The sequence below is a fragment of the Myotis nattereri genome, assembly GCF_964212035.1.
Source record: "Myotis nattereri genome assembly, chromosome: 6".
Classification (NCBI taxonomy): domain Eukaryota; kingdom Metazoa; phylum Chordata; class Mammalia; order Chiroptera; family Vespertilionidae; genus Myotis; species Myotis nattereri.
In genome coordinates this window covers 62,579,499-62,813,879 of record NC_138081.1, presented here as the reverse complement: position 1 = coordinate 62,813,879, position 234,381 = coordinate 62,579,499, and the positions used below count along the sequence as shown (strand labels likewise).

The 234,381-nt window shown below is 43.8% G+C and overlaps 7 protein-coding genes across 8 annotated transcripts; 4 read left to right on the top strand and 3 right to left on the bottom strand.

Moving 5' to 3' along the window:
* Window positions 1–200: 200 nt before the first annotated feature.
* Window positions 201–11,854, top strand: MICAL1 (microtubule associated monooxygenase, calponin and LIM domain containing 1). Its single transcript, XM_081093862.1, has 25 exons — window positions 201–704; window positions 2,192–2,502; window positions 2,596–2,803; window positions 3,064–3,168; window positions 3,510–3,614; window positions 3,725–3,880; window positions 4,490–4,590; window positions 5,309–5,566; window positions 5,791–5,906; window positions 6,101–6,227; window positions 6,376–6,457; window positions 7,041–7,188; window positions 7,639–7,829; window positions 8,045–8,133; window positions 8,235–8,276; window positions 8,512–8,592; window positions 8,700–8,856; window positions 9,164–9,240; window positions 9,516–9,774; window positions 9,904–10,004; window positions 10,271–10,384; window positions 10,501–10,594; window positions 10,779–10,878; window positions 10,978–11,051; window positions 11,372–11,854. Exons 2-25 carry the CDS (start codon window positions 2,245–2,247, stop codon window positions 11,518–11,520), a joined length of 3,192 nt encoding a protein of 1,063 aa, XP_080949988.1. The 5' UTR covers window positions 201–704; window positions 2,192–2,244; the 3' UTR covers window positions 11,521–11,854.
* Window positions 11,855–12,021: 167 nt separating this feature from the next.
* SMPD2 (sphingomyelin phosphodiesterase 2) lies at window positions 12,022–15,290 on the bottom strand. 2 transcript variants are annotated; one of them, XM_081093865.1, is made up of 11 exons: window positions 15,110–15,290; window positions 14,757–14,817; window positions 14,477–14,573; window positions 14,310–14,386; window positions 13,858–13,951; window positions 13,637–13,726; window positions 13,310–13,392; window positions 13,049–13,181; window positions 12,853–12,957; window positions 12,523–12,676; window positions 12,022–12,425 (listed from the first exon to the last, which is right to left on the bottom strand). In XM_081093865.1, exons 2-11 carry the CDS (start codon window positions 14,804–14,806, stop codon window positions 12,037–12,039), a joined length of 1,272 nt encoding a protein of 423 aa, XP_080949991.1. In that variant the 5' UTR covers window positions 14,807–14,817; window positions 15,110–15,290; the 3' UTR covers window positions 12,022–12,036. The 2 variants fall into 2 exon arrangements, with proteins under 2 accessions (XP_080949991.1, XP_080949990.1); XM_081093864.1 differs by lacking the exon at window positions 15,110–15,290 and having other exon boundaries at window positions 14,757–14,956.
* Window positions 15,291–15,410: 120 nt separating this feature from the next.
* On the top strand, window positions 15,411–49,989 carry PPIL6 (peptidylprolyl isomerase like 6; the record flags this gene model as incomplete). Its single annotated transcript, XM_081093866.1, has 8 exons — window positions 15,411–15,518; window positions 18,601–18,696; window positions 22,274–22,462; window positions 25,843–25,905; window positions 26,012–26,159; window positions 35,937–35,993; window positions 44,144–44,279; window positions 49,217–49,989. 8 exons carry the CDS (start codon window positions 15,411–15,413, stop codon window positions 49,326–49,328), a joined length of 909 nt encoding a protein of 302 aa, XP_080949992.1. The 3' UTR covers window positions 49,329–49,989.
* A 2,814-nt stretch (window positions 49,990–52,803) lies between these two features.
* LOC308521053 (protein C1orf43) lies at window positions 52,804–54,581 on the top strand. The gene has a single exon (XM_081093861.1). The coding sequence runs from the start codon at window positions 52,972–52,974 to the stop codon at window positions 53,731–53,733; it is 762 nt and encodes a 253-aa protein (XP_080949987.1). The 5' UTR covers window positions 52,804–52,971; the 3' UTR covers window positions 53,734–54,581.
* Window positions 54,582–54,593: 12 nt separating this feature from the next.
* Window positions 54,594–62,045, bottom strand: LOC308521051 (multiple myeloma tumor-associated protein 2 homolog). The gene is made up of 3 exons (XM_081093859.1): window positions 61,292–62,045; window positions 61,014–61,099; window positions 54,594–56,276 (listed from the first exon to the last, which is right to left on the bottom strand). Exon 3 carries the CDS (start codon window positions 55,992–55,994, stop codon window positions 55,290–55,292), a length of 705 nt encoding a protein of 234 aa, XP_080949985.1. The 5' UTR covers window positions 55,995–56,276; window positions 61,014–61,099; window positions 61,292–62,045; the 3' UTR covers window positions 54,594–55,289.
* On the top strand, window positions 61,806–75,926 carry CD164 (CD164 molecule). The gene is made up of 6 exons (XM_081093860.1): window positions 61,806–62,061; window positions 65,232–65,324; window positions 66,700–66,774; window positions 68,129–68,164; window positions 71,764–71,802; window positions 73,342–75,926. The coding sequence occupies exons 1-6, from the start codon at window positions 61,896–61,898 to the stop codon at window positions 73,506–73,508; spliced, it is 576 nt and encodes a 191-aa protein (XP_080949986.1). The 5' UTR covers window positions 61,806–61,895; the 3' UTR covers window positions 73,509–75,926.
* A 5,062-nt stretch (window positions 75,927–80,988) lies between these two features.
* On the bottom strand, window positions 80,989–216,126 carry LOC308520851 (uncharacterized protein; the record flags this gene model as incomplete). The annotated part of the gene is given in 50 exon segments (XM_081093562.1): window positions 80,989–81,111; window positions 83,217–83,343; window positions 83,426–83,492; window positions 86,559–86,820; window positions 88,257–88,430; window positions 89,622–89,831; window positions 91,350–91,619; window positions 92,326–92,498; window positions 92,684–92,840; window positions 94,878–95,045; window positions 95,672–95,725; window positions 96,781–96,930; window positions 104,735–104,844; window positions 114,762–114,882; window positions 116,052–116,190; window positions 117,284–117,513; window positions 122,161–122,316; window positions 123,293–123,388; window positions 125,433–125,583; window positions 128,709–128,847; window positions 133,799–133,960; window positions 137,008–137,129; window positions 147,152–147,328; window positions 147,700–147,749; window positions 149,214–149,322; window positions 150,394–150,548; window positions 156,306–156,443; window positions 158,975–159,068; window positions 161,658–161,813; window positions 164,039–164,241; window positions 167,908–168,136; window positions 170,220–170,341; window positions 171,539–171,739; window positions 178,621–178,748; window positions 180,532–180,687; window positions 180,690–180,723; window positions 191,153–191,343; window positions 191,574–191,746; window positions 192,334–192,446; window positions 201,794–201,895; window positions 203,740–203,892; window positions 205,629–205,786; window positions 206,814–207,051; window positions 207,995–208,189; window positions 209,053–209,091; window positions 209,095–209,166; window positions 210,706–210,712; window positions 210,714–210,814; window positions 211,139–211,211; window positions 215,990–216,126. Coding segments are annotated over 50 exon segments (7,065 nt in total).
* Window positions 216,127–234,381: the final 18,255 nt, after the last annotated feature.

The following is a 234,381-nucleotide window of genomic DNA, read 5'->3' as shown; positions in this document are numbered from 1 at the left end:
CCGCCGCCCCTCCCCCGCTCCCAACACCCTCTTTGTCCTCTCACTTCTCCGGCCGCCGGGCAAGCCGCCGATTTCGGAGTTCCCGGGCGTAACTCGTGCCCATTGCCCACAGGCTGGCTCTAGGGGCGGGCTTGTCGCGGGGGGGGGGGGGGGGGGGAGGGGACCACGAGCTTGAATCCAGCGTGGGGCGCCCGGGCCGCGGGTCTCCGGGTAGGAGAGTGAAGACAGCGTAGACTGTCCCGCCAGCTTCGGCAAACTTCTTGCCCAGCCCCGGCGCTTTCCGCCCAGCGCTCGGAGAGACCGCGGAGCAGGATGGCGGCCTCGCCGCCGGGAAGGGCACGCTCTGCGGACCCAGGCACCGGCAGAGAGCCGGGATCTCGGGCTCCGCGTCCCCCGCCAGGCCGGGTCTCCGGCCCACTAGCGGAACCCGGCACCTAAGGTGCCACGCCTTCGGGCACCACCCAGAGGACTGGGCGGGCCCGGGCTGCCCCGAGCCGGCGATCGCAGGGTAATGAGATGCTAATGAAGCGCGAACAAAGCTCCCGTGGAAGCCCACGCGCAGAACTCCCGGGCCGGAGGACCCGCGCCGCCCGCCTCCCCGCTCTCCGAGCTGTCCCTCCGCGCCTCCTCCCCCTCCCCCGCCCCCGCCCCCGCCCTCCCACCGGGCCGGCAGGAAGCGGCCCCACCCGGCTCCGGAGCCGCGGGTAAGTCGTCCAGCTTCGCCAGCTGTGCACCCCGGCCCGCGGTGGGGTGGGGATGTGAGGTGGGGTGGCTTCTGGGGAAAAGGGGTCCTGGGCGCGCGGACACCCCGCCTGGCCGGTCCCACCCGACTTCCCTCGCCCCCGCCCCGCTCAGCCCTCTCCAGACTTTCCCGTCCAGAGAGTGCCCCCTCCCCCTCCCCCTCCCCCGCCCCCCCCCCCCCCCCCCCCCCGCCGCGGTCCGGCTCCTCTCCATCCTCCCGGACCTCTTGGCCCTCGCACATCCCCAGTCCTGGCGCTTCCAGGCTCGGTCGCCCCTCTGTCTCCCGGGCGCCTTACACGCCCCCTCCCCCGAGAGACCTTTGCTCTCCTGACCTCCTGCCGGCCCCGGCCCAGGACATTTGCATCGGACAACTTGGGTCTCCCTCCCCCGCTCGGCCGGGCCCGGCCCGCTGGTCTCCGGCTGGGACGGGTGGAGCGGCCGGCAGGGGCGAGAGGGGTGTCGATCCATCCCGGGGAACTGCGCCCATCGAGGCCACGCACCTCTCCTCACTCCCCCAGCGGCAACCCCATTCTCCGCGCCCTCCCCTTCCTCCAGGCCCCAGCGTGAGAAAGCCCCTGGTCACTCCTCAGTGTGCGTGGGGGCCGAGCTAGGGAAGGGGGACAAAGGGAGGCCTTGTTTGGGGAAATTCCTAGGAGAGCACGCCTGAGCCCACAGGGGTTGGGGGTGGGAGGAAGCTGGGAGGGGGAACCAGGCTGCTGTGGCCCCCAGTCCGCCCTGGAGGCCCGCTGGAGAAGACAGGTCTCACAGGGGAAGTGCCTTTGACCACAGTGAGTCAGAAGTACACCCCGCGCTCCCTCACCCAGTCAGTTGTAACACCAACATCCTCCCGCTGTTGGTGAGCCATTTTGGGTGGTGGGAAGTGGAACCTTCACCCTTACAGACGCCTCTGCCCCCCCTCAGGAGGGCCTCACCTTGCTAAGGAGGAAAACGTTGCCCCTGGTGTGAGGCACACCCCACACCCACGTGGCACTGAGGCCATCAGGGTCACCTGGCACCCGGAGGCGTGGGTTAAGGTGGGGGAGTCTGTGTGCCCAGCAGCTGGGGTTGCAGGTGTGTGGTCTGCCCCACAAGGAAAGCGCTCCTGGCTAACACGCCCTGTCCATGTCTGAGAAATTTCCCGACTCTCCGCTTTCTGCCCTGTGGACCCCAGGGATGGAGCAGGGCTTGGAGATCCCTGGTCAGGGGCCACTGAGCTGGTGGCTCCTTCGCCTCTTGTGTGCCGTCTGTGCACAGGACTGCTGATTTTTCATTCCCAAATTTGGCCGCTTTCACTTGGAAGGGAGAGCAGCTGTCTACAGAGGAGACTGGGAGTGGGCTGGGAGAGAGAAGCAGAGCCAATCAGGGGAGGACCTGGCCTGCTTTCCTCTCCTCCCCTGCCCTTTCCCTTCCTCCTTTTTCTAGCCTCCTCCTTCTCTTCTCTCCTCTCCAGCATCCTCTGCTTCTGTCCAGCTCCTCCCTTCCCTGAGGGATCCAGGGGCCTCCATGGCCTCACCCACGTCCACCAACCCAGCACATGCCCACTTTGAGAGTTTCCTGCAGGCCCAGCTGTGTCAGAATGTGCTGAGCAGCTTCCAGGGGCTATGCCAGGCCCTGGAGCTGGAGCCTGGTGGGGGGCTGCCCCAGTACCACAAGATGAAGACTCAGCTCAACTACTGGAGCGCCAAGTCGTTGTGGGCCAAGCTGGACAAGCGAGCAAGCCATCCCGTCTACCAGCAGGGCCGGGCCTGCGCCAACACGAAGGTGAATACGTGGCGCCTGGGATGGGGCTTGGAGAGCAGGGACAGTCAGAGGGGAGATGGGATGCTACGCCCACACTGTCTTGTGTGTTCACAGTGCCTGGTGGTGGGCGCTGGTCCTTGTGGTCTGCGGGCTGCTGTGGAGCTGGCGCTGCTGGGGGCCCGTGTGGTACTGGTGGAAAAGCGCACCAAGTTCTCTCGCCACAATGTGCTCCACCTCTGGCCGTTCACCATCCACGACCTTCGGGCACTCGGTGCCAAGAAGTTCTATGGGCGCTTCTGCACGGGCACCCTGGACCACATCAGTGAGTGACGCCTGGTGGCCTGCATGGGCTGTGAGCCTGCGTTAGAGACAGCCCTGTAGGGGTCTGCTGGGCCAGCCAAGAGGCAGAGTGGACAAGATTCAGTTCATCTGGGTGACCTTCAGGACTCAGGTCCTTTATCTGTAAAATGGGCAGTTGGATGGCGTGATCTCTAAGACTTCCAGCTCTGACCAGGCGCAGACTGGTGCCTGGGGAGGCTCTGTGGTCCTGGGTCCCTGTTCCTAATGTCTTCTCCCTTCTAGGCATCCGGCAGCTTCAGCTCCTTTTGTTGAAAGTGGCATTACTGCTGGGAGTGGAAATTCACTGGGGTGTCGCTTTCACTGGCCTCCAGCCCCCTCCCAAAAAGGGTATGTACTTCTCTGCTCCTGAGAACCACCTTCTGCCAAGGACATCTTGGCATGTGGAAGAAATAGTGGGGTGGGCGTCAGCTGAGTCTCCCTTTCTGATAGCGTGGCCTTGTGCCAACTGCTCAGAGCCTCAGTCTGAGCATTTGTAAAATGGGAGTAGTATTCCCTTCCCTCCCTACTTTCCATAGGAAGTTGTAAAGGTATTTTGACAATGTGTCATTGCTTTCTAAACCATAAAGCCCTTTAACACATTTATTTAATTATGTCACTGGCTTGTCCTGGGAATATAGAGGCCCCTTCAGATTCCCACACCTTTGTGCCTCTCACGCCCTTTGCCTCAGGGAGTGGCTGGCGTGCCCAGCTCCAGCCCAATCCCCCTGCTCAACTGGCCAGCTATGAGTTTGATGTCCTCATCTCTGCTGCTGGAGGTAAATTCGTTCCTGAAGGTGAGTGATCCCTTTCCTAGAAGTCGTCAGCATCTTGAGCTTCTCCTGGGCCTTCCTAGGCTGTTACACCCCTCATCGTCCTGCCACTGCGTTCCTGCCCCCACCTCTAGGCTTTACAGTACGAGAAATGCGTGGCAAACTGGCTATTGGCATCACAGTCAACTTTGTGAACAGGCGCACCGTGGAAGAGACACAGGTGCCTGAGATCAGCGGTGTGGCCAGAATCTACAACCAGAGCTTCTTCCAGAGCCTGCTCAAAGCCACAGGTCAGGGCCCTTCTCTGTCATGGGCAGGGGGGTCCTCTCCCTGCCTGACTGTGGGCTGCCTCCCGCTTCTCCTGCCCGCCCAGACCTGTCCTCCGTCCAAGGAATCTTGGCAGCAAAGAACCGGTGCCCCTGGGAGATGCAGCAGGCACAGCCCCGCTTTGCTATCCAGCACGACAGGCCTTGGAAATCTCTCACAGAATGGGTGGGATTTTGCTTGGTGCTGTCTTATATATGATTTAATATATAAGCGATATAAATTCGAAATGAAATTGGTACTTCAAGAAGATGCCCCATGTTTATTTTGGTTTGGCACTGCCACACCCCGTGGGGGCGTGCGCACCCTAGTTCAAGAAGCCAGGCTGTCATCCAGAGGCATGTGCCCACGTGTTGCAGGTCTCCCAGCTGCTGCCCCACCCACGTTCCTCTCTTTGCTCCATGCCCTCCGGCCTCCCGGGCCTGGGACAGATGGTCTGTTGTGCCATCAGAACTCATGGGCTCCTGTGTGGGGGGCACCCACTGGAGTCAGAGAGGTCAGGCATGGCTCCAGTGTTTGGAGAGGCGACATATAAAAGGAGGAGACACATATCCTGCCCCCTGCCTTCCCCCCAGGCATTGATCTGGAAAACATTGTATACTACAAGGACGACACACACTACTTTGTGATGACAGCCAAGAAGCAGTGCCTGCTGCGTCTGGGGGTGCTACGTCAGGTGAGGCCAGGCCCAGGTAGGAAGGGGCTAGGTGTGGGCCCTGGGAGATGGAGGCCAGGCCGGGACATAGTCTGCCCTACCCTCCACCCCTGGCGTGGAGAGAGCTGTCCTGTCTCTGGCCTGACCTTTCCTCCACCTTAACGAGTTCCTCTCCCCTGGGATTGCTGGTAATCTGAATCCTACTCTGGGCTAAACCCCTGACACCAGCCACAGGACTACAGCCGTCAGCTCCCTGAGGGCAGGGGCTCTGTCTCTGCCTCTTTTGTTTGCTGGTTATTCCCAGTACCTAGAATGGTGCCTGGGTTGTGTACGTGCCCAATAACTATTTGCTGAAAGAACTAATCGAGCACCTATTATATGCTAGGTGCTGTGGTGAGAGCTTTATATGCATTGCATTTTCTCACCTAATTCCCACGAGGATTTGAGAAGTTAGGTGTATTATTTCTAAATGATGGAAAACTGAGCTCTCAGAAATTCAGTGACTTGTCTAAAGCAAGTGTATGATTTCAGCAACGGTTCTGGGCTCAGGAGCAGGGTGAGTGCTGAGGAAGGGGCTTGAGCCTGGGAGGCAGGACACTCACATGCTGGGCCTGGCTCAGCCTTCAGCTGCTGTGCAGTCCGGGGAAGCCCCTTCTTGGGGCCTGAGTGTGTATACCTTCTACACTCAAGGGGACAGGGCTGCCCAGCTGACGTCGGCTCTGATCTGCTGGCCTTGCAGGACTGGCCAGAGACCGAGCGGCTGCTGAGCAATGCCAATGTGGTGCCTGAGGCTCTGCAGCGCTTTGCCCGGGCAGCTGCTGAGTTCGCCACCCATGGCAAGCTCGGGAAGCTGGAGTTTGCCCGAGACGCCCGAGGGAGGCCTGATGTCTCTGCTTTTGACTTCACAAGCATGATGCGGGCAGATAGCTCTGCTCGCGTGCAGGAGAAGCATGGTGCCCGCCTGCTACTGGGGCTGGTGGGGGACTGCCTGGTGGAGGTGAGGAGTCAGGGTTCCCTGAGTGGGGGAGGAGGAGGGGCTTAATGGTGCTTAGAGAGACAGGCACTCCTTTAAAGGAGGCACAGGGGTTCCACGGTTGAGTGGGGGGTGGGGGGAGTTTGCCTGTTGTGGGAAGGAACCCCCTCTGCTATGACCTGGGGAGCATCTGGGCTTGGACACTCCTGTGAGGCTCTGAGCTGCTTCCTATCCTTCTGACCCTGCAGCCCTTCTGGCCCCTGGGCACTGGAGTGGCCCGGGGCTTCCTGGCAGCCTTTGATGCCGCCTGGATGGTGAAGCGGTGGGCAGAGGGCGCTGAGCCCCTAGAAGTGTTGGCAGAGCGGTGAGGCCTGAGTTAGGGGGTGGGGCAGGAAAGGGCTAGCCATAGGACGGACTGCGGGGGGCCGGGGGGCGCTGGTGGAGGGAGGGGAGGTGTTGGATGAATAGATGGGGGGCTGGACAAAAGAGAGGGGTGCTTGCTGATGGGTGCACTCTGACTCATGTCCCTGCCCCCCACCTTTACCCCTTCCACCCCAGTGAGAGCCTGTACCAGCTCCTGTCACAGACATCCCCGGAAAACATGCACCGCAACTTGGCCCAGTATGGGCTGGACCCAGCCACGCGCTACCCCAACCTGAACCTCCAGGCTGTATCCTGCAATCAGGTCAGCATCCCTGGCACCCTCACCAGACTTCCCGGGGGGCCCTCTCCTCCAGGGCAGGCCTTTCCTCCAGACCTGCGCAGTCCTACCCCAGAGTTGGCCCTACCCCGGAAGGGTCCGCCTGCCTTGAGACCTGAAATGGCTGCCGTAGGTGCGAGACCTGTATGACGTGATGGCCAAGGAGCCCGTGCCGAGGAAGAAGGACAGCACCGACGCGGGGAAGCCTGACAGTGGTGAGCAGGCCTTCCTCCCGGGCATGTCCAAAATCTTTACCAGCCAGCGAGGCTAAGCACCAATTACAGAACAGCTGCCACGTCAGCCCGGAGCAGGCACTGGAGCACTGATGGTGGGCAGGTTTGGGGCGTCTAGAGAGTGGAGGGAGGGGCAGTGGAGCCCTCAGCAGCAGCTGTTGGCCAGTGTGTGGAAGTTTTCAGAACCTCAACCACTACTTCCACAGCAGCTGAATGGCTGCCATGCTGCCCTGTGCTCGGCTGCTCTGCCTGACCCCTCCCAGCCTTGCAGACTCCAAGCTCACCTCTTTTTGAGCCTCTGGGCCTCCCTTGCCCCTCAGTTCATAGCCTGCTGCTGTCCATGTGGCTAGCAGTGATTGCCCCTTATCCATGCCCTCACTTTATTCCAGAAAAGGGTTTGTTTGTTTTTATGGGAAAATTGGGATGAAGGAGGTACTGCTGATGGTGTCAGGTTGGTGCCCTAGTAGGGGCGGGACCCTGCCTCCCTCTTCCTACCAACTACACCCTAGCAGCGGGCTCTCTGCGAGCCCAGGGGCCTTGGGCACAGCACACCCTCCTCTCCCAGGGTCAGCGGGCACACAGGAGGAACTGCTACGCTGGTGCCAGGAGCAGACGGCTGGCTACCCTGGTGTCCATGTCACCAACCTGTCTTCCTCCTGGGCCGATGGGCTGGCTCTGTGTGCCCTGGTGAACCGGCTGCGGCCTGGCCTGCTGTGAGTTGCAAATGAGGCTCAGGGGTCCCTGGCAGACCACACCTCTCCTTCACACCTCTGCCCCTCCTCTACTTCAGGCAGTGTGGAGTGGTGGGCAGATCACTGTGTGGGAGTTAGCACACCCAGCTGAGTCCCAGTGCCACCACTTGCCCAAGTCACTTCCCCTCCCCAGGGGTAGTATTCCTGCCTGAATCTGCCTGCCCTCCTGCCTGAGTCTTATAAAAATCAGATGCATTCAACAGGGGCAGCTCTGTGAGTGGTAGAGATTCCCAAGCCAGAGGTTGTCCTGGGATCGTGGTGGTGGTGGCGGCTGTATAGCACAGAAAAGAACCCTTCTGCCTTCTGCCTTTGCACTCCCCCAGCCCTTCCCACTGTCCCTATACCCACCATCTCCCCCTCTGATGGGGCCAGGTTCTGGTCTCCCATTGGCTTCTCTCCGGACACCCACAGGGAACCCTCAGAACTGCAGGGAGTTGGGGCTCTGGAAGCGACTGGCTGGGCGCTGAAGATGGCAGAACATGAACTGGGCATCACACCCGTGTTGTCCGCACAGGCAGTGGTGGCAGGAAGTGACCCACTGGGGCTCATCGCCTACCTCAGCCACTTTCACAGTGCCTTCAAAAGCACAGGCCACAGCCCAGGTGAACTGGAGGGTGGGATGAGGAGGTGTGTGTGTGTGTGTGTGAGAGAGAGAGAGAAGGGAAGGGGAGGGGAGGGGAGGGGAGGGGGGAGGGGAGGAGAGGATGCCTTCTGAGGGACAGCCTGGGAGAGGTGTCCCTTTGGGCTGGAGTGTGGTTGGTCTATTCTGGGGGCACGGTATGGCCCATCTACCCTTATACCCCGACTCTCCCTGCAGGCCCCGCCAGCCAAGGCGCCCTGGGTACCTCCAGTGCTGTACTGTTCCTTGGCAAACTGCAGAGGACCCTGCAACGGACCCGGGCCCAGGTGGTCTGGGCAGTGGTTCCCAGTGGGGGTCATTGGGGTGATGGGGGGAAGCGGAGGACTGGTGGTGCAGAGCCCCATGCTGAGTGTAGGATTTGTTACAGGAAAACGGGGAGGATGCAGGTGGCAAGAAGCCACGCCTGGAGGTAAATACATGCAAGGGCTGGACAGTCCCCTGTCCCATGTTCCGGTCCCTTTCCCGGGACACTTCCCCATGTTCTGTGCCCCCATGTATTGCTCCCCCCGCCCACCCCTCTGTAGTCTCCCTTCCTAGTCTTACTTCCCTTCCCTTCCAGCCCTTCCTATTCATCTGCACACATCCACTCCCCAGCTGATCCTGCCTCTACCTCTACCTCCCGGCTTGAACACTTACCTCCTTAGGTAGAGGCCGAGTCCCCCAGTACTGAGGAGCCACCTGTCCCAGAGGCTGGTGTACCCCTGACACCCCCCTCACACCAGGAGGTGAGAATGGGGGCTCTGCCTACAGGCAGAGGTTTGGGGTCAGGGAGGGGGTTTCAGGGATAGGGGAGAGCTTTCCAGCTGACCCTGTGGCACGGGGATGGGTGCAGGCTGGTGGCGAGGACCTGTGTGCACTTTGTGGGGAACGCCTCTATATCCTGGAACGCCTGTGTGCCGACGGCCGTTTCTACCACCGGAGCTGCTTCTGCTGCCATGTCTGTGAGGCCACACTGTGGCCAGGTAGCTACGGACAGCACCCAGAAGATGGTGAGTGGGCCCAGGAGGCCCCGAGAGGGACTTTGGGCATGGCCTGCCTGGAGGCAAGGAGTTGGAAGGTGGAGGGGAATTGGAGTGCTGGGCATGAGGTGGAAACAGGCTCAAGATGGCACTTGGTTCCCCTGAGCTCATATCTCTGTCTCCTCCAAAGCCCCAAATGTGGGGTTCTAAGGAACCAGGAGGCTAACAGAAGTTCACCTGTAAACCCAGAGTCCTATCACCCCGCCTCCCTGATAAATGGAGCCTCTGGGCATGTGCTGCCTCCATCTGATGCCTCTGCCCCTCTTGCCCTCCCCAGGACATTTCTACTGCCTCCAGCACCTGCCCCAGCCACGTCACACAGAGGAGGGCAATGACAGAGGCCCCGGGAGTCAGGTAAAAGCTGAGAGTGTGTGCTGGGGGCGGGAACATGAACAGAGGACTTTAAGCATTAAGCCCAGAGGACTTTGCCGGGGGTAACTGAATGTTCCCCACTAGAATGTAGGTAGGGATTTCCGTTGTTTCACGTACTGCTGCAGCCCAAGTATTCAGAGCACTGTCAGACACTGTCCAGTAAATGAATGAGTTCCGGGGCCCACATTTGTCTAAAGGGGTAGCCTCAACCCTGCCCTGGGCAGGTCACTGACCAGACCACACGGTGGCTTTTCTAGGACCTCCCCATGCCATCCGGCCCCTCGACTCCCGTGGCCCCCCAGGAGGGGGCCAGTTCTGTCCCAAGCCCCAACCGGCCCACCCGTCGGCCGATCCGCCTCTCCAGCCCAGAACGTGAGAGGCTGTCCTCCCTTAATTTGACCCCTGACCCGGAAATGAAGCCTCCACCCAAGCCCCCCCGCAGCTGCTCTGCCTTGGCCCGCCAGGCCCTGGAGGGCAGCTTCCTGGGATGGGGAGTGCCAATCCAGAGCCCCCAAGGTAACTGCTCTGCCCGGAGGTGCTGACCCAGGGTGGGGATGGCAGGTGGTGCTGGGATTCCTGGAGGGGCATGCTGGGGAAGGAAAAGGGAGATTGGGGACCCCGGGTCATGTCTACTTCTCTGCTCAGTTCTTATGGCCATCGAGAAGGAGGAAGAAGGGAGCCCCTCCTCCAGTGAAGAGGAAGAAGAGGAAAAGGAAGACGTGGCTTTGGACTCAGACATGGAACAGGTGCGTGGAAGAAACCTGGCCCCCCGTTCTGCTCACGCCGTCCCACCCCTCGCCACAGGAGAAACCCTGTTCACGCCTCCGAACCCTGTTCTCGGAAGGTCTTCTCACCCAGTCTGACTCTTTCATGGCTCTAAGCTTCCATCTTTTCTACCAGAACTCACCCCCTTCCAGCCCAGGTTCCTTTTGGTCCCTTCCAGACCAATCTTCCCCAACCCCTATCCACCAAGAGGCCAGGCCCTGCCCCTGACTGGTTTGACCCACCATAGGCTCTGCTGACCTTCGCCAAGAACTCAGGCACCATGGACAAGTACCCCACCTGGCGGCGGACCCTGATGCGCCGTGCTAAGGAGGAGGAGATGAAGAGGTTCTGCAAGGCCCAGGTGGGACTAGGGCTTCCCAGTTCTGATGGGCTCAGTGTGAGGCTGGGGACCAGAGCTTTGCCAGTGCTCTGTTCTTGAACAATCCACACTTCTGGGTCTTGTCTTGTCCTCCTCAGAGCATCCAGCGGCGACTAAATGAGATCGAGGCTGCTCTGAGGGAGCTGGAGGCCGAGGGGATGAAGGTGGAGCTGGCCTTGAGGAACCAGAGCAGTGAGTGAAGCTGGGGCAGGATAAGCTGGGGTACCCCTTTGCCTCTGGCACTGTGCACAGCTCCCAGCGATCCCCCAAACCCCTGGGCTCCGGCCCACAGCAGGTCCCATTCCTCTGCTCAGGACTCCTATGGCCCTGGTGGGAGGCCTCCGGACCACCCGTTCCTCTTCTTCTTTCTCATCAGGTTCCCCAGAACAGCAAAAGGCCCTGTGGCTAAAACAGCTGCTACACCTCGTTGAGAAGAAAAACAGCCTGGTGGCCGAGGAGGCCGAGCTCATGATCAAGTAAGGGACATGGGGAGGTGACAGTGTCTTATGAGCCAGGCCCAGCTAGGTCCTTGGGCACCATGGACGCTGTGCCCCTTCTCTCCCTGCCCTCCACAGGGTGCAGGAGCTGAGCCTGGAGGAGAAACAACTGCAGCTGGACCAGGAGCTTCGCGGCTACATGAACCGGGAAGGTATGCAGGATGTGGGGAGAGGCAGGCATCATGGGGCTGGAGTTTGTAGGAGCCTTGTGACCTCAGTCCTCTAGTCAGAGTCCCTCCACCTCGAGGACGCCAGAGGAAGGGACAGCAGCCCCCACTCTGCCTGCAGTTCCATCAGAGCTGTGCATCTGGGCTGCCGCTGGGAAACAAAGCTAGAAAACCACTGGTGCTGACCAACCTAATTTACAGATTAGGAAACAAAGGTCAGGTTGTAGAAACCACACAGGCCAGGATTAGGCTGTGCCTCTCTCGCCTCCCGGCCCAGTTCTCTAAGCTTCGTCTTCTCCCTTCAGAAAGCCTAAAGACAGCTGCCGACCGGCAGGCTGAGGAGAAGATCCTGAAGAAGCTGGTGAGTGTGGTGAACCAGCGAGACGCCCTCATCCGCTTCCAGGAGGAGTGCCGGCTCAGCGAGCTGGCATCAGGGCCAGAGGCCCAGGGCTAGAGGAGAGTGAGCTACCTGCCTTCCTCCTAAAAGACCATCCCACCCAAGGACAGTGCCACCCTGCTCATCTGGGCTGCCTGGGAGAGGGCCTCACTGTTGACAATAAAAACGTGTTTGCCACCCACAGGACTGAGGCTGCCCGCAGATGGGAGGTGGGATGTGTAGGGAGAGCAGATATGTAGGAAGGAGCCTGAAGGTCTACACCAGTGATGGCAAACCTTTTGAGCTCAGCGTGTCAGCATTTTGAAAAATCCTAACTTAACTCTGGTGCCGTGTCACATATAGAAATTTTTTGATATTTGCAACCACAGTAAAACAAAGATTTATATTTTTGATATTTATTTTATATATTTAAATGCCATTTAACAAAGAAAAATCAACCAAAAAAATGAGTTTGCGTGTCACACGGGTGTCATAGGTTCGCCATCACTGGTCTACAGTGTGACCGTGACTGACCATTGGCCCCAATCACTGCCTCTACAAGAAAAAAAGGCAGAGCCATCCAAGTGCCAAGCTTTATTGGTCCTCAGCCCTGTTCCCCTCCTGATGACCCAGGGCCAAGGCTGGCTGAGACTCCAGACCCAGGTCCTGGGCCTCCCGTGCCCTTCCCAGCACATGCTGGAGCTCAGCCCGGGCCTTACATAAGCCCTTGGCCTCCTGCATGTGGAAGGTGTAGACTGCACCTGCCCCCAGCAGCAGTCCTACACTGGGGGTCCACAGCAGTAGGGCAACTTCCCTGACCCCGCCTCCAGCTGCCAGGCTACACAGCACTGCCAAGAGAAGCAGCCCCAGACCAACCACGTAGCCAGCACAGGTGGCCCACCGACGAGCTTGAGCCACAGCCTGATCCAGCTCTGTCAAAGCCTCCCTGAGCACGGTGACCAATGGTGAATTCTCTGCTGGTCCTAGAACAGGGCAGGGCAGTGGGGCAGAAGAGAGGGTCAGCGTGGAAGGGCTGCCCTGTGGTGGGGAGGGACCAAAGGGAAGGGTGGGGTGGCTCACCATGGGTAGAGCTCGGGTCGTGCTGGGGTGGGCTGTGTCTCACACACAGAGTAGCCATCAGGGCCTCATGATCAGAGAGTGGGGAGCCACTGTGAGGGTCAAGGCCTGTGGTAGTTTTGAGAGTCTTACAGGAGATGTAGAACCCAGAAACTGCCTGGGAAAAGTAAAGGCCAGAGAGGGAACATTGCTTTCCCAGAGAACCAGCTCCTGGCTATCCCATTCTCCAGTCATCAGTGAACTAAGACTAGACTAGACTGGACACAGGAACCACACAGGTTGGTGAGAGAAGAGACATGGTGGGTGAAGACACAGTGTGGGGCGAGGCCTGACCTTGTAAAGCACATAGTCGATGCGGATGCCACAGGGAAATGGCTGCAGTTCCTTCTGGTTGACGTAGCAGTTGTCGGGTACCATGGTACAACCTTCTTCAGAGCCCTAGGTGAATAGTTGGCTTGTGCCAGGATGCAGGGGAAGAGGGAAAGAAGCTGGGCCTCCAGGTGGGGAAATAATCAGGCAAGTCCCTCACCTTGAAGTCCCGGGTCTCAAGGTAGGCATCACGCAGCCCTGTCCACTCCTTCAGGAGGCGGCAGCCCAGGTCCTTTGGGTGCAAGTTGAGGTCCCCACACAATAGAACCACGTCAGCCTTCTTGGATGTATGGCTGGGGAAACCGGGTGAGTAAGGCCAAGAATTCTTCCCTCGCCAGCCTCTGTCCTATGAGTGAGGCCTTGGCCACCCCTCAGCCCCTGACCCCATCCCACTTCCCTTGTCAAGCCCAGGCTCACACACTGGATGAAATGGGCCAGTTCCCAAGCTTGGACCACACGATGTGCTAGGTAGATGTCCTTCTGTCGATTGTACTCTGCGTGGAGCTGAGCAAGATAGACGAGATTACAGCAGATGCGACTGAGGGTCCCAAGGGAAGGTCTGCATTAAGCCTGTGTCTATCACTTGGCACGGTGCTCGGTAAAAGCGGGTGAACCTTGCCTACTGACTTTAGGAGAGCCTGCCCTCACGCCGCACCCCCATGCGGTCCAGCTAGAGGAACCCTGTCTCTCCCTTCCAGGACCAGGCTGCCTGTCCCAGCCCCCAGCACTGCCCGCCCGCTTCACTCACATGGGTCACGTAGGCATTGAGGACCAGTCCACTTAGATGGAGCACCAGCAGCCCGACAGCCTTCCCGCAGAACCAGTCACCATGATGGATCTGCAGGCAGGAGGGGGCAGGAACTCAGGGCTGCTACCCTCTTCCTGCCCATCCCTGCAGGCCTAGGAAGCTGCCTCCTTTAGGGTGTTAGTGAGGGGTCGGGAAGGGGGGGTGGAAGAGGTCAGGCATACCATGTAAGGGTAGCCATTGAGAGTGTAGACATGCTGGGTGAATTCCTGGATTGGGTGTTTGGAGAAGACACAGAGGCCACTGCCAATGATGCCACTGAAAGACAAGTCCTGATTAATAACAGCCAGAAAAGCAGGAAGAGAAAGAACCAGTCCTCTTCCCTTCCCTTGTCTCAGCACTTATCAGCTACTTCTTTCTGTCTCCTGCTGGGGCCAGCCCAGAACACAGCTCAAAGCCACAGCCTTTGTGGGATGAATGATAAGGTGACAGGATGATAAGGTGACCCGATGATAAGGCCGAAGGTGAGCTGAAGAGCTAGGATCTTCCTGGTTCCACCCTCTCCCGCTCCCACACCGACAAAAGTTGCTGGGGAAGAGGGGGGCGGGGGCAGGCCGGACAGGGTCGGGATGGCAGGGCCCAGAGCCTCCGGTGTCCAGGCCAGTAGGCTGCTCACCTCCTGAAGTAGTGTGCAGATGGGTAGGTGGGCAACAGCTTCTGCCTCAGGTACTGGAAGTCCTGCTCACTCCACACCTGGGGGGCGGGGGCAGAGACAGTCCGCCTGGCTCTTCCCTCGGGGAAAGTGCAGCCACCGCTCCTCCCACCGGGCTCCCCCCAGCCCACCTCCTGCAGCAGCGCCAGGTCGAAGCTCTCCAAGTTCAGAAAGTCCCCCAGGCGCTTCATTCGGTCCGCTCGGTGCTTGCTCAGGTAGGGGATGGCCCTAAGGACGGAAGGGCCGGGGGGGGGGGGGTGGCTGCTGGGGTGCTCGGCCCTCCGACCCACTAGCGGGGCCAGGTGTGGGTTTTGGAGGTGCGGGTTCCCCCAGCCCCGGGATGGGAGGACGGGATGTGAGGATGGCCTCCTCCTTCTGCGGCCCCAGATCGCACCCCGCGGAAGCACTCACCAGCAGTTGAGGTTAAAAACCCTCAGTCTCATGGAGAAGTTGGGCTTCATGGCGGGACGCGCTAAGGACAAGTGACAGATCGGCTTCCTCCGCGGCGGGCGCGGTCGGACCCGAGCGGGCGGGCGGCGCCTCCTCCCGGGGCGGCGCGCACAGGTGGTCAGCCCCGCCCCCGCGCTCCCAGGAAGGCCGGGGCCCGAAGCCGCGCTTGGCTCCTAAGCCCCCCGCCGCTCCGGCCCGGGGCCCCCTCGCGATCCGAGACAGACGCCCGCGTTACCAGGGCAACCGGGCTGCTGGCCCCAGCTGGCTGCCCCCCGAGCTGGAAAGGCGATCTGTGGCGAAGCCCGGGAGCGTACCGGAGCGAGGCCCGCGCGCGGGGGGACGCGGACGGGCGGCGAGCCGGGCTGAGGCACGAGGGGCGCGGGGCTCCCGGTTCCTCTTCCCCGAAGCTGTCCTGGGCCTCGGCGGCCCGCGCGCCCTCGCCCGCCCCCCACCCGGCACCCCAGCAACAGGCAAACCAGCCGGGCCGCCGCCGCCGCCGCCGCCCGCCCTTGGCCCCGCCCCCTCCCTCCCCCCCCTGCGGACGTGGGGGCGGGGCCGCGCGGTTGCCCGGGCGACACGCAGTGTTTGTGCTCGGAGCCGGGCGCGAGCGCGGGGATGGCGGGCCAGTGCCGTTCGCCGTCGCCGCCCGAGCGGCCGCTGCAGGTGAAGGTGGTGGGGGTCTTCAAGAGCTCCAGCTTCCAGATTGCGAAGAGCACCGCAGAGGTAACGGCGAAGCAGCCACGAGTGCGGCGGCCCTCCCGCGTCCTCGCCTCGCCTCGGCCTCGTGGAGGCCGACGGGGGCGGGGGTCGATGTTCCGGAAGGCGGCGTCCCGGCTGAGCGGCGCCGGTCTGATTGGACCTGAGCGTGCAGGGGAAATGTGCGGGTTCTGGGGGGCGGGCATTCCACTTCGAGAAGGGCTACCTTTAAAGGGCCTTCCGAGCGAAGGAAGCCTTCAGAACCTTGCGGGGCACAAAGGTAATTCCTCCCCTCTGCGTAGCCACACATTGTGTTCCACATTAACTTTTAACTGAAATTACAGATTTTAAAAATTCACGAAAAAATGTTTAGGAAAAAGCTACCAAATAATTAGCTGTTTTTTATTTTTTACAAACTCCCACTCCAAGTGATTTTTGAAAACCATTTGGGAAGTTTATTTTATTATTATTTAAAATTTCTATAGCAGTCACTACATTCCAATCGAAGTAGGTGCTTAAGGGGATTTCTTCATAAATGACCAACCATCAGGTGCTTTGGAGAATACAGATAATTATTTGTAAACACACAGAATGATCTAGATGGAAAAACACTTTAATTGGAATGATGTGGCCAGGTCAGTGATGTTGCAACGCACCTATAACCCTAATGCCCGGGAACTGTAGAATGCAGCATGTCTTTGGGGTTTGCTCCAGAACTGATGCTTTAAAATTACGCCACGCTTCTCTCCTTCCCACTCGACTCTAGGACAATACCTTATTCATGTTTCTATCTTCCAAAGTACTCAGCTGGATACTTGACACAAAATGTTCCCAAACAGAAAAAAATCTCAGATTGCTATCTTGCCTAGTCCAAGTCCACAGAGTTAAAGAAAAGTTTGTAATTACATCAAGTCAGGAATTAGTAACTAATTTGTGAAGTAGGTAAAGTTTACATCAAAATGACGAGAATAAGTGATCAGAAGGCTGTGGAAACAATATATGGATCATCAAAACAAGTAGGAATTGTTTGTGTTAGTTGGGCTGATGGGATCAACCTAGTTTTATGGCCTAAATTGTAATTCATGTGTTTGAGGAATTTTATCCCTTTGTTTTTCTCAGCAACTTTTATGAAAGCACGTGTTTTCTGTGCCTGCTCCACACTGTAGATAAGGTGTGGGCAGTGTTTTTGTGTAAAGTCCAAATATTAGATTATTAGGCCTTCGGGCCCATAGATTCTCGATGGCTACTCCCCAGCTCTGTCCTTGTGGTGCAAAAGCACCCACAGACAATATGTAAATGAGTAGTGGTTTTCCAATAAAACTATTGTGCACACCACAATTTGAATTGCATATAATTTCACATGACATGAGATATGATTCCTCTTTTGATTTTTTGATTTGGTCTGCTGTAGAGCACACACTAAGTCAAGAAAACAGTGCCGTTATTATGTTAGTAATGATCATTTCCCTTTCGTAAGCTTTGCCTACTGTAGCTCTATTTGAATATGAAGACATCAATGTAAATTCAGTTAGTTCTATCTCAGTAAAGGATCTGTGAAAATAAGTCCAATGTGATAATTTGTGAGCAATCCCAGATGCCTGAGTAACTGACAAAGATTCAGATTTCTAAAGAGTAAGTATTACATAATATACTAATTTGGACGAAGTCCATTTTAGAACAAACACTGAATTATGAAGAAAGTGTGATTAAGTATGCTTAATTTGAAATCTGTTGGGCTTATTAGTTATTCCAGGTGGTCCCTCAGTTCAAGACAGTCATCCTGCACAATTGCCTCAGACTCCGCAGAGCCCGGAATTGAGAAAAAAGCACACATCATCTGTTGGTTGGGGACAGTAGTCTAGGAAGGAAATGGAAACCAAGATGGCGGCATAGGGGAAATGGCCAGATTGCTCTTGCCCTCTTCTGCTATCCCTAGTCCCAAGGCAAGACGCACTCACATCCTGTCTGTCTACCCTTGAAACGTGCCAGATCAGTGTCCTGTTAGACTATGATGGGAGAGGCCGGCTGTCACTGCTCCCTGTTGGCCCATCTGTTCCTCAGACCCACTCAGAAAGGTGAGGCCTAATTGTTGTTGCCTCAACTACCTTCTCTTGCTTTAGGAGGAGGCAAAGTATGACAGATTAGGAGTTAAAACTTTTTATTTTATTTTATTTTTTATTTATTTTATTTATTTATTTTTTAAATATATTTTATTGATTTTTTACAGAGAGGAAGGGAGAGGGATAGAGAGTTAGAAACATCGATCAGCTGCCTCCTGCACACTCCCTACCGGGGATATGCCCGCAACCAAGGCACATGCCCCTGACCGGAACCGAACCCGGGACCCCTCAGTCCGCAGGCCGACGCTCTATCCACTGAGCCAAACCAGTTAGGGCTAAAAACTTTTTATTTTTGACAGGGATTGTTAACTAGTAAGAAAATTTTCTCTGAATCGTAAAGACAAAATAATATAGGTTAAACTAAAACATGCTCAATATCTAAACCTAAACATATTTAGTATTTACTTTTCTTTTTCGTAAGAGGTATAACCCCAACAATATCCTTTTGGTCATTCTCCATATATCAGTGAATTAAAGCAATAATTAAATAACAATTAAATAAATAAGCATCTATTTATTTTAGTTAAAAGTATCCATAGATCCACTGAGGGTTCGTAAGAGTTTAATTTAGGAAAACTGGTACTAAACGAACGTGGCAGATCACAAAACTGTTGGCACAAACTTGTTCATTTGTTCATTTGTTTATTCAGTTGCTATAGGTGAATGATCCACTCTATGCCAGATGTTGAGGCCAGTGGAAATATAGGAAAATTAAGACATAGTCTTTGTCCTCAAAGAAACAAATAAGACCAGTATGGACTGGGGAGTGACTTAATGGAAGTAAACACAGGGTTCTGGGTGGCTGGCAAGGGGCATCTAACTAGACTACAGCTTGGATATGCGTGGTATAAAATATCTTGGAGACCTCATAAAAATTGGGGGAAATTATTACTACTTTAAAAAAAGCTTACTATCGCTTCTTGGCCCTTTGGCTAAGATCAAGTGTAAAAAAGCTTACTCTAAACTAATTGTTCTATTTTGAAACCTAGTGTCTGAAGAGCAATTTTCCATCCAAATTTGATGATCCTATAATGGTTCCTCTTCAAGAATTTGCATGGCATCAATATCTACAGAAGAAGAAAAGGGTAAAGGATATTCGGGGTGGGGGAAATGAGCAGAGTTTTCCCTGAGGTATTTTTATGCATTGTTTTGGAAAAACTGAGGTAGTAATTTTAGTGCAACTAACTTTCATTTCTCTAAATCATGCACTTTTCCTAAATCATTTCATTCATTTACTAGGCTGATTTTAAGAAAAAGTAAAATATTTACAGGATTTTCTTTAGGAAGGCATGTGATAAAGGTAAGTTTTAAACTCTCAATGCTGCTATTTACCCCTCTTTCCCTGTGTATCTCTCACTCACACTTCCTCTGACACCCTGATGCTCAGGTGTTACGGCCTGGCACGCGTCTCTCTGGAAGGTTTTGGTTTTGGGTCACAGATATAATGAGGGGCTTGTGTTGCCTGGGGGAACTCTGATGACAGGCACCAGGTTCCCACAGGGTCGCCTTGTGCTAACTGAAGTTTCCTTCTCCGCCTCTCCTCCCCAACAGTACGCTTGGTGAATCCCAGGGCTAGCAGAGAGGGCAGATAGGTTTTCTCTTGGGTGCCAACCCCGATAAGTTGTAGTGCTGCCTGGAGGATGTGATGTGGATTCTAAGGTGGCATCCTAGCTCAGCAATGTCTCATTTTGCGCAGTGGTGGGGGCTGGAATGGTGTATACGCCTTGCTTGACACCCCTGGCCCAGTCCCGTAGAGACTCCCAGTCCTGGTTTCCCTGCCCCACCCGATCTGGCCAGTGGCTGATGAAATCCCATGCCCCCTGACCGGATCAGTTTCGATTGTTCTGTGCTTGATTGCACAAGAAAGTCCTGTGACCCTGTGATTATCATGCAGATAGTGTTGCTTTACCGGACACCACTTCACTCTCCAGTCACAGGAATGGTACAGAACTGAGTCAAGAATACCACTCGTGAAGTCCCATGCCATTTTCATAGCCATAATACCTTTCATTGGCATTCAAATAGAATCATAGCAAACACTTACAAATGGTGCTTATTATATGCCAGACACTATTCTAATAGCTTCTACATATATGAACTCTAATCCTGACACCAACCAGGGTGGCCGATGGCCCTGGTTTACCTGGGATGAAGGAGTTTCCTGGGATACAGAAATTTTAATGCCAAAGCTGGGTCAGTCCTGGGCAAACCAGGACTGTTGGGCACCCTAACATAAAACAATGTTTTTCTTTTTTAAAAATATTTTTTTATTAATTTCAGAGAGGAAGGAAGAGAGAGATAGAAACATCAATGATGAGAGAGAATCATTGATTGGCTGCCTCCTGCACACTCCCCACTGGGGATTGAGCCCGCAGCCTGGGCATGTGCCCTTGACCGGAATTGAACCTGGGACCCTTTAGTCCGCAGGTCGATACTCTATCCATTGAGCCAAACCGGCTAGGGCAAACAGTGTTTTTCTTAATTTTTATCGTCAGACTTACTATACTGTGTACCAACCAGCATCACGCTCTGCACCTCCAGGAACCATGATGTTGGGTTTTACTTGCACCTGCTCCTCTGATGTTTTCCCACTATACTCTTTAAAGAATATCTTCTTGCCCTTTTCAGCCTGGGTTGTTGACCTTGAAATGTTTTGTGTTCTCCTCCTCCTGCGTTTCTCATGCGGTCTGAATGAGGCTTTTAGATAATCATTGCTGCTGCTTTCCTGTTCTTTATTCCTTATTCTTCCTTTCTTCCTTCGCTAACCCTCCTCTCCTGGATAATTATCACTTTACCCTTCTCTTCCCTTTCAGGCCAGTATTTTGTCCTTCATGTAAGTGTTGTGTCACGTGTCAGCTGTAGTGCTTCTTAGCACATTGGCGGTTAGGTCCAGGCTGGCCTGGGTCTTCAGCAGAATGTGTTGCACGCCCGAGGGATGGCTTCAGGGCTCTTAAATGCCTTTCTCTCTGCAGAAAGGCAGTGTCATACACCTAGTGCTGAAAGCCCCAGAAACCAGCAGGTTCCGTCGCTGTCCTGAGGCAGGCGAGGACTCCTCATGTACAGAAGACAGAGTTGAGGCGTTATGTCTTCAGCCTCTGAGTAAAGTGTATCTCCTACTGTATGTCTCCCGTGAAGCGAACTAAAATATCCACAGTTAAACTTTTTCTCCCCTTTTCCAAGTTTTGTGTCCTGTGAAATGTGATAACATTGGTCGAGTTAAGCAGTCTGGGAAATATTGACCTGTAAGCTCTATCAGTGATTTACAGTTCAGCATGAACAAGTGTATTGTCTTTTTTTTCAAAAATATATTTTTATCGATTTCAGAGAGGAAGGGAGAGGGGGAGAAACATCAATGATGAGAGAGAATCATTGATTGGCTGCCTCCTGCACACCCCACATTGGGGATCAAGCCCAAAACCTGGGCATGTCCCTGGCCAGGAATTGAACAGTGACCTTCTGGTTCATAGGTTGATGCTCAACCACTGAGCCAAGCTGGCTGGACTCTATTCTCTTTCTTGAACAGGTTTTGATAAGGGCATGGGAAGTGACAGCTGAGTAAGAAATCTCTAGAGGAGCTGAAATGGAACGAGTTAGCAAACTGAAGGCAGGCTGTTCCCTAAACCAGCATTTCTCCAAGTGCGGTCTCCAGACCAGCTGCATTGGCATCTCCTGGGATGTTCTTAGGAATGAAAATTCTCAGGCCCCACCCCAGAATCAGAAACTCAGGTGGGGCTTTGGGAATTTGTAATTTTGATTGCCCGCTAAAATTAGAGAACAGCTGTCCCAAATTAGACATGGTTCTGACATGTGACATAACACTGGGAATAATAAACCAGAATCCTCGGAGGGGACACAACTGGGATTAGGAGGTTGATTGGCAGTGTCGTGTGGATGAAAACGCACTTAGCACTTAAAAGTGCTGATGCAGGTGAGTCCCCTTCCTCCCTTCCCCTCAGGTGCCCAGAAGGTCCTGTTGGCCCTCACCCTGACCCCACCTCCATGAATAAAGCATTCTTTCCATGCTTTGCACTGAAAACCGTGTCTTAGAACCCCTGACCTTCCCATGTATGCACACTCCATGTATGCACACAGTCAGATGTGCTTCAGAAATGACACTACAGCCCTGGCCGGCGTGGTTCAATGGTTGGAGCATCGGCTGAAGGGTCTCGGATTTCATTCCAAGTTAAGGGCTCCTGACAGGGTTACAGGCTCACACCTGGGTTGTGGGTTTGCTCCCCACTCCCATCGTGGCATATGTGGTCAGTGTTGCCCCCTCCTCCCTTCCATTCTCTGAAAAGCACTGGAAAAAATATCCTCAGGTGAGAATTAACCAAAAATTAAAAAAATGACACCACAGATTGCCTTTCGTTTCAAGTTACTGTAACAAGTTTGCTACACACAGATTTTTATTACCAGGTCACCATCTATTTTCTATGATTATATCATTTAAGATTATTTTTAGGTCATTCTTTGCTTTAAGTGATGTCAGAGTCTTGAGCAATGTTCTTAAATTCTTGCTGAGAGCAAAATTCTGAGAGGTGGCAAAAAATATATATTTTAGAGATTTAGACCTAGAGCTGAATTCAAGATCTGGCTTGTGGATTTAGCATGTGCTTATTGCTGTTGTTTTCTTTCTTTGTTACATTTTTTTTTCCTTTACAGGAACTTAAGAATGAAGTCTGGGAATATTCTTCCAATGTCATGTGTTTTATTAATGATCTGCTGCTGGGTGATGCACTTGAACTTCAGAAATGGGCCCACAAGGTGTGGAATATGATTGACTTTAAGCCTCCTGCACTTTATGAGGCACTTACTATGGATTTTTCTACTAAATTCTTAAGCGACACCAAGGCAAGTTACACTGACTTTTAAAGAAAAATAGTGGAATCTTTGATGATTTATGTTGACTCAGCATTAATTACTGATATCCTAATGAAGGGAATATAAAAGAGTAGGAAACCAGGTTTGCAAAGGATTATAATGTGGTAGGGTTTGGCAGCCAGGAGTATCTCCATTCAGACATTCCCACTCCCCTTAGAGCAGCGGTTCGCAACCTGTGGGTTGCGACCACCGGAAAACACATATAGCATATCAGATATTTACATTACGATTCATAACAGTAGCAGAATTACAGTTATGAAGTAGCAACGAAAATAATTTTATGGTTGGGGGTCACCACAACATGAGGGACTGTGTTAAAGGGTCGCGGCATTAGGAAGGTTGAGAACCACTGCTAGAGGTTTATAGACATTATCATTTGTGTTAAAATATAAAGACTCTCCCTCAAAGAAGGTCAAACCTATCACTCACTCACCTTCAGTGTGGGATATTTTAATTAGTACTAACACCTAAGTGACAGTTACTGCACCAGGAGAATGGGAAGTTTGGGAAGGAAGGTGACATTTTAAAGCATGACACACAGTTGGTGAGAGCAGGATGCCATGTCACTGGGGTTTCTACGGCAGAGGACAGTCATGAAGTCTGAGGTCCAGAGAGTGAGGGACAGACGTCAGGATTGGATGACAATAGAGATAAAAGTACTCTGTAATTTTGCTCACAAAGTTTGTAGCAACAACTATACCACATGTTGAAGATTACTACATGCTCCTGGTGGCCTGGGCCTACAGAAAGATCCAGTGCCTTTCTGAGCTGTGCAAGGGCAAAGACCAGTATCTTGCATCCCTGTTTAACCACTGCATGGAACGGAATTTGAAACATAGTAGGTGGTCCATGAATGTTTGGTTGAATAAACAATGCACTTGGAAAATGTAGAAACTACGGGGTGCAAGGCGGCACTTAATGTGCAAAGCAGTACATGGGGTGCTCTGGGAATAACTGGGATGGCAAGGAGACCAGAAGTACTGGGGAAACGCGGCTGGAAGAAAGAGAGTATCTGTCACGATTCTCGATGTCATCTGTACTAAGCTACTCTGATTAATTTAGATTAAGGAGAAAGGGTATGTATTTAAGGGATATTGGTAACCTCACAAGTGACAGGTAAGCTGAGAACCTGCTTTGGAAAGCAGGTAGGGACCAAAGGAAGCCTGACCACAGGAGAAAATGGCCAGAGTCACCCTCCCAGGAATATGCAGCCAAGGACTGCCATGGGTGCCCGCTGGCCTGGGTTCAAATTGTCACCTTCCCTAAGAATAACTTCTCGCTGCCCTTGTGTCTTTGCGCAGGCAGGAGCACCTACCTAACTAGTGGAGCCCAGGTCATATCCCTGCACCCAGGCTCTCACAGGATGGGAAGAGGGAGAATCTGGCCCCTTCAGGGTTTGTGGAGGGTGGCTGGGCCCTGTGGGGAATTCCCCAAATAGGAAAGGTCTTTAGCTGTTAAATAGGAAGAAAAAAACAAAAAACCAACGGATCCATGGAAGAAAAGTTGAACTTACCATCCATTCTGAATCAAGAAGGAACTTTTCATAAAGAGTATGACACAGTCCTTTGCTTTTCTGGAAAAACTTTTAGGGCTGTGCAGAAACAGGCCTGGTGGCAGGGCAGCCTTCTGGAAAGCTGCTATAGCAGCACGGGCTAGAGGTAAAAACAGTTTCCATTAACTAGTGGCACTGAGGGGAGGGGACCTACGTTCCAGAGAAGATCCTTAGGTTTTTGTGTTTTTTTCCCCCCCAAATGATAGATTTTTCTTGCTGAGTAAAACCCAGGGACTTGTTTACCTTTGGGTTGGATTGATGTGCTACATAATTATATTTGTGTGTTTGGCTGCTAGGTGACATTATCTTGTATTGCCTTCCTTTTACTCTCTTTTCATTAGAATTTGCACAATTACCTGCTCTTGACAACCCCAGAAAAATAAGATATTATTGCACAGGGAATCATGATTTTCAGTAGATCCTTCTTTTTCCTCTAAGCCTGTGAAGTTGACTATCTTATGCCTCTTATTCTATTTTTTTAATTTGTTTTATTTTTATGCCTCTTAATCTAAAGTGAATTAAGAAGTTGTAGTACAGAAGCTGAGAGGCACAAATCCTATGTAATAAAGAGCTAATATGCTAATTAGACCGAACAGCGGAATGACCGTCCAGACGAACTTCTGGACAACGGTACGGACAAAGCCAGGCCTGTTAGGACCGAGACAGCCGCAGCCTTGCAGTTAAATCCCATTGGGTCTCTTGTTAATTTTAATTAGTAGGGATGCCGGAATACACATTATTTTAATCTTTCAATTAAAAAGATTATTTAAAAGACCAGTGTGGCTCAGCAGTTGAGCCTTGACCTATGAACCTAGAGGTATTGGTTCTATTCCCAGTCAGGGCATGTGCCCAGTTGCAGGCTCAACCCCCAGTGGGGGACATGCGGGAGGTGGTAGATCAATGATTCTCACATCATTGATGTTTCTCTTTCCCTCCCTTTCTTAAATCAATAATAAAAAAGGTTAAAGTGACATAAAATTAATGAGAGTGACGATTTCATTTATGTTTCCCAGATTCTTAAGAAATAGGGCACGGCAAATTACGTACATTTTAAATCAGGTGGCATTTTATGTATGAGAATGGTGTCTAATATTCAAAATGTGTTCCATTAGAGGTGCTCTGCTCCCTAAATGAATGCCACCGTGATGGAGACTAGTGCTTTCATGCTGGATGCCTTTCGGTAGGGCTAGACATCTCACAAATGTTAGTTGTCTCTACTGGAAAGGATGGCAATTGAAAGTGAGCTGGGAGCCTCTGGGAACGTGAGGACATGATTGCACAGCACCCCTCTCCCAATCCCTGGAATCACATCTCCTATGGATTTAGGGGCCTTATTTTCCCTCTCAGAGAGGCTGGCCTGGCTTTGGTTAGCTAAGCTGAGCTGCCTCTGAAAATCCAGAACACATGGTAACCAAATCCATGGCACTCACACTGGCTTTTTCCCCAAAATTACTCAGGAAAGAAAAGAAATACCAGTCTCTTTCTTTTCTCAAAGGGACTGACTGTCCTTTCTACAATTAGTTTGTGATGTAGTGGCTACCTAAGCCATGTCTTGGTTTTGTTGATGGGTTAATGTTGCTGAAAGGTTTTAAAAAGTGTGTTACTTAGGTTGTAAAGACTTGATGTAATAAAATGAAACAAAACTCCTTAAATGATTCTTTTAATTTTGTTGTTACATTCTCCACTGTGAATGCTATTAACATCTTATCAATAAAAACATTGTTTTGTCTTTGGTCATTTTTAAAATTTTCTTCCAAGATATTGACCTGCATTATCCTTTTCTCCTGAATTTTAATAGCATGATTTTGTGTTCTTGGATATTTCTATTGGTCTTCATCCAATTGGAAGATTGGTTTTTGAGGTAAGAGGTTTGGTTGTTGTTTGTTAGTAAGTTGGGGGGAGTGGAAATATGTAACTGTCAAAATGTTAAATATTTAATCTTTTAAATGTTTAATTTTATTTTGTAGCTATACTGTGAGACATGTCCCAAAACATGTAAAAATTTTCAGGTCTTGTGCACAGGAAAAGCAGGGTTTTCTCAAAGTGGCATCAAGCTACATTATGTCGGTTCAATTTTTCATCGAATAGTAAAGAATGCTTGGGTACAAGGAGGAGGTGAGTTTACAAACTTAATTGCAACATCAAATCAGAATGTCCAAATTTTACTTACTTTTGTAAAATGCATATAGGATTATATACATTTAATATCAGATGTTTGTGGGAACCCTAATCAGAGTACACCAGATGTTCAAGGCCAATTTGCCATATGCATGTACAAAAGCAAGGACACAGCAGTTTTACTGTATGTGCTGTGCAGGTGTACCTTTCTATAACGCAAACATTGATGTCACTATTTAGCAAGAAGCCTCTTTTGCCTAAGTTGGTGTAAAGATCCTAGAGGCCTGGTGCACGAATTTGTGCACCGGTGGAATTCCTTGGCCTGGCCTGCAGGGATCAGGCCAAAACCAGCTCTCCGACATCCCCAAGGGGTCCTGGATTGCAAGAGGGCAAGCCAGGCTGAGAGACTCCACCAGTACATGATCAGGCCGGGGAGGGACCGCAGGAGGGCTCCAGGGTGTGCCCGGCCCGTCTTGCCCAGTCCCAATTGGCTGGCCCTCAGCAGGAAGCTAACCTACTGGTCGGAGCGTCTGCCCCCTGGTGGTTAGTGCGCATCATAGCGGATGGTCAAACGGTCAGACGCTTAGCATATTAGGCCTTTATTACATAGGATGTTACTGACCAGCCAGTACATGGCTGCTTTGCACAGCTGCTTTGAAGAACTGCTTTGTCTGATGGCTCCTTAGCAGCAATGGCTACTAGGTCTGCAATAAAGTCTCTCTTATATGCCTATGACTTCTCATATCTTCTCCATCTAATACCCAGCATCTGGGGACCTGTACACCCCACAGTTGGCATGGTTGAGCAGAATCAAGGAGTAAGTGCTCCAACAATGTTGTATATATTTAAAGGATGTTTTTCATATGGCCAAATGATGAGTTCAGATATTCATACTCTTTAAAAATTCCCTAATTATTAAAATAAATCTAAAGTATGTTATCAGGAACATTCTAAAATAACAAGTCATATAAGAAAGTAGGAAAACATTTTTAATCAAAATGTATTTTTAAATGCTCACCTAAATAAATTAGAGTACTTAGAAAATACAAAGCTTTTAAGAAACATACTAAAGGTGGAAATTTGAAAATAGAATAAATGGAAAACAACTTATTTTTCACCAAAGATGTTACATTATTACAACTGAAAAGTAAGACCTAGAGCATTTGGGTTTCCTTTTTGGTTCTTTTCGGGTCAGTCCTTTGGCTTTACAGAGTAAGTGTCTGGTTAACAGCACAAAATTAAATTTGGGAAGCTTTGGGGAAATATCCCAGAGGGAGAAATTAGTCAGCAATCTATATATATAACAGCCTAAGTGACTGGTCAACCGGTAGCTATGACATGCAATGACCACCAGGGGGAAGATGCTCAACGCACAGGCATAGAAACATGGAACAGACTGATGAATCTCAGAGAGGAGGGGGGTGGGGGGAGGGGGAAAAGAGATTAACCAAAGATCTTATATGCATGCTAGAGGACTGGTGCACCGATTTGTGCACCGGTGGGGTCCCTCGGCCTGGCCTGTGGGGATTGGGCCGAAACTGGCAGTCCAACATCCCCGAGGGGTCCCGGATTGTGAGAGGGTGCAGTAAATATATATTTAAAAATATTTAAATCAAAATTTCACAGAGCGTCCTGTTCCGCTGCTTTTCTGTAGTGTTCACAAGGTTGGTGGCTTGCTTTCTGAGATTTCCTGGCTCTGTTCCCCTCCTTACCTTTGCTCTGGACTTTTCCTAGCCTTCAGTGTGATGGTCCACATTCAGCTCACTGTTGGTTCTTCTCTTTCTACTCTGTAGGGGCCCAGGGTTCTAGGCCCCACTTCTGTGGGTTCTAGGACTTTGGGTGTCCCTTCCTCTATTAAAACTATAAAGAATTAGCCCTGGCTGGTGTGCTCAATGGTTAGAGCATTGGCTTGTGCACTGAAGGGTCAGGGGTTTGATTCCAGGTCAAGGGCATGTGCCTGGGTTGCGATTTGCTCCCCGCCCTCTGTTTGGTCATGTGCTTGCAGAAGGCAGCCAGTGGATGTGTCTCTCACAACAGACTGATGAGAGAGTGCCCTCCCCCCCCTCCTGCTTTCTCTCTCCCCTCCTCCATCCCTCCCACTCTCTCTGAAAAGCAATGGAAAAAAATATCCTCAGGTGAGGATTAACAAAAATACTAAACAAGTAAAAAATTATATTTTACAGCTGCATTGATATTAAAAAATATATCTTTTACTTAAAAAAATCATTATATTACAAATGAACTCCATTTTCAAAATACCAGATAATGAGTTATCACTATAGGGTTCCAAGGAATGAAAATATGAACAATAATTCTTTTTTTTTTTTTTTTTTTTTTTTTTTCCTTTTTTTTTTTATTATTAGTTAAGGAATTACAAATGTGTCCTCATCCCCCCCTTTAACCCCCAACCTCCCCCCCACACACAAACTCGTGCTCCCATCCCCCCGTTGTCCATGTCCATTGGTTTGGCTTATATACATGTATACAAGTCCTTCTGTTGATCTCTTCCCCTTACCCCCACCCTCCCCTACTTTCCTTCTAGGGATTGATAGCCTGATCGCTGTTTCTCAGTCTTTGGGTCTGTCCTTTTTCATCAATCTATGTTGTTCTCTATAATCCACAAATGAGTGAGATCATGTGGTATTTATCTTTCTCTGACTGGCTTATTTCACTTAGCATAATGCTCTCCAGTTCCATCCATGCTGTTGCAAAAGGCAAGAGTTCCTTTTTTTTTACCGCAGCATAGTATTCCATTGTGTATATGTACCACAGTTTTCTAATCCACTCATCTGCTGATGGGCACTTAGGCTGTTTCCAAATCTTAGCTATGGTGAATTGTGCTGCTATGAACATAGGGGTGCATATATCCTTTCTAATTGGCATTTCTGGTTTCTTGGGATATATTCCTAGGAGTGGGATCACAGGGTCAAATGGGAGTTCCATTTTTAGTCTTCTGAGGTAGCTCCATACTGTTCTCCACAGTGGCTGCACCAGTCTGCATTCCCACCAGCAGTGCAGAAGGGTTCCTTTTTCTCCACATCCTCTCCAACACTTGTTGTTTGTTGATTTGTTGATGATAGCCATTCTGACAGGTGTGAGATGATAACGCATTGTCGTTTTGATTTGCATCTCTCGTATAATTAGTGACTTTGAGCAGGTTTTCATATGTCTTTCTGCCTTCTGTATGTCCTCTTTCGAAAAGTGTCTATCTAGGTCCGTTGCCCATTTTTTTATTGGATTGTTTATCTTCCTTTTGTTAAGTTTCATGAGATCCCTGTATATGTTGGAAATTAAACCCTTATCGGTGGTATCATTGGTAAATATGTTCTCCCATGTAGTGGGTCTTCTTGTTGTTTTTTTGATGGTTTCCTTTGCTGTGCAAAAGCTTTTTATTTTGATGTAGTCCCATTTGTTTATTTTCTCTTTAGTTTCCATTGCCCTAGGAGCATTATCAGAGAAGAAATTTCTTCGGCATATGTTTGCGATTTCGCTGCCTGTGGATTCCTCTAGTATTTTTATGGTTTCCCGTCTTACGTTTAAATCTTTTATCCATTTTGAGTTTATTTTTGTGTATGGTGTGAGTTGGTGATCTAGTTTCATCCTTTTGCATGTATCTGTCCAATTTTCCCAACACCATTTATTGAAAAGACTGTCTTGACTCCATTGTATGCTCTTGCTTCCTTTGTCGAATATTAATTGGGCATAGTGGATTGGGTCAATTTCTGGGGTCTCTATTCTATTCCATTGATCTATATGTCTGTTCTTGTGCCAGTACCAAGCTGTTTTAAGAACAGTGGCTTTGTAATACAGTTTGATATCTGGTATTGAGATCCCACCTACTTTGTGTTTTCTCAGGATTGCTGCAGCTATTCGGGGTCTTTTTTTATTCCAGATGAATTTTTGGAACGTTTGTTCTAGATTTGTGAAATATGCCATTGGTAATTTAATGGGGATTGCATTGAATCTATAAATTGCTTTGGGTAGTATGGACATTTTGATGATGTTGATTCTACCAATCCATGAACACGGTATATTCTTCCATCTGTTTATGTCTTCCTCTATCTCTTTTTTCAGTGTCCTGTAGTTTTCAGCATATAAGTCTTTTACCTCCTTAGTTAAGTTTATTCCTAGGTATTTTAATTTTTTTGGTGCAATGGTAAATGGGATTGCTTCTGTAGTTTCACTTTCTGTAAGTTCACTATTGGTGTAAAGAAATGCCATGGATTTCTTAGCATTAATTTTGTATCCTGCTACATTTCCGAATTCATTTATTAAGTCTAATAATTTTTTGATGGAGTCTTTAGGGTTCTGTATGTACAGTATCATGTCATCTGCAAATAAGGACAGTTTTACTTCTTCTTTTCCAATCTGGATGCCTTTTATTTCTTCTTCGTGTCTGATCGCAATGGCTAGTACTTCCAGTACTATGTTGAACAGGAGTGGTGAGAGGGGGCATCCCTGTCTTGTTCCTGTTTTTAGGGGGAATGGTTTTAGTTTTTGCCCATTGATTATGATGTTGGCTGTGGGTTTGTCATATATGGCTTTTATTATGTTGAGGTATGATCCCTCAATTCCTATCTTGCTGAGAGTTTTTATCAAGAAAGGGTGTTGGATTTTGTCAAATGCTTTTTCCGCATCAATTGATATGACTATGTGGTTTTTTTCTCTCAATTTGTTTATGTGATGTATCACGTTTATTGATTTGCGGATATTGTACCATCCTTGCATCCCTGGGATAAATCCTACTTGGTCATGGTGTATGATCTTTTTGATGTACTGCTGGATCCGATTTGCTAGGATTTTGTTGAGGATTTTGGCATCTATGTTCATGAGGGATATTGGCCTATAATTCTCTTTCATTGTATTGTCTTTATCTGGTTTTGGGATTAGGGTGATGTTGGCTTCATAGAATGAGCTGGGAAGTGTTCCTTCCTCTTGGATCTTTCGACATAGTCTGAGGAGGATAGGTTTTAGGTCTTCCTTGAATGTTTGGTAAAACTCCCCTGTGAAGCCATCTGGCCCCGGGCTTTTGTTTGCTGGAAGCTTTTTGATTACTGCTTCGATTTCCTCCATAGTTATTGGCCTATTGAGATTTTTAGATTCTTCCTGGTTAAGTTTTGGAAGGTTGTATTTATCTAGGAATATGTCCATTTCCTCCAGGTTGTCTAGTGTGTTGGAGTAGAGTTGTTCATAGTATTTTCTAACAATCCTTTGTATTTCTATGGGATCTGTTGTTATTTCTCCTCTTTCATTTCTGATTTTGTTTATTTGGGTCCTCTCTCTTTGTTTCTTGGTGAGCCTGGCTAGAGGTGTATCAATCTTGTTTATCCTTTCAAAGAACCAGCTCTTGGTTTTGTTGATCTTTTGTATTGTTTTTTTGGTCTCTATGTCGTTTATCTCCGCTCTGATCTTTGTTATTTCCTTCCTTCTGCTTACGGTGGGCTTTTTTTGTTGCTCTCTTTCTAATTCTTCGAGTTGTAGAGTTAGGTCATTTATTCTCATTGTTTCTTGTTTCTTGCAGTAGGCTTGTAGAGCTATGAACTTCCCTCTCAAGACTGCTTTTGCTGTGTCCCATAGGTTTTGGATTGTTGTGTTTTCATTGTCATTCGTTGCCATGATGTTTTTTATTTCTTCTTTGATCTCACTGGTGACCCAGTCGTTGTTTAACAGCATGCTATTTAGTCTCCATGTGTTTGATTTTTTTGGATTATTTTTGTTGTAGTTGATTTCCAGTTTTATGCCTTTGTGGTCTGAGAAGATAGTTGATATGATTTCAATTTTCTTGAATTTGAAGAGACTTTGTCTGTGACCCAATATATGGTCTATCTTTGAAGATGACAAATGTGCACCTGAGGAGAATGTATATTCTGTGGCTTTGGGGTGAAATGTTCTGAAGATGTCAATTAATTCCATCTGATCTAGTGAGTCATTTAGGATTGATGTTTCTTTGCTGAGTTTCTGTTTAGAGGATTTGTCCAGTGGCGATAATGGGGTGTTAAGGTCCCCTACTATGATTGTATTGCTGTCAATCTCTCCCTTGATCTTCTCCAGAAGCTTTCTTACGTATTTGGGTGCTCCTATATTGGGTGCATATATATTTACCAGAGTTATTTCTTCTTGTTGGACTGCTCCCTTTAGTATTATGAAGTGGCCTTCTTGATCTCTTTTTATGTCCTTCACTTTGAGATCTAATTTGTCAGATATAAGTATTGCTACCCCGGCTTTTTTTTCACTTCCATTGGCCTGAAAAACCTTTTTCCATCCCTTCACCATCAGTCTGTGTGCGTCTTTTTTTCTGAGGTGGGTTTCCTGTAGACAGCAGATATATGGGTCATGTTTTCTTATCCACTCATTTACCCTATGCCTTTTGACTGGGGAATTTAATCCATTTACATTTAAAGTTATTATTGATAGAAACCTGTTAGTCGCCATTTTTGTTCTTTACCGCTGCGTTCCTTCTTTGTTTCCTGTTTTTTCTATTTACAGCAGACCCTTTAGCATTTCTTGCATTGCTGGTTTGGTTGTAATAAACTCCCGTAGACCATTTTTGTCTGTGAAGCTCCTGATTTGACCCTCAATTTTGATTGATAGCCTCGCTGGGTATAGTATTCTTGGATTCAGACCCTTCCTTTGCATGACTTTGTATATTTCATTCCATTCCCTTCTTGCCTGATGTGTTTCTGTTGAGAAATCGGTCGCTAGTCTGATGGGGGATCCTTTGTAGGTAACTTTCTGTCTCTCTCTGGCTGCTTTTAAGATTCTTGCTTTGTCGTTGGTGTTTGCCAATTTAATTATTATGTGCCTTGGTGTCGGTCTTTTTGGGTTCATTTTGTTTGGGACTCTGTGAGCTTCTTGGATTTGTGTGAGTTTTTTCCTCCCTATATCAGGGAAATTTTCTGTTACTATTTTTTCAAACAGGTTTTCTATTCCTTGCTCAGTTTCCTCTCCTTCTGGCACCCCTATTATTCGGATGTTGTTTCGTTTAGCATTGTCCCAGAGTTCTCTTAGGCTCTCTTCCTGCTTTTTAATTTTTTTTTTCTAGAAGCTGTTCTGTTTGGGTATTTTTTTCTACCTTGTCTTCTAGCTCGCTGATACGGTCCTCTGCTTCTTCTAGTCTACTGTTGATGCTTTCTATTGAGTTCTTTATGGCAGTGATGTCGTTTTTCATTTCTTCTTGGTTTCTCTTCATTTCCTCTTGGTTCTTCTTCATTTCCTCTTGGTTCCTACACATATTGTTGAATTGGTCTTCCATTCTTTTCATCCACCTTATGACCATTACTCTGAATTCTTTCTCTGACAGGTTGCTTGCCTCCATTGCCTCTATTTCGTTTACTTCCTTTTCTGATGATGCCTGTTTTTCTTTCATATTTGGGTTGGTTCTTTGTTTCACCATGATTTCTCTTCTCAAGGTGTTTGGTTATGTAGATCTCTCTCTGTTGCGCTGATTCAAAGGCACAAAATACAACACAACAAGGCACAACGTACAAGGCACCGAACTAAATGCATTCACAATATTAATAACCCCAAATAAAGGTGACCCCCCCGAGCGAAGAGAATTAGGGGATAAAGAAGAAAAAAGAGAAAAATATTAGAGAGAAAAATAAAAAACAAAAAGGAGTGCTGAAATGAGATTGGGAAAAGGGAGAGAAAAAAAAAAAAACCACAAAAAGACCAAAAAAAAAAAAAAAAAAAAAAACAAAAAAAACAACAACAACAAAAACAAACAAACAAAAAAATTAAGAGAATGAAATAGAGGTGGGGAAGAGGCTATTTGTATGGGGAGAGCGAGGGATTGGAAATTAGATATATAAGTAGGGTGAAATTTAGACAGTGGGTAGAAAGAAGGAATAGGTAAAATCCAAAGCAGGAATAGGGTAAGAGAAACAGGACAACAAAAGGGGAAAAGTGAGGAAGAGAGTTTTGGCTTAAGGGTAAATGTGAAATAGAGAGAAATGATGCTAAAGGAACGATGAAAATAGAGTGTAGAACACTAATCCCAAAATAAAATAAAGAAAAATAAAAAAAAATAATAAAAAATAAAATGACACTTGAAAAAATGGTAAAAGGATAGCAGTAATACTGGTTAAAAAATGTAGTAATTAAAAAGGTAAAATCAGGTGATGAAAAAAAATAAAAAATAAAAAAAAAATAAAATAGGTTCTTAATGAAATGGTGAAAAAAGAATTAAAAAAAAAAATATATAAAAATATTCGGAAGTGAAGGTGCTTCAGATCTTCCACTCTTCTTTTTGGCACGCCTCAGTCCTGCCAGGCATTCAGGGGAGTGTTGAACTTCCCTGCGATACACTGTCCCTCCGTGCAGTAAACCACAGACCTGATTTTAAGGCAGGTTGTATTTTTTTACCAGACTGCCTTTATTTGTGATCGCAAAAGAGACAGTTCGTGGCTCTGCCTCTGGGTGGCAGTGTGTCTGGATTTACCACCGAGGCTCTAAGTCCTCTCTATCAGTAGGGTTTTGTCCTCTATGGTATTTGAAACTGATTCGGGAAAGACCACTGCCCAGAGCTGGTTCCTTGCCACTGTCCGCTGTTTCCCAGGCTCCCCAAAAAGAACTTTCCCCTACAGGCTCTGCGAATGACCCCAACTGGGGAATCCCATGCGCTGGGTTTAATAATCAAATGCACGGATCTAAGGGGAACTGTAACAAGAGCCTGATAGTTGTGCGAATTCGCAAGCCTCCACCTTCCAGGTCTGCGCACAGTCTCCGCGCGCGCAGTCTCCGCTCGCCCACTCGCCCCTGGCACCAAGCAGCCAGCAGATTGGCAAAGTCCAAGGCTGCTCCTTTACATCCAGTCCAGCTATGGGCTCATTTTTCGCGTTCCCTTCTGCCAGCAGCCCTGTGGGGCCCCTTCCCCACTCGCGGGTCACGCTGGTCCCAGCGGCTGCGGACTCTGTGGGGAGCAGATTCCGCCCCGCGCGCGCGAGCTCGGTCCTCCCTCCAACCCGAACTGCAAACCGCACCTTTAGGGGATGTCCAACCTTTCCGTGAGAAGAAGCAGTGCTCGTCTGAGTTCACGCAGTCACGCTGCTTGAGATCCCTTGTTTCCAGGTTAGTAGCTGGTCTCTGGATGCCGGCAACAATCACCCAAGATGGCGCAGTCTCCGCTGCTTAGCTGGCGCACCAGGAGAGGCTTCAGCCGCAGTCTCCAACCGTCCTTTTTTTTCCCTGGGGGGTTCTCAGTCTTTCCTAGCTGCAGACAATCTCTCAGCTGAAAATCCTCTACCTATTCGGGCTGAATGTTACCCGTTTCAGCTGCTCACCCTTATCTGCTCCAGGACAAGGCACAGGACACGTCCGCTTATACCTCCGCCATTTTTTCTATGAACCTACAACAATAATTCTTTTTAAAGCACCTATTTTTATTCTTGCTTTACAAATATCTTACTGTTTCTATTTTATCCTCTCAGTTTAATCTTTCCATTTTTCTTAAAAGATGGACTGTGATAACTTGTGAAGTAAGCAAAATTTATATGAACATATTTTAAAAAATCATTATCACAATTATAATTTAATACTTCATCATTTCAAAGTTTACATTGTAATTTAACCTACCTCCAAGAATTATTAGGAAAAAATAGTGTCTTGAATGTAAAATTGTTTATAAAATGCATTATAGTAATATTTTCATGGTATGAAACTTACGATAGTCATTTGTAAAGGGGATTCATAGTTTAAAGCATTATTTACCCTGCCAATGTTGTGCTTTCCTTTTTAGTTTCATAATTATAATATTTACTTATTGTTATTTTGCAGACATAGTGGCTGGAAAAGGAGATGGTGGAGAGTCAATTTATGGACCAACATTTGAAGGTATGTATCTTTAAATTTTATCAGTCATATATTAGTTGATTATTCAAATTTAGCAGGACAGAACAATTTACAACTTAAGATAGTGTTTGGGATAACATACTAAAAGTGGGAGTTAAAAATGGCACCCCAGGCTAGTCCAGAACAGTTTTGTACACACATTTTTTTCACTTTCCTAAGTATATTATTTCTTTAGGATAAATTCCTAGAATTACGATTGTAAGGTCAAAGGGAATTGATTCTTAAAGCTTGTAATTTGCCATTCTCAGAATTGGCACCTTGATTATCCGCCTGTTTAGGCTGTCTGGGATCCTGGGAAGATGGGTAGTGGTGGTGGTGGTGTAGTTTTTTAATTTTTTAAAATCCCAAAATAAAAACAGACAAAATAATTAGATAGAAAAACTGAAAACCCATGGATAACATTTATAACAAAACTGATAAGCTAAGTTACATAAATTCCAAAGTACAAACAGGGAAGGGCAGACTGCCAACAGCCACTGTCAGCCAACAGCCAGAAATCTGTGTGGGAGAAAGCAGGGCATCTGAGGGACCTGAGGACAGCTGAACCCCAAAATAGCCAGTCGCTGGTGTGTGCAGGGGGCTCGTAGTAAGGTTCCGTCTAGCCTCTGTGACTCTGGAACCTGATCTGGAATGGCCCTCTTCTAGGACAGGCTCACATTGAGGAGGTATTGCTGGGAATGGAATCAAAATTATGTGGGATATAGGGACAACAGTGAGGAAGAGGAAGAGGGGATAGGAACACAGTTAGGAAATCTCAGAAAGCAAGATGCATATCTTGACCTGCAATTGGAAACAGCACAAAAAGGTTTGTGAAGTTAGAAAAGCTTCTTCTAAAGCCACACCTGCTCCAAATGTTTAGGAAAATTAATTTTACATAAAAATGAACAGCAAAAAGTTTCATGATTATTAGAAGGGAAAAAGGGAATAAGGAATAGAGTAACAGCACTACACATAATAAAAGCACACTAGAAAGACATGCTCAACTTTAAGCAATAAAACAATTAAAGAAAACCAAAATAAAACAAAATAAAATAAAACAAAAAACCCAATAACAAAAAAGAAAGACATGCTCAAAATAGATCAAAATTGACAATTTCAAAATGAGCTAAAAAACATAAATAAAATGATACAAGACAGAAAAGAACTCATAAATCAGAATTAGGAAAACTCAGCATGAGGTTATAAACTGAGGAAAGAATAATAAAAGAATTTCAGAAACAAACTAGACAGAACATAAGACCAAATAAACACAACAGATATGTACCTTAAAGAAGTAGAAGGGCCCTGACCGGTTTGGCTCAGTGGATAGAGCATTAGCCTGCGGACTGAAGGGTCCTGGGTTCAGTTCCAGTCAAGGGCATGTACCTTGGTTGTGGGCACATCCCCAGTAGGGGGTGTGCAGGAGGCAGCTGATCCATGTTTTTCTCTCATCGATGTTTCTGACTCTCTATCCCTCTCCCTTCCTCTCTGTAAAAAAATCAATAAAATATATATTTTTAAAAAGAAGTAGAAGGTAGAGAGAGGAAGTTGGGTTTATGGGCCTTTTTTTTAATCCTCACCCCAGGACATGTTTTTCATTTAAGAGAGAGAGAGAGAGAGAGAGAGAGAGAGAGAGAGAGAGAGAGGAGAGAGAGAGGAGAGAGAGAGAGAGAGATTGATTCATGTGTGAGAGAGAGAAATTCATGTGAGAGAGAAACATTGATTGGTTGCCCCCCCCAAACATGGTCTGATGGGGCAGATGAAATATGATAGAGGCTAATAAGTAAAATATTCCATAGTCCTGAATTTGAATTGGAAATTTCACTTTAAACTCAAGAAGTATCTCATCAATATACTAGTATATAGCTGTGTCTACTGAATTGGTCTACAAACAACCACCAATCTGGTCATGATACACATTCCTAGCATTTAGATTGTTGTTTTGAAATGTCATTTCTCACTTAAAGAAACCAGGGCTTTTGGGAGAAATGGCAGGTTCCAATGATGGAATAGGACATTACAAAATGAGTCTGGAGCCTCATGTTTAGTCATGCTATCGTCAGAGGGCAAGAACACTATTAAAGATTTACTAGAATCACGTCAAAGGCCTCAGGAGCCCATTTGAAGAGGTTCTCACTGGCCAAAGATGGAGTAATTTGAATAATAGTTGCAATGATTTGAAACCCAACACATATATTAAATCCATGAGTTCATAATAATATTATTTTATAAATAAAGCCTAATTGCTTAGAATTTGAACCTTCTGACCAATGGAAGACATGTCTCAGCTCATCTCCTCACCTGCCCCTCTGGAATGATAGGTAATAAATTCATTATTTTGAAAACTGATAAATATAGAGAGAGAATCAACCATTTATCTTGCCTTTTCTATGAGAACTAGACTAAACTATAGACAAGGGGAACCATCTTATCATATAAGTGTTCCAATTATTAGTGAAAAGGAAATAATGGAATATCACCATTTTGCTGCCCCCATTATAGGCATTTGGATGTAGGCGTTTGCTGCATCAGTCTCGGCTATCATCCCCAAAACAGAATAGAAAACAGGATATTATGAGCCTTTTGTTGGGAGAACACACCACCAAAGGGATAGAACAGGAGTCTGATTGAGCTTCTGGATCCAGCTGCCCATTTGCAAGAAATATGACCAGTTCTGCCATAATGTGTTCTTAAGGATCTCTGTGCTATGTAAAATCATGCAATAAAAACCACAGGACTTATGGCAGAAATGAGATTAAAAACAAAATGTTCTCAGTGACACATTAAAAAATAAGACAGTAACCTAATAAAAACAGAAACAGTGTTACACATATGTTTTGGTTACGAAACACCCGGAGGAAATTGCACTTGAGTGGGCAAAATTCATTATGCTCAACTCCTTCTCTAACTTATCAATCAAGGTGAAATAAGCATTTTCCACACAAGTAATATAGCCAAACTGACAGGACAGAGAACAGAGAAATAAGTATATTGAACTGTACCATGTGTGTGCAACGAGCAAGCTCCAGGCTGGGAGAAATTCTAGAGGTTAAATAGTTAGGTTCATTAACAGATAAAGTGTAAGGAAAAGAAAGGGATAGAGGCAGAACCTGTAGATTAAAAGAGATTTAAAAGGTATAACAAGTGCCAAACCGGTTTGGCTCAGTGGATAGAGCGTCTGCCTGCGGACTGAAGGGTCCCAGGTTCGATTCCGGTCAAGGGCACGTGCCTCGGTTGCGGGCACATCCCCAGTAGGAGGTGTGCAGGAGGCGGCTGGTCGATGTTTCTCTCTCATGGATGTTTCTAACTCTCTGTCCCTCTCCCTTCCTCTCTGTAAAAAATCAATAAAATATATTGGGGAAAAAAAGGTATAACAAGTTGGGGGTTAATGGGGGCGGGGGATGAGGACACATTTGTAATACCTTAACTAATAAAAAATAAAAAAAAATAAAAGGTATAACAAGTCTTAAAATGGGAATGACTAAACTATACTACCTAGGGGGATGCACACTTAGATGGTAAAACTATAAGGAAACATTAAGTACTTGATTGTGTAAAAGTCAGGGGAATAGTGGCTTTGAGGGTGTGGATAGGGACTTAATTAGGGGCTTAAGGGGAGGCTGGCAAAATTCTTCTCTTGGCCTGAGTGGTGGTTAAAAAGGTGTTTGCTTTATAATAATTAATAATTATATATTTGTTTTCTGTGGCTTTTTTGTGTCTGTATTTTAATGTAATGAAAAGGTTTTATTTTTTAATTTTTAAAAAAGACATATATTTATTGATTTTAGAGAGGAAGGGAGAGGGAGGGAGAGATACAAACATCAATGATAAGAGAGAATCATTGTCCTAACTGGTTTGGCTCAGTGGATAGAGCGTTGGCCTGCGGACTCAAGGGACCCAGGTTCGATTCCAGTCAAGGGCATGTACCTTGGCTGCGGGCACATCCCCAGTGGGGAGTGTGCAGGAGGCAGCTGATCGATGTTTCTCGCTCATCGATGTTTCTAACTCTCTATCCCTCTCCCTTCCTCTCTGTGAAAAATCAATAAAATATATATATATATATAAAAAAAGAGAGAGAATCATTGATTGGCTGCCTCCTGAACACCCCCTACTGGGGATTGAGCCCACAACCTGGGCATGTGCCCTGCCTGGGAATTGAACTGTGACTCCCTGGTTCATTGGTCAATGCTCAACCATTGAGCCACACCAGCCGGGCTGAAAAGGTTTGAAAAAATAATATTGAATCAGTGGCCAAAGTGTAAGGGAAAAGTAAAAGCTAGTTTCCTTTTAAAATCATGTAGACAGCTTTATCAAATGAAACCATGCAAGTGACAGCATTCATTTATTTACTCATAAATCAGGAAACTCCTAGTTTGGTGCCTACAGTGGTGCCAGTGCCTTTGGAAACAAAGATGATATGACCAAGTTTCCACCCTCCAGGATTGTAGTGTTTTTGTGATGACAGATGCTTAAACAGGTAAACTATCGGTGCTGTGTTGATTTTTATTCCAAAGGAAGAACTAAGTGCTGTGCGACAAGAAAGAACAACTAACTGTCTGGGAGTGGGGGCAGTGGCCCAGAGCAGCTTATGAGTTCAGTGCAGACCGGCTGTTCCTGGAAGCTTTCCTGGCATCCTTAATCCCAATGAGAATCCACCCTTCCACTCCCGCCACAGCTGTTAGCAGATCACCCAGACTCTTTCTGCTCGGAGGCACAGTCTCAGACAACTCGGGCCTTCTGTCCAGGAGGAGACCCATCTCTGAGCTCAGTGGTCGGCAAACTCATTAGTCAACAGAGCCAAATATCAACAGTACAACGATTGAAATTTCTTTTGAGAGCCAAATTGAGGTACGTTTGCTGAGGTCGACCCCTTCCAACTCTCCCATCCACACTTGTCTTTTATACTTGTTTCAGGTAGGTAAGTGTGGGTGGGAGAGTTGGAAGGGGTCGACCTCTGCGAACGTACCTCAAAACAGTGTACCTCCCCCGTATCCTGGGGCCCACCTGCGCCGTGTCTCCTATAGCCCGACCGCCCGACACCCCCCCACTTCTTCTAACGCCACTTCTTCAAAATAGACTCGCCCAGGCCGAAAACCGACTTCTGTGCATAGGCCAGGAAGTTTCAATCGCAGTGTATGTGCGTACCCGCACGTGATATTTTGTGGAAGAGCCACACTCAAGGGGCCAAAGAGCCACATGTGGCTCGGGAGCCATGGTTTGCCGACCACTGTCTTAGCTCATCTGCTCACCTGCCCCTCTGGACATCCCTGTGGCTCTGTTAATTATCTTTCGTTTCTATCCTTAGACAGTTGTGGGGATTTGGTCTCCAGATGGAGGCCTGGCCTCTGGTGCCTAGGGAGGCCCAGTGTGTTTAGGGAAGTTTCTGTTACTGTTTTGTTTGTGTGGAATGCAGAATTAGAAATCCAGTAACCAATCAAGTGAAGAGAGGGATGCTCCAGATGACTGTGGGCGAGAGACCATGACGAGTACTCAGAACAGCCACAGCATGGGTTTTCCTCCTTTCACCCCTGTGGATTGTTAATACATCGGACTGAGAGTCCATCCTCCAAATTTCTCTCATGGGACCCTATTTCTGTGAGATGCAGAATTAAAACCCAGAGCTTGTTAAAAACACTACAACCACAAAACTTACTTTTATTAAGTTGAACACAGTGAATTCAAAAGAATGAATATATCATTTAATTTGATGATTATTTTATAAATTGGCTATTTTTTTTTTTTTAACTTGAGGAAAACCTTTTTTGCTTTGAATTTTGCTTTTTTGTCTTCCCAAACCCTAGATGATGAATAGTAACCCTTTTTTTCTCCTTCTATTCTTTGTATAATAATCCTAGTCCTTCCCATCCTTGAAGGATTGGTGACTAGATTGGCTTGGGCTGACTAGAGAAATGGTCAGTTATATGAAAAGCCAAAAAAAAAAAAAAAGCATACATTTTTAAATACTAAATTATCCTTGGTACATTAAGTAGATGAGTTTCTTAATATTAGCTTGGGCCCTAATAGACACATCACTTAAAGTCTAATTATCTACCCTGGCCAGGTAGCTCAGTTGGCTGGAGCAGCATCCCAGTACGCCAAGGTTTAGGGTTCAATTTCTGGTCAGGGCACATGCAACAATCAACCAGTGAATGCATAAATAAGTGGGACAACAAATCAGTATTTCTCTCTAAAATCAATTTTTAAAAATCTATTTGTCTAATCTCAAGATCTTTAAATGAAACTGGACATTAATAAAAAGCACAGAGCCTGATGTACTATCTACTCAATAATGCAACTGAAAATTCTTCAGAAGGTTTTTTTGTTAATCCTCACCCGAGGATATTTTTTCCATTGATTTTTAGGGAGAGTGGAAGAGAGGAGAAAGACGGAGAGAAACATCAATGTGAGAGAAACACAGTGATTGGTTGCCTCTTGTATGAGCCCCGACCAGGACCCAGGCTGGGGAGGAGCCTGCAACCAAGGTATGTGCCCTTGACCAGAATTGAATCCAGGACCCTTTGGTCAGCAGACCAATGCTTTATCCACTGAGCAAAACCAGCTATGGCTACAAAAGTATTTTTTTTTTTTTTATTAGAAACAAGAACTGAAGAAGCCCTGGCTGGGTAGGTCAGTTGGTTAGAGTGTTGTCCAGATATGCCAAGGTTACAGGTTTGATCCCCTGGTCAGGGCACATACAAGAATCAACCAGCAGCCGAAACCGGTTTGGCTCAGTGGATAGAGCGTCGGCCTGCGGACTGAGAGGTCCCAGGTTCGATTCTGGTCAAGGGCATGTACCTGAGTTGCGGGCATATCCCCAGTGGGAGATGTGCGGGAGGCAGCTGATCGATGATTCTCTCTCATCGATGTTTCTAACTCTCTATCTCTCTCCCTTCCTCTCTGTAAAAAATCAATAAAATATATTTAAAAAAAAAAAGAATCAACCAGCAAATGCATAAATAAGTGGAACAACAAATTGATGACTCTCTCTCTCTCTCTCTCTCTAAAAAAAATCAATAAAGAAAAAACATTTTAAATAAGAAGAACTGATATCTGGGTAGCTATTTAAGAACTTTTTTTGGTGAGATATATCCTATGTATAGAAGGTATAAATGTATATTTAAAAATAATTATAAAGCAAACCCTCATCATCTTTTTCAAGAAAAACCTTCGTCTATCCTCAATAACTCCATCTTCTATAAATAAAAAATAATTCCATATCCCTCACTGCCTCTCTTCCTCCTTCCCTTCCACGGTCTCTAAAAATGAATAGAAAAAAAATACCCATCTTGCTAGGCATCACACTTGATTTACTTTTCTATAACAAGAAATTAGTGAATAACTTATTAAAATATTGATGGTAAAATTAGAGCAGTAGTTTTTAAAAATTGATATTGTAGGATTGAGGTCAGAAAGTCTACTTGACATAACGGTCCTCAGAAAATGATATGGAAATGACCCAAACTGCCTGATTATACTTTTACCGGAGAGTGCAATGCAGTTTCCAACACTTAAAAGTAGTTGCTTCCATTATAAGTATCAGAATGAGCTTTGTTTTTCGGAATTATGGTGTATCTATTGGAAATTGAATTGACCTTTACATTTCAGAACCCTTTCACACCATTGCTCCCTTTTTGTCCTAGTCTTTTATGGATCACACCATTCAGCTCTCACACTCTCTCCCTTCTGATCTCTGAATCAGAATGAGCTTTATTTTAAATAAATTCAGAAACTGATTTTTTCACATGAATTCTGATTTCTATTTCAAACAAGCAGTTCCATTTCACTCTTAACATCATATGTTACAAATGATGTCCGTTTTAACCACAGAGCAGTAAGGGCTACTCCTTGTCTTCCTGTAAGTGGCAGAGGTAGACAGAACTCCTGACTCAGGCAGTGTAATGAGAGGGTTCTGAGTTTCTACCATAGCCTTTACCTTTCCGTAACTTCCTTTTACTCTTTATTGAAAGTCCATGCCTGTTCATGTGACCTAACTCACCCCCGCCTTCCCCTTGAGAGTCCAGTCTGTTCCATGCTTCTGTGTCTCTGTATCTATTTTGTTCATCAGTTTATTTTGTTTATTAGATTACACATATGAGTGAGATCATGTGATAATAGAAATATTTTAATGACCTACTGTTTATTGTCTTTTCTAGATGAAAGCTTTTCAGTTCCTCATAATAAAAGGGGAGTTCTTGGAATGGTCAACAAAGGCCGTCACAGCAATGGTTCACAGTTCTACATCACGCTACAATCAGCTCCCTATCTAGATAAAAAATATGTGGCTTTTGGGTATGTGTATTGTAAGTTAGTGTATATTATAGTCATATATGTAAAAATGTGGTTCAAAAAAATTGGATTAAGTATTGTATGAAGTCTATGGGTAACTAAGAATTTAAAAGCAAAAGTAATACAAATACAAACATTTAGAAACATTTTGTGAGAAACTTGCTATCCATAAAAACCAGAAAATATTTAGGAGGCACAGCCATTATAATATTCTATTTATCTATCCATCCATTCATCCATTTTTGTTCAGCCTAAAGGATATTACCAAATCTAAATTATGTTGAATAATACCATAGTACTTAATAATGTAGATATATTTAGATGCAGAAGTGAGATGAAACCATTTAATTATCCATAAATACTGTGAAGAGATAGATGAAAACTATCTAAATTGCAAGTAACTTTTTAAAATCCTCACCTGAGGATATTTTTTCCATTGATTTCTAGAGAGTGGAAGGGAGGGAGGAGGGAGAGAGAAAGAGAGAGAGACATCTAGACAGATACTTTGGCACGAGAGAGACACATCAATTGGTTGCCTTCTGCACATGCCCCTATTGGGGCTGAGGAACCTGCAACCAAGGTATGTGCCCTTGACCCAGATGCAAAACCCACTACCCTTCGATCTTGGGCCACCGAGATCTAACTACTGAAGAAAAATGGCTTGGGCACAAGTAACCTTTTTTTACTGAACAATTTAAAATATGGAGATATCCCTGGTAATTATTAGAATACTAGAGGCCTGGTGAATTGTGCACCGGTGGGGTCCCTCGGCCTGGCCTGCCCCCTCTCGCAATCCAGGACCCCTTGGGGGATGTCAGACTGCTAGTTTCAGCCCAATCCTCGCAGGCCAGGCCGAGGGACCCTAGTATGCATATAAGATCTTTGGTTAATCATTTCCCACCTTCCCCTCCTACCCTCCCCCCGAGATTCATTAGTCTGTTCCATGTTTCCATGCCTGTGCATTGAGCGTCATAGCTACCAGTTGAATGGTCACTTAGGCTTATATATATATATAGACTAGTAGCCCGGTGCATGAAATTCTTGCACATTAAAAGGGAATTAATCGCCCTAACCAGATTGGCTCAGTGGATAGAGCATCGGCCTGCGGAGTCAAGGGTCCCAGGTTCGATTCCGGTCAAGGGCATGTACCTTGATTGCGGACACATCCCCAGTGGGTAGTGTGCAGGAGGTAGCTGATTGATGTTTCTCTCTCATCAATGTTTCTAACACTCTATCCCTCTCCCTTCCTCTCTGTAAAAAATCAATAAAATATATTTTTTAAAAAAGGAAATTAGAGATATTTTAATATTGCTATTTGCCCTTTCTCTATAATAGAAGTGTGAGAGATGAAAGGAAATTAGTAAAATGTATATGAAAATAATATATAAATTTATTAATAAATAAACAGTAACAAAAAGATATAACAAGAACAGAGGCATGATATAAAAATGACAAAAACATGATATGAAAACAAAAACATGAAAACAACAAAAACATAAAAACAACAGTGATGCAAACAATGACTGATAAAGTGATTAAACTTATTCTAATATCTCCCTGTATACCACATTAAGAGTTAAAACACTTTCAGAGTGCTTGACTAATTTCCCTTGTGATGAAGTACTTAGAACTTTAACTGTAACATCACATGCTCTTCAAACTCGAGAGAAAGCAACATATAACTGACCATGTGCAAAAATGGGTTCAGGTAGGAATATGCCTACTTTGTCTAGAGTTTGTCCTTGTGATTTATTAGTAGTCATCACACATGCTGGCATCACGGGAAACCATCGTCGAATCAATTTAAATGGGAGGCCAGTGTCAGATGGGGACAAATTAATTCTTGGAATCAGAACAGCCTCTCCCTCTGCAGATCCTGGTAATACTTCCGCTTCAATAATGTTAGGTCATAATCTTTTGATAATAAATCTGGTACCATTACAAAGACCCCATTTACTATTGAGATTTCTCAATAGCATGATGATTGCACCCACTTTCAATTTTAATTTATGAAATGGCATTTCTGAAGGAGTAATATTATTAAGAAATTTGATGGGAAAATTTTCCTTTTCAGCATCATCTGTGGAATCAATGGAATCATCACTCAAATATGTGTAAAAAATCTCCATCGAGTATATCCAAATTTTCTTCATTTAATTTTTGAACATGCTCATTTTTTGGACAAAGAATTGCACATTTAGATATATTTTTAATATTATCTATAGCAGTGGTTCTCAACCTTAGTTGCACATTAGAATCACCTGGGAATCTTTTTAAAATTCTTATTCCTGGGCCTCATCCTCCAGAAATTGTTTCTTTGTTATGGGGTGGGGCCACAACATTAGTAACAAAGAAACAGGATTAAAACTTTATTGTGGGGAGCCACTACAGAGTTTTGGATAGGTTTAAGCCTTGGAATGATGAGAGGGCATAGTCCTCTCATTGCCACATGCAAGTTCCAGCTTGGAGGGCAGGGCCCTCCCAGCACAATTATAACCAACAGCTGTAGTTGTAAGCTTGAACCTATGGTCCGAACATGTGGCCCCACATGCCTGAGTGATGTAGGCTTGATAGAGTTCAGGTGCATGTAGTTGAGTAGGATTGAAACCCAGGAGAATGTTGTAAACATCTTGGTCACGCCCTTACTTTGCCTCGTAGCATCTGCTATAAAATAAAGGCATGGCTGTGGGCGTGGTTGCTGTGTCTCAGAGAAGCAGCATCCCACCGAGACCAAGCTTTCATTCTCTTGTCTGTCTTTTCTAAGCCTTTCAGCTGCCCCGACTCAGGTTCACCCTTGGCTGTGCTGGCGCGGCACACTTTATAAAGATCTGCCTCCACGCTCCCAGGGTGGGTTCCTGCCTCAAACCCCACCCTTACAGGAAATAGCTCTGGGAAACAGCTCAGGGGAGGGCGCAGCTGTTGCCAAGACAACCCCTGCAGGACTGACTAACTTCCGCTTGGTCACGGTTCTGGTCTGGTCGTGATGAACACCACCCAGGGTTTTTATATAAGTAGATTATTAGCAAGATGCTTATAGGCCTGTAGACCTACAGTGGATGAATATACTTTTCATCACTTTAGTGTTTCATATCGCTACTTGATTATTGAAGTGAATATTCATTGAAGTTTACTTTTTCTTCCCTGAAATGATGTGAAGTGTTAGAATTTTTCTGAATAAGTATTAGATTATCCCAGTCACTCCATAGGGATAATTATTAACTCTTCATCCCATGGAGAAACTTCATGCCATTTTACATTTTAACCACAAAGTTTACATCTGGCAATTGGAGCACTTGAAATGTGGCTAATGCATCTGAGGAACTAAATTTTATTTAATTTTAATTAAATAGAAATAGCCACACATGCCCATATTTGGGCAGTGAAGGTAGATGAACTCCAAGGATTTTGGAATTAGTTGAATGGTTGGTGCCATTCACCAAGCTAGAGAAGACAAAAAGGATATGGGAGAGATCATGAATTCAGGATGGACAAGTTATGATTTGGATTAAGATACAACAGACAGGTGGTAACTCCTGAATCCCAGAAATAGGTATTCAAGCTGGCAAGGTGTAGAGGCGTGGATTTGGCAGCTATTGACATGGCAGCTGAGCTATAAGCTAGACCAGAGTACCATCATTCACAGAACAACCTCTGAGCCTTTGCTTTTTTGTTCATTCTGCCTCGCTTCAGTTTGCCAAAATTCCGTTCAAGGCTTAGGTCAGAAACCTCTCTGATTAAGAAAATGAAACTGGTTGTCCTCTATGACACACTGTGAATACCACAAAGTAGGAACTGGGTCTCATCTTGTGCCCTAATACCTGTAACAATGAGGAGGTACACACAGTAGGTGCTCCTTCAGTATTTGTGAAACCAGTTTCGAGAAGAGGCTTCACATTCTTTTTGGACAGAGGTGAATCTGTCCCTTTTCCCCTGCTCTTCATCCTCAGAATGTACCTTGTGTCCTGCTCTGTCATGGTTTCTGATTGGGATGGCAAAAATAGAGCCCAGAGGCAGACAAAGATGACTAGAGCATGATCAGTGTCAGCACTGACCATGTCCCTATGAAGGTTCATAAAATGGAAATTGACCTTCCCCTGAGCCATGCCTCAATACAAGCATTGGTAGAGAGCACATGTTTAGGACTGTCTTTTTGAGAGAACCATCAGATTAGCTCCACTCAGATTTCTAGCTTGTGGCCAGTGAACGTCTACAGATACTGAAACCAGCATGGTGACTTTGTTCATGTATCTTTTATTCATGTATTCAATGGATGTTGAATAGGTGCCTACTATGTGCTAGGTATTGTGCACTTAGCAAAGGCATGTTCTCTGCCCTCATGAATGAATCAGAAATGAATCAAAGAAGTATTCAAGTAAATATCAAATTTACCCCTGATTATTCCTATAAAGGGACCTGGGAAACTTCCACAAGGAAATGATTGAGCTAAGACCTAAAGGAAGGCCAGGAATTGACCAGACATAGGGGTTGGTGGTGGGGACAAGAGCAAAGGAGACAGCAGTGACAGGAAGGGCTCAAGGTGCTACTGAGGTACTAAAAGCCAGTCTGGCTGGAGCAGAGAGCAAGGGGCACATGCTGCAAGACAGTCCTGGAGAGGTGTGGGGAGGCCAGCCATGGTAGAGATTTTGGGTTTTATAATAAGCATAATGGGAAATTGTGGAAGTGTTTTAAGCAGGGAGGTGAAATCAGATTTGCATTTTTCAAACTTCACCCTGACGGTAGTGAGAATAACAGATTTGGAAGGGTCCCAGATAGATGTGGAACCATGGCACTCTGGACACATTTAGAACTATTAATCACCAATGTTACTTTAATTTGTAGGAAATATCCTTAGCTAAGCAGGGTAGGACTCAATTTAGGAATGTAAGCTAAATGTGGAAATGTATGACTGACTAAATTTTTCACTTTTTCTCCTATATTAGGCAATTGATTGAAGGAACAGACGTTCTTCAACAACTGGAATTGGTTCCAACAGAGAATGAAAGACCAATACAACAATGTACAATTATTGACAGTGGAAATGTTTATGCTTGATTTTCAAATCAGTATTTTCCGAGTTTATTATGTATCTGATCAGCTGTTTCTAGATTTAATTAAACCATGCTTGATAAAATGTAATTTGAAAACTGTCGCAGACACAGTAGCAGTTGGTTCACCCAAAACCCAGTATTTCCCTTTCCTTTTCTTGCCTCTGCCGTCTAGACTATAAAAGCACAAAACTCAATTTCCCAGCCTCCTTTGCTACCAGGAGTGGTCATGGGATACCATTTTGGCCAGGAGTAGAATGCCAGTGGTCCTGACCCTTGCCTTTCATCAGTCTTGAATGCAGAGAGGCTAGAGCAGGGTTGGGCAAACTTTTTGACTCGAGGGCCACAATGCGTTCTTAAACTGGACCGGAGGGCCGGAACAAAAACATGGATGGAGTGTTTGTGTGAACTAATATAAATTCAAAGAAAACATCATTACATAAAAGGGTACGGTCTTTTTTTTTTTTTTTTTTAGTTTTATTCATTTCAAACGGGCCGGATCCGGCCCGCGGGCCGTAGTTTGCCCATGGCTGGGCTAGAGCCATAAAAGAAAGGCCAAGAAAACTGCAGAGATGTCAGTCCCAACTCTTGAGCTGTGGAACCAATACCCAAAACTACCCATCTCTGGACTTCTTACTGTATGAGAAAAATAGAGCCCTGTTTATGTTGGTTGTGTATTTTGTTACTTGTAGCCAAAGCCATTCTTAATTTATAGCAGTACCTAATGAATGACCCTTGAATCCTAAAATATTTTTTTGCAATAGGTTTTTTATTTATTTGAGAGAGAGAAAGGGAGAAACATGGACAAGAACCTTCAATTGGCTGCCTCCTGCACACCCCCTACTGGGAATCAAGCCCGCAACCTGGGCATGTGCCCTGACCAGAATGGAACCATGACACTCAAACATTGAGTCACACTAGCCGAGCTGTCCTTTCTATGTGTAGTAGAGTTTCTATATCATTCTAGATGCCAAATAAGTACCAAATTAATCTGGGTATTTTAAATACCCAAGGATTTCTTCTTTATGTCATTTCTTAGCACCTAAATTAACTGCCTGGGACATTTTTGTCTTGCATGTTCCTTTGTATTAGTCTCCCTAACTAAATGGTTGGGACAGGGCTGACAAGCTCCCCTTATATCTACCACAGGGATGTTAGCAGGAGAGGGCTAATATTTAAACATTATGTTCTGTGTTCCAACCATCCCAATTAGAACTCAAAATTATTCTCCTAATTCAGAAAAATAAGAGGATTTACCAGCCTTGGAATTTGAGCAAATTAGTTAAACTCACTAAATTTGTTTTTTCAGCTATAACCTAGAGACAAGAGTGCTGAGCTCTCGTGGTTTTTTATGACAATTATATAGGAATTCAATAAATGTAAGTATCCTTTTCCATTTCAAGGGTACCTTGCTGATTGAGCTACTGATGAAAGTTCATCCTCCACCTGGAAACTTCTTAAATTAGCATAGAGCACAGGGTGTTGGGAAGCCCTGTCAGGCTTGCTGTGCTGAGTTCCTCCCAGCCCTCATGCCTCACAAGAAAACTTACTGAATGTGCCCAGTCATCCTTGTGCAGTTGTGATGTGACCATGTGGTGATACTCAGTCGTTATCGTATAGCCATGGCCAATGCATTAAGATGGCACAAAAATGTAGGAGGAAACTGCACCTGGAAGCTAGAAGTTTTAGGTAATCAGGTACCTACATGGCAGCCTTTACCATCATATGAAGTAGTTATTCGGGAGGTTTCGAGTGACGTGGTTGGGGGTATAAGAAGCTTGGTGACTTTGCTCTTGGAGCTTCCTGCAACTGACCTCACCCTGGGCAGGGAGGATACCATTGCCCCAACCACCCAGGAGGAAATGGGGGTGGGGGGATGGGGGGTGTCAAGAAGCTGTGCTCATTACATAGCCTCAGCCCAAGTCCTCTGATCATCACCCTAAAATTCAAGTTTCCATTTTCATTAAGCCTAAAATCCAGGCTGTGGGAGAGAGGAATCCTAATGGAAATAAGAAGTCCTGAAAACCAAGCCAAAATGCAAGTTGAAGGTATTTGGGGCTAACCTTGGTGAGGAAGGAATTACATAATTTAGATAAACCCTCAGTTTTAGAGTTCTTGTTTATAACAAAAGAAAACAATGAAGCTAGTTTCTTTACCACCAGTGAGGAAAATATTCAAAAATAATTTATAATAAGCATAGGATTCTCTCATTCAAAGAACTAGAGTAAATCATCTACTAGTAATTTTATATAACTGGAAGCATATTTTCCAAACTCCATTGTACAGGCCAGGAGACTAAGATACTATTTCAATAAGTTGGTTTTATTGATGTGTCGTGGTGGTGGTGGTGAACCATATTGTGCATCAAGATGCACACTACAGCCGTGGCTGGTTTGGCTCAGTGAATAGAGCATTGGCCTGCGGACTGAAAGGTCCCAGGTTCAATTCCGGTCAAGGGCATGTACCTGGGTTGCAGGCACATCCCCAGTGGGAGGTGTGCAGTAGGCGGCTGATCAATGTTTCTCTCTCATCGATGTTTCTAACTATCTCTCTCCCTTCTTCTCTGAAATGTTATTGGGGACCCAGCTTTATCAGAGATTAATCTGAGATTTTCAAACCCGTGACACCTGGGAAACTTTTTCAACAAGACTGCTGGACCCTGTCCTTGCCCTACTCAAGAGTCTCTAAGATGTGTGAGACAGGGATTCTGTGCATTTAGCTCTCTCCCCAAAGGTTCTTATTTAAATGCTGGGCACTAGTCATTTGGGAATCATTGCAAGATGTAATGGTTTCAGCCCTCTTTTTTTTAGTCAGTGACATGCTTGTTAGTGGTGACCCTGCTCAGCTGCTACCGCCATCACCATTCTGCTCCTGCCCTGCCCAGAGCCATTATGCTTTTCTTGCCCTTAGATTTGTCTTCAAACATGAAGTCCCTTTGGCCCTGGCTGGTTTGGCTCAGTGGATAGAGCATTGGCCTGCAGACTGAAGGGTCCTTCCTGGGTTCAATTCTGGTCAGGGGCACATGCCTCGGTTGCGGGCTGGATCCCGAGTGGGATGTGCAGGAAAGAGGCAGCCAATCAATGATTCTCTCTCATCATGGATGTTTTTCTCTCTCCCTCTCTGAAATCAATTAAAAAATACGTATTAAAAAGACAAAACAAAAACATGAAGTCTCTTTGAGCCAGTCTTATAGAGACAGATCTCTAATTGACTTGGAGCTTGCCAAAGGTAGGCATATACTTAAAAAAAAAAAAAGATAGCCCTGACCGGTTTGGCTCAGCGAATAGAATGTCAGCCTGCGGACCCAAGGGTCCCAGGTTCGATTCTGGTCAAGGGTATGTACCTTGGTTACGGGCACATCCCCAATAGGGAGTGTGCAGGAGGCAGCTGATCGATGTTTCTCTCTCATCGATCTAACTCTCTATCCCTCTCCCTTCCTCTCTGTAAAAAATCAATAAAATATAAAAAAAAAAAAGATAGGGCCTCCCCCGTCCGCCATGTTTTCTGGCCGGGTCATCCTTGGTCTTTCCGCGTAAGGAAATGGCCGGGGGGTTTCAGAGAACCCAGGCGCCGTTGCCTCGGAGGAGCTTGGGCTGACGAGGCAGGGCAGCGGGGTAAACCGGAGCAGTTCTGCGCGGGGTGGGGAGGCCATGGCGTCCAGCAGCAACTGGCTGTCGGGGGTGAATGTCGTGCTGGTGATGGCCTACAGGAGCCTGGTGTTTGTGCTGCTGTTCATTTTTGTGAAGAGGCAAATCATGCGCTTTGCAATGAAATCCCGAAGGGGACCTCACGTCCCTGTGGGACACAATGCCCCCAAGGACTTAAAAGAGGAGATTGATATTCGACTATCCAGGGTTCAGGATATCAAGTATGAACCTCAGCTCCTTGCGGATGATGATGCAAGACTGCTGCAGCTGGACACCCAGGGAAATCAGAGTTGCTACAACTACTTATACAGGATGAAAGCTCTGGATGCCATCCGTGCCTCTGAAATCCCATTTCATGCTGAAGGCCGGCATCCCCGTTCCTTAATGGGCAAGAATTTTCGCTCCCACCTGCTAGATCTTCGAAACACTAGTACTCCTTTCAAGGGTGTGCGCAAGGCCCTCATTGATACCCTGCTGGATGGCTATGAAACAGCCCGCTATGGGACTGGGGTCTTTGGCCAGAGAGAGTACCTGCGCTATCAGGAGGCCCTGAGTGAGCTGGCCACAGTGGTCAAAGCACGGAGTGGGAACTCCCAGCGACAGCATCAGTCAGCAGCCAAAGACCTAACCCAGTCTCCTGAAGTCTCCCCAACAACCATCCAGGTGACATACCTCCCCTCCAGCCAGAAGAGCAAACGTGCCAAGCACTTCCTTGAATTGAAGAGCTTTAAGGACAACTATAACACACTAGAGAGCACTCTGTGAGGCACTCAAGGACTTGCTGTGGATGGAGCCAGAGAGACTGCACGGTGCTTGCTGGGTGCCCCTCAGGTCATCTGGATCAGCTGAAGCTCCTGGGTCGTGTCCACAGCTCTTAGACCTCATGCCTAGAGAATCATTCTCCAAGCCTTCCTTATGGCCAGTTTCAAAACACCAGTTAAGACTTTATTTTCCCTTGGTAGCACTTTTTTTCTGGAGTTGAATTAAGATGTTTTTCTTAATGTTTCTGTCAGAGCTTCCTTAAAAATCCTCACTTGGTTTTGATCATAGTTCATCTGCCCCTTTCTAGACTATAATTTCAAGGGTGAGAGAGTTGGGGTGACGGGAAGAATGGTCAGACCAATGCACTGGTCTGACTTTATAAATAAATAAAATGAACAATTAAACAATAAAAAAAATGATAGACTCACAGGAAGTTACAAAAATAGTAGTCTTGTGTGCCAATCATGCAGTTTCCCCAATATGCATATCTTATACAACTACAGTACAGTACTAAAATAGGCAACTGACATTGGTACATGTACTGTCATTTTATCGTGTAGATTCACATGACTGACACCACAATCAAGACACAGAACTTATCCAGTGCCACAGAGAGCTCCCTGGGGCTACCCCTTTGTAGTTACACCTAATGCCCACCACCATCCCTAACTCCTGAAAACTGGCTCAGCCCAGCCGGTGTGACCAAGTGATTGAGCACTGACCAATGAACTACAAGGTCACAGTTCAATTCCTGGTCAAGGCACATGCCCATGCCTGGGTTGCAGGCTCGATCAGGTGAGGGGCATGCAGGAGGCAGCCAATCAGTGATTCTCACATCATTGGTATTTCTTTCTCCTCTCTTTCTCTAAAATCAATAAAAATATATTAAAACACACACACACACACACACAAACCAGTGCAATATAACAAAAAGTTGTATACTAAGATCTGAAATAGAGATAAAGTATGCTGTCACATTCTCAACTGACCCAGAAGGATGTGTGTTTTAGAGGCAGACAGCCTGAGTTTGAGACCTAGCTCTGCCATTCCCTAGCTGCAAATGCTCGGGCAACAACTCCACTGTGTGTCTATTTCCTCATCTCAAAACAGTAGTATCTACCACATAAAGTTGTTTGAGGATTCAAGGAATCACTCAATTGTATACAGGACCTAGATAGGAACTGTTACACTCTAAGTGCTCAATAAATATATGCTCAATAAATTAATTACCAGTGTATAACCTTCAGGAACTTGTATTTTTTATTTTCAGCTTAAAATAAGTTTGCTTAAGTACAAAGGGTGAGTCAACACAAGGAAAAACAGAAGTAACAGTACTTGGAGCTTGAGGCAGGTGGACCTCCTGGACAGGTGTGTGTCCTCTGGTGGGCCTGGGGCCATCTGAGGGTGAGGCCTCACCTGGACACCTTGTCTGCTTACAGGGGTCTGGTAGGGCCCCCACTAGCCTGCCCTACAGTTGCCTGGGCCTGGCAGGGCACATGCTCAAAGGCTTCACTGAGGACGGGGCCTGCCTGGGATGGGCAGGTCCTGGTGGCTGGACCTCAGTCACTGTCATGCCCTCTCCTCTTCTTGGGGGAGGAGTTGGAATCGTGCTTGCGATGGTGGGCCCTGGCCGAAGCCGAGGACAGTGAGGTTCTGTGCTCCTTTTCTCTCTTCTTCTCTTTCTTGTGCTTCTTCTTTTTCTTCTTCTCTTTCTTGCTCTTCTTGTGACTCTGGGGACCCTGCTCCACCTTCTCCTCTTGCCTGGGCTTCTTCCGAGCTGGGGAGGCCCCGGGTCGACTGCTGTCCACGCCGTGGTGCGTGAACACTGGCAGCCCCAGCTTGGCCGCCTCCTTGTCTTCTCGGGACAAGGCCACTCGGCCTGCAGAACCGCTGGAGCTCCCCAGGCCCAGGAGCCGGTCCACCCCCTTCTCCTCAGGGTCACCACCTTCACGCTTGCAGATCTCCACAAAGTCCTCCTTGCTCAGGCCAGTGGGCTGCTTCCGCACATTCTTGTAGCCCAGTGCCGCCATGAGCGCCTCCTGCTCCGCCTGCCTCACGGCTGCCAGCTCCTGCTCTCGGCTCACCCCCGCGCCCTCCGCCCGGCCCTTGGCGTACCAGGTGAGGTCGCGGCCCTTCTGCCAGCGGCCCACCGGGGCCATCAGCGAGTTGCCCAGGTAGTTCTCCCTCTGCTTGTCGGTCTTCACATCCTCCCAGCTGAACTGGTCCTGTCCCCCGCGCACGCCACCTCGGCTGGAGCCGAACATGGTGCTGGCGGCCCCTTGGCCTCCGGTCTGGAACTTGTATTTTTAAAGGCTCCTCAATGACTCTGATTAACAGCCAGATTTTGGAATCACTGAGGAGGAGCTATCTCCTCTTCCTCTAGTCTGAGTTTCAGCCAAGCTGAGAACTCAGGCTGTTTGAATGAAGCCTCCAGATCCTCTCTGGGCCTGTGGATGGGTTCCTGTGGTCACACTGGGGACTGCTCAAAGGGACTCCCACCAACTAGTGAGGCACTGGATGGATGAAACTGATGCTTTGAAGAGATCCTGGTTAAAACAAAAGCATCAATCATGCATTAACAAACAATAATTCTTACTGGCAATGAACCCATATATTAAGACATTAAGTATTTTATGTGAGCCGAAACCGGTTTGGCTCAGTGGATAGAGCGTCGGCCTGCGGACTGAAGGGTCCCAGGTTCGATTCCAGTCAAGGGCATGTACCTGGGTTGCGGGCACATCCCCAGTGAGGGATGTGCAGGAGGCGGCTGATCAATGTTTCTCTCTCATTGATGTTTCTGACTCTGTCTCTCTCCCTTCCTCTCTGTAGAAAATCAATAAAATATATTAAAAAATTTTTTTTCAAAAGTATTTTATGTGAAAGAATTGGATTATCTGCATGGACGTAAGAAACTGATTTCAGCTCCCTTTATAGATCAGTGTAGCTGCAATGTAAATGCTGCAAACTTTCTATAGAATGGCACATTCGGAGTCCTTTTGCTGCCTCTCCCTTTCCATTTTCAGGCTGTATAGAAGCTTTACTGATCTGTATAGGCAGTGGTCCTTATTACCCCACTTAAAGGTACACACAAAGTAATACTTCTCTATCAGAATATAACATGTATTAGAATGATCTGTATGTTTAAACACGTTTGGAGAAACTGATTGTTACAAAGGAGTCAAAGCTTATCCCTATTAACTGCAAATATAACACTTTGATTTAACCAAATTGAAAGACTTTGATTAAACAGAAAGAATTTGACTTTTCCAAGCCTACGGATAGGAGAGCAAAGCCATTTTAATGATTATTCAAAATGTTAGTTATATGACCTTACCCTAATGGCTGATATGGCAGAGCCAAGTCCATAGACTGTATCTTACACTAAGCCATATTAATAACAAGAGTGTGGTATCTGGACATTTTTCTTATTTTGGGAGATAGGAGATAAACTTTTAAAATTCTATCTAAAGAATTTGTTTGCCCCAACTACAAACAGTGCCATTATTTGTTAACTAATGAATAGTGTGGTAACCTCAGGATCCCATACTCTATATGTATTTTAAATAAGGAATGTTTGTTTAGTCCCAGCTATCTAGCAATGGCTGGTCAAATCACTTTACCTTTCACTTTCCTCATTCGTAAAAGGAACAGAGAAGTAAAAAAGGTGTTGGCTTCTTTCTAGCTCTAATCACTTTAGTGATTCTGTGTACATTTATAAAATCAATAACAATACTATTATTTGCTTTGGGGCTTCAATTTCATTAGTTAAATGGAGGTACTACTATCTCACAGTGGTCTGTGGATTGAGATAATATGTGAAGATACTTCTCATGATGCTTGACAGAGCAGATATTGAATAAAAAATAGTTTCTTTTCTGGAATATCAACCCACAAAAACCAGTCAAGCTGCCACAGACAGAGAAACATCAAGTCCCTGTTATGTTCAGTATTACTCATTCTCATTAACACCATGTTAATTTTCAATTGACTGAGTTAATCTATCCTCAAAATTAAAATTGCTCTCTATTACACCTGGTGATACTCTCTCCTGTATGGAAACTCATTTTAAACTAGTACTATATTAACTATACTATTCACTACCCTTCCCCAAATGGAATCACAACTTAAAACTGGCAAATCTATTCAGTCCATATCTCAAATAAGTTTTATATAACATATAAAATATTTGTTGCAAACTCAATAGTAACATGTACAACATAAATTACAAAGTTTGGTATTTGATAGGGGGCTTTGAAAATGTAAATCGTAAATCATTAGGTTCTTTTACTTTAGTGTGTACCAGAAATGCTTGAGCCTCTCAAAACACAAATTCCTGGGTCTCATCCCAGTTTCTGATTCAGTGGACCTGGACTGGGCAGAAAACTATGCATTTTTAACAGGTTCCAGGTGTTGCTGATGCTACTGGTCTGGAGACCATACGTTAAGCACCACTGGGATGTATTGAAGACACAGATATATGAGAGACTGGCATGCTGGTATGTGGAAGAAAGGTAAAAGTAAAACACTTAAGTGTGACAAGAGAAAAGAAAGAATGAGGAAAGATGATAAGAAACTTTGGTTTTTATTAAAGCAGCAGGGAGTTATGAAAACACTGATCAATTAGAAGGGACAGAGACTGGAGGCCCGGACAGGGTCCTGCTGCTCCTGGCTGGGTGGGAGGCGAGCCCTCCAGGGCTGGAGAGGCAGCATGCAGTCTGGGGCTTTGGGGAGGGACTGGGACACGGGCTCCACAGGGCAGTGCTCTTTCCCAGTCAATACAAACCCCGTGAATATTTTAATAACCAGAATGTCCATCTGGGTGTATTTTGGGTGAAAATCAGCTCAACAAGACAGGATTGGGAGGCGCACACTGGCTGCCTGGGCACAGGGGAAGTAGTAACTAATGCAGGTTACCAGAAAGCTGCCTGGGGTGTAGTTTAGCTTGAACCTGGGGGGTTGTTCCTAAGAAATGAGTTAGAAAGAGGGCTTTCTTCTGTTTCCTAAAGGACTAAGAGATAGCATGGGAAAAGCTCTAGCAGACCCAGAGCTTGAAGTGGAATAGAAATAAAAATAAGTGCAATCTGAGGTGCCAGCCTAGAGAACCGAGGCTGGGCTCCGCGACTCCCACTCATCCAGGAGTCCTGTGCTGCTCATACCCCGACTTTACATTTCTAAAACACACAAAAAACCAAAGGCTCAAAAACGTTACATGTCTTACTTGATGTAGTTCTGTAGAATATTCACTATTAAGAAATGTAGCAATTTAGGAGGTAGAATTATAATAGTTCTCCACAGTGATAGTGTAAGGCAGTCTTAAACTTTCACAGGTGTACACATGTACATATGGATCTCGTTAACATGCAAATTTTGACTCAGGAGGACTGAGGTGAGGCTGAGATTTTGCATTTCTAAGAAATTTGTAGGTGGTATAAATGATATTCGTGAACCACACTTTGAGAAGCTAGAGTAGAGCAATGGCTTTCAACCTAAGCTGTAGATTAGAAACACCTAGGGAGCTCTTAAAACCTCTAATGACCAGGCAATATTCCAAACTAATTAAATCAGTACCCAGACATCAGTATTTTTCAAAACTCCCCACATGGTTCCAGTTCAGCCAAGACTGACAACAACTGCTCTAAAGTGTAATGCTCTCCTCTGAAACCCTGGAACAGTTATCGAAGTATACAAAGTGAAGTGCCCCCTAATGAGAGATCTCTAATATGATACCAAGCCTAATCACGGTGTTAATACTCATAATATGAACACACAGTTTTAGCTCACTACTAATCTTTGATTTATTACTATCCTTCTCTAATTTGGTCAAAACATTTAAATATTACACAAAGTTTAATACATGTTGTTAAAACTGTATTATAGATGCCAGCCCTTGCTCTGGAATGCAGAAAATGACTTTGGATGTCTTCCTTGATCTAGCTGAACAGGTGCCACGTAAAATAAAATAAAATAAAATAAAATAAAATGATGTGTTTCTAGTCTTAAAAGAGAGTGAAATGTCCCCTTAAAAGAACTAACAAAAATCTGAGGACTAGAGTGGAACACCTAGAGGACAAATTGTAAAACAATGGCCTCCGCAGTGAGGTGTGTCCATCCTAGGGCATAAACAAAATAACCCACTGGGGTATGAGAAGAAAACAGAACTTTTATTATATTTTTAACCTTTAAAAAAAAGTTGACTAGTGCCTTCATTTGGTCTAAGTGTCAGTCAGGAGCTAAATAAATACTATGTGAGAGGTATCCTGAGAGAAGAGCAGAGCAGACTTTTCACTGAAGGCTGATGATGGGACCTCATTTATGTTACTTGGCTGCACTCTCCTACTTGGATCATAGGTTGGATCAGTCGAAAATCATCAGTTTCTTATTTATATCTGAGCAAATCTCCAACTAGTGTAGTCTTTTTGTGTATGTCCATAGTCATCAGGCTCCAGAAGGACCCCAATGATTGGAACCTAGGGAGTTATAAAAGCTTTCAAATCGAGGCCAGAAAAGATAAAGCGCCGACAAGAGAAAAATGGTAAGTCCTAAATTAAATGACAGCGGGCCTGAGGGTAGAAGAGACATGGGCAATTAACCCGTTAACAGCCACAATATACTGCTCACCTTCCTGAATTTAAGTTGAAACTTGGAATCCACTTCGTTGGCATCTTGCTTACACATGAACTTTCAAATACTTCTTCCTTACGGACTATTCACCTATCCCGGAATTTTCTCACTTCACCTTTTCCCGCCCCCCTCTTATCTGTGGCCAGTGTAAATTTAAAAACAACTTTTATCTTTCTGCTCCAAACTCATTCTACAAAAGAGCCCCCGTCAACCCGAAGACGGTGGACATATCTTCTCCATCAAGCTCTGCTGCTAACGGTCCAAACTGCACGTCCCAGGACAAATCCTTTCCCGACAACTTTTGGCCTGGAAGGTATTGTTGAACAGCGCGATGCAGTCATCTTTTTTTGGTGCTTTCATAACAAAGCTGATCTCACAGAAGTAATTACTGTTCGTGTGTTATTTTATTAGGCTAGATGTGCACAATTAAGATTACGTGACAAATACAAAAAGCCGAAAACAGACGACATTAAATACTTAGCTTTTACAATCCATTTTTTACCGTTGATGTAAGCATGGCTGCACTGAATGTTTCTGCGAGACTGGGCATCAGATGGCGCTCACCATTACGAAAAGCCCAAGCAGTGACAGGCATTTCGAAATCAAACCCGGACGCCAAACAGTGTCTTGGTCAGGTGACTTTTACGAATCTGTTTACTCACCTTTAAAACGCACCAGAGGGATTTCCTACTCAGATCGTCTTCGACTTTTGGACTGTGTCGGTGGCACGGACTGGCTGCTGCTACCGCTGGAGGGAAATAGCAAGAAATTCGGAAAGATCAGGTTGGGGAGGTGTGAAAGGCAGACGGTGGGCGGCTCGGGCTGCAAGGCAGGAGACCGCTTGGGTGTTTCGGCGGCGCACGCTACGTGGGCGCCGGAGCAGAAGCCTTAACCACTTGGCCTCCCTTTCCCCCGGGAGTCCCAACACGGGGTGACTTACGGGAAAGTCGATTTCCACGGTAAAAAGCACGGGTCCTACTAAGTACATATGCAAGACCTTGGGAACGCGGAAGCACCCCACAAACTTAATTCTAGCACAGGCTCTGAGCGCTCAGCAACGAATCAACTTCCGGCCCGGCGGGACTCGGGTCGCGAGGCGGGGCCCTGACGTCACGTGAGGCCGCGGAATTACGGCCTCGCGGGTCGCTCCGGAGGACGCCGTACGCCACGTCATGTAGGTTGTTCCATCCAAGCCGGGGGGGGAGGTTTTCTTATTGCAGTAACAGGAAAAGCCCAGTTGCGTCCTGTATGGCACTCTTAGGGCAAAGAAAATAGTTTCCGGTGTCTTTCCAGTGTTTTGGTTATAGTATAGTCTCTTTGAGGGACAGCCTCCCTCGGTTTCTTCTCGATGTCTCTGCCCCCCCCTCCGAGGATTCCACTTGGTATCGCCCGTTCCCCGCCACCGCCCCCGCCCGCCCCCTGCACGTGACCCCCGCGCGCTCCCGCCGGGGAGCGGAGTCTGGGAGCCGGCGCCGCTGGAGACAGAGGGAGTCGGCGAGCGTCTTGCGCTGCAGCTGTCGCCGCAACCCCAGCGCGGAGTCGCGATGTCGGGACTCTCCCGCCTGCTCTGGGCCGCCGCCTGCCTGGCCGCGCTGTGTGTGCTGACCGCGGCTCAGAACTCCACCCTGGCCCCGAACGTGACTTCAGTGCCCCCCAACCACACAGTCACGACGCCGCCGACCGTCGCGCCGCTCACCACTGTCGTACCAGGTGGGTGACGGTCCCCTCGGCTTCCGACTCTCGCTCGCCCTCCCGCGCGGCCGAGCTGCTTTCCTGCCGGTGGTGTGCGCGGGGCCAGGGCGATCCGCGCTCCTGCAACATGGCGGTCCGTCCGAGTCCAGCCGGGGCCGGCGCGGGGGGCCAGGGGGCCGGGGTGGCCGGGTGGGGAAGCGCCCCGGTGGGAAGGGGCGGTCGGGCCCTAACACAGTTCCTGACCCGCGTCCCAGTCCGCGGTGTTTGATGAAAGTGGCTCCAGCCTCGCGTGGGCGCAGGAGAGGGGACGGGGCTTCCCCCCTCGGCGGCGGCGGGGTTGGTTCTGGGCCGAGGAGACCGAGCTCCTTGCCCGAGGCGGGTGAGTCGTTTGTCCGCCGGGTCGTCTCCCCGCCAGCAGGCTTCTCCGGAAGTTGGCCAAAGCGGGAAAGGGAAACTGAAGACATTAACTTTCGCTGGTGTCTCAGAGTTTAGCCAGAGATTTAATTAAGATAATCTGGCGGATAGGCACGGGATTTATCTGAGGTTTGAGTATTAAATGAATTAAAACTGTACACCCCGTGCCGGGTGAAAACGTCGCAAAGTTACCCATGCGTGCACCCAGAACCTGGCATAAGTCCCCGAAGCTAAACTAGAAGGTAGATGGTGAAACCTAGAAGTAGAGAGAGAGAAACTCTGCCGGGACCGTACGTTTAGCCGATTGTGAAGTTGGGGTTGGAACCGGGTCTGTCGTGTTCCCAGAATCCAGCCGAGAGCACACCTTTTGTTAAGCTCTGCGGCCCGCCGGCGGAGGCGCACACGGAATCCCTAAGGAGGAATCGGCAGTGTGTGGCCATGCAGAAAGGGGAAGGGGACTGTGAGAGGAGGCGGGGAGGCACACTAGGTGTATAAAACTGCCGTCTGGTGCGATTGGTTATTCTAGTTAAACATTGGGTATTTTGACTGAAGAACTGCTGGTTTTTAAATGTGTCTTTTAAAATTGATTTTTAGAGAGCTAGGAAGCGAGAGGAGAGAGAGAGGAAGAGAGAGAAACATCTCTGAGAAACATCATCAATCGGCTGCCTGCCTCCTGTGTGCCCCCTGTTGGGGAGCAAGCCTGCAACCCGGGCATGACCGGGGACAGAACCCGGACCTACTGGTCCTTGGGTCGTTGCTCAACCACGGAGCCATACCAGCCGGGCTGGTTTTTATCTTATTTTTTCTTCTTCAGGTTGATCATATTGTTTTACAACGTCTTCCCTAGTTTTTGTATTTTATAAAAGCTTAGTAAAATATATAATAAACTTAATATTGTTTGTTAGAGTCAGAAAGATGTAACGTTTTAAAATGTTCAGACCTGGTGGTGTGGCTCAGTTGGTTGAGCGTCCTCCTTAGGCACGGAGAGAAAAGGTCCAAGGAAAGGTCCGTTCGATTCCCGATCAGGGCATATGCCTGGGTTGGGGGCGCCATCCCCAGTAGAGGGCACACAGATGGCAGCAGATGGGTGTTTCTCTCACCCTTCCTCTGTCTTAAATCAATGAAAACGTTAAAAAAAATTTTAAATGAAAGTAAATTGCAGTACAAGTTCTAACCGCACAATTTTTAAGGGGATAGAGCAAAACACATTTTTGTCCTGATTATTTGGCAGTTTTCTCTCAGAATTGTAGTTTTGTTGTGCTTTTTGATTTTTAAAGACAAGCTTGGAAATATGAAGTTAATTGCCTTTGTGTGATTTAAATGAGTGCAAAGGCGGTAATTTGTGTTTCCTGTAAGTAGTAGTTGGATAGGCTGCAGTTTGAAAGATAGCAAGTTTAGTTCATTATAAATATCATTCGCTCTGCTACCCAAACATTCATCATCCAGCACAAAAGATTTTAAACAAGTAACATTTTTCACCTGTAAACAAACCTGAAAAACTGACGACCCGACACTCTCCCCCCCACCCCCCCCCCCCCACACACACATCATATATGTGTCCTAGTCTCTGGTCCTACTGATGGTGAAATGTTGACATGCGATACTTCTGTGCTGTACAGGGTTGCTTTTTGAGGTACAGAGAAAGCAAAGGAGAATGTTTTTTGGAGGCATCTAGCTTCTAGGAAATGGATGGAGTCCAGTTCTATAGTCCATTTGTTTGTCCAGACATTGAATTGTAATTAGTCTTCTTTGAAGTCTGGTTTCTGGGCCATTTGGCTTAAATTATTGAAAAAGACCTTGCTAACTAGTTATATTACATGTACATGAATGCAGCTCCCTCCAAATGTGTTCTCTTATCCTCCAGTTATGGAGGACCGTGGAAAGAGTGGATCATTTGTGAATTACAAATCTCTGAGGTTTTTCAGAATGGGCATCATCAAATCTTGGGTTCAACCTGTAATACATCTTTATTACTGTTAAAAATTTTAGTGTCTCTTCTGATGTTTTGGGGCAGTAATTTCCTGTCTGTATTGTTGACCTTATAATAGTCTTTTTTCCAATATTTGTATTTTTTAAGGATGCTTCAAAATGCATCAAGAAATCCTGGGTGTCTGTGAAAGAGTTGCCATGTAAAGGAAGGTTGTTTAGATAGGTATCATGAAGTAGTACTGAGTGTTTTTCCCCCTTTCTCTTGAGTTAACTCTGGCTTCCTAAGTCATTTGAAATTATTGGAATTTCTTCGTAAACCAGTTTATAAAGGTTTTTTTTTGCGTGTGGTTAAAAAAAAAGTCACATGAGACCTACCCTCTGAACAAATTTTTAAGGGCATTGTGCAGTATTGACTATGAGCACAGTGGTGTACAGAAGATCTCTAGAACTTTTCATCTTGCATGAAACTTTATACTCATTTCCCCTCCTTCCAGCTCCTGGCAACCACCATTCTACTTTCTGCTTCTGAATTTGACTACTTTAGATACTTCCTATAAGTGGAATCATGCAGTATAAGTCCCTCTGTGACTTGCTAATTTTACTTACCATAATGTCTTCAGGACCATCCATGTTGTAGAGTATAACAGGATTTCCCCTTTTTAATGATAGAATAACATCCCAGTTTGTTACTCTTTTATCTGTTGATAGGCTATAAAGTTTTACCATTTCTCTGAGTTAGTAAGTGTGGTACTGTATATAATGCCTACTGTTTAAAAAAAGATAAGTAATACAAATTCAAAATGAGTTGCCAATTAATTGATTTCATGCATTCCTCCCCACCCCAGAAATCTGTGGAAAGCACAACAGCTGTGTCTCCTGTGTTAATGCTAGCAATGATATTGCTAATATTTCCTGCTTTTGGATGGAATGTAAAGAAGGTAAGAAACGTTTGGATTGTTTCATTTTTTGAGCACGCAGAACTTTTGTTGCAACATTTTAAAATATACAACAGAATATTCTTGAACATTCAAAAGTTACATAGAATGTTTACTATAGTATATACTATTTTTTTATAAATCAAATACTTTTCCTTTACAGTGCCAATTGCTTAACACTTCCCTCTAAAATCTCTTCTTGTCTCCCACCACCCACTTCCCCCCTTAATTCCTTAGACTTGGTAATTAAGGCTCAAAAGTTTTAAAGGAAGAGAGATTATAGAGTCTATAATATAGACCATTGTGTAGGATATACTGAAATTAGCTGTGAAAGAAAGTTGTGAAATGTTCTCCTGGAAACTTCCCCAGAAAAATGTTTGAGACATTTATCCTCAGTGTGTTCTGCTGGATGAACTATAGAGAGACCTTATAAACTTGATAGAAGAGAAGAATGACGAGGGAAGAGTTGGTTCTTTCCTGTGCTTTTGTTAAGTTAGCTTTAATTTGAGAGAGAAAGAATTAGATGGAGATACTTTGAAATGCCAGTTAGGTTTTTGTTAGAACCATGGGATTATAGCATAAATTACTGTTTTCTTAATGTAAGGTGCTTGTGTTTTTGTTTTTTTTATCAGTATAACAATTTTTTTACATATAAAGAAAAAGTCAAAGCTACCTGTTAAGCTTCTTTATTCTTCACTGAAAAATTTAACATTACATCACTAACAGTTTAAGAGACTCTTTTAAAATTAGGGTATTGGGTCAATTGGAGGTTAAGTTAACTCTTGTAGCGGAGTCACTTTTTTTTTTTTAGATGATAAAATGGAATTTAAAAGTTTATCCCTACCCCTCATGTATGGCAGAGTTGGCAAGTTTTGGCGATAGAATGCCCTTCTGTAGGATATGTTGGGGAAAGCACTGCTTACTCTTGCTATAAGTCTCCCATCCAGGAATTGGTTTTGGAAAGTGTGGAAGACTAACGCAGAGATCTGCATCAGAGAACTTCCTGCTGCCTGTAGGGCACCTCCCTGTTTACTGAGCCTTTATTAGATCCTGAGCACTTCTCCCTACTGACTCACCCTCCTGTGGATTCTAGCAGCCTGCCTTGTGCACTAGTCATACCACAATCCTAAGATCTAAGTTTATCTGTCTGTTCAGTATGTTCATATGGGTTTTAAGAGGATAATATTTGGGGAGATCCTGTATAATATTGCTAAAACAATGGGGAAAAGAGTAACAGTATTTTGTTGGTCTGTGGATAAACTTGAGTTCGATTTTTGGAAGCTATTCTAGAGCTGAGTAACAAAGTTAGAGATAATAAAAGTGAGTGATTGGTGTTGTTTAACTTTTTGTTGTTGTTGTTGTTGTTTTTCTTCCATAGCAGGTAGAAGCTACTGCTCACAAAATTCAACAGTTACTGGTTGCCAGGTGGTGAATAGTACAGATTCCTGTTCTGGTAAGTATTCACATTAGCTGCTAGGGCGAGGAAGATCATTACTCCAGAAAGCCTAATGTCAGTATTTGGTTTGAAGCATTATCGTAGTTCTAATCTTGTTAGAAATTTCAGTATGAATGGCATTTATATTGATTGCTCAAAGGACAGTGTTTTGAAGCTTGGTTTAGTGATTTGGTTATACTGTGGAATGCTGTATGTACAGATGCCTCTTCCATTATTATTATTGTTATTTTCACTCTTCCAGAAATTCATTGCAGTTTAGACCCTCTCTTTATTTGGATTTTACAGGCCTGGGCAGTCTTGTTCTGGCACTTCCTTGCTTATGGTACTGGTGAATGTCATCATGACCAGCATAGTTTATGCTGTGGTTAAATGAATCTTCTCTGTATTCATTCATTTTTTTGTGCTTTAATTTGAGGAACTTGATTACTCTTTAACCTTTACTCAGGAATTAGTTAAAATTCCTAGCTGGAACAGTGGATTTTTCTAGCAAGACTATAAATTAATAGGAAAGTCAAATTTCTAATTTGGTGCATAGGTAATAATTAAATTAAGTAAAAGGTTTTTCTGAAGAGTGTCAATAACCTTGAAAGACTACCTTTGTTTAATTTTGGTAGGAGCTTTCCCATCTCCCCCATCCCAACTTGAACTTTCTAACTAAGAATTTTATTAGTATGAGAATAGTTATACCCTATATAGAGTGTAGTAACATGGTTTCGGTGGTAAATAAACAAACATTAATAGTTATTTAAATGTGTTAGGAAAAACTAATAACTATATCAGACGTGATTTTGTGATTAATATTGCTTAGAAACAAGATTAAGTAAAACATTTTAAGAGACATTACTTATTTGATGATTTATCAATTTACAGTGGTTTGAGAAATAGGTTTACTCTGCTCTCGTGTAAAGGAAGTTGGCTCGCTAGCAGCTCTTAAAACCATTAGTGACCCAGGCTCCTTCTAGGCTTTTATTGTCATTCCTCAAAAATGGCTTTGACCTTACTCTACAAGGCGAGTTCTCATGTTTCGGCCACATAATTGGTTATTCTGCTAGCAGGAAGAGGAAGGGAAAGAGAAGCCCATATCTGCTTTACATAGGCTTCTTAGAAGTTACACATGGCTACCTAGCTGCAGGAGAGATTGAGAAATGTCTGCTGTGGGGAGGGAAGTGTTACTAAAAATTGCTGCTCCTATTTCTAAAGAAGGGGAGTGTGGTACTTCACTGTCAGTCTTCCTTCACAGGTGGTACTAAAATATAAAAATTGTAAAGTGGTACTCAAATGACTGCAGGTTAGGAAATAGTGTCGTGATATTTTAGAAAGTTTTGACTTAATATGTTTGTTTTTTAAATAGTGCCCACCGCCTCTCCGTTGCCAACCAATTCTACAGGTAATACAAGATAATTGACTGTTTTTCTCCTTTTTCCTTCTTTTAGGATTTTTAAGCTCTCTTGATAACATTTTAGTAAAAACCTAAAAGTTGTTAGTATGACTTAAAAAATTAGACATATTTAGTAGACAATGACACATAGCTTTGGTGTTTCACATTTATTGAATCTGAGTGGATTTCCCATAGTTTTGTACATCGAGTCTGCAAACTGCTTTTTGTGGAAATCCTCAGAAATACAAAAGCCTAAAGGAAATTAAAATTCACTATAATTCCCATCATCCAAAGGCAAACCAAAATGTTTTAAAAGTGGTTAAGTTTTAAAAAAAAAAAATGGTTACGTTCTTCCAGTCTTTTCTATGTGTATATCTAAATACATAAACTTATGAAACTGGATAACATGTACCTACAGGTTTGAATTATGTCCCTTTGTTGTATACACTTTACACATCGTGCTCTTGGTTAAATAGGTTGGAATACCTTAAAGGGAAATATTTGCTGTCATCTCTGACAGAAGTGATTCAAATAGCATTCCTAAGTGGTTATTTTAAGACGTATCAAAACTGATTGCTTTTCATTTTCATCAACGTGAAAGTTTTTCACCATACTCTATAGCATTAGCTAATGCCTTCCTTTTAAAAATCTTCAGCAATTTGATAGGAAGAGTAAATAATTTAAAAGCATCTACTCCAGTACCAGTACTAGACTAGATGATAGGGATACGGAGACAGAAGTAAGATAGCATTTGGTCTGTTGTAGGAACTGTGAAGAGGTGAGGTAAGTAAGCACAGTGTGTTCAGGGATTTGTAAGGGAAGTTGTGTGTATTGAGTATCATGGCATTTATGATAACAGCCTCCTGAGTATGCTGACTGACCAAGTGTTGATATTACCCTGGTAAGATATGTGGAGAATTTCCCAAGTGGAGCAGAGAGGTCAGCACATGTGAAGGAGATGTGAAAGAATATATTGAGGTCAGGGAATTGCATTTGGAGTGTCCAGGACAAGGTGAGGAAGAGTGAAACTAGATAGTCAGCAAGTCAAGAGCCAGATTGGGAAGTGCCTTTGTATGCCTTGCTGATAGATTTGAAGCAAAATAGGTCATGTGATGAGACTTGCATTTTAATAAAATGATTTTTCTTACAATATGGAGAGCAAATGAGAAGAAGGTAGGAGTGAACACGGAGATTAGATAACCTGTGGCAGTAATTCTAGAGAACCAGGAGAGGAAGAGTTGCAGATGTATGGAACTCAGGAAGTAGAAGGCCTAGGACTTGATGAGCGAGGTGATGGGAGAGCTCTTAGCTAAAATTAGTACAGATAAGTGAATCAGTGTAGGCAGTAAAGTCACTGAAGTAGTTTTTAGGGAGGAGAATAGGGTTTGAGGACCAAATTCTTGGGAATAATAAGTCTAAGTCATGGGGAGAAGGCTGGAGAGGAGACTGAGTGGAGATGGGAAGAGAAGAAAGCCCAGAGAAGTGTGTCCAAGAAACTAACTGCATGTGTGATTTAGGTGTAGTTTTTCAGAGGAAAAAATGGTCCAATACTGTAACAAGGACAAGAGCTCATTTTAAAAGACTTAGGCAGTGATGAGCTAGCTTTCACCAGGTTTTGCTAGCCAGTTGTGCACAGCTGTTTCCAACTGCACATTCCGTGAGACCATGTTGGTAGCTTGAATTACGGCTACATTGGAAATACGCCATTGAAATCTGCAAATGCGGTGAAACTTTATTTTGGAGAGCACACAGTGGTGTCCTTTTAAACCATTAGCACCCATTAGAAGTCATTGACTAGGAAGGAATTAAAGGTTGATGAAAATAGATGTTGAGAAAACTCATTTCCAGAAGGTGGGATGTGAGCAGAAGGAGAGAGGAGGAAATTATTTCCCCCAAATCATTGTGAGTCCACTTTTAATTTCTTCCCCATGAGTCTTGATGTATTCTTGCAGAAAATGTATCAAGTGGCAATTAATGGTTGAAAACAAACTTTTATTCCATTTTTTCAGTGGCTACTGCTGAAGAGAGCAAGTTAGAAAATAAGGGACTATTAATGCAAAGAAAATCTGATTTATGTAGAAAAGTGTTCAGTGGTGTTAATTATAATAGTCTTCTGCCAGTCCAAACAGTATAATTATATTTATAAATAACATCTTATAATAAAGTGACTAAATTATGCCAGAAATATAATGGAAAATGTTCATAATATATTCAGTGAAAGACAAACTATATTAAGTATAATTTATTTATTTGTTGCATACATGCCTAGAGAAATGGCTGGCAGGAAAAAAACATGCTTCTCAGAGTGATGGGATTACTTAAATTTCTTTACTGTATTTTCTATCACCAATAACAGCTTTTATAATCTATGAATTATTTTTTTGAATGAAAGGAACATACACTAGGACAGTGGAGGTATATTCACTAAGTAGTGCCTAATTTTGAAAATTTTGTTAATGTAATGCTTTGGTCAAAAGCAAAAATGTGTCAATGTTCAGACAAAATTAGTAATAGAGTTTTAAGATTAAAAAAAAATTTGATATGTTTAATTTGTAAAGTACATTTTTTGCAGTTACACAGAATGTATAAGCAACAAAAACTTTGAAGGGATTATACGTCTTAAAATAATCATACCCTCTAATCTGCTGGGAATTCTGTATAGGAATCAGTCCTATTGGAGATGAGATCAAATATTTCGCTGTAAGAAATGAAAGGTGACCTAACTGTCCAACCAAGAGCAGGGTGGGTAAAATGTGGACAGTGGTGAGAGAAAAAGAATATGCATGTGTATAAAAATAGCCATCAGCGTTAACATATTAATATCCATCAGTAGTATCAACACTAACAGAAGTCTTTTAATATTGTGCTTTAGTTCCTAAAATGTTACATTCAATCTAATTCTTCCCATGAATGTACATTTCTTTAGAGGCATCATCAGATAATTATTTGAGCTCATATAGTGTGTAGACTAGAGCTTTCCTTGGGCTCTTCTAATCTAAATTGGGGGAGCCGTGGCCTCAGGGCACCTGCTCTTATAAATAAAGTTTTATTGAACTACAACCATGCCCATTCATTTGCATGTTGTCTTTGGCTGCTTTTGCACTACACAGTGCACAAGGCCTAAAATATTTACTTTCTGCCCCTTTAAGAAAAGTTTGCCACCCCCCTGAAATGAAGAAGCAAATCTTGATACCCATGTAAGAAATGCTGAGTTGTACTTGTTTTTTACCTTGACTTTTGAAGTTAATAGTTTTTGTCTTAGAAGAAATATTATTTATAAAGAACTGATAGTTCCTTCACCTAAACACTGATTTTTGCCCTTCTGTATGTCTTTTTGCAAACTTGATCCAGTTGTATACATACATTTTACATATAGATTTTAATAACATGGATACAATTTTATGACATCTCTTAATGTTATAAAATACATTTAAAAGCTAGTATTCTGGATGTGTAGATGTTAGTGAACCATTAACTGAAATTTGGCCTTTATTTTCTAAATAATTGAAAGCATGTTGAAGTTAGTGGCATAATTTTAAAAAGGTAGACTCTAGATAACTAGGAAGTTTAGAAATTTAAGTTTCTAATACATTTTGTTTACATTCCAGCTAAAACCACAACTATGCCTTCTACAACTGCTACACCAGGTAATTGAGGTTTTTTTTAAACTAACAGTGAAGCAGGATGTATGTATACTGTTGCCTTTTACTGTTTCTGCCATCATTTTCCAGTTTTACTCATGAATGGTATGCATGAAACTCATCTCTTATAGAGGACAACATAGTAGGCTGTTAAATCAATAATGATAGATTTGCTAAGAGTCCTTCTCTAGTTTTTTAATGTGTAATCACAGTTGGCATGACATGCTAGAATTAAATAATGTTTTTCCAAAACCCTTTTAGTACAACTTGTAGGTTATTCTTTTGGCTTCATTCTTACACTACCTTTATTTCAGTTTCAATGAAGCTATTCTGTCTTCACAAGAAGAATACAGAATAGTTGTAATTAATTTTCAAGCTGGTTGACTTATTATATACAGCCACCAGAACCAGTATTTATTTGATATTTAAGAAAAAAGTAGAATTTATTTTAAATATGAAATTGCTTTTTATTAAAGTGAGTGGTTCTCCATTTGAAACATTTTACTCCTTGAAAAGGAATTCAAATTTTTGTGACTTTTTTCCCTCATGACTTGGTAATAACTTTCTCATATTGTAAAATATGCAGAGTAAGATAAGATACATTTGCTTATGGAATTATAAATTGCATATACTTAAGATTATTTTTGTAATTTGAAAAATTGTAACCAAATTTTTAAATTTTCCTTACATGTTTAGTAAAATTATAAAGTTATTTGAGGCTCAGCCGGCATGGCTCAGTGACTGAGCTTTGACTTATGAACCAGAAGGTCACGGTTTGATTTCTGATCAGGGCACATGCCTGGGTTGCAAGCTTGATCCCCAGTGTGGGGCATGCAGGAGGCAGCTGATTAGTGATTCTCTCTCTCTCTCATCATTGATGTTTCTATCTCTCTCTTCTCTCCCTTCCTCTCTGAAGTCAATAAAAATATGTATTTTTAAAAGTTATGTGAATTTTAAACACAAATATTAATATTTACTCTAACAATTAGGTATAGCTTGAAGAAATTGCAAATTTTTTGAAAAAAAATATTTTTATTGATTTCAGAGAGGAAGGGAGAGAGAGAGAGAGAGAGAGAGAGAGAGAAACATCAATGAAGAGAGAGAATAATTGATTGGCTGCCTCCTATATGCCCTCTACTGGGAATCAAGTCAGCAACCTGGGCATGTGTGCCCAGACCAGGAATCAAACCCGTGACGAGCTGGTTCATAGGTTGACACTCAAACACAACTACACAGGCCGGGCAAGCAATTGCAAATTTTAAAAGTGCTTCACATGTTCCAGGATATAATTTATATATCAGGACAGTCTTTTTCTGTCATTTTCATATTTGAAGTTGTATATACAGAGCCAAAACCACTTGATATAACCAGATGGAACGAAGGGGGAATGATAAATTTCTTCCTCAATTAGATATAAGTTCTAGTTGTAAAGACTTAAGAGAAAATATTTTATAGAATTTAACACATTGCAAAATAGAAATTCAGGTAGGTCTTGGAATTATGATAGAGGCTCATGAGACTTATTTCTTCTATCTTATTTAACAGGTTCAACTAATACTACTTTAAGTCCAACTTCACAACCTACGCGAAAGTCTACCTTTGATGCAGCCAGTTTCATAGGAGGAATTGTCCTTGTCTTAGGTGTGCAGGCTGTAATTTTCTTTCTCTATAAATTCTGCAAATCAAAAGAACGAAACTACCACACTCTGTAAACAGACCCATTAGATTAACAAGGACTGGCGTGTAACTCATTGAAACCAAAATATTATATTTCAAGATGTCCCAAATGGAAGACGCTATTCCAGGATCTTTAAATTTTCAAAGGATGCATATAGGATATTTTGGAGCATCGTGCTTGGGAGAAAAATCAAATCATTTTGCTCAACAGGAATATTTAAAATATTCTGCATGAATCCTTGTGGCTGTCTTCTTTTATTTTAAATGGCTGCTGCTGTGGGATTATGTTCTCTTTTCTTGACATGCCAAATGTAACTCTGTAAGTGATGGAAAACATTGTCCTGCGCAGACAACCTCATGACTCTTGGCAGTGAAATTTAGTCATTTTAAAGCCTGAAAGCTGCATTATTTTATCCTAACTCAGGATGTAGTTTAGTGACCAGAATTGAGAAGAATGTGCCAAATGAGCATCAATCAGGTGGCGTTTTGGCTATCATTTAAAAAATGGAATAAATTTAAAGTTTAATATCCATATAGAAAACTGTATCCTTAGAATAAAATTTTGTGCTTGATAACAATTATTTTTTCTACATTAGAAATAAGATGCCACACAGGGATTTACATTCCAGATTTAAACAAATGAATGGAAAGGATACAAACCATTAAAGTATAGCAGGTTATTGTTAATACTTATAAAGCACCTTATATTATTGAGAAAATGAAGAACAGTGCCTTAAAAGACAGACTGAAAGGTAGACTGTAACTTAAAATGCTTGTGATTTGTTCCCATTGAGGAAGGTAGAAGGTTGATCTGAGGATGTAACTGTTGATGTCAGCAGTAGTAAACTGCTTTTAGATACCATACTGTTAGTATTTGAAAAGTTAACCTACTTTAGTTTAGACCTGAGTAAATTAAGCTAAAGAATGTTACACAAAGTTGAAAGTCTTATAGTGAACCTCCCAACGTATTTCTTTGTGGCTGTTAAAAATATAATAGAGCCTAAAACGGATATAATTATATTTTTCTTTGTACTTCAAAAAAGTATTCTAACACTGTTGTATCTCAAAAGAATTGTCATCAGGCCAACGTAACTTCTTTCATGAGGCAAGAAGGAAATAATCAGTTATTTTAGAATCATTTATGAACTCTTTAAATGAGAAACATTTTAGGTTGTTTTTTTTTGTTTGTTTCCATTTTAAGTTTTGAGACAGCAAGTGTGACCAGTGTAATTTCAGGAAATCTGAAGGATTTTTGGTTGATCAGATTACTGTACATTTTTAATGATTGCCCTGGATAAACAGGTTGAGCTTTCTTTTTTCCTTTCTCCTTCTCTCCCATACTTCTCAGTTTCAATTCCTATAGTATAGTGAGCATGCATATTTTTATTTCTTTCGTTTCTTAGAAAGCACTAGGTTTGTGTTTTGTTTTTTTGGTTTTAGAGGGATACGTCTCCCTCCTGCCTTTGACACATTGGATTAGTTCAGAGGCTTAAATTAGGTTAAAATATCCTTTTGCTTTTTTAGGTCATTAAAGTTTTGTTTTAGTTTCTTTAGCCTATAGTGGCTGAGTTTAACCTTTGGTTTTCAATATTTTATGGTAGGAAACGACAAGTTGCTTAGGTCCATTTCATAAGCCAAAATTCCTTACATTTAAATAATTACGTTAAAGGTTCTTAAATGAAGATTTACTTATTTCTTAGTTACTTACTGGTACAGCTAAAGTTTGTTTTACTTGCACATTTGTACGTACACCTAATGTTTTCAAGTGCCTTAATTGTTTAAAATCTCTGGCTTCAAAGGTTTTTGGGAAAAGGTAGGTTTACCTCACATTTTTGTTTTCATTAGTAATATTCTAGGTACCTCACAAAAATTGTATTTATGGTGCCATAGCTGTTAGTTTCTAGTGAGTACTATAAGATGCAAAATTATTTGAAAGTATGTAGAATTTCCATTCTTCCCAAAGTGGCAAAAGTTGGCTACAGATATTTACCTAGATATGAATACCTTGGCACACATTAATGTCAACACATACAGCAATTTTTGTGAAAATGTAGCTGATGAAGCCTCTCCGGTAATTTTGAATACTGCTCTTAACAACAAAATCATATCACTTGAAACTAGATTTTGCAAGAAGAGCTCTTAGAACAGAACTCACAGCCTTTTCCCCTCCTTTAGCAGTTTAGTATCTGGAGTCATTAATAATTTTTGGGTTTTTTAATCCAGAAGGTATATAGAAACCTTTTCAGATTTTTCATCTGATTATTTCATGCAGATGTAGTTCTATCAAAATACCTTATTTTATCTTAAAATATTTGTTGTACAGGCAGACACTGCTGTATTTAGAAATTTCTATTTTAGTTCATGAAAAACTACAAAACCAATCTGTATCATGTACCAAACTGATTGAAAATAAATCTACATGTTTATTGAATTAATTTGTTCTTTTTAATGAACTGAAGTGTGTGTTTGCTTTTTGATTATGACAGTTAATGCTAGTGAATTTACATTATCACTTTGTTTGAAGATGGGTGTCTACTCAATTTCTATTGCTCCCCAAGACCAGCCAGGTAGTAACTAAACTCTGTATTCATTAGTGGAGAACAGAGCCTTAGAAATGATAGTTGTAGGGATGACTTTGTATGCCTGTGGAGTGATGTGCAAATTGATCTTCCACAAATCAGTAGACATCATCCACTTAGCTCTACCAAGTAACAAATTTATGAAACTGCCATTTGTTGTTATAAAACTAAAAGCTTGTAACTGCCGTTAAGTTTAAATTGCATGTAGAGTAAAATTGGGCTTCTGTTTAGAGTACTTTGTATAAATATCTAGTATCAAGCCACATGGCTAGTACGTGAAGTTGGGTACTTTTGGTCCGTGTTATGGCCAAGATTATATTCTATATTACATCCCAGAATTTGGACTTAGATAATACTCCCTTATATATCTAAAGACCAGAAGATTGGATTTAATAATTTTGCTATAGAAAGTATGAACTTTTGGTTTCATATTAATCTTATATATGCTTAAGTTTGGTGAATATAAAACTCTGCCAAGCTTGAAGATACCCTGAAATGTTGCTAGAGACAAATTATTATTTTGATAAAAAAGGGGTTCAAAATAGTTTTTTTTAAAAAATATTTTTTTATTGATTTCAGAGAGGAAGGAAGAAGGAGAGAGAGATAGAAACATCAGTGATGAGAGAATCATTGATCAGCTGCCTCCTGCACGCCCCCTACTTGGGATCAAGCCTGCAACCCAGGCATGTGCCCTTGGCCGGAATCGAACCTGGAACCCTTCAGTCCGCAGGCTGATGCTCTATCCACTGAGCCAAGCCAGCTAGGACTCAAGATAGTTTTTTTAGATGATAAAAAGTCCTGTGTACTTGGCAATCATGTAATTACTATTTCCTGTGCTCTCCATTAATTTGCTACTGGTATTTACCTTCTTCCTAAAGATTGTCCTTTAACCTTTAATATTTTTAGTTATGATGGTACAGATATTGTTGATTAACTCAGTTTTTGTGTGTCTGCCTTAGTTTTTTGAAAGGTATTTTTATTTATTTATTTTTCCCCCTTTTTATTTATTTATTTTATTGCTTAAAGTAATACAAAGGGTATTACATATGTGTCCATTTTTTCCCCCCGCCCTAGACAGTCCCCTAGCCTCCCCTATCCCCCAGTGTCTTATGTCCATTGGTTATGCTTATATGCATGCATACAAGTCCTTTGGTTGACCTCTTACCCCCCCTACCTCCTGCCCCCCAACCCTCCCCGGCCTTCCCGCTGCAGTTTGACAATCTGTTTGAGGCAGCTCTGCCTCTGTATCTATTATTGTTCAAAAGTTTATAATGGTCTCTATTATCCATGAATGAGTGAGATCATGTGGTATTTTTCCTTCATTGACTGGCTTATTTCACTTAGCATAATGCTCTCCAGTTCCATCCATGCCGTTGCAAATGGTAAGAGTTCCTTCCTTTTTAGAGCAGCATAGTATTCCATTGTGTAGATGTACCACAGTTTTCTAATCCATTCATCTACTGATGGGCACTTAGGCTGTTTCCAAATCTTAGCTATGGTAAATTGTGCTGCTATGAACATAGGGGTGCATGTATCCTTTCTGATTGTTGTTTCTAGTTTCTTGGGATATATTCCTAGAAGTGGGATCACAGGGTCAAATGGGAGTTCCATTTTCAGTTTTTTGAGGAAACTCCATACTGTCTTCCATAGTGGCTGCTCCAGTCTGCATTCCCACCAGCAGTGCACAAGTGTTCCTTTTTCTCCACATCCTCTCCAGCACTTGTCGTTTGTTGATTTGTTGATGATAGCCAGTCAGATAGGTGTGAGATGGTACCTCATTGTTGTTTTGATTTGCATCTCTCGGATGATTAGTGACTTTGAGCATGTTTTCATATGTCTCTTGGCTTTCTGAATGTCCTCTTTTGAAAGGTGTCTATTTAGGTCCTTTGTTGAAAGGTATTTTTATTGTATATAAAATTCTAGGTTGACATTTTTGCTTCCAGCATTTGAATGATGTCCTCTGTCTTCTCACATTGTGTATTCAGGATTGACCATTCCAGCCAGTAGAGTAATGCCTTTTACTGCCTATTGGTTTAGTGACATAAGAATCCCAAGACAGCCAACTGGCAACCTCAACTGAGATCTTATATCAGTAGACTCCTGGTTGTACTCCTGGTTAAAGAATCCCTTAGGAACTAAGACCTCCAAACCAGTACCCCTTGAGGTTGCTGGGATGAGAAATGCAATCATGCTTTGAACTGACAAATGCAGACGTATCCATCAATCAAGCTTGACTCTTTTTTTCTTTCTTGGCTAGCTAATTGTTAGTAACACCCAAGTCCAGAGAGAGGAGGCAACAGGAGTTGGTGTTGAAATAGTTTGAGCCATATGTTCAATGGAAGCCACTTGTACCTTTCAGACCTGCCCAGCAAGCTAAGTTGAATGTATACCATTTCCACTGATGATAGATTGCTGCTGTGAGAGATAGAGCCTTAGAAATGATAGTTGAAGGAATGACTTCGTATGCCTATGGAGTGAAAAGCAATCTGTGCATGTTCAAGTTTATAATTAGGTGGGTCCTACAGCACCCATGTTATTATGGGAAGCTCAGGCTACATGATCACCCAGTATGCCATGGTTAGGCATTGTCTACCAAGGCACAAAAGGAGGTAGTTAGCTTCAGAAGAGTGCATAGGTTTGCTCAGAATCTTAGGGGTCAGCCTGTTATCTTACTGGCGCTTTGGCAGAGGCTTTGTACAGTGTTCCTATATGTCAGGACATTTTTTAATATCTTTAGTATTGCTGGATCATAGGAACATGGCAGGGTAGATTGTATTGAAACTCAAAATCACAATGGAGCCTTTTCTAACTCTGGTCCTCACTCAGAATCGATAATCTTGCCCTGGTTGGTTTGGCTCAATGGATAGAGTGGCAGCTCAAGGACTGAAGGGTCTAGGTTTTGATTCTAGTCAAGGGCATGTACCTCGGTTGCAGGCTTGATCTCTGACCATGGTTGGGGTGCCTGTGGGAGGCAACCAATCGATGTGTTTCTCACATCTATGTTTGTCTCTGTCTCTCCCCCTCCCACTCTCTAAAAGTCAATGGAAAACTATCCTTGAGTGAGGATTAACAACAAAAAATCAGTAATCTTATGGATGACTTTTCTAGGTGGGTTGAAGCATCACACTCAAATACGGTATATGTTGCCTTCAAAATCCAAAAAGGCCTATTGAGCATCATGCTTTTTTTCATGATACATGGAGTGAGATGAAGCAACTTGTTTTTCATCTTGAAGGGGCATATTTTAATGTTCTCTCAACCATTGAACCCCTAGAGAATTTTCATGAGGCTAAAGGCCCTGAATTTTTGTAGGGTTTATCTTTCACCCTCTAGTTCTTATACCTAAGTACTTAACTATTTTCTGCTCATGATATCAGCATTATTGATGGAGTGAACCAATATATTTTATGGAATATAATGATCACAAGAGTAGGAGAATTGACAAAGCTTTCAGGGAAGAATTTAAAGGTATACAGTGGCCTTGTAGAGTAAAGCAAACAACTTGTGGTCCTTGCAGTTTGATGTAGAGCAAAAGCTGTTATATTTGCATAACAAGTGCCTGAGACATATTCATTTGCCCCAGTAAAGATACCACATCTAGAGAGCAATTACAGTTGGAATCACTACCTAGTTAAGGTGTGGGCTTGGTAGTTCCTAGTCATTTTCCAAGATCCATCTATTTTCTGCGTAGGCCGAAGTGGTGAATTAAGATGTGATGTGATAGAGCCCACTGCCCTAGCTTTCTTTCAAGTCTTTAAGGGGAAGTTCCAATTATCCCTTCAACAATGAGGTCAGAAAACCATTATAGGAATTTACTGGATCAGGGCATTGCAGAAGCCATGTGCACTGCAGAAGCCTGCCTGCCCAAAGGAGACCCCAGAACCTGGGAGAGAAACCCTTCTTTCTCCTCCAGGATCCTTCCAGCACCCTCTACTGACAAAGCTTAACATTTTGCCAGTTGGCAGAGAAGAAATACAGGATCCATATTAATTATTTTGCAGCAGACAAAGATGAAATTGGAGCTGAGAGGTTTGTAAATTGGTAACTGGCACCATATCTTGTCCTGTTGAATTTTTAGCTTTGGTATCAAAGTCATCAATATTCCTTTGGCTTTTGGTTTGTTTTTTTTATATATTTCAGAAATAAATTTGTGTGTATGTCTATGTGCACGTGTATGTGCATATAGATGTTTAATCCATTTGAAACTCGTGTATAGTGTAAGGTGATGATTTAATCTACTTCAGATAGAGTCAACCTTCTTAATATGAAAAGCTACACATATATATTATATAATATATATATATATATATATATATATATATATATATATATATACACACACACATACATATACACACACACACACATATAAATTTATGTATGTAAATATGTTTCTCTGGTCTATTCTGTTCCATTCATCTAGTTATTTATTATTTTACCCAAGATAGATTTTCTTGTCTGAATAAAAAGATGTGGATTATAAATTTATAAAACTGAAGGGAGTTTTGGCATTTGTAGAAGAATAAAAAGCCTGTTAAGGGAGAATGATGTTCTTAAGTGAAACAAACAGAAATGAGTGCTTTGAAGTTTATTTGGATTAACCTGTTTTAGTTTTCCACTTGTTAGTAGATAATGCTTAGTAGAAATGCCCTCTCTCCTGGCTATTTCATCTAGTCAGTATTTCTGGAACCCAGATGGAGAGGCTGCTGGGTGGCCAGAGGCAAGCCCCACATGGTAGTTATGCAAACCAATGCTTACGTTTTACAATCTAAGGCCACATCCTACTTCACCTGGGACATTCAAGGTATAGTCATGTCAGCCCTTCTACACTACCTTCACAGCACTGATAATAAATATTAGATCAAAGGGTTAATGGAGTTTAGAATCACATTTATTTAAGTGCTTATAGAAATAAAAGTTGGAAAAGGATTTATGATTACCAATTGGATCTAAATGGGATTCTGGATGGAGCTGTTTGAACTTGAAAAGCTGAAAGTTGAACATTTTCTGCCACATTGTGTAGGAAGACATCATCAATCCTTTTGTGTTTAGTAGGTACCTGCAATATAAATATTAAATAGATATTGGAGCTTTTAAGGAAGATGATGAATAATTCGTGTTATAGCATCATTAAAAGTCACTGTTACTAATGAGACCAAGATCACTGTCCGATCTGGATTAGGCCATTTAGTGTGCCTTCTTGTACATATTTTGCCACTTGTCTTAAAGAGAACTGGTGAAGAATGAATCCATCAATGGAAAGCCATTTCCTGCTAAGGAAGAAAAGATAGCCCATATTTGGAGTAATCTAAAAATTCCTTAATATTTTATCATTTGTGTTAATGCAGTGCTTTTTTGTTTGTTGTAAAAAATCATTGGTATTCTTACATTCCAGTCATGCATAAATTCCTTTTCCATCTGTCTTTATCTGACTTGTCTCATAGCCTTGCTTAAGAAGTCAGACCTTACATAGATTTGAAGAAGTTCCAACTAATTTTTTGCCTTTCCTGGACCTTCGGCTTTTTGCATGGGGTCTCTATACTGTACACAAGCCAGGGGTCCACAAGACACTTTCTTCATTATCACGATTTATGTGTTCAGTAGGATAATGTCCCACAATTAGCTTTAGACCATCACATCATCCTTCTAAATCTCTCCAACATAGTGGGTCCCCACTAATGCATTTACTTTGCAGCTTTCTGAACCACAGAGTTGTGATCTTCCATGGTAGAAACGCTTTGTGGAGTGAAATGGGGATGGAGTTCATCCTAAAAACCCTTGTGGTCCCATACACACCAACTAAATGTTGCTTCCTTTTGGAAAAGGCTTTCTCAGAAACAGACATATAGTAGAGTTTCACATTTTGGTCAGAGATGACTCCACAGAGATAGGTGAGTCAAGCAAACGGTGGGCATTAATAATGTGGCCCTACTTGGTCAAGGGTCTCAATTGGGTTTGTTCCTGACCTGTTTCTTCCCTCTCTGTGTATCGCCTCTTAGCTGCATTTTAGAAATACTGCAACAAACATTTAGTCCAATAACTAGATATGAGCCATGGAATTACACCTTCAAAAGTGGCCTTACAATAGCATATTTTCTCTGATCGAATTATTTAATTTCTCTCAAGAGAGAAGGAATTTTTTAAAATTATTTTTATTTTTCTATTACAGTTGACATTCAATAGTACTTTAGTTTCAGGTGTAGGGTATAGTGGTTAGACAGTTATATAACCCCATAAGTCTAGTACCCACCTGACACCATACGTGGTTATTACAATATTACTGACTATATATTCCCTCTGCTGCACTTTACATCCTCATGGCTAATTCCCCTTCACCTTTTTTCCCCCAGTTCTACCACCTCCCACCTGCCAACCATCAGTTTATTTTCTGTCTATGAGTTTGTTTCTGTTGATTATTTTGTTTTGTAGAGTCCACATATAAGTGAAATCATATGGCATTTCTTTCTCTGAATTCATTTCACTTAGCATAACACTTAGAATTCTTTAGGTATGTAAATCTCCAGGGGGGATCCTGAGAGACATTGGAGCAAGAGTGTAATGTGTATTCAAGTAGTACAAAGAAGGCGGTGGGTGAGAATGTAAATGCTGTTTCACATTAACTAAGAGCTGAAATATTTTTAATCTTCAAGTATGTGCTATACCTCAAGCTAATCTGCATTCCAAGAATTTCTTTGGAGGGCAGATTTCTCACGTGTGTTAAACTGACTTCTGAAACTCTGTTCTGCCAGGAAACGCAGATAAGGAGGAATCGGATGCTACTAGTTGATTATTGTAAATGAGTGAAAAAGGGGAGGAAATTGAGAGGCAGAACGTAACTGACTTTTACTGAACTGTAATTGAATAAGTGCTCTCAAGCTTAATTATTTCAATATCAGACTTTTATTACTGAGGAGTGACATCAGCAAGACCACAGAATAGGAAGCCCTGGGCCCTCTTTCCCTCCGCAAACACTGATTCAGCAGCTACTGATGGACAAATCCTATTATCCAGACCTAAGGAAGCACCTAGATAAGATTCTGACATATAATTTTTAATGTAAGTTTGAAGTGACCCTAAAACCATAACTTCATATCTACGTTTTTCATTGTTTCATTCATATATATATATATATATATATATATATTTAGATTTATCATTACTTACAGTCTTCGGCCTCTGAATCCTTCCTGTTATTTTATTGCCCATAAGATTAGTCTTTAAAAGGTGTTGCTGGGAGTATCTGGATGATGCGGAAGCAGAACTGAGGAGTACGGAGCCCGGGATATAAGGCCTATAATGTTAAAAATGCTAAATTATATCTCTAATTGCAATGTACAGACCTAGATGTAATTTATAAAATTTTAAAGCTTAACATGGGCATATAATCCAGCTTCATTAATTTTGAGTCAAAAATGTCAAAACCTAGATAGAGTCTTTTGCCTAAGGGGTAACATGACCAAGTTAAAGAGAAGGAGATGGTGGGTGACTTCGACTGTTCTGTGGAGAAGTGGACAGACTGAGAGATCTTCAAGTTGATAGGACTTAGTAATTAACTGGGTTGACAGGGTGAGGAGAAGATCTCCCAGATTTCTGGCTCATGCAACTGGATAGATGTTAATTTTATTTTACAATGGATTTTATGATCCTGGCACATACATGCTCAATAATTGCTGATTACAAGATTAGAAGAATAGATGTGTGGGAAGTGGACAGATGTATAGACAGGAAGCAGATAACGATGAGTTCAAGGTCCCTGAGAAGGTAGGAGAGTATATGGGATCTTGTGCAGCAGGATTGGCCAGAGGAAGGAAAGGGCACCTTTTTAAATTTAACAGCAATATCGATGTAGGTAGGCTGGGGACAGGAAGTTGAGGGAGTTTTCATCTGAGAGGCTTGTAACTTTTTTGTGAAATGGGGGAAAAGGACAGTGTCCGAAGGCCTGAAGAGACCAGGAATATTTAAAATAATTGCTGCAAAGAGGAGAGAGTGGGCTGACCCCATCCTCAGCTCCAGGGAAAAACTGTGTGAACTGAGCCAAAGCCACCAAGCAGCTTAGTCTCTGTCTTAAGAGCTTTGTTTAAAATTGGGCACAGAGGCCGACCATGTGGCTCAGCAGTTGAGTGGTGACCCAGGAACCAAGAGGTCACCGGTTAGATTACAGGTCAGGGCACATGCCCAGGTTGGGACTCGATCCCCAGTGGACAGTGTGCAGGAGGCAGCCAATCGATGATGTTTCTATCTCTCTATCCTCCCTTCCTCTAAAAATGGATAAAAAAATATTTAAAATAATATATATTAAAAAATAAATAAAATAGGGCACATAGCCCTGGCCCGTGTGGCTCAGTTGGTTGGGCATTGTCCCATGCAATGAAAGGTTGCAGGCTCCATTCCCAGTAGGAGTTGTGCGAGAGGCAGCTGATCAATGTTGCACTCTCACATCAATGTTTCTCTCTCCCTCCCTCCCTCTCCCTCTAAAAAATAAAAATAAAATGAAGAATTGGGTGCAGAGCCCAGTCAGAGCCCAATTGTTTTTGTCCCATCTCCACACCCCATTCCTGCTCCCGAGGTTCAACAGAGGATGGAAGCTACGTGGTGATGGCGTCTTGCTTCCCAGCATTCCTTTCTGCTCTCAGCATTCTCAGAGCCCAGCGATGGAGGGAGAGAAAACAGTCCTAAGGAATAGTTCCAACCTTCATCAAACTAACTGAAGCCAGTCCACTACTGACTATCTCACAGTTTTGTGAGTCAATTGATTTCCTTTTTTCCCTGAAGTGTTTTGAGAATCACTGTACTGGCACAAGTGATAGTTCCTCAGGAGTTGCAAGTTCCTAGGGGAATCCATGTTAATGCCAAGTTAGGAGAGTTCGCTCCTTCACCAAGGCTCGGCTTCTGATGTGAGGAGCAGGGAGGCTGCTGCCGCCGCCCCTGCAGAAAGGAGACACCCCACACTTCCCGCTGACTTACCCTGTGGCACTGGTATCATGGGTGATATTACCTGTCCCCTTGGGAGTGCTGGGTACTGAACAGACTGGTGTGACCCAGTCCCTCCCCTTTAATGAGTCTACAGGTAGGAAGTCCTCAGCTAACCCTCCTCCTGTCATTGCACAGGGGCACAGATGGGGGCAGAGCCTGGGAGTGACTTCTACCTCTGCTTCCTGGGAAAAAGGTTCTCTTCCTCCTGCTACATCCCCAGTCCTGGGAATTAGGGCTCCCCCACCTTCCTCATGTCCCATGGCTCTCCTTCATAATTATGCAGGTGTTGAAGGACATGGGTGGCAGTTACATGACACACATTAACCCAGAAAGGGATTAAAATGGCAGAGGGGAAGAGGAGGCGGGGAAACAAAAATCCAGGGCATGTGGAAAGGACTGTGTCACACTCAGGGCCAGTGGCCAAAATAGTGCCCTTGGATGTTCTTGATGTTCTTCCTCTTTGGACTGGGTGGCTGGGGCAAGGGACGCCAGCCTGCTGTCAGGGCCCAGGCGGCAGGCACAGAGGCAGTGGGGAGGGCCCCTGGGCTTGCCCAGCCCTGCTCTCAGTAAACCCAAAGTAACTTGATCTTTGTCATCTTGATCTTTGAAACAGATCTTTCTGCCTCTGAAAGGCTGTGTTTTCTCACATCATCCACACCGTAAGTGGCCAGAAGGAAATATAAAAGTACAACACAGACATGAGAGTGTAGTAACCAGCATTTGCACACTTAGTGCACTGTGTGCCAGACATGCATGATGTCCTTTAATCCTCACAATAGCCCTTTGAGGTAGCTATTTCCATTTTACGAAGAGGCTAACTAACTGGTCTAAGGTCACATAGCTAGAAGTGTGGGGGACGAGGTTTGAATCTTGGTTACCTTAGCCCAAAGCACCCGCACTCAATCACCAGGCTACACTGCAGAACAGAAAAGAAGAGGCGTGGCTGATCTTAACAAGAGGCGAATCGTGGTGACTGCCTTTTGATGAGATTTCCGACAGTCAGAGCCAGGAGAGAACCTGGACTTGACTTAGTCCTCATCTCATAGGGGAGGAAGCCAGAGTAGAGACACCCTGGGGTCTGGCGTCGGCTCCATGCTGCTTGTGGGCTGCAGAGCCCGGGGGACTGTGCCATTTCCATAAAACTCAAGCTCCCAGCACCCAAGAGCCATAGTGGACTTTATGAATACCATCTCAGAAATGTGGTCATTAATATCCCAAGGCATTGAGATGCTTCAAAACCCAGCGAAGGACCCAATGTTCTTTAGGTGGCATGTGACACACTCCTTCCTGGGACCAGTTTTTCTGACTGGAACCATTTAATGTCGGATGGCAGGAACTCAAGGAGAACTAAAGTACAAAATTCTGATGAGATTTCCGAATAAGTCCAGGTTCTCTCCTGGCTGTCGGAAATCTCATCAAATACCCACTCAATAACCCCGGGGTAGTTATGGCTAGTCCCTGGGACCCTCCTTCGCCTCTGACCCGGGGCCCTGGGAGCTTGTTCTGGCCAGAGCAGTGCCTGTGCTTACTTACCTCCTGGTGAGCTCATCGGGACAGACGACCTCACAGCGTCATTAAGCTGACTTTGTAGCTCTTCTACGCGCTGGAAAGCGTCCAGCTTCACGCTGCGCTCCTGGGCAAGCTGCCTTCTCATCGGAGGGGAAAGTGCTTGGGAAGCAGAGATGCTTTCTGGTGGTGCGTACGTTAGTTCCCCGGCTTCCTGGGGAGAGTGTGGGTCCAGGCCACGCCAGGAATACAAGTCTTCACGAGTCCTGGTCAGGCCGAACTCAGCCTTCTGAGCATCAAGAACTCAAGGAAGGCCAAGAACTTAACCAAAAAAGAGCAGAGGTAGCCCTTGGGACCCCTTTTTACCTTATAAAAGTCAGGTGTTTAATCACAGAGTTCTATCTTTTATGTTTATTTTACCAGAGGGAGAGCGGTGAAAGGGGAGTGGGGAGGGCCCTGTGCACAGAGGTCCTCATAGCCCAAGCCATGCCCCTGCCCCAAGGACCTCGATGCAGGAGCCATCGCACGGCTTTAGGCAGAGGAAAGACGATCTCTCCCAGACCTCGGTGCTCAGCTCAGCTCCTCGCCTTCAGGAAAAGCCCGAGGCCCAGATTGAAGGCCCACCCCCGGAGGCAGCCTCTGTGTTTACTCATGGGGCTTTTCCCTGCACAGCTGACTCACGGCTCCTGGCCAGAGTCCCTGGGTCCAAAGTGCACCTCATCTGCACAGATCACAGGCAATTTTTCTTTTGAAATTTATTTTTATTATCACCTACGTTTTTAATGATAAAAAAGTAATAGCCTTGGCTGGTTGGGCTCAGTGGCCTGAAGGGTCCCCAGTTCGATTCCAGTCAAGGGCACCCGGGCTGTGGGCTCTATGTCCAGTAGGGGCGTACAGGAGGCAGCCAATCAGTGATTCTCTTTCATCATTGATGTTTCTCTCTCTCTCTCTCTCTCTCTCTCTCTCTCTCTCTCTCTCTCCCCCTTTCTCTCTGAAATCAATAAAAAATATAAAAAAGTAATAATAGTGCAGTGGATTGAATAGCCCCCCCAAAATCTATGTCCACCTAGAACCTAAAAATGTGATCTTATTTGGAAAGAGTCTTTGCAGATGAAACTAAGATAAGATGAAGTCATGCTGGTAAGAGTGGGCCCTAATTCCAATGACTGGTGTCCTTATAAGAAGAGAAGAGGGTTCATACACACAGGGAGACACACAGGTGCAGCCCGTGTGACAAGGGAGGCAGAGACTAGAGTGAGGTAGCTACAAGGCAAAGAGCGCCAGGGTTGCAGGCAGGCCCCAGCAGCCAGAAGGAACAGATGCTTCCTCATAGCCTTCTAACGGAACGACACCTTGATCTCAGACTTCTGGCCTCCTAAACTGTGGGAGAACAAAGTCCTGGTGTTTTCAGCCACCCAGTTTGTGGTAATTTGTTACAGCAGCTTGCCTAAGCTAATACACATGCTAATCTCAAACATTCCACGGTATGTTTCAAATCCTGTTTCTAGAGACCCAGCCAGAAGGCCCCTAAACTTTCAGAGCTGTGGCCACAGGCTTGTCTTGCAAATGTGAAAGGGTGGTGGTTTCTTGTATATGAGGATGCTTTCAAGTGTAGTTTGACTTCCAGTAGATGATCAGATCCTCAGAGCTAGGAAAACGTCCTAATATAACTTAGGCCTAAGGTTCCTCTATGTACTATGGGGATTTGTGTGGGATCCTCATTACCCACGAGGGGCCGGGGAGCCAGGGGAAACATGTTTGTAGCTCTTCTACGCGCTGGAAAGCGTCCAGCTTCACGCTGCGCTCCTGGGCAAGCTGCCTTCTCATCGGAGGGGAAAGCAGAGATGCTTGGGAAGCAGAGATGCTTTTTGGTGCTGCATACGTTAGTTCTCCGGCTTCCTGGGGAGAGTGTGGGTCCAGGCCACCCCAGGAATATAAGTCTCCCTCAGCCAGTCATGGCTAAACCAATGGAAAAATACTAGCAAAGGAAAGAAACATGTTTGATAATGTGTCAGCATATCCCACCTCTGCTTCACCGAGGATAGTGCAGTGACTCACCCAAGGTCACACAACCAGTTAGTGGCAGGGTCAGGATTTGAAGCCAGGTCTATCTATTTCCAAAGTTGTCCACCTTCATATTCCCAACAAAAAGACAAACAGCCAGTATTTACAGAGAGCTGTATCAGTCCCTGTTCTGAGTGCTTCATTTGACTGACCTCATTTAATCCTCCCCCAAATCCCACGAGGTGAGCACATTATTCTCCATTGCACCAATGAGGACACTAGAGCCACAGACCTTACCCAAAGCCACACAGCTGGGGGCTTGGGGTGTGAATCAAGCAGTCTATGCCCTAAATGACTCCCCCAGGAGCAGGAGGTAGGCAAGGACATGCATGCTCTCAAGATGGGTCAAAGTCTGCCCTTGGAATTCAAGGTTGGAGATAGATTAAAGAAACCACTGCTGCCCAGCACGCATGGCTCGGTGATTGAGGGTTGACCTATGAACCTCGAGGTTGAGGCTCGGTTCCCAGTCAGGGCATATGCCTGGGTTGTGGGTTCGATCCCCGGTGTGAGGCGTGCAGGATTAAATGAGGTAATTCAAATGAAGGACTTAGATTCTCTCTCATCATTGATGGTTCTATTTCTCTCTCCCTCTCCCTTCCTCTCTGAAGTCAACAAGAATATATTAAAAGTAAAGAAATATATAAAATAAAGAAACCACTGCTGGCCATGGGGGCTCTTGCAGGAATCCACCCTCCATAGTACTTGTTGCTTTTGCATGATTTTCTAAAGGATACCTGGTTCAAGGATTAGAACCAGGTGGAAATGTGTTTTTCAAGTGGGTTACGAAGGTGCCAACATACCGGGCCCTGCGGTAGGCAAGCCATCATCTCTCACATAAGCAGCTGGAACAATCGCCCAGGGTGGGCATAAATATTTCCATTTTCTTGGTGGGCCCAGAAGTGACGAAGGTGGAGAAACACTGCCTTGGGGGGCGTGAGAGGCATGGAAAAGACGGGAAGAATGACAGGGTTCTGCTGTGGCAGCCTGACCCGCTTTCGAGTTGTTGCTCCCTGTCGCTGGAGTTACCTGTCGGAGTTCTCTCTCAGTTTTCTTCCTCTGGAGCTGGCCCAGTCTGGCAGCCCGCTCAGCCTCTTCAGCCAGGAGCTGCAGGTGCTGTTCTTTTTGCTCCACATCTTCCAAGAGCCTCTCCATGCTGGAGGTTTTCAGTAAATCCAGCTGCTGCCAGTGGAGAGATTCCTGGGTCGTTTTGTGTTCCAACTCTTTCAGTAATCGGGCCTGAGGAAGGAAAAGGCCAAAGGAAACGAGAAAGGCACAGTTTCTTCTCAGCACAAGGCAGGGATCTAGAAGTTGGGGGACCTCCATTAGGGCCGGGGACAAAACTGTGTGGAGTGTTCCTCAGTTCACGGTACGACAGCCCAGCGGCAACACCATCAGGATGTGGGCATGGCGTTTACTGCGAGCCTCGAGGCAACAGTCAGGGCAAAAACAAGACAAAATAATAAAATCATAGCCAGGCAAGCGATAATGCCACTATCCAGCAACACCAGATCAAGTAATTTGGTCTTTATAATACCAGAATTTGATGATAATGTGTATGTTACTTAGCTTATTAACCGAATAGTTCTATCTATCAGAAATGGCATCTGTATCATCATTGAGCATTTATCACGAGGGAGCAGGGGTAACCTGGGGAGACAGGTGATCCAAGACACGCAATGAGTGGGGCGGGAGGGCCTACCCTGGCCTTCATTTGGATTTCCAAAATAGCTTTGGGGAAGCCAGATTCCAGATGGCTAAAGAAGGAAACAGTTGTAATAATTTGGTTCTGTTCTGAAATTATTCTAATCAGTAGCACCATAAGGACCATATGGTCAGCCTTTAATTATAGCACTACTAACAATGATTACTACAGCAGGTCTTTGGATAACATTGTTTTGTCCGTCATTTCATTATAATGTTGATGAGATGCTGTTAGAGCTTAAGTCTTGTTTCTATCAATTAGCCCGTGCTAAAATTGGTTTTGTTATGTATTGTTTTGCTTACAGTTGCAGAACCTATTGATGATGTTAAGTGAGGGCTTACTATACTTGCATGGTGACTTTGCTGTTTACATAATTATACACTATGATCACCTGCTGTACAATGATGGAGAAATTAGAATCCAAAAGGAACAAATCATATTTCTTGATTTAAATATGCCCAGCTTTCCCAGGCTGTTATTTAAACGTAGCCGTTCTCTCTCTAAACCGGGGTCTCTGCCTCCTCCATGCTCAGAGGGTCAGCGCAGTCATTAGGAGCTTAGACTTGGAAACGTGTTATTTTTGTGCCAGCCCCTACTGAGCAGCAGAAACGTCTGCAATGAAGCCTTAGCGTGGGTCATCAGGAAAGGACCGAAAGGCCTGCTTGGGGCATAATGACAGCTGGGCCACACTCTCATGGAAAGAATGCTTGGAAGATGAAAGGATCAAATTCAAGGCAGAGACCCAGACCTCTTGGGTGAAAAGATCATCAGAGAACCTGCTCCCCGCCAGCACACACTCTTAAATAATCTTATGTATAAGTAACATTTCACCATCTAAGCCAAGTATGAATAAGAACGAAAGCCTTTTGGCCACTGCGCTTGGTTTCTGGGCTGGAAAGGAGGGAGAAGGGAGGCCAAGACCCGGGCCATCTTTCTCTGGCCGCGCCGACGGCTTGCCTTCACACCGAGGAGCCCCGGGGACGGCCACAGGCAGCACCAGCGGCTTCCGGGGGCCACATTCTGCTTTGCAGGGCGGCCCCGGGCTCAGGTACCTGGCTCTCCTGCTGCTCGCACACCCTCACATTGTGGGCCTGAGCCCGGGCCAGGGCCTGCCTCAGGGCCAGCAGCTGTTGGCGAAATAAAACCACTTCTTGTTCTGCCGTTAGCTTGGTGCGCACACACTCCTTTTTACTTTGTGTGGCCTCCTGTGAACATCCAAACACAGGAAGATGGGAAATGAGTCTCCTTCCCACAGTTTCAGCTTCATGTGCAGCCTCAAAGCCACCCGCCACCCCAAGGCCGCTGCCCCCACCACGCGACTTCTGTTGAGAGCAGAGGACAGACCAGAGGGAAGGCTTCCAGAGCAGTGAGTAAAAGTTCCCAGAGCGCTATACGTGCTCTGGTTTCAATTTACCTTAAAGCGGATTTTCCACTTATTATATTGTTACTTCATTTTCCTCAGATAATCATGTTTGAAACGCAAAGATTTGAAGTTTTTTTTTTTTTTCTGGTTTGTTTGTTAATCCTCACCCAGGGATATTTTTCCCATTGATTTTTTTAGAAAGAGTAGAAGGGGATGAGGGGGAGAGAGAGAGAGGGCAAAGTTTCCATGTGGGAGGGACACATCAACGGGTGCCTCCCCCACGTGACCCGGGATCGAACCTGTAACCGAGGTACGAGGTACGTGCCCTTGACGGGCAATCAAACCTGTGACCCTTTGGTGCATAGGCGGACACTCTAACCGCTGTGCCAAGCTGGCCAAGGCTGGAGCATTTTGCAGAATGCCGCCTCAAGCCCTTGGTAAAGTCTCTCCTCCATATTTTCCCTTTCCTTGCTCTAAACTCTGATCTGTTTTCCCGTTTGCTTCTTTGCCTTTTGCTTCTGGCTCTCTCCTATTTCTCTCGAGGCTCTGACATTGCCTGTTCCCTGGAAAAATGCTCTACTGTCAGATCCTTTAAGATGGTTGGAGCAGCTGCAGTCAAGCCCCCCTCAGCCCACCCCCAGGGCCAGGCCTCCCCCACCGCTCACCTTCTGGGCCCTGCTCAGCTGGTCCTGGAAGCGAGCCTGCTGCACAGCCAGCCTCCAGCGGCCCAGGCTCCTCACTTTGCACACCAGGGCGGCCAGGCTGCAGTTCTCCTGCTCCAAGTCCTGCAGCTGCTCCTGTGAAGAAGGCTCACTTTCAGAAAAGGCTGCCCCCAACACTTTTCTTGGGAGAGCATGAACCCTAACGTCAGAAACATGCCTTCCAGTAGATGACACAGTTGTGCCCTTTGAATATGCCCAATGCGTTCATTGCTTTCCCAGGGGAACCCGGCTGGAATGCAGAGTGAGCGGTGGGGTCAGACGCTGGAAGACGTGCTGATATCCCATTGCTAAGTGAAATCACATTCTTTGGCTGCACTTTCTTTCATTCCTTCATCAGGTCTGGCAGAGCCCCATTTTTCCTTTAGGTCCTTCATGTGATCCATCCATTCTGTTCTCACTTCGCTGATGAGCTCACACACTTTCTGGATCAAATTAAGCTGATGCTCATGCAACTTCTCCTGCAAACCGCAGACTCGGGCTCAGGAAAGGCAGTAGTGGAAGAGTCGTTTTGCCTTCTAAAACGCAACTTTCAGAAATGATTTCACATGGAAACAGCATCCACCCGCCCAGACAATTATTTCGTCAGGTATTACCTGATGTCTCTCTAGCAGCCCCGTTAAGTGTGGCCTTCCACCCGCAGGGCTTCACCACTGGAGAGCCTGCCTAGGTTGTCAGACACCAAGGCAAGTCGAGTGAGCAGGAGAGTGGGAGATCACACATGGAAAATTACCCGCCCCCGCCCCCCACGTGGTTACTTAGACATTTAAACTCAGGGATTTTTAAAAAATATGTTTTTATTGATTTCAGAGAGGTAGGGAGAGGGAGAGAGAGATAGAAACATCAGTGATGAGAGAGAGAATCATTAATCAGCTGCCTCTTATAGGCCCCATTCTGGGGATGGAGCCTGCAACTCAGGCATGTGCCCTGACTGGGAATTGAACCATGACTTTCTGGTCCATTGGTCGATGCTCAACCACTGAACCATACCAGTTGAACTAAATTTAAGGATTTTTGCTATCAGGTTGACTCAGCAGAATCTGACCTGATAAAACACGGTGGATTAGTTACTAACGGGGAAGTCCATTAAAAATAGATACAGCAGAGGAAGGAATTGGGCTGGCTGCCTTCCTAGTTAGGTCCAGCAGAAATCTCACTAATAGCCTGTTCTGAATGGCTTATGGTGAAATGACTTGATCACTGGAAACTCAATGTTCTTCAGTTAAAGGTGAGAGTGGGGAGTCTTCTCACCTTTGAATCACTTCCCTGGGGAGGAAGGCAGGAGGAGAGTGCCCCGCTGGGAGCCACAGCGGGGAGCCGGCTGCTGGCCACACAACAAAAGCTTCACCATCTTTTTGAGACCTTGGGGTAGAACAGGGACTTCCCCGTTAGTGACTAATCCACAGTGTTTTATCAGGTCAGATTCTGCTGAGTCAACCTGATGGCAGAATTGGGGGGCGTTGTAGAACTAGTTTAGCCTGGGAGAAGCACTGAATCCACTTTCTGTCTAGGAATCTGGCAGAAGCTACAAAGAACTCAAGACATTTTCAACAACCTCACACTTGAAAGATGGCTTAGCAGATTCCAGCCTTCACTGTCTGCTCACCCCTCCCCTGCAGCGTCAGGCCCACGCATTTTGGTTTTGATCCTTTAATATTTGTAAGCGCTTGTACTCCGTGGGCCCTTCACAAGTGAGAAGGACTCTCCAGCCCTCTCTGGAATGAGCAGGCCAGGGCGGAGCATCAGCAGAAGCTCCTCTCAGTGTGATAAGCCTGGGACAGCCCTGGACTCCCCGGAGACATAGGGAAGGACCTGCTGGGGCTGGCTCTGGGGATGTCTAATGCGGGGAAGTGGGCAGTGGACTGGAGGGTGGTGGGTTTGAACTGAGATTTGTACTGTGGGACAGCTGGCCTGGGCTCTGCGATGACCCATTCTAGGCACCCAGGCCTCTATTTACAGCTGCTCAGACGTCATGAGAAAGCGACAGGCTTCCTCAGTGCTGTGAGCACATGGGCACCCATCACTGCTCTTCCAGATGGGCCTCACTCACAGGTCAGCCGCTCCCTGACACGGATGGTAGAGAAAGGCTGGTGGGCATTTTGAGGGCTGGAAAAATCTCGAAAGATGAACCGAATTCTGAATCTGCCCAGCGAGCTTTCTGGAGGTGCCTGGGGTCTGGCCTGGCCCAGGGCACTGTCCTCTGCTGTTTGGATGATCACACTTAACAGACATTGGAGAAGAAGACCCCCTCCCCCCCCTTCCTTCCCTCAGCTGGCCGTAGAGTGAGGAAAAGAGCAAATTTCTAAATTACCTAAAATTCAGTGTCTGTTCTCGTAAAATAACGACAACCCATTGCTGACTCGTTCTCTGTAGAGAAAGGTCAGAGCTGGAAAATTCTTATGGCCATTTGGTCGTCAACCCCGCTGTGTGCAGCGCCATGGGGTCAGCTGCACCCGCTCCCCACAGGACTGCCCCGGTGTCCGACCCAGGCCACTTACTTTCATGTGTAAACAACCCATGAACAAGGTTTTGACTAAATCTGCATATTCTTCTTGCACTTCTTTTCTGATTTGCTTTTCGAGGTTCAGATTCTCCTCTTCCAAATCCGTGAGGCGGGCTCTCAGAGCAGTGATTTCCATGATCATATCATGACTGAGCTCCGCAACCTAGCAGCAGAAACAGTTTCTTTCAATGGAAGATAGTTTGGGAATTCCAAACTGCCGCTACCGTGTGCACTTCTCCTTTAAGCCAAGGTACAAGGTGAGTATCCTGCTGTGCAAATGTGGGTGGAGAGTCTAGGTGGGTTTGAGGGTCAGAGAACAGTACCAGACACAGAGTAGGTGCTCAGTAAATGGCTGCTGAATGAATGACCCCAGAGGATACACTAGTTAACTGCTTTTCATTTGGAGGACAGAGTTCAACTCTCTTGGTCTCCATGTCCAAATGCCCCTTGATACTTCAGCCTACACACCTCTTCTTCTTTGGAATTGCACTTTAACCGACCTCAAAAGAAACAAACAACACCTCTTTCCCAAACCCAAAAATAACAACAAAAAGAAAAAACAAATCAATAAAAATAACAAAAAATACCGAATAAAACAAATAAAAAACCCCCACATTGCTTAAAAAGTGAACATCAGCCTTCAGATGTTTCTGCAGCACACCCTCACTGGCGGAGCTTTCCTCGAGGGGGCACAGGAAAGCAACACCTGGGAGTCCCAGGCGTGGCTACCCCTGGAGTTGTGGAGTTGAGAAATGGAGAAGAGAAACGTTTTAGTAATAGCCGACCTACCTGGCCAGCATTATCCTCAGGTGGACTCTGACCTCTTCGTAAAACATCTAATTCCTGAAGAGAAGAAAGCAGTGCACAACTAAGCTCAAACATGCACTCTTCCAACCACGGCCCAGTTCAGTACCACATGCTCCAGACACTTCCGATTTGTGTTCATGGAGCTTCAGTTGGACCAGTGGTTCTCAACCTACTGGCCCTTTCAATACAGTTCCTCATATTGTGACCCAACCATAAAATTATTTTCGTTGCTACTTCATAACTGTAATGTTGCTACTGTTATGAATCGTAATGTAAATATCTGATATGCAGGATGGTCTTAGGCGACCCCTGTGAAAGGGTTGTTTGACCGCCAAAGGGGTCGCGACCCATAGGTTGAGAACCGCTGATTTAGATCCTTGGGCCCCACCCAGAGCCAGGACTGTGCTTCAGGATGGCCAGTCCAGCATCAAAAGACAGCATCCACTTACAGGTATCCACACTGACACAGAGGACTCAGCCATGGGGACAAGCCAAGCTGGGGGCCAGAGCCAAGACTCATTATTTGATATTTTAATGCTTCATTTGTTCAGACCTTTGCACTGTTTTTAGGTATGCACTGAAATGACACTGAACCTCCGATGCAATCCATTTCAAAAAGAATGCAATCTAGGACAGGAGACGCGACTCTTGGGGCCCGCAGTGGGGTCTCATTTTAAGGAAGCCTCATCCTGAGAGACATGATGTGCGTCCTGAAGACGCTTTCACTCAAGGATCCTGGCTTCTCTGCTAGACCAGAACAGCACCAGGTGCCTAGTGTTTGTCAAGGGTGGGAAGGTCAGCTATGCATCTTCCCTGGGGGGCCAGCTTCTTAGTTGCTCACCTCTTATTATATTCCCACTAGACACCTCCAACCCACACAATCCACTCTTGCTGGGGCCACCCCCTTTGTGGCTGGGAATACTAGCAGGAGAAAATGAGCCAATGAGAAGAGGAATTTGGAGCGTGCCATCCACCCCCAGTTCTTACATAAAAACACCTCTCCCCACCCTCTGTTTCACTTTCTTCTTCGGAGTGACTCCGGGCCTCCCTCCCTCTACCTCCCCCCTTGCTTCTGGCCTTGGGGGACATACCTGCTCCGTCTGACTGAGCTTCAGCCTCGTGTGCTCCAGCACATGCTCGTAACACATGGAGTAGCTCTCGAAGTTGCTGCGTTCCCGCGCCATCACATCACACCCCAGGGAAAGGAGGCAGGCCTCCAGGTGGTCTTTCCTGAACGTGATCTGAAAAGGAAGGGGCACCATTCACAGCCATGCCAGCAGGGCAGCCTCACCAGGCCCGGCTCATGGCGCAGGCTGCCCAGGCTCACAGAGCCACTTCCCTTTCTCCTCCTTAGAAAAGCGTCAGCTCTAGCCTCTCTTTCAGGTCTGCCCTCAACATGCGCAGGACCAGGGACATGCATACAAGGGGAGGCCCACATACCATATGTCTAAGTACTCTGAATATTTAAAGGTTATAAATCAAACTAACAAACTATTAAGATAAAAATGTTTAATTCTCCAACTTTGGAAAACAGACCATCAAAAATGACTTGGGTAACAACAAACACATATCTATCAACAAGTGAATCTAAAAATCAAGTGAAGAAAAAATCTGATGAACAGAATAAACTGGTGAATATAATAGAATCAGAAGCATAGAAAGGGAGTGGACTGACAATTCTCCGGGGGAAGGGGGTGTGGGGGTGCGGGAAGAGACTGGACAAAAATCGTACATCTATGGATGAGGACAGTGGGGGGGGGGGGTGGCGGTAAAGGCAGAGGGTGGGGTGGGAACCGGGTAGAGGGGAGTTATGGGGGGGAGGGGGAAGAGGAGCAACTGTAATAATCTGAACAATAATGATTTATTTAAAATAAAAGAAATGACTTGGAAGGCAAAGTTTGAATTTGTCACTCTTGTACTACTCTGAGTTCTGTGCTGAAATGTGGTGACTTGGGGAGAGATACCCCCCACCCCAGTTTATAGTAACGACTCCCATCGCTTCTCCTTCTGCCTCCCATCACCCTGCAGAGGACCCTTGCAGGCAAGCAGACGGTGCAGCCTTCCATGCCCATACACAGCCGCCCTGGACCACCCCTCAGGCCAGGTGCACACGCTGGCAGTGAGGCCCACACTCCCTCTAGGGAGGATGAGCGGGGAAGAGGCCCTGGACTCAGGGAACGCCAGGGTCCCAGGCACTTGCGTGTGGTCTGGAAGGAAGGCCAGGGATCTGAGTGTGCGTGTCCCACTGGCTGGGTGGATTTCTCACTCTGGGGGAGGGTGGGGCTGGACGAAAGCCAGAGGGCCCTCTGAAGAATGATGCATCTGGCAGTCCCTCTTCCTCTGGCCGAAGGGCCTGCTCTTCACTCTCGGAGCACTCCCACTCCCTCCCTCTCTCCTTCCGAGGAGGTGGCCATTTGGAACAGAGGAAATGTCCACCCCTCCAAGGCAGGCTTAGATTTTGGCTCTGGAGAGAAATGGGAGCCGGTATGTGGAAGGTTGGACAGATCTACCTGACTAGGGCCTGCATGTCTATGTGAGTGCTTATGTGCGTCTGTGTGCATTTGTGGACGTGTGAGTGTGTGCCTGCATCTCTCTCTGTATACCTCTATCTGTACCAGTGTTGCTGTGTCTGGGTGTGTTCCTCTAGGAGTATCAGTGAGTGGTCTGTGTGTATCTGAGGGTTTTATGGGGCCCACTCTACTAGTAAGAGGCAGCCTTCACGCTACAGGAGCGGTATCCGTGATACTTCAGGGTCAGGAAGGCTCCAGCTCACTGGCAGTCTGCTGCAGAAACTAGGTCGTCCTTCTGGCCTGGGGTGGGTCCCTGGCTCTGGTTCAATTGCCCAGGCGAGGCCCAGGACACTGTCCTATCAGTGCAACCTCAGTGCCCCCCTAGACCTCCAGAGAAAGCCCAGACAGGCTTTGCCAAGGCAAGTGATTGAGGCAAACTAGCAGAGACGGCAAATAGTGATAAAACCCAGACTGGTGAGCGAGGAGGGTGGCCTGCTCACCACTGCTAATGGGAAGGGAAGTCAGTGTGTTTTGGAGGGCAGACCAGCAGTATCTATGAAACAACGTTAAAACGTTTGTGCCCTTTGACCTAATAACCCCTCCTCTAGGCATTTATCTTTAGGGAATAATAAATGCTACACACACAAAATAGGTAAGCAGATGTTGTTTATAGTAGCCTCTCTAATATAAAAGAAAAACGGAAACAATCTAAAGTACCTAATAATGGGAAACAGGTTGAATCCATCTCACCCATCAATACGATGAAATACTAAACAGCCACCAAAATCATGCTGTAGACATATGTTTACTTATAAAGAGACATATTTATAACACATAGTCAAGGGGGGAAATCACTGTAACAAAAGGGCATATAGAGTAATCATATTTTATTAAAAAGTACATGAATGAAAAAATGTTATAAAGTTTGGAAGGAAATACGCCAAAATAATAATAGTGATTATCAGTAGAGGATAAGATTATGAGTATATTTTCTAACACATATTCCTATTTTCTAATACAATGATAAAATGTATATATAATTGCAATAATTATATATAAAGCACATATAAATAAAATATATATTAATTAGAAGATAGTAAAGCTTTTGAAAAGGCCATTAACTGTAGCAGAATGGAAACAGTAGATGGAAACCTCTGCTCATGGGGGATTTTAGGAGAAGGAGCCAGGGAGTCAGGAGAAGGTACCCAGCCTCCCCCACTCTAGAGCCTCCTCAGGGGACCCCTGTGGAGTGGGGTGGAGGCATCCATCCTGCCCCTGGGAAGTGAGCCAGAGTTAGCTGCTGACACCAAGGCAAAGGGAGCCAAGGTACCATCCTTGGACCTTGACCTTTTTATGGTGAAAGGGCCAAGGCTATGTGAATTTAATAATCACAAAGGAAACACATCCTGGACTGAGGGGGAGTGAAAGCCTTAAGCCTTGAGACCAGATTGGAGGCCAGCAAGGTGTGGCCAGTGGCCCCATCCAGGTGAGCGGGGCCCAGCGCTTGGAGTCGGCCAGCAGCACTGGGACGCGAATGTACCAGCAGGGCCTCCAACAGCCCGTTAGCAGGGCAGTCACTTCTCACACTGACACTACCAAGGCCACTGCAGATACAGGACCCCAACTAAACAGAAATGCAGACTTGAACCACAGTGGCTCTCTGCCTTCTCCTCTTGGCCAGCGTGGCACTTTTCCCAGCAAGGATGGGGAACCCTTGGGTGAGTCTGTCACAGCAAAGAGGTGGGAATGGCCAGGACTTGCCGTGAGCATCTCCGGAGGCTAGAGAAGTTGTGTTGCTTCCTTCCCTCAGTGGCTCTGCTGAGGCCTCAGAAGATTGGGCTGAAAGAACAGCTCCAGGGGATGGCACAGAGGGGCTGGTGTGAAGGCAGGGAGAGGTGGGCCTCTGCAGTGGCGACCTGGAAGGGGGAGCATTCCTGGGGCGGGCAGGCAGGAAGCTGTGACTGACAGGTGACGAGAGGTCCAGGAAGCTCCTGGCAGCCCCTCTCTCTGGGTGAACATTGCTTCTGCTGCCTGCATACTTAGCCTTCCAGAAGCGTGTTTGGAGCTACCTGAGCAGCACAGTAGGGGGTGTGCAGGAAGCAGCTGATCTCTCTCTCTCTCTCTCTCTCTCTCTCTCTCTCTCTCTCTCTCTCTTTCTCTCTCTCTCTCTCTCTCTCTCATTGATGTTTCTATCATTCTCCCCCCTCCCTTCTTCCCTCTGAAATAAAAAAAAATATATAAAAAAGCTTGCAACCCACTGCTGCCTTTGTAGGTTACTAAATGTCACCTCTGTGTCAAAATACAGTAGGAAGGGGCTTCATCAGCCAACTTCCCCTCCAAGGCCAGCCCCTGGTTCCAGAAGAATCCCAGAGTGAGGACCATTAGCTCAGCCCTCTAGTAAGCTGACTCCTTCACCAACATTTAACCCGGACCCACGATGATGGCACTGACTGATAGCTCAGGAGGTTGCACAGGGATTCTTCTGGAGCCAGTGTGAGGTGAAGCATGGCAGGTGCCAGGTCTCATTATGGCAAAAGTCTGGACCTGCTGGGAGCAAATTGCTCTTTTGTGGTTTTCTTCATCTGAGAGGCTCTCATGACAGTTTGTCTAACATCAGGATCGCAAGGCGTTTTGATGATGTTTCTAAAACCCACCTCTGCTGACACAATGCTTCAGTGAATTCCCACCGACTCGAGGATGATATCCAAACTCCTAAGAATTGCACACCAAGCCCTGGCAGCATCTGGCCCTGCCCACCTTTCCAATGTCCACCTCTGAGTTCTACTATACTCCCTTCCTAGATGGCTCTGCCTTCTTTCCCTGACCCCTCTTCATCTGTTAAGTCCTACCTGTTCTTCAAGACTTGACCCAAATACACCTCCTCCAGGAAGTCTTCCCTGATAGCTTTCTGCCCCCATCCTCTAGCAGGACTGTGCCCCCTTCTCTCAACTCATATAGCATTCTGTGTCTGCCTCTATCAAAGTAGTTAATGCGAAGTGCCTTTCTCAACATTGCTGACATTCGGTTCACATAACTGTTTCAGTAAGCTTTTTGGGGGCAGCAACTGTATCTTTTGCCTTTATACCTCTAATAAAGTGCTCAGAAAAAATGTATGTCTAAACACTTGCTGAATGAGTGAGTGACTTGGCATATAAATGGAAATGTTCTGGAATCCACAAAATAGACGATAGTTGCTCTGATTTGCAATAAAGGTTAGTCTCTGACTTCAGGCCAGGGTGTTTGGTATAAAATTTGAGCAAGATGTTAGAATTAATTGTAAAAGTCTGGGTTTTAGATTCTTGAGAAGGAAGCAAAGATTACTAGAAGCCAACATGGGTTCAAGAAAAGTCAGATCAGATTAACCTCAGGAAACAGAGTAGATTCGGCGTATTTGAATTTTAGCAGGATATCTGAGGCTTCTTCAGACAAGCTTGGGCAAATGGAGAACAGTACAACTGGATGGGCTTCTGGCCGCTGACAGACTGTGCCCAAAGAACCTAGTGAGCCTGGAGGGGACCCAGAGTGGGCAGCATAGGGCTTGGGGCCCGTCCTGTCATACGCTGTTTTTAAATGACTTGAATGAGGACAGCAAGGGCAGGTAGGGAGAGAGTGTATCCTGGATGATAAAAATCCAGGTTTTAAAGAGTTCAAAAGGTTCAAAGCGATCAAGAACAAAGCTAGTCACATGGCAGCTGCAGGATGCCTACAGGCAATGCGTGGGCCTCAGTTGACTTGTTCGCCTTGAATTGGCTGCCGCAACCTGACACACATGGGCATTAATCATCACAACCCCAGGTCAAGGGCATTCTCACTGGACAGACAACCTTGAATTTAGAAGAGATTGATCAGGATGGCGGGGGCTCATGTAAAGTGACGAAGGAAGTGAAGTGGGTTAGCCTGAAGCAGAGAAGGCTGGGCATAGGCCCTCCATGTACTGTGCTCGTGTCGTCGGGGCTCTTCACGGAGACCAGGTGAGGGGGGCCTGGCACCGGCTCCATTTTCCAGTTCATATGCCATGGCGCCGGGCAGCCACCTTCAGGAGGAAGGGGTGATGATTTCTTCTCCCCCACCTGTCTGGTGTGTCCTCCTGGAGCAGGCCCCTGGATGTAACGTTACAGGGGCTTCACACGTGTTAGCAATGGTGCTCACTGAGCTGCTCTGACTGACCTACCTGCCCTCAGATATCTAAGGCTCATTGTGAGGCGTCGGAATCATGACTCGTGGTGTCCCAGGATCCATAGTGGAGATGGCGGGATGGCCAAATCCAGCTCAGTAAGAGCTGCCTGGAACAAGAGCTTCCAGGAATCGGGAGAGAGGGAGGAGTTGGAAGAGTGAGTCCCGGTCACTGCAGATGATCCAGAAGAGGCCAGAGGCCCACCAGGCACAGGCTTGGCAGGGACCTCGCAGCCTGGAGTCCTGTTATTCCAAGACACCCGCAGGCAGATACCGGCCTCTTCAGAGGGCCCTGAGTTTCCGCTGTACCTGATAAGGTTTGCTCCGTCTCCTCCTAAGTACCAACAGTTCTTTCCTAGAGATCCTGTCTTCAGTGTTGGGGTGAGGTATATGGATCGGGGATGAGCAGATCTTGAGTCACAAACCTTTCTTTTCTTATCGTGGTAAAAAGCACATCACATAACGTAAAATTTGCCATTTTAGCTGTTTTTAAGTAGACAGTTGAGTGACATTAAGTACATTCATACTGTTGTGCAATCAATCCCTAGAACACTTCATCTTGCAAAACAGAAACTGTACCTACTGCACTAACTCCCTCTTCCTCCTCCCCCTAGCTGCTGACTACCACCCTTCTACTTCCTGTCTACGAATTTGACTATTCTCCAATACCTCATATAAGTGGAATCATGCAGCATTTGTGCTTTTGTGACTGGCTTATTTTACTTAGCATCATGTCTTCAAGGTTCATCATGATGACGCATGTGTCAGAATTTCCTTCCTTTTTAAGGAGAGCCACACATTTTTTTTTTTTAAGATTTTTAAATTGATTCTTAGAGAGAGAGGAAGAGAGGAGAGACAGAAACATTGATGTGAGAGCAAGACATCCATTGACCACCTCCTGCATGTCCCCTACTGGGGATCGAGTCCACAACCCAAGCATGTGCCCTAAGAATCTGCCTGGCAACCATTTGGTGCACAGGACGATGCCCAACCAACTGAGCCACACTGGCCAGGGCAGCCGCACCGTTTGGGACTCATTTTTCTGAGCCCCACCCTAATCATCTTTGTGCCTCTGGCTGAGAATCTCCAAGGTGTAAGGGACCCAGAAAGAACCATTCAGCCCTCATCACAACAGACAGTGTCCCACTTGGGTATAACTGAAAGCTTGAGGCAAATTCGTGTAAATCATCCAGTTCTGAGGAAAAGCATATCCCCAGCCAAGCTTGGGAACGCTCTACCTCATGATTAAGAACTGAAGTGATTATAAATTATGGAAAACATTTGAAGAGCTTAAAAAAATGTAATTTCAGAGAAAACATTGTCATGTAACAATGGAGTACATTTTGCTAAGCCAGGTTTTTAAAAATGGTTGAATTTCAAAGGAAACTGGATTCATGTCAACCTAATGCACGTATGTTTAATTTGTTAATGATCCTAAAAGCTCTGTTAAGGCTTAATATCCACATATACTCCTGACTTTTTGGTGGATTCCTTTGATTTAGGAAGGCACTGCTGTCAAGTGCCTTGGACTGTGTATATGTGTGTTGCATATACTATATAGAGTTGTTATGGATTCAAGTATGTATACACAGAAAAAGTGTTTGACACTGGTTTCCTTGTGGAGAGGAAACGGGATGGTGGAATGGAGGAGCGATAAAAATGTTACCTTTCTGGGCTAAGTTTTTTTTTTTTTTTCTCCCCATGTTGTACATTTAAAAAAATGTTTTTAAGTGGTATTATAGGCTATTTTTGTTTCTCTCTTTAAATATTCTATACTAAAAAACCAATAATAGGAGATGTTGCTAAAAAGAACTCATTCATAAATAAACCCCAAGCTTACTTTAAAAAATTGGCCAAATCTGAAATTAGCCAGCATGCATATTCTAATTTCTCTCCCATCATTGTTAGAAATCAGTCTTTTTCCAAAATTAAAGTGATTACTACCTTGAGTTTGGGCTCAGTATTCATATCTTTGTCCTGAGGGAGTAAGGAAAGCATTAGGAGTTGTGTTTATAGAACAATTTTCAAACTTTGTCATCTCATGGCACACATAAACTAATTACTAAAATGCTGCGGCACACCAAAAATACAGTATGTTTTTTGCCAATCTGACAAAAAAATAGATATAATTTTGATTCATTCACACCAGATTGCTATTGTTGTGTTGGCTGTTGTCATTTTTTAATTTGACAATCTAAGAGAAAAGAGGCCAGTGCCCCTGACTGAAGAGTTGGTATTGCATGTTTTAAAAATTCTTGTGGCGCAGTGGTTGAAAATCACTGGTGTAGGGGAAAGTCTTCCTTGTTTGGATTTATGTTAAAAAAACACACACAGTACAGAATGATTACTTTTTAATACATACCTCTAGTCCACCATCCTGGTAGTTCTCCATTAATCTCTGCATAAATTTTTCAACTATTTGTGGTCTGATAACTGAAAAGCTTTCTTTCATGACTTGGCATTTCCAAAGGTCTAGGGGAAGAGACATACCACTGCTAGTATCATGATTCAATGAACAACCATTAATGACTATGAAATGGTAGCTCTCTGAGACAGCACTGCACACAGCTAGCTGTCATTTCCAAATACATTAGTGGGGAAGTGGGGGCGGGAAGGAGGTGATTGAGGACACAGAGTCTTTCAGAACATGGAACTAAGGAAGATATCTAATAAGACCCTAATGAAAAGACTTGGAAAAGCACCTCTGAAGACAGTGAACAGTCTTGCTACTGTAACTAAAAGTCCTGAGTCAAATGTTATTGGTCCTGCATGATGTCACTGAGTGCTTATATGTATCTGAACAATTGTTTGGCCTAACACAATCATCAGAAATAAATGAAGAGCTATTATATGTCTATATTTCAGTACATTCCTGGTGTTACAGGCAAAATTAATTTAAATATAGAGTTAATTTTAAAAAATGGGAGGAAATCCAAAAGAAAGAAAAGAGAGTCATAGGTTAGAAATGTTGAGAGTGGACAGACTATAAACTTCAGCTCCTAGACTGAAGCCACAATAGGGCTGACACTTATGAGATGAGGCATATACACAGTTACTCACAAAAGCGTTGTTTAGGACACAAAAGCTTGGAAACAAAACCTGACTGTATAATATCCTTCCAGTGGAATGGTATGAAGCTGTAAGAAAGAAAGGACCTTCTCCATGTACTGATATGAAAAAAAGCATCGGTTGTTAAGTGAAATATTCAACTTGCAGGACAGTGGATATAAAATGCTATCTTCTATGAAAAAGATATGATAAAGATAATAAAGTGGAAGAATATCTCCTCAAGCCTATTCAACGTCATTGCTCCAAAATTTTGCCATTCTCCAATAGCATCACTTCTCCCCTCTTTCCTGGACCGCTCAAAATAGCACACATTATTTTTCCCACCTCATAAAAATCCTTCTCTAGATCCTACTTCTCCTGTCAGCCATTATCTCATCTCTTTGCTCCCTTTTTAGCAAAACTCTCAGAAAGAGATGTCAACCCTTACTGTGTGTGACTTATCTCAAAATCCTTCTTAAAGTCACTCACCCAGCTTACACCTGCATCACTCCAATGAAACTGCTTCTGTCATAAGTGCCAACATGATCACAACATGGCTAAAGCCGATGGTTTTACTTGACTACCAGCAACATTTCACACAATTTTTCACTTCCTTGTGCTTGAGAAACTTCCATCACTAGACATTGGGACACCACTCTGTCCTACTTTTTCTCTGACTCACTGTTTGTTCCTTCTAGATCCCTTTCATTGATTCTCCTTTTCCCCTCCCCACTCCCAGCCCTTGACATTAGAGTGTCTTAGGACTCATCACTGAGTCAACCTCTTTTTCTATCTACACTCACTCCCTTGGATATCCCATCTAGTCTCATGGCTAAATAACATCCATATGCTGACAACCCTCAAATTTAGATCTCATACCCACTTGGCATCTCTCCTTGGATGTCTAAAAGGCATTTCACACTTCTCTTATGATTAATTAAATTCCTGGTCTTTCCTCCCCAACTTGCCATCTCAGTTGATGGCAATTCTATTTTCCCAATAGCTCAGGTAAAAAATCTTGGAGTTATCATGGATTCTTCTCTTTCCCCCATACTCAATACTCAACCCATTAATGACTACTTCAGAAACATACCCAGAATCTGACCACGTATTACTTCCACTGCTCCAATCTTGTTTGAGCCACCTTGCTTGGATTGTTGCAATAGTCTCCCAACCAGCCTCTCTCTTATTCCACCCTTTCTTCCTTCACTGCCCCTTCTTAAAACAGGAGCGAAAGAGATCCCATTAAAATGTAAGTCAGATCATGTCATTCAGAGCCTTGGGCCAGCTCCCTATTACATTCAGAGTAAACACCGAAGTCCTTAAAAGGCCCTGCATGATCTGTTCTCCTTTCACTCTTCCTCTCTGACTTCATCTCCTACTATTCCCCCTCAATCTTTCCATTCCACTCACACTTGGGTCTTGGTTGTTTCATAAACGTGATAGGCATGCTCTGCTTAGGGCAGTGGTTCTCAACCTGTGGGTCGCGACCCCTTTGGCGGTCAAACGACCCTTTCACAGGGGTCGCCTAAGACCATCCTGCATATCAGATATTTACATTACGATTCATAACAGTAGCAACATTACAGTTATGAAGTAGCAACGAAAATAATTTTATGGTTGGGTTACAACATGAGGAACTGTATTTAAAGGGCCAGAAGTTTGAGAACCACTGGCTTAGGGGCTTCATACGGACTGTTGTTCTGTCTGAATGCTCTTCCTCCAGATACCCATCCAGCTAACTCCGTCACTTTCTTCAAACTTTGATCAAAATGCACTTTCTCAGTGAAGTCTATTCTGACCACCCTATTTAAAATTGCCATGTGCCCCTTCAAACCTCCACAGTCCCATCCTCCTTACTCCATTATCTCCTTATTTCTTAAGTTCATTGCTTATTGTATGTCTACCCCCTTCTAGATGATAAACTCCATTAGGGTAAGGATTTTTTGCTCCATAACAGTAAGGATGCGCCCCCCAAACAGTGCCTAAAATATAGAGGCCTAGACATAGTATTGAGAAAGCTAAAAGGCTATGTAACCCTGATGTTTGGGAGGCTAGCAATCTGAATCTGTGCAGTAACCTAATGTACATTCTTGATAACCTATAATTAAGTCACTGCCCTTTTCCTCCACAGTCTGGTCTTGCAAGACCTGTTACCTAAATGCTCGCATTTTACAGAGGCCATAAACCATGAACAACACACAACCCCCGGAGGGGGTTATCAGCGCTGGCGCCAGGCCAGACCCTCAAATATGACCTCAAGACCCCAATCCCAACCCACGGGGCTTTTTGCAAAGCCCACAAAAGGTCCAGAAGTCCCCATCCATATCTGGGGGACAAAGAAACCAAAAGGGGATAAAAGAAGGGCTTCCACCATATTGGTTTGCTCAGACTCTGGAGGCAACTCCTCTGAGACCACCAGCATCATAAAGCTGTGTAACTCCATTTCTCTAAGTGTCGCTTGGGTTTCTTCGGTCTCCTACAACAGTATGAGCTCAGTAAATAGGTATTGAATGAAGGAATGAATTAGTTTATGCATAAAAAAACCCTGAAAGGATATATTAAAAACTAATTAAAAGTGTGGTTACATAGGGTGCGGTAGAAGAGGGTCAGTGGTGGCAACACGACTTCTAAATATACATTTTTAATATCATTTTGAATTTTGAACCAAGTTAAACAAATAAAATCAAATTAAAAATAATGTGACAATGATAGAACCATGGAAGTACGTCAACACTCCTTAACTTGCACGTGGAAAATACCTGCAGAACTGGTTTGGCTTTTAGCTACAGGCTTAGCTGAAGGGGAAGTATTTTCCCTGCATGCTGGGAGATCTTCACTTCCTACTCATGAGTTCAAGCTTAGACATGCATCTGCATCTGTAGGAAGGAGTCGGGGGAAGCCAGGGAGAGCAGAATTCACCCAGGAGAAGCAATCCCTGGCCAAGTGGAGTTGGCAGTCTCTGCCTGTGTCTCATTTTCAGTGTGTGTGTGGTCATGGCTTCTTTAAGATGAAGCAGTATTTGACAGAGCATGGTGGAGGCGGGAGACTGCACACTGGGGGCTCAGTGAGGGTTTGTTCTTTCCTCTCACGCTGTCCCCATGTCCTTTGACGGGAGGAAACTGACTTCCTGGAGGCCAAACCACTTCCCCTCTCTTCCTCTCTGAACACAACGGCACTCCTCGCACCCCCACCCTCCCCCAGTAGTTTCCGCCCTCTAGGAAGGGCCTCTTTATTTGCTAGTTTTTCACTTCTCTAGCACAACCACCAGCTGCAGTGCCTGAGTGGCCCCTGGGTCCTAAGCCACAGCAGACAGAAACTTAAAGGCACACAACTGCCAATCGAAGTTGTTCTCCTGAAGTGGCAGAGGGGGTCCCCCCAAAAGGTGGGCAGGTTGAAAACCTTGTTGCTTCAAGCATATGTATGTATTTGTACTCCTGTGTTTCTCAAACTGCTCCCCAGAACACTAGTTCCTTGAGTTGATGACAGATGTTCCCAAGGGGGAGAAAAGGGCTCAGTGATCAAATAGATTTAAAAAGAGTTTCCTACTCTATCTGTCTCCTGGAGATTTCTAATTCACAGTAGGATAGTAAAGTCTCTAAGAAGGTCTGGAGTAAAGAAACGTTTTAAAAATTACTTACTCCAAATTTCTCAAACTTATTTTGACAAAAAACAAACACCTTTTTTCCTCTCAACTCCTGCAAAATATGGTAGAAATCCTCTATGTAAAGCAATTAAGTCTAAGAGTTGATTAGTCAATCAAAAGAAGCCTGTTAAACCAGAGAATGCTTAAAAAATGACATGAACTATCTTAAACATTTTATTTAACTTAAAAATACACAAATATGCAAACATTTGCCAATCTTCTAACATAAAGTCCAAGCCTTTTCTTTGTACATACCCACTCACTGGAGTTCTGTACCATCTTTCTTCTATAAACCATAATATACGTGCATGGTCTACAGTCTCTAGTGTTCTTTTGTTTGTTTGTTTGTTTCTTTCCTTTTATGGCGAGAAAACTTAAAGAGTGTAAAACAATCCACATGCATCATGCTCACAGAAAAATTGAGCAGACAGTTCAGAGAGTTCCTATGTATCTCCTGCCCCCACCACCAACACACAGCCTCCCTCAATATCAACATCCCACTCCATTGTGGTACATCTGCTACAACTGATGAACCACACTAACATATTATCATCCGAAGTCCATAGTTTCCATTATGGTTCAGAAACTATGGGTTTGACAAATGTGTAATGACATGTATGCACCACTGTGGTGTCATACAGAGTAGTTTCAAGGCTCTAAAAACCCTTTGTGCTCGACCTAGTTATCCTTCTCTCCTTTCTAAACCCCTGGCAACCACTGATCTTTTGAAAGTCTCCGTATGGTTGAATGTCATATGATTGAAATCATACAGCAGGCAGCCTTTTCAGGTTGGCTTCTTTGACCTAGTTATATGCATTTAAGCTTCTCCATCTCTTTTTGTGGCTTGATAGCTCCTTTCTTTTTAGTGTTGAATAATATTCCATCAACTGGATGTGCCATAATTCATCCATTTCAGCTTCAGATTTTATAGATTAGATCTCTTTCTTTTTGTATTCCTATTTCATTGGGTTACATAATGCAGAATTAAATTACTCAAGCAAAATGACAAGTAAAAGTGGCATAAACAGGTTTGGAGCAAACAATGATCAATGATGCTAGGTGAGCATATGCAACCCAAAGACTGGTTAGTAAGTAGTTTGCCTGCGTGTGTTACCAAGGGAATGGGAAGCTTCAGGCAACCCTGAGTGTGTTAGTGGAGGGTGGTTGGGAGAACTTTCGCATTAACATGTTGAGAAACTTGTGTTCCAGGGCACACTGCTGGGGGCATGCTGGCCTGGACCATGCACTCCTACAGGTAAGTATTTTGATTGTGCTTCCCTCAAGTGAAACATTTTTATCCACTCACCTTTAACACATCTATGCTTATATATTTCTAATATTTCTAACTACCTACAATACAATCACTGGCTAACATTGCAAAGCATGATGTACTTAGGGTGTGGTCCATTAACAGTAAGAGTGAATCTCAATCCACATTCCCATAGTTCCCTTGACCTTTTAATCCTTTTGTCTGACTTCTTATCAGATGTGATTAGGTTATTTATTTCCTTTTTTTTTTTTTGTTAATCCTCACCAGAGGATATTTTTCCCATTGATTTTTAGAGAGTGGAAGGGAGCAAAGAGGAGAGAGAGAGAGAGAGAGGGAGAGAGAGAGAAAACATCGATGTGAGAAAGACACATCAATTGGTTGCCTCCCACATCCACTCCAAAGGGGGCCAGAGATCAAACCTGCAACCCAAGTATGTGCCCTTGACCTAGAATCGAACCTGGGACCCTTCAGTGTGCAGGCAGACACCATAACCACTGAGACACCAGCCAGGGCTAGGTTATGTTTTTTTTAAACCTCATAATATGGCTAAGGATAAGCATGTACCTGGATTAGAAATGTCACCTCTACTATTTTTTCATATTCCCTATGGTCACTTTAGGATACCTCATTGTGGAGTGTGACATGTGACTCTTACATATAAATTTAATCTACTTAGAAGTTCTAGTATTTTCTCCCCACACCCCTGAGATATATGCACTCTACTTTGGAGACTACTGGCCTTATAACTGCTCAGAGAAGTTTAGGAAATCAATTAAAAATGACTTTAATGCCAAAATGTCTACGATGGAGAATGGCAGAGCCTTTCTGCATCAGTGGAGTCCATGGCTCTGCTAAGGCGAATCCAGAGGCTGAACGGGGGTGTCTGGAGCCACTCCTGAAAGTTCTCAGGGGAGCATCAGTTCCACTACCGAGAATCAGCACCAGAGCGGGTGTGGCTGCCACTTTTCCAATGCTCACTGACAGACCGAAACTGAACACTCACTCAGAAGCTGTATAGAAAGATGAAGCTCTACGACTAGGTGAGGAGTGGGGAAGGAGGTAGAGGGAAGATCAAGGGTTCCTTTCTGGCAGGTATTAATGTAGACACCTGAGCCCGCCAACAGGGAGAGAGGAGACCCTAAGGCAGCGATGGCGAACCTATGACACGCGTGTCAGAGGTGACACATGAACTCATTTTTTTGGTTGATTTTTCTTTGTTAAATGGCATTTAAATATATTAAATAAATATCAGAAATATAAGTCTTTGTTTTACTATGGTTGCAAATATCAAAAAATTTCTATATGTGACATGGCACCAGAGTTAAGTTAGGGTTTTTCAAAATGCTGACACACCGAGCTCAAAAGCTTCGCCATCACTGCCCGAAGGGAAGGACAGGCGCTGTGATGTCCCTGGTCTCGCCTCTTCATTCCTGACTCCCTCTAGAGCAGCGGTTCTCAACCTGTGGGTCGAGACCCCTTTGGGGGTCGAACGACCCTTTCACAGGGGTTGCCTAAGACCTTCGGAAAACACATATATAATTACATATTGTTTTTGTGATTAATCACTATGCTTTAATTATGTTCAATTTGTAACAATGAAATTGGGGGTCACCACAACATGAGGAACTGTATTAAAGGGTCGCGGCATTAGGAAGGTTGAGAATCACTGCCCTAGAGACACCCCTGGCCCCAAGTTACCTTGACCACAAAGGGTGGTCTCACATGAAAAAGCGGTCCCTGTTGGAAGCCCCATCCACTACGGCTGCTTCTTACTGCCGAGATGAGCAGGAGGTGGTTTTATCACCTTCTTCGAAAGCAGCCCACAGAGATCATGGGAAGCCTAGATTGAGGAAATGTACAGAACAGCACCCCGGCAGGCAGAGAGGTCTCTTGTCACTTGAATGGGGGGAAGGCAGTACAAGAGGGGACCCAGACCTCCATGTTAAGTCATGCTGGACAGACCCAAACCAAAAACCAAACACCCTTACCATTGGCACTTATTTTAAAAGCTTCATGAGTACAGAATTTGAGCAAGACTTTAGAATTGGCCAGTATACTCTAGCCAGAGTAAGGTTTGGGCATATCAGCCTTACCACCATTCAGAATAACTCTACCCCTCCCCTCTGCCTGACTCCCACCAGCCCCTTCCTGACGGCCTTTCCAAGCACAGCTGAGGAGCACCCTGCCCAGGGCACACACCACATAGCCACAGAGCAGAGACACTTCCTCTCCTGGTCTCATGAGAACTACAGCCTGGAGCCTTGCAGATGGCTGCACCTGCCGTGTGCTTGTGGATTTCCTCCCAGGAGCCACCTGGATGCAAGCAAGGCAGTGCAGACAACAGGCACTTTGTGTCTTGTTAAATGTTCTGTAACTGGAGCTCAACCACACTCAGCTCTCTGGTGACATTCAGAGCTGCCCAGGGGGCGTGGCTTGCCCTGTCACTGCACAGCCTTTTCCCAGAGCCCTGTTTACAGATCCAGCTACTTGAAGCACTGATCAAATGACAAGGGCTTAGGTGAGGACAGAGGGTATTCATAAACATTACAATCTGTGGGGTTGCCTCAAGAGGAAAACCTAAATTACCTGGCTAGTCAGACAACCCCTCCATAGCTCAAAGGTTGTGGATTTCCTTACAGGATTAGGAGGAGTTAGGAATAGATACCGCAGTTCAGACAGGACCAGCTATGTACTCTGGGGCACCCCCTGAAAAATGAAAATGCAGGGCTTCTTCTTCCAAAAGTAGGAAAAAAGTACCGTTATAGGTACTAAAAGCAGAGTTTTCCTTTCTTCCACAATTTCTCTCTTGATCTGCCACGGTGTTCTTATTTGTTTTTAACATTGCACACCCAGACATGGGAATGCTTGCAGGGCAAGTTGGACCCTCATGGGCACCCAGAGACCCTGCCTGTGACTGGGTATATGCGATCCCACCAGGGACAGAGCTGAGGCCTCATGCCTTAGCCAGGAGCAGAGCCAGGCATGACCCCTTCTGCCCCAACCCACTGTAGATGGGCAACCCAAAGGTATTACACCCTCTGCCCTGGGATATTTTAGGTACCCAGGGAAGTGCAACAGGTTTGTCCCCACTGAGTCACCCATCCAACACACTGTGGTGCTGTCAGCCTGGGATCCCTTAGACACACCCTATCCTGACCCTCGCCAGGCTCAGGCCCCCACTGGGGTGAGGGCTGCAGCGATTGCTGATGGGTTGGTGAGGGGAAGTTTAGGGGTGCCCTGGGTGATAGAGAGCAGAGGAGCAGGCAGCTGAGAAGCCCTCCTGGCAAGCTGGGGAGGCAACAGGAGGCAGGACTGTTTGTGAGCCAGAGCTCCAAGCCTTTGGTGCACCCTCCATCTACTCACTGCATTCTACTTACTGAAGCATAGTAACCTCTATTTTGTAAAAACTGCTGTTTGAAATTTCCACTAGACACAGACAGTCCTTTGTTCTGTGAATTAATTCTGCTATGATTGGCTTCTGTAAAACACATTTGCTCTAATGATAGGGAAAATCAGCTCAACTGTCTGACCTTGCAAGCTGCTCCGTTGCCATCCTAGCTACCCCCATACCAGGTGTCTTTTACTTACCTGTACTCAAGGCTACTGAACTGTGTTGTGCTCAAGGCTGCAAGTTTCCTGCAAGATATCTACTAAGCATACATAGGGCCCTTTGAAAACTTGCAAAAGGGACTGGAAGCCCCATATTTAGGAGACAAAGACATTAGAAAAATATAAAAAGGGAAAGCTTCCTCCATGTTTTTGCTCAGACTCTAGAAGCAATATTCCTCTGAGCCCGCTAGCGTAATAAAAGACTCCAGATTAATTTGGCTTATTAAGGCATCTTATGCTCAGCTCGCTGATTTCCAGTATACCATTACAAAACAGAAATTCTACGCTAAAATTAGGAGTTTCAAGATGGTACCCAAAGAGCATTGAACTCCAAGGGCCCTGAGTCCTGTGTGAGCACACTGGCCATGCGCCCATGAAGTGACCCTGGCATTAGATTGCTTTCCTACCCAAATGTGCGCATTTCTAACATTTTACATGTATATGCCCTATATGTGTAATATATGCCTGCACACACGGAATAAGAAAAGCTATATGTGTTCCCTCATTTCAATTTTATTTCAGTTTTGAGTTAACAAGCAGAGTTGAGACTGAAGTTAACAAATATTTTCTATGTATTTATTTATTTTTAAATTTCACTTATTGCAGTTGACATACAACAAATGTCGAAAGCCCTTTAAGTGGAAGCAAATATATCAAAGTGTTAATAGTACTTCTCTCCGGGTCAAGATGTTAAGTAATTTTTATGTAATTGTCTGGGCATTATAGATTTTTTTTTAGCCTGACTATGGATACATGGATTGCTTGTATAATTAGGAAAGAACAGTAAATGCTACTTGTGAGATAATAATAATTTACCTGTGGGGAGAGTAGGCTGCTCCGTGGACTTTTCTGACACAAGCAGTGCTATCTCTCCGTTAACTTGTCTTAATACCTCCCGGATCATATGAATTTCAAGATTCTCCGGCAGCGTCTGAAGCTGGAGTAAGCAGTTTGAGAGTCAGTCTCCACACGCAGTTTACACGCTAGGCTTCCAAGTCACACTCCTGCAGACGGGCCTTGGGCTGGTCCTGGCCTTCAACTGCCCCCTCCCCGAAAGGAGGAAGGGCTCCTGCCAAGGACTCCCAAAGGCTTCTGTGGGGGGAGGTAGGTCTTGGGGGCGGGGGCGGGGAGAGGGGGGCGTACACCTCTTTGGAGACCAGCATTTTTTCTTCCTAGCCTACATTCTGACTAATAAAATATAACCCTTTTTGCTAACAAATTCCGTTAAATTGCAGAGTGCTTGATGTCTGAAGTGACCTCATATGTTTTGGGGTCTCTAAATGTGAGCAGGAATTTTGTGATCTATTATTATATGAGAAGCCCTCAGGTCTGAAACTTCATGTAGGCACCAAGGAGGATTTCATGAGACGATTTAAAACTCCATACATGACCAAAAGAAAACCCTGTTCCACTAACTTTACACATTATGCTCACAGAGCACATGTTGCTTGGGACTGTGTGTGTGTGTGTGTGTGTGTGTGTGTGTTTTGGGGGAGGCGTTGATTTCTCCTTGACGCTCAGTAGTCATGCATCTCGGCAGTGACACCCAAAGAGTTAGAAGCTGTGCTCATCTGTTACAATGAGCACACCCACACGGAGCTTGTGTCCCAGGATCCAAGGTGAACAAACACTTGGGAAAACCTCCTCTCCATATAGATCATCTAAAACACACACCGAACGGGTTAGCACAAAAGTGGTGGTGTCTTATTCTCAGAAAAACAGTCACATGACCTATTTTGTCCATTTCCATGGTGTGTGTATTGGGGGGGGGGGGGGCGGGATATCTGTGTGATGGATTTTACGTTTACTATGCTAATGGTTATATTTTCTTTTGTCGTCTTTTTTTTGTGGTGGTACACTGTAATTTGGGGAAACTAAAATATGAAAATCTAGATTTATAGTTCTGAAACATTAAGTGGTAGTTATTTGCTTAGTCAAAGCCCTGCATGCCTTTAAATACTTAGTTCCCTCTCAGCCTGTTCACTGATTTACAAACCTTCAATTTACACTTCACTTCTTAGAAAAACAACAACACACCACTTGGGTATATCTGTTAATACCATAAAGCAAAATGTCAAAGCCAAATTCAAAAGAGCTCCTGCATACCTGCTGAGTCTTTATTTCAATTTCTGAGGCTCCTTTTGGGGGAAGAATAGACTGACTACTTATTATAAGTTCTTCAAATGCATCTTCTTGCCCCATCCTCCTAGAAATAGCTTTCATGCTGGGGTACAGAATGTCAGTTCTATTAAAGGAGAGAGACTGAAGTTACAAACATACATACTTTTTTTCTCCTTCAGATTCTCTGACAATTATTTTCAGTTCTGTTTCCTGTCATCATGTATAAACCTCCCAACTCATTACACACACATCAACATGCAAATTCACCACAGCTGCTACTCCCTTAGTCAATGTTAAATCTTGAGGCCTTTTCCCATTGGGTACATTTAATTTCAGTCTTCATTTTCCAAAATATTGACTAGTCTTCTCATTCCCTAGTAACGAGGGAAGCTGACTGTTAATAATTCATAAGACACACAATTCAGACTACCCCACCTTCTTGTGCTCGGCAAGGCCCAGGGTGGTGGGTGGGTGCTTAGTGAGTGCCTGTTTGGTGACAGACATGTGGCAGGAGCAATGTGTCTTTCCTGCCAGCTAAGTCATCCTGGCCAGGACTGATGATTCCTCTCTGCCCTATGAAATTTCTGGCTGCAATGCAGGCAGCTCTCAGAGACTCAGCACGTGAGTCTAATGGGGCAGAGAGTGGGGAGGGATTCGCAGCAGCAGCATAACCCAGATCCTATGAGTTAAAAAGCTTAGTGTCCACACTCTGGGCACACTTTAGAAGCCCAAGTTCCCAGGGACAGAGCTCTGGGTAAATGATGTGTGGTGTTGCCTAGTACAGTGGTCGGCAAACTGCCGCTCACGAGCTACATGCGGCTCTTTGGCCCCTTGAGTGTGGCTCTTCCACAAAATGGAAGTGGGCACACATGTACAGTGCAATTGAAACTTCGTGGCCCATGAGCAGAAGGCAGAAGTCAGTATTTTGTGGAAGAGCCACACTCAAGGGGCCAAAGAGCCGCATGTGGCTCACGAGCCGCAGTTTGCTGAGCCAGTTTGCCGACCACTGGCCTAGTGGGATCCAGGGCTGTCCCTGCAGCCAACAGAACCCAGCTTCTCCTGTAAAGCACTGTTTGTAGAGACACATTGCCCAGCTTCCTCTGGGCTCAGTGGGGCTGGCCATCCCAGGACGGATGGACCAGATCTCACCCCCAGAGCAAGGGGCTGGAAGTTGCCCAACCCCAGGTTCCCATGCATTTGCACCCCACCACACTCACTCGTAGAGCTCCGAGAACTGTTTGTGCAGAGAGACAGAAGTGATGTCCTGGCCTCGCAGCCTGAGCAGGCCCCACTGTTCCTTTAGCACCTCCAGCTGCTTCCACAGCACCAGAAACAATCTCAGCAAAGCCAGGGACACCACTGCCTCACACGGGCCTCCCAGATGCCAGGGGGCCTTTGGGCTGCTCTGGAACTGACTCCGGAATCCTGACGCTCTGGGCAAATTTGGCTGAAAACATTGCAGAATTCCTCTTTATTGATCATGGACCAAGACAGGATAAACTTTTACCTGCAGCCCTAGAAGTCTTCGCAGAATGACTCTTCTCCCCAGGAGGAGGGGCTTAGGAACCTGCAGCGCTTGTAGGACTTAGGGAAACATCCTTCCGGACTGACAGGAGAGGAAGGCCTCCATTTCAGCTTTCTGCGTGAATCTTGAACCACTCATTTTCACACCTTTCCTCCTTGGGTACTGACATTTTATCTCCCTTTGGAAAATTAAGCCTTTCATGTTCAGCCTCTGCGTTCTGGAAAGTGCTTGTCAACACAGTCGAGATTTAACTCCACACATGGGAGAGCAATAATAGAACCTTAAATCGGGGATGTTGCCCATTGTATGGATAAGGAAGTGGAAATTTTAGCCTATCTTACCTCCTGTTCCTTCTACCATCCTTTAAAAGGCAGATAGCACTTTTAAAGTGTCTCTTAATTGGAATTTACTATTCAATAGGAACTTTTACTTTAAAATTATGATTTGTTCATTCATCTTTTTGTGTTTTTCTACAGTAAGTGTTTGTTGAGGGGCTGCTATGAGCCCTGGAGGGAGAGGAGGAAGAAAGGGGTTCAGGTCCCTGCTCTCCTGTGACCAGTGGAAGGACAGACAGAATGGGACCTGTATCCAGGCCCTCAGTCTGACCATAGTGTCTCAGTCACAGGAAAAGGAACTTTCCTTTGCAAAAGAAAATGGCAAATCTGATCACGATGTTATGACAAGAAGGGCCTCAGAGAACAGTCAGGTGTTAGCACCTTAGGCAGAGTTTCCTGGGGAGGAACAGGAAGAACAAGCACCTGGTGTAACTGGATCCCCCAGCAGTGCTACTAACATTTGAAGGAAGGCATGGCTGCCAGAAGAGAGTGGGTTAGAGGGACAGCTGGCAAGCAAGACCTGGGGCAGAGTGAGCTCCTGAAGACAGCTGGCAACCCCTCAACCTGGTAGCCCGCTTCCTCAACAATCAGCTAATCCGTGCATTTCCAGATTTATTTAATCTTCAGAAACCTTTTTGTCCCATGAAATTGCACGCAGTAGCCCCAAATATCCAACAGACCAGGGCCCAACAGGGTGATAGGAGGTGCAGCCTACAGGCCACAGAGTTGGCCCCTCTGTTCAAAAACCCCCAAGGTGCCTCTGAGGAACCCAGGGCTTCTGGGACCACAGTTTTAAAGGCCCTGAGCGAGTCCATCACTTTCCCTTTGGAGGTTTAGATTGAAGTCTAAGAGATCACAGAGCTGATGGCATAGCAGAAACAGGGAACCCAGAGTCATAGCTCACAGGCAGCGTAAATTCCAGTGTTTACTATTGTCTGTGGATAGTTACATACTCTTAAATAAAGCAAATCATAAAATAAAACTGATTAAAGTAAACAATAATTTTATAGAAAACTCACTGTGTTAATATGTAGTTGTCACTTGAACAACATGGGGGCTAGGGGCACCAACCCCTGCGCTGTGAACTTAAGTTGAATCGAGATGGGAAACCCGAGGGTAGAGGGGGCGAACTGTGCATTGGAAAAGCCCGTGTATAAGCAGACCCGTGCAGTTTCAAACCGGTGTTTTTCAAGGGTCAAGTATTCATATTAAGAGAAGTCTTCTTTTCCTATGTGTTTTAAAGGATAGGAGAAGGAATAGGAAGCAGGATAAAGAACAAGGTGGAGGAGTCGGGGGTGTTGGGGAACGATGGTAATCCGTCAGAAACAGGGCCGAAATATGGTGAAGAGAGGGACCAAAGGGTCCAGCATGCTTCTTGGTCTTGGCATTATTTGGTCTATACCCAGCTTTCAAATGCTCCTCTGCAGTGAAGCACCTGATTCTATTGTGACATTTAGACGGCGCGTCTAAACACACTTCCTTTCTCACCAAAAGGTCTGACGTGGACCTGTTACTCAGGGTTAGTAAGACACAGGAAAGTCTATTGGGGGGCGGGGTGTCTGGAATGTTTTTTCCTCCTTGATAAAAAGATAAAGCCTCCTAAGGAGAAAGCTTTTTGCTCCTCTTTTCATTTTACAAGGACGAGGGAGGCATTTGCTGACACACCAGGATGGCAGAGCTGGGTGCCAGCACCGACTGAGTGACCTACCTCCTTCTAATCTTGTTTTGAAAGATTAACACACTCCTCTAATTTAAGTCATGGCTAGTGGGACAACCTGTTATTTGCTTAAAGATGGAAGATCAGAAAAGGCGTTCAGAAGGCTGGTTTGGAAGTTGAAACCTGAAGGATAAGTAGGAGTTTATATTGGATGATGAGGCAGAAAAGTGAGAGAAGAAGAAATTTTTCCACCAGAGGGGCCAGCTTGCAGGAAGGTACTGAGAAGAGAGTGCATGGTGCATTTGTCAACATGAAAGAAGTCGAGGGTAGAAATATTGGCAGGAGTTAAGTGAGTCAAGTTGTGAAGGTCTGGTTAAGGCATGTGAACTCTAGTCTTAAGGCATTTGGAAGTCCTTGATGGATTATAGGAGGGAAGTGACATAATCAGGTTTTCATTTAAAAATATTATCTTGGTGATGAGAGTGAAAGGAAGCAAGAGTGAATATAGGGGGTCCTATTAGAGGTTATGATCATAGCCCTGCATTAGGAGGTGATGATTTGGACTGGTGGATGTGTGGTAGTGAGGGAGGATGGAGAAAAGTAGAAAAACTTGAGAGATATTAAAATAATAAGGTATTAGCCTGCCGGCATGCATGGCTCAACGGTTGAACATCAACCAGAAGGTCATGGTTCGATTCCCAGTCAGGGCACATGCTTGGGTTGTGGGCTTGATCCCCAGAGTGGGGCTTGCAGGAGGCAGCCGATCAATGATTCTCTTTCATCATTGATGTTTCTACCTCTTTCTCCCCCTCTCTCTTTCTCTCTGAAATCAATAAAAATATGTTAAAAAATAATAGAATAGTAAACCTTGTGTCTGACTACAGGGTATGACAGAGAGAAGTCAAAGAGGGGTGTCCAGATTTTTTGGTTTGGACAATGGGGCAGGTGGTGGTAAGTTGACAGTGAATATGGAAAGAGGAGCAAGTTTTGGGGCAGTAAAATGAGCTCAGCTTGGGACACACAGTTTCTGAGATGGAAAAGGTAGAGATGTTGCTGAGACGGAATAAGGCGGTTGAACATGTGAATCTGATAGGACTGAGATTTGGACTGGACATGTAGATTTCGGAGTCATCACATGAAAAGTCATCAAAGTCATAAAGGTAGATAGGTGTGGCTAGGGACAGACAGGGTGAGGCATGGAGCAACACAATGGCTAAGAGTAAGAGGGAGCTCCAGGGCCAGACTCTTAGGTTGGCATCTGGGTTTGTCTCCTCACTAGGCATGTGATTTTGGGCACATCACTTAACCTTGCCAAGCCTTGGTATTATCCATAAAAGGAGAAAAATGAAAGTACCTATCTCATAGAATCATTGTAAAGATTAAAGAAATTAATAAAGCAGTCTGAACAGATCCCAATCACAGCAATAGTAATATTCGGAGGCAACTTATTGATTAGATACAGAAGGCACAGTGCCTAGGGCCCACAAAATATTTTAATTTCTTTTAAAGTAATAGAAAAAAGATTTAAGTTGAAGAAAATGTTTTAATAAATGATGATGTTAACATATATGTTTTTATATTAACATAGTTGTAAACTGGAACTGTTAATTGTTTTTATGGAGGAAGGGGCCCACAAAGTAAAAAATGGCTGGAGCCACGCAAGTCAAAATGCAGCCCTGGTGGCAGTAGTAAGGAGATGAAACCCAAAAAAACAGTTTCGAGGTTGGCAGAGGTAGGTGAGTTTACAGAGAAGTCTGGGAAGACCCGGCCAGCCGGAAAACAGGCGAGAGCTGTGCTTTGGAAGCTCAAGGAAGAGAGGCTTCAAGAAGGACACACTGTGTCAATGCTGCGAAGGGGTCAGTTGGAAGGGGACTGAAAAGTATCCGGAGGGTTAATGACAAGGACCCTGTGCTCTTGATGACGGTGGCCTCAGTGGTGAGATGGGGAAGGAGAGAGATTGCGGTTTCTGAGGAGTAGATGGAAGGTAAGGAAATGGAGATGGCTGGTGCATGCATCTCTCAGAACATTTAGCTCTTGAGGGAGGCTCTTTAAATAGGGGCCCTAGCTAGCTTACCCTGTGTCCAGACAAGTCTCTATCTGGTCCCCAGACACATGCAGAATTGTTTCAAGCTAAGATGCTAGGTGGGCTAGTGGCTCTTGGCACCTTAGAGTTTCAGAGGGACACGTCTGAAGGAGGGAGTGCTTGCTTAGGGGTCCACCGGGTAGTTGAGTGATGATGCTCACCCGGGTCCTTCCAACTCCAGGCCTAAATGTGTGACTCACAAGGAATGGAGCATTTGTTCTATTGGTTTCAATGGACCTCTCGAAGCCTTTGTTCTAGTTTTTTAATTGAAAGAAATGGATATCCCACTGACCATGGGACTTACTGTGAAAGACAATGCCTTGGAGTGGCTTTCACAGGCTGGTGCTGCTTCATTGCTCCTCCTGTGCAGCATGAGCATGGGCCCGGGACCCACCAGGAGAGGCTGTGGGACAGATGTGGCTTTCTAGTCCATCTGCAAACCAGGAAGGTCCTTTAGGACAACACAGCATTGGCCAACTGTTCACCAAGAATACCTGCGTATTTTTGTCTAGTGTGCCCTGCCGTCCTGGGGGGCCCTCCGCCATCATATGATAACTACTCAGAAGTACATCTTCCAGTAGCAGTTGCATGTCCACCAGCTCTCCATGAGCCACCTTGAGGTCATGGTCACCCAGCCCACAGAGGCACAGCTAAACACAAAAAAGAACAAAACAAAACAAAACAAAAACATCCATTTTGAAGACTTCTATGTATCCCTTATGCATAGCTTTTGGAGAGAAAACTAGAAATAATTATGTTTACAAGCCCCAACTTCTCAACTATTAAAAAAATTCCATAATAATCAGAGTACCATTTCTAGCTCAAAGTCTTCTTGGAACATATCAGACTTTTGGCTCTGTATGGAAGTCCAAGTTTCCCAGCCCTTACAGTGGTGTCTGTACATGGCGAATGTATAGTGTGATGCCAATTTTCCTTTAAAAGTACACATACAAACACATGTATGCATAGGGAAAATACTGGGGAAAAGTAATCCAAAATGTGAAGTGAATTGTGATTGTCTCCTAGTGGGAGGCTATAAATATATTTTTTAGCATTCTTACTATTTTACTTAGAAAACCCACACTTTTTGACTTATGGAGAACTTTGAGCATATACTATTTTGAAGCAAATTTATGATTGATTTTCATGTTGTTCTTAATTTTTTCTATATTTTTAAAAATGATTATTTGCTTAAATAATCAGGGGGAAACACATAATTGAAAAAAATTCTCTGCATGAGTTCTGCTTACAGAGTTCTCTTCCTACCACTGCTCAGAGACGGGTCAGAAGTCACATGTCTCTGGGCTGCCAGCCTGGGCGTTTCTCTCAGAGGCTCGAAGAGTGACTGGGAAAGGCTGGCCTCTCTTCCCGATCTTTATGGGCCATGGGACTCTTAGCTGAGTCCCAAGGCTGATACCAGCTCAGACCAGGATTCTCTTTGGATGTAAGAGAACATGTTTCCTCTTACAGTCATTGGGTTTACAGCCTCATTATAAAACACCCTGGTTAGCTCATAAATTATTCACCACTGGCTAGAGGGCGGAGGATCTGACTTATGGCCCAATGACACTTGCTTTGCAATCTGTATTCAGTTACTTCTGTGACAAGTGGGAAGACCTAGTCTACCTGCAAATTATATTCCAGGGTATCTGGGCTGCTACTAATAACTGGAAATGGTCCTCCATCTTCTAGAAATGCTCTCCAAGGAAACAGCACAGATGCCTTAAAAAAAACAAACAAATAATAAATATGATAATGCTGTACTGAGTTCATAAGTAATAGACATCTGTATATGAACAGGATACCTCTGTCTGTACCCCAAAGTACTGTGGGATGATTTATTTATTATGTAGAAATAGTTCTTTTTTTAAATTTTTTTTTAAAAATATATTTTATTGATTTTTTACAGAGAGAAAGGGAGAGGGATAGAGAGTTAGAAACATCGATGAGAGAGAAACATCGATCAGCTGCCTCCTGCACACCTCCCACTGGGGATGTGCCCGCAACCCAGGTACATGCCCTTGACCGGAATGGAACTTGGGACCCTTCAGTCCGCAGGTCGACGCTCTATCCACTGAGCCAAACCGGTTTCGGTGAAATAGTTCTTAATGTATTGTCCCTAATGATGTAGAGGGGAGAGTTGTAATCTCATTTTGTTAAATTGATTTTTCAGAAAGTGGCTAAACACAGGATACTCAAGACTTCAGTGTAACTAGTCAGAACATCGTTTGAAAGTTCCAAAACAGTATAATACCAATGGGACATATTTATAATCAACAAAGTAAACTTACTCAAACGTTCTTGATACTAGGAATCTTAAAAATTTGTCCTTAATCACCATTGTGATTCAATTCTAGGTAAAAACTCAAAATCAATGGCACAATGTTACACTATCTTCTCCACATCACTGTCTAACAGCCAAGGCATCCCCTACTCCTTGTAGCACCACAAGCAGCCCTGGATATAGTGGACCTGTCCATCTGACCCCATCTGACCCCATCTGACACTTCCAGACCTGGTACCGGCTTCAGACAATTCCTAGATCTGGAGTTGATTCAGCTGGCAGGAGTCAAGATACCTGTATCCGCCTAATTCCAGGTGACACCCAGAGGCAGAAGGAACAGACCCAATGGTCATGGTCCAAGCTTGTCTTCTGGGTCTAAGAGAGGGTCAAGGCTTGGGCCAAGAGTCATTGTCTTACAGTATAGCTGGGGAAGATAGAAGCATGAGACCTCCATGGGGTTGATGTGGGCATTACTACATAAAAACATTAGGCTGGAGGTTTTAGAGTCAAAAGACTAGGCTTGTGAGGTGGTTTGAAAGGTGTCCACCAATTTTTTGCTACATTGAGAGGTGGAGTTTAACTCTTCATCCCCTTGGTATGTGATGAAATTAGTGACTCGTTTCTATGGAATAGAATATGGCAAAGGTGATGCAATGTCACTTCTGAATTAGGTAATAAAACGAATGTAACTTCCATCTTGGGTTCTCTCTCTTGCTCTCTTACATCGTTCACTCTGGGGGAATTCCCCTCCAGAAGAGCCTTGAGGTGACTACAGCAGGCCAACACCTTATGCAGCCTCATGAGCCAGAACTACTCAGCTGAGCTGTTCCCAAACTCCTGAGCCCCAGAAGCCATATGAGATTATGACTGTTTATTGTGTTAATATGCTAAGTTTTGAGGTAGGTTTTATGCAGCCATAGATAACTAATACAGTTTGTGAGCTAGTGCTGCCATGTCTACCTGGCAGTCTGATCTCTGGGCTTCCTGAACCTTAAGTTCTTTCGTTGTAGAAGGTGGGTAATATTGTTGGTGCCGAGGAGCAATAATAGTGGCCAGGATGGCATTTGAAAACTCCTCCTCCTCCTCCTCCTCCTCCTCCTCCTCCTCCTCCTCCTCCTCATGTTGTAAGCAGGGCTATTCAAAACCCAGCTGCTGCCTAATTTACGTATTGTAATTGCTATCATTATTTATTAAGTGAAAAAGATCAAATGTTGATTTTGCCACCAGCTGTGAGCAGATAAGCTTTGCCCCAGTGAGCCTGTTGAGCAGTTTGGAGGTAAACACCCTGACCCTGACGGGGATAAGAGCTGGCCTGGCCATGGGGGCCACACCGCCCTTCCCTGTGAGCGCAGGGAAGCCACCCAAGACGGGGGTGCATGACAGCTGGAGAGTCCCTGCGATATTTAAACCAGATGGGAACAAAGTGACAAAATCCCCTATGCACAACAGCCTTTTACAGGCATAAAATACCTCTCAACACACCTGGGGGCTCTGTGGATCCAGCGGCGGGGGCAGGCTGAGCTGTGAAGCAAAAATGCTCCTCACCAGTGCGTTGCTCAGCGGTGGCAGCCCGTGGCACCAGCCGTCTGTGACAGACTGGCCGGCCAGAGCATTCCCAGCTGTCAGAAATGTTCTACCAGAAAATGGAGGAAACTCGTGAAAAACAGTTACTTAAGCTTCTAACACTCAAAACTTTCTTCACTTACGTTAGCAAGATATATATATATATTTAAATTGATATATATTTAAATTGATTTTAAAGAGAGAGGGAGAGAAACATCAATAAGCTGCCTCCTGCACACACCCCACCGGTGATTGAGCCCATAACACTGGCAACCTTTTGGTGCATGGGACAACACCCAACCAACTGAGCCATACCAGCCAGGGCTATAACTTCTTTAGTGAAGGTTTTCAAGCCAGCTCTGTCCATTGCTCTTGTGCATCTAGGCCAGTGGTTCTCAACCTTCCTAATGCCGCGACCCTTTAATACAGTTCCTCATGTTGTGGTGACCCCCAACCATAAAATTATTTTCGTTGCTACTTCATAGCTGTAATTTTGCTATTATGAATCATAATGTAAATATCTGATATGCAGGATGTATTTTCATTGTTACAAATTGAACATAATTAAAGCATAGTGATTAATCACAAAAAACAATATGTAATTATATATGTGTTTTCCAAAGGTCTTAGGCGACCCCTGTGAAAGGGTCTTTCGACCCCCAAAGGGGTCGCGGCCCACAGGTTGAGAACCGCTGATCTAGGCGAACACACCTTTGAAATGCCCCCTTTCATACCCCTATTACTAAAGTGTGCAAGGGAACACATAATCTCATTAACTATACTGCAACCCAATCCCCATCTTGCTTTCTCCCACCTTCATACAATCTTCCTTAGTTGTCTTCTTAATTTCAAATGCATAAAAGAAATGGCAAACTTTTATTTTCCAGAGCATTTGAGATCTTGTTCCCCAGCATGTGTCATCAATTCGGCTCAAATAAATACTTATAAAAATTCTCTACAGGTTTGCAGGTTTCTTAGGTAGGCACCCGCCAGACCACAAAATTATTTACCACAAAATTATTTAAATGAGCCAATTGTATCTATCCTCCCGTGGAAACCAGGGGACACCACGTCCTCTCGATGCACAAAGTCTGTCTCCCACAGCCCCTGGCTTTTCACTCTTCCCAAATGCAATTCCTCTGTGGCCCTGCATGGCATATAATATCCTCTTCCCCTGGCTGTGCCACAGAGAGGGAGAAACCAGGTATTAGGTGACTCTATGGGGCACTGTCCTAATGTCCAAGGGCTTCGTCCTTCCCTGCCTCCCGCCAGTCTGTGGGAGCGTGCTGCTCTCATTCTAGCTCAGAGTTCAGTTCTTTCTTTTCAGACTCTGGAGAAGCCTTCAGTTTACATAAGCCGAAAGTCCCCTGGGGTAAACAATCATATTTGCTCAGAGTTGGTGAGTGCTGGGAAGGGCGAGGGCACTTCCCAAGCTTCCTGTCTCTTTGATTATCTAAGGATTTTTCCTTGTTTGCAGGTTCAGCACTAAATAAAATCAGCAAGATGGATGACATTTACTGTTCAGCTTCTCTTTTTCTCCCGGCTCTGGGCTCCAAAACTCCAAGTCAGAATTTGCAAGGAATTTACGTAGGGCAAAAAAGCAGGCCTCCGTCCCAGAAGTTCCTTTGGATTCCAGTGATGCAGGTTAGTAGGGGACTTCTCTTCAGAGTCCCCTTTTCTATCCGTACTGCTGCCAGGCACCCACCCTGTTCTCAGGTTTTGGAATCAAATGCACCTGGGTTCTGATTCTGGCCTGCCACTCTCTGGAATCGGCCACCTGAGTTGTTATAAATAAACGGATTTACCCCTGGCCTTGTAGGTATTACGTACTCAGACATAGGCCACAGTGCCCTCCATTCTTGCAGACGGAGTCAGCCAGGACCAAGTAAGCCCCACAAGGCAATTCCTGGGGGAAGGGGAAAGGGTCCCCTGGGAGAACCATAGCAAGCTGAACCCCACATAGAAGAAATCCCCCAAAACCTTCTGGGATATAGTCCTATTTCTTTACCCTATGTAAATTCATTGCCAATTCTGACTTGGGGTTTCAGAGCCCAGAGGGCTAATGAATGGCCATCCTGGCAATTAGAGCCTTTAAATCCTACCTGCTGGACTAAGCTATAGCTCAGAAAGCTGTTTGTCAATAAAAAGAAAACAAATTAGCCGGATCCAGTCCCCTGATGCTCACAGTGTGGAAAAGGCAGAGTACAAAGAGCAAATACAGTTCAGTAGAGTCCTCACACTTCCCTCCTCTATGGCAGCGGTTCTCAACCTGTGGGTCGCGACCTCTGAAAATACATCCTGCATATCAGATATTTACATTACGATTCATAACAGTAGCAAAATTACAGTTATGAAGTAGCAACGAAAATAATTTTATGGTTGGGGGTCACCACTACATGAGGAACTGTATTAAAGGGTCGCGGCATTAGGAAGGTTGAGAACCACTGCATGGACACCCACACCTCACACTTCCATCCTCCATGGACACTGCCGGTGGGAGGGATCATCATCTGCGGGGAGGAGCAGTCACTGCCTCCCAGGTCTCCCTTATTGGCTAAATACTCACACAGAGAACGAATCAAAGGACGTTAATTAATGTTGACAATTTAAGAATAAGGGGAGACCCTCAGGACTGACTTCTTTCCTTTCTACACAAAACGTATTATTTATACTGTGACCCTTAGTCCAAACTAATTTTCTCATCAGTCATGACTAATTAACCAAATAAACATTCTTTTTATATGCAGAGTACTTAATACCTACAAGGCCAGGGTAAATTTATTTAGAACAACTCAGGTAGTCGATTCCATTGGCTTCAGAAGTACGGTGAAAACTGTGTTCTTTTGAAAGGTAGTTAAGGGCTGAAAACAATAAACAAAACTCTTGGAAAGGATCATCTTCAGAAGTATAAAAAATATTATTCCCAACAAAATCATCTGAATATTGAAAGCAGCAATTGTTATGCAAATTAACTGCACTGAAATCACATTTAATAAAATCAAGAGTATTATTATCCGGCAAGAACACATTCCACACCCGTGGGCTTTGTGGCAGAACACATTTGGTAGCCACAGTGTTCTGGATAGGGGTGTGGCCCTGCCTATTTTAAGTTTGTTATCTGATCTCCCTCTACGGTCACTCAGAAACATCTGTCCTGCAGAATTTACTAGACAGGATTATCGCTCCAGCCCTTACCGGCTGAGGTGCCTCACTGCAGCATCAAATTGCAGAAACATAACCTCCCTTCGGAGCAGGAGTGCCTGGGACACCTGGGTGGGGTCTTGGGGACTCTCGAGGCTGTCAATCATTTTCTGCAGCCCTTGAAGCTCAGACACTGGAAGATGGACAACATTAGGAGATAGTGTGAAATACCAGCTAGTTTAGCTAATCCAGTAAACCATCATTAACCTCCCAAAACAACTTTTTTCCTTTTCTCTTTGCTTGTGAGTAGCTAATTATGGTTTGGAAGTCCAGAAAAACCTTATGTTCTAGAATCCAAGGTCTGTGTAGCTTCCCTTCCTTCGGAAGATAAAAACTTATTTTGCTTTTCAGCAGAATAAGGAAAGGCTTTTGATTTCTCTCTCTCTCTCTCTCTCTCTCTTGCAGTCTTTAACAAAAGGGGGAGATGTTAAATTGAGAAGACTCTCACATACTTTAAAATTCCCTCAAAATATAGGATAAAATTCCTTCCAATACTAAAACAAACAAACAAACAAACAAACCCAAAAAGACTTCTGAAAGTTTTAAAATACATAAGGCTACAGTCTATAAAAAGATTAGAAAAGACAAATTACAAGGAATAGGAAAATATGGGACTCAGTAGACTCCTTAGGGGCTTGAAATTATTATAGCCCAGCACTCATGTCTCATGGCCATGCCATCCAACCAGCCTTCTCTGTCACTGGCTCATCCTGCTGCCGGCTCTGGATTAAAGAAGACTCAAGCCTTCCAAGGCAAGCAAACAATATACACGCATAGATGTGTACATGCACACACACACACCCCCTTCTAGGAGATTCTTGTCATTTAGGGAGTAGATGACAAGAGACCCAAAATTGGCTTATTTCTTGGACTCTTACTGCAAAAATAGGCTGCGTATCAGTAGGTTTAATAGTATATGTGTTTTGGGTGGAAATTTAAGTTAGGGACCTTTGGGGGCACTCAATCCTCGATTGAAGAAACTGGCCTTGGTCTAGATCAGTGGTTCTCAACCTTCCTAATGCCGCGACCCTTTAATACACTTCCTCGTGTTGTGGTGACCCCCAATTTCATTGTTACAAATTGAACATAATTAAAGCACAGTGATTAATCACAAAAACAATATGTAATTATATATGTGTTTTCCGATGGTCTTAGGCGACCCCTGTGAAAGGGTCGTTCGACCCCAAAAGGGGTCGCGACCCAAAGGCTGAGAACCGCTGGAGATGGTCTCTGCGATGGTCCAGGAAAGGAGCTGGTCAGAAGGGGAGAGCGCAACAAGAAAAGGATGAGCCCTTAGGGAGCGCAGGGGAGGGGGGTGGGGGTCGGGGGGAGGGGGTGGGGCACACTTGCTAAGATACCAGCATGCCAGCTTATCTGAACTGCTCAACAACTTCCTGTGAGGACAGGGATGGCTTTCTACTCGAGAGGACATCCCGGCCACGGGAAAAGAAGGACTGTGGAAATGGATCACTGTGCCTGATATGTAGCCCAAGCAGAAGTGAGTGGGGAGACCCAGAGCCATTTTGGGAGTTACTCCACCTCAACAGTCTGACCAGACCTGAGCAGCCTCTGCACTGCCCGGTCTGGCACTGGATCTCCTCCCATATCTCCAAGCCAGAGGAACGGAGGGCGTGGGGCAGCTGCCCTCGGAGCCGGTCAGGGTGGAACCAGGACTGAGGATGGCTGCGAATACTTGCAATGATACACTCTTGGCTTTAGGGAAAGATGAGCAGTCCAGGGTTCATGTGCATCTGATGTTTTACGCACAACAGAAAAATGTGTTTTGAGTATTTTTCCAGCTCCAAATGAATTCGGTTTAATCATCAAACTTTTTACGACTCCCATAAATCTGATGGTCATATTGGGCTGAAAAGGAATTTCCACCAGCAGAGGAGTCAGGTTAGAAGGAATTGTACAAGCACTTCCGCAGTGGGTGGGAGGAGGGGCGGGCCGTGAGCCGTATTTGTTCAAGGCCTGGTGTGTTTGCTCTGTAAGCAATACGCTCTGTCTAAGCAGCAATCAGGGCGAAACGTTTATAATCCTCTGCAATGACAATGAAAAAAGAATATGCAGCTGCACCTGCCCTGTGATTGAAGCTCTGTTAAGCGTAAGTGTAAAGTGTATTTGGGCAGGGGCTAGAAGGGAGTAAAGATAATAAAAATATTTCACTTGTTAGAGGGACTGGATTATGGGTGATTTTCTCCTTATATTATTTCCATTGCTGTTCATATTGTGCTGTGTGTGCACTGTTGTTACCTGATCACTTCCCAGCAAAACTGCTCCCTGGGATAGGTGGCATTTTCATGAAAATACAGGTGGGATGGACCCTTCCTTTGTTACTTATTGATTTTAGGTCCTCATTCAGGCTTCCCTGTCTTTGTGGGGTCATACCACCGGTGGGAGGGGAGGTGGCTAGGACTGGCTGGGAAGGCAGCCTGTCCATGAGGACAGGGCAGAGGGTTCCCTGTGGTCCTGGTGGTGGGGTTGGGAGTAAACCTGCACCTGGAAACAAATGAGCCTGCCCCCCCCCCCCCCCCCACTTCCCCCAGAGGCCCGTGCAGGAAATCAGAGAGAGGAATCACAGCGGCCCTGTCTTCATGTGACTACTCAGAGCCAGTACACCCTGTTCCTAGTTTGTCTCCAGAGTTCCTGAAACACCAAGATTAGTGTGTAGTATCTGGGCTTTAATTGGCCTCCTAACCCTGACAAGGAAGTTGCAGTGTAACCTCCCACATTCTGATTACATCCTCTGCTTCATGCTGACTCCAAGGGGAGTTGCTGGCTTTCACGGAAGGAGGGAATTTGGCAGGGGCCACAGAGCTGTCCGCTGAGGATGCATGTCTAAGAGCTGCCTCCTCAGTCAAGCGGGAGGACCAATGCTAAAATGCAGTGTCCCTTTAAAAATATTTTATAGCATACAAGTCCACAAAAGTCATCTTACCCAACTCCAAATAGCTCTGGGATGGCTGGGAGGAACTGGGCGGGTGTATGAACAGACCATCTCATCTTTTCACCTTGGTTCTCGTTGCTTCCTCTGGGAAGCAGGCCAGGAACTGAACAGCCTAGTAGTCTTTTTAAAAAGATAGTTTCAGAGTGGGATTTTTTTTTTTTAGTCCAACTTTATCTTTATCTATTTTCAGCAAAGCAGAGTATGCAAAACTTTGCACATCCTCTTGAAGCACAAATGTTTTTGTTGGCAACACAAGGTGTGCGCCTCTAATCCTGCACCTCAGAAAGCCTGGGCCCTACCTATGTCAATGATTTCAGTTCATAAGCATATAAATAGTAAGAAACCAATTCTCTTCATTCTGCATTCTAGCGCCTCAATAATTTGGCCTCATTTCCCACCATTCCTCAGGGTCATGCTGGTCGGTTCACCAGTCTTTGGACTGGCCACCGGGAGTCCTGTCTGTTGCTTTGCCCGTGCCCTTTGCTTGCCTTGCCAGGACCATCCCTCCTATTTTTCTCCATTGATTCAAGTGAGGACAAGTCTCCCTAGATCACCTTCCCTGCAGGCCTATAGGACCTCCTATGCAATGACCTCCTTTGAAAACATGCTCTGGCTCTCTCTCGGCTTCTATCTCATCTTCATAAAGCACCTGTCCCCCCATATCAAGGGCAGGGACGGCATTTTTCCTGGAAATTTTTCTTCCTTTCTCCTGTCCCTCATCTGAAGCTCAGCCCCCCACACCCTGGAAACATCCAGAAGCTCCCCAAAGAGAGTCTTAGCTTATTTTCTGAGTAAAGCTCTTTATATAGCAATTCCTGAATTAGTGAAAAGAAAGGATCTAAGAGTGCTTTGGAACTTCTCTAATCTTTGCTGCTTCTATTGAAGGCTTGCCAGTAGTTTTGGAAACTTGTTCTTCGGCAACAATTCTGTGCTTTCTACCGAGGCAGCATCAACCCCTCCCCACCTTCATGCTGCCTGTCCTCAGACACAGGCATGCTCTTCCTCATGGATCATCGCTCACACCCTCCCCGGTGTCTCCCACCTGAATGCTTACAGATCCCTTTGGTGTTCATTAGCACAGTGTAAACCTACCTACTGGCAAGCCAGTCAGGGTCTCCACGGACGTATCTCCTTTAAGCACCGACCAGTGAGGAACAGATTCTAGTTCTATTACATTGAAGACCACTAGATTTCAGTAGGTGTATTACCTCATTTTGCTGGTACTTCTCATCCTTTAAAATCCTTAGCTACTATGTTATAATATATTGCTATTAATTTACATTTACATGACTAATGGCATAATTTAGATAGGAGCCAATTTATTAACAAGATCAGTTTCCCTGCCTCTGATGAACCCAGCTTACGAAGCATTTCAGAATTGTGTGCATTTATCTTAGGACCTAGTACTGAGCTAGAGTTCATGGCTTAGCACTGGGCAGGCAACACTAAAGCCTCAATCATTCTCATGACACGGCCATTGGGCCACTGTGAGCTAATGAAGGGCTGTCTGCAAGCTTCCTGATGGTGAATGCTTGGCTTTCCTTTCATATCAGTTCACGAAGGCCAGGAAGGGACAGGGAATGAAAGGGCACTAATATGCCGTGGGGCTTATACATCCTTTTAGAATTTTTACATAGATTTTAATTTACAGAACATCTCTATGAGACAGGTATCATCCCCATTTTACAGATGGACAAACAGAGACCCAGAGAGTAAAGTGTCCAACTTCAAGTAACCAAGTGGCAGAGGCAGGGTAACAACCCAGGCCTCCTCACACCTGACTTGGTGTGCATACTTTGCGGTTTAACTTGGAATATTGGAATTAATCAGTTTGGAGATAGTATATAATAGGATTTCCCTTTGCCCTTATCACTGTAATGTATGAGAAAATATTTTAGTTCTGTCTTTCCAAGTATTAAGAGCTTCATAGTAATTACTAGATAAGGAAATCATTTTGTAATGTATGTGTGTATCAAGTCATCATGCTGCACACTTTAAATATTTTAAACAATTTTATTTGTCAATGATACCTGAGTAAAGCTGGGCGGGGTGGGGTGGGGGGGTGAGTAGAGGACGAGTTTCACAGAATTCTAACTGAATATTGAAGATGATTTAAATATCTTTAATCACTTACCAATGCCCTCAGTTCCTCCCCAGTCACCTCTCAAAGGGTTAGGACTTAGAGGAAATTCAAAGCATGCTTGGAAATTCCCAAGTTTAGCGAAACTGAAAAGGTAGGCCACGATGTCATGGAGAGGAGCGATCAGCTGTAGCGTCAGCTTTAAGGCTCTAAATGCTGCCTGTGGGTAAAATCAATACAAAGAAGTAAGTTTTAAGAAATTTCTAAGAAGCATATAAAATACATGAGCAACTATTAAAGATAATATATTTAAACACAAATATTTAGATACACATTTTCATAGCATAATACAGGATAATAATTACAAGATAACATCTGAAAAACAGAACAACAAACATTCATAAACTGGGTTATATGCCTTTGGACAAGGTGACTCCTCAAATGGGGAGTTTAAAGCAATGTGTTTCTCTTTGTTTAAAGCCTTTGGTGGCCAAACATACATTAAAAAAAAGTTTGTATGACCATTGATAAATTACAAGGGTCACAAATAAACTCTTAGGAGGGACCCATAGAGATTTATCAACACAGTTTAAACATATAACTAAAAAAAAAAAATCAAACACTGGATCTTAAATATTAATGTCCAAGTGGAAGAAAAGTGTAAAATTATGATCTCACTGAATATATATATATATATATATATATAATTTACAAATTCTCCAGTGAAAGAAAGGTTAATTTTATTTTTTAATTTTTTGAGGAATCTTTATACTGCTTTCATTAATGGCTCTACCAGTACATTCCCATCCACAGTGAACAAGGGTTCTCTTTTCTCCACATCCTTGGCAACATTTGTCTCTTGTCTTTTTTTTTTTTTTTTAATTTATGGATTCTAGAGGAAGAGAGGAAGAGAGAGAGAGAAGTGTTTTTCCACTTATTTATGCATTCTTGTATGTGCCCTGACCAGAGATCAAACCTGCCAACTTGGCATATCCAGACGATGCTCTAACCAGTTGAGCTACCTGTCCAGGTCTCTTGTCTTTTTAATAATAGCTATCCTGACAGGTGTGAGATAATATCTCATTGTGGTTTTGATTTGCATTTCTCTGATGATTAGTGATGTTGAGCACATTTTCATTTACCTGTTGGCTGTTTGTATGTCTTCTTTGGAAAAATGTCTGTTCAGGTCCTTTGCCCATTTTAAAATCAGATTTCTTTTTTTTTTCCTATTGAATTCTATGAGTTTCTTACATATTTTAGGTATTACCCCCATATCAAATATATGGTTTGTTAGTGTTCTCCCAATCCATAGATTGCCTATTCATTTTGTTGATTGCTTCCTTTGCTATGCAGAAGCTTTTTAGTTTGATGTAGTCCTACTTGTTTATGTTCACTTTTGTTGCCTGTGCTTTTGGTGTTATATAAAAAAAATCATCGCCAGGACCAATGCCAAGGAGCTTTTCCTCTAAGAATTTTATCATTTCTGGACTTACATTTAAGTCTTTAATTCATTTCAAGTTAACTTTTGTGAGAGGTGTGAAGGTGTAGGATAGGGGCTCAGTTTGATTCTTTTGCATGTAGAGCTATCATATGATCCAGCAATCCCACTTCTGGATATACATTCAAAGGAAACAAACTCAGTATCTTGAAGAGATTATCTACACTCCTGCATTCATTATAGCATTGCTCACAATGGCCAAGCTAAGGAAATAATCTAAGAGTTCAGTAGAAAGGTAAATACATTTTTTAAATCACACACACACACACACACACACACACACACACGAATATAAATCAGGCATAAAGAAGAAGGAAATCTGGCCACTTGCAATAGCATAAATGAACCTGGAGGACATTATTCTAAGTGAAATAAGGCAGCTAAAGAAAGACACATGCTATATGATCTCACTCATGTGGAATCTAAAAAAAAAAAAGTCGAACTTATAGAATGGTGGCTGCCAAGGCGTGGGGGAAATGGGGAGAGGTTGGTCAAAGGGTACAGACTTTCAGTTGTAAGATGAATAAGTTTGAGAACCAAGAGAATAGCTATTTGGGAAGCACTGATTCAGGCAGAGACCCAATGTTGTTCTGATTAGAGGGTAAAGGCAAGAAGCTTTCATGAGAAAGGGAAGGGGAATAATTACATGAGGAGAAGGGAAAAATTTCTATTGTTGTTAATAAATCAAGGATGAAATTTCTATAGGTGCAAATAAGCTAGGTTATTCTTTAGCTATACATGATGTTGCTAATTCTCAGAAAGTCTTTAATTTTTAGTCCAGTAGTCAGAATGTCTTCATTCCTATTAGCTTTGCAAGTAATAGTTCGGACTACAATGCTGCTTTAGGCCCAGTCCACAGGTTATATCGCTCAGTTGAAACATCCCAAAGGTCGGAGGAGTAAGATGCGCGAGGGATGGCCGCTCTGACCCCATGCTGAGGCGGCTCTATTTGTATCATTTTCACCCAGCACCGGACATTTTCTAAGGAAGTTGATCAATGTTCTGACCACACACACACAAAAGGCAACTACGAGGCGATGGATGTGCCAATTAACTTAATTGCGGCGATCCTTTCACAAAGTGTACATATATTAAATCATCAGGTTGTACACTTGTTCTTGCTAATTGCACCTCAATAAAGCTGAGGGGGGAGGGGAGAGAAGAAAGTGAGAGAAACCTAGGTCGTGAAACAGGCTTTCACTTACAAAGAAAAATCAGACTGTTCCCCAACTGCCATTTTCCTCGCTGTGCTTTACTGAGCAGATACTTACTTGAGTGCTTTATGTATGACTATATTAACTCTTTTTATGACTGCAGCATTATACTCTATCAGCAAGTTAGGTACTTGCTACACAGAGCAGTACCTCCAACATAGGCTTGGCTGATTACTGTGCTTAAAGGTGATCTCAGCCTCTCATGAGTTTCAGGGGATCAGGGTGGTTTTTTTCTAAGGGTTTGGGAGGAAATTGAGGAATAATAAAGAATGTCAGAAATTTGAATTAGTGCTCATTAATGACCAGGGAGAAAGAGAACTCATAAAATAAGGAGGCCCAAGAGAAATGACAATGTTAGGAAAAAATTGTTAAAATAAAATAATAAATAAATAAAATAACATAATAAATATAATAATATTAGGAGCTGGGAGAAGATTTCCGTTATTAAGTGTTCCTGGAAACAAACAAGAGGCTTTCTCTGAAATTGATATGTTGAACCATGAGTCATGAAAAGCCAGTCAGTTTACACTCCAGTACACACACAAAAACACAAACCTTTTCTGCCAGAGTTTTGAACATAACCAGCACTTCGGAAGGATGAGGTATGAACCATAAGTTGAGGAAGACTTTCCCGTCAGCGGACAGCAGACACCGGGGCCGGGGCTGAGGACTCCTGCAGCATCAGAGGGAAGAGTGGGTGTCACAGCGGTTCTCTCTGAAGAAGCGTAGCCAGTGTGAACTATTTATACCAGCCCAGCCTGTGGTGACACACGAGCCCAGCGTCCAAGCCTGCGGGCGGCAGGCCTCCTTTTCAGGCCGCGCACAGGTGGCCACAGCTATAGATAGCTCAACAGGAAAAGAGCGGGTGGGCTGCTTTTAGCCTGAGCTGTGTTGAGGAAGGAGTGGGCATTGGCGGGGGTTGGGGGGTGGGGTGGGGGGGGGGTGGTGAGACAGGAAAGGAAGGCATGAATTAGGTGGCTGGCACCATGCGGAGTGTTACATATGAGTGGGTTCCGAACAGGCTCCCTGAGACGTGCCACTTTGGCATGTGGACTGTTTTGAGCTGAAGGCATTTGAGACCTGTGGACTCAAGAGAAACTTTTACCTTTCCCTTCAGGAACATAAATTGGAGGCCTTGTCCATCATGAGAGTTATCCCTAGAGATAACTTTTATGACTACCTAGAGGGCAGGACAAACTTCTAATTACTGCACATCTGCTCTTCTTATCATCCTCCCACTGGCCTTCCTCCCCCTGAAGCCCCGGGCGCCTTATCTCATTCGCTGTAGCTCTGAATGCCTTGTTTACCTTTCTGTCTCTCTCTCTCTTTTTTAAAAAAAATATATTTTATTGATTTTTCACAGAGAGGAAGGGAGAGGGATAGAGAGTTAGAAACATCAATGAGAGAGAAACATCAATCAGCTGCCTCCTGCACACTCCCTACTGGGGATGTGCCCTCAACCAAGGTACATGCCCTTGACCGGAATGGAACTTGGGACCCTTCTGTCCACAGGCCGACGCTCTATCTACTGAGCCAAACCGGTCAGGGCCCTTTCTGTCTCTTAACCTCTTGTGAATACGGGGTCTCTGACTCTCTCATGTAGGTGGGGTCCCTATACATATGCATATAATTAAATTTGGGTTATTTTCTCTTATTAATCTGTCTCAACTCAATTTGATTATTGCACCAGCTGAGAGAACTGAAAACAGTAGAGTAAAATTTCTTCCTCCCCCACACATATCTTCTCACTTAACTGTTATGCCAACCTTTGGATGTACCTACTTCGTTCCCGTTTCATAGATGAGAAAATTGAGGCCCTATGAGGTGACCTAGATCTTGCCGACTGAGATCCTAGGAGGTAAAGTTGGGATTTAAGTGCAGACCCGTCCCGTTCCAGCACTCAAGGCTCTAGAGAGCGGTCCCCGTTTTCCTGCTCTCCCCGCCATGTCTCCTTGCAGGGATCCTCACTCCGGCCCTCTTTGTCTTCTTTCTCCTCTCTGCTCTTCTCCACTTCTAAACACCTCTCCTTTCTTAGGCAGCACTATAGCTGTCTCTTGGTTCACATATAAACATACAATCCATATATGTCTGTTAAGGACTTGCACAAGCCCAGGTACCCACTGCCTGAGAATGATAATGCCACCAGGTTTTGTTGTGTTGTTTTTTTAAACTTTTCTTTTTTAATATATTTTATTGATTTTTTACAGAGAGGAATGGAGAGGGATAGAGAGCTAGAAACATCGATGAGAGAGAAAGATCGACCAGCTGCCTCCCGCACACCTCCCACTGGGGATGTGCCCACAACCAAGTCACATTCCTTGACTGGAATTGAACCTGGGACCCCCCCCCCCCCCAGTCCGCAGGCCGACGCTCTATCCACTGAGCCAAACCGGCCAGGGACAATGCCACCAGTTTTGTTGAAGCTTGATCTGCACCTCCTTGGTGGCCCCCAGAGGAACGACCACCCTGAATTTTACACTCATCAATGCTAGATTTTCTTTGTAGTTTTACCACCACTGAATACACCATTAAAAGACTGTGTTGGCTTTTGCCTGTTTTTAACCTTCACACAAATAGAAGCTTATGATCTTTCTACTACACTTAGTGGGAAGTGGCATCCTGACCCACAGATCCTCCATCATCTCAGGAGTGAGGCAGCCTGAGAACGGGAACGAAGTAGGTAACAGAGGGTGAGGGTGGGGACTGTTTCCCCCTGAAATGGAGCCTTCAGGTCTAATTAACTGTGTTCCTCTAGTGTGGAAAACGGTGCTCTGCGCAGTTATCAGATGTGCAACCTGGCATCAGAGGACCTGAGCTTGAGACCAACATCTACCACCCTCAGCTGTGTGACTTTAGACAGATTATCTTCTGCGTCTCTTCATCCATAAATTAGGAATAAAGATTCCTAACTCACAGGACTAGCGTTAAGGAATGATTTTTTCAGAAGAGTGTCAAGCATTTGAAAAAATATTTTATGTCATGAGGGATCTGAGAGTAATTTGTTAAGAAGTGAGGGCCTGAACATATTGATGAGAGGATGTACTAGAAGTGAGGATTGTGGGGTCAGGGGTAAGGCTAGTGCCAGCTTGGGGCTGTCTTGGTTATGCTGAGCAGGCAGTTCTGACAGGCAGACAGCAGAAGGAGGAGCCCCCAGCCTACATGGGCCTTGCCAGGGCTTCCTTGGGTCCACTCAGCCCTCTGCTCTGCTTTTCCCACTCTCCCCAGGTGATTTCATTCAGTCTTCTGGCTGCAACTACCATCTTTTGCCAGTGACTCCTGGACTCACATTTGCAGGCCTGGTCCCCTCCTGGGGTCCAACTTGCTCCATCTTGGTTGGTGCCTTAGATCAACTCAATCAAGAAAGGGAACAACTGAACTCCCCACTCGCTTCCATCCCCATCTTGTGCCTCTTACTGTGTTCAAAGAACCACAATCCTTCAGTCCCCAAAACTGGACATTGGGGAGTCATTTTGAGACCCTCTCTTCTTTACTCCTCAGGTCCTACTGATTCCATCACTCTCACATTTGTACCCACTTCCACTGCCTATGCAAGGGCTTTTGATGGAAGAGTCTTACCCACTTGGGGTTTCTTTGGCAGTTAAAGGGGCATTTCTTGACTGTTGCTATTATTTTGGGGTCTCTAGGGGAGAATAAGATGACCCTTTCCACTTATCAAAGGAAAATGTGGTTCATTTGACCTGAGGACTGAATGTTTTCAATATCAAACATTCTGAAAATGAGACCTTTTAAATCATGAAAACTCTACTGTGAATAGAGTGAATCACTAGCCTTAAACCTACATTTCAACTCTCAGGGTTTTCATCAGATAATTTGAAGCTCAGGAACAAAGTGTGGAGTTAGTTTGGAGAATTTCTTTATTTCAGCAGCCACGTCAGACTATTCTGTTCTGTAGCACATCAAAGCTAGCTTATTCCAGTCTTATCTCTGTTATTCAGTTCACGGAGTTTAATAGTGTCCCAAAGAAGCCCTGAATATCAACAATAAAAAGTCACAAGGCCTGTGTCTGAGCACATGTGGCTGTAGGCCATGGGGCTGGCAGCAGTGTGACTGAATCAGTCCTTGGCCTCTGAGAAGCACATGTGTCCCTGGAGCCACAGGGCCCTCTACCAAATGGTGTCCTTTACTCCTTATCCGTTTTTTCCCCTGCCATTTCCACCCCTGCCTGCAGGGAGCAGTCATTGCTGAGGAGGGGCCGTGAGGGCAGCAGAAAGGTTTGGGTGCTCAGTGCAAGACTGAGCCCCACAGGAGGGCTCCCCCATCAGGTCCTTGGCCTGACGGTTCCTTGACCTGCTCAGCATCCTCCTCCTTCATTTCATTTCCCTGCAGCCACCTGCTCTGGGGCATCACTGCAGACCTCATTATTACCTGGGGCTATAGCACCTCAAAATCCTAAACTCAAATACCCTCCTTTCCCAGCTCTACCTTCTATTCTTCTAGTTTTCTCACTCGTTCACTCCCACTAAACCTCCTGCATCCCTACAAAATATGCTCCTGATCATCGCTCAGCCCTCGGCCTCCCCTTCTATCAGTCAAGTCCATTCTGACCCCACTCCCTCCCTCCCCAGACAGGGCCTCAAGCAAGCACATGAACCACCCCTTCAGTTCTTTGCTTCTTTGCCCTCACTACCCAACCTATCCAGCAAACCCCAACTCTGGACCCCTCCAGCTCCTCTGCTTTCTGCTTCTAGTCACACACAGCTGGAAGAAACCACACCACTAATTATATTGATGCCACAACAAGTATTTAAATGGTTTCCATGGAGCCTGAGCGGTGTCACCCTGGGACAATCCTTTCTCTTTCCTGTGATCAGTTTTCACGCCCGTTTCCTTTTTCAATAATTCCAAGTCTTTTCTTCTCCTCCCCCACCCTTTTTTTTTTTTTAAATTTCACAGAGGAAGGGAGAGGAAGACAGAGATAGAAACATCAAGGATGAGAGAGAATCATTGATCAGCTGCCTTCTGCACGACCCCTACTGGGGATTGAGCCTGCAGCCTAAGCATGTGCCCTGACTGGGAATCTAACCATGACCTCCTAGTTCACAGGTCAACGCTCAACCACTGAGCCTCACCTACTGGGTCCAAGTCAACTTTAAGCCTCAAACCAAATGCCTGCCAGCAGATGAGACATGTTCTGTTATTTCATAATTCAATTAAAAGCCACTGGTTGGAACTCCCTGCACTTCCTGTGGTCCAATTCCCCACTTCACATCCTCAAAGACAGCCTCTGCCTTCAAGAGGCTTACATTCCAGGCAGCTAGACATAAAACATGACTCAATGACAGAAGCAGGGTGGAATGGATGTGTATGAAAACACAGAAAAATCCAGAATAAGAAGCCTCAGATTTGTTGGGAGACTAATGAAAGAAATTCATAGCTGAAGCTTCTGAGCTGTGATTCATTATCTCCCTCTTCATATTGCTTCCTCTTAATGGCACTGACATCCTGCTGGGAGCCGGTCCATCCTTGCTGTTTCAGGGGACCTGGCATATATGGCATACTGTTCTTAATATGTTTGCTCACCTTCTTGGCACTATGTGTTTTAACCAAGGTCACCTCTCTGAGAAAGGTTGTTTCCCCAGGTAGGGATTTTCCCCTGAAGTTAGGGAGGGAATAAAACCCCTTAACTAAATGCCAGGCGGGTAATTAATCACTTTAACTACGAACAATCATGCTTAAGCTACATAATCTTTACTCCCTGGAATGGAGATAAGAAACGCCCTAACCTTTGGAATAGAGATTGATAGGATTGGAATCAACTGGTATAAATACAGATGTAACAAGACAACAGGACACACAGAAACTGGAGAACAGAACCTAGACACAGAACATAGACACAGAACATAGAGACAGAAGAACTTCGCTGGAGAGAACATGGCAAAAGATCCTGGACAGAAACTGGCCACAGAACCTAGAGACAGAACCTAGCGAGAGAACCTGGCTGAAGAACCTAGAGACAGAACCTGGCTACAGAACCTGGATAGAACATGGCAAGAGAACCTGACTAGAACCTGGCTAGAGAACCTGGCTAGAGAACCTGGCGACAGAACTTGGCTGGAGAACCTAGACACAGAACCTGGCTGAAGAACCCGGCTACAGAACCTGGCAACCGAACCTGGCTGGAGATCCTGACCAGCACTTCGCTGGAGATCCAGACCAGAACTTGGCTGGAGATCCTGGCTAGGCTGCTGATCAACTGAACGCTGTCTCCGTGTCATTCCTTCTTCGCCGACTCCGTCCACACCTTTGGGGACCCCTGGACCTGCTGGGGTTGGACCCCAGCAACATCCCTTTTTTCCCCATTTAAAAAAATATGGTAAAATATAACAAAATTTACCATTTTAACCATTTTTAACTGTATAGTTCAGTGGCATTAAATACATTTGCATTGTTGTGCAACCATCACCACCATCCAGAACGTTTTTTCCATCTTCCACAATGAAAACTCTGTGCCCATTTATATATATAAAAGCCTAAGTGACCATTACCACTGGTCGACTGCTCAACCGGTTGCTATGACATGCACTGACCACCAGGGGACAGATGCTGAACACAGGAGCTGCCCCCTGGTGGTCAATGCGCTCCCACAGTGGGAGTGCTGCTTAGCCAGAAGCTGGGCTCACAGCTGGTGAGGGCAACTGTGGAGGCAGGAGCCTCTCCTGCCTCCGTGGCAGCACTACCCAACAGTGGCAGTGGGAGGTGCAGTGGGGCCAGGATGAGCAGGAGTGGCGTGGTGCCTGGCCTGGGCTCAAGCTCCTCCCCGCCATCTGCTGCTTCATGCACTGCTACATCCCCTCAGGGGTCCCGGATTGTGAGAGGGCACAGGCCAGGCTGAGGGACCCTACTGGTACACAAATCCGTGCACCAGGCCACTAGTTAAATAATAATGGCACTGCCATCTTTTTATTCACCCAAGCCAGGGACTCTGGGTGACATTCTAGACTCCTCTTTTTCCCTTAGCCCCATATTAAATCCAGCACCTGGCCTAGCTGATTTCACCTCCTACACATCTCTCATCTGTGCAGTTTCAATAGCATCCTAAATGACGTCCCTGACAATCATCTTGTTCATCTTTCTCTCTGTTTGTGGAAGGACAAATGCCAGACTCTGGATCTTGCCTCTCAGTTTGTGAATTCTATTTCTCATCACATCCTCACATACCCTGGATAGGGGCCACTCACAAGTCCCCATGCTGTCTCACATCTCTGTACCTTTAGATTTGGGGGCCTCCCAGCTTGAGCTAATAATGTTCTTTTCTTTGTCCACCTGAAACACTGATCATCCTTTAAGACCCAGGTTAAACATCCTCTCTTTCCTGAAACCTGCCTTGCTCCCCATGCCCACTTTCCCAATTCTTCGGATAATACTGAACATTTCCTGGTGGTTGCTTTCATTATACTTTTATTTTATTCCTTATCATAATGTTTCTGCCTATTTCCCCTTGAATGAAGGGCAAGGACCATGTTGAACCCATTGCTGTACAGTGCTTGGCAACAAGGCTGGCATGTACTACTGTTGTTCAGGTTGTGCCCTGAGGCAACCAGCAGTGGCTGAGATCCAGCCTTTATTTGCCAAGCTCTGCACCCGGACATGGGGCAACCTGCCCAGAGGAAGGGGTGCCTTATTCTAAGGCACATAAAGCAGCTGTATAGGATAGCAGTGGCTCTGCCTGTCACATAGTAAGGGTTCTGTCCTAATATTACTGTCCTTTCTCTCTGTGCTCTCTTTGCTCCTCCATCAGCTAATGCCACTGCTCTTGGGAGTGTGATTGAGTGCCATCCTAGTCTTCAGACTCTAGACTCCTCTGGTGCCATGAGGACATGGAGGCCTCAAGGGGCATCCTTCCTGGGAGGAGAGCTCCCCTTGGCTCCTCTTCTGTAGAGATTCTGGTTTGGTTCTGGGGTGAGGGTGGAGTTCTTTGCTAAAACTAAACACAATACATTACAGGCATTACAGTCTCTTATGAATTAAGTAGCACCCAAGAATGTAAAGCCTATACAACTCATGGGGCTCTTCTTGTGAGGGATAGAAAACACAAGCAGGAGCCCACTTTCCTCCCTTTCCCTGACCGTGACAGACATTGCCAATCAACTATAACACTGTCACATGCGGATGTCCCAGAGTCCTACACAGAAGGGCACTAATTATTGGAATTGACACTTAAGGCAAAACATTTACTATCTTCAATCAAACCCAACTCCTTATTTTATGAATGAAGTGACAACCCCTATCCTCCATGATCCTCTTTCCTTAACTCTGTCCTTTCATCTCTAGTTAAACTTGACCTGGGATGGTTCTCACTTACCATTTTATAAACACTTTTGACTGGCCCCTTTCCTGGGAGTCTTTCCTTAGCAGTCCCGTTCCTTAGAATCAAGCTCTAGACACCTTAGCACTAAGAACCATAACGTATTTCGCTTCAGAGAGCTGCTTCAGTTTCCTCACTCATTAGGTGAAGAATTGAGATCTAGAGATTGAAGAGAAGTGACCTCAGGGCAACTCAAGTCCAAATATTCCAACTATCAGGCTATGGCTCTCTCCACTATACCTCTTTGTGGCTGGTGTTCAATTTTTATTAATACTTACTTCATGGAATGAATCATAGACTTTGATGTTAGAAAGAATCTTATACAGTATCTTTTCCAAACTTCCTCAGAAGAAAGAAGTTCCTTTCTCTGTAATTCATTTTTATGTGAGTGTATTAAAATCCAGAGAGTTTAGGAAGGAGGAGATGGGTTTGGTGGAGAAACACAGAATCTCTACCAGTTGCTGCTCATCCACAACCTGACTGAATGAGTTGCTCTCATTGTGGACCAAACCCTTGCCCTGGAAGTATCACGCATTAACTGACTAGTTGATTTAGGGCTCTAAGCTCTCCTTCTCAAGGGACTGCTTCCTTTACACTTTAGGAGACACACAGCCATCCACAAGAAATAATAAAGGAATAGAGCAAGACCCACAAGCTAGAGAGATATTTTTCCTCCATCTCTTCTTTCTAACCTTTTTATTTGGCTGCTACAAATAAAACAGATCAGAAACAAAAACAGACTTGCTGAATACCTTTTATCCTAAACACAAATGTAGTGAACTTATGGTTAGACTTCTGGGAACTATTTTTAAAATTTGATCCCAATATTTAGATTGTTTTTATAAATGGTTGACTTGTCTAGTGGATGGATGAGAGAATGGAACTGATAAGCCTTAGAAGATTATCCTGTCATGTTTTATATGACAGAAAGATGCACTTTAGCCTCATTGGGCAACAGGTCAAACCCTTTACCAAATAGTTGGTCTACTGAAGTATCTTTGCCCTACTTCTTTCTCAAATGCAGCTGTCATTACGTAAATCCTGAAGTCTACCCAAGTGAATGCATTGGCTGAGCTCTTGAGACAAAACACTGGTATCACAAATTGGGCACCTTGTCAGTATCAACATAGGAGTGATCACTATTTTGATAACCAGTTATCAAGGGCTTAAGGACTCAACTTCTTTCATTCTCTAGCATTCTCTAGTCTGTTCTGTTATCTCCATTTTCTTAATGAACTCCAACTTACCTGTCACCTCCTCCTTTTGAATTTCTCCCTGAGGCCCTGGGATGGAGTTAAACTCCTTTGATGCCATCACAGCTACTCTTTTGTTTGTAGAACTTTCCCCCACTAGGCTGAATTTATCACCAGAGTCCATGGTTTAATCACCTTTGTAACTCCAGTACATAGTGAAGTGCCTGGTACTAAGTCAGCACTGAATAGATAGTGTTTGAATGATGCATGAATGAATAAGTGAGTGAAAGAGTGGTCTGATACAAATGGTCTTTCAATCCCTCTCATCTACCTGTTCTATGATCGTAGTTATTATTACTGATACTCAGCACCGTGCAGTAAGGAAAGAGAAAGGAGGGAGGCAAGCTCATCCTACAGGATGTTTTTCTCCCCCTTGGAGACTGCATAACTATAAATCACCTCCTTTTTCTAAAGGAAATGTAGTCACTGACTGCACAGGTGTGCTAACTCCTCATCCAGGTGAGTGAGCTCTAGTAGGCTAAGGTAACATTTGGAAAACTGGATAAAGCATGATAAGAAAGTATTATCACTTAATATTACTACATATATTTTTTTCTCTGTCAGAAAAATACAGAAAAGCACTGATTTACCCAAGGCATTGGTATACCATTTTTCTCTGAATATCTCTTCTACCCCATTGAGTAAAATATTTGAAGCCAGGACAGCTCAAGATCAAGTCTACTTATTTGCTTTCTTATTTTAGAGGCTGACTTGTGTAAAAGGGTGTGATTGATGAAAATCTTAGGGCTCTCCAGGAGAAAATAAACCTGTATACATGGAAAAAGCAGTCAAATAGCCCATAAACAAAGAACTCCTCTGGGTTCAAATACAAAGATACTCTTATTCTTTTTTATTTTATTTTTTTTAAATTGAATTAAAATTTTTCCATTGCCATTTTATCCCCTCTATGCCCTCTTCCACCTCTACCCCCCCTTTCCTACCCCCACAGGTACTCATTCTTAAAGTGTTAATTCTTTCTTTTGCCCTTCTGGGCTGGAAAATCAAGGTCAAATGCAATAATGGGAGCAAGATTTCCATGCCGAACTTCACATGCTTCTTCCCTGTGAGGGGTAGGGTAGAGAGGGAGAGCAACAAGCTCTAACGGAAGTTACGCACCTGAGGTCATCCTTGCAGCCCTTCTTGGAATCCCTCAACCCCTTCTTCTCTTGTGGTTGCCCCACCATGAAAACGGTGTCCCTGACGGTAGGGAAATCTTTCAGCAGGGCCCTCAGGCTATTGCAGTAGGCCATGATCTGACCCCGAAGAGCATAGTGAGACATGCGGTGGGTAAATCTGAAAAGTCAGAAGAGATGTCCAGAGGTGAGTCCTCTCTACAGACGTTCCAGGATCTACTTTCCTAGACTATCTTTCAAAGAGAATAGAGCACCTCTGTCATGAAGAAATCTCTGTCTGGGTCAGATTGCTACTGCATGAAGGCAAAGGCACGGGCCCCTTCAAAGCATCTCCTGTCCTTCACTTCTCATGCTCCTTCTTCCGTGTGTCAGAGGTCAGCTTGATTTGATTTTATCTAATAGGATCGTGGCTCAAACAAAACAGACCACCTCATACCTTGGAGAATTTCTACATAATTCTGGTGTTTATTGAATTCAGAGTCAGAGAAATCAGCATGTGTAGTTCCCATGTACTACATAGCCTATACTTACTTCTGACAGTATTCCACTATTACTTCTCTCTTGGTTTTCTCAATTTCATCCTGTAATAAAAGAAGATGATAGTTCTTCTATTAGACAGTTGGTTATAAACACTCTCCAAGCAAGTATCTATGTAGAAACTGAGAGCAAACTTAAAGCAGAAAAAGGCCACACTGTTGAGAAACTCTTCCTGAAGGTCAACTTATTGGGAAACACTCCCCCAGGGGTGTCTCCCACTCCCCTACATTTTGCTGAGTGAGCGAAGAAGGCAAGGCCCTACCAATCTTTACGGGGGCCATTTCTAAGGGTTATGTTTGCAGAAAGAAGTCTTAAGGGATGAGGTAATGCCTCCCTCCAGGAAAAAGAGCAGACTTGCTATAAAAGAGGTGGGTTCCTCCAAACTCAGTATTACTCAACTGTGACAAACACCCAGTGCATGCATCCAGGCTCCCATGTTGCTCCCGTGGCCCTTGGGGAGCCAAGGGAACTGACACAAACACAAAGCCCATGTTGCCTGCTCTGCTATGAGTAATAAAGTTATTTTGTCTCTTAACCAGGAGTCTTGTGTCTTCTGCCAGCCTCCACAAAACAGTCACAGGTTAACGTACCAGCTCGTAAATAGGCTAAAATCCCAGACTTTGGCAAAACTGACAATTTATTGCCTGAGCCCTTTCTAATCTGATCAGCATTGAATAATCCTATGAGCAGTTAATGAGTTATTACATTTTCCACTTGGTCAATATTTTTTAATATTATAGTAAAAAACTAATTGAATATCTCAGTGACTTATTAAAAGGAGTCCTTTCTCTCCATTATTGTTCAGTAGTAAACTTGAAATCTGGCCTCCCTCACATCCCAATTGGATTAGGTAAATTTAGGCCTTTCGTTTTCAGTCACAGGTAGGGAAAAAGCCTAGAGATTGTAAATGTGTTTTACTTGGGCCATGATCCTATTAGAAAGATTGCCATTTCTTTCCCAAACATCGCTGCATCGACCTAACGATTCCCTCCTCAAAAAATTAATAAATAATGAAATGATATTCACAAACTTACGCAATACTTTTAACTGTTAAAAGACTTGCACTTTATAAATATGTTTTCGAGAGATTGGGCCAGTATAAAACCCTTTAATAGGAACAAGGTGACCGTGCCTGAAAAAACATGATAACAGGTGAATTAGATGGCAAGAGTCTTTGTTCACGTTGTCTAAACACCCTAAGCACCGGCGGGTCTCTCAGGAACGGGCAAATGTTCCAGAGCTGGTGCTGAAACTAGTTTCATTTAGAAAGTGACAGGACGAAATGTGACCTTGGGAAAATGCACATATTTTAAAAACCAGACTGCAGTTGGCTTGAATGGCTTCCTTCGTACTTCTTATTGAGCTCCCTTTTTCAGTTCTTTATAATACGTTTTCAATGGTCCTATCCAAATAGGCTGAATGCAACAGGCTCTAAGTTAAGAATTTTTATCTGCTCAAATGTAAAAGATGACATGAGAGCTTTAGGGAGCCCTTCTTACTATACTCACGAGGTTCATTGAGTCAGCCATGGCTTGTTTCCTGAGGAGGAAGGCATTCAGCATCATGTCCCGCAGTCCCACCTTTTCTAATTGAATAGACACAAAAGCCTCCGGAGCCCTGACAAGTGAGCAGAGACATCTGAGCCCAAGGCAAGTGGATGTATAGCAAGGAGACAACTCGAGAACTCTCTGAAGGACAGGGACACCTGAGGCTGCACATTGGGCACTGCAGCAGGGGAGCTGGTGGCTCTGTCTTCATAGTCCCAGCTGCTTCCTGTGCGGATGTGTCCTCCTCCTCCTTGGGACTCATGTGCCCGAGGCACGCATTGGCAGTCCCGAACCTCACAGCCTGGCCCAGTGTTTGTACTATCCAGGTCTCTTTGTGTCCTCCAGGCCTCATGTGTAGGGGCACCTGGACTAAAAGGGCCTCCCAAGGATCTGCTGGACCAGACACATTGATCATAAATCTTTCACCCACACATTGGGAGTGTGGATTTACGGCACCTGAACTCTGGCCATATGTCAGATTAATGGCATCTTGAGAAAGTAGAGTAGCTTTGCCTGTTGTTGTTGTCCCCCCCCCCCCTTTTTAAATTTACCAGAACGAAACTAGAATATCATTGGTATGCCCCAATGAAATACTCAGAGTATTTATAATTATTGCAGAATACAAATATCTCTCTCTGTCATGGTGAGAAGAAATCAAGACATAATAGGGCATCCCTGCCTCATAGACATATCTTTTTAGAGACTGTGTCTCTTTGACAACACACCATTCTATTATTCTAAGCAAAGACAAAATTCTTGTTAGAATAGTAAGGATAGGTCTGTACTTCTCACTAAGAGACATTTGGAGAGGCCAATATTCTTTGTTCTTGTGTTCTACTCTTTTTCAAGTTTGAAAAATGTAGAAAAAGGGAGGAAGGAGAGGGAGGGAAAAGCAAGAGAAGGGAGGAGAGGGAAGAAGAGAAGAGGAAAGAGGTTGTAATTAGGAACTGTTAACTCTCCTTCATAGACTGGAGTGTATCAGAAGGAATGAGCCTTCTCACTGTTCATACAAGGTTCAAAATCAAACACATGCTGGTCACTCTGGGAGTTTAGTCATTCTTCAGTCTCATAACACTCTGTTCTTAACTGACTTCAAAAGAGGACACATTTATGTTAATCCTGCTTCCCTCTGATACAGTACCTTTTGATAGCCTTGGATCTTTCTGAAGGAAGAATAAAGGTGTCTGGAAGTTTTGGAGTTGGGGCCAACAGCAATCTCTCTATGCCATTTACAATTCTGGAATTTCTTCTGGTTGGACCCATTCCACCATCATTTCTCAGATCTGAACGTATTTCCTAAAATATTTCAAACCAAAGTGAATCCAAATTGTTGGATTTGTATGTCCTGTGGTACTGGCTATAAAATTATCTCACAGCCACAACTGACCACAAATACATGTAAATGACTGGATATCTAGGGAAGGGGTGGGAATGGAGAGAAGGGGGAGGGGAGGAAAGTACAGAGAGTAAGGGAGGGAAGGGAAGGGAGCTACTATTTTGCACAATAAAGGGGTGAGGCACTAAGAGTAACTATTTCCAGAATAGAATGCAATTATCTAAAGTGCTCTGACAAAAATGTTCCATTCCACAGGTGGCTAGTGGAATGCTCAATCAGAGGGGCCTCTCAAGAAATACTGCTGATGGGCTTCATGGCTGTGAGATCTAAGAACTTGTTTCGGGTGCCCATTCTGGTAGAGTCTAAGGCTAGCAGATGGAGGTGGGCTATATATGCTGCCATGCACCATGCAATGATGAAGGAGGGAGAGGTGAAGGGAGGGCAGGGCGAGGAAAAGGAAGATGGAGAAAAAAAGGAAATCCATATTTTTCAATACTCCTATTGGTTATTGAGCTCTCGGGCACAATGAATGGAATTCTTTTACATTTTTCCTAAAATACTAACTAAAAAAAAATATTGTCTTCAAAGAGAAGACTACTTTTTCAAAGAAAGAAATAAGGAGTTCGCTTTATCTGAATTACTAAAGAAGAATGAGGCAAAAGGAAAAAATCCTGGGTAAAAATTTAATGTTTCCATCCTGACTTTTTGTGAAGGCCCTTGTGTTAGCCGGGTCTCTTGGAAGTGGTAGAATATCCAGGACAGAAGACTTAAGAGGTCTAAGAAAGGCTGTGAGTGAGCTAAGAGGGAAGAAAACACAAGCTCTGCAATCAGGTCGCAGTGCTGACACCCTTGTGATCTTGGTTCTGTCCTTAACCTTTCAGAAAAAGGGGATGATATTCCCCATCACATGGGGCTGTTGAGAGGATTCCACGAGCCCATGTATATTCATCACTTAGCTCACTGCCTTGCCTGGACCACAGAAGCTTCTGAATTGAACTGTTAACTCTCTGACTCCCCACCTGCCTTTAACAGCCCACCATGCCCATCTTCCATTTCTTTCTTTTTTATATATAAAATATTTTTATTGATTTCAGAGAGGAAGGGAGAGGGAGAGAGAGATAGAAACATCAATGATGAGAGAGAATCATTGATTGGCTGCCTCTTACGCACCCCACACTGGGGATTGAGCCTGCAACTTGGGCATGTGCCCTGACCAGGAATCAAACCGTGACCTCCTGGTTCATAGGTCGAAGCTCAACCACCGAGTCACACCCACCAGACCCATCTACATTTCTATCCTCAATTGCTTCCTCTTTTCCAGCTCCTTCCTACAAATATATTTATATCTATTTTATTCTTAATTATCTTGCCCCCTCAAACTTCCTCCGCAATTCTGACCAAACTTCTTAAAGAACTACTATGCGGAGAACCAAGATGGCAGCATAGGTTAATGCCGGAGTTTGCTGCCTCGAACAACCACTTCAAAAAAAACAACTAAAAGATGGAACGGAGATCACCCAGAACCACAGGAACGCTGGCTGAGTGGAAGTCCTACAACTAGGAGGAAAGAGAATAACATACCGAGACTCAGAGGAGGCGCAGTGCTGAAGTCAAATACTAAGGTGCGGAGTGCATGCAGAGTGGGCTGGTGGCTGAGGGCGCGGTTGACGTTTTCAATCGTGAGGGAGTCGCAGACCCTGAGCTCCAGATCCGGGCAAGTCTTTAGGGACCCAGTCTCAAACGGGAGAAGCGGCACTGTCTGGCTTCGGTCGGAACTCGAAGGCAGCTTTCTCTCCGAGGTTTGCAGCGGTTGCTGGGACTTTGAGAGGCAGAGCCCCTGGGGACAGGACTGAGAGCAGCCATAACTGCTCACTCTGGCCCACCCTGTTGATCCCGTGAGACCCGCCCTGCCCAAGCCCTGCAGAGAGGCATTTGCCGGATAGCCTCAGGCAAAGGCTAGATTAGCACCTCCCTAGAGGACAGAAGTTCTCTCACTGCAGACACAGCTGATTCTCACAGCCAGTTGGCCTGGAGGTCAAATCCCCGCCAGTATTACCTACAACAATCTAGGCTTAACTACAACAAGACTGCGCATAAAGACCACTAGGGGTTGCACCAAGAAAGCATAAAAAATGCGGAGACAAAAAAACAGGATGCAGATGTCAGAAATGGAAGATATAGAGCTCAAAACCACACTTTTAAGGTCTTTCAATAATTTTCTAAAAACTGCCGATAAATGTAGTGAGATCCTCAAGAAATCTAATGAGACCCTCAATGTTGTGATAAAGAACCAACTAGAAATTAAGCATACACTGACTGAAATAAAGAATATTATACAGACTCCCAACAGCAGACAAGAGGAGCGCAAGAATCAAGTCAAAGAATTGAAATGTGAAGAAGCAAAAAACACCCAACTGGAAAAGCAAAATGAAAAAGAATCTGAAAATATGAAGATAGTGTAAGGAGCCTCTGGGACAGCTTCAAGCGTACCAACATCAGAATTATAGGGGTGCCAGAAGATGAGAGAAAGCAAGATATTGAAAACCTATTTGAAGAAATAATGACAGAAAACTTCCCCCACCTGGTGAAAGAAATAGACTTACAGGTCCAAGAAGCGCGGAGAACCCCAAATAAAAGGAATCCAAAGAGGACCACACCAAGACACATCATAATTAAAATGCCAAGAGCAAAAGACAAAGAGAGAATCTTAAAAGCAGCAAGAGAAAGAAACTCAGTTACCTACAAGGGAATACCCATACGACTGTCAGCTGATTTCTCAACAGAAACTTTGCAGGCCAGAAGGGAGTGGCAAGAAATATTCAAAGTGATGAATACCAAGAACCTACAACCAAGATTACTTTATCCAGCAAAGCTATCATTCAGAATTGAAGGCCAGATAAAGAGCTTCACAGATAAGGAAAAGCTAAAGGAGTTCATCACCACCAAACCAGGATTATATGAAATGCTGAAAGGTATCCTTTAAGAAGAGGAAGAGGAAGAGGAAGAAAAAGGTAAAGATACAAATTATGAACAACAAATATGCATCTATCAACAAGTGAATCTAAGAATCAAGTGAATAAATAATCTGATGAACAGAATGAACTGGTGATTATAATAGAATCAGGGACATAGAGAATGGACTGACTATTCTTGGCGGGGGAAAGGGGTGTGGGAGATGCGGGAAGAGACTGGACAAAAATCGTGCACCTATGGATGAGGACAGTGGGTGGGGAGTGAGGGTGGAGGGTGGGGCGGGAACTGGGAGGAGGGGAGTTATGGGGGGAAAAAAGAGGAACAAATGTAATAATCTGAACAATAAAGATTTAATTTTTTTAAAAAAAAGAACTACTATGGACTAAATGTTTGTATCTCCCCTAATTTCTTATGTTGAAGCCCCATCCCCCAATAAGATGGTATTTGAAGACATTTGAAGATAGTATTGGAAGGTAATTAGGGTTAGGTAAGGTCAAAATGGTGGGGCTCCAATCTGATAGGGCTGGTGCCCTTCCAAGAAGAGAAAGACACAGAGTTCTCTCTCTTTCGCTGCCAGCTTTCATGCCAGAAGCTGACCATGCAGGCACCTGGATCTTGGATTTCTGGCCTCCAGAATTATGAGAAAATAAATTTCTGTTGTTTAAGCTAGTCCGTGGTATTTTGTTTTGGCAACCTGAGCTGACTAATACTGGAGCAGTAAATATACACCGCGTTTGTATTTTTGTCACCTTGCCACTCCTTAACACTGGCAGTATGCCTTCACTCCAACTCCATCAGAGCTGCTCTGTCAGTCAGCAGTGAGCCTTGGAGAATGTCAAAGGGTCTCATTTTAAACCCCACTCTCTGGTTCTTCCCTCTAGACTCAACTCTATCAACTTTCAACTTTTTCTTCTTTCTTCTTCTTTTTAAAAAATAATAGCTTTGCCTGGTTGGCGTGGCTCAGCGGTTGAGCGTCGACCTATGAATGATTCCCGGTCAGGGCACATGCCTGGGTTGTGGACTTGATCCCCAGTGTGGGGCATGCAGGAGGCAGCTGATCAATGATTCTCTCTCATCCTTGATATTTCTATCTTTCTCTCCCTCTGAAATCATTAAAAATATATTTTAAAAATAATAGCTTAAAAAATAATAATAGCTTTATTGAGGTATAATTGACATTCAATTAACAGCACATATATGAAGTGTTCAATTAGAGAAGTTTTAGTATATGTGTGCAACTGAAACCATCACCACAGAAAAATAATTTCCAGAATAGGCAAAGCTGTAGAGACACAAAGCAGATTCCAGGTTGCTAGGGGCTGAGGGGAGAGGGGAATGGGAGTGACTGCTAATTGGTACAAAATTTCTTTTGAGAGTGATGAAAACTTTCTGGAATTAAATTGTGGTGATGGTTGCATGATCTTGTGAATTATATGTGGTAAAGGGATAAACTTAATGTAATGTAAATTATCTATATATATAAAAGGCCAAGTGACCGACTGTCCATCCGTCCGACCAACTAACTGGCTGGTACATAGGACGCACACTGGCCATTTAAAAATAAATGTTGAATCGCGCATGCACAATACATATAAAGCTCTTGCTGGCACCAATCACACATACGTGTTTCGATCTGTCATTGTCGATCATGAATTTGATTGACACTTCTATTATAAAGGGCAAATAGCAATATTAAAATATTTCTTCTAATTAATTTCCTTTCAATGTGCACAAATCCGTGCACTGGCCACTAGTATCTCAATAACAACCAAAAAAAAGCCAGAAAAAGAAAGAGTATATATTGGGTGTTGACTTTTGTGGAAAAAAGAAGGCATAAGTTTGTTAGGTTTGATCAAATAAGTTTGTTAGGTTTGATCCAGGCACCTGGATCTTGGATTTCTGGCCTCCAGAATTATGAGAAAATAAATTTCTGTTGTTTAAGCTAGTCCATGGTATTTTGTTTTGGCAACCTGTTTTGGTAAGTTTGTTAGGTTTGAATTGATACCCCTCCCCTGGAACTGCCCTTTAGGCCACTTCGCAATGAACATTCCCTTTCGCTTAGACCACATTCCACTTGCTAAGACCACATTCCATTTGCTAAGACCATTATCTCTCCCCTCTGGACCGTCCCAGGCTCTGGACCTGCACAGAGAATTCTCTGCCCATAAAAAGCCCACCTAGAGTCCTTTAAAACCTCTGACTCCCTATCTTTGGGTGCTGGCACCATTTGGGGGCTCAGCCCATCTAGTATCCAGATGACCTAATGAATTTATAATCCCTTACTACTTTGGCCTTGTGCATTCCTCATTTGGCTACCCTAAAAATTTTTTACTTTTGCAAAAAAGAAATATAGGAAGGATAAAACATAAAACAATGGAGTCCTTTATCTACAAAGGGCAGAGGTGGATGAAAAGGTTATTTTATTCTAGCTAGTCAATATTATAGAGTTACATATAAAGAAAAATTATTAGCAATAAATGGTAAAAGACCAAGTAAAGATTTGGTCATGTGTTGAGTCACTTTAGAAAAGAAGAAATAAAAGAAAGGCGGGAAGAAAAGAAAATAAAAATACAGGAAAGAAGGAAAAATGGGAGAAAGAGAAGAGAAAGGGGGAGAAGAGAAAGAAGGGAGGAAGTAGAGGTAGAGGTAAAGGTAAGGAGGGAAGTACGCAAGGAAGGAACAGCCTGATGTTAGCTGGTGGGTCATGGTAGCATGCCTCAGGCTCCCCTATCTTACAGGCTGACCTGGACATCAGCAAGACAGCCCCCTCGGGGAGTGTGATAGAAGAATGCATGCTGGACAGCCACCATCAAAGCATTTTTCTGAGCAGCTTGACATGCAAGAGTCACTTGCATGTTTTCAACTCCCGAATGGAACAAGAGCTACAAAAAGAAAATATCAAAGGTATTAGGAATTTCTCTCATAAAGAAAAGGGTAAAAGCCAGTCAGAGAAAGACAAACATCACATGGTCTCACTCATACGTGGACTCTAATGAACAAAATAAACTGATGAACAAAATAGGTCCAGAGACATAAAAGCATGGAACAGACTGCGGAATCTCAGGGGGTTGGTGGGGTAGAGGAGGGGTGTGGAGAGATTAACCAAAGAATTTATATGCATATATGCATACCCCATCGAAAATAGACAATAGTGTGGTGAGGGTCTGGGGGGGTGGTATTAGGTGGAGGAGAGTCAATGGGAAAAAAGGGGGACATATGTAATATTTTCAACAACAAAAATAAATTCTTTAAAAAAAGGAAAAGCTAAAGTTGAGGGTTGAGATCACCACTTATGCAACATCCTATATAATAAAAGACTAATATGCAAATCGACTGAACAGCGGAAAGACCGGTCGCTATGATGTGCACTGACCATCAGGGGGCAGACGTTCAATGCAGGAGCTGCCCCCTGGTGGTCAGTGTGCTCCCACAGTGGGAGTGCTGCTCAGCCGGAAGTTGGGCTCTGGCGAGCACAGTGGTGGTGGCGGGAGCCTCTCCTGCCTCCGTGGCAGTGCTAAGGATGTCTGACTGTCAGCTTAAGCCATCAGTCGGACATCCCCCAAGGGCTCCTGGACTGCAAGAGGGTGCAGGCTGGGCTGAGGGACCCCCCCAAGTGCACGAATTTTGTGAACCAGGCCTCTAGTCTACACTAATAAAAGAGAAAAATGGTAATTGGCGTACGGCGATACCGTTTTCATTGGCTAATCAGGGCTATATGCAAATTAACTGCCAACTAAGATTGGCAGTTAACTGCCAACTAAGATTGGCAGTTAACTGCCAACTAAGATTGGCAGTTAACTGCCAACTAAGATTGGCAGTTAACTGCCAACAAGATGGCGGCTAATTTGCATATGTAGGCACAATGCAGGGAGGCGAAAGGGAAAGCAGGAAGAAGCCCCCTGCCACTGACAGTGATCGGAAACCCAGGGGGGAGCTAAGAGCTGGGGGGCAGGGCAAAGGCGGCCCTGGGGCTGCCTTTGCCCTGCCCCCCAGCCATGATCGGAGAATCAGGCGCCTTTGCCGCCCTGGCCAGTGATAGCAGGAAGTAGGGGTGGAGCCAGCGATGGGAGCTGGGCACGGTCGAAGCTGGCAGTCCCAGGAGCTAGGGGTCCCTTGCCTGGACCTAAAGCGAAGCCCACGATCGCGGCGCCCCCCGCTGCCACTGCAGGTCCCCACTGCCTGGGCCGGATGCCTAGGCCAGAGGCGTTAGGCCTGGGCAGGGGCGGAGCCTGCAACCGCGGGGAGCTGGGGGTCCCCTGCCCAGGCCTGACACCTCTGCCGGAGGCCTCAGGCCTGGTCAAGGGGCTGACCCGGTGATTGGTGATCGGAGGGTGATGAGGGTCAACTCCTCTGTCCGAGGCATCAGGCCTGGGCGGGGGGCGGAGCCGGGGATTGGGGGGATATGATGGTCCCCTTGCCCAGGCCTGAAGCCTGGGTCAGAGGCGTCAGGCTTGGGCGGGGGGTGGAGCAAGCGATCAGAGGGAGATGGGGGTCCCCTGCCCAGGCATGATTCCTGGGCCAGAGGCCTCAGGCCTGGGCGGGGGCCAGAGCCAGTGATTGGGGGGAGATGGGGGTCCCCTGTCCAAGCCTGACACCTCTGGCGGAGGCGTCAGGCCTGGGCAAGGGGCTGATCAGGCGATCGGAGGGTGATGGGGGTCAACGCCTGAGGGCTCCCAGTATGTGAGAGGGGGCAGGCTGGGCTGAGGGACACTCTCCCCCCCCACCCCCACCCCCCAATCAGTGCACGAATTTCATGCACCGGGCCCCTAGTGTATATATAAAAGTCAAACTGCAGGATGAGCTGAGATCATTGTTCCTCAGTCACAAGACTGAATCTTCCTAAGCAGCATTTCATCCAGAAAGGCAGCCCCAAAGCTTGATTTGCTCTGTAGCTGGACACCATCAGGTTTCCCCAAATGTCAGAAAAGGATGAGCAGGCTTTAATGGGTGAGCAAACACGCATAGGGGAAGGCTCTTGCAAAACTGCCAAGATTAGATTTATGTTTAAAAAATACACACAAATTGAAGCCTGCACATACACACATAGAAGCAAAGGAAGCTATCTGAGTGACAGGAAAAAAACAGCACCATCTGACTTAAAAAGGTCAGATAAAAGCTCCAATAACAAGCGTATATTTTCAAAAGCTTGACACAAAGAGGACTCACTACAAGTGCTTCTTTTTAATATCTAATAGAAGTTATTGCAAGGGGGGTTGCAGTCTCTATAGTTCAAGCCAGGCGAATGTGCACATCAAATGAGGCAAGGCCTTCATCATTACTTATGAAGTTGGAAGCTTTTCTTATATAAGAGACCCAACCTTATATGGATTAAACATTATGATTTTAAAGAAATACATGAGAAAATTGCTTAATTTTACTTTCGTTTCTTTTAAAAAAAATTAAAATAATTTACCTTAAGGATGGCTTCCTTTGTATAAAAACTAAATTTGCCAACTTGGTTATCATCCACCTCAGAGATGGCCAAGACAAGAGTAGTAGGAGAATATCTGCAAGAAGAAACATGTCACTGTTTCAGTCATTGTGCTGTGCCATAAGTCAAGAGATGCCCATTCTAATGGGACAGAATGGCCTGTGATCAGCTCTGAGACATCAGTAGTAACAGCAAGTGCAGATGTTATGCAAGACTTGATATTTCCACTCGAAGACTGAAGGGCTCTGGGGTCTTTTCAGTCCTTATTGGACTTGATCTCCCTATAGTTTCATTGTGGTGACTATCCACCCTGGAGCATTTGAAATTATTTTCTCTTGATCACTATACCACTGTTTTTCTCCTGTTTTTCCTCTTGCCTTCTTGACCTCCCCACTTTGGCATGTGGATTGTCTTGAGCCAAAGGCAATTGAAACCCTGCCGGCTCCCAGAAACTTTTACCTCTCCCTTAAAGAATTTAAATTAAAGGCCTTGTCTATAATAGGAGTTTATCACTAGAGATAACTTTTTATGGCTTATATCTAGGCCAGAGCAAACGTCTAATTACTGAACATCTGAGCACCTGATCTTACTGTCCTGAGAATGACCTTCCTCCCCGCTGAAGCCCCAAGGTGCCTTGCCTCAGTCCTTTGCTCGGAAAGTTATTACCTCATTTTTCCTTCCCCCCCCCGCTGAACCTCTCGTGTATATGGGGTTCCCATAGAACATATATCATTAGATTGGATCATTTTCTCTTGTTACTCTGCCTCATGTTGATCTGACTATTAGACCAGCAGAAAGAGCCCAAGAGGGCAGATGGAGAGAAGTGTCTTCCTCCCCACAGCCTCATCTGCTCAGGCCCCTCTCGGACTCAGACCCCCTTGTGCACTCCCTAAAAACTGTCCAGTTCTAACTCTCTCCCATTGCCCTAATGGTCATCTAATGTTCTCTGTAACCACGTTTCTGCCTTTGTCCATAACTATGAGAGTCTATTATATAATTTAATATCTATGACTTTGGGTTTCTTTATCTATGACTTTATGTAAATGGGATATCACTTATCTCATATGTGGCTGTGACAAATATTAAGTGGAATCATATGCATGAATGTACTTTTTAAAATGTAAGTCACTATGCTTATGTTTGATATATGTTGTTGTCACAGCAGAACTCCAAAGTGGCAACTTTAAGAAATGAACATATATAAAACAAATGCAAACTCCAGACACAAATTCCTTGGATGCATAAACCGTTCTCTAGGAATTCAGAAGGCTCCCCAGATCTTGCAGAATCTCTGGGTCATCACTGGGAGGACCAGCACTGCTTGGCCAGGACCCAGAGCACTTGGGCAAGCTGTGCTGTTTGGTTGATTCTGACTGAACAAAATAGGCCCTATCTCACGGCAGTGTAAAATATCAGCTCCAGCAGGAGGCCCTCGAAGAGAGAGAATAGCTTAGCTCTAGGTTGGAGACTAAGCCTTGCCTTCAGCTTCTATGAGATCCCTCTCTATCCTAACAATAAATTCTCTTTTTGGTTCAGCTCGTGTGACAGGATAGAGCGGGGGACATTTTGCCTTCAGAGGACATTTGGCAATATCTGGAGACATTTTTGATTGTCACAAATGGGAAGAAGAGGTATTACTAGCATCTGGTAGGTAGTGGTCAGGGGTGCTGCTAAACAACCTCTGATACACAGCCCCCTACAAGAAAGAGTCACTCTGCCCCAAATTTTCATCGTGCCAAGATTGAGAAATTTCGAGATACTGTATTCTATCATCCTAACCCCTCCATTCTACCCATGCTCTCTCTGAGGAAGATGAGTCCCTTAACATATTAATATACTAACATATCCAAGTTGTATTTTGAGCAGGGATCCACATCAGCAAAACCAAGGTGACTTTCCCTCCTTGGGGTCACCCTTGCCTTCCTTGGGTGGGTGGGACCAGGACCAGAAATCTCTAAGGATAGAACTAGGGCCCTCACGGGGAGGGCAGACTAGAGGGGAAGGAAAGAAGACAAAAATTTCTTCTCAGCATACATCAAAAGTGGACTCTCTGAGGGGAAAAAGGTCCCTTTCTCTAACTGAATGGATTCATGATCTGTTAGTGGTAGGAGTGTTTGCTTTCTGCCAATGGGCATGAAATAGAGGTTTCACTGGTTTGAGTCAGCTTCTTTTATTGACCAACAGAAGAACCTGTATATGATATTGCCATACATGTTAGATTTGTACATGGTGTTAGAATTTCGAGGAAACAGTGCTCAAAAACACTTGACTGATTTCTTCCTGGTCCCAGGGAAAGTGAGAGAAGAGACCTGGACTTCTGATCCACAGTTCTTGGCCCATGAGACCAACCCTCACACCCCTTTCTACCCAGAAGCAACATAGTCAACCCGGGTAGCTGCCTGAGCCTGTGATTCCATCTCATTTGAACTCTCTGATCTGATTCTTCCATTTCTCAGTTACAAATTATTCCCCTTGATTGAGACCTTATTTTCCCCTCTTATTAAGAAAAAGGAAGAAAGAAAATAGATGGCATTATGGCAGACAGAATATAAATACAATTAGAAATACAATTGCATTTGTGTGTCTAGTGGTGGTAGAAATTATTTTTCACTAGTCATTCATTCTACCATTACATTATTTCTACTTCGACCCTCTTAAGGCTCACCTGTCTACGCGATCACTGTTCTCCAGCAGAGAGGTGATAAAGACAGGCGGTGGATGATCCACCTTGTCCTTGTGTGTTGCAAATTCAAAGTGAACAGGCCTCAGGTGCAAATGGAACTCTTCAAAGCCCATCTCCCATGCCATTTTCTTATAGAGACTAAAAGGGGGGAAAAGAGCCAAAAACATTTACTATTTATTTTCCCCTAAAAGGAAACTAAGTGGTAAGAAAACCAAAACATTAGAATAAGCACAAAAGCAAAAGGCAAAATAAAAGTAACACAAGTAGGGCAGGAAGTGAATGAGTCACAAAGGTCTTCTGTCTGCCCTTTGCCATGACAGTTGAAAATAGAAGTAACGTAGGAGGAGATGTGCTTGGGTACTTCCTTAACTCTCATTTCCTGCGAGCTAGCTTCTGTCCTCAGAGTCCTCACCAGATCACCTATATTGCCCTCAATACAAGGTTCATTTTCTTCCCGTGGAACTCTTCCCGACTGGCCTCGGTCCCCTTCTTAAGGAACATTGCTCTCCTGGACCCAGGATGTCCACGCTCCTACTTGTGACCACTCTCTCTGTCTTCATTGGCTTCTTCTTGTCTTTATTTTCAAATCCTGGTGTTTCCTGAGGTTCCAAACCCAGTCCTCTTCTCACCTTCTCCGTACTCTCCTTGGGGTGTCTGCCTTCCAGCCCCACACCCCAACAGTCCCCTCTAGGGACCCCATCTCCATCTTGCCCAACTCTGCGTTCTACTCCCACGTTTCCACAGCGTGCAGCAAGGCTCCATTCGGGTGTCCCCCGGCATTTCAGCTCTCTGTGTCTAGAATGTCTTTTCCTCTTCTCTCACCCCCATTCCAACACATTTCTCCATCTTGGGAAATTGGCACGTTAAGGCTGAGTTCAAATGGCACCTATATTAGTTCTCTAGGCTGCTGTAACAAAGTACCATAACCTGGGTGGCTTACACAACAGCAACACGTCTCACAGCTCTGGAGGATGGAAACCTGAGGTCAAGGTGTCAGCGGGGTTGGTTCCTTCTGAGGGCTGTGAAGGAAGGCCTCTCTCCTTGGCTTATAGTTAGCCATCTTCTCCTTGTGTTTTCACATTGTCTTCCCTCTGTGTGTGCCTTTGTCCAAATCACCTCTTCTTATAGGGACACCAGTCTTATGGGATTAGGGCCCAGCTCCGTAACTTCATTTTAACTTGATTTCTTCTGTAAAGACCCTATCTCCAAATAAAGTCACATGCTGAGGTACTAGGGTTGGGACTTGAACATATGAATTTGGGTCGGGGGGAGACACAATTCATCCCATAACAGTCCCTTTTCTATGAAGCTTTCCCTGATCCCCTTAAATAGAACAAAATACTCCATTTTCTGTGCTCCCATAATATCTTATTCACATGACTACAGTATCTTATCAAACTGTATCAGGGATGACTTTTACATTGTGAGCTCTAAGATTTATGACCAGAAATTATGGGGAAATAATATCATAGAGGTTAATAAATATCTTGACTTGTGGTTTAAATTTATATATTCTTCTATAATACTTTCTAGTTATACAATCTTAGGCAAATTACTTAACTTTCCTGAGCTTCTACTTCCTCACTGGCAAAATGTTTGCAAGCTACCTCAAAAGGATATTCTGAGAATTAAATGAACGAATACACATGAAGTTCCCAGTACAGACCCAGGCCACAATAGGCCCTCACAAATGGTTGGTGGTAGATGACTGGACCCTTTGTGTGTACAGGGCCTCTCATGAAGATCAGAACACAATCGAACTCACACAGGTTTGCAACAAATCCTCTAGTTCCATATTCTTCCTGCGAATGGAACATGTCCACTTGGATGTCTTACTATCACCTCATACTCATACCTAACACCTAACTCATTCATCTTTCCCTCCCCTCACCTGCTGAACCTTCCACACCGTGCAAGGCCGGAATGGTGTCCCTGCCTCTCCTTTGTCTAGCCCTCTACTGTTCCTGCTCTGCTATTCAGCTTCATTACAGTCAAGAGAAAAATCCAGTCAATATTTAGAGTGTTGGTGCAGGGCAGGCCTGGCCCCAGGTGATGAGGTACCATAGAAAGCAATGCACACAGGGCTTTTGTATTCAGGGAACTTCCACTAGCAGGAAAACCAATAAGCCAATATGAAGCATCTTATTACACGGTAATGTGCTGAATGGAGAGGAAGGCCAGGTGCTAGGACCTGGGAGGCACGTAGGAAGGCCTGGGTGAGAGAAGGAGCAAGCCAGGTGGCCATTTCAGCAATTTAGAAAGTTTCCACAGGCTGTTCGGGGAGGCACGGAGGGGGCAAGGCTTGTAGGTAGGAAGCCCCGCTGTCTGTTACCCCCCACCAGACCCTCAGTGCCCCCACTGACCGAGCCAAGCGTGCGCTCTCCAGGCTCATTTCTATCAGCCGGTGGCGGAGGGTCACAAGTTCCAGAAGTTTGGAAAACGTCTCCAGGAGCAGCACACGAGCACCTCGGCCTTGGTTCTGTCCTTCGGCTGCTGCAGACTTAAGTGCAAGCAGGCCTATCTCCTTCACAAGAAAGGGATGGCCCATCACCTTCGCTGAAAGCAGCTGAGAGAAAACCAAGTATTTAAAAAATATATGTATTTTTTTTTTCCAAAAGAAATATCACATATTAAGAAAAATGCTATTAGTAGCACAGATTCCGGATCCAGATTTTCTGGGCTCAAATCCTGGCTCTGCCACTTAAAATCTGTGAGATTTGGGGCAATTTACTCTATCGTGTTGTCTCTTAGTTTCCTCATCTGTAAAGTGGGGATAATAACAGTACAAAATAGGCACTAATAGATACTAAGTAATCACCTAGAAGGGATGTTAAGAGGCTTAAGTGAGTAAGTAGCTGTAAAAATGCCTGGTACATCCTATTTGTTGTTATCATTATTATAAATGTTTTAAGCCAAAATAAAGAATAGAAATGACAAAGACAACCTAAATAGAAATAGCAGTCCTGATATCTGTCAAATATTTTATGGCCAATAATAATAATAATTTCTTATAAGCCCCTCTGATCGCCTTTCAACAATTCAAACTATTTTAACCAACATTAACTTGTTTATTTTCACAAGATCCCCATAAAGTGGGCGTCACAGATGCCATGATTTCCATTTGATCTGTGAGGGATCTGAAGAAACACTGGAACTTTCTAAGTGTCACACAGCAACACCAAGAGTACATTCAGGCTTCCTAATCCCAAGTTCAGCCTTTTTACAGGACACTAAACCACCTTTATTTTTTTAATATACTTTAAAAAGTATATATATATTTATTGATTTCAGAGAGGAAGGGAGAGGGAGAGAAAGACAGAAACATCAATGATGAGAGAGAATCATTGATTGCCTGCCCTCTGCATGCCCTCCACTGGGGATCAAGCTCGCAACCAGGGCATGTGCTCTTGATCCCCAGTGGAGGGCATGCATGGGAATAGAATCGTGACCTCCTGCTTCATAGGTTGAAGCTCAACCACTGAGCCACACCCACCCGGCTAACCTGCCTTTACAGTGCTCCTCCACTCAGAGCCAACCCTGGGCAACTTGTGAAATAATCCCATTGTTTTTAATGCCCTCCTGTTGTGGACAGTTCCTCTACTCTGACACCTTTGCTACTCTCTAATACACCACTCCACAAGGATCCAGTTTCAGGACCCTGATCTGCCTTTCCAAGTTTGGCTCCCTGAGCGTGTACAAACTCCCCTATCCATCCATTTATCTACCAAAAGCCTTGTCTACTCAAGGATGCAATTTCTAGACTCTTGAAGTCTTCCAAAAGTGATAAAGAAAGTTATTAAACTAATTCCTACATGTCCTCTGAGGGTAATAAGTGCCCTCTTTTCTGGCCTAATATAAAAGTTTAATTTGAATATTTATCATTTCTAGATCCAAATTTGAACACATTCAAAAGTAATAATTATTAAAACTGGGAACCTAGATAAGTATCTTAGATATTATTATGATTTATAAGAGAATTTAAAATACATTTTAAAAATCTGGTACCATGCCCTGGCAGGTGCGGGTCAGTGGTTAGAGTGTCAGCCTGTGAACCAAAGGGTCATTGGTTCAATTCCCAGTCAAGGGCCCATGCCTGGGTTGTGGGTCAATCCTCAGCCCCAGTTTGGGGAGTGGGGATTACGGGAGGCAACCAATCAATATGTCTCTCTCATATCAATGTTTCTCTCTCTCCCTCCCTCCTTCCCTTCTACTTTTTATAAAAAACAAACACAAAAAAAATAGAAAAAATATCCTGGGGTGAGGATTAACAACAACAACAACAACAATACACTCTGGTACCATAATACAAAATGAAAAGAATCCTCAATAAATTATAGGAGGATACATGACTGGTAATTTGAGGGGAATTTAATTTTGAGCCATACCTCACACCACACACACACCAGATAGAATACCAAACGGGTTAAATATTTTTTAAATAAAATGAAAATCTTAAGAAATTAGAATAAAATAAGAAATATGAAAAATCTAGGGGAAGATTTGCTTTCTGGATTTAGGAAGACAGAAGAAATCACAAAGGAAAAGAATTATATGAAAATAAGTTTCTGTTAAAAATAAAAAGACAAATTAGGGGAAATATTTGCAGAAAACATGATGGATGAAAGGATTAAAGTTTTTACTTAAGAGTTCATGTGAGTGGATAGGAATAACATTAGAATTTGAAGAGATAAATAAACGAAGGGAGAGAACAGAAAATTCACACACACAAAAATACAGTTTATAACCAGACATTTATAAGAATATTTAATCTCAATAAATACCAAAAAAATAAAAATTGACAAGTCCACCTTTTCCGTATATGTATATATTGGAACTGACATTCTATGCTCACACCTAATATTATACAATGTAGCAGAACTGGTGCTCTTAAACATTATTGATGGCATTGTAATTTGGCACAACTCTTTTTTGTCAATTTTTATTGAATTTATTGGGGTGACATTGGTTAATAAAATTATACAGGTTTCAGGAGTACAATTCTATAATAAATCATCTGTATATTGTATTTTGTGTTCAGCACCCCAATTGGCATACTCTTGACAAGCAATCTGCCAAGATGTTAGCCAAAGACTTAAATTTTGTTTCAGCAATTTCACTTCCAAGAATTTATCAAAAAGAATTAGTTCAAAATATGGAAAAATCTATAAGCACAGAGATATATGTACCTTATAGCATTTTTAATAATATTGAAAATTTAGACACTTATTTGAATGCCCATCATAGGCAAATTGTTAAGTAAGTTATTATTCATCACTTAGAGAATTATGCAGTTATAAAAATGAGTATAAAGACTGGTTAGTAATATAGAAAGATACATAATATGTTAACTGAGAAAAATAGGAGATAGCATTGTATGAAGTGTATGATTATGACTTAACATGCACATGAGGAATAATTTATTTTTATCAACTTAACATTAATTTAAAATAAAATAAAAATTTAGTTTGGGTAGGAGGGAATAGAAGGCTGAGCCAGACACGTGAAATAGATATTTTTGGCATCTGGGGCCCTTGAAAATGCTTTCATATACAGCAAGTGCCCACATAAAGTAAGCTGAAAACCCAGGCTCAACTGTGACAGCCTTAACCACAAACAAAAGAATTAAAATCCAACTGCAAACACCAAGTAAGTCATTGGACCACAGCTTGAACCATAGATCATTAGAGCTGGAAGGGCCTAATGAACTCACCTACCACCACTCCCCTTCAAAGACAGAAACATAATATTCCACAATAGGAAAGTGAGGCTCAGAGAGACACCCAGTCAAAGGCACACAGCACGTTAATGGCAAGGCTGAACTTGAGTCCAGGTCCCTGACTCCACATTCAGTCCTCTATCTCCCCTACCAGGCCTCAGCTCAGGACAAAAGGAGTGAATTTTCGAAAGAGTCTTAGTAGAAAGAAAACATATCATTTTTAATAAAAAATGTATATTGTTAAAATATAAATAATAAATCAGAAAACACTTCTCACATACCTATGTACATCTCCCTTTTAATTTCACTGTAGCAGCGTACTGATAAACTAGAAACTTTGACACCCCCCTCCCCTCAAAATCACATAAAAATGCTGGCAAGGCCTAGGATTATGATCTGTCTCTGGCCAAATAGGGGAGGAATAGAGCCAAACAGAAAAGCAAAGCTAAGTAGTAACATCTGGGAGGAAACATTCCCTTCGCCAAGGGCCCACCGTCCCCCCTTCAGAGAACCTACATCTTTCTGGAGCTGTGCGCTGTACCAGGACTCGGGCGTGGCTGGGGTGAGCCACACATCCAGGACCAGCTGTAGCAGCCGCCTCTCCAGCAGGGCGAGGCCGCTGGATGATGCAGGCCTGCAGATGTTGCGGGCCTCCTGGAAGAGGTGCTCGAAGGCTCTGGGGATGAGCGATGCCAGGCCCAGGGAAGGGTGGAACTCCAGCAGATAAATGTTTTTCAATGCGGGGCTTTAAAAGAGGAGCAAAGAATGACAATTTTACACAATGAAGAACTTAATCTCTTTCCAAAAACATTTGAATTTTATAATTGTAAAGACCAGTAAAACAGCTCCTTTAAGCAGGGAGATTTTTTTTTTTTTTTTTTTTTTTTTAAAACCAGGAACTTGAAAGGGCCTCATAGGCCGTCTGGGGAACCCTTTAGATTATATAACATGTTCTTTACTTTCATATGAACTCTTTTAAACTTGGAAGATATGAGTTTATTCTAAAAGTGAAATAAGAGTAAGATTCTTAAAATATATACAGCAAACCTGTCAACATTTCAGTAATCAATATTTAGTCAAATATTTGAAAATAGCCCGGCTGGCGTGGCTCAGTGGTTGAGGGCCAACCTATACACCAGGAGATCATGGTTCAATTCCCAGTTGGGGCACATGACCAGGTTGGAGGCTCCATCCCCAGTAGGGGGTATGCAGGAGTCATCCATGTTTCTCTCTCATCGATTTTTCTATTTCTCTCACCCTCTCCCATCCTCTCTCTGAAATCAGTAAAAACACTTAAAAATATATTTGAAAACACAGTAATTTAAAAGTGACTAAATAGTAAACAAATAATTTCCATGGTTAGTTTCTATTTTTATTTGAGTCTTTACCTCCTTTCCCCCCAAAATGTTAATGGACAGAAGTGATTTTTAAATTCTGTGTACTACTGGAATCATTCATGTCTGCCATGAGGATGCTATGTTTTATAAATGAATGAGGCTGGAAATGATAAAAGGCTTGTCTGTGGGTATTTCTTTGGAAATGGAGGCTATAACACAAGTCAAGGGGCTTTGTATTCCTACATGGAACTAAAGAATAGAAATACGTTTTAAATCTATGCAAATGGATCCCTCTTAGTCCTAGATCTTAAAAAATACAACCTTCAGGATGAAAAAGAATTTTAACAAGCAAATAACACTTATTTTTGAGACTCTTCTGACAAGACTTAGTATCCATATAGGCCTAGCATGTTCTGCCAAAAACCATTTTCTATACAGTAGAGTCTTGCCACAGAAAGTTTCACATACACAGCTGGTGTCTGAAGCTGATCACAGTGAAGAAATCCGTCCTGAGAAATGTCTGTGGAGGAAATGTAGTCGTGTGCCTGGGACCCCAAGGACTCTTTCTCAAGAGACAAGGTTGAATCTCAGCTATGACATCTCCTGGCACCCCACTGTCCCCAAGATGATCCCACAGCCTTGTGGAATTTCTCACCGAGAGTCTGCCTATAGTGCCACACCGTGCACCTCCCAGGGGCACAGGGCCATGCCTCTGCTGCTCCCATCGGTGAGAATACAAGTGCACTCCCAGCGCACTGCCTACTGTATGTCAGTGCTCAACAAAGACTTGTGGGATGTTGAGAGGAGCTGGACAATATTCCCACCCATTTGAAGGCCATAGAGAAATTGTGATCTCAAGTTACATAGACCAAATTGGGGCTTGTCAACCACTTCCCAGTTCCTTCTTTACCCTCTGAGGCTGGAAGGGAACGGGGGTGGGGGCGGCAGGGAGGAGGGGAGAGGTCATACTATATATCAAGGGGGTTTTAAGGTATGTACCCTCTCTGAGTGGTCTCGGGAGATTTAATTTGCTCCTTCAAGGGGTGGGGGACCACAAGGTGAGTCTGCAGAAACCTTTTTGGTGATACTTGCTAGAAAAAATAAATTCCTTTTTGGGAAACTTTTAAGGACATCAAGGTTCATGTATGTCAGCTATGTGCAACCTCTGATTATATCTTCCGATGGCATTTCAAGAGCAACTGTTTTGCTTTTTTTTTTTTTTTTTTTTTTTTTTTTTTTAGGTTTTCTCAAGGAAGTGAAGATTCTGCCCCCAGTGGCGTGAGTTTAAATTTGAGCCTCCTATTCTTTATTACTTAAAGCAAGTGATACCGAGGGTGCGAGGGAGTCCCTCTTCTGCGGCTTTTATAGACAGTCTCTCATCTCCCCAGATACTTGAGAGGCGCTTTGTGCAATCGTGTTCAGACTTAACATCGTACCCTTAACTTATCTAGGGGATTAAAAGTCAAATGTCGAAAGACAACACCAGCTCACCAGCTATTGTTGATGGAAATAAGTTGTTTGCAAATTATGTTAAGGGGAAGTCCAAAGTTATTGCTCTCATCGGGACGGCCTTCTTGCCAAAGCCTCTGGACATATTCCCGCTGCCGCTCTATCTAGAAATATCGCATAGATGTTGAAATTAGAAAAGTTAAACTTTCCCATGGATGTGAGTTCTGAGCCTTGGCATGAGAAAAACATCAGCCCTTTGCATCTCTTCGTTATTTGACCAATTTTCACTCAGACAGAATTTGGAGGATCCACTCATATAGGAACATGCTGGTCTCTCAGTCTGAGCCCAGGGTCAGCCAGGAGAAGCAAAGACAACCAGCTCCCGACAATCTTAAGAAGCACAAGAAAACTTCTTTTTGTCAAATAATTGAGTGCAAGGAGAAAAGTCTAACTAGGCCTAAGGTAAATGGACTGGAGCAATCTTTACCTCCCTCTACTTCCTGCCACTAGCTTCCCCCCAGACGCCATACACTGTAATTGTTCCCTTTAGTCCTAAAAATAGTCACACCATTAAAAATAATAAACCCGGTTGTATACATCAATGCCTTGTACAGGGGTATGTTTAGTCCTTCTTTCATTACCAATAAACTCTATCATCTAATGAAAACAGGTTTTCCATTCTTTGTGGACTACTAAATGTAATTAGGGTTGGGAACCTCCCTTTAAGGTGGTAGCTATGCCCTAGCTGGTTTGGCTTAGTGGATAGAGTGTTGGCCTGTGGATTAAAGGGTCGCAGGTTTGATTCCGGTCAAGGGCACATGCCTGGGTTGCAGGCTCAATCCCCAGTAGGGGGCCTCCAGGAGGCAGCCAATCAATGATTCTCTCTCATTGTTGATGTTTCTGTCTCTCTCTCCCTCTCCCTTCCTCTCTCTGGAATCAATAAAAAAAAATTTTTTTTTTTTTTTTTAAAAAGACTGTAGCTATGCTTGGAATTCAACAATGCAAATAAGCTTACAAATAAACATGCTGCACATGCTGCCCTAGAAAACCCAGATTCTGGGCCCACAGTGAAAGGAAAGCACTATCTTCAGTTCTGGCCCTGTTTTCCATCCCCTTCTCACATGTAATATTTTAATTTTTGTTACTTTTAAATTGATTTTAGAGAGAGAGGAAGGGATAGGGAGAGAGAAACATCAGTTAGTTGCCTCCCGTATGTACCCCGACCAGGGATTGACTTGGCAACCTGGGTATATACCCTGACTAGGAATCGAACCCGTGACCCCTTGGTGCATTGGCCATGCTCCAACCAACCGAGCCACCCGGCCAGGGCAGGGTAATGTTTTTAAGGATGCTGTACTCACGTGCTGGTTGAGGATGCCCCTCAGTAGCTGCTGGTGAAGCCTCAGGCAGGTGCATTCATCTCGGTAGGCCTTAATGAAGTAAGGGTGGCTGAGATCAAACCTGGGGCCCCTGTACATGATGTCAGTGATCACTTGTGCTAAGGCAAACCTCTCCTCGGGGTCCAGCGTGTGCTGGTAGGCTTCAAAGTAACAGTCGAGAAGCTGCAAATAAGGTTGATAGTCAGGGAACAGCAGGCAGTCCTGGGGCCCAGCAAGGAGAGGCGAGGCACCAGCACTCCATGCATTGGAAAGACCCTGGGCACCCGCAGGAGAGAGACAGTGCTGAACCTCTGGGTACAGGGCTGGTGCAGGCAGCTGCAGACCCATGCAATTCAGGGCAATTAGTAAACCCACAGGGAGGTCAGGGAGGGCAAGGGAAAGAATACTCGCTTTGCCTCTGTCCCCTTTCCCCTGCTCTCCCCAGATAAAAGGGGGGGGGGCGGCGGAGGGAGGGGGGAAGTGACCCTGAATGCACTGTGATTGGAGCTTATAATTATTAGAGGTGATTAAATATATTTATCTTCCACACCTTTCTTCACAGACCCATTCCTCGCCCCCTTTCACTCCATCACCAAATGTATGTAGGCAGGCAGCCTCCTCCCCAGTTCTACATCCTCAGCCCCATTTCTGACTCCTTCTCTTTAATGGTCTTCCCAATGTTCACCTATGTAGGAATGATGGGGGTGTGGTAGAATGGAAGGCTGAGGGTGAAAGTGCCCCCAAATGCAAAGACATTTCTCCCAGACTGGGCTGCACCAGGAGGGGCCCGGGTACAGAACTCTCAAAGCCATCCAGGGAGCTAACTCCTTTCCTGGTGGAGTCACAGCCTCCCCTAGAAACCAAAGAGAGCTCCCACACACGCACGGTTGAAGGGTGTTCTTCCTATGGGAATTCAGATGCTCTATTTTTTTAAATTAGATTTTTATTGATTTCAGAAAGAAAGGGAGAGGGAGAGAGAGATAGAAACATCAATGATGAGAGAGAATCATTGAATGGCTGCTTCCTGCACTCCCCACACTGGGGATGGAGCCCAAAACCTGGGCATGTGCCCTAACCAGGAATGGAACTGTGACTTCCTGGTTCATAGGTCGATGCTCAACCACTAAGCCATGCCAGCCAGGCCAGATACTCTTGATTTCGCTTTTACATTTGTCTGTGAGCTTAAGGAATTTCTGTTCTGTGTGTAAATTCTATTTGTGTGTGATCAGTCATGGTGCTAATCAGCAAAAGCTCTTCAGAGTTCACTGGGCTGGAATCCAAAACAGGAACCTAAGGGCAAGGTAAGGAAGCAGCTCTGAACAATGTACTTATTATTTTAGAGTCGTTTTAAAACTTTCATTGGCCTTAGACACTCTCACTTTTAGAGACCTTGTCTCACATTATAACAACATATTAAATATATTAAATATTTTAAAATGTCCTCACATCCCCATAACATTTTTTTTCTGTAAAAATGTTAAGTGGCATGTATTATTTTGCTCTTCAAAATATTTGGCCATGAGCAACACATTTAATTAATGACTGGCTATGATTTCCGGACAGTATGTACCTGGGGATTCTTATGAAGTGAGAAAGTCTGACCCATCAAGTGTTTTCAGATGTAATGAGAAGTTCATGAGTGCTCAGTTGACCACGTTCCTACATTTTACAGACATGTAATGAAGCATTTATTGACGTCTATTTTGTATTTTCTTTTCTTACTTTGGAGTAATGTATGTGCTATTGTGTGTTTTTTCTCAGATCTCAAACATTTGCAATGTTCCCTGAAAAGCAATTAGGTCCTAAACACCCAGTCTATATGGCTTGATGGGTAAATTGGCTCGGACTGGAAGCTTCCGAACTATCATCCCCACTGGTCTTAAAATGGAACGATTCCTTTCCTCTGCCACACGAATCCAACATATCCTCCTCCAGAGTTTCCGCTCCAGCTGTCCCTTCGGAAAGACTTCTGGGACTAGCTCCTCTCAGGGAGGTTCCCTCTCCTGAGGTCTCGGCTCCTGTGGTAGCACTATCACCAAAGACACAGACTGGCCCAGGGTAGGCACTGAATGGCCAGCAAGGAGGGAACTGCTGAGGCTACAGTTTCTACCAGCCCGGCAGCCTGCACACTGGGAGATGCAGTGGAGAAAGATAGGCTTTGTTTCCCTGGGTGCTGGTTTTCCTGGTGGTTTCAGGCTTGAAGTCAGCCCTCTTCTTAAAAAATGAAGGCATTTCCTAAAAGGAGATAAAGAGCCCCTCTCATGGTGTGGCCCCCATAGCTAAGAATGCAAAACCAAAGAACAGAGAAGGTGTTAGCACTACTTGAACACAGGCGGCAACAGCACAGAAGGCAAATGGGAGATAACGGGACCACGGTGCAGGAATGTCTCCATTGTGCCAATCCTGGCTTCTGAGGCTCCCAAGGGAGGTGAACATTTGAAGATTAATAGGAGAGTAGGAATCAATGCCTTTTTGATAGACGTTCAGTACCTGAGGGTCTCAATGCTAAGGCTCAAGGAGGGATAGCCTGGGGCACTTTATTTAGCATATAGTTTTGCAAGCACTCCTTTGGGAAACATTGGCCTAAGGGACTTTGGGTCAACCAAAGGAGGCCAAAAGCTCAGGACAGAATGCTCCATAGACACTCCAAGATCTCAGAGTTGAAATGACAGAAGGTGGAGATGCCCTGGCCCTGCAGGGAGAGCTAAATGATCTCGTTTTGTCCCCAGAGTTCTCCTCTGGGGTAACTTTCTTTCTTTCTTTTCTTTTCTTTTTTAATATATTTTTATCGACTTTTTTTACAGAGAAGAAGGGAGAGGGATAGAGAGTCAGAAACATCCATGAGAGAGATGGATCAGCTGCCTCCTGCACGCCCCCCCAGTGGGGATGTGCCCGCAACCAAGGTACATGCCCCCGACCGGAATCGAACCTGGGACCCTTCAGTCCGCAGGCCGACGCTCTATCCACTGAGCCAAACCGGTTCGGCTAGAGTAACTTTCAATTATTAAGTAGCAGAAGACAAAGCAGAAGGAGTGACTAGTTGGTGTAAGAAGGGTACCACCTGGAATAGTCTAGGGCAGTGGTCAGCAAACTCTTTAGTCAACAGAGCCAAGTATCAACAGTACAATGATTGAAATCTCTTTGGAGAGCCAAATTTTTTAAACTGAAAGTATATAGGTAGGTGCATTGTTATTAACTTAATTAGGGTACTCCTAAGGCTTAGGAGGAGCCACACTCAAGGGGCCAAAGAGCCGTATGTGGCTCCTGAGCCGCAGTTTTCCAACCACAGGTCTAGGGGGAGAGTAGGAATGAAACAATTACTTCTCTAAATCATTCTGGACTAACTTGAACCATTTTGCTGGGCCAGGGCAATCCCAGGAGCTAGTTTGTTGCATTTGTATTGCCCTCACCTGTTTGTGTTCAAAGAGCCCTATTGTTTGGTAATTTGGCAGGAGAAGTTTAAGGGGAGGGCTCTTTTATATTTATTTATTTTTTTATTGTTGACTCTATTGCAGATGTTCCCTATATCTCCCCTTCCCCTTTGCCTCCCTCCTTCTTGCCAGTGATTCCAAATCTGGTGATACCAGGTTGCAGAGGCCGGAACTAAATGGCCACACTTACTTTTGTTGCTAATAGGATTGACAGATTTAGCAAATAAGGATGCAGGTGATCTAGTTAAATTTTAATTTCTGATAAACAATGAATATTTTTTAAGTTAAGTACGTCCCAAATAGTGTCATATTTTCCCTGCAACCCTAGTTGTTGAGAAGGAGCACATGGCGCTCTTTTTAAACTGGCAAGGCCTTCTCAAGCTTTGGCTCCAATCTCGAGATGTTCTCGGATGGATGCTTGCATAATTTTATCATGAATTTTTTCCCCAGGGGTAGGACGGTGATCTTTCCACCTCACAGGTTCTCTTCATTACCTGTTTGCTAACTGGCCCACTTCCATTTAAACTCTTGGCTGGTATTTGTCTAAGAAGTCTTCCTAGCTTCTCAAATGTCACCCGTGTGTGTCAAAGGCCAACTCTCAGGTACACACTGGTGGTAGGCATAGAATATTGGAGAAAATAGAAAAATAGCCAAAATGAATCATCTCAAAACTTACTTTGTTTATATTATTATTATTTGTTATTATTTATTATTATTTGTTAATCCTCACCTCAGGGATATGTTTCCATTGATTTTTTTTAGAGAGAGGGGAAGGGAGGGGGAGAGACAGAGTGAGTGAGAAACACTGATGTGAGAGAGACACGTTGATTGGTTGCCTCCCTCATGTACCCTGGCCCGGGCTGGGGGTTGAGCCTGCACCTCAGGTATGTGCTCCTGCTGGGAATTGAACCCAAGACCCTCCAGTCTGCGCTCTATCCACTGAGTCAAACCGGCCAGGGCTATATTATTTTTAACTCAAACTTTTCTCTATTTCTGGGATTTAAAAAAAAATTAAATATTAGTATTTCAGGTCAAATGAAAGTGCAAAACAGAAAACCAATGCTAGATGCAGCCTGTCAACAGATTTTTTTTAAAGTGCTCCAAACACAAATTCAACTGAAAATGTGTCCTCTGGTGGCTGTGGAGAGAATTAGCAGTTGGTACAAGTATCACTCAGGAGCTGGCACTTCGGATATCTGGCTCCTCTAAGAGTCCCTTAATCAACCTAAATTCACACCAGCTCTGATGTTATGAGCATTTATACATAATATGGTCACTTTAAAAATTTAAGACAACCCAATGTGTTCGAGCAATTCTTAACATTCTAGTGATTCCAGTAATTTAACAATCAAAACCAGCTGAGGAAACTTGGCAGCAGAACCAATGCTGGGGAAAACCAACCACACTCCAGATAAAAGTCCGGTTTATCCATTCAAAATAGGCTCTTTCGACAGGATTTCTGACTTAGAAGGCCCCGTGTTACAGTTTTGGCACAGACAGCTCAGTTTCTACGGGGAACTTATTCCCAGGGTAGAAAGGAATTAGCAGTGATTGTTTTAAGTTAAAATGGTTTCTTTAAAACTCCTGTCTGGATGAATACACTTGTCGAGTTTGAGGAGTCTGTCTTATTTACAATTAATGCGGCCTTTCCGGTTACTATACTCTGAGCCCAAATCCCTCATTTACTCAGTTGATCTTATGGTTCTAACTGGCTGATCAAGGTTGCAGATGCAAACTCTAAAGGCCAGTTATCTTCAGAAAGAGGAACCGCGTTCAAAGCCCAGGGTTTGCACCCTTTAAGCTCAGCCAGTTTTGTTGTTTTTAATTGGGTGACCTACATCTCCATGAGTAACACACCGGAGAGTAGATGAAATGGTAAACCATCTAATACCAGAAAAACAATTCCAAGAAAACATTTCCCCTTCCCCTGTCTGACCACATCATACTGTATCCTGGCTCCCACCCCGTAAATCTTCAGAGAGCCTGCCGAGCTGGCCATGACCTCCTATGGCTGGCCCGCCGCCTGGCTTTAGGAGCCGTCTTTCTGATGTTTCACTGCACTCCACACTAGTGGCTATCTTCTCCTAATTAAGACACATCTTTCCCGTTGACTTTCATAACACGATTCCTTCCATTTCTCTCCAGTCTCTTCGGCTACTCCTGGTTCCTCTCATGGATTCTTATGCCATGACTTTACCCTTGAAGGGGTGACCCAGGGGCCCACTTCAGACATCTCTGGCTTTTTCTAGTCATTTCGACTCATTACTGTGGTCCAACTTCCACGTTCCTACCTCAGCTCAGACCTGCTCCTGAGTTTCAAGACGACAAGCACCCACCAACATCCACGCCCGGCTTCAGAACAGTCTCCCACAGGCCTTGCACCCCAGACTCAGTGTTATTCCCCCCAACGGGCCCCGCTGCGGCTGTGCCAGTTGATAGCCGCCTCCCCGACCCTGAGGAGGTCATTTCAGTCCCATCCTTACTCTCCCTCCAGCACCCACTGCCCTCTCCACTTCCCCAACGAGCTCTCAGCCTGCTCCTCCTTCCTAGCCCCACGGCTACACCCTCGGCGGCGTGGGTCCCCCTCCTGACACCCAGGTACATGTTGCAATACCTGCACTTCTTTCCCCAGGCGCTTTCCACTGCGCCATCCTCCGCACGGACACCACACTGCTACCACATGAAAACAAAGCTGTGACCGTGTTTCTCCCCTGCTGAAACTCACCGACGGCTTTCCCTGCTTATAAGATAAACTCTAAATGAAGCGTGGATCAGCAGGCCCTTCCCAGGCTGCACCCAAAACACAGGCTCACCTTGTTTCCCAGCACCCCTTTGCCTCCGAGCCAGAGCAGTCTTCCTGCCCCTCTCCAGACACCCCCCCCCCATGTGAGACCGCCCCAACATTGCGAATGCTGTTTCCTCTGCTTACAGATATTTCCTTCTCTGACTGACAATACCGTACGCACCTATTAGTAACCACGTTAAACACCTATTCCCCTGGGAAGACTTGGGACCATTTCCTTTACTCTGGCAGCCCCCCCCCCAGGGCAGAGCCCCCCTCCACTGGGGCCCCCAAGGCTCTTGCATGTGCTGCTGGGTTATAATATTGCTTAGAGATCAGATCAATGTTTACAGGCTACAAATTCCTTATAAATATTCTCTTGTGCCTATATGTTCCCAGTGCCTGGAGCAGTACCTGGTGCAGAGTCAATACTTAATGTTTGATGAATAAACTCCCAACAGTTAGAGATTATCAAAAGGGCAACAACACACGCTAAGGAGCAGTTTGTCATTTATTACTGGGATATGAACCATTAACGACAGGATGGTGACTTAGTAACTCACTGTCTTATTGCGTTAAATTTACCCTGTAACTTGTTGCACTCGGCACGCCTTACCCCCTGCTCTCATGCACCCACATGGGGCATACACTTCTGCAGGCCCCAAAAGGTCGTCAGTCTGTCTGTGTTTAGTAGACTGAGGGCTGTCCTGACGGGACAAGGAATATGCATGGAGTCATTTCTCACTCTCACTTAAAAGGGAGCTGTCAGAAAAGACCCACTGAGTTTTTAAAAGTATTGAGTTTTGTAAGAATGTTTATTTAACCAAAGTTTGTTTTCTAGGCAAGAATACCTGGCGCTTGTTTTCTAGAAGGGCTGCCTCCCAAGTCCACAGGTCACACAGCACAGCAAATCTGTCCACTCCTTCATGGGCCCATCCCCAGACCTGGCCAGCATTTGACTTGCTGCCCTCTTTGTGACCTGGAAGAGAAGTGATGACAATGACCAGAACCAGACCTCTCTCCACGAAGCTGTTCCTATTAGAAATGCGCCCTCGGATTATCAGCTCCGTTTTAGGAAAAAAAACGGAATGGCAACTGGTCTCTAAATCATTAAGGAACCATCAGCAAAGACAAAGCCCAAAGTTCATACTTGTTGACTTAGTCAACAGGGATTCTTGTTTTGCCTTTCCAATTGCAGTTTTAAAGACTAATTTTGGAAATACAACCAAATTCAATTAACAAAAACCTTTACTAAAATATTCTCAAACCCGCAATTTAAAGGCAAAACATAATGTTTTTCTTTTCTAAAACCAGGTTCCTGGTGGTTTAAAAACAAACCCAGTTCCACCTGCTACTTCAATTGATGTTAGCCAAGTCAAAATTTTCAGAGAAGTTTCTAAGATATTATTTAATTACATTAATCACTAACCTATATAAATAAATGCAATCATTGTCATTATTCAGCAGAAATATTTGTCCAATATATTAATGTTTGTTTTCATTATCAGCATTATTATTGTTTTAAATTTTTAAGTGATTGATTTCAGAATGAAATATTTAACAGTAAGAGCTTTTCAGGGGCTAAAGTTTGAATTCAATAGCTATCAGGATTATGATGGCTACTGAACACAAGAGAAAGGCTTTGATCAGGAGTTTTCCTAGCAGCAGTTGGAAAATCATGGAAATCATCACCATGAATGACTGTATACCAATTAGTTCAGCTAAAAGATTTTCATGGAGCTAAATGACTACTACGTGTTTCAATCCAATTAAATTCTTAGCAGCTGGAAATAGTTGCATGGTATTATAAATTATTATCGACAAAAGTGATGCATTCATATGTAGGATAACCAGTAAAGATAAAGGTTAAGAGCTGAAATCGAATGCCCTGGAATGGTGGATGCCATTGCTGCTTCACGAGTCAGATCCCAGATGGTCGGTGGCAAAGATAGGACAGAGAGTTCAAGCCAATAGTGAATTAATTCTGCCTAGGATCTGAAAGGTTAATTGTCAAACAGTCCTCAAGCAGGATTTTATAACAATGTGAATATGAATGGTCTTTAATTATAGTCTAATATATTACAAAATAGCATAAACCCTTGCTATCTTTCCTTTAGGTATTGCAATATATCTAGAAACTCTTAAGTTCTTTGCCAATGTAATGCTAATGCTGTCATATTATTTCAAAAGAAATATTCTTACCGCGCCTATTCTAAAATTGGATACATTTGAGTAGTGCCAGAAGGAAGAGCGAATACAGACTAACCGTTATTCAATTACCCTGAGTGACGGTTTCTCCCTCTGGGACTTGTCTGGCATCTTCTGAGCCAGATCTCCTCGCATCTAGTGGTTTTCTGTTATGAACCCAGGGATGTCCCTGCTTCTAACTGCAGTTTCCCAAGGCCAATCACATTTTTTTGTTACTTAGAAAAAAAAAATTGATTTCATGGCTTCCTTTGCTTCCCTCAGGGCCCTGCATGACATTCTCTGCACCCACTGGGTGATGCGGAAATGTCACTGGGCAACGTGTCTAACCAACAGTAAGAATTATAACCAAACCCTGAGAGAGTAGTCAGTCTCCAACAAAAGGGGCACTTAGGCTGACACAGAGCCCTACCTTTTCTAATGCGGGTGTGTGTTGGGAAGGTGTATGTGCTTATTAAATTATTGCATTTATATTTTGAGATGGGGGTTGTTACATTAAGCCCCTTAGTGTTTTTTGTTTGTTTGTTTGGTTGATTTTTTAAAATCTGATTTCTGACCTTTTTCTTTCTCAATGTAATGGCTGGCCACCAGCAGCAGTTCTGCCTCTAGTTCCTTCAGGTCACTCAAGGCCTCGTCATACACGACATGCACCCCTTGCTGGTCCTGGGTGTGGACGTAGCCAGCTTCGGTGCTATAGTAGTCATCCTGGTTCCCACCTCTGAGAACTCCATGAATTGGGTGCCATGGACCTGCGTAAACAAAGCCAAGCCTGGAAGTTAGTGGAAAAGGGAGAGCTGTGTTTTTCCAGCCCAAATGGCAAACAGTAGGCTTCTTCTCCCATGCACAGAGCTATAGACATGCTGAAGAATCAAGAGCTGTATGTAGAGGAAAAGATATTAGCAAAGTATGTTGGCGGAAAAGGGAAGTTTCTGACGTAGATAAATAGCTGAGGAAGTGTTCTGATTAATTTAGGATTCCCTGGGAAAAGGCAACAGAGCCAACCGAGCTTTGAAGGTGGTCTCTGAAGTCACAATGCCCGAGTCCACAATGCCAGGATCTCACCTTGATTACGTCATTCATCTGCCCTGAGCCTCTGTTTCCTCATCCGTAACGTGGGAACAGTAGAGACACCACAACAGTTGTTGTCAGGAGTATGTGACCCTGTGCCTAGGAGGCACGTGAGACCTATAAATGTTCGCTGCTAAAGATATCTTTGTTTTCATCTTCTAAATACTTCTAAAATGCATTAAAATAATCTCATGCCTTAGTAATACACTGGATTGAATAGTGTCCCCCCAAAATACATGTCTATCTGAAACCTGTGAATGTCACCTTATTTGGAAGTAGAGATGTACACAAGTTAAGACGTACAGATGTACACAAGTTAAGACGAGGTCATACTGGATTAGGATGCGCCCTCATCCAATGACTGGTGTCCTTATAAAAGGACAAAACTTTGGAGACAACTGCATAGGAGAAAAGCCACATGAAGACAGAGGCAGAGGTTTTAGTGATGCATCTACAGGCCATGGAATGCCAAGGGACCCCCAAGGAGTGCTGGCAACTCCCAGGAGCCAGAAGAGTCACGGAAGGAACTTCTCCTGGGCCTCCTCAGGGGCTGACCCTGGTGACTTGAGGCTTGTCACCTCTAGAACTGTGAGGGAGTAAATTTCTCTCCCGGTTGTTGTGAGCTACACACTTTGTAGTGCATTGTTATGGTGGCCTTAGGAAACTAACATTATAAGTAATTTGAGGATTCCCATCATAATTTTATTTTTCTTAGATGACTGAGAACCTGTTGCTTTCTGAGATTCATTCTAATGATAATCTCATAACTTCAAACTTCTCCATTCTTCTCAAGCCTCTGAATTCACTCCTCTCCCCCATGCCCAGCCTCCCTAAATCCCAGCAGAAGCCCCTCCACCTCTACACACACACACACACACACACACACACACACACACACAGTACATTCACACCCTCCTCTCCTGCTTCTTCCTGCACTATAGTGGACGATTCTCCTCCCCTTCTCCAAGGTCTTTCTCTTCCCAGCCCTCCCCCCTCTGAAGCATCCCTTCTCCTTCTTGGATATCCAACTCCACTCAACCAGATATTTTCCAATTGACATGCTCATGTCCCTCTCATTTTAAACCCTCACATCCTTCCCCAGGTTCCATCTTATGACTTTCCTCCTCATGGTCCAACCTCCTAAGATGTTCTCTATACTCACTGTCTCCATTCCCTTACCTTCTACTCCTCCCCCATTCCCATCTGGGGCCTATCTCCATCAAGCCACCCAAACCCCTTTTACCACGACCAACAATGACTTTTTTTGCACATCCAGCAGGCTTCCTTCTTAACTTACATAATCTCTCAGGAGCATCTGACACAATTTAGCACTTCCCGCTTCTTGACTCACCCTCTTCCTGGCCTCCCAGGACTTCACATTTTCCTTGATCTCGCCAATTTTCCAGCCGTCCCTTCTCTGGTGCTTGAGGTGTATTTTTCTCTATCATGTCATTAAATAGCGGCCATACTCAAGCCCTAGTCCTAGGACCTCATCTTTTCCTCCCATATTCCTTCCTCAAGAGACATTACACTTTGACAGCTGAGATAACCTTCCCTAGACATTTGCTCCCCAATTTATATTTCCAATCCAGACTTTCTAGAGCTCCAGACCCACATATCCAATTACTTATTTGGCATCTGTTCCTGGGCATCTCAAAGGCCCCTCAAATTTAACATGATCAAATTGTGTGATCTTCTTCCACCAACCTAGGCCATCTCCAGCATCCCCATTTTCGTAAGCAGCACCACCCATCCACTTCCTCTTGCGTGAATCACTCCTGATGTGTCTTTCTGCCTCACCCTGCATGTCCAATTTAGTGCCAAGTTCTGTTGATTTTACTTCCTATCTCTCAAATCCATCTACTTCTCTCAATCCCACCGCCCACCACCCTGTCCAAGCTGTTATTATCTTTCACCAGGATTAGTTTAGGAGCGTCTAAACTGGTTTAGCTTCTAATTGTTCTATCCACATTCCTCTGGCTTTCCCTCCCCTCCATTGTACTCACTGCTGGCAGAGGATCTTTGAGAAATGCAGTTTTAACTGTCCTCCTTCCTTTTAATATCCCTAAAAGGTATCCCATTGCCCACAGAACAAAGCAAAACATCTGAACAGGCCCTACATAGTCTATTTCTCTCCAGGGGTTCTCAGCCAAATGTGATTTTGCTCCCCAGAGGACATTTGACCATGTCTGGAGACATTTTTGGCTGTCACACTTGAGGTGAAGTACTACTGATATCTAGTGGTTAGAGGCCAGGAATGCCACTAAACACCCTAGAATATTTAGGACAACCTCCCATAACAAAGAGTTATCAAGCCCAAAATGTCAATGGTGACGAGGTTGAGGAACTATTGACATTTGGGCTAGTTTCATTTTGCTTTATTTTCCACATGGATCGCGGTGTCCCAGCCACTCATGTCTTCTTTTGGGTTCTGTTGGGTGCCATACTCCCTCCCTTTGGCCATAGGTCCTTTGCACAGCCTATCCCTATCCATGGAAAGATCTCCCTCCCCATTTTCCTGGTTAAAGCCTTCATCTTCCAACCTCAGCTCATCATCACTTCACAGGGACCTCCTCCTGGCTTCCTCAGCACCAAGTTATCACTCTTTTGAGGCATTTACTGAGGTTGCTGTTTTACATTTATTTGTGTGACTTTTCACTAATATTTGTCTCACCCACTGAATTATAAGTACTATGAGGTTAAGGAACATGTTTAATTTTGTTTATTATTGTATCCTTAGTGTTTGGCACAGGGCCTAACACATAATGATTGCTTAGAAAATCTATATAATAAAAGCGTAATATGCTAATTAAACCAGATGTCCTTCTGGACATCCTTCCTTCCAGACAAAGCCGCAGCGGGTGGGGGCCAGGGCCAAGGCTCTTGCACGAATTTCGTGTATTGGGCCTCTAGTAAGTAAATAAGAGAATGGATGAATAGATGAATGGTTTTTGATACTTTTTGCATATAGACTTCTTTTAATTTATCACCTCATGATCCCAACTTGTACTTTTAATATATACTGTAAGAAATAAGGCGAGCTCCCAAATTCAGGGGTCCTGGTAGAACACAAAACATACTCAGGAGCCAGACAGCAGGGCAAGTATCTTTCCTCCTGCAGGAGGGTGCGCAGCACATGGTCTGGGAGCACATGCACACTGAGCAGGAGGTCTGCTCGGCCTTTTAACCCTGACGCACGTGACCTGTCCCTCACTCTTGATTGGAGCTCAGGCGCACAGCCTTTCCCGATTGGCTAATTCAAAGGGCGGCCTTTGTCTTTTCAAGATGGTGGCCCCCAGGGGAGCTGCAAGTCATGTGGCTAACATGGCGGCCGCCAAGTCACATGAGCCAAACTGGCAGCTGCCTTAACTGTTCTTTGACAGAAAAGATGACTGTTTATTCTCACATATACCAGTCAGAAATACTGTGTTTTGTCCTTATAGACTCTCATCTCATGTCATTACATACTAATGCATGCATTCTCAATGAGGGTGGAAAGTAGTTCCTGGGAGGCAAAAAAATCTTACTTTTTTAATGTATAAAACATAGGCATACATACTGTACACATATATGGCATATCTCTGCTATTAATATTTCTTTGGAAAAGGATCATCAGGGAAAAGTATCTAAAAAGAGTTCTTAGGGGGGCAGCAATAATAAAGAAAAGGTTAAAAACATTTGGCCTACTTTAAAAACATATATATATATTTTTTCTAAATGATAAAATACACATAACATATTTACCATCTGAGCCACTTTTAGGTGTACAGTTAGGGTGGCATTAAGTACATTCACATTGTTATGCACCCATCACCACCATCCATCGCCAGAACTCTTTTTATCTTACAGAACTGAAACTCTGCCCCATTAAATAATAACTCCCCCTTTGCCTTCCCCAACCCTGGGACCACCATGCTACTCAGCATCTCAGCTAGATGACTCCAGATACCACCTGTAAGTGGAATCATATAGTGTTTGTCATCTTGTGACTGGCTTATTTCACTTAGCATAATGTTCTCAAGGTTCGTCCATGTTGTGCATGTATTAGATTTTCCTTTCTTTTCAAGGTTGAATGACGTTCCATTGTGTGTATATATATGATATTTGTTCATCCCTCAGTGGACACTAGGGTTGCTTCCATCTTTTGGCTATTGTGAATAATGCTCTATAAACAGAGGGGTACAAATATTTCTTTGAGATCATGCTTTCAATTCTTTTGGATATATACTCAGAAGTAGAATTTCTGGATCATATGGTAATTCTATTTTTACGCTTTTGAGGAATCACCATATTCTTTTACATCAATGACTACACCATTTTACATTCCCACCAATAGTACACAAGGGTTCCAATTTCTCCACAACCTCTCCAACACTTGCTAATATATATGACATATATATTCTGATTTTCTAAGTTGTTATTTATGAGTCATTTTAGCTATGGAACCAACGGTTCCCAATATTTTACCCCCCAAATTTTACCCCCCATCTATTCATTCTTATAACATAAAATGTTTGCTAAGTTAAGTAATTGATTGTTGGGTGCAATCCATTGATTTACAAATTTTAATAAGCAGTCATATCCTATCTCTGAATAGACCTGTCAATTGGTTTGTATATGTGGCATTGCCTATTGTATAACTACGGGAACTTCTCTGCAACCTTCATATTCAGGGAAGAATATTATCAGCATGGATAGTTAATTGTCAATATCAGAAAGGTGGGTGAGGGGTACTCTAGGGGTCCATTCAGTCCCGTGCTACTATAATTAGATTTAATGTGCTGTTATAAGTACACCAGATAATGACATACTTCATTTCCCTGAAGACTACTCTTTAATGAGCTGCCCATTCAATTATAGGTTCTTAATTATTCAAGCAGAAACTTAGAAGTTTTTTAATAAGTAAAAGGATGAGCATTTCTAAATAATAGCTGTGGTTCGTGTTCCATTAAAAGGATATTTCATAGTTAAGCATTTCTCTAGTAGGTTGTTATTTTTGTTTACTTTGCTTTTGGCTAGTCTTTAGATATAAAACTTTAAAAATTAGGAACTTACTTTGGCTAAGAGTTCCAAAAGTCAAAGTTCTGTTTTTTATAGAATGATAGGCACCAATGAAAATAGAAAAAATGCTGAGAAATGACATGCCACATACAAAAAATTAAACAACTTGTTTAGATTTATAAACTAGCATGTTGGCTTCTGTTGGCATTTAGCACCTATCATCTGTTATGCAAAATGAGCTCTCCTTTATCCACTTTACTGGAAAAGACCTTTCCCAAATTCTTGTACAGGGAAATTTCATAAGATGTAAAGAAATGACTACTGTATTAAGTACTGAAGCAGATGAAAAGCAAAGCGTGTTAAAACACTGACTATAATGCCATCATCTATTTAAATGGTCTCCTTTTCCACTCTCCCCACCCCATCTCATTGCTCAAGCCCTTTATGGACATGCAGGTTTCTTCTCCTTCCCTCTCGCAGTTCCTGTCTTTTAAATGTATGCTTATGTCCAGTGGAGAGACACCTTGAAGACCAGATGGCCAAATTATTTCGTACAGGGTTATGACTCAGTTGTTATCATATTTCCTTTTAATTTTAATTTCTTCCTTGGCCATGTGAAGGACCCTTCTTATAAAGTTTTAGTGGTCAAGAAAATTGATTCTTCAATATTATGCTTAGAGGAGTGGCAGGAAGGGGAAGACAATAATTACCTGTTTGGGCAAAAAGTAATCTGGTCTTTGGAATGATTCATATGGTTGTAAGTCTGCAAAATAACGGATGCCAAGATAACTATTTGAGTACAGTTACTATAGGAAAATCGGTGGCCCATCATTCATTCTTTTCACTCTATTGGTTGCTGTCATCACTTGTTAATATGAATTTTAGCTTCTGATAATGTAGACACTATTTCTCTGACTAGCTTTTTCTAAATCATCTTTGCATTAATTTCAGCTAATAATAATCTAAGAATTTCATAAAAAATTGTTAAGTGAATGACTCAATCCATTGGCTATAATCTCAAATACTTAAAAAAACTTTTATTACTTGCAGAGTATGATATTATCATAACGAATTGTTTTTCATTTGAACAGCATGATATACTTGACAAGACACTTTTATGTATATTGTCTTTTTGTGAGCTCTCAACCAGTCTGTTAATGTCCAACAAACATTAATCAGATACCTAGTAAGTGAAAAATATATACAGCAGGTCTTCAATTGACATCCTTTTGTTATAACATTGATGAGATTCTTAATTTAACTCTTGTTTTTGTCAATTAGCCTGTGGTAAACTAGTTTCATTATACACTAGAGGCCCAGTGCACGAATTCAATCATGGGTGGAGTCTGGCCAGCCGGCCTCTATCATGGCCAATCGGGCTGGGTTGGGAGAGGGGATGCAGGTGGTTGGAGGGTTGGCCCCACCACCAATGGGGGGGCGATCAGGGGTGGGGCTGGCTAGGGGGAAGGACTGCAGACTGTTGGCCAGCTGGCCCTGCCCCTGGTCAAACTCCTGGTCGAACAGACAATTTGCCTATTAGCCTTTTATTATATAGGATAGTTTCACTTAAAGTCATAAAACCTAATGAGGATGATAAGTGAGAACTTACTATACATCCTTTTGCTGCCTGCAGCATCTAAGAATTTTCATGTCCTAAACTGAGATCCTGGTATTTCCAACAAACCTCCTCTAACCACATCTCAGATGGGGGCAACTCCAAACTTTCAGATGCTCAGGCCAAAACTTTTGAATCAATTTTGACTTCTATTTTTCTCTCCCATTCCACTCCTTCCTGGAAATCATGCTGGCTGTACCTTCAAATATATCCAGAATCTGACAATTTCTCCCCATGCTGTCTTCTCAGACACTGTCTCTAGTTTTTTTTTTTTAAACATTTTATTGATTTTTTACAGAGAAGAAGGGAGAGGGATAGAGAGTTAGAAACATTGATCAGCTGCCTCCTGCACACGCCCTACTGGGGCTGTGCCTGCAACCAAGGTACATGCCCTTGACCGGAATCGAACCTGGGACCCTTCAGTCCGCAGGCCGACACTCTATCCACTGAGCCAAATCGGTCAGGGCTGTATCTAGTTTGATAAATGTAATAACCTTCTAACTAGTCTCTGCTTCCACTCTAAAGTACTGTCAGTCTATTCCCAATACAGTAGCATGAATGTTAAAATGTAAGTCAAGCCCAGCTGGTGTGGCTTAGTGGTTGAGTGTCGACCTAGGAACCAGGAGGTCTTGGTTTGATTCCCGGTCAGGGCACATGCTCAGGTTGTGGACTTGATCCCCAGTGTGGTGCATGTGCAGGAGGCAGCGATCAATTATTATCTCTCATTATTGATGTTTCTATCTCTTTCTCCCTCTTCCTTCCTCTCTGAAATCAATAAAAATATATTTTTTAAAAATGTAAGTGAAGGCACATCCCTCTTCTACTCAAAACTCACAAAGGGCTCCACTTCTCATTCAAAGTTAAAGTCAAAGTCCTCACAGTGGTCCATAACTTGTTCCCCACCACTCCAATCTTTCTAACCCTATTTCCTGCCAATTTCTGCCTCATGCACTCTACTGCTCTTAACTCCTCGCTGTTTCTGCAACACTGCCAGACACTGCCTGCCTCAGGGCCTCTGCACTGTCCTCCCCTCTACCTGGCACTCTTATTCCAGTTAGCCACGTGGTTTGCTTCCTGATTTCTTTCAGGTCTTTACTCAAATAATACCTTCTCAAGAAGACCTTCCATGATCACCCTACTTATAACTGGAACAGCCCATCACCAACCTCCCCCACTCTCTATCCCCCTTTTCTTATCAATTTTTTTTTCTGTAGCACCTAACACCATTTTTGTTAGTCCAGAAAGGCTAAGTTATTCTCTGATAAGTAACCCCAAAGCTCAATAGCCTACAATTAAATTTAATTTCTCACTCATGCAAATCCTACTGCAGAACTAGTTGCTTTTAGACAGGTATATTCCAGCAGTGATCCAGGGATCAGGATGGTTTTATTTTGTAGTCTGAAACATGCATTCCATTGGCTGCAGCAGGGGAATAGAGCTAGGGTCATAAACCAGTTCCTAAATGCTCTGGACTGGAAATGACACGTCATTACTGCTTACAGCTCCCTGGCCAAGGCTCACCACAAGGCCTCATCCAATTGTAAGGGGCCAGGATGTCTGGGAAGCTTTGGTGCCAAGCCATCTGACATTTTGTATATTATTTATTTAATGTCTGTCTCTTTCCACTCAATAGTCCCATAATGGCAGGGATTTGTGCTAGTTTTGTTTACTGCTGTATCCCCTATGCCTAGTATTTTAATTGGTCAGAACATTTGTGGAATGAATAAAGGAGTGGATGAATAAATGTCAGCTCCCCAGGCTGGTGGGCCCAATGATTTTCTCCCAGTAGCCTTGGCCCTGGGCCTGGTGAGGCCAACCCAACAAATTAGCATCTGTGCCTCCCATCCCCTACATGGGGAAGAATCACATAGTTAGAGCTGGACATTCTCGTTTAAAAGCTGACAAGGCCACACACGGAATGTAACCAAACCACATGACCCTATTGAAGACCCCGTAAAGGTTACTTCCTTGAGATTCTCATGCTAAAATAGTAGCTGCTGGCAGCTTCTATGGACGCGGTTGTTTCTAACGTTTATGACAGCACAGGAAAGAAATACTGCATTACCCTTGAGAAGCTCCTCCTACAGTCAACGGGGCAGGATAGGATTTGTCTCCCCTCTTCTCCTTCATTTCTATGAAGTGAAGCCTGTGTATGGTGAGGGGGCTGGGACAGGGGTATTTGTTAGCAAAGGAGACCAAAAAGAGAACTCTCCTAAATAATGAGTTGGACTGTAGGTGACTGGATGAAAAAAAAAATGTTTTCTTTCTTTTTTTTTTTTTTTTAAGAAAATGTTTTTTCAATATCTAGAGCTGAACTGTTCCATATAATAGCCTCTAACCACATGTGGCTATTGAGCACTCCAAATGTGGCTTGTCTGTGTTGAGATGTGCTATACATATAAGGTACACACCAGATTTTGAAGACTTAGTACAAAAAAATGTATATCTTATCAATAACTTCTTTATATTGATTATATGTTAAGGTGATACTATTTTTGATACAGTGGGTTAAATACATTATATTGAAATTAATTTCATTTTAAAAAATAAAATTAATTTCATGTCTATTTATACTTCTTAATGGGTCTACTAGAAAATTTTAAATTATATGTGTGGCTTGTGTTGTATTTCTTTTGGAAGTGCTACCGTAGACTCTGTATATTAATGACAGGGGATCATAAGATTTCACACCCTTACAGACATGTCAAGTATAAGTCAGGGTTCATACAAGCTTAGAACATGACTTCGTTTGGTAGCTAGATTTAATTTTCCACATTTGTCAACCTAGTATCTTTAAGAAGGTAAAATTCATATTTAATCCTACCTTCAAGAAGAAACTTTCTGGAGATTGAGATGAAAGTAATGCAAGAGTATCTACAATAGTCCAAGAAAACAGGCATTTTCAACTTTGCTCCCAAAGGAAGGGATTTAATATGAACTTTGTAGACAATGTAAAATACACTCAAGGGAGAGTAAAAGCACCAAGAGGCAAATGGGTTTTTGGAGGAATAAGAGATTCTTTATTGTTCAGCTCTTTCAAAAAATTTTCTACCTTGGTGTTTTAATCTACTTTTTTCATGTAGGGCTTGGAAAACAGGCACTAGGCAAAAAGGTACTCCTCGCAATGCCAGGGAGGGCCTTACAAGGGCTGCTCTGTAAGGACGTGTGGCTTTCGGGCAAGGGTAACAGAAAGGGCCCCTCGTGTTCTCTACCATAGAGTCCACACACCAGCAGCTGAAAGGTCTTCCTTTGCATCGTGCCCGCCGGGGCTGCTTTTAGAGTGCTCTCCGCCTGTGTCCTGCTCTCCAGTGGACCCAGCATTTTATTGCGGTTAAAAAGCCATTTCCCTTTTCACCACATTTTAAAAAAAAATCCTTTCCATAAGACACCCCCACCTGTTACTCCATCAAGTTAACTGATTGCAGGTGCCTGGAAGAAGAGGGCTTGGGAGACAGGATAATGGAGAAAGAAAAAATTGTAGCAGAACACCTTACCTTGTGCTCGGCAGGTGTCCTGTGGACATAGTGGTGAGCTCCCAGGCCTTGCAAGGTGCCCGATCCTCCTTTTGCCGTATTTACCCAGGAACTCTCTTCTATGGTGGGGACCAGGCTCCCTGCGACCAAGGTAGGGCCTGAAGTGTTGATCGTCAGCGTCCGCTCCACAGATCGGAAGTAGTTCAGAATTCCTAAGCAGATGCGCTGAAACAGAGAACAGCCTCAGGACTTGGCCCTTCGCTGGCCACGCCTAGAGCAAAACTTCGAATGGGGCCCTGGAGGTGGGCAGGTCCATCCTACTGCTGAAAAAGGAACACGCCACCCCCAGAAAGGCCCGATTGCATGGACAAATCAGAACAAAGAACAAAGTGTAAAAATGTGTTGCTCCTGGAACAGAAGGAAAGCCCCACTTCCAGACAACCAAGCATTTCAGACGCCTGAAACCAGCGTCCTCGGACCTGCAGCTCCCTGATTCGCAGGTGGCGCAGGTACAGAAAGGACAGGTAGGCCCCTCTCCTTAGGACAGGATCCTCATCACTAGGCCCAGTCCCATCATCCAGGCCCAGCAGGAGCAGGGCCCTTGCGTAGTTGTACCTGTAGCAGGCAAGAAATATGGAATTAATCTCAAAGTGGTCTGGAAAATTCATATACACCAAATTGAAGTCACTTTACTTAACTTAAGGGAGTTTCATAAAAGCCACTCTTTAAAAATTGCACCAGCCGAACCGGTTTGGCTCAGTGGCTAGAGCGTCGGCCTGAGGACTGAAGGGTCCCGGGTTCGATTCCGATCAAGGGCATGTACCTTGGTTGCGGGCACATCCCTACTGGGGGGCATGCAGGAGGCAGCTGATCGATCTCTCTCATCGATGTTTCTAACTCTCTATCCCTCTCCCTTCTTCTCTGTAAAAATTCAATAAAATATATTAAAAAAAATAAAAATTGCACTGAAGATAAAGTAATTACTTTATATGTATAAATATAAAAAGACATTTCTCTTAGCAATCCCTCTTGTTAAAAGTGAAACACTAATTTAGCAGTTTACCTGCTTTCACAGTCTTGTTTTTATTTCAGCTTCAAATATTTTAGCGTTAACATATAACCTCCACATCAGTCGGTCACTCCGTGTTCCCCGCAGTGTTAACCCATCTCCGTGAGTCAACAATGAAATGGTTTAGCTTTACCCAGTCTCTGTTTCCTGCTTGACAGGCTCCCCAGCCCACTGATGGAGACTTATTTGCGATGGGCGATTTTCATTCTGTTCCATGGAAAGGTCATCTTTCTTCATGTTTTCATTCTGTCAGAAAAAGTGGCATTAGTTGGATTATAAAAACACTTGCAATATTATTAACAAATTCAGAGTTAAGTCATCACGAAATTAAGTCTGATGACCCAAGACACATTTAGATGAAAACTGGGAAAGCATTTTGATCCATTTCAACCTGACATGAAAATCTATTTCTAAAATACATTAGGGATCACTATTTTAGTATTATTTAGTCTTTGTTTTACAAAACTATTCACAGCTTTTAAATACCAGCCATCCTTACCCCCCTTTTTCATGTAAACCTACATGATTATGATGAGTTGATACACTTCTCTAGTAGATGTTTGGAACCTTGAGCCTCTAATCCAGACTTGATCCAGGCTAAGAGACATCAGTGGATTAAACTCCTCCTTCTACTTTTTAGCTAGTGTATGATTTAACCACTTAAAGTCTTCATCCTATTTTTGCATTTGTAAGATGGCATGATAATGGAAAATAAGTTGCTATGAGAAGTAAATGACAGGATGGATAAAAGCTTAGTGCCTGGCACCTTATAGGTGCTCATGGGTTCTCTCCTGCCCATGGGTTCCAGCAGTCAGCCAGCCCTGAAAGATCTATCACAGAATTCATGGTGTACTCTTATTTCTTTTCTTTTTTTTTAAATAGCAAAGGTGGAAATTTATTGAAGAACAGGTACAGACTCCCATGCGGGGAAGGGGAAAGAATCTCACAGCACAGACTCCCATGCGGGGAGGGGGAAAGAGTCCCTATACACTTATTTCCACATTCCTCTTTCCTGATGTCGAGAAGGATGAGGTCATGCACCCAGGGCCTCTAGGAAAACTGGGAAGAGGGTGATATTGGTGTATGCTCCTGCCCCTGGCCCTCTGAGCAGCCCCTTTCTTAGTGGCCCTCTCTGCCGGTCTCTGGACACAATCCCCATTCCCAGAAGCCATGATCTTTCATAGTGACACCGATCCCCTTGAGAACATTGAGTGGCAATGGCTGAGGTTGGAAGCCCCCACCCACCCCCTGCCCTTTGGGTTACTTACATTCTAATTTTGGGTTCTTAAAATTCCAACAACGGTAGAAACTACTGATTGTTCCCCAAGATCCATTGTCCTCTTTTCCCACAGTAATGTGATATCTATCTTGGCACACGGCCACCCAGATGAAGATGACATTTCCAAGCCTCTCTTGCAGCTAGGTGTAGCTGTGTGACTAAGTGCTGGCCAATGGAATGAACGTGAAAATTCCACATGGCAGCTTCTGGGCATTTCCCTGAAGCGGCAGCTTCCCCACCCCTCGTCTCCATCCTGCTGCCCAGCACATGAACGTGACAGCTGAAGCGTCGTCTCAGACCAGGGGTTGATCTTGAGTATGGGAGGTGCATTAGTTGGAACTCCGGGACAGAAGGAGCATGGGTCCCTGAGGACCCCACGGAGCAAAGTCATCACACCAGCTCTGTACTGCCTACTCCTGCATGTTAACTTGAGGGAGGGTAAGAAATTTTCATAGCCTTTAATCTCCTGTTATTTTGTGTCTAACTATGACCAACAGCCAACCTAATCTTAAATAACACAATCCCAATATTCTAAAGATAAACTACCAGTCTTATGACAGGCAGTGGGAAGAACATTTTGGACAGGGATATTAGCAAGAGCAGGGGAGAGAGAACACTGTCTAACCGGGTGCCATTAAATGGCTTCCCACTCTGCCTGTGGGTAGAAGGCCCTGTCTGTTCCGGGTTAGTGTACACGTCAGTGTATGTCTGTGTAAACGTCCCACAACCCTAGGACCGGAAAAGACCTTGGAAGGTGCTGTGGTACACCCCGGTTCCTTAATACAGAAACACAGGATCATTATCCCAAAATAAAGAGAATGTCCGTTGTGTATTTTTTTAATCTGTAGGAAAGTACACACTCCATGAAGGGAGATGAACTCTGACAGTTGCTATTTGACCCAGAATTTGGGGTGAGAGGCGCTCTAGGGAAGCCCTTTGACTCCCAGCCTATGGCACTCTGGTGTTGCAGTTCGGCATTGCCCAATGTGTGCGGCTCCAGAGGGCCCGCTCAGAGCCGCAGCCTTTCTCTGATGGCACTGTGACATTTTCAGCTGTTCCTAAAATTACCCAGAATTATATAGGAAAGAACAGAAAGTGACATAAATTGCAGTGAAAGAACTTGAAGGAAAGACTGAACAAACCACAAAAGTACTGCTGGGCCAGCAGATTGCCAGGAAGAGAGGAAGGGGGCACAACAGGCTAGGGTGAGTAAGGCCAGCATCTTCCAGGAAAACAGAACCAACTACAGCCCACAGAAGGAAACTGCTTAGGAAGGGCCAAAGTCCATGAGTGTATTCCCCTAAGAGAACTGGACCACAGTGCAGATTGGCGGCACGGCTGACCAGAAACAGAACGTCAACACCACCTGTGCTCATCCTGTCTTCCTGGGGAGGTAAATCCTTCGACATCTGCTCCATCTCATAACTGGGTATTTGTCAGCATGGTTGAGTTCACATATGTTGACAGTTCTGAGATTGCCACTGATTGCAAATCTCATTTTCTTCTGGGAAATTGGCAGTGGTCATGGAGTGGAAGAAATAATAAGAGGGAAAGTAATTCTATTCTGTATTCCTCTCCTCAACCTCTCTGCAGCTTACTTGTGTATATCCACAGAATAAAAAGACTAGAAGGACATACACCAACTGTTAACACCGTGGTTATATTTAAGTGATAAAATAATGGGTGATTTTTATTTTCTTTCTTTAACTTTTCTATATTTCACAAATTTACTATGATAAATACATAGCACTATTGTCATTAAGAAATGGGTGTTTGTTTTTAAATGTTCTATTAAATTTGATGAGGGAAACCAGGAAAAGGTTGTTTTGTGTTTCCCTGAACTTCTTGAACATTGGAGCTCCTATAGACAACACCACTTCTGTGAGAGCACATCACTTACCCATGACATCACATTGTCTCTGGAGGTGGAGGGGAGCATAGCAGAGATGGGGAAATGGCTGTCACCACTTCCCTCCTTGGTGTGGCCAGTGAGAAAAAGCAAAAGAAGAGGCAAAGGGTGTAGTATTTTCTGCCACTTCACTGCTCTATAAAGTTAAAGAAAAAGCACCATTTTAAACCATATCTTTAGAAATACAATGGTCAATAGTAGCACTTAATGTTTGTACACTAGATAAAGATTTTAGTAAACTGTGTTTTCTTGGTGAATGACACTGGACACTAGTAACCCGATATAACAGAATTACAGTTCTGGAAGGATTCACAGGGCTAGCTGGGCCATATCTTCTGGTCAGGACTATAATTAAATTATTTTACTTACCTTTCCCCCTTCCCTCAAGAATATCCAAAAAGTGCAGTTCATTTGGACCAGAATTCTCTCTTTCTAGTTACACATTATTTTCAATTCACAATTATAAGTAAACTTGACAGTTTTTTCTTCATCATCCAAACCCAGATCAGATTTTTACACAAGTCTGGAATTAGAACTGTGATTGAAGAAAAGAGTGGCCAGTCTTGGATGCAAATGGTAAGTAATGGCCAGTGCAAACTATGATAAAAACATTACAAACATTATTAATGTTTAGATAAACATTGTGTTAAAATGGACGTGGAAAACAGGTTCCCTCATAAGTTGCTGGTTGGGGAACATGGTATACCACATTGACAGGACCTATAAACATTTTGAATGTGCACATTCTGTGAACCAGAAAATCCATTTCTAAATATTTGTTCTAATAAAACACACATTGCACAAGGAGGCAGGTATAAGAAAGTTTACTAGTAGCAGGCAGGGTTTCTAACAAGGGGGAAAATGGCAACAAGGATCCATAGGGAGCCAATATGTGATCTGCGGAATACAACAAAATATAATGCAGCATTTAAAGAGAACAGGAGAGACAGGTCTCCAAAACCTATTGTTGGGTGAAAAAAGCAAGTTACAGAAAGAAATCCATAGGGTATGACAGATGGCTAATATAGAAACTGGACTGTGATATATGTATCACAGAGAGAGAAAGAGAAAACATCCATGTGAGAGAGACACATTGACTGGTTGCCTCCCACACGCTCCCCTGAGTGAACCTGCAACCCAGGTATGTGCCCTTGACTGGGAATCGAACCCATGACCCTTCAGAGCACAGGCTGATGTTCTACCAGTGAGCAACACCAGCCAGGGCATACTCTCTCTCTATTTTTTTGTGGGGACATATGTATGAATGTAAATGTATTGAAAAGGCTGGGAGCAATAACAATGTTTACCTCTGAGGAAGTGGAATGGGGACCAATATTTGAGTCCCCATTAAAGTTAAAGCATTAACTTTTCAGAGATGTCAATTTTTATATGGAGAAAAATTATTTGACATTTATTTATTACTTCTGTATTTTAAAATTAATTAAAAAAAAACTACTTGAAGAGAAAAATAGTAACTCTACAGTGGATAAAACTGGCAACCACGTGATCAAGATTAACATCCCCAGAGATGTCATGTTGATAGCATCTGCCCCTGATATGATGTGACAAGAAGGGCACTTCACCTCTTGGGGTGTTCTTCCCCCAAATCTATAACCTCGGTGTAACCATGAGAAAAAACATCAGACAAACTCAAATTAGGGAACAATCTACAGGTTGCCTAGCCAGTACTCCTAAAGACCGCGAAGGTCATGATAAACACGGAAAAACTGAGGAACTGGCTCAGACCTGAGGAGGCTGGGGAGATGTGATAATTATGCGCAGTGTGGTACTCTGGATAGGATCCAGGAGCACAAAAGGACATTTATGGAGAAAACAGTGAATTCCAATAAAAGTCTAGTCTAGTTAACAGTAATGCACCAATGTTGGCTCCATAGGTGTGACAAATGTACCATAGTAATATAAGATGTTAATAATAGGAGAAAGGGGGCAAAGGAATACCTGAGAACTCTTTGTACTATCTTTGCAATCTTTGCAACTTTTCTGCAAACATAAAACTATCCTATATAATAAAAAGGTAATATGTAAATTGACCCTAACAGCAGAAAGACTGGGAATGACTGGTCACTATGACACACACTGACTGCCAGGGGGCAGACGCCCAATGCAGGAGCTGCCCCTTGGTGGTCAGTGCACTCCCACAGGGGGAGCTCTGCTCAGCCACATGCCAGGCTGATGGCTGGCAGCACAGCGGTGGTGGTGGGAGCCTCTCCTGCCTCCTCAGCAGCCCTAAGGATGTCCAACTGCAGCTTAGGCCTGCTCCCCGCTGGCAGGTGGACATCCCCCGAGGGGTCCCGGGCTGCCAGAGGGATGTCTGACTGCCAACTTAGGCCCGATCCCCCAGGGAGTGGGCCTAAGCCAACAGGTGGACATCCCCTGAGGGGTCCCAGACGGTGAGAGGGCACAGGCTGGGCTGAGGGACCCAGCCCCCTCCCGAGTGCACAAATTTTTGTCCATTGGGCCTCTGGTTCTGAAATAAAACATTTATTTTTATTTTTAAAAAATTCTCTAAAGGAAGGTTTCTGGTGAACAGTATTCACTGAGAATCGATCAGAAACTGTTCTGAAGTTGCACCACAATTAATGCTTACCGTCTCCCAAATCGGACATAGAACTGTCAAAATGGACAGTCCTATGGGGTTTGCTTTCCTTCATGCAGCCGTCCCTTAAGACAGTTGTTTTTCATGAGGGATTGGTTGTCGCTTGCCAACTTCAGAATCAGGATGCTCACCAGCATACAGATGCTAAAATTCATACTTGACTGCTACAGGCTTGCAAAATAGTAACAGAGCTTTAAAATTCATACCCCACTCCTGTGACCCCTCCCAGCGTCCACCTTTTACTTAACCCTCATCTCCTCTGACTAGCATTCAACATTCAGAGTGGCAGCCTGCTACCACTGGTGCTCTCATATTGTGTAGAGTGACTCTACCAAAGAGGAAGAAATACTTGAGGAGGTCACCAAGTAACACCCACAGGAAAATGTGAAGCAAAGTGGAAAACTATTGGTTACTGCCTTAGGATTTCCTTCCTTAAACCCCGTGCTATTTTCTTCTTTAAATATATTTTTATTGATTTCAGAGAGAAAGAGGGAGAGATAAAAACCTCAATGATGAGAGAAAATCATTGATTGGCTGCCTCTTGCACGCCCCCTACTGGGGATTGAGCCCACAACTTGGGCATGTGCCCTTGACAGGAATTGAACCCCGACCTTTTAGTCCCCTGGTCGGCGCTCTCTCCACTGAGCCAAACCGGCCAGGGCGCTGTGCTGTTTTCTGTTCCCTGCTTGGAAAGCCTTTCTGCAGCCCATTTGCATAGTTAACTCCTTCATTCATCAAATTTCAGCTCAGATGCCCCTGACTCTGAAAGATCTTGGCCCATCTCTCTACCTGTGGGTGCTCCGCTCTGCCCATTGCCCTTCCTCCTGTGGATTTCTTCATGGCAACCACAAGCTAGAGATGCAGATTTTCTTCTTTGTTCACTCATTTATTACGTGTTCCATTTCCAGAGCCCAACACAATTCCTGGCACAGAGGTAGCATTAGGTAATGATCACTGAATGAATGAATGAATGAATGAATGAGAAACGGGGGAAACTTGCATGACGCTAGTAAGTACGGTGATTTGTGTGTGTATATTTGCTCCACTTATAGAACCTATAGGTATTCTAAGTCTCTTTAGGGCCTAGTTACCATGAACCAACTTGAAAATACAGCGCTCACATTTTTTTCCCTTTGATCAATTCCAAGAGCAACATTTACAAGTCAGAAAATAGCCAGGGGAAGTGGTTTTCTTTCTTTCTCCTTTTTAAACATTTGGACAACTGCATTCAAAACAGATCTGAGTAAAGCATGCACTGCCTTTTATTAGTGCCCCGACTTTCCATCTCCCTGCAAAGGGAGGGAAACAGAAGCAGAAAATAAGAAGCTCTCGCCACTGTGTGGCTGGGCTCCTCACACTGTTGCTCTAACTTAGTGCGTTCTGCCTCTCAATGTTTACCTGAGCCATCACCTCCTGCTCTCACTATGCACCTTCTGCTTTTCACCGACACAGTGACCCCACAGAGGAAACCGCCTTCGTCCCCGGAGTCCCCCTGGGCACTGCCGCAACTCTGTCCAACCACAGCCTGGGCCTCAGCACTTCCCCGTGATTTCGAACATGAAGCTCCTCATCTCTGACTCCATCTTCCATTGCCTCCCACCTCTCCCTCACATTCACCTCCCTTCACCCTCATTTAGCCACCAGGAGTTTAATTCTCCCTATCCTCTCAGCCAAGGAGGAAAACAGATGTGTGACGAAGACCCTCAGATGTGAATACCAGAGCTTCCCAGATAAAGGAAGATTACATCGGCACCAAGAAACCGTCTGTCCAGTCATTTTAATATCACTAAACCTCAGAGATCATTTAGGCCTATCCCTATCAAAATCTCAATGGCTTTTTTTTTTTAGAATAGAAAAATTTATCCTCAAATTCATATGGAATCTCAAAGGACTCCAAATAGCCAAAATAATTTTGAATAAAAATGGAATGATTCATATTTTCTGATTTTAAAACATACTATAAAGCTACAATAGTAAAAGCAGTGTGGTACTGGCATAAATTACACAGACCAGTGGACTAGAATACAGAGCCTAGAATAAATCCTCAAGTATATAATCAAATAATCTAAGACAAGGGTGCCAAGAACATATAATACACTCCTACAACTCAACAAAAACAACAACAACAACAAAATACACAAATTACCCAATTAAAAAATGGGCAAGCCTGGCCAGTGTGGCTCAGTGGTTGAGCATCAACTTATGAACCAGTAGGTCACATGTCTCATGTCCAGGTTGCGGGCTCGATCCCCATTGTAGGTGTGCAGGAGGCAGTCAATCAATGATTCTCTCTCATCATTGATGTTTCTATCTCTCTCCCTCTCTGAAATCAATAAAAATATATTTTTTAAAAAATTAAAAAATAAAAGAAGAGCATTCTGACATATTCAACAACCTGGATAAACCTTGAGGACACTATGGTGGGTAAAATAAACTAGTCAATAAACAAAAAGACAAATATTATGATCCCACTAATATGTGGTACCTGGAGTAGTCAAACTCATAGAGACAGAAAGTAGAATGGTGGTTGCTGGGACTTGGGGGAGGGAGAGAGGAATTGTCTAATGGGTATATAGTTTCAGCTTTGCCAGATGAAAAGAGTTCTGGAGATGGATGGTGGTGATGGTTGCACAACAATATGGATGTACTTTATACCACTGAACTGTACACTTAAAAAGGGTTAAAATGGTAAATTTAATGTTGTGTGTATTTTACCACAATTTAAGAAAAAAGGAAAAAATTAATATAAAGACAGGCCATGCACCCTTCACTTCGTTTCCCTCAATATTAACATCTTGCAAAACTACAGTACTGTACAGTATCACAACCTTGATATTGACATTGATACAGTCAAAACATAGAGCAGACCCATCACCACAAGAATCTCTCCTGTTACTCTTTTGAAGTTACCCTCCTTTCCCTTCCCCACCATCTCTCCTTAACCTGTAGAATTCATGAATCTGTTCTCCATTTCTATAGATTTGTCATTCCAAGGGTGTTGTGTAAATGAACTCATACAGTCTTTATAGGATTATCATTCTTTAGCCATTCATCCATGTTCTTGGGCATATCACTAGTTTGTTCCTTTTTATAACTGATGGCTATACTAGAGTTGGTTTAATAGGCGGTACAGATTTTCAGTTTTACAAAATAAAAAATTCTGCAGATGTTTTGCAACAATGTGAGTATACTGAATACTACTGAACTATAGAATGGTTAAGACGATAAATTTTATGTTAAGTGTTTTTTACACAATAAAAATGAGATAATTTAGCCGAATCATTTTGTTTCACAGATGAAGAAACTAAAACTTGAGGAGGTTGTATGACTAGACCAGGGGTGGGCAAACTTTTTGACTCGAGGGCCATAATAGGTTCTTAAACTGGAACGGAGGGCCGGAACAAAAGCATGGATGGAGTGTTTGTGTGAACTAATATAAATTCAAAGTAAACATCGTTACATAAAGGGTACGGTCTTTTTTTTTTTTAGTTTTATTCATTTCAAACGGGCCGGATCCGGCCCGCGGGCCGTAGTTTGCCCACGGCTGGACTAGACCAACATCACTCAGAATCTAAAGTTGGACTATAATCCAACTCTTCTGACAATCGTTACTCTCTACTGAAAGCTAACAGGATCATAAAAGTTTGGTAATTAGATTAGAAAGTCCCAAACAAAGCCTTCACAGTAAATTCATGGCTAGCATTTTTAAAAGGGAAAGAAAATTCCATTTTTCTGAGAACAATTTTAGTAAGAATTTTATCTATAAGGGAACATGGTTATTTTCTTACCTTCAAAAACTCCGCTTGGAGTTGCATTAATATATCTATTCTTCTCTGTTCTTTTAGCTTGGTCAAAAGCTTCTTTTGCCAAGGATCACATTTTGGCTTAATCTAGTGGATAAACATGTTCACGTAAAGTTACAACATAACACAATGGTTCTCTACAAAGATTGCTAGCAAAGAGATTCAAGGACTTTCTGAAAAGGAATCTGGCCTCAGCGCTAGAAAGTTGCCTAGAGCATGTGAAGTCTTGGAAAGGGTCTGTGTGGGTTCACAGTACTGTGGAGGAAGGCAGCTGGTGCCTGTCTGTGAGATGCAGTAGCTTCATCTGGGATGACAGAGCACCGTCCATGAACAGAAGGGACCCTGAATCCCTCAGTGTTGGTCATTTTACTTGATTTATGGGGCAAGAGAAGTTCACTCACAAAGACTCCTTGTGATGCCACATGTAAAAACTTCAACTTTCATATTAACGAGCTATATTTCAAAAATTAGTTTATGGCTAAATAAGTAAATCAATATGTGGATAACTCTCTAAATTTATGTCTAGTTCTAAGCTCCTCCAGGCGGTTATATCCAACTATCTCCTTGATACCTACACTTAGTTGGCCTGTGTAACAATCTAAAACAAAAGGTATGGCTTCCCCTACACCAACCACTTATTTGCTCAAGCCCCAGACTAAGGGGTAATGATTTCTCCCCTTTTCTCCCATCAGTTTTTATCACTTAAGACTTTTCCTTCCTCCATAATACAGGAATACATAATATATGAATACATAATACATGCGTGCATAGTCCATGAATAATGAGGTTCAACTCATTATTGAGGACTTCATGTTTGCAAACTTGCCTACTCACTACATTTTATTTGTAACCCCAAAATTAATGCCAGCAGAGCTTTCCTGCTCCTTCATGGACGTGCACGGAAGGGTGAACATTTGAGCTGCCCAACTCCACATTTCCAGCTGAGGTCAACCAAGGCAACATTCTGCCTTCTTATTTCAGCCCTTAGACTGTCAATAAGTGTCTTTTTGTGGTCTGTGTAGTGCCCTGTTTTTATGCTTTTGTGCTTTCTGTTGGTGATTGCACTGTTTAAAATGCCCCCAAGCATAGTACTGACACTCTGCCCAGTGTTCCTCGGTATAGGAGGCAGTGATGTGTCTTACCGAAGAAACATGAGCTTTGGTAAGCTTCGTTCAGCGTGAGTTACTGTGTTGCTGGCCATGAGTTCAATGTTGATGAATCAACAACACATATTAAATAGTGTCTTTAAACAGAAACGCTCATAAAATAAGGTTATGTCTTGATCAGTTGATGAACCTAACCCTGTATTTTTCCTATGAGCAATAGTTCAGTTTTAATTCCATAACATTTGTGGCAACTTTATGCAACATAATTACCAAATGACAAGAATGGACTGTACTTATCATTACCTAAAATCATTTCAGTTAATCTGCTAACTTGTTTATTGTTTGTGAATTGTGTATCTCCAGCACCCAGGCTCATGCCTGACACACAGCATGTAGTCAGTCAATAGTTTTGGCTGAAAAAGCTGGATTTACACAAATTAATTATACCCTCAAGTGTTATTCTTCGTTGTTGCCAATTAGGCAAGATGACTAACAACAAGATGTGAGGGTATCCAACAGAGAGAGGTACAGTAGGGGGAACCTCCAGAGAAGGCAGAGCAGAGTGGCTAGCTTCAACCTAGACCCGAGGCAGGAGGGAACTGGGGGATCCTGGTGCACAAGACCAGATTCTCTGAGCTGCCTCTTCTGAGGAGATGAAGGCACTGACCCTATGTCCTAGGGGACAATTTTCTGAGGGAATGAGGAGAGGGGACAACAGGGACCTGATGACCAGGTGCTACCAGGTTGGCTGGCCTGCTTGGAGGGGACTTTGCAACACTGTTGACCTCACTGACAGGCAGGTCACCATCGCCAAGGTCTACTTACCTTTATAAAGGAAATCCAGTCGGCTCTCTTTTTCAAGGCCATCCCAGGTCCTGCCAAGCCCAAGTTCTCCACTTTAGCTTTCCCAATATCATAGTCAGGAAACGTTTGCATTCTCTGTTGCTCTTTGAAGATGCTTTGAAATTTTTGGGAAACCTAAACAGAATTAAGGAGAGAGTAGAAACCGGGGGGAGGGGACGGGAGGGCGGGGAGAGAGTGTTTGATTGAAGGTAATTTCAAAGACAGCTACTGTCTTTGAAACTAATTGATAAAACGTGACTCTTATGACAATAACAGGACCTTAAACGTATATATCTGTGAGACACATGTATTCAGTCAACTCATTACTATAATTGTGTGTGTGTTTTCTTTGTTCTGAACATCTGCTCCAAAGATTGAGAATCATGTAATATGTTTCTTTGTATGTGTGTTGAGTCAGACCCTAAAAGAGGTCTAGATTTGGAAATGTATTCACTATTTCTGACCACCTGGCAAACTAGGAAATCTCAGGGCTAGCCTGAGCCTGACCAGGATGCTGACCAGGATGCTGCTAGAGAAAAGGGTCCAGATACTAGGACCTGTTAAAACTTTAAAAGGTACCTCAGCCAACCCCTGCACATCTCACTTCCAGACTGAGGCTGTGACATAACTTCCTCCTGCCAAAATGCCAGTACTTCTTCCTCCCTTCTCCAGGGCGGGCCAGCGCCCACCAAGCTGTGGTGGTGCCTTCATCATCGCACTGGCCACACTGCATTATGATTTCCTCACTACACGATAAGCTTCTCGAATCTCAAGAACCTACTGTATGGTGATGGTTGTACAACAGGGTAAATGTACTTAATGTCACTGAACTATACACTCAGAAATGGTTAAAATCATATGTGATGTATATTTTATTATCCCCCCCACACACACACACACAAACACACAGAATCTACCACCGTGCTGGCACATAGTAGGGCCTCCATAAAGGTGTAGGAATAACAGAGCAAGTTCAATGAGCCACAGAGTAAAAGATTCCCCTAGTTAATGCTGATGCCTCCCAGGCTGTGCTGTCTAATACGCTGTTCAACATTTAAATGTGAATTCATTAAAATTAAATAAAATCGCCAAAACCGGTTTGGCTCAGTGGATAGAGCGTCGGCCTGCGGACTGAAGGGTCCCAGGTTCGATTCCAGTCAAGGGCATGTACCTGGGTTGCGGGCACATCCCCAGTGGGAGATGTGCAGGAGGCAGCTGATCGATGTTTCTCTCTCATCGATGTTTCTAACTCTCTATCTCTCTCCCTTCTTCTCTGTAAAAAATCAATAAAATATATTTAAAAAAAAATTAAATAAAATCTAAAATGCAGTTCCTCATGTATGCTACCCACATTGCACGTACTCAGTGGCCACATGTGACTAGTGGTTAACATACTCAAAAGACCAGATATCGGTCTTATCTTTCAGTGCAGGAAGTTCAATGAGACTAGGTGCTAGACTAGGGCTGGGGTGCAAGCCTTTTCTTTTTATTGAATATAAAGCATTTTGCCAATAGGAAAGTTACTACAACACATTCTGAGAATTGCAGGCTTTTAGACACTAGACAACTCCACCATGCAAATTTGCCAAATCTTGGCTACATTTATATCATCTACTATGGACTAGAACCTACCTTTTACTTTAAATCCTGCAGAAAAATAAATCCTACAAACCGTCTGGGTTGGATAGTCAAGGGTGCCATTACTCTTATTAAGAGCAAGTTAAACTGCTAATCTAAATCTCACCTATTACTCTTATATTTTATCACTCTAAAAACAATTGTGGCAGCATAAATATCCAACTTTGTGGCAAATACGAGTGTTGCCTTTCACGAATACCTAGATTCAAATTAAGAAAGAGTCCATCAAGTACCAAGGAAAACAGTTCTATCTCCTTAGCAGCATCCCTCAGCTCCTCTACGTCATAGGGGATATTGAAATGAGAGAGCAGGAGCCTCAGCTGAGGTTTCGGTTCTTCTGTTTCTGTTGTGTGTTGGGGCAGGACAAACGCAGCTTCAGTTCTCATTGGCCCTGAAAAAATCCAAAATCAATAATAGTAAGACCAATGAACACCAGACAGGAAGACAAGTGGAAGGGTCCTTTGAGGTAGCTGGAGGCAGGGCCTCCTCTGCGGTGGGAAGGGCCATTCTGCTCCTTGGCCTTCTCTGCCACAGTTTACAGAGTGCACCCCACTGGGCCAGGGCTATTTGGCAAACGCCTGGTTCTGGCTTTCTAGATGAGCTAGCCAGGCTCCTCCTCCCCTCTCACAGCCTGCAAGAGAGACAGAACAGAGCCTCTGGGGAATGACTAAGTGGGAGCAGAACTACCTATGGTCCTTCATGGGAAACGAAGAGCACGATTTCTGAATTAACCAAACAATTAGAAGAAGGTGAGAGTCTTCACCTCCTTTTGCCTGCTCACCCCTACTCATCTCGACAAGTACCCAGTTTGGACTCTCCTCCTTTGAGACACCATCTCTGATTCCCCACTGGGTTAGCTGCCTCTCTGGATGCACCAGGCCTATACCCTAAAGCAAACACATCACTCAGAGAATCCTGATCAGGTTTCATAGCCATCTGTAACCCCAGGCAAAGGCAGGAAGACTACTGATTCAAATAAGGAAAGTCTTTTAAAATCATGTAACCTTAAAAACGAAAGAAATCTTAAAGTGCACGTAATATGAAAGGTTGATTTTGGAGATGAGTAATTTGAGGGCAAAGGAGAGGAAATGACCTAAACTTGCAGGCCCATAGTGAGGCCACAGAAGAAACAGGTCTACAGCTCAGCACTCCTGACTTCAAGTTCATTGCTTTTTTCTCCCCCTCTCTTATTTGCTAGTTACAAAGACGGAGATAATAATGTCTAAGGAAAGTGTTTGCTATTTTTTTCCACCAGAAATGATCAAGGTAACACTTATTTATTAAGATGATAGAACTTTTTGGTATATAGAACAATTTCAAGCGAGATCATGTGACACAACAGCACCTGAACAGCACGTGTGGAAAATCACAACCTCCTTCCTCCACATTACTCTCAGGAAAGAAGACTAATTTCTTACCTGAAACGCTGGTGTCCATAGAGCCTGGAGATGCAGACCCCTGGATGTCAGGATTGGTGTCATCGGCGTGGACCTTTTCATTTTCCTGACCAACCTCGGAGACTTCGTCAACAGCCACACTCAGCACGTTGGAGACGGGCACGTCCTGGAGGGCCTGCAGAAGGGCACAACCAAGGGACTGCACGTCAACTCCGTTCTCACGGAAGCTCCCCGATTTTGGTTCAGCAGCAGCATTTTGCTTTGACAGAGGACAGGGAGGTGGAGGGGGGCCTCAGTCACCTGCCCAATCATGAGAAGCAAAATCTGGAGCTGAGAGGCCCAGTGCTATCACCAGCTCTGAGTGGCCTTAACCTGTAGGCAGGTCTACATTGACCAAGCACCCATAACGGACAAGGTACTCTGTGAGGTGGGAGGGACACAAAAATGAACATGGCATGGGCTAACCTCAAAGAGTTCACACTCTAGTGGGGGACCCAGACTTATGAGCGGATCGTTATTATCCCATGTGACTGGGGAGAGATAATTCAGAGGTAGACCCCCACAGTGACTGATTGGGAAGGAATAATGTCCAAGTGATGGTCAGGTTTCTGGTTTGGGTAACTCTGTGGTTGGTGGTATCACTGAGATAAGGTGTAGAGGAATAGGAAAAGATTTAGGTGGTGTGATCATGTCACTCCTTTTTGATGCCTCTACCCTGGACTAGGGACTCTCTTCTGTGACTCTCTTTACCTTGCACTTATACTTATTCTACTTTTCAAATCGCATTGTTTTTCAGTTGGCTATTCACTTGTCTATTTTACTAACATCCAGGGGCCCAATTCCTTTTCAGCAAAGACTATTATCTTCTCTACTTGGTCCACGACATGCACCTGGCATATATTAGGCCCTCATTCGATATTGCTGAATAAAAAGTAGGTCTACATTGAAGAGCATAAATACTAAACAAGATGATGAAAACAAGATCTTACAGAGTGAATATGAGATAGTACAACAGAGACAAAGCTAAATTAGTGGTTCCAAAAGAAAAAGATTTCAAAGAAAAGAGCTAGTGATCCATTATTTTCCTGTTATTTGTGGAATACAAAAATTGAAAATCCAAAGTTAGGTGACAGGTGTGACCAAACACTGTGCTGGCCATCCTGGGAGGGCACTGCATTATCACATAACTATGCTTTACGTACCTGCACGTAGTGGTGAATAGTCTGGAGCGAGTGCAGGTGACACACTAACCACTTTGTGTAGACAGTCAGGTCTTCCTGTGTTACTAAGTTCGGAGGATTGTTTTTCCCCATAAGAAAGTTTTCTCGCGCAACAGACAATCTATCAGCTCTCTGAAGGGCATCGCTGTGCTCCTGCATAATGTAGGCAACTTGTTTCTGTTTAAGAGAAATGCAAAGACAGACCTTGGTTATTTGCAAGCTCATTCTCTGGTGTCATTTGCTTCTGAGCATACGGTAATACAGTTTGGAGGCCAAATAAGGGGCTCTTGGAATATAAAAATTCTTTAATATTCTGAATTTGAATGACAAGGGTAGTGGTCACATTCTCAGGACTTTGAAGGAGGGAGACTCCAGTAAACAGTCAGTGCAGAAGGATGTTTGGTAACTGGAGTTGGCTTCTTAGCCTTTTCCCTATAGTAGAGGAGGATAAGTCTATGAAGAAAAATTCATTTTCTATTATATAAAGTTCCTTCAAATTGTATTTGTAAAAATAGGAACCATTATCATCTGCCATAAGCAGAACAGGCATCCATTAGTTCCTTTCCCATCTTTAGCCATGGCTTTTAAAAAATTGACAAGTTACACTGTTGGTGCGAATATAAATTGGTACAGCTATTATGGAAAACAGTATGGAGATTCCTCAAAAAAATAAAAAATATATGGGTACATATCTGAAGAAAACAAAATCAGTATCTCAAAGATATTATTCAACCATGCAGATTATTCAACCATGAAAAAGGAAATCCTAATATTTGCAACAACAGAGAAAAACAAATACTGTGTTATCGCACTTATGTGTGGAATCGAAACAAAAAAAAGTTGAACTCCTAGAAGCAGAGTAGAACAGTGGGGATGGAAGGGGGAGTGGGGAGATGTTGGGCAGAGGGTACAAATCTGCAGTTATATAGATGAGTAAGTCTAAGGCATGATGGCTATACTAGTACTTAATGATAATGCATTGACAAGCCGTTTTGTTTCAGATGAAATAAGCCCACAGGTTCTATTCATGAACTTCCTACCTTGTAAAGAGGGTAAAGTTGCTCCATGATCTTGCTGTGCTAACAAAATCTCTTCCACCTAAGCATGTGTAAATATTTACTCAGGGCCAGCTGAGTAATTCTCTCTGTATAATGCTTGAACAACAGCAACAAAAATTAATACAGAATACAATCATAATAGGAAGACTGAATTAAGTCTTGAGAATACTCACATCAGAAAATCGGTCTCAGGTCATTTTGGAAAGATAGATTTTTCTACATGCAGATCATAAAATTAAAAAACCTAGCTCAAGATACCTTTCATATTTAAATACAGCAAATAGGCATGTCTCAATTTACATGACCTGTTGCCAACCCAACAGATTATAGTTTCATTATCAGTTCATGAACAATTTTAGCAGTAACATAAAAGCCTGTAAATTTGCCTAAAGCTGAACTCAAAATGTCTTAAAAACAAAAGTTATGTGTGTAAAATACAAAGCATATTACAGGTAAAATTATAGCTTTTAACCTTCCACCCAAAATTTTATTTACACTTAAAAGTAGTTAAATGAGCCAACTCCTTTTTTTAATGTTTATTTCTAAGAATAAAAATAATACTGGCTATGATGGAATCAGTAGGACAGACATACCCTTTCATCATAAACAACTAGAAAATAGGATAAATACACAAGGCAACTGCTTTCTGATGTGGGACAACAAGCGATGCAGGACTGCGGTTCTTGAGGGAAACAAATGAGAAAAGCCCTACAGTAACCTTGGATTTCTGCTTGAGAGGGAAAAGGAATTCTAAGCATAGCATGATGGTTTCTCTGAGTTGAGAAGAGAGAAATGAAAGCTTGGGAAGTTGAGTCAGCTAAAATTTGCAGGGGAGAGTACTGGGGAAGAGGAAGTTAGGCAGAGAAAAGGTTCCAGAAATCTGCATAGAGATCTCTTTCAGTTTTCTGCTATTAAGCCATGGATACAAAGGAAGAAAGAACTCTAAAAACAATACATTCTTATTTTAGAAAATGTATAAAAGTAAAATGAGGGAATTCATTATCCTGCCATCCAAAGAAGTGATTGCTAACATTTTGGTCTATGTCCTTTAGGTGACTTATTTATACATTGCATGGCCATTATTATCACACACACACACACATGCACACACACAGAGACACACACTTTTATTAACTAATATTACATAATACCATAAATATTCCTTATGCAAAAGATGTTTGGTGGGAGAACAATATTCTATCAAATAGCACACTGCTTTTCTTAACTTTTTCTGCTAGTATTAGACATGTGGGCATTTCCCTACTTTTATTAGTATAATGTTACAAAAATAATCTTCATGGAAAATGGTTTAACCCCATAATGTGAGTTATTTTCCTAAAGCAGAGTTCCAGAAATATCTCCCCTAGGTCAGCTAACAGCCTGCTGAGGACTGAAACTGCCTTAGTCAGTGTATTGCCTCATAAGACCAGCCCAGGGAAACAGTTGTTCAGTGACTAAACTTAACTACAGCATGGCTCTCTAACACAGAGGAGCGTTTACACTAACCAAGCTCTGCAAACCACACATGCAGAGAAAATTCTACCCTGGCCCGAGGATACACCAGAAAGCCAGCTTTGTTCACACATTTCTACTAAATTCCAGATCTCCTTTTCAAATTGCAAACTGGACTCTTACCTGCAAGAAGCAAAGGTAAATTTTCCGGAGTGTACTCTCTTCTTAGGCAGGTCTCTAGCTCCCTCTGCAGGACATCTGCTTGAATAACAAGAGGCTTTGCCTCAGCCACCTGAAACCAGGGCAACAGAGCAGACAAAGGGAAAATAAGAAAACAAAACTATCAGTTTTTACACAACACCTTATGCTGTTACACCTAAGTTTTTAAATAACAAACTTTAACGTCACAAATCAAGGAACCATCACAAAAATCAGGTAACCCTCAAAGCAGTAGTGGCCGGATCTGATGCAGCAGTGAGCTGAGTATGAGGCTGCTTTGCCCTCTGTCAGTAACATCAGCTCTTTGTTTGCAAAAATAAACTTTTTCTGAAAAGAGTTTCCAACAAGTTAGCAAAATCTAACCTATCGTACTGAAACAGCCCACTCCCCTGCTCACCTGCACAGGTTTCTTTAGGGCCAGTTCTCGTTCTCTTCTATAGTAAGAACTGTCCTTTGGCATTTGAACAGAGCTGCAGAAAGATTCCATAATAGAAGCCATACTTATAGAAGCTGTAATAGGTCAGGGTACAGGCCCTGAGTGATCTGTAACTTCTCACAGCTCTTTTATTTTTATTTTATTATTATTATTATTAGTTAAGGTATTACAAATGTGTCCTCATCCCCTCCTTTAACCCCCAACCTCCCCCCCACACACAAACTCATGCTCCCATCCCCCCGTTGTCCATGTCCATTGGTTTGGCTTATATACATGTATACAAGTCCTTCTGTTGATCTCTTCCCCTAACCCCCGCCCTCCCCTACTTTCCTTCTGGGGATTGATAGCCTGTTCGCTGTTTCTCAGTCTTTGGGTCTGTCCTTTTTCATCAGTCTATGTTGTTCTCTATAATCCACAAATGAGTGAGATCATGTGGTATTTATCTTTCTCTGACTGGCTTATTTCACTTAGCATAATGCTGTCCAGTTCCATCCATGCTGTTGCAAAAGGCAAGAGTTCCTTTTTTTTTACCGCAGCATAGTATTCCATTGTGTATATGTACCACAGTTTTCTAATCCACTCATCTGCTGATGGGCAGTTAGGCTGTTTCCAAATCTTAGCTATGGTGAATTGTGCTGCTATGAACATAGGGGTGCATATGTCCTTTCTAATTGGCGTTTCTGGTTTCTTGGGATATATTCCTAGGAGTGGGATCACAGGGTCAAATGGGAGTTCCATTTTTAGTCTTCTGAGGTAGCTCCATACTGTTCTCCACAGTGGCTGCACCAGTCTGCATTCCCACCAGCAGTGCAGAAGGGTTCCTTTTTCTCCACATCCTCTCCAACACTTGTTGTTTGTTGATTTGTTGATGATAGCCATTCTGACAGGTGTGAGATGATAACGCATTGTCGTTTTGATTTGCATCTCTCGTATAATTAGTGACTTTGAGCAGGTTTTCATATGTCTTTCTGCCTTCTGTATGTCCTCTTTCGAAAAGTGTCTATCTAGGTGCGTTGCCCATTTTTTTATTGGATTGTTTATCTTCCTTTTGTTAAGTTTCATGAGATCCCTGTATATGTTGGAAATTAAACCCTTATCGGTGGTATCATTGGTAAATATGTTCTCCCATGTAGTGGGTCTTCTTGTTGTTTTTTTGATGGTTTCCTTTGCTGTGCAAAAGCTTTTTATTTTGATGTAGTCCCATTTGTTTATTTTCTCTTTAGTTTCCATTGCCCTAGGAGCATTATCAGAGAAGAAATTTCTTCGGCATATGTTTGCGATTTCGTTGCCTGTCGATTCCTCTAGTATTTTTATGGTTTCCCGTCTTACATTTAAGTCTTTTATCCATTTTGAGTTTATTTTTGTGTATGGTGTGAGTTGGTGATCTAGTTTCATCCTTTTGCATGTATCTGTCCAATTTTCCCAACACCATTTATTGAAAAGACTGTCTTGACTCCATTGAATGCTCTTGCCTCCTTTGTCGAATATTAATTCGGCATAGTGGTTTGGGTCGATTTCTGGGGTCTCTATTCTATTCCATTGATCTATATGTCTGTTCTTGTGCCAGTACCAAGCTGTTTTAAGAACAGTGGCTTTGTAATACAGTTTGATATCTGGTATTGAGATCCCACCTACTTTGTGTTTTCTCAGGATTGCTGCAGCTATTCGGGGTCTTTTTTTATTCCAGATGAATTTTTGGAACGTTCGTTCTAGATTTGTGAAATATGCCTTTGGTAATTTAATGGGGATTGCATTGAATCTATAAATTGCTTTGGGTAGTATGGACATTTTGATGATGTTGATTCTACCAATCCATGAACACGGTATATTCTTCCATCTGTTTATGTCTTCCTCTATCTCTTTTTTCAGTGTCCTGTAGTTTTCAGCATATAAGTCTTTTACCTCCTTAGTTAAGTTTATTCCTAGGTATTTTAATTTTTTTGGTGCAATGGTAAATGGGATTGCTTCTGTAGTTTCACTTTCTGTAAGTTCACTATTGGTGTAAAGAAATGCCATGGATTTCTTAGCATTAATTTTGTATCCTGCTACATTGCTGAATTCATTTATTAAGTCTAATAATTTTTTGATGGAGTCTTTAGGGTTCTGTATGTACAGTATCATGTCATCTGCAAATAAGGACAGTTTTACTTCTTCTTTTCCAATCTGGATGCCTTTTATTTCTTCTTTGTGTCTGATCACAATGGCTAGTACTTCCAGTACTATGTTGAACAGGAGTGGTGAGAGGGGGCATCCCTGTCTTGTTCCTGTTTTTAGGGGGAATGGTTTTAGTTTTTGCCCATTGATTATGATGTTGGTTGTGGGTTTGTCATATATGGCTTTTGTTATGTTGAGGTATGATCCCTCAATTCCTATCTTGCTGAGAGTTTTTATCAAGAAAGGGTGTTGGATTTTGTCAAATGCTTTTTCCACATCAATTGATATGACTATGTGGTTTTTTTTCTCTCAATTTGTTTATGTGATGTATCACGTTTATTGATTTGCGGATATTGTACCATCCTTGCATCCCTGGGATAAATCCTACTTGGTCATGGTGTATGATCTTTTTGATGTACTGCTGGATCCGATTTGCTAGGATTTTGTTGAGGATTTTGGCATCTATGTTCATGAGGGATGTTCTCACAGCTCTTTTAAATAAATATGTCATATCATCCTGGATTGTCGGGGCCACGTAAAAGCCACATGCTTCTGTCTCAGTCAGAATCTCTCTGGCACATACCCAGGCACTAACCCTTTCCCCAGGCCAGCTTTTCTCTCCTCCTTCCTGCACAAACGTCTTTCCTTCGACCCCTATTTCCAACTCCAGATGCAGAGACAGGCACAGCGGTGGGGAGTCTTATTTCTCCCGCCTGAATTTCTTCCAGTAACTTAATCTCTAACAACTACACCGCTTCTCAGACCTCCATCTCACCCCTCGTTGACAGATCAAACCAGTATCTTATAATTTAAACAACATGTTCTTAATTTTAGGTTTTTGCTCAAATATCTGGAAGTGAAAATGGCCCTTAGGTATCAAACATGAAATACTTTGGAAAATATTTTAACCAAACTTTCTGCCTCAGAAAAATTCTTTATCCCTAGGGAAAACTTAGCTGATTTGCCTGCTTCAGCAGCCTTGGGGACTGAGGCAAGCCACTGGGGGGTGGAGGGTGGTCAGTGAGAGGGGGGCCTGGCTCAGGAAGAGAGGAGCTCTCCCCATCTGGTGTAAGATATGCCCAAGGCTTGGCAGCTTAGGGAACATCAGGGGACAGCAACCCTGGTGCATTATCACTTTCTTGGGATGGGACTTTGCAAACATTGGCAAGGGAGCCACAGCAGGTAGTTCTAGAGCATGCGTGAGAAATTGCCTCGAGACCTGAGGGGCATTGTAGGCAGTGGTATTTAGGTTAATGTTTATATGCTCTATTGGTCCCCATGGAAACGTTTTAAACAGCGGTTCTCAACCTGTGGGTCGCGACCCCTTTGGTGGTCGAACGACCTTTTCATGGGGTCGCCTAAGACCATCCTGCATATCAGATATTTACATTACGACTCATAACAGTAGCAACATTACAGTTATGAAGTAGCAACGAAGATAATTTTATGCTTGGGTCACAACATGAGAAACTGTATTTAAAGGGCCAGAAGGTTGAGAACCACTGCTAGAACCTAGCATGACACCTGGCAAACAAAAGGTGCTCAATTAGTATTTGTTGGATGAACAGTTAGATTCTTCCAGGCACGGTGCTTGGTGGTTTGGGGGAGCAGAGAAATACTGATATTCAGAGACTTCCCACTATTCTGTCCTAAAAAGACTTCAGGAAGCCTTTCTCATCACAGTGTACATCAAGGATCCATTTGCTTGGAGACATTTAAATTGTAGCAATATCAACACCTGATCTTTGCATGGTGTTTTCTCATTTTCAAAGTGCTTTACCATGCATTATCTCAATTGATTTTTATAAGGTAGACAAAGTACATGTTTTTAACTTCGTTTTTCAAATAAATAAACTAACGTTGAGAGAAATGATGGCTTCCATGGTTCCCTTAACTTTCCACTTCATCACACAATCCTTGATCTGCTTCACACATCAAGGGCTTTAACTACCAAAGTACGAAACACACTAAATACTGGTTCTTCAGAATCATCTCTGGAATGAGATAATAATACACCTACTTACTGCTGCCTCTCCTGACCTCCCCCCGCCCCCAACCTTCATCATCCACATTGTGTTTACTCAGCTACTCAGCCTAACAGGATCCTTATAATTGTTCCTCTTGATCAACTGTGGAAGTCACAAAAATAGAGGGATATGAAAGTCCTGGGCCCATGAGACTTGCCAGTTAGGGGCTGATCTGGCTACACTGTTTCTGTAAAATAATTAAATTGCTATTGTTGGCAGCATTTACCTATAGAATAGTTCCTAACAGATCATCATTTTGCAGAATTCATTACCAAATACCTAGCATTATTTCAGTTTTGAAATTCCTCATCAAAATCAAGGTCAAACTTGATTAAAATATTATTGGGGAAAAATGAGATCTCTTTTCATTGAGTATAATTGATATAATAGCTTCTGGGACTTTAAGACAATGGCATCTGTGAAACGTAAGAGCCCTTTCCGGTTTTCTTTGGTAGGACATTGCCTCTAAAAGCCTTGCCAATCCTAGTATACAGGAAAACCTTAAGGACAGCAGTCAAGTCTGAGCTTGGGATAATGCCAATTGTCCACGTCAAAGGGGCTAATGGAGATTATGGGGTGATAGTGGGGGTTAAATCCCTAAAGACCATGCTTTGGTGGCACCCCTATTCACCTGTAAGCTCGATGAGCTGTTCCCAGAAGAGGCCCCTGTTCTTCTATCTCAGACTTCAGTTCAGTCAATCGCACAGCCAGTTCTTTCTCCAACATCTGGATCCTTTCGGTGGAAGCGACCTTGTAAATGTCATCCATGGTTCGTGCCTACTGTTTTCCTGTATCCCTGAAAGAGAAGAGCGCACAGCTGTGGCTGGCGCCCTCCATGACCATTACCCAGTGTGTGGGACTTTGCCTATCACTGTTCAAGAAATCAAGTCAACTTTGTGGAAACGCATGCTTTCGCAGTTTGAAAAAATAGCTGTCATTTATGGCGAAGTTACTGTGAAGTCAGCAGCAGGGGAATGTAGGTTGGAGTCTCCACTGACCGTGGCTTTGTTCAACCAGTTTCCTTCAGAGACCTCTCTGCTCCAGCTGTCACTGTGGAGGCTTAGTAAATGAAAATGCATCCCCTGGTCCGACCCCTGTCATCTTCAGAAAGGCTGTGGGGGTTGCACACTAAGTGATCTGAATGGTGCTTATTTCTGACTTCTAATATCACCTCAACTGGAACAAAATGTAGGTGTGTGCAGGATTCCTCTGCATGCCTAGAGCTGTTCTCCAGAAGTCTTTTTTGAGGCAGGAGCTTCTAACCAGGGAGAACATACTGAGACGGAGAACTATCTAACATAATCATGATCCAGGCACTTTACGGTTTGGAAGAAAATCAAACTTATGCATTTGAATGTGATTTCTTAATTATGAATGCTTACATTGTTCCTTTGCTTTTACCATTAAGTAAAATAGCTGGGAACCCCCTACCCCACTCAGTTCACGGCCTGTCAAACTCAACACAATTGCTTACTAAGTACTTAGTTTCAACATTCTACTTAACAACAGATTAACTGCAGGTCCCAGAATGGAACCCAGAACTGCAGGGATTCGCCGTCCTAGACAAGTAGGGGTAAAGCCACTCCTGGCCACATTTAAGAGGTTTAAAATATCGAAACCTTCCTTTTTCCTTTGACATTTCTAGGATTTTTAGTTTTCCTTTCAGAGATATTTTCTCAAGTTAATCTGCAGCTGTTTCAACAAATAATTAAGCTGTAGAGATGTTTTGGTAGAGGTTTCCTTTGGGGGCCTATTTGTTCTTTTAATAAATATTAAAAATGGAAGAGAGGAAGCTAAGAACTATATGATTTAACTCATATGTGGGCTAGAAAACTGAAACTTACGTACACAAACAGCAGTGTGTGTGTTGCCAGAGGGACGGGGCGGGGGAAGAGAGGGGTCCTAACATGAGGCGGCAGGAGAAGATCTGACTTTGGGAGGTGGGCACGTGGTCCTATATACAGATTCTGTGAATTAGTAATCCACACATGAAACCTATATGTCATGTAGGCTAATGTCACCGCAATAAAATTTAAAAAAAGAATGTGGTTGAGGGTGTGGGTGGGCTCTGGATGGTTGGTGCGCCCTGGAAAAGCAAGCTCTTGGGCAAGTTGTTTACTATCTCTAGGAATTGGCTAACCCTGGGAGGGGCAGTCCCTCCAGAGTCAGCAAGGCCGTTGATGTCAAAGCAACAAATGCAGGAAATAAAATACATGGTTCACACACACACACACACACACACACACACACACACACACACACACACACCGTGGAAAGGAGCATCCACGCTCAGCCAAGGTTGTGAACCTGCTGAGTAATGTCAGCGTGTTGGGCACATTGCCGGAGCTCAATAAAGGACACAGTTGTTGTTCTCAGCAAAAGTGAAATGTTGTTATGAAAAATATTTGCCGCTTGGCAGTGTCCTTTCAAGTTGGGCAAACAGTTAAACAGCTGCCTTAACAGCTGCATTCCAACCGGCAGCCAAGAGCAGCAGCAACATAGACGGGCTGATTCTTCTCCCAGAGGATGGACGTTCTGTCTTCATTTCCTGATCAGTTTCAACACTTCACAGCTCAGAAATGAGAACAGTTAATCCTGCACCATTTAGCTTGCTACACAGGCAAGTACAGTATTCACAAAATTAACATCAGGACAGGCCAGGCTTTGACAACTGTGCATGAAATGGATCCAACCCAGAGGAATCCATGCCTGCTGAGCACTCATAGCTAGCACTAAAGAGACAAACAACTGTTTACTTTGGGAGGGGGGATAGGTTTTATTTATTGAGCACCTACTCTGTGCTAGACGTTTAAAGTCTCTGCAAAGAGATTCTCAAGAGTTGCTCAATAGTATTTTTTAAAAAATAAGTACATTCAATAAATATTGATTGTAAACAACAAACCTTTTTATGTGTTTAAAAAGTGGTAAAATCTAAGCTCTAAGAGAAAGATAGGAAGATTGGCTTGGGCAGGGTGTGAGGTTGTTCATTGGGTGGTGAAAATGGGCTTTGGTGGGTGAGAGCAGACATATTTAGAAGATAAATACATGCTGAGTAACTTTGGACTCAGCTAGAAAAATGTATAATGCATGTCAAAAACTGGAAAGTGACTACTAGAAGAATAGGAATGCAACCTAGAGCTTTCCAAACAGGTGGGGTTAAGAGGTAGAAATGCGTCTTTTAAATCCAATAGAAAGCAGGCAAAGAGAGAAAAGGGCAACAAAAGGAAGCATGGTAGAAATAAATTCAAATATATCAGCAATTGTAATAAATGGAAATAGATTTAGCCCAACACACAAATCAACCAAACACACAAATCAACACAACTTCACACATTTTTAAAGCCCCTAAAATTTGGTAATGCAATGTGTAAAAAACAAAACAAAACACACACAATGAATTTTATTCTAGCAAAAGCCAGAATTGAAATGGATGAGCAAGCTGGCCCCACAGCACCAATCTTCTTCATGAAGAGCTGCATGAATAAATACTCTATAACCTCCTTGGACAAACGTGTTTCATGCTTGGTCATCTTTGTTCATCAAATGCTCTTCCCATATACAAAAGCCAGAATTTAAAGCCAAGTTGTTTTAACAAAAAGGCATAGTCATCAGTGGCTTAAAGAATAAAATGTTGTGTGTTTTGTTGTTGTTGTTGTTGTTAATCCTCACCTAAGGATATTTTTTCCCATTGATTTTTAGGGAGAGTGGGAGAGAGAGGGAATGACAGAAAGAAACATTGATGTGAGAGAAACACATTCATTGGTTGCCTTCAGCACATGCCCCCACTAGGGCCTGGGCCAGGGAGGATCCTGTAACCCAGGTATGTGCCTTCGACTGGAATCAACCAAGGACCCTTTGGTCTGCGGGCCAACACTCTATCCACTGAGCCAAACCAGGTAGGGCAGGAACAAAATGTTTAAGTGTGTCTAACAGAGTGATGCTGATGTGAATGGTCCAGGGGAACAGAGCAGCTCTGCTCCTCTTGGACATTCAAGGACCCAGGTTCCTTCCAAGCAGCTCCACCCTCCTCTAGGCATTGTTCAGGCAAACGCATTAGTGTCTTCTCTCCAGTGTGACTACAGGACATGATCTTTGGTCAGGGACACATGACACAGATTTGATGGTTTGAATTCAATAACCTGGTTGTACTTCTAGTTTACTGAGAGTTTGCGGTTTTTTTCTTGAATGGGTATTAAACAGTGTCAAATCCTTTTTCTGCATCTATAGAGATACTGTGACTTTCCTCATTTATTTGTTAATGCAGTGAATTTAACGGGTTTTTTTTATTGTTAGTCTAAAACTGCTTTCTTGGACTAAACCCCTCTTGGTCATAATTTATCTCTTTTTAAAGGAAAGTGGACTCAATTTGCTATAATGTTGTTTAGAATTTTTGCATTTATGCTCATGAGAAAAATTGGCCAGCATTTTCTTATGATGCTCTTGTCGGGTTTTGATATCAAGATTATACTGCCCTCTTTTTAAAAATTTGTGAAGTGCTCCCTTCTCTATTTTCTGAAAAAGTTTAAGATTAGTATTATTTCTTCCTTAAATGTTTAAATTAATTCACGTGTGAAAAATCTCAGCCTGTTTATGGAAGGGTTTTAAATTACATATTCAATAACTTGAACAGATTATGATTATTCACATTTCAATTTCTTTTTGTGTTCGTTTAATGAAAGGTTTTTAAAAGAATATTTCATCTAAGTAGACAATTTTTTTGATGTAACATTTTATTCACAATATACTTTAATATTTCAAAAGCTTTTTAACCCACTTAGAGTATAAATTCAATGATTTTTAGTGTATTCATGGAACTATTCAACCATCACTACAATCCATTTTAGAACATTTTCATCACTCCCCCCCCCCCGCAAAGAAAACCCATATCCATTAGCTGCAATTCACCATCTTTCTCTAGCCACCCAACCCTCAGCAATAGGCAACCACTAATCTACTTTCTATCTGTACAGATTTGCCCATTCTAGACATTTTATATAAATGGAATCATGCAATATATGGCGTTTTGTGATTGCATTCATTTTGCATGTTTTCAAGGTTCACCCATGTTCTAGCATGTATCAGTATATCATTCCTTTTTATGGCCATGGAATTTCTTTTTAATCCTTTTAAATTGTCTGTGTCTTTTTGTCTGTTGAATCCAATTTAAAAATCTTTTAGTTCATTTACATTTAATGGTATTACTGTTATAGTTGGGCTTAAGTGAACAATCTTACCATGTATTTTTTTAATTTTTTTAAAATTCTGTTTTATTGCTTAAAGTATTACAAAGAGTATTATATATGTCTCCTTCCCCCCCCTTTGACCTTCCCCCGGCCTCCCTTACCCCCCAGTGTCTTGTGTCCATTGGTTATGCTTATATGCATGCATACAAGTCCTTCGGTTGATCTCTTACCCGCCCCCCGCCCCCAAACCCTCCCTGGCCTTCCCGCTGTAGTTTGACAGTCTGTTCGATGCTGCTCTGCCTCTGTATCTATTTTTGTCCATCAGTTTATAATGGTCTTTATTATCTATAAATGAGTGAGATCATGTGGTATTTTTCTTTCATTGACTGGCTTATTTCACTTGGCATAATGCTCTCCAGTTCCATCCATGCTGTTAACAATCCAATCAAAAAATGGGCAAAGGACCTAAATAGACACTTTTCAAAAGAGGTCATTCAGAAAGCCAAGAGACATATGAAAACATGCTCAAAGTCACTAATCACCTGAGAGATGCAAATCAAAACAACAATGAGGTACCATCTCACACCTGTCAGAATGGCTATCATCAACAAATCAACAAACGACAAGTGCTGGAGAGGATGCAGAGAAAAAGGAACACTTGTGCACTGCTGGTGGGAATGCAGACTGGTGCAGCCACTATGGAAGACAGTATGGCGTTTCCTCAAAAAGTAAAAAATGGAACTCTCATTTGACCCAGTGATCCCACTTCTAGGAATCTATCCCAAGAAACCAGAAACACCAATCAGAAAGGATATACACATCCCTGTGTTCATAGCAGCACAATTTACCATAGCTAAGATTTGGAAACAGCCTAAGTGCCCATCAGCAGATGAACGGATTAGAAAACTGGGGTACATATACACAATAGAATACTATGCTGCTGTAAAAAAGAAGGAATTCTTACCATGTATTTTAATATTATATTTATTTTTCTATTTGTCCCATCTATTCCTTGTTCCTTTATTCCCCTTTTCCTTTATCACTTTGGGGATATATATATATATTAGAGGCACGGTGCACAAAAATTTGTGCGCTCGGGGGGAGGGGGGATCCCTCAGCCCGGCCTGTGCCCTCTCGCAGTCTGGGACCCCTCGGGAGATAACAACCTGCTGGTGTAGGCCTGCTCCCGGGGTGCAGAGGGCAGGCCTAATCTCTAGGTGCAGCCCCTGGTTGGGCTCAGAGCAGGGCCGATTGGGGAATTGGGGCGCTGGCCCCTATCATGCACAGAGCAGGGCGGATCGGGAGGTTGCGATGCCACCCTCAGTCACACTCAGGGTAGGGCCGATTGGGGGGTTGGGGCACCGCCCCCTGTCACACTCAAGGCAGGGTCGATTGGGAGGTTGCGGCGCCACCCCCTGTCACGCACAGAGCAGGGCCATCAGGGGGTTGGGGAGCTCCCCCCTGTCATGCACAGAGCAGGGTAGACCAGGAGGTTGGGGCGCCGCCACTGTCACACTCAGGGCAGGGCCAATGGGGAGGTTATGGCTCTACCCCGTCACATACAGAGCAGGGCCCGTGGGGGGGGGGGCGGGTAGGGGGGGGGTTGGGGCGCCGAACCCTGTCACACACAGAGCAGGGCCGATCGGGGGGTTGGGGCGCCACACCCTGTCACACACAGAGCCGTAGGGCGATCAGGGGGTTGGGGAGCTCCTTCCCCTATCAGGCACAGAGCAGGGCTGATCATGGGGTTGGGGCGCCTTTCCCTGTCACGAACAGAGCAGGGTGGATAGGGAGGTTGTGGCCCCGTCCCCTGTCACACACAGAGCCGCAGGGCGATCAGGGGGTTTGGGCGCTGCCCCTGTCACGCTGATCCTGATGCTGGGAGGCCTCTCGGCTCCGCTGATCCCGGTGCTGGGAGGCATATTACCCTTTTACTCTATAGGGTAGAGGCCTGGTGCATGGGTGGGGGCCGGCTGGTTGCCCTGAAGGGTGTCCTGGATCAGGGTGGGGGTCCCCACTTGGGTGCCTGGCCAGCCTGGGTTAGGGAATGATGGCTGTTTGCAGCTGGTCACATACCCTTCAGGGTGAGGGTCCCCACTGGGGTGCCTGGCCAGACTGGGTGAGGGGATGATGGCTGTTTGCAGCTAGTCACACACCCTTCAGGGTGGGGGTCCCCACTGGGGTGCCTGGCAAGTCTGCGTGAGGGGCTGAGGGCTGTTTTCAGGCTGGGGGTGACTGAAGCTCCCAACCGCTCCTATTTTTCTTCTTTTTTTTTTTTTTCTGGGCCAGCTTTAGCTTTGAGGCTTGGCTCCAGCACTTAGGCCTCCGCTGCTGAAAGTAGGTTTCTGGCCTTTGCTTACAATGTTGCGATCCTGCTGGCTGAAGCCCGGGCCGGACTAAAGCAGGTTTCTGGGGTTTTGTTTAGCTTCTATATTTGTTACATACTTGCTTAGAGTTGCAGCTCAGAGGCCTGCAGCGGCAGGCGGTGAAGGGTGAATGTTGGAGTCCTCCGTCACTGAAGCAAGCAAGCCTCATGTTAGTTTCAAGCTGCCTGGCTGCCAGCCGCCATCTTGGCTGGCAGTTAATTTGCATATTGCCCTGATTAGCCAATGGGAAGGGTAGCGGTTGTACACTAATTACCATGTGTCTCTTTTATTAGATAGGATTCCTCACCTGAGGATACATTTTTACTGATTTTAGAGCAAGAAGGAAACATCAATGGGAAAGAAACATTGATCAGTTGCCTCCCATATGTGCTCCAGGTAGGGATGGAACCTGCAACTCAGGTATGTGCCCTGACCAGGAATCAAATCCGCAGCCTTTTGGTGCATGAGATGACGTTCCAACCAACTGAGCCACCTGACCAGGGCAATCAGTATTTTTATTATTCTATTCTCTTCTATTAGGTTTTTTCCTTTTTTTAAAAAAAAACTTATCTTTATTGTTGTAAGTATGACAGATGTCCCTTTGTTTCTTTGTTGCTGGTTTTTTCCCATTGACTCCCTCCATCCTTCACCCACCTCTCCCAAGCCTTCACCACCCTATTGTCTGTGTCCATAGGCTATGCATCTCTTAGGTTTTTAATTAAACCTGTTTTTCTTTTGGTAGTTACCTAGAGCAGTGGTTCTCAAAGTTAGTGTGTCTCAAATCACTTAGAGGACTTGTTCAGACATAGATTTCTAGGCTCCACCTCCAAAGCTTCTGATTTAGTAAATCTGAAGGAAGCCTGAGAATCTTGAGTTCTAAGAAATTCCCAGAGAGTTCTTATGTCTTCTCTGAACAAAGAGCAGTTGATATTTTGAGCCTAAATAGCAGAAGTTTTTTATATTACCAAAATATTCTGAGACTAACATTTTGTGCTTTTGTCATGCCCTTGAACTATTTTTTCTAAACAAAAGTTCTTCATCTTTAAAAAAGTTTTCCAAAAATATCATTACTGATGCTTAGTTTATTTTAAATATTGCCTGTAACCTTTTTTCTTTAGTCATGTAATCATCTTTTCTTCTCTCTCTTTTTTTTTTGAGATTGCATTTCTCAAATTCAGCCCCCAAATTCAGAATAATGAACTCTTACTATTGTCTTTTACACCAAAATTGTCTTTGGGAGTTTCCTGATCAGGTGCTACACAGCCACAAAGGTGTGCTCATTTATTCTAGTAAAGGAGGAATACTAAAAATAATTTGATACTTTCGGTTTACTCCAGATTTTTTATTAGCTAGAAAATACTGTAAAAGTCTTCAATATGAAAAGACCTTGAAGTCCATAAGAGTTTAAACTAAGTTAATCACACTTAAGTAAAGTTTATTACTATGAATGTAAAATAAATGTGTGTGTGTGTTTTTTTTTTTTTTTTTTTTTTTAGCAATTGTGTAACTTTCAGGTTTTACAGAAGCATACTCATGTCCATATATAAAGACTGGCGCAATAACTATACTTAAAAATTGAATTTTTTAAAAGGAATATTTTGTTTTCAGGCGACAATTCCCAAATGTTTTGTGGGATAAATGAAAAGCTTGAGACTTATTTTTCCTCTTTGGGTTACTATTGACTAAATCCTTATAAAATGATTATGTGTTATTTCAGAAAAAAGGTTTCTGCTTCCCACTATTCTAGCATTGTTGGCTATTACAAATGAACCTGAGCCATTGAGACTTGTCATCCACAGACAGCTTTTGCTTTTCCCTTACATTTGCCTGAAGTCCCTACTATAAACTGAGTCCTCTGGAAGAAACATAAAAAGAATGAAAGCCCCAGTAAAGGTTTTTACTGTACTCATAACTGTTGATTCTACAGGGAGTAACAGATGTTTCCGTATAAGCTGATATCAGCATAGCAAACAGATACCTGGCAGATTACCAAGAGATCGAGTTCTAGGATTCTTTAAATCTAGAAGCAGATGACTTTGTGAAATTGCTTGCATTGTCCCCAAATCAGAAAAATAAGAATTCATTACCTAGGACTAAATGAGCTAATTATGGCTAATACTCTAGTTCCAATGGGCATATAAGAAAAATTCCTCTCTTTTTATTTTGAACTCTCTATTGGCTACACTTGTATAAACTGGAATGAAAACACTCTTTAAGTGATATCTTGGTCTAACTGACCCTTTGTAATTCAGATGAAATTTCTATGAAAATTCTTAATGTAGCTTGTAAGTAACACATTATCAGAAAAGCATAAAATAATAATTCTGGAGAAAAATGACAAAAAATACAAAAGTATCTCCAAATGGTAAAGTGGTAAAATATTAGCCTTTGCTTTTCATAGCCATGTAGCTATTTTGCATAGGTTCAGTGAATCTACTCCCCTTTCCACCTGCCAGTAATTTAAAAATCATTTTGGTGACCATGCTTTAAAAATCTTATTAGGTACGGCAAGCCCATTTTTAAACAAAGTCCAAGTGAATTAGCTGGTTCTTGGTTCCTGATCTCAGGATATGGGCTGATGAGAGCAGTATCTTACAGATAAAACTAATGACCACCTTATGAACTTTACAAAGCCTCCAAAGCCAACTCTTCAATTTTCGTATCACATGGCTCCAGCTTTATTAATCATGCTAGGGGCCCGGTGCACAAATTGCCCGGCCTGCACCCTCTCAGAGTCCGGGAGCCCTCGGGGGATGTCTGACTGAGTGGGCCTAAGCTGGCTGCAGCGGAGGTGGTAGAGACTCCTGCCACTGCCACTGCACTCACCAGCCATGAGCCCGGCTTCTGGCTGAGCCACACTCCCCCTGTGGGAGCACACTGACCACCGGGAGGCAGCTCCTGCATTGAGTGTCTACCCTCCTGGTGGTCAGTGCACATCATAGCAACTGGTCATTCTGCTGTTAGGTCAATTTTCATATTAGCCTTTTTTTTTTTTTTTTTACCCGTGTCCCGACGCTTGAGGATAGAACCGGCAGACTGGCAACTGTTGGCACTGAAGACATGACGCCGAGGGGGCCGGAACCCTCTCCCTCTGCCTCCGTACATTACGGGGACCGGGACCGCACGCCCGAACCCCGCCAAGAAAAGGAGGGTCCATATTAGCCTTTTATTATATAGGATTATAGGGTCTTTGTAAACTAAGCATCACCTTTTCTCACACTTATATACAAAACTGGCCAAATAAAACATCAAAATAGTGATACTGCATCAGAAAATCATTAAGTAAATTTACATGGTCCAAGTCACACCTTAGGAGGAAATTTGGAGGCAATATGGACACCTTAACCAGATGGGTAAGCCATGCACATTACATTCCAGAGTCAGAAAATAAAACAAAACAACACTGTTCAGTGAAGGATTGACACAGCCTGTCTAGGTTGTATAAACCTTTCATATTCCCAAGAAAGGTTTGGGCCCTGCTCAGCTCCTGGGAGATAGCCATAAACCCTTGGAATACCCTGCTTGTTAAGAATGCTGTTGTCTACCTGGGGAACTTAGGCCCTGCCAGACAGTCTATGTTAACAATGTGACTTATGGTGAGGGGCCTTGGGCCATGGGGTCCAGCTTGAACTCTAGAGGGGCTGGTCACCCGGCATGGGCAGTCAGCCATGCCTGTGTGACTGGCCTACAATAAAAAACTTGGCCAACAAGGCTTGTAGGAGCTGCCCTGGTTGGCAATACTCCAAGCATATCACCACACATCGATGCAAGGAGAAGTAAGGGCTGTCCGCATGACGTCACTGGAAGAGGACCGTGGGAAGCTCATGCCTGGTGTTTCCCGAAATTTGCCCCATGTCCCTTTTTCCGTTGTCGGTTTAAATCTGTATCCTTTCACGGTAATAAACCCTAACAGTGCTTCTCTGAGTTCTGTGTGTCCTTTTAGTGACTCTTTGGACCCGAAGCTGATCTGTGGGGACCCATGAAACACACACTGCAACCCTGAGATAAAGGAACAACAAAAAGTCACTCTGTCTAGTTTTTGTTCCAAGTAAATGAAGCCTTTGAGTCTCTCCTGTAAGTTACTCTCTAAAAAAAAACACAACTATTTCTTTGAAAATGCTGATGTCTGAATATACATAATGACCTTTTTGGATATGACAATTATGTGAGAAAATTGCTGTTTTCCGCCTTGAAGAGAATCACTTTAAGCTTGGTGACTTTGGTAACTTTATAGTTTTTCTTTCACCTTTAAATACTTGTCATAGTTCTAATTTGATAAGGCTCTCCTTCTAAAGCTTGGACTCTCTCGTAACCGCCTTTGCATATACTAGTAAATGCCTTTTCTTTTCTAAATGCTTTAGTCTCTGAGTGGTTTGTGTTTTATTTCAGCAGATGAATCAATATTATTTTAGTAGACTGGTTAAGGGAAGCAAACTGTACTTTCTGCAGCATAGCCAAAGGACTGCTCAGAAGTAGCTCTGAGAATGAGAAATCACAGGCAAATATCTTATCCAAATACCAAGGGCACACCCGCCCTCTTCTCCAGAGCTATCCTGTAAGAGCACAAAGAGGAAAAACCCTTCCTGAAAATTTAACTTAGGTGCTCAATATTTAACCAAACCACAAGAGAATGTAGGTATGTAATACTGATATAAACATTTCCAATCTTATCAAACAGAGAAGTTATACACATAAAATCATAGAATAAGATTTTAAAAGATCAATTACTTTTGAGGTGAAACAAAAAGTAGAAATTCATAACCTAGAAATAAATTCTTTTAAGTCTGGCACTGAATTTTCCAGCTTTACATTTGTAGCTTATTTTTGGGAAAAGGATGGTAATGCTTTTTATGTTGTGTTCAAGCATTCAATATTTAAGATATTAATAGTGCTATTCTCTCACATGTATTACATATTGTGGATTTAGCTATCCCTGAAAAAAATATTTTTAAGGTCTATTTTCTTTTGCTAGAAATTATAAACTATAAAACCATTAGTGTTGCATGGAATTTTCAGAAATGTCCTTAAATTTAATTTTAAATGAGTTTCCTGTGTACCAGTATGTTTTAAATAACACATTTGTAAAGTTAAAAGGACCTACAGTGATGGGCAGTGAAGTACGTTCCAGTTCAGCAAGAAGATTTTGGGCAACTGCCCTGTAAGCATTAATCTTATATTTCAGGCCACAAATACTTCACATTCTGTGCTAGCTCAGTAATAGATTTTTCTAAGAAATGCCCCACAAGTCAATGTACATTTAATTTTGAGAAAAACTAACCAAAAAATACCTTACAAGGTTTTTCATAAGTTATCCTAAAATTTACTTAATCAGATTAAGCAAAATTAGTTCAAAAGGATATTATTTTAGCTCTGACTAGAACAGTGGTTCTCAACCTTCCTAATGCTGTGACCCTTTAATACAGTTCCTCATGTTGTGGTGACCCCAATTTCATTGTTACAAATTGAACATAATTAAAGCGTAGTGATTAATCACAAAAACAATATGTAAGTATATATGTGTTTTCCGATGGTCTTAGGAGACCCTTGTGAAAGGGTCGTTCAACCCCCAAAGGGGTCACAACCCACAGGTTGAGAACCGCTGGACTAGAAGGTCTGACTCACTTTACAATCCTTTTTATAAAGACTAAAATTCCTTTTTCTTTTTTCTTTTCTTTTTTTTTTTTTTGTTAATCATCACCTAAGGATATTTTTCCATTGATTTTTTTTTTTTTTTTTTTTTTTTTAAGAGAGAGTGGAAGGGAGGAGGAGAGAGAGACTCGTAGATGTTAGAGAGACACATCATTGGTTGCCTCCCGCACATGCCCTGAACAGGGCTGGAGATTGAGCTTGTAACCGAGGTATGCGCCCTTGACCAGAATTGAACTTGGGACCCTTCAGTCCTTGGGCCGATGCTCTACCCACTGAGACAAACTAGCTAGGGCTAAAATTCCTTTCTTTAACTATTTAAGCAACTTTAATAATTTGTAATGGTGGAAACTTACAAGTGGGTAGAAACCCATTATTAACATCATTCCAATGTTTACTTCCCTGTGGCACTTCTTCCTATGTTCTGACCATAGCTCAGAGCAAAATTTCACAAAATACTGATAACCTTCTCTATGTGTGATGCACTCTATTTTTAATGCTATTCTGTAGCATTTAAAAATGTTGGTAGTGACCCACTAAACTGATTTCACGATCCATTAATAGGATATGACCTGCAGTTTGAAAAACAGACGTGGTCCAACAAATGAGAAATATGAAGTGTGAAGAAATTGAGTAGCTTAAATTCATAAAGAAAGTGAGTGGCAATCATTTGCATATTTTGTACAAGTCAATAATTAACCTCTAAAATGTAACCTTTCTGTATATTATTTTTTTATTAGTCTAATCCATGGTTGGCAAACTGCGGCTCGCGAGCCACATGCGGCTCTTTGGCCCCTTGAGTGTGGCTCTTCCACAAAATACCACGTGCAGGCGCGCACGTACAGTGTGATTGAAAATTCGTGGCCCATGTGCAGAAGTCAGTATTTTGTGGAAGAGCCGGTATTTTGTGGAAGAGCCACACTCAAGGGGCCAAAGAGCCGCATGTGGCTCGCGAGCTGCAGTTTGCCGAGCCGCAGTTTGCCGACCACTGGTCTAACTCATTATTGCTTGATTTCTGCTCCCCTTACTCTCCATTCCCCATTTACTTTGTTTCATACACAATTTTCTCTATTCAGGCCTTAAATTTGATACTGTTTATGTGGATAGTATTAAGTTTAAATTTACTAGGTGAACTAGTATCTTCAATCAACAAGCTTATAGATCAAGAATGCTAGATCAATACTGCTACAGGTAAAAAAACAGATGAAAGCTATATATATAAGAAATACCATCAGGCCAACTTTATCCAGAGATGAAAACAAAGATTTAGTAGACAAATATTTGTTGAACACTTACTCTGTGCTGGTCATTATATCTCTGTCACATATTGTTTTCTTCCTTGTATTATATTTAAGTATGCCTATTTCCCCTATCAACTTATAAACAATTAGAAGACAGAATACATGTATAATTTGTCTTTGAATCTCCTATAGCATTTAGCACAGTATCTTGAGATCAACAAATAGTTGATTAGAGATGGATAAACACTTGCTGAATGAACAAGGCAAACATACCAATATATAAATCCAATATATAAATAAAGAACTACCTTGGCTCTCAAACCTCTTCCTCTTAGCATTATAATAGCAAAGAAAGCATCATTTGAGTACCTATGGTCTGTGCCCCCAAATAGACAAACAATAAAATACTGGCATAATCTTAACCAGGGTTATGTAAAATATGATCACATATCCTTGAAAGGTGAAACAGCCGAACAGCTGACTTGGTGCCTGAAACAGCACCTGATCCTAGAACAGCACCTGATCACTTAGATGAGACCGCCAGAATATATTTTCATTACATTTATCAAATACTTATTGAGAGGTTACTATGGGCTGGATATTGTGCGAGGTGCTGGGCTACAGTGGTGAACAAGAAAGAATCTTGTTTCTAGGAGCTTTCAGTCTACTGGGAAGACAAACAAACAATAACAAGAAAGTTTGCTAAATACAAAGACAGTAGAAATACCTAGAAGAGGCAGCCAAGTCAGATTTGAGAGAAGGCAGGGTGTGAAGGGGAGGCTTAAAGAGGGCTTCTTAGAGGAAGCAATAAATTGAGATCTGAATAATAAGGGAAAGCTAGGTGAGCAAAATCTAGGTAAGAAAATCTAGACAGAGAATATGGTGGATAACTTCACCCTTATTTTAAAAATTCTAGAAAGCTGATTATATCATTCATATAACTTTTTACCTTCCTTTGATAATTCATAATGCCCAACATTCCTCTTCCAACCACCAACACCTGGATTCAGCCTTCAACATTACAGACAGTTGAATTGGTCATTAATAAGTCTTATATTGTCACATAACTGCCTCAGAGCAAAAGTAACAAGAGATCAACAGTGATTTTCTACTGTTTTCTACTAAAACTGCTCAACACATGGGTTTATAATGGGACATGCACATACTAGTATAATAAAAAATAAATTTCTTCAGGGGTGGGAGGGCGGTATGCTCATTTATAATTCTGATTACCCATGATATCTAGTAGAATCTTTCACCAAATAAAAACTCAATGGCTCCATACCAACAAGGAGAACACTCTCAAAACACCCACCAGAAAAACAAAATCTACCTATTTTTTTAAAATTATTTTTTTACTTGTTAATCTTCACCTGAAGATATTTTTTTCTATTGATTTTAGACAGATTTTAGAAGAGAGAGGGAAAAACAGAGAGAAACATCGATGTGAGAGAGAAACACATCAATTGGTTGCCTCCTGCACAACCTCCCTACTCCCCCACCCCCTTGGGAGGAGCCTGCAACCAAGGTACATGCCCTTGACCAGAATCGAACCCTTTGGTCTCAGGCCGTAGCTCTATCCATTGAGAAAACTGGCTAGGGAGATTCTTTTTTTAAAAAAATATATTTTTGTTGATTTCAGAGATAGAGAGAGAGAGAGAAACATTAATGATGAGAGAGAATCATTGATCAGCTGTCCTCTGCACATCTCCCACCAGGGTTTGGGCTCTGCAACCCAGGCATGTGCCCTGACCCAGAAATGAACTGTGACCTTCTGGTTCATAGGTCAACGCTCAACCACCGAGCCATGCTGGTGGGGTGCACCTAATTCTTGAAGTAAACAATTAATATGTAGCTATGATACAAAAAAACGCTGGCCTAGACTATATTTTAAAACTTTAACTTTATGCCTAATTCTCCTTACATTAAAAAACACACAAAAAAAGGAATTAAAGGAGGAAAGTTACATGAAGGTAAAGATATAGGTTACGAAGGTAACCGCTGAGGCAAGGGCAAGGCCTATTTAATTAACAAAAAGTAAAACATATTTTTATTTATCTTCACTTTGCTTTAATCAAAAGGTGCCATGGCACCCATAAAGTGTTTTTTAAAATCTAACAGATGCTATTATGTCTTAGAGAGGTTTGTCTTGCATACATCTGGGAGTCAGCTTGTACTTATCTAAACCTCACATACAATTAAATGTTCTCAGTAGGCACAGCTTTAGGTACAGCTGAACGAAGTTCCAGGAAACCCCATTAGGAGTTTCACTATTTACTCACACCAACAATGGCAGCTGGTGCGTTTTGGCCATGGTGTTTCCTCCTATTGTGCAAGACCTTTACCCATAAGTCAAATTTTAATTTAATCTTTCACATCTTACTAAAAAACTATGAATAATACTTTACAATTAAAGCTGTATTTTAAAAGGCTATACAGAAAGCTCAAAAATAATTTTGAAGTATATCATCCCAGACAGCTAGCTCACTACATTAAGCATACCCTTCTTTAAACTTATACTGCTGAAACTGAGCATTTCCCTTCAACTCTCCCAGCTTTGGCTACAATCTAATAAAAATGGCTGGGTTGCTAATGACCCAAATAAGTACAGATAATTCAAGATTCCAATTCCTATTTCCAGGATTAGAATATTCACAATACCTGCTGCTTTAAATGTTTGAACTTTCTAGTTTTACAGTTTCATCAAAGTTGAGACCTATCTTGGCTAGAAAGTTCCAATCTTATTTTCTCAATTTCTGATAAAAAAACCAACCAACCTGGTTTTCACTTTTGCGAACAAAATCAAGGATCTCTTACTGTGTTTCGGCTAGGCAGTGCACAGCTGGAGGGTTGCTACTGCAACTCTTGTACACTGACTACAGACAGTCCTGGTCCAGGAAGGAAATCATTTGCTCCACCCCTTGAGGAGTCAAAGGCTCTGGGGAGCAGCCCTCTGTGAGCTGAGACACACTGTTAGTCCAGTAGGTGTGATGGAGCAACAAGAGGCCATTCTTTGTTGCCTCTCAGTAAGAAATGTCACCCCAGCAACCAAACCGAGTTGCTGTGTGTGATTAGGTAGCTCTGCACCATGGTAGGGCTGTATTCTTTACCCCCCTCGTCCTAGAAACCTGAACTAGGGAACAAACAAAAGAATTTCCTTCCAGGCACATAGAAAAAGAAAAAACAAAAAGCAAAGATACTCTCCCGAGGAAATTAGAATATTCCCACTGTTAGGAAGAATGCATGCCAGCTCTTGCTTTCAGGCTTTAAGCCTGTAAACTTGGGTTCTTGACATTTTCCCCCACTCAGATTTAACATTTATTGAATTTTTACTCAGTGCCAACCTTTTTGCTGAGGGCTTTAACATGTTATTTCATTTACTCCTCACAAAAACTCCACGAGGTAGATAGTAATATAATCCCCACTTAACAAATGAGAAACAGAGGCTCCAAAAATTTGATGTTTGAGCTACTAAATGGTAGATTCACAATTTTAACCCAAGTCTCCTAATTCTGAAATCACATTTTTTTTCTACTACACTACACTGATTTTGCAAGAAAATTCTAAATAGAAATATTCAAGCGTTCTTGAAAGTATCTTTAAAATTTTTTATGGTATTTTGTTTTAGAAATACATTTCTACAAGTAATGACTTCACTGCTGATAAACTAAATGTTATATTCAGTCACTTTCTTAAGTGCATAGAAAAAAGCACAGAAAGATAGGGCTACATTATGGTCCTGTGCTTGTTGTTGCTGCTGCTTTTTGTTTGTTTGTTTTTGCTAAATATAAACTACAGAACTCACATTATTGAGAAAGAAAGGCAAAGTAGAAAAATAGCTAAGATGACAAAACTGAGTTTAGATGATGTACTCTGTGGGACATCGCTGGGGCTGAAGGAACTGATAGAGGGAAACACTTTTTTCTCTGCCTTCAGTTATTTTCCGGGACAATTCCAAGCATCAGTCTGCCTAGCCTCTGTCATTTCCCCACCTCAGGTCTTCTAACCTAGTGCAGCTTCTCTTACTGAGAATGAATCTAGTTCTCCCCAGAAAGACAATTACCCGCTTCACCTACCCACACTTTTTGGGAATATCCTAGGACATAAAAACTGTCCTTATTAAAAATTTAAATCTTTATGAAATATGAAAGTATTACATATGCCCTCCCCATTGACCCCTTCTAGTCCCCCCCCCCCCCCCCCGCCGTTAAAATTGCTTTTCCTAGCTCCCTAAGATCCTGACCAAAAATTCTTTTACATCTTACCTTGAACATTCCCCCAGCTGTGGGCTCAATAAAGATATACCTCTAATTCTCTCCCCTTGGAATCACCATTTCTTAAACTATTACCCTATTTTCCGAGTTCTTCCCTCCTAGTTTGCCTTTCCTGTCAGCCTCCTATTTTATTTCAGTTAATGACTGCAATTCTCTAGCTGTCCTGAGGGATTCCAGTGAGAAAACAAAAAAGTTCAGAAGAGTCACACTAGTTTCCAAAGGCTCCTGGAAAGATAGGTCAACAAATGTTAATTTATTATAAAACATACACAGAAATCTTTTATAGCACTGATTAAAAAATATAAAAAATAAG

Excerpts from the sequence above, each read along its gene's own strand:
- LOC308521051 (XM_081093859.1), bottom strand. The coding sequence starts at position 55,994 with ATGTTCGGCTCCAGCCGAGGTGGCGTGCGCGGGGGACAGGACCAGTTC.
- SMPD2 (XM_081093865.1), bottom strand. The coding sequence starts at position 14,806 with ATGAAGCCCAACTTCTCCATGAGACTGAGGGTTTTTAACCTCAACTGC. Across the intron at positions 14,574-14,756 it reads GTTTTTAACCTCAACTGCTG|GGCCATCCCCTACCTGAGCA; the intron begins GTGAGTGCTTCC and ends TTCCGTCCTTAG. Across the intron at positions 12,426-12,522 it reads CGACCCGAGCTCTACCCATG|GACCAGCAGAGAATTCACCA; the intron begins GTGAGCCACCCC and ends GCCCTGTTCTAG.
- LOC308521053 (XM_081093861.1), top strand. The coding sequence starts at position 52,972 with ATGGCGTCCAGCAGCAACTGGCTGTCGGGGGTGAATGTCGTGCTGGTG.
- CD164 (XM_081093860.1), top strand. The coding sequence starts at position 61,896 with ATGTCGGGACTCTCCCGCCTGCTCTGGGCCGCCGCCTGCCTGGCCGCG. Across the intron at positions 66,775-68,128 it reads TAGTACAGATTCCTGTTCTG|TGCCCACCGCCTCTCCGTTG; the intron begins GTAAGTATTCAC and ends TTTTTTAAATAG. Across the intron at positions 71,803-73,341 it reads TTCTACAACTGCTACACCAG|GTTCAACTAATACTACTTTA; the intron begins GTAATTGAGGTT and ends CTTATTTAACAG.
- MICAL1 (XM_081093862.1), top strand. The coding sequence starts at position 2,245 with ATGGCCTCACCCACGTCCACCAACCCAGCACATGCCCACTTTGAGAGT. Across the intron at positions 4,591-5,308 it reads GTCTGGGGGTGCTACGTCAG|GACTGGCCAGAGACCGAGCG; the intron begins GTGAGGCCAGGC and ends CTGGCCTTGCAG. Across the intron at positions 9,775-9,903 it reads GCCAATCCAGAGCCCCCAAG|TTCTTATGGCCATCGAGAAG; the intron begins GTAACTGCTCTG and ends TTCTCTGCTCAG.